Source organism: Aphelocoma coerulescens, chromosome 5 (assembly GCF_041296385.1).
Source record: "Aphelocoma coerulescens isolate FSJ_1873_10779 chromosome 5, UR_Acoe_1.0, whole genome shotgun sequence".
NCBI lineage: Eukaryota > Metazoa > Chordata > Aves > Passeriformes > Corvidae > Aphelocoma > Aphelocoma coerulescens.
Window position 1 is genome coordinate 39929975 of NC_091019.1, and position 243793 is coordinate 40173767.

At 36.7% G+C, this 243793-nt stretch overlaps 2 protein-coding genes and 2 long non-coding RNA genes across 7 annotated transcripts; 3 read left to right on the forward strand and 1 right to left on the reverse strand.

Annotated features, from left to right (window-relative positions):
• The first annotated feature begins 136370 nt into the window (after positions 1-136370).
• On the forward strand, positions 136371-159433 carry G2E3 (G2/M-phase specific E3 ubiquitin protein ligase). Of its 2 annotated transcripts, none has more exons than XM_069017730.1 (16): positions 136371-136412; positions 139116-139171; positions 140669-140766; positions 142707-142808; positions 144901-145025; positions 146079-146244; positions 146921-147027; positions 148087-148203; positions 149026-149150; positions 149255-149387; positions 150068-150190; positions 151318-151628; positions 152270-152451; positions 152612-152784; positions 154579-154778; positions 155356-159433. In XM_069017730.1, the coding sequence occupies exons 2-16, from the start codon at positions 139135-139137 to the stop codon at positions 155586-155588; spliced, it is 2232 nt and encodes a 743-aa protein (XP_068873831.1). In that variant the 5' UTR covers positions 136371-136412; positions 139116-139134; the 3' UTR covers positions 155589-159433. The 2 variants fall into 2 exon arrangements, with proteins under 2 accessions (XP_068873831.1, XP_068873833.1); XM_069017732.1 differs by lacking the exon at positions 136371-136412 and adding an exon at positions 136859-137188.
• A 566-nt stretch (positions 159434-159999) lies between these two features.
• On the forward strand, positions 160000-212125 carry SCFD1 (sec1 family domain containing 1). 2 transcript variants are annotated; one of them, XM_069017733.1, is made up of 25 exons: positions 160000-160082; positions 165137-165207; positions 165914-166002; positions 166992-167082; positions 167843-167965; positions 169053-169140; positions 172818-172907; positions 174076-174131; positions 175110-175195; positions 176940-177039; positions 180190-180329; positions 181325-181415; positions 181766-181839; positions 183911-183992; positions 190872-190968; positions 194343-194413; positions 195315-195394; positions 195937-195999; positions 197016-197091; positions 199250-199303; positions 204552-204604; positions 206976-207009; positions 208265-208330; positions 210879-210947; positions 211909-212125. In XM_069017733.1, the coding sequence occupies exons 1-25, from the start codon at positions 160052-160054 to the stop codon at positions 211930-211932; spliced, it is 1899 nt and encodes a 632-aa protein (XP_068873834.1). In that variant the 5' UTR covers positions 160000-160051; the 3' UTR covers positions 211933-212125. The 2 variants fall into 2 exon arrangements, with proteins under 2 accessions (XP_068873834.1, XP_068873835.1); XM_069017734.1 differs by lacking the exon at positions 160000-160082 and adding an exon at positions 160378-160730.
• Positions 205068-229714, reverse strand: LOC138111632 (uncharacterized). The gene is made up of 3 exons (XR_011151408.1): positions 229541-229714; positions 208973-209039; positions 205068-206812 (listed from the first exon to the last, which is right to left on the reverse strand). It is a non-coding gene; the product is annotated as an uncharacterized lncRNA (long non-coding RNA).
• A 72-nt stretch (positions 229715-229786) lies between these two features.
• LOC138111631 (uncharacterized) lies at positions 229787-234661 on the forward strand. Of its 2 annotated transcripts, XR_011151406.1 has the most exons (4): positions 229787-229923; positions 230141-230273; positions 232239-232301; positions 233527-234661. It is a non-coding gene; the product is annotated as an uncharacterized lncRNA (long non-coding RNA). The 2 variants fall into 2 exon arrangements; XR_011151407.1 differs by lacking the exon at positions 232239-232301.
• Positions 234662-243793: the final 9132 nt, after the last annotated feature.

Consider the following 243793-nt stretch of genomic DNA (forward strand, 5'->3'; position numbering starts at 1 on the left):
ATGTTAGCCATCAAGATAACCTAGCAGGCTGTCTGGTGATCCACTCTGAAAGTTCAGTCTCTATACAAACATGAGTATCAAAATTTGCTGATATAATTGTCTTGGAAAAAGATTGTTAATAATGAAGTATTATATAAATATTTTAACCTATTTAGCATTAGCACCAGTACATGTACTCAAGGAGTATAAATGCTGGGTGTAAACTTACTTGATAGACTGTGAAGGTATAAATAATGGATATTTACAAACACTTTGGGTTTCAAATCAGAAATTGCCACTGTTAAGATAGTCAGGATATGCCTCTGGTTATATGCAGTCATTAGGCATAGCCTTTTTTTTCAACTGTGAGTGAAGATACTGCACTAATGGTGGAATATGAAAACTTGAAAAAATTGTAAATCTTATCTTTTCCATCACCCTAAAAACTAGACTGATTTTGTAAATAAAGGATAAGAGCATGATTTTGGCGTTTGCTTAACTCAACTGCTGGGTGGCAACAATTAAAAGTATTAAATATGACAAGGCTTGCAAGATGGATATTCAGTGTAGCCAAGCTCCCTACTTCATCACCTACTACAATCAGTTGCCTTTCTGCAACTTGTGGTTGATGTGTATGTTTCGAAGACTGCTTGGTAAAAATGGTACTTTGCTTATTTCGTGCACTGTGTGGAGTTTGCTTACTTACAATATAGGTTATTTCTACACAGGCTGATGTCTAGCTATCTGCATGATTTGATATGCATCTTTAGCTGCATTAGATCATCATGTGTTATTAAAACTCAGGTTTGGGTTTCATTTGCTAAAGACCAGATTTGTCTTGGCAGAGACATTATTGTTACATCCCGTAACAACTTTTTCTGGCTTAAGCATTTATGAAACCAAAGTATGAAGTGGAAATACAGTTAATGACTCTAATATCAGAAGTCTGTTTAACAGATACAAGAAATATAGATTCAACTGATTGATATGAACAGGTATAAGTCTGCTAAAGGTAAGTAGGGCACTTTTATACTAATATTGATTGGATTGAGATTTTACCCAAAGTCTTCTCTCCTTACTTTGGAAATAACAGTACATATCTGAAATGCTTGGTGTCTGGATAGTGACATTCTATCCTAATCAAACCAAAAAGAAATTTGAAGCGTGACCATGGTAGAATAGAGCAGAACCATAAGAGCAATTTAAAAGATTGACATGTAGAGAAATTCCAGAAAACTTTATTGTACATCAGACAGCATTCCTATAAGTTTCCTATCACAGAAAATAAGGGGTCTATGTGTTCTTCCAGTTTCCTAACAATTGTGTCTACAAGTGTGGCTCATGATTGTGAATGTCAAGACATGCCCACCAGTAAAGTTTGGAAAACACTCTTTCAAGTCAGTGTAGTTGTCAGACATATGATAAGGTTGTAATTTAATTACACAAGAGCATATGAAGTTTGAAGTCCAAAACATCAAACAATTATGAGTATGCACAGGTCTGAACTGTTATTGTATACATAATCTATCAAGATAGCATTAATCTTTATGAAAAGTGTTTCATTTCATGTTAATACAGAAATATGTGAAATACTTATTTATTGCAAATATAAACATAAAAGCATTGAGATAGTAAAATTTATGATCTAATTTATTTTTTCTAATCAAAGTTATGAATAAAGAAAGCAAATTAAGTAACTGGCCTATGAATAATACCTCTTTATATTAAAATATAAGCTATGCTAGCATCAATTTTATTGAAAAAAATATATTGTTACATTTTGCTGGAAACTTCTGAAATATGAAATATTTATATGAATAGAAATCCACATACTGTTTGACAGTCATGGGTATAGAGAATTTACTTTTATGAGAAAGTGTCATTGATCAGTTGCTGAAAGAACTGAATTATCATTTAGATTACTGAATATTCAAGTGTGTAAATGAAGTAAATAATGCATTGCAAATGCATAACTGAATCCAATAAGCCCATGAAATTCTTGCTAATGTTCAATCTGTCTTAGACAAACTTAAATAAATAAATAAATAAATAAATAAATAGACTTTTAAATGAGCCTTATAAGCCAAGACAGGAGGCCTTCAATTCATTAAGACACAACCAAGACGTGCCCTGCTGGGGCTGGACTAGTAAGTTTGGCCATCTGGAACAGTATTCTGTCTCAGACAACAGCAATAGGAGATGATCTTTACTGAAAGTAAGTGAGCCTGGCCATGTCCTGTAGTCCTGTTAGTTTTCCCCACAGCAGCCCTCACAGTACTGTGAGTTGTCTTCAATCTTATTATATCTCCCCTGTCCAGCTGAGAAAGGGGAATGATAGAGAGGCTTGGTGAGCACCTGGCATCCAGCCAAGGTCAATCCGCAACATTGAGCCACTTCATATTAACGCAGTAGATTTTATTTTCTGCCAGTAGAAAGAACAAAGTCATCTAACCAAAGTCAATGCTTGAGTAACTGGTTATTGAGCAATAATTACGGAGTAAGTTAGCAAATAAATATTTGATTGTGCCTGAAAACACATAGAAAACCACTGCACTTATCACGTCAGCAAAGGTGTATTTACTACGTTACTAGACCAAAAATGTATAATGATCCAGAACTTCAAGAGGATGCTATACTGTTGCACTTTGCAGTCAAAAAAGGGAGTTGTAGGGGCATAGAGAGGCAGAGGATTATTTACAACCTTATATTAAATACCTATGGAAAAATACTTGAGTGTTGATATACAGAAATTTAAAAAAAAAAGCCCACAGCTAATGCCTCCTTCTTGCGTGGTTGTCTGACTATGTAATTCAGTTTGACGAAAAATATTAGTACAGGTGACAAAGTATAGTTCAAGGTAGGTCAAAAAGGCAAGAAGCACAAGTTATTTCACGCCTCAGAGTTTTAGTTTTTAAAATTGTTGTCCTTAGTAAAACAAATCAGTATATTCAATAAATACCTTTCAGATAGCCACAGGAAAGTTCTGGTAAATACAGAGATGGTTTAAATATGATTTTATTTTTCTTAGGATTCCTATCAGATATAACTGTAAGAGCATGTGTCTGTGAGTCAGACAAAGAACCTTTTCTGATGTTGGAACAGAGCTGCTCTTCCATAATTTTGTGTCAACTTTTTTCAGGAAAGAAAAAATTTTGCATTAGTTAAAAATAGAAGAATTACTACAGATGCCATGAGCACTGCATGTAGAACTAGCTAACTTCCAATTTTGCATATGTTGATACCCATGTAATACTAAGGGTTTTGAAGGTGATAAGTTGTCAATATTTTTGTCAGTATTGCATAAGTTGCTGTCTTTCTTAATAATATATATTTGTATTATCTGTGTATTTATATAGTGATATATGTTATTTTCTTATGGTGTGTGCTTTATCCTTGTATATTGGTGATACTAAACCAAGACTTATTAATAAGGATAAGGCAAAAGGTTCCTACTTATATAATCTTTCCGTAAAACATATGAAGCAGAAAAACATGTTTGATGAATGAATCAGGCATTTCTACCAGGCATTGCTATTTCACCATCGGATTCCAAAACCAGCAAAGACTATTAGAACTATAAGAACAGTTGTGATACTTGTTCATAATTTTTTCTTCTCTCTTTGTCTTCTGTAAGACATTAATCTTAGAACATCTTTGTGCAATAAGACAATAATGAACTACACACAAGAGAGTAGTATTAACATACACTTTAAATGGATGGATGTAGAACATGATGTAGGGCAGATCTGGGTTCATAAATTAAAACTCTTTATAACTTCAGATGAAAATGATTGGGTAGTTGCATACAATACTTCCTCACAAAAGGATTACTTCATCATCATTAAAGTACTGTGAGCCGCTCATTTTCAGAAAACCTATTAAGCATTTTTTTACCTTTGTACTTATATATATGATATTCCCTCTAGAAAGTATCATCTTGCTTTTTCTATTCCTGTTATTTCTTTTAACTTCTGCAGCATAATATCTATGTATACACATCCTCCTGAAGTATACGTTAAGTCAATCAATTACAAATTACAGAATGAGTTAGATGGCATTTAAGATAGATCAGTTCTTTTCTGTTTAATTCTGTGAAGCTTATTGGTAAAACACATGTAATAAAAACACTTTGTAAAGAATTGTATAAATGTTTTTCCTCATTTCTTCCTCTTTTTCCTTTTTTCACTTGCAATCTAGTTTACTGATAAAAATAGCAGATTTCTAGTACTACCTTGTTTGCCAACCATATGAAAGACATTCTTACCAGTTCTAATGTGTCTTGCAGTACTTGTGAAAGCATGAGATTGATGACCTTGAAATCTGACCTTTTCTATCACCAAAGGGTGGGGGTGGTGAGAAGAGGTGGAATTTGAAATTCTCCGCATTCCTTTGCAAGAGTTAAATCACAATACATTGGCAAACAGGGCTTTAAAGGACCAGCTCAAAGCCTTTTAATAAGGCCACTGAACTTTGCTTACAGAAATTAAGCAATGTGTTACATAACAGAGACTCGATTAAGTAGTACTGCCCATATACACCTGAAAGTTCAGAACCTATTGAAACAAAAATGGAAGGAAACACTACAGGTTATTTCAGTCCTTTGCTTTTCCATTAAATATTTTTACTCTGTATATCCAAACTTTCATAGTTTGTAAGTGGTAGATTAATGAACATACATAATTGGAAATTTTTCTATTAAATATTAGCAGGACTTCCTTGCAAACAATAGCATGTCTGTTATTAGCTGTCCTTTGTACCACTGAAATTTGTTGTATTAAAGGACTAATCATCATTTATGCTCCTTTTTTTTCTCTACAGTGGATTTTCAGACTATTACAGATTTACTGCAGCACTGATTTCTACCGCAAAATGAACTAAGGCTGCCTTCCTACATCTCTCCCAGTCTGACATAACAGGATCAGTCACTCTAGAGAAAGGCTGAGCTGTACTATTGTTCTATAGGCCAGAACTATAGGCCATTTTTATTATTCTATAGTCCAAAAGTATAGGTAATTTTTATTAGTTAATAATAAGCTGTTAGCCTAATGGAGAGATACTTAATCTTCAAAAGTTCTCAAACTTTTAAAAGTCAGTTGAAAAAATTTCTTATTCAAGTATTTTTTTGACTGTAGAAGATTTTCTGCATAATGTCATGAAGGTTATACAATATCACTAATCCTGTCAGTAGAGGGGATGGTGTCTATGAAGATATTTTTTAAAATATCAAAGCAGTAAGCAGAGATAGTGAATGCTATACCTATGAATATTTTTGATTAAAGACAGTTGTGTAAATTTTCCTTAATTCTCATCTCAGTTTTCATGGTGGGTTGTTTTAGGTTTTTTTAAATGCTTAGGTTGTCTTCTTCTATGGTATATGTAGTAAAGATAGGGCCTGGTGGGGGAAACTTTGGGGGAGGGAGTAATTTTCTCTATAATCCTTGTTATTATATCAAAAGTGATAGTTGAGGACTAGGAGCTGAAACAATATTTTATGAAAGTATCATGTTGAAGTTTTTGCAGGTTTCAAAATATTTAAATATGTAAATTTCAATGAAGAGACTTCAGATTTTTTGATAGCCTAATGATTTTAAGCATCTCATTTCTAGTCAAACACTGACAAAAGATGTTCAGATTGCAGTGTGAGATGGTTTCTATGGTTACAGTTGTTTCCTAGCATTTTAGTGACATCTTTTGTGAGCATTGGCTGCTTCACTTATTTGTCACTAATGTATGTGTAGAACTATAGTTAATAGCCTTGGGCGGACAATTTTTTTTTCTCTGAATGGTGGTATTGTTTTTTAGCAGCATTTTTCAATAAGGTGACAATGCACTAGAATACTAATGGTATGTATGGTATTTTAAGATGTCAAGTTTTCAATAAAATGGTAATGAAAATTTTGCATTTCATTTAATAGCTAAATATTCATGAATTTTTCACAGCATGATCAAGTGAGCAAAAAAATAAAGGAGCTGTATAATGTGTAATACTAAACATCATAAATTTAACTTCTTTTTATAGAATCTACTCTAGACTTCTTAATAAGTAGATCTTTATAGATTTAAACCAGCTGTAATAAAGGTAAATGAAACTGGAACTTTAAATTAATTTAATTCTTTTATATATATCTTGTTTATGTTGTAATGTAAATGAAACATACATTATGAATAATATTCTACATATGCAGAAAAACTGTTGTGACTAAAGACTAAGCATTTATGTGTGATAAATAAGAGTAAACAAATATATATTCAGATGAAAAGACCACTCTAAATTTGTGACTATTTTGTTAAAAATATTTTTATTTATTTCAATTTACTTAATCACAGTGTTAAAGTGGGTTCAGCTAAGAAGAAATGGGGTGCAGCATTATAATTTGTGGAGTATAGAGCTGTCAATTCCTCAGCATATTGCAAGTTTGGTTCTGCTTCTCTGTTAGACAGCAGGAGTTTACCGTTGTCTTTAACAGAAACAGAATTAGGTTATCAGGTGAGTTAATTCCCTATAAATTGCCAGTGCCAGTAATCATATGTGTAGTAATTTATGACATGATCCCTCTCTTTAGTCTGTACTAACAAAGCTCTCTTTTGCTGAAATTGAGTCACTCTATGCTGGGCATTTTTTGTCAGCCAAGTCAGTATTTAAATGTAGATTTTTAAAATGCAAGTATGAAATGCATTATTCAGCAGCAACACTGGGCTAAGTGTTGTTTCTTCTCTGCATATGAGGGAGCTTCGTATGGATTCAATTCCAAGTCATGAGAACCTGCACCATACAGTATCATCAATTCTATCACTCTTGCACAATTACAAGGCATATTTTTCCTCATCTCTAATTTCTTTTTTTTTTACAGGCTGGTATGTTATTTCAAGTTATTCTTGAAATTATTCTACAGATCTTCCCCTACAAAAATAGTATGAGGATATTTATATGCAGCATCATGTCTCCCAAAAGACTTGCTTAGAATCATGCTTAGACATGAATCTTGCTTAGACATGCTCTAGAGCAAAGGAATATGTAGTTAGTTTGCTCTGCTAACAACCTGTTTGTTGGGATGACTTCAAGACCTGTAGCAAATTACATGATGCAAATTGCTGGGACAACATAGGCAAAAAATCAAGGCAAGGGACAGAGAAATCAGCTATATATGCATGGATGTGATAATGTGCATTCTCTGCATAGAGAAGCACTAATGTTGTGGAGAAGGAAACTGTTCCTGTTTAGAGCATCAATTCTGATTTCATGACAGTCAGGACAGCTAAAGGGCCACAAAAAGCCAAAAGCCTCTGGTTACCTGGTGATTACTTCTGACAAAACTGTTTGCTCTAAGCTACCCTCCTGACTCTCATGACATGCAGCTGAACTGAATTCTTTACAAAGATATGGCCTGTGGCCACAATGAAAAAATTTTATTTTGGTTTTAATATGCCTGAATAAAGATAAAAGAGTAGAAAAATCAAATCTTTAATCTAATTTAGATCCTGGCTTCCTTCCTGACCTTTGAAAAATTGTCAAATTTTTCACCTTATAAGGTTTTTTTGCATATTTATTTAGTGTCTTTTTCCGGTCTCATTTTAGGGAACTGTTATTTATTAAGATCGCTAATTGACTGAGACTTTGATTTGAGTAGTAGAATTATCCAAAGGTCTCTTGCTAATTTGCTTCTAATAGCAACTGTTTGAGGTTTAGCAGTAACACAATTAGATCACATGCCCATCAAATACGTCTACTTGAGTGACTCAGATATTCTTAACAGAGGAATCAAATTCAGTACTTATGGATAGGATAGGCTTTATGTAAGTCTTCTTCCTTATAATTCATGCAACAGTATGCCAGCTTAACCCAGAGCAGTGGCTTATGCCAATTTAAAAGGAGGACTAATATATTGGGGGATTTTTATGTAATCACCATCTGATAACTACACCTTCTGATTTCTAACAAAAATGGAGTAAGAAAGGTTCTCAATGACAATACCTTCAGGAGAAGAAAGCTCGCTTCCTATATGCTGTAAAAAGCCAGATCTTCATGAGTTACACTCTAATACTCTATGTAGACATGCCATTTTGATTTCCTGGTTTGTATGCCAAAGGAACTGAATAAACACAATAATAAATACCCAAACCAATCTGTATGTCACAGAATTATTGGCTGAGTGGTTTTGACATACATTCCTCATTAACCCCTTCATTAAAAGATCCTCTTTTACACAAGTTTTCTCTCGGACTAGAAGTAAAATGCACCATTATTGCTGGAACAGTTCAGTTCACTATTAACTACTCAACAATTTAAGTAATCAGAGGCACAGGAAGAAACTTAAAACCTAGAAGTAAATTCAGTGTAACTGGGATGCAAGTGCATGATATTTGGATTTAAGATATGCACACTTTCATTGGTAGAAGCTTAAGTATAATCTGTCAGTAGAGTTCCTTTAAACAAAAAAGGTTTGGCTTTATAAAGTGTAAAAATGGAAAATGAAAAATCCACCTTCCAGCAGAGGCAGCAGTGTTTTGGATTTTTACATTAACATAGCAAAGGCTATAATGAGATGTAAGGTTCTATCTGCAGTTCAAGGCATCTTTTAGAAAACAAGAGATAATGGCCCATTATGATATTGAGCATGTGGCATTGTATCACTGAGCAAAAAAGTAATATCAGGTTTTTGACTGAGTAATCCTTTAGCAAGATACATATTGTCAAAATGTCCCTGGAAGGATTTCTTCTGTAGAAGGGTATGCATATTGATGAAGTGTATGCTGACAATATATTATTTGTGGACCTGAGAATAGATTTAAACAAACGTATAACCTTTTCTTTTATACAGTGCTGAAAGCTATCTCAGTCCTTTGTATCCAGACTGTACTCAGAGTGCCATACTTAGGATACTTGTTGCTGCAGTAGTTTATAGGATGTTGTGGCTGTCCTCTCAACTTACCAAATGTTGAGTACAAGCAAAGGTGCAATGATAAATCTTGAAGTGGTTTGGGTTTTTTTGTCTCAATGCAATGAGCCTGCCCCTCAGCTAACACACATCATATGTTCTGGAGACATAACCTACCACATACCACCACATGGCTTCTTTTCAGGTGTTTTTCTTCTGTGTGTTCTTCCTGGGAATACAGTAAAATACAGGTAATTGAGCTGAAGACAAGCTTATGTTAGAATTGAAGAACATTGCCCCCTCCATGCTGTTTTTTGGAGAGAGAAATCCTTCTTCTGAATTTATGTTAAAGCTTCACATCAGACAAAGGAATATTTTCCCTCTGGGAAGTTCAACCTGCTGCTCCAGCGCATTATACTTATTATAAGGAGCAGGTGCTATGTGGCGGTTCTTAAAAATCAGAGAATACCCAAACTGCTAGACCTGCACTTTTTAAAGTTTGTCATTTGTTTTCTATGGTTTCAGAGGTGTATTGGAGGTCCCACCACAATACCTGTGTGACCCGTGGCCAAGCACAGTCATGGGTGGCAGGACCCAGACCCACAGTGGCAGAGAGGGCAGCCAGAGGCTGTGCTACGTCTGCTGACAAGGCAGGTGCAAGGCCGAGGCGGGATGGCAATCCACAGGTCAGGATGAGGGCTGGCAGGGATAACTGGGGTCAGGTACAGCCCCGCCTGGCAAGGCCCAGGCCTCCCCAGCCACAAGGAGTGAGAGCACAGACCCGGATTTGAGCGGAGCCCCTGGGCCCACGGGAGCAGGTTTGGGTGGAAGGGGCAGAGGAGTCTCCTCAGAGCTGTCAAGACCTGTCACAGCACACTCAGGGCCCTGCAGAGACTGCTCCTCTTCCTACCTGTGCTGGGGGAGCTACCAGAAGGGTCCGATGCCACATGCTGGTCCCTAGGTACAGGGAACATGCAGACTGCTCTTTTTAGGCTAAAAACAATTCTTAAATTACAAATGACCTCAGAAAAAAATAGGATATCTGATGCACTCAGTGCAAGACTGAACATTTGAGTGATCTGTGTACATGAAACCCCACATCTTCCATGCCACACAAAGTTCTGCAACCTCCTCAATTGTATTACAGCAATATCAGTCACAGCAGTATTGGGCATGAACTCTGTGCTATACAAAAGGGAAGAAAAAAATGTAGTTATCTTCCAAAATATTTTCCCTCTCTTATTTAGGTAACTGCATTTTTGTTGTAGACTTTTTTTAAATCTCTATTTCTTTATGCATGTACTGTTTGGTTTTTTTTAATAACAGTAGCTGGTTTTATCCAGTGTGCTTTCCCATTCAGAAATACTATCTTGTGTTTTATAAATGTTTAATGACAGTAACTATTGTATCACCAAAGCTGCTGGTAGAAAGTCTATGAAATTTTGTAATATGTAAGTAAGCATATAAAAAAAAATCGGACACTAGTCAAAAAATCTTGGAATAATCTCTGAAAAATCATGAAATCTTTCTAGAAGATTTCTTTCCTGGAATGTGCTCCAATTCCTGTTTTTGCCAAGGATTATTTTCACAAGACAGCTATCTACTAATGGAGAGTCCCTCCATGATGCTGTGCCTGCTACTGATAGCTAAGGGTTTGTTTTTTCTATTCACTATTCATAGTAGATTTTGAATTGTTTTTGTGCCCATGAAACTGAAGACTAGCAGTCTCTGGAGCCAAGCACAGTCTCTTTGTTAGAAATAACGCCTACAGGAGAGGATGGATGTGCTCAGCGTCCCAGCAAGTGGCTTGAGATGAAGTGATATTGGCAGGATTCAGACTGAAATTATAACAAAACATGAATGCCACATGTGCAACTGCTGCCTGGCTGTTTCTGTGCTTCTATCCTTTTGTTAAAAAACGTTATCTTAAAAAAATACTATTGACCTTGATCTTGTGCCATTGCTATCTGAAAATTGCAGGGTCTTACAGATCCCAGGATCAAAGGGGAGAGTGATTGTTCTGCCAAACATGAAGCTTTTGTAATGGCAGTATTGTGTATTGCTTCTAAAGAACAAGCCTTCTGTTTAGTTTATCTTGTAAACTAGCCTTACCTAGAAGTTTGGTGACATGCTGTCTTCTTCCCAAAACAATCTGAGAAACTATTAACAGCAGTTGCTATCCAAGTCTGCCAGTTATTAATAGCAGGTTGGCATATTTTCAGTTTTACTCATTTGGGTTGTGCTACTACAAAGTTATAAGGGATTTTCTTTAGATTAGATAATCACACTAGATATTGTGAAATTAAAATGAAGAAAAGCACTGTCTCAAGACAGTAGGCAGGCTTCCTCAATTCTGCCAATACTTCTCAATCCTAGTTATGCTAGGATAGTTGTGCTATCCCTTTTAGTCAGCCCTGGGTTTGTCAACAGGAACTCATGCCAGCTGAGTAGTGGGTTTGTGATAAGAACTTTTGGAAATTAGTATGAGATCATTTTCACCTTAGAAAGAATTTGAATCTATTTTCAAAGTGTGAAGTTGATACCTACATCATCTTTTGTTCCCCTTTTCTGGAAGAATGCCAGGTTCTTCTACCATGGCCTTCATTCTTCCCAGTATTATGTGCCACTCTACTTTTATTAGCACAAGTATAGGGTCATTACAAGCATGTTAATCATGGAGTCATGAAAGTTAAATTAAAGGGTTGACTTTGCCAGAAATTTTTTTGTAGCAGTGTAGATGAGAGACAACAAAAATATCTTAGTAGTTATACTGTGGTCTGAGATTAAAAGCAAGGACATTACTGAAGCTCCAGTTGCATTCCTTGATCTGATGCATTTGATTCATTCCTGAACTGACACCATTATTGAAGCCCAATTACATTTCTTATAGGAGAAAGAGCAGCTACCATTATTTCTTTGGTAATGTTACTCATTTTGGAATTACTGTCTGTGCATCCTTTTAAAATCTCAGTTATGATCATATACTCAGGCACGACTCTTTAATAAACTCACTGTACTAGGACAAGCCTGGTAATTGTTCTAAGAAATTCATTTTCTCGTCTTTACTCCAGAAAGACAAGCATTTGGTATTCAGCCTCTGAGTCCAAACTATTTAATATCCTACTCCTTCTAATGTAGCAATATCTTTCCACAGATGCTTGAGCACTGAAACGCTACTGAATTGGATTTCAGTTTAAGTTCCTCCACTACTTTTGTTCCTAATATTGCTTAGCCTTTTCTCTCTGAAGATGACTTCTCTCCTAGCACACCCTTTTTTGAGTTGTGCCTTTCTCGAAGGTACTAGATGGAAAAATTTTGGTAGACAGATTCCCTTTAATACTTTCTTTCAATTTCTTGGCTTATGTAAAATATAGCCAGCATCAATCTTTAGTATAGTGCCACATAGACACTGCACTCAGCAGCTGTCTGGCAATAGTTCATAGAATCTGAAGAAGCTAAATTTCTGTGATTCTATCCCTTCTTATATCAGCTTAGCCAATACAACAGCGTATTGCCTTGATTCTGAATCACCAAAATTCAAGATGAGTTTTAGTCTGTCAATTTTTAAATGCTACAGAATCTTTAAGTGAATGCAGAAAATTTTGGGGTTTTAGCCTACTTTTGCATGGAAAAATATAGACAGGATTACTGATAAAACCACCAAAAATCAAGGGTAGCATTTTTAAAGTTTATTCTTGGGTAGTGTGAGAATATATTTTCTTTATTTTTAAATCCTGTCCTTGAAGCAATGAATGTTTGTTAAATTAATTTGGCTTTTATACAGGATAAAGAAATAAGTACCATGCTTTGGTTTCTTTCTCTAAAACTTACTGGCACTTTACAAGCATATGTTGAAAATGAAAGTTAGAACACTGTTGGGTTTCCAGCTGCTGTTTGATGGTCATCCTAATTTTTCTTCATCTGTAGAGACTGTGACCAATATAGAGCAAATCTACAGAGATATATTGGAGGTTTATCATTTTCTTCACATGTCAAACCTGCTTTGGATTAATTTTTTTTGCATATTTCTGAAAGCTATGTATAAAGGGAAATTTTGCTTAAGCTTTCTGCTGGAAATTTTTGTTTGTAACATTTGTTTTCCTTCTTTTCCTCTAATAGATTAGTTTGGTACTGCTTTTTTGTAATTTTTCATTTTTAAAGCTATAATCAGAAATATACTGGAGTCTCTCACTCCTTTGGACTTTAATAGCAACCACACGTTCAGTCTTTGATATATATCCACATGATTCTAAGTTTTGACTATAGTTATAAGATTACAGTTTCATGTGACTCAATTACCTGTGCTATAATGGGATATTTTACATTCTAATATTGCAGTATATCTAGGAGCAGTTCCTATTTCTTTATAGCTCTTGCTAAATTTTGTTCGTGACTCTGCTTCATTCCCTTTAATTTTATCTCTACTGATGATACAAAAAATTACTCAGTCCATCACTATCACTTTTCAAATTGAAACCAAAGATAATTTACATGATTGACAATACTAGTACAATGTGATTTTAAATGTTTTCTGTAAAGTGCTTGTAAAGAGATGCAGTAGAATATCAAGTGCGAACGCAGATATTTAAATGTATTTTATTACAGATTCCAATTTAAATTATATATACAATATATAATATTACTGGAACACAGTTGTGATCCAAAAGAGCAGTTTGGGACAATCATGTGAGGCTGAAGAGGAAAGTTGCCATATCTATTTAGAAATGAATTTACAGTTGTTAATTTTCAGTAAGAAGGTGAGGAGTCTTCCAGAGTTACAGTTGCATCAAATTTGAAGAAAACAAGAAATAACAGTTTTCATTTCTGTGGATTCTTCAAAGTGTTTGTATTGAATAATTTTCAATTTTTTTAACAGGTGATGAGAAGAAATGCTTATTATGGCAGCATATATGTTAAATCAGTTTTATCCAGGGGGATAAGCTCCTATAGTTCATTTTACAGTGGGAACAGTGAAGGGACAAAGGGCCTATTTGATGTTGATATGAGGTTGATTTTCATACAGTAAGTCATCTGCAGCCTAGAGAATACAGAATTTAAAAAAAGATATGATTTGGACTATTAAATTCTGTGTATTTCAAAGAGCCTATAATTTAATTTCCAATCCCCTATATGGAAATTTACCAGAGGACAGCTATTCCTGACATGACACAGCTTAAAATCTGCAGCAGCCATAGCCCATCTTTAATCATCATCACTATTTTGAGTTTCCAGAATCTGTTACAGGTATACTTCATGTATCAGGGGAGATTCCAAAAGAGTAACTTGTAAGGAAAATAATTTTATGTCCACAAAGAGTTGTCCATTGTAAGAGCAGTCTTTCTTTTTTCTTTTTACTCACTGAGATGAGGAGGTGAACACATGTAAGATACCTAAATGCTACTTTTCCTGCAAATGGCTGATAGCTGCCGCATCAGAATAATGGGATGCAAAGTTGGCAGAGAAGTTGTGGAATGCTTGCATATGTTAAAAAATTCAACTGGAAATTTAACTCAGAATTTGGCTCTGACTTCAAAGTTGACCCTGCTTTGCACAGAGGACTGGAATACATGACCTCCAGAGATACCTTCCAACCTGGGTTATTTTAAGATTCTGAGTCTGCATGATTGCTATGGAAGGAGATATCTTCTGACAAAATCATCTCAAAAGATTCTCAAATTTCTTATTCAAATTTTCTAACTCTAGTTCTGTGCACAGACTTTGGGTGACAATACCTGTATAATGCATAATACTCAGTAATAAATACAATCTTCTTGATTTGTGATTATGTCATGTCAGCATTACAGTACACCTGATTTTCAGAAACATTTTTTCCTACCCTAGGACCAAGTTTAAGATTTTATAATCTTCTAGCCCAATAAGGGGAGGATAAAAGTTCTTGCTGATTTCTAAATCTTGTTTAGTTGATTGTACAGTGGCTTTATGATGAGGTTCCTTTAAGATATAAGCTGTGCCAAGAAGGTTTTACACCGTGTATCTTGAATATCTATATATTCACAGAAAATATGCCCAATAGGAAAGCAAATAGAGATAAACCAAATTCATGTTTAAATGGGTAAATATTATCAAGCATGTGTGATCTGCTTATTCCCTTTGTGTCAATGAAGACTTACCTTAATATTCCCAGCAAGATGTCAATTCTATCTCTTGATAGTAGATGTAATATAGATGACTGGTTATCACAAAGACGACATTTTATCAGAGCATAGGAGTTAGAAATAGCTCTATTATACTGGACTATTTATTTCTTTTTAGCTGACACTTCCCTGCAAGACACTTACATTGCTAAATTCGAGATTAAGGTCACTGAGTGACAGCTTGAATTTTAAAGAAAATTTTATAAAATATATAAAAATTATTTTGTGTTTTCTTCAGAAAAGTGCTTAAGGCTGTGTCCTAACAGCCTTGAAATTCAAGACAAGCTGCTACTGACATCCTCTCAAACTGCAAGCATGGATTCTATTTTTCTTGAGCAATATGACTAATTTTTCAATAGCTGAGAATACAGAGCCAGAAACTGGACTCTATTTGTGTATTGTACACAGTAGCCATATATTGTCCTTCAAAACAGTTAGAAATCTGTGGATTACTCCATGGCGGATTTCAGTACAGCTCCCTCAAAATTTAGGTCAGAGTTGGAACTGGTGTCTGTAGAACTTTTCTTGTGGAGATGGAAGGTCTGTGAAAGCTGATGCATAGATTACTGCACATTTTTTCTTGGCAGAGAAAGATCTGTCTTCTTCTACTCCAAAACAGCCTCTTTGAAATTTGCCATATTTTGATTTTATGTATCTGCATAGTACGAATTTTTTCAACGATAATGAATACTTTGAAAATACAGCTCACTTAATTGAGCCATCTCCAGTTTTTATTGTTGAAAGAATTTTTAAACTTGGTGTGTCAGTGTTTTCTACTAATGGGTTTTCAGAAAGGACAAATTTTTATTTGTTTGTTTTTCTTTTTAAACTGAATTGTCATATTACAAAACATGACAGGTATTAGAACCTGGAAGTCCCAGGAATGGGAACTGTCACAAGGACTCTTCTACAATGTATTTTAGTAAATCATCCAATTTCATTTATTTTTACCTGTGTATTTCAGTGCAGCATAGAATCACTGAATCATAAAATATTCTGAGTTGGAAGGGACCCAAAAGGATCATCGAGTCCAACTCCTGGCCCTGCACAGGACACTCCAAGAATCACACCCTGTTCCTGAGAGCATTGTCCAAACGCTTCTTGAACTCTGTCAGGCTGGTGCTGTGACCACTGCCCTGGGGAGCCTCTTCCAGTGCCCAACCACCCTCAGGAGGAAAACCTTGTGCTAATATCCAGCCTAAACCTCCTCTGAAACAGTTTCGTGCCATTCCCTTGGGCTATCACTAGTCTCCAAAGAAAAGAGCACCCATCAGTGGAGTTGTAGTAGGCATGGCTTTAGGAAGCAGATAGATTCTATTGGTTTTTTTAATCTTGCTTTTTGAAATAGCTGAGTTTATGAAAGCTGCTGTAATTGAAATGTTTTTGTCCACCTAGTGGAAGCCTGTAAAAAGTCTGACACTTTCTGTAGTATATTATTACTATTCATCATGCAGATCCAATAAATTTGTTGTTACAGGACTGCTCCAGAATTCATTGATAATGCTGGTAAAATATCATAAAAGAGCACTTAATCATGTATTTAAAGAAACCCCTCAATAAATAATTTTATGGTCTGTAAAAGCAGCAGATTAATGAAAAAAAAAAAAAAAAAAAAGAAAAAACAAAAAGAATAAATATCAACTAATTTGAAAGTTTTTCCATGAAAGTTGGCATCAAGTTTTCGGAGTGTCCAGTAATTCTGCTTAATATTGCATACAGTTGTGCTTAGAAAATCAGTATGATGTATCATTTTTCATATTATAAATAGTGGTTTATCACATGCATTAATCCCACAGGCCAATTTATTCTTGCAGTTTTGACTAACCTTCACGATCAGAAGGTGAAAATGTTTTTGTCACGTGGTGGCCAGTTTAGTTCATGGGATTTTTTCCTCAGTCTTTTTCAGATAACACAGAGAATAATATGTTATTAAAGTATTGATGGTCGACTGAAGTACTTTTACATATGCTTTTTATTTTTTGACTCATCCATATGATTTTTTCTGTTCTTCTCAGTGATGGCACGCAATCAGTGACATGATTGTTAAGCAGTATCATCTGATAAGTAAAAGATGGTTAATGTCACCCATTCCAGGCCAGTCAGAAAGAAGAAATAAGGTAAACTCTATTACCTCCACTTACTCTTTACTATGTGGAAACAGTATATATATATATAAAATACTATAACCTTATTCAAAGGTTAACCTAATCTGTTATACCTCAAAGTGATTCAAATAAAAATTTCATAATACATAAATAAAAATAAAATAGTTAACAGACTGTAACACTAGTTTTATTCTGAATACTTCATGATTCTTCACTAACTTCCTCTTTCACCATCATTAGATAATTTTCTGTAAATTCTTTAAGCACTAAGTACTTCACAAAACACTTTATTGATGTCATTTCACTTATGTTTACACAGTGTTGTCCTCAGAGAAATAAAAATTGCATAAGGATCTAAGTCTTACAGCAGATTAGGCAGTTGTGTTACTGTTTCCTAAACTGAACTGCAGTAACCACTGGAGATTCAGTGGTAAGATCTCTTCACAAAACATGATGTTAATACCATAAGAGCAAGCATGTAACAGAATTGTTCTAGTTCAAGGTCTATGCTTTTTCATTTTTCACCAAGTTAAAAAATCTTTGTGATAAAACTGTGTATTACATCTTTTGCTTTCATTTTTCCCACCAGGCAATTTTCTTTAAAAGCCTGTATAATATCTTTATAAAGTAAACATAAATTGTAGCCCTCAATGTATAGTTTTGCAAAGTCTGAATTAGATGTGAATAAGGCACTTGACTGATTCAAAGACAAAAAATGTTTAAGAAATAACGTGAAAATCCAGAAATGAGTTAAACTATAGAAAAGCTCTTTGGAAGTAAAGATCTTCAGATGAAGGTGATTATGTATGTAAGACTATACTGGTGACTAGACCAAATAAGAAACAGCACATTTTCAGTCCTGCAACTCAGCCCAGCAGGCTTTCTAGAAAGTGATATCACTATTATGGACTGGCAGAAATGCGTTAAATACTTTTCTCAAAGTTCAGGTAGTATGGATATTGCACTTTTGAGTCTGTTTTTCCATGAAGAGCTCTCTGGAAGAAAGGATAGAATTTCACAGTGCACTCTGTCTTGCACCGTGAAAATAACAATGGAAGTACTTCCCTTATTATGTCATTGATGTCATTGATGATCCTCATCGAAGACTCACATGTTCACATAAAAATGTTCTTGGCATTTTTATTTAAGAAACTTGCTCCATATTTGTATACTGTATATTTTTTACTTATATATATGAAATATTTTTATAAATTAGGGCATAATATTGGATTTTTCAGGTTTTTAATTTTGAAGACTTATTTAGCTGATAATGTAAAAAGTGAAAGATGGTACCTAATATTTAATTTTTATTTTAGAAAAATTCTGAAATGCCACTATGCTTCATTGAAGGAAATACATAGAAATGCAATAAGTGGTACAAAAGATACTGGTAGAAACAATAGGACAATAGACACAAGTTCCCCATAAGGAAAAAAGCAATCCTAACATGAAGGTAAAAAGGAAGAGGCAAAGAGCTCATGGCTCAAATGGCTCATTTTCCAATTAATCAGGACCCAATAAAGGTGCATTATAACAAGGGGATCTGATTTTCAGAGGAAATCAAAATTTTCTGAAAATTTGGCTGCTTATGTCAAGTATTGACTTCCACTTGAAAAAATATATTAAACGTTTTTATGTTGACTTTTTTGAACCTAAAAATAAAGTTAAGCCAAAATACTAATTAATTTTAAGAGGATATTACTTGCAATCTCAACAGTTAATCTCCATTCTTTCTTGGCTGCTAATTTGCATGTCTCAAGTCATAATGGCTGTGTAAATTAGTGGTATGAGGAAGACTAAACTAATATCTCAGGAGCTGCCATTGAAAAATGAGTCACTCTTGGGTTAATTTGTAAGTTATTTGACCATATACTGGTTTTGACATAAGTTGTTGAAAAGGGTTTGTGTCCTCTTTCAAACGTCTGTGAAAGCAATGCATTCAAATGAGAAAGTACACAAAAAATTAATACTCTGAAAATTCTAATTTAAGGCCTAGAAATATGTACAAAGACACTATAGTAAACTGTAAGTCTTTGAGAATAATAATAGTAGCACTAATACATACTAAGAAAGATAGGAAATTTTGTGTCTTGATGCAGTTTGGAATGGCAAATGATGTAATGCTCTAATAGTTATTCCGATCACCGTGTTTGCCATCAGGGTCCCTAAATGGTATTTGGAAGTACATCTTTGTAATCATTTTACACATCAGTGAGATTTGTAAAATTCTAAACTTAATTTAGCTTGAAGATAAAGACACTGTGGTGTATAAAAGGAGTGGCCAACACAAAATAAGAGAGACGGTATTTGAGGGAAACCGAGTAAGAAATTAATGAGGAACTGAAGTCAGTGGCTTTGTGGATTTCTTAATCACCAATTTTAGATGGACATACTTCATATTCCTTGTTATTTTCTGAATTCTTTTTGTTCTAATGCCTGCTTATATAATAATTGTCAGTATAACTGCACATTAAAACTATATAAGTATTTTTAATACCCTGATTTATACTAAGACACTTAAGAATAGGCTATCCAGTATAATTACAAAAATTTGATGTTTCTTTCCTTTATATAAAGTTTTGCCTGATCAAATGACAATTTTTCTTAGTCATCATACAGTCATGTTCTCCTTTGTACTGATACTCTGAAGTACTAAGAAATCTGTATGTTTCAGTTCCAGTTATCACAAGTACTACGATAGAAAAAATGTGAAGGACACAACATTTGAAAAAATATTTAATTGTTTTGGCTGCTTCTTAAATAAACTTGGACATGTTTTAGCCTTGCATCAGCAAAATGGACTACTAAAATTGCTTAATTATTTGTAATACTTTATGTATTTGACATTGATAATATGTGTGTCACATCTATATTAGATTCATTAGTCTATTAATTATATGATCCTATTTTATCTAAACTATAAACATCTCTCAATCCCTCTCTAATGAAAATAACAGCGTTTGGAATTCTTGGTGCTGTTATTACAGCAGTTTCAAGTCCTAGACTAAGGTTCTTCAGTTTTCCTCTGTAGCTGAAGATTCTAGATTTTAAGAATTTTCAGTATTCAAAAGCAAGTTAATTCACACACAAGCGTAATAGTGTTTAATAAAGAGCCTGGATTTTGCAAAATGTTTAAGATAATTTTCTTTCTTCAACAGTCAGCATGGAGAATGGGATGAAAGTTTGGTAGACAAGATACTGTTACAAACATACAGTTCAACTTTGCTATATCATAAATGCCATGTGCTACATTACTTGCTAACTGCACCTGATAACCTAAAATAGTCTAGCTATGTGGCATTATTTTACAGTCTATGTTCCATATTTAATAGCACAGTAGATCTAGTTAATTTTAATAAAAAAGCATCATTTAAAAAAATAAGTATAACATAAAAATATGCCACCTCAATAAATCTCAGTAATGTATACAGAACGATAAAATACATATCTGTATATAGCATGATGGCTGTCTATGGACCACATACACATATAAATTATTGCTGTGACTGATTTTTTTTTTTTAATTTGGTTTCTACAAATCAATTTATTGCTTTCTCTTCACTAGAGAAGTGATAAAACTTAGTGACAATTCTAAGGCAGCTGAAATCTCAAAAATACATAATCAGAGGGTTTTTTTCCTAAAAATTAATCAGAAATAAAAGGAAATACCATTTTCCATCATTTTTCTTTGCGTCATATGAATTATTCTCACAATGGCTCCTCAATGCCCAAGTATTTGGGGGGTTTGGCCTGGAAATTTACACACCTCCTATTAAATCTTCATGCAGAAACATCATATAGGGAGCCTTGAAATTTTCAGTCTTATCGTGTAAATTCCTTTTAAAATATCTACATAAGCGGGGTTAGCTGAGGCTCTAGCCCCCAAGCTGCTTTCACTAAACAGTTTCATGTAGGGCTTTTCTGGAAGAGCAATACAGAATCTAATAGCAATTGCATCCCTTTGATATTAACATAACCAGTCAAATGCTTTGAATTATTTCCATTAGAGGAGGGAAATAATTTGATAGACCATGTTCATTTACAAAGAATTTACAAAATCTTCTTTCTAAGAATGCAGCATGAATCAAATAACTGGAGACAATTTGTCTTCTCACATTTCTCAGCATTTTCCCAGGATTCCTCTCTTCAGAGGCATTTCCAGTCTTTCTTCAGGGTCATTTTACTTTTTCGTCTCTATGGTATTTTGATTGTTTCTCTGACTTCATCTTTTCCTAGGTGATTTGCACACAGATATGCTCACATTCACTTTTTAGTACCAAAGAAACTCCGTACTCTTCAGTGTCTAAGCAACCTTGTATTTCAGTGAAATAACAATTTTTTAATGTTTCTTGTTCAAAACAGAAGTAGTAACAGCTTGCTGAATCTCTCCTGAATAAAGAGTGACTGTCAGTTTTATCATACTAATTCTCTTTCCCAAATAAAGCCTTATGTGTTGTCTGAGGGTGAACTGTTTTTATAGTTATTTTAAAAACTGTTGAGATGATAAAGTACTTTTCACATAGAATTCCTAGCCAAAATGAAAAATGTACTGAAAGGTCGAAAGAAGTACAATGCTTACGTCATTTTCTTCCCCACTGATGAGCTGTGTGAAGAACTTTAATCTGTAGTCAGTGCCTATGTCAGCTTTTGAAGGAATTTATTCATATTCCTCATAATCATTTTTTTATTCCCTGCGCTGATAGGAAGCATCTACCTGAAAGGGATCACAAATAATGCATTGAATTTGCCAAGAGATCCCAGAAGTCTGTTTAGAATGTCACAGCAAGAAAAACAATGGGGGGGGGGAGCATGACAAAACGCCTTCTATTTACAAGGATCATAACTTGTAATATACAGGTTCAACACTGAGACAGAGTGTAGTAAGCCTCAAGGATTTCTGCTGCTTTAACTTTGAATGATCCAAGGGCTTGAGACTTCTTTTACCCTGAAATATTCATACAAATTGCTACATATTCTGTTAGCATCTCTTGGCTAGCAAAGTTCAAAAAAGTTAACATCCCTTAAGTGAGTAGATAACAAAGGGCAGAATAATTTATTTTTGCCCACTTTTTGTGTCCTATCTAAATTTCAGACATAATATGATAAAGGCCAGGGATTTACAAGATGTTTCCTTCCTGAAAATATGATTCAAAGAGAAAGAAAACAAAGTCAATTAGCAGAAAAAAATATGAAGGAAAGTATTTGTGTAATTTGTGAGTCACTATGCTGTACTGGCCATTGTGAAAACTCTATCATATACCATACAATTAACAATATTCTCTGTCTAGCCATCAAGATAAGCAGATGTAACAGGCTGACCAATTTACTATAACAGGTCTTTTTAGACTAGACTGATTGCAGGAAAGACTGATTGCATAAAAAATTACAGAGAATGTTGCAGATGACATTAAATATAGATGCTACATATGCTAGCATTTTTCCAAGTCTTATTCAGGCTGAATATCACATATCTCTTAGTACAGGGGACCCCACAGGCAGCCATAAAAGAGGATTAAGCAGGCTGTCATTACTTTTCAGATAACACATGGATAGATCATGGCAGTTAATTTTGCCCTCTTTTCAGGTCATTTGTGTAATTTTCAGACTGCCAAAAAGTATGCATAAACTGGCTTTCAGTGCCATTATTCACACCCTTGCTGATCAAGAAAGAAACCACATTTTATTATTACACCGTGTACAGACTCATTCCTTAGTAGACTAATTTTGGTGCGTACACAGCAGATCATTCCTGCTTGCTCACTGAAGTAGTTCTAACTCTTCCTGATTCTTCATACCATATCTGAGAATGTTGTACTCGTGAACTGAACCTCACTACTTGTGCTGAGAAGTAAACAAGCAGAACTGCTGGAGCAGGACATAGACCTACTGAGTCATAACCCAGGACAGTATCTTCCTTCTATACACATTGAAGCCTTTCTTCCTCAGTTTGTGATCTGCAAAATCTACCTTAACATGATTTTGGAGGTTTTACACATCTATAAAGGAAATTGAAGATCTTGAAGATATTGTACTGGTTATATAATATACAATGCTCTTTTCTCAAGTTCCTTACAGGTGTAACTTCTTGCCTTGGTATCTTACTGTCAGTTACTGAAATACCAGATAAGCCAATTTGTGAATGATATTTTTAAAACTCTTACAATCATTGTGTCCCATGATTTTTTTACAAGGGCATCAATTTTGGATGAAGGTCAGATGGAATTCTGCATGCCTCACAACTCTTTTGTTTTTTAAGTCATTCTTCATAATGTTCAGTCTTAAATTGTAATGTAGTATACTCAGCAATTCTTGAAACTGCTATATTTCACACTAGTATCTGTAACATAGTAGGTGAACTGATCCCTGCTAGGTTTTTTTAATGAGTACTACCTTTCCCAGCTTTTCAAAATTACAAATTCCTTAGATGCTAAAATAATAGCTATAGAGTTCTGCTGCTAAAATATTAGTATTGTTTTTAAATCTATATTGAATTATGCTCTACATAAATTCATCTGCATTCTGATCTTGTTTATATGAGTTCATACACTCATGCCCTTTAGAAAGAGGACATTGTGCACACTTTCAAATGTGTGACGTGTGTGAGAAGGCACAGAAGCCAAGCAACAATGAGGTAAAATGAAGAGAATAGACTTCTTAGCATTGCAAGTACCATCTGTTCTGTAGAAACGCATCCTCTGTGTTGGCATTGCCACAGTGGTATGACATGTGTTATTACTTTTAATCATACTTTGTGCTGAAGAAAAGTCTGGTTACATGACAGATTCAGAGGTTGCAGACTCCCTCAGAGTTAGTGCCTGGAAATCCAAGACTGCTTAGAGTGTTCAATATTTTTGTTTCTGAAATATAATGACCTTTGTAAAATTATGCAACAGGGGACCAGAATACTAGGACAAGTATTATTACATTTCTGTATGAGATGAAGAAAGCAGATAACATTTACATGAAAAAGATTACATTTTCATAATATTCTGGAAAAACTGTATGCTAAGGAATTTGTTGTCATTTTCCTAGGGCAATATTATGGGGTATTACAGGATAACACTAGACACAAAAAATGATGGAAGGATTTCTGACCTGACTCAGAATTTTTGCCCAATTTACTAATTACAACAATGCTTTGTTTATCAAAACAAGGAAACAGTTCAAAGCCACAATGTAAACCAGTCCTTACTGAGACATCTGTTGTGAGGTCCTCGCATATATAAGAAGGAAAAACTTACAGACCTGAACAATGGGGTTTTATGCATCATAATAACTTTTTTTATGTAATTCACAAAAACACACATCTAATTCTTGTCTATTCTTAGCCACTGTCAGCTAATGTAGATGCAAGATGTTGTCCTTATGCATTACATAGAGACACAATACAAATATGGATTGTCTTTTTTCAGTTGCTGAAGTATTAATAACCACCAGTCCTGGAATCACACATTCTAGTTCTGTTTGCACTGACAACCAAATGATGTCATATATCTCTCTTGATTAGACCTCACTTTTATGTCATCAGTGACAATGACCTTTCAAGCACAGACATGTGGAGATATCTAACTTCAGCCTATGTGTTGTCAGGAGACTGTAACTAATATCTGGATCCCAAGGTTTTCTGAAATGAGAAACAGCCTTTTGGTCTTGTGTTATATTCAAACAGCATGGCATCCAACTCATGTTATACAGTTATGATGCCCAAAACTACAGAAGCTTGGCAATTCACTTAGGAACTCAAGTACTTTTTGAATGAAAATTAAACATCAGAGAACTGTTTCATTAGATAAAACATTTCAATCAGTTCTGTTTTGAATATATTCCCAACATATCTTTTCCATGGCTATTTTTCCACATAATATTTGTTTGGTAAAATATTTCAATTTAAATGTTTATTCTTTTAACATTCTAATTTGACTTGTCAAAAATCTTCCCAGTAGATGCCTGTGCTGTAATTCTTTTAATTCTTCAGTGCCCATTAGTATTCTATACCACATAGAATTAATCATAACATACAATGTTATTTTTATAATATTGATTGAATATGATTAATTAAAGATAATTAGATTATGTAAGGTTTTGTAATCATTTTCACTTGTTACTAATAAAAAAAAATAAGCTAATAAAACTCTACTTAGAATATATGCTTTCAGAGACTTCATGAATCACCTGTGAAAGGACATTGTTGATTAACATTTGCATTTAGGAATTTGTCTTGCATATTACTAAATTAAAAAAAAAAAAGGTTTTGTGATACATGTATTTTCTTCTAGCTGAGCCTTCAAAGTGGTGGCTATGTTGTAGCTGGCATATTAGAGCAGATGTCAATGAGCTTCTACCACTAAAAAAGCTACATAAAACGTGCAACTCAAAACATGTTCATCACAATCACTTAATATAACTGCATATATAACATTAAATATTAAATACACATTTCTCTGGAATAAAAAACCAACAACATTCTGCATTATTTTAATTCTGTTTTTGTAATTCCCTTTGAAATCCCTGGAATTTTTACCCTGAAGAAAATAATAAGTGATAATACACTATTATTTATATGATTAGTCACATCGTTCTAGTGTTTGGAAGACATCAGAGGGAAGTACTAAAATTTACTGGTTGCTAGACCCCTAATATACTGATTTCTTACACTTAGCTTTCCCCAAGCCTAACAGCAAATAGAGAAATTTACATACGTATTAATAGATGTTATACAGGATGTTATGTGACAATTTTGGGAAAAAACATGGGCCACATCCTTCACTTCAATATTATCTTTAAATTGAACAGAAAATGTGAAGTTCAACTTACGATGAGCCTTTCTAAACAAAGAGATATTCAACTAGTTCAGGACCCTCCCATTTTGTTGTCTGGCTTTCAGATAAGTTCTTATGAGGCTTAGTAGCTGCAGCAGAAATTTTCTAAAAAATAAGTTAAAATTTTCAATCTACAGGCACAGTGAACATTTCTGAACATTTTTGATGGTGGTTAAGTCACTGGACTTCAATCGGTGATATATTTTGGGTTTGAGTAAGTTGGCTTTTGACTAGTTGTAGAAATCTATGCTTTTGGAGGCTACAGAACCAGGTTCTAGATTTCCTTCTTTCTTAGGTACAAAGTGTGAAGCTTGTTCTTTGGGTGGCAAAAAAAATCTCTCTTAAAACTAACAGGTTTTCCAGTTTACTCTCCCATAATCTACTGATTAAGACACAAAGTTCAGGAAATTCTGATGGATAATTACTAAAAAAAGACTCCCAGGCTTTGAGTCTTACTCAAAATTAATGGCTGCTCATGCTGGTATTAGCATCTGCAGATACTGGCACTGGGAAATAGGACCTCTCATTTCTCATGGTGGCTGAATATTTTGTCAGAAAGCAAGCACTCAGTTAAACAACCCATACCTCTACACTTTCACTTGCTCCTTTAGCTGAACAGTTTGCACAGAGGGCAATATTAGGTGCCCAGCTTGACCTGAGACCTTCTGTGAAATCAGGCCACCCCATTATGTCCTGGCCATAGCTTTGATGCAATCCTCACAAGCTTTCCCAAAATGCATGCATTACGATTATTCAGTCCAGAGGCTGCACGTATTCCTGTGCTGTGTTTCCTCCAGCAGTGCTTGAAAATGTGCTATTATTGAAAGAGTTAAAAAAAAATCCCCTTGGAAAAGCTAATTATTGCATGCAGATACTTCTTTGTGTGATCAAGGAGGGGACAATTTAATAGGCTCTGTAATACAACCAAGAACAAAATTGCTTTAAAGGAAGTCTCTTGTTGAGTGACAACTCTGTTGCCTGAGCCAATTAGGTCCCAATAAAGAGTGTTGAATTGGCTCCTGCTTTCTCATTAATTATGTTCTGTCACAGACATGGGGCTTGATTTAGCAATTTTGTATTACATTAAGATACTGAAAGGAATGGAACAAATGGCTCACTCTGATAATAGGCATTCTATACACGGTGTGACATTTACTATCCAGCTGTCCATAAGGCAGCCTAGCACTTCAGTTCAGGGGTTTATTTGTCATTGCTTCAAAGGGACACTCAGCTTTTCACAAAAAAGAAACAGAGAGGCTAATAGATAGGACAAAATGTACTGCTGATATGCTTTATTAGAGATAGGATGCTAGGGTTTTGCTAACAAGCTCATCCGTTGGGACTAAGCCGAGTTTGCTGTCAATCATCCTACACACAAAAGCACACTAGTTAACAAGGAGAAATGAATTACAGACACTTATTCCTGCCTGTGGGATCACAAATACACCAATCTGTGAAAGAGGCACAAACTCAGAAGACAAACTACATATTTGTCAATAACCTCCTAGAAAGAACCCTAGTAATTCTTTGAAGACCTTTGATTTAGCTTCCCTCTAAAATACATGTATAGGAAATGTTTTAGTTACCATGACATTTTCCTTTGTTACTTGTACAATTTTTCATCACATTAAAAACACAAAACTGAGGAGGTCTGCAAATGTTGTGCTAGGTATACACACTGCTTTTTATACCAAGCCACAGGGGGCAGCTACTGTTGTAATATTCATTAATAGCAACAGAAAATTAAATCTTAAAAACTTTAGTTTCAGGCTATCTTGAGTCAATGTGTAGAGCATAATCTAAATCCCAATTTATGTCTTATATAATAATTAAAATAGCAGGATTTTTTTAGGCTGGGCTTATTTTGTCACCCTCCATTGTATATTTTCAAGCGGAGTTTTGATCCATTGCTTGCATTACACTTGCAAGTTCAGATTCAATGTGCAATTCAATAAGCACATTGCTTTATAAATGCTTTGTTTATGTAGGCAAATAAATATTATTAATGCATATATTTATGTGCATGTATGAATTTAGACATGAATGCTTGACCTTGATTACATCTTCTTGTCAAAGCATTGCCATTTATAATGTAACATATCCAGTATAACTGACTTCATCAACAAATAAAAATCCTTAGGAAACTGGGAATTTCTTTTGCAAAATATTAGTTTCATTTGAAAAAATACCCAAGAAAAGAAAACCCCTAGATATGAAAGAGCAAAGAGAAAAATAAACAAATGTGTGTTGTTGAGGAAAGAAAAACAAGGTTCATTTACCAGACAGAAATGTGTAGTCAGAGACTTTACTGAAGTGTGTATAATCCTTGCCACCAACGTCATATCTAAACTTAAGCAATTATTTCCTTTTTTTCCATGTCTAGAGGATTTTCTGCAATAATAATTCTTGTTTCAGGTATCTGGAATAGTGTTTCTGAGACTTTGCTGTTAGACAATGACATTATCTATTTGACAATACCTTATTTACCCTATTTTGACATAAAAATTGTTAAGTCCTTCACTACCTCTTCTGCTGGGGTTTAGTGCCCTTTCATCAAAATTTTAAAATGCTCCTTTAGGCTTCCTTCTTCCTTTGCACTTGCTAACGCTGCAGGCCAGGAGTATGAAGGGGTCACCCTCTAAGCAGCTGTCAGAAACAAAACTAAGATGTGAATAATTTTAGAAAGAGTAGACAGACTTCTCCCAGTAACCCACTCAGGCCTGAGTTAGTGTATATGAACAGGTTTGTCGGCAATGTTGGCAGAGCTTTCCCACCTGAAAAACCTGGGTAACAGATTTGGGACCCCTCATGCAGTCAATGAAAATAAAACCCTCTCCCAATCCTTAACAAACATTGATGTAGTAGGAAGGAGGCTTTGTAGATTGTAGGCAAGGCAATATGTATTTCGTGAGTTAGGTAGAATGACGTCAGGTGAGTCATACTAAAAGCTAATTAATGCTTCTTCCAAAGTGTAACTTTTTTCCTGAATGGCTAAAACTGTGAGACTGCACAGCATCCCCCCAGCAAATATCTTCCAAAGAATTCCCAATTTATATTTTTATTGTTCACATCTTCTTTACAGCCCTTCAACATAATCTGAGAAATCAATATATATGTAACAATTAAATACAGGCTAAAGAAACAAATTCCTAATTAAGTTGCCTAATGCTATTTCTGACCCATAAAGGGCAGTCTGAACCTGATTAATTTTTCATATAATTGTTACCTTTCAGTCTTGCTTACCTACTCATTAAATATTCTGCTATTTCTGTGATGACTTTAGAAACTTAGAAGGAAAGCAAACATGCCACAAAATATATTTCAGTATTTCTGTTATCAGCCTCTCCATCCTCATCTCCCATCGTGTAGGTGGTTAGAATCATCTATCCCCATTATCTTGTCAGGTTTCATACATGTTTAATTTCAAAATGGCTTCAACTTTTCTAGGTTATAGATATTTGAAATTTTCCATTAATTATTTTTATTGCTATAACTCTTCTATTTCCTTCTCCAAATAAAAATGAAGCATTAGAAATTTTTAGCTTGGAAAAGGAACATATCCAGTCATAGTCAACTGAGATTCAAAAGCAGCTGTATTTGAAAAGCATTAGCCATGTGGAGCTAGAGAGCTTCTGTGCAAAATAACTTGACCCAGACAGTAATTTAGGTCATACTGAACTATTTTTAAACATTAACAAAGTATGAAGAGTTCTTACTTTGGTTTCCTAGAGCTTGACAAAGTATTTCCTCCTCAGATACATCTTCAGTTTTCTATAAAAGTACCGATTCTCAAGTCCAATGAACACAGAATCTGAAGGGCTGGAGGCATCACATTGAAATTATCTTTTTCTGAAGCAGACTCTCAGCCATGGGTTCAGATAATACCAGTCTGGCATGGGTCACAAATTAGGCTTGAGATTGGTTTTCCTTGCACCTGGAGGTGATGAGCTCCTGAAGAGCAGTTACAGTAGTAGTAGCAGTAGTGTCCCATCTACCCCCACTCAGTCAAGTATAATTGTGCAACATGGTTGCAGATAAAAGTGAAAGAAGCCAATAATTAAAAATCATCACTGCCAGTGATTTCTCCATAACATACTGCTGAGGGATTTACTTATCTGGAAAACGGCAAGTGGGCTATTCTATCTGATGACAAATTGCTACTTATAGTTCCTGCTTTAGCAGGACAGTTTCCATATGTTCTATCCACTGCAAATGTAGGAGAGATTCTTTCAGAGTATGTCTCTGAGAACTGTTAGGAATTCTCACAGGGGACAAGCTCTCTCCATTGACTATACAAGGAAATTGATGGAGACTGGTTTCCTAATTTTGACAACTTGAGGTGCTAAGTATGACCTTCTGTTCATCTTTCAGAGTAGAATAAATAATTTTAATGATTTTCTAGGACATAAGCAAGAGTTTCTAGACACCAAGCAGAGTTTGGTGTTTCTTTCATATAAATTCTTAAACTGTATTCAAGTGCTGTTCTAAAAAGTGATGTCTCCCTCCCTTGGAGAATGTATTAATATTGTTATGGTATCATGGGAATCTTCAAAAAACAATTTTACCTGGAAACTAGTTTGGTGTCTTTGATTTGGATTGTTGATAATTTTATAGGATTAGGTGCATAGATTTATGTTCTTCGTACAAATTCCAGTTTTTTAATTACTGTGATAATTATTACAATGATGACAAATAAAGTGGTATTGATACAGGAATTGGGTGAGAAAGCAGTGATTCCTTGAGTTTTGATGGAAATTGCTGAGGGAATCTATGTTTCCAGTCATCTGCACAACATAGGCTTACTCATTAAATCATTTAAAATCTGTTCCTCACAAAGAGACTATGAAAAAAATACATCATGTGGCTAGGTTGGCAGACAAAACCTAGAAGGTGATTCCTGTTGAAGATAAAGTTTCTGTGCTATGACAGATGTAAAACTGGTGATATGTCCAAGCTGAAACTCCGAAATATCCCAGAAAAACTATAGCAACATTTTTTTGTGAACTACTTTTATATAGTTTGGGGATGTTCACTATAACTGGTATGTTACTAATAAGGTGATTTACATATTCATCTCCTCAGATGCAGTCTTTTTTGTCTTGGAGGAAGATGGCCTTTTGGACGACAGTAAGTGTAAGGATGGTTTTGACAGTACTGGTGCTTTATCAGTGAGAGTTCTGTAGCTCCCCTTAAGGGGGCACTGTTTGGAGAGACATAAGAATGTCCATGATTTTGCCAAGGAACTGTCGAATTGGTCTTTCATATCAGCAAACCAAAATCCTGTGCAACTGTCTGAGCTAGTGCGTAACCATGCAGACCAAATTTGAAGGTCAGGTACTGCCAAGTCTAGAATATCCACTGACAAATGAAATCTTCCTCCTTCACAATGAAGTTAATTTATTTCAGTATTGCAAAAGGAAGCAAACTCCTGATGATGATGAGCATTAAACACTAGTCTTGGAGTTTACTTTAATATTCCCTCAATCCTTTCCTCTGAATTCAGTTTACAGTTATTAGTCCTCCTCAGCAGCTGTTGGTATTTTCCTTTGACTATTTGCCTTGTTGGGTTGGTTTGTTTTTTTTTTTTTTAATTAAATGCATTTGTTTATTTTAATTGGATGTACATTCAGCATTTTTCTTCTTGTTTATAATGTCCATTTCTATTAATGTCTAAGTTTTCATAATTTCATCTCAAAACTTAATCTAAAAAACAAGGAAAATGAACCTTCAATTTTATTTTTATTGCAATCAGCTTAATGCAGGATGTTTTCTGTCTACTAGAAAATATTGAAAGGCAGACATAAAAAACAATTAGCATGTGCCTTGGGAAGGAATCTGAAGAATCAGGATAAGATCTCAGTTAGAAGATTGTCTGTGAGGTTACCCAGACCATCTGTAGCACTGTCACTGAACACAAGGCACAAGACCAGGAAATCCAGATATTTGCGGGATGAAATACTTGGGAACTCTGATAAAAAAAAGCCCTAATTATTTTCTGTCTTCATAAGTCAGAGTTGCAAAAGATGGCATGTTGGGAACAGTTTAATGATCACAGATGTCCACTGACAGGTAGTATTCTCCTCTAAAATAGCTTTACAATTATACTACATTTTTTGAAAAATACTTGTTTTTCTTTACAAAACTTCAGAAAAAGGTTGTTTGATGTTCCTGATGTTTTTGTAGTCTAAAATCAGTTAAACTTTGGCCTCACCAGTAGCATATTAAGTATCACTAACACATCAGTCAGTCTGCCTTTGAGATTTTTTAAATATATATTTGTCCATTTCTTGGAAATAAATATGATATTCACCCTGAATGCAGACGGTATCACTTTTTTACACTGTTATGAACTTTATTTTCAAAATCCAAAATTATTTTACATTTTTAATGTAACTATCTTTTCTTTCATTTTCTTCCCCTATACTAGTTTCTGTGCTGGTTCTTCTGCAACTATATCAGATGTCTGATTAGGTTAGGGAATTTTAGATGGTAGCTAAAAGCCTTTCATTCTTTTTCTCTAGAGGCCTAGGAAACATAGTGCAACTAGGATGTAGAGATAGTCTATGAATGTCAAGAAATGATCCCTGAAATCTCTCAGGCCTTACTGTGTCACTGGTGAGATTAGGGATTCTAGAGGAAGGTAAATATCTTGCAATCTCTGCTGAATTCGAGGAGGATGTAGCCACACTTTGTAAGATATGCTAAAGTTAGCAGATGAATGAAAATTTCAGAGATCAGTCAGGCCTGAGTTATGCACTGTTGTCTGTTATTACTTCACATGGAATCTATATGATGACCAAATGGTTGCAATTAATCTGTTTTGGGGCAAGATTCTAACAACTAACTACAATAGTCACAAAAAGTCATTTGATTTTCCTGTCTAAGGATGTTTTTTTTAATTCAACAAAAAACACTGAGTCTGGAAAAAACAAATGGTCCTTTCTTTCTCAGTTTTAATGTTTCAGATTTTAAACCTAGGCAATTAAGTGGAAATAGTGAGAGTAAGCTTGAATAAGGTATCTTTTCTTATGCATATAAGTAATTATAAAGTTATTAAGACATGAAACATAAATTTGGTGCAAATGTTTCAATAGAGAGTGTTGGAATGTAATACACAAAAAATGAAGGGTGTGCTCTAATTGCAGCACGGCATTTAAGATCTGAAATCTGTTTGACAACACTGTTAGGTTGGCTTGGCCATATTATAGAATCTCAAGGAAAATAATAATGCAAAGGAAATAGTAGCTAATTGCAGTTTTTGTTTATGAACTGATTCAATGAAACATGTTAGATTGTATATCTTCTCCATAACTACATTATGCTAATTAGCTAATAACACATTTTCCAAATGATTTTTAAATAGCTCTGTTTAGATTCTGACTCATACAAGTAGCAAGCTGTTACTTTTTTTGCATGAGCTACAGTTAGTGATTAAAAATTATGTGCGTGACTCAAAAAGAAAAGTTCAGGTTTTAAATAATCATAAAAAAATGCTTAGGCAGTCCAGTTGAGGTACAAAATATGAAAGGGTTGTTGTAGTTAAAGGACTGAACAAAATTAGATTTATACTTTTTTTAAGTATATGAAAACAGGTCCTACAGACTTGACATATAAACAATAAAGATCAATACAAAATGTAAAATATTCTTAATAGTTATTTTAATATGTAAAAGGACAAAAAATAAAGATATATTTTTGTAACTGTTTTAAGCCAGAATTATGACTTGGAATTTTCTAGTTTGCTCCCTGCCCATGAATCAGACACAAGTTACCCAACAACTGCCTAAATGTGTTCAGATTGCCAGTATAAAACTAAAAAAAAAAAAACCCATGAAATAGAAATGAGAGGAAAACATCTTGGGGGAAAAAAAGTAGTACATGTCATAGAGCTTTAGCCACTTCGAATGTTTGTTGGAAAATAGCCCAATTGTTTAAATCACTTATTGAGATATCAAAAGAAAAGCAATTAAGAACTTTGTATACTATTTTTTTATTCAAAAGCATCGTTGTCAGTATAGGTTATAAAATGAAAAAAATAAAAATAAATCCTCACTGATTCATATTTTTCTAAACATTATCCAAGAATATAGGACAGTAGGATTAGTGATCTAGAAGAACTCCAAATACTACTCAAACAACTAGAAATAATGCCCAAATCTTATGCATCATAATTGGCACTTTAAAAAATCAATATTGAATTGGAGTCCTTAATACTGGTTTTCCTTTTGGTGTGACAGTGGGTTTATAAACAGGGGTTTTAAAACAAGCCTACATAGAAACAGGAATATTCTAACCTGTAATGAACCTCACTTTGTATCCTCATTTTGCAAATTTGTTGCTGAAGGATAAATAAAGGGATCAAAATTGTGCACAGTTAATAAGAAGGTTCACTTTCATTTTCTTCAATCATTTGGGAGTGTTTTGAATTGGTTCTCTTTTGGTAGTCCTTCTGAGATCATAGGTTTCATGTTTTACAGCATTTCAATTCCAAATTAATACCCACATCAGAAAAAAATTCAACAGATCTTCCAATAAAACACTACATTTATAGGTATCACTGAGAAAATTATGATTAAGAATTCTAATTTATCAATCCTAAGTATTAAATTATTTTATGGGTACATATGCAGCACACTAATTATGCTACCCTTGTCTGCACAGAATTTTCCTTTAGAACAGACTTGCCTGAGGAACTCTCTCTGAATCTCATATGGCTGGGTTAAGCTCAGAAATTCTATTGATCACTGCTTTGCTTCTACTGTCTGAATTGAGCAAATACAGGCAATAAAGAGTTTTCATGCAATACTGTAATATTACTCAGTAGAATGATCTCATGTCCATTCTGCATTCTCTTCCTGTCTGCATGGAAAGCCCAAGACAGAAAAGGATGATGACAAACTAACCCTTCTATGAAGTGTCCTTCTAAACCCCTTCAAAGTGCTTTTTTTTTTTTTTTTTTTTGAGAACTATTAAGAGTATTCTAAAACTCCAAGCAAAAATTCCATCAAAGAACTGACCATTTCATGGCCTTATATTACTGTAGTCTACATCAAATTTCAAATTCCAAGACAGTAGAACATGTCTGGAGATGCTACTGAGTATCAAATTAAATTTTTTCATGGTGAGCACACTAATGTTGAAACTTCATTTCACATTTAAAAATTAATTTAAATATTCTGCTACCTCCCCTTTCTTCCATATGTTTTAATTAATGACAGGTCCACAGAAAATACCAGAGCCTAACTATAGATGTCAGAATCCAAAAGTCCTTCTTCCCACATAAGCAAATTTCTGGGGCAGAGAACCCCACTCCTATTTTCACGCTCTTCTAGATACATTGAATTTTGTATTCTTTTCTGTGTGGCAGCATGGCTTTAGGACAAGTTGAGAAATAGTCCCTGAAAGGTATGATCAAAAGCTAAGCTGCCTAGGATTTGTGTTGCAGAGCCTTTAACATTGGTGTACTTTCATATTTAGGAGCCAGTGGTACACTCTTTCCACATTAGATGTACAGCTTCAGCTCATCTTCTGATATTCTGCTCTAGGTAGGCAAATCTGCTATGAGAATCTTAGCAGAACTTGTGGAAGCATATTTCTGGGGGAGTGCCAAAAACTTTCTGGCAGCTCAAGGAAATTATGGATAGATAGAGGAACTCAACCATAATTCTTTGGAAAACCTCTAAGAAATGAACAGATACTGACAACACATGCTAGACCTTTTCTCAAGAAGAGAACCAGATAAGTGCTCCGATGTGAGCTCTTGCTCCAAACTCAGAGTCTGAAAAGCAGCAGTAACAACACAACTGTGGTGTGTCAGCAGAGGCAATCCTGGCAATGAGTATGAGGAAGCAGCACCGAAAGCTGCAGCTGATAGGAGCTATGGCCATAGCAGTTCCCCATCTGTGGTAGGCGCTATCAGTACTTGACAATTATGTCACCTAAATGGAACATCTTTTTTAGACCTAAACATTGCTCACAGACTGGTGGATCAGAGTTAGGTTTTAATTCTAGTATGTGTCTCTCCTAGATACATACAATCAAACTGAAGGGAAAAAATCTTGAATGGCTTTTGTCTTAGTGATCTGCAACACTGCAGTGTACTGTAATCACAGCAGTAATGCTGTTGCCTGCAAGTGTGAACACCTAGCTGTAAAAGATAGGCATTTCTGAAAATGTGAATTTTGATAATTGTTGATAATTCTGACACACTTTACCTGCAATAAGCTTAAGGAAGCTTCCCCAATCCCGAATGCGTAATAGCAGGAAGGAGCAGTGTTTTATATTTACTTCTAAGTCTGGTAAACTTCTAGTGTGCATTTATTCTCTTTCCAGAGAAAGGGTGTAATGCCAGAACTTTAAATGCCACACACAATGGGAATTATTTTCTCAATTTACTAAGGATTAGGTTCCTAAGGGACACCTGCTCACATTTCTCTACTAAAACTGCCAGGCACTTTGGCCAAGTTACTAGTCCTATGGCTGTGTAATGTTGGTCTGGCATAAATTAGGCACACAGTTACAGCATTTTGTGATCTGCTAAGGGAAAAATCATAGTCAGGATCTAAATAAAAATTGTTTTGTGTCTTGATAATTCTTGTTGTTCAAAGGCTTCATTATCTCCTTTCTGATAGTGAATGTAAGCTTCATTATTATAATCTGAAATTTGGATCAATTCCTTTTTCATTTGTGAATTTCCTTTTGCACATTTCACCAGTGACCATACACAAGTACATTCTGTCACTGTGATAAAAACGTTTTAGGACTTCTGTATCATTGACTGTAATTGCAAAATAGAAAAAAAATCCTGACAGATGATTGTTCACTGAGGATGATACGTGCATCATCCTCAGAGGCACCAAGAATGCAATTAAATTGCAGTAGTGATTCTTGGGTATTTTTGCAGTTTCTTTGTCTTTAGAAGTGAAATGGTAGCAAAAAGTTTTACAGAATACAAGAGTTTTGGTAGTTTCGAGTGAGTTTCCTTTTAAATAAAATAACAAATTCAAGAAAGAAAGAACATTCTTTTTAGGATTTTGAAAACCAGAAATCCTTGAACTTCCTTCTTCTATTTATGACAAACTTTGCTAAACACTGGAGAGGCTGAAAACTTGATCTTGCAACAGTGGAGAACTAGACCTATTCACATTTTAAGATCTATTTGCTTCTTACAATCTACAAAGTACCCTGTAGTGAAAATCATAGTTTATTTTGTTAGAATATCAAGCTCTTAAGAATGCAAAAAAAAAGTTTAGAACAGGTATGGGCTAGACCGTGTTTGCTTGGATTTCCGTGTCATTAACTACATGACTGCAAATATTTCCAACCATTTTGAAGCAACTACTTAGATCTCTGTTTCTAATAACAAAGTCTTTGTTTTACACTTTCAATGTCATAAAAGGAACTGTCTCAGTAAAACAAGGACACTGTGATCCAGAAAAGGTTTCATTCAGAGCACTGACTTCCTTCTTTATTTCAACTGCACTGTTATATGCTATGACATATCAACAGTAATATTGTTGTTTACTCTGTAACCTGTATTTTATATACCTTTTATGCTGCAAAAATAAAAAATATTAATTTTAAACAAATATTTTGAAACTTTTCAAAATGAAAATTTGTATGGTGAGACTTAGCTTCTTCTTTCCTAAACATTTGTTGATTCTGCCCTATTTGTCTATTTTTTTCCTTTTCTGCCTCTCAGATTTAATGTTTTTGTCTTTTCGGTTCCAGTCTGAATTAAAAATTTCTATTTTCAATCTCTGTGCACTGATTAACTTGAAATTTTTATTTTTTTCTTTAACTGGAAATTTGCCTACCAGACAATAGCTTATACCTGGTATCACTAAGAAATTATATGCCGTTACATGCTACTGTGAAATGAGCAGTGACATTATTCTTCTAAGCAGTTCTCCTTATCAATAATATAAATTGCAATTATTGGTTAAACAAGTTTTTCCCATTTCAGCTTATTACAGTAAACACCTTTAAACTCACATATTAAGCTCACATTGACGGTTAATTTCCTTGGGTATATCAGTGTTAATTGAGCCAAAAATCCATCTTTCAACTGCATATCAAAATATAATCACCTTTGGGGTGTCTGAAAACATGAATCATTGAAAACTAAGTAATTCTGTTTGTCAGGAGCCGTGATTATTATAGAGAACCATACTGTTACATGTCCTTTTTAAAAAACATGACATACCAAATTGCTGAAAACTGGTGTTTACCACTGTAGCATTTCATTCTTACTTGTCATGTTAAATCTTGTCACTTTTTGTTATGTTGTTTCTCATCATATCGCAGTTGGATGTGACACATTCAGTTACATGACATGACTCATTGCAACCTGAGAACTCATAGATTTGTTGGGAAAAAAGAAATGTTACTATAGAGGATGAAGCTTTTCAAAAGCCTTCTTGAGAGAATATGTTACTGACATGGCTTTTTTTTCTCTCATAAATGAGTACTTTTTTACATATCTTACACTTCATTCTGATCTCCTACTGTTGCTTTTTTATTATCAGAGGTTATTTGTGGTTTGTAGCTTTAAAAAAATCTACATAGAGGTCAAACCTAGTTATTCTTAACAAATGTAAAATATATATAAAATTAACATCATCTCTTGACTACATGTTCACATGTCATACCAGTACCTTTCTATCACGTATCTTGGTTGACCTATTTTGCAGAATGTGATCTTAGGAGCAAAAGTTAGGTATAGTTAAATTCTTAATAGAAAGTTTTTGTTAAAGCTATTTCTGGGCCAAGTTGTACATACACTCGCAAAAGCCAAAAGGCGGGTTTTAGCAATTAAGTTGACAGATCACAGTTACCCAGTCAGAGGACAGTTGATTTTGGAAGGGATCTCTAGAGGTCATCTGGTCTAACTGCCATGCGAAGGGCCAACAAGTGCAGGAAGCCCAGGACCATGACAAAAATGCTTTTTTTTTTTACCATCTTCAGGAACGGAGATCCCACAATTTCTATGGGCAATCTGTCCCATTGTTCAGTCATCCCCACAGTAAAAAACAAACAAACAATGGAAGTGTATTGTTGTGTTCATATGGAACATCCTGTGTTTCAGTTTGTGCCCACTGTCCTGTCCCCAGGCACTATTGAAGAGAGCCTGGATCTGTCTTCTTTGAACCCGCCCTTCAGGTATTTAAATACATTGATAAGATCCCCCCAGGCCATCTCTTCTCCAGGCTAAAGAGTCACATCTTGCTCAACCTCTGCCCATAAAAGCTATGCTCCAGTGTCTTAACCATCTTAGTGGTCCTGCACTGATCTCTGTCTAGTAGCTCCAGCTCTCTGTTGTACTGAGTGGCCCAGAAATGGATACAATACTCCAGAGAAGGCCTCAAAAGCATTGAATAAAGGGAAAGGATTACGTGCCTCAGTCTGGTGGCAAGATTGTCCTCATGAAGCCCGTGATACCATTAACCATCTTTGCCTCAAGGGTGCATTGCTGCCTCACATTCAGTGCTGTGTTCACTGGGTCCTGGATGTCCTTTTCCACAAAGCTGCTTTTCAGCTAGTTGGTCCCCAGCATAATACTGGTGAATGGGGTTGTTCCTCACTGCATTTCCATTTGTTGAACTGCACAAGGTCAGTGACTTCCCGTCAGCCCATTTCTCCAGCCTGTGAAGGTCCCTCTGAATAGCAGCACAATTCTGGTGTGTCAGCCAATCTTCCCAATACTGTATCATCAGCATACTTTCTGAGGGTAGACTCTACCCCATCATCCAGTCATTGACAAAGACGTTGAAAAGAATCCAGCCTAGTGTAGATCCACAGAGTACACCACTAGTTACTGGCCTCCCACTAGATTTTGTGTCTCTGAACCCATCTGTTCAGTCAGTTTTTAATCCACTTCACTGTCTGCCTATCCAGCCCATACTTCACCTGTGCTTCTATGAGAATCTTGTGGAAGATAGTGCTAAAAGTATTATTGAAGTCAACGTCGAACAACATCCACTGTTCTCATCTCACCTACCACACTAGTCATACGTAACTTCTTGAGTCCACGGAACATGAAAGCTGAAAAAAACCAAAAGTGATAGGACTTAATGCCATTTCTTTCTCATCAGTAAGAGCCTGCATGAGTTCACCAGAGTTCCTCCTGTAAAGCAAACTGTATGATGAATTTTCCTCTGATGCAAGCTAGTAATGTAGAAAGAAACTCTTGCTTCAAAAATCTAAGGTCTGTGGTCCAAATCAGAACTTCTGAAGTTTTAATGTCACCACCATACCACTGGCAGAAAATTCATGGTGTGGCTATATTGAGCCCACAGAAGTATGCTAGCATCTGAATTTTTTCATGGATGTTGGAAGAGCTCTCTACTATTAATCCCCCAACACCATACTCAAAATATAGACTAAAAAATCTGAGCTAGAACTGAAACACTGAAAGTTTTCGCTAAAATTATTAAACACATTTTTACTTGCATTTCATCTGTCAAGAATATTGTAGAGAAAATTTCCTTCTAGTTTCCATGGGAACATTCTCGTAAATGTATAGGGATTCAAAATGTAAAGTGGTTGGTGAAAAACTTGTGAAAATAAAGTGCGTTTGCAGTTTTTCTTCCTTGATAAATGTATGGAGAATTAAAACCTTTGACAAGAAAGGAGTGATAGCATATGATTTTCTAGACATATGGGAAACGTGTGCAAACTCAAGAGGCATGAATTATTCCTCTTGAGCAAAAAACTTAGCAGATGTTAGTGTGCAAGGACCGTGTAAACATTCTGGGGGCTTAAAGAAGGGTAATTTTAAAAATTCATCAATAGGAATAAAGACACATGAAACTGCAAACCAAGCATTTCTTATGAAATTCACAGGTAATAAGTATTTCATTACTTTTCTCTGTTTTGTTTGAGCGTAAGCCAGTAATTTCCCATGAAAAGTACTGGTCAGTAGGAATACGGGATATACGCTAAAAAGTGTTGTCATTCTTCATCATTACAACTTACAAAGATTTTACGGTTTTAAATACATTAATCTGAGGATCAGACCCAGCTGTTCAGGGGACAGGACAGGCTGTCAGCTGTAATTGCATCACATGACCAGCAGCACATATGCCCCATTGAGCACTGTTGGTGGGGAAATGGAAAATTAACCCTTCCAGCACAATCCTACTTGCCATCCAAGAAACTTGACTAAAATTTATCTAAGTAGTGAAGTAACCAGGAGGCATTTTGCTCAAAGGGAATGATATGTACATGATAAATTAGACAATACAACAGAAAGTAAAGATGACGTCAATCCAAATTGCTATAAAACCTAAATATTGTTTGTAAAATTTACATTTTCAGCTATATTTAAAATATTTCAGCTCCTGTCAAGTATTTTGAAGAAAACAGATTTTAGGAATGAGAAATAGCTCTTTGACAGAGCTAAAAACTCTTAATAAATTAAGTTTTTTGCCACAATTTCTAAGGAAATATTCTGTGGAATAGAATATTTTCCAGAACTTTTTAGTTTGTCTAATTAGCCTCCTGATCTACTGACTGCTCTTTCAATCTGAGACACATCAGTTTGGGAGGGAGCTAAGACTCAAAATAAAAAAAAAATTACTTTCTGTTAGTTTGCAGGCTTCATCAGAGGTTGGAAACTGATGGAGGATGCAGGTTTTGTAATATCATTATGGCCATTTCACTTGGGCACATTCTTCACCTGTTAAATGCTTAAGTGGTTTTGTGCTTTCCCTGGATATGTAATGTCTTGAAAAAAACTTGCCTCTGAAGTAATGACAATACTGTATGATACCTCAAAAATATGAGATCTTTGTCAATTCAAGCAAGACGGGAACTAAACGCATTCATAATGGAGTAAGAATGAGAAAAAAGCAATTGTCAGTTTTCAGGTTTTCAATAAAAAACCCTTCTCACAAGCAGATATTATAGACAGCCACTACAATGCCCTTAAAATTGAGATATATTATGTGTATAAATAACAGCATCCTGCTAAACATAATATGAAAATTCAAGCTGGTATATCAGTATTAGATTGAGTGCTGTGCATCACTATAAGGCTCCCTAAGGTTAAATTGGGCTCCTGCACTGAAATTCTAATTAGAAATATGAGTGCTCCAACTCTGTGTAAGTGCATGTCTGTTTAATTATTTTTGCTTTTTCCTTGCATCTTTCATATTCCATAGTCCTTTTCTTCCTCCTTTCTTGCTGTTTTCAAGCAACCCAATCTCCTCACTTAATCTAAGTGTAGGACCTTCCTATAAGTTGGCATTAATTGATAAGCAGTGTTTAATTATTATTTTTCATCTCTGAAGAGACCTGATATTAACTCCCCGAGGGCCCTAGACAACATTTCAGCCCTTTGACTCACGTGGCACAGCTCTGCCATCTTCTGACGTATCTTTCTCTTGTCAGCAACACAATCATTTTCTTTAGTGTAATACCAATAATATTTTGTCTTTAGGAATTTCCTACCTATTTCATGGTACACAAAACATTTTTAATGTAGAATAGATACAGTTATAGTCTCTACCTACTATACAGATATGGTCTCTTCCTGAGAGATGTGTTTTAGCTGAGTCGGACAGTTGGTTTCTTTATCACACTAAATGACTCTTAAGAAACCTTACTCTTGCAAATATGAGTACAATATCTAAGTTACCACAAGAACATTATGTTATTTCCTACTATCACATCTCACTCTTAGAAGGGTACATTGATTTCCTAAATTATTCAATTTTGGCATTAATTTGTTTAATTTTATTAAAGAAATGTAATGAAGTTAATCCAATTTTGTGTACATTAATTTCAGTATAAATCCACTGTCCTCAATATAGTATTTCCCATTGTACACTGTGTGACTCTTGATAGTGAGGATGCAGTATATGAATTCTATTTTGATGAATCAAAATTCCTTTTAAGAACTGCTTAAAATTCAAAATTTTCCTCTGATAGATTAAATCTGATCAATTTTAAATCAGCATAATTTTCCCAATGTTGTTAACGAAATTCCAGCACACACAAAATTTTTCAAATACTTCTCAGCAGGTACAGTTTTATTAATTAAAATTAAATGATCGTTGTGAGTCATTTGGGTTCAGAATGAAACATTAAAAATTGGATTATTCTTTAGATTAGTTTTGAGATTCATGTTCATCTGCATTGAAAATATATTGAAATGCACATATATGGAAGTGGAACAGATAGAAATATGTACATGAGTCCTGGAGCAACTAATTTTCTTTCCTGGGCAAAGCTAAATTCTAGGATCTGAAATATCCTTTTAATTGCTGAATTGTACTTTTTCAAATCTTTTTTTCTTCAGCACTGATGCCCCTAAGATTATATGAAAGTTTTCTCTCCCTACACGCTATTTTTTAGATCTACAATTTCTTAGGACGGACCTCCAAATGGAACACATGTGCAGCCTTTCTCTGTGTCTCTGTTTCTTGTCAGTCCCAATAAAAGAAGAAAGACAAGACAGCCTCTCCAGACACAGAAAAGTCATAACCCCAGTTATCCTTTGGTAAAAGGTCCCTCACTGCTTGTTTTTAACCTATTCCTGGTTTATTCTGTAATGGAAACCATGACACGGTTAAATAAAAACCTGAAAATATTCTGCAAACGTTTAAAAATATGTAAACAGTAGACAATGCCATAATCAATGCATATTTTATATTTAAACATTAGAAAGAAGTTACATTTGCTTCCCTAAAGCCACACTTAATCCCCATAAAATATTTAGTTTGGGAAGCCTAATTAATACAGCGTAAACAAAAATACATTAAATACATAAATAAATAAAGCACAACAAAACACTTTTCTGAGAAAGTCCACAGGTATTTAAACTCCAAAACTGTAGATGGAATACCAAAAAATACAGAATTCTCCTTAGGCCTAGACATGTGGAACTTGTGTAGTTTGTAATGCTCGGAAGTACATCCAGATGTGTGCTTCACAAATATCTGAATAAAATGTTGTGTTGTATCCATTTGATTTATACCAATTTTTCTGAACAGATGCACCAGACACATTTTGTTTTATTTTTCATGTATGGCCATGAACTCCATATTCAGTGATTTTACATGCAACTTTATTGCTGAAATCAGGAATGTGCTTAGGTTTGGCTAATGCATACACAAGTTCTCTGTGATACATGTGATTATTTTTAAAATATATAGATCAGACTGGTGGTTGATAATAATTCTTGGAACTTGACCCTGGTTACATTGCCATTTATTTTTAGATTCTGTGACCTTTTGGAATAATATTTTTATGAGTGCAGTAAGATCTTCTAGTGTGTGAATTAATGTTGTACTGATGGAACAGAGTTGATTGCACTCAGCCTTTAGCTTCATTCACAGCAACACATTAGTTGTGAATTAGTGTGCAATAATTCATACCCTGTTGCTTCTTAGATCTAAATATAACATTTGCTCAGCTTTAGAAATACAACATAAAGGCACTAATATTTTCAAATCAAGAGGTCCCCCTTAGTATTTTCATTTCAAATATGTTGATCTAGCTGCCATATGTTACAATAATAACAGTTTATTAAATAGTGTTATAGACTTCAGCCTAGCTTCTATATATATTCGTTCTGTATAGATGCTTTCTATACTCAAGGGGTTGTGATCCAGTGACATGAAAGGGGATCTAAGAGTCTCTGTATTGAAACAATCATATGTATGATGACTCTATCTTTTTGTTTTGTTTTGTTTTAATTATGATTCACAGGGAACTTCATAAAAAGAAAAAATAATTATTTTGAAAAATACTTGTATTATTTTTCAGACAAACTATGCAAGGAACCGGAAGGTTAAGTAGCAGTCACAAGGAGTCTTTAGGCAACAAAACCTAACATTTAGGTTCCTAAAATTCTCACGTCATCCTCAAAGTCTCCATCATTAAAGCCCCATAGTAAAACAAGCATGGCAAGAAGACACTCTGAAAGGATTTTCTCACAAGTCTGTCTAAAATTGAAGTGAAAGCTGAAGTTTTTCACTTCTGCCAAACTAGCTTCTCTCCTAATGAAGATTTTGTCACTCACATGGAATTAATTAGAACCGGCAACACTGAATTCTCTGAGTGGTGTGGGACCCCAAAGGTCTCCATCAAATACAGGTCTGGCACACAGGCAGTCTTTAGTACTGTGGAAAATTAAATCTTGATGTCTCATGGACTGTCAGATGCCCTGCCCATTGGACTGTTGGGTGTGGGTTTTTCAGTAGACTACATGCAACTCTGTTGAGATTGAAAAATTTAAGAAAGTAGATGCAGCTAGGGAATGTGTGTAGACAATGAAGAAAAGTCAGGAAATCAAAGTTAAGTTCAGGCACAGCATTTGGAAACCAGGGTTCAAGATCAAACCTTGCAGTAATACGAGTGGAATGAACTACCTAATTTGGTTTCTAAAGCTATCTAGCAAGTAGGCTTAACAGACAAGAGGAGCTCATATGGTAAGCAGTACAGTACTGATGACTCAGTGGAATAATTTCCTAAAGTTTCCTATATTTAACATGTCAGTATGCAGTCCTTTTGGGAATGTTCTAAAATGAAAAGTAATATTAGAACATTCTATTTCTAGCACTTGTTCAGTTCCAGTTCTAAGAATGTTCTTGCATGTAACCTGAGCAACAGAACAGAGGAAACAGATTAACCTGCCCTTACAGAACAAGCTATGTAGGTACTTATTCCAAAATCCTGTGAGCCTCTTTGCAGTGTTGATTGTATGAATTTTCTCTTTCACATTTCACAGCTATGTGGTCTGAATGCCTGTCACAATTCATTTTTCCTGCAGATTACTCTCCCATAAGATGAGCAAAACTGATTCAATAGCAAAATAAGTTTATCTCTGGTCTAGTAGTAGAAGTAAGTGTTGTAGATTGGACTGCAGTATGAGAGAGCCATAGCCTTTGTAAGCATGAATGCACAAAAAAGTAGAAGTATTGTTATCATGTAGGTGACCATAATTTGTGCTCGTTTCAGCTAATCAGCATAGGGAATAAAGAACAAAGAGGGTATTGTAGTATGCACTGTAGATTTACAGAGTTCTTTTCTGAAGCTAGATCCTGCTGAGGGGCTTTCCGTGGTGTACCCTGGTGTACCCGACATTCACTACTGTTACCCACCTTAGCTAGCATAAAGTGTATGTAGCTGGCTCAATCCATGCTACCTTACAGGTGCATTTTTTTCTGTAGTTACTTTTGTATGTTCCAAGCTCTGTTCAAAGCAAGGTTTAATGCTTTACTAATGTGACTGATCACAGTACGTATTGCAACAAATTCCACTGATGGCACTTTAATTCATAGTATAGAAACAAGAACATCTGCTAGAATTCCAGAACTCTGCATTTCTCTTCTCATCCCTGCTCTTCCCCTTTATTTTCATCTTCTCCTTTCCCTGCTCCTTTCTCCTTTCTCCTTCCTTTTCTCTCTTTCACTTCCCCCCTTCCTTTCCCTTCCCACTTCAGTTTTTTCCTTGGAGGTATTATTCAAAGCAGAATCAGAATTAAGAAGCTTGCTTTATTTCTGTAAATATCTGCTGCATTGTCTCCTATCCTAGCTCAAAGTAGAATTAATTGAGCTTAAAGGATAAAAAGAGTTACTACAAATATACCACAGAGAAAGATGCATTACAGAAGTAAATCTACTAATAAATTAGGATGGACTTGTAAGTTTGTGGGCCTTTAGGTGTTTTACTGGATTTGATTACAAGATCAGTCTCACCAAAAAGAGTCACCAAGTCATTCAGATGCTGGTAAAATGCAAGAGATAGGAAAACTGGGATGGCTGTCTAGCAAAATGCAGAGGTCTGAAGTGGCTAAATGAATTCAGTTAGTCAATTATTTTTCACAGATTAGGAAGGCTTCATGATCTACACACTTTCAGAGAAGTGACTAGATTTCACAGACCAGAGCTGTTTCAAAGCAATTGTCTTCCAAATGCAGGGAAAAGAATATCACTTTTGTTCTCTAATTTAGAGCAGGTTTGTTGGAAACACAGTAATCCTGGCATTAGTTAACAAGAATTAATCTAATATCCCGCTAATTTATAATAAAAATCAAGTATTAAAAAAATACTTCAACTGCTAATTGAATTATAAGCAATATAAAGAATTCATTTTCTCCAAGCAAATTATTTCCAATTTGATAGCTTTTTTAGCCAAATAATGAAACCAACAGATGAAGATATTTCTGTTGAATCTATACGGTTTTACTGCCATTAAACTATTTATTAAATGCAAAATTCTGCATGAAACCTTATTAGGTGGATAATGATCCTTGTCAGACAGAGTTCTGCAGCCAAAACACATGAAAAGAAATTGGCTTTAGGTCTTAAGTTACCCAGTGATACTCCTAAATGAAGGATTTGCAGCATGTCATTATATATACAGATGGTATTATGATTCCCAAGAGCATGGAAATGTTATAAATAGAATAGGAAACAAAAAAAGAACAATCTAGTATGTATAAAGCAATTTATTCCTCTAGAGGGATTATTTTTAAAAATATTGAATTTAAAATCAAATGATTTTAACAGAAAGTCTAGTGTGAATTTTCAGTCAATAGTATTTTATCTGGTGCATGCAGAACCTAGGAGGCAATAGCACTAATTAAGGAGCTAAAATCAGTAATGACACAAGGCAGATTATAGAGTACACTCTGTGCAGGTATCAATTCTATACTTAGAGCAGAGTTAGTTGGGGGATAGGCACACTCTAAATGCTAATAAGAAAGGAAAGACTAGATAAGAGGAATGTACCTATTTAACTGGTTGCAGATAACTGGCAGATAACTGGTGGGTATTTATCTCACTGGTTTTTCCCATCTAACTCATATTTTTCATTGAAATACTTTTGAGATAGGAACTGAGAAACTGAGTACTATTTTTCTCACTGGACAATATTCTAAGGGCACAACCTTCATTGCCTTTTACAACAGGAATAGACCCACCCAAATTGTTTTCAGGTCAGTTACATGGTTCAAACATAGTGCATTGCTTTTCTCTGGTTTGCTCTATGTGGTGGCAGAGCTTCAAGATGTAGTAGAGCAGTGAGTAAGAGATGAGGTAAGAGAGCAATGTAATAATACCTGTTTTCAGACTGATATGGGGACTCCAATACACATAAGTAAAATTACATTCAAACTTTGAAGAATGAGGTTGAATTGGCTGTTATACGGCATGCAACAGGAAAATAGAAGGATGGAGGCTACAGAAGCAATTCTGTAGAAATAATCATACTTTATTTAGCTTGAAATTTAAAATCTGTTCAACATTCTAGTAACTTCAGATTCAGAGGTTTTGCTTTAGTACTTTGTCTTGACCTTTACTTAGAAATGTACATCTTCTAAGGAGGTAGCCATGCAAATGTATCTTAATGAGCTTCCTTTACCACTGATCAGAAAGCTGTTTAATGTAGGTTTTGGCTGGCTCCTAGAGTATCTGCTGCTGCTCCATTTATTGCTTTGCAAGTAGTAGTCCCAGAGAGAGTTATCTTCAGGATCAGCATTATTCAAAATATATGTGCACATCCATACAGATTAGTACACAGTGTTATCCTCTGTTAGTTGTGGGGAAACAAAAAAGAAAGTTGTGATCTCCCTGAGATAATTGAAGGAGCCTGTATTTTGAACTGAGGTGCAATTACTTGCTCTAAGACCATATTCAGACCATGATGCCACTTTTTTTTTTTACATCTTTCACTTTAACCTATCAAAGGGAGATATTTCTTATGGTAATTGTTTTGATATTAAACTGACACATTTAAATATCACTTTCTATGTGTGAATTATTACTCAGTGTTTTGCGGTAATAATGACAACATCAATATTTAAAAACTTGTTTGGTTTGTTAAATAAAATCTTGTCCTAAAAAAAGCAGCTTTTAAAATTCATCAAATTCCATGAATGAGTATCTCATTAAGTACAAAATGTCATTTAAATAGGAAAGTTATTACCTCCCACATTGTTACAGCTACTGCTACAAACCAATTTCAACAAATCTTTTCTAAATGCTCTCATTCCACAAACTATTTCGTTTTGTCTCACTACATTGCTCATCACTGAAAATTTCTTGCCCCATTCTCACATTCACTGTGCCAGTTGAGGAATATTTAAATTTGGAATATAGCCTGTAGCTTAATGTTGAAGTGGGCCTTTCTGTGTAAGAGTCTTTTAAAAAACTTTAAAACCAGGTTTATTTTAATTCCAGTCTGTGCTGTGTCTGGTTGGCATAGAGTTAGCTTTGTTCAGAGCAGCTCTTTTGGAGCTACTTTTTGGATTTGTGGCTATAACAATGTTCATACCATGTCAATGTTTTGGCTGTTGCCGAACAGTGCGGCCTTCTGCTTGTCTACAGATGGGGATGGGCAAGAAGTCGGAAGGAGACACAGCTGGGACACTTGACCCAAATTGGTCAAAGGAATATATTTCTTACAATACAGCTTCACACTCAGCAATAAAAACTGGAGGTAGACAAACAAGGAGAGACATTTTGACTTCCAAGGAGGCCATTACTCTGACACCAGCTGGACATCAGTCTGACTGGGAGAGGTGCTGACTTCTTAGACTTTTGTGTATTGTAACCAATTACAAACTTGGAGGTACAGCGGAAGATTTAGTGGATTTATAGAAATAAAAACTCTCTTTACGCTGATGTATAATTTCAGTTTTCCTCCAAAGACTAAGGAGGATGTTCTTTAAATATGAAATATGATTAGTATACTTAAGATCTACTTCATGTGCTCTGAATTCCAATTCACTAGGCTATATTCAGCTAAAAAATAATAGTTTCATATGAAGAAAAGAAGGTAATATTGCTAAACAGTACTGTTAACCCCCTAATTTCATAAAAATAAAAAAGTAGCTTTAGAATTAGAATATAGGGAAAAATTAGGGAAATTTAGGGAAATAGGCAAATATAGAGCAAAAATTAGTATGTTTCTCAAACAAAGCTAGTTGTGCCCACATCCATGGTAATTACATGCCTAATTTGAGACCTCTGTATCTTGAACCCCTCAGGAGTATTTTCAAGATGGAAAGGCTATCTGTGATGTCAGATTGGCACAGAATAAACTAAAAATCAGGACTACAGGAGACTACAAAGTACATGGAACAGTCAGTGTTAAGCACTAAATAGATTTGAGTAGTCTTAAAGAGCACATATAAACATTTCAAAATCAATATTCCACACCATTTATTATGCCAATTTACAAATGTATCGCCTAGAAAATGTTTATTTCTAAACAGTTTCTTTTTTACCTTTGAACTTTTCTTAATATGCAGAATTTTTTTATTCTCAATGTTTAATGAAGATTGGGAGGGAGAAAGAAGATCCGGCAAGATAAGGCCCCCAGTGCTGCAGTGGTTCTTCTTCCTTGCTCATCATAAGATCATAAAATTTACTAGGGCTGGAACAGAGATTGACAGAGATTGTCAAGAGATTGACAGAGAAAGAAAGCTACCAGAATCACTGAACAATGTTAAGAGTACTGGTGAGAAAAAGGAGTAAGGTCTAGAAATGTCAGGGTCCTGTGTGCATCAAAAAACTCTGCAGTCACATACCTCTATATGGCTAGCATAGTACAGTGCTGAAGAAAATACACTTTGCTTTCAATCTGAGCTTAATGGATTAAAAAGATGGAGCTAGTGTGTCTTTTTCTAGCAACCAGCTCACATCTGTCTAGAGCACTGTTGATGGAATAAGCTCTGGTGTGCCTGCAAATATTCTCCCATATGTACATGAGGAGATATTCCTTATAGATTAGACTTTCTTCTGTGTCCAGTTGTCAAGGAGATTGTGTCCATTCCAGATAAATATTGATCAGACTTCTGTTGTATTTAGCATTGTTCTCCTTTTCCAGATTCCATTAACATATCTGTTGCAGGAAATTGTCAGTAGCTCCATATCAGGGAGCAGCAAGAGGAGGCCGACCTGCAAGAGCAGGGAAGCCAGAAGCTGAGCATCATGAGAAGGCAGAGGTCTCACTGACAAGGGTCTCACAGCACCGAAACAAGGCAAGCAGAGAAGCTCTGGCAAAAGGGTAATCAATTGCAACTAAGGATCCAAATCAGTAATCAAGTTCTTGATGATGAAGCAGGTCCCAGGTCAGTTTGTGAAGGTGATCAGGTCCAAATGCATGGATGTCCTGGATCAGACAAAGGGTCAGTGCCTCCAACCAAGTCTGCAGAACTCAGACATAAAGCCAGGAAGTCAAACTGCAGGTCAGGGTTAAGGTTCGGCTTGATGGGGTACCTCTCTAGGTATTGACATAGGCATGACTTCTGCCCCACTCCAGGATAAGCAGTAACCAACAGTGCAAAACTCAGCAGAGAGCCCTGCTGAAGCTCTTTAGAAGTCTTTTGGGGAGACCTTTGGCAGAGGCTCTGTCCATCTCTTTCCTCATAATGCGTTTTATCAGCAAGCTGGCCTTGAGTGCAGAAAGATGAACTCCTCAAAGGGAAGGCATGCAATTAGGATGTTAACAGTTCAATTTTTATGAGACACTGCAATTCATCTTCAAATTAATATGCACTTTTCTGCTTCTTTTTTTAATAAACTCCATGTTTTAGGATAGCAGTCTTAATACAACTTCAATAACATGGGCATCAAATAAGCAAGCTCCCACTTTAAGATCTACGTGGAGACCATAGCTAACATGAGTAAAGCTCACTTCCACTAACTTTTCTCAGAAACATTACAAAACTATGAAAACAAACATTACATTTTATTCTGGGTTGTTATTTCTGAGGGAAAAGCGTTTTTTAAAGGAATTGGTTATTTGGTGGTCCTTTCATAGTAGAGGTATAATTAATCTGCCAACCAGCAGAGTAAGGAAAAAAAAATGCAACTCTCTGCATTTTTTGTTCATTTTAAGATTTTGTTTAACAGGTTTTTTCTCATTTTCTGATCATCTGTAGAATTATCTTCCTGCCTTGTTTTCTTAATAAGTATATACTGTTTTGTTTTGTTTTGTTTTTTACTGTATGCATTGGGCCTTCTAAGCAAATTTGTGCTGATGTACTTACTTTAAGTGTTGGTATTGCATCAGAAACTATTCCCTCAAAACAGACTGATGGTCCATCTGGTTCAGTATCCTGTTTCCTGTAATGGCTAGTAACAGATGCTTGACAGGAGATTGCAAGAAATCCCACAGAGCCCAATTTTGATACATTTATTCATTAGGGTATTATTTTCTTAGTTAAAGGTGGACATTATGGAGTAAATACGCTTTTATTTTTAAAAAGGTATCTTACCAAATAACAATAATTACTCTTTTTCAAGTACATCTTCAATCCTTTCAAATGTGATCGCTTCTTTGATGTATCCTATTAAGTGATCCATCCTCACATAAATCACAAAACACGACAGTTTTCTCCAGTCAAAATCAAAAGGGCAAATATTCAATCTTCTGGATTTCAAATTATTTATCCAGAACATTAGTGGAATAAATACCTGTTCATGGTATATTTTTTAGAAAGAATAAATAATACAAACTTTCAGAAAATACAGTCAAGCTTAAGCAAGACTATTTGTGCAAATTAAACAGTAATTAACATCTGGAGCACCTGAAAATTATTGAAATCAAAGATCTGCTATTCAGAAATTATTTGAAATATCTTTCTTCTGTATACAACCAGTAATAGAAATAACACTGGAATATGTAGATGAGTCATCATCTTCATTATCATTTATAGATACTGCTAAATTATCATATTTTAGTCATTGTTTTAACAATACAAGCAAGCAGCTAGTATTGCATATAAAATTCCAGTTGCCTGATAATTTATTCTATATGGGGATTTTTCTTTTTTTTTTCACATTCCTGTGCTATACACAAACCTCCAGGTCAGTGCATCTGGAGTAGCATACACATTTTAAATGCCAAGCAATGTGAATGCTGAACAGATGATATGTGCAGATCACTGCTGCTTCTTGCCCCTGTCTGCAGCTCTGTTTCAAAGCAAGAAGAACAGAGATGAATCATTTTACTTGCATTTTTTTGAGATTTGTGATTATATTAGAATTAGAGCTTTTCATTATTTTGTGGGTCTTGAAGGTTTCTGTGTCATAGAAAGTTCCCAAAAGTAGGTCAGGTATCACATGCATTGACAGCTTAAAAAAGGGCACAAAGATGAGTTGCAATAGATGTTCAGGAAATTGAGCTGGAAGCAGCCACAGAGTGCGTAGTCTTCTTGGCACTCTAAAACTCTCTAAAACACAGAGCTTTTAGGGGGAAAAAAAAATCTTTTAGTACTGATGCTCACCAATTTTATTTAATATAACAGTATACAAACAACAGAATATGTTTTCAATTATCAAAACATGTATTTTAAGATGAAATGGAACCGTGCTATTTAGGACAATTTTCCATCATCTATTGTGTTGTAACTCAATACCCTGTAATATTAAACCATAAAAAAATATTTAAAATACATGGAAATTCAAACTCAGGCAGTCAAAACTTTCAGTATGGCTGGTGTAAAGGTGCCTGCAGAAACCTAATTCTTGACCATCATTCCCCTTGCACGTCATGGTAATATTTTGCTTAAGTAAAGTATCACAAACACTGGTTTTCACAGGACTCTTGTCACATTCCCTGCAGAGGATGGACAACACTTTCTTAATGAGCATTTATTTAGAGTTTTGTTTTCTGCTCATTGTTCAGTGTGTGGCCCTATGACTTTCTTACTATTCATTTTTTAAACTTTACTTAGAAGACAGAATTCATTAATGTCTTTTCTGTGGCATTCATTACTGTGCTCTTTGGCTATGTCATGCAACAGTTAATTTGTATTCATTTGGTCCTTTTGACCCTGGGGGTCATTTTACAGGTGGGAAATTGACAGAGGCAGAGAGAAAAGGGAAATGCAGCTTTTAAAATAAAAGTCCCTAATCAGAGAAGCCCATCTTCAGTTCTCATATGTAGTAATTTTTAATATTTATTATAGTATATATAATTTGTTGTATAGAATTATTTATAGTATAATTTATATTTTTACAGCCCAACCCCTTCTATTGCAAAGGTAAATACTTGCCATTCAAGCAAATCAGACTCCCAGGACCAAGATGAATCTCTTATTTTAGATCCCCTGAAAATTTTTTGGCTGCTAAGGCCATTGAAGTAACTGAACTACTCTAAAGACTGACAGCACACAAGACATGCTTATCAACAGACTATACAGTATACAGACTAATAATGAATTTCCTTGTACACTCTGAAAATGGTATTTGTTTTATATTTCTCCCCATATCCTCCAGACCTCACTCCTTCCTTGCTCTCCAGTTTCTAGCCATTACAATATGCTGTTATAATGATATTATATCATAGAATCATAGAATCATAGAATCATAGAATCATAGAATATTTTGTGCTGGAAAGATCATCTAATTCCAACCTCCTTGCCATGAGCAGGGGTGCCACCCACTAGACCAGGTTACTCAGGGCCTCATCCTGCCTGGCCTTGATGGGGCATCCACAACTGCCCCGCTGAGCTTTGTGTCATCTGCAAAGTTGCTGAGGGTGCACTTGATTCCACTGTCTATGTTGTCAATGAACATATGGAAAAGCACCAGCTCCAAAACAGAGCCCTGAGCGACTGGGCTCTGTATAGTGTACATTGTTATATTTTTCTTGTAAGTTTTTTTTCACTGTCTGAATAGCATAATACTTAGACATCTTTATAGTTTCTAACCTGTTTTCCTATTTGGTCACTTTCACTCCCCTTCGCAGCTTTAAGCCTCTTTAGCACCAGCTCCCCAGGTTTCTTACTTAGTACTTTGTCTGACCTTTATCTCTACCTCTTTCTCATCCATGTGGTTAGGTAATTCACTGAAGCACAACTAAAATAATGTCTATATAGTACCAGAGCTGAACCCCATTCCTCCATTAAGCAATTAGTAATAGCAATTGCAGCAAGTGTTCTACAGCATGTTCCCTACACGCTGCATGTTCAGCAAACATCAATTGTAAAATAGTAGAAATTTAGTTCTACTAACATTACAGACAACAGGCAAGTTTATTTGAGTCTTTTATAACAGTGTCACATTTGGTCAGATTTTTGAAGGTGTAGCAGAAGAAATATTATTCAACAAATGCCATTGCCTAGATGAGGAGCTCTAAAATACAACAGCTACATATAACAGATAGTCTCTAGCTTACAAGAAGTTTTACAGCTCTGGATGAAATTTTAAAATAAAATTAAACAAAATTTCCCAAGACAAACAACATTCATGTAAAACAATTTAGCTCAAAGACATACAGTTTCAGAGTGATTAGACATGGAGAAATTGCATTATAATGTGAAGTTTCGGGGAATTTACCCAATCGGTAAGCCTGCCACTTAGAATTGAATGCTACACTAATTCATAGAAAACTATAATATACCTGAGATCTGGAAAATAATTGAAAAACCCAGAAACTAAATAAAAAGATAAATTATATGATCAGTAAACATTAGAAAGTTCTTGAACACTAAGCTCTATACAGAATCACAGAGTGGGTAAGGCTGGAAGGGACCACAGTGGGTCATCTGGTCCAACCTCCCTGCTCAAGCAGGGTCATCATAGAGCACATGGCACAGGATTATGTCCAGGTAGTTCTTGAACATCTCCTGGGAGGGAGACTCCACAACCTCTCCGGACAACCTTTTCCAGTGCATAGTCCCCCACCCAGTAAAGCTTTTCCTCACATTCAGGTGGAACTTCCTGTGCATCAGTTTCTGCCAATTGCCTTTTGTCCTATCACTTGGCAGCACCAAGAAAAGCCTGTCTCCATCCTCTTGACACCCTCCCTTCAGATACTGACAGATATTGATGAAGTGCCCTCTCAGTTGTCTCTTCTCGAGCCTGAACAGGCCCAGCTCCCTCAGCCTTTCCACATAGCTGAGATGCTGCAGTCCCTTAATCATCTTTGTTGCCCTCCACTGGACCTTCTCCAGGAACTACTTGTCTCTTTTGTCCTGAGGAGCCCAGAACTGGACACAGTACTCCAGGTGAGGCCTCACAAGGGCTGGCTAGAGAGATAGGACCATGCCCCTCAATCTGCTGGCAGTTCTCTTTCTGATGCATGCCAGGAACTACAATGGACTCTCCTTCTTTCCTAGTGAACTGAAATACATGGAAGTTGTTCGTCAAATAGCAAAGACCTTATGCATAATATCAACACATTCTAAATTAAATTGCTGCAAGCACTTCTCAAAAAGAAATGTCTGTCATGTGCTAAAATACCCTAAAGTACCTTGGCAGGTTTTTTTCTGTTTCTGAAGGCTACAAACTACTATTATATCAAAATATTATTGGCAATAAATCAAAATTGCATCAGTCTATAGATAGGGTTAAATCTGTAGGTCTGTTTCCTACAGATACAGCTGTTTAATAACACCTGTTGTTAATTACCTGTACACTTATATAATAATCAATGCCTCCATATGTGAAGAGACATCCTATCACATTTTACTAATAGCAAAGATTCTGTCCCTTTCTTATGTAGAACTGCCTTTCTCAATGTCCACATTCTAAATTAATGTTATTGATATAGTTTTAAACCCAATAAAAATTAACCATTTTTCAGTTAATTACCTGAAATGGCAGTAAACATTAGTATTTACTATTTCTAATGATTTTCTGTATTTACTGTATTTTAAAAGTTGATGGGGTAAGAGTTTACTGTAAGTTACCATAAGAAAAAACAGATGAGAATAACAGAAATACTACAAATGAAGATGACATGATATGAATACTACAAATGAAATTATAAGATAAAGATTTAGAGGGCAAGTCATGAGCAGCTGCGGGATCTGGGGGTGTTTAGCCTGGAGAAGTGGAGGCTGAGGGGTGACCTTATCACTCTCTACAACTGCCTGAAAGTAAAGGTTAGGGTCAGCCTCTTTTCCCAGGAAACTGGCAACAGGACAAGACCACAAGCTGTGCCAGGGGAGATTTAGGTTGGACATCAAGAGGAATTTCATCGTGGAAAGTGTTGTTAAACACTGGAATGGACTGCCAAAGGAAGATGATGGAGCCACCATCCCTGGCGGTGTTCAAGAAATGACTGGATGTAGTGCTTAGTGCCATGGTCTAGTTGACATGGTCTAAGGTTGGACTCAGTGATCTCAGAGTTCTTTGTCAACCTAAATGATTCTGTGATTCTGTGGCAATAATGCGCTTGACTCCTCACAAAATATTTTCACCAGTTAATAGCTGATTTAAGTCTATGTGAGAAAAATAATAGGATTGAATTTTAATTGAAGTAATTGCTCTTTGCAGTAGATTTCTTCTTTAAGGAATACATCTAAGGTTAACATTCAACTTCCTCATTCTGGCAAGCAGTATATTTTTACATTTTTTTATGGCAGGAGAGATTAGAAATCACAGTTGAACACAGAGCCTTGCTGGCTTAGCCACAAAACTGAAATTTAGCAAGCTCTCTTCCCAAAGATCTTTCAATTCAAACAGACAAGGTAGGCCACACATGGGAGAATTCACAAGAGATGCAAAGTGATCTGGAATCACACTGAGCAGAAAAATGGCAGAGACAGAAGTAAAACCCACGCTTCCTGAGACTCAGTTTTCCTGTTGATTAAGACTGCTGTGTAACAATTCATCAGGATTCAGAAGTATTTGGTATTGATTTAGTTCAGGACTATTCACTTAAACTCTGGTGCTCAGTATTGCTTTCAGACAAATATTTTACTAGAGGTCAGCTATACCAAATTTTTTTTCTGGAAAAATTACAAAGACCTTGAAATACTTATGTAGGAAACTTCTGAGGAAGTGCTTTGATCTCCATTTGTCCTTAAGACAGTGGGTAAGAAACCAAAGGAGAAAGCTCCTTTATGAAACTGGCACAGTGGTAGTGTGATTGGGGAAGTCTGGTCTTAAGTTCAGTCAAGGAGTTTTACATGTTTCCTGGTAGCCCACGAATAACATGGGATTCTAATCCTTAAAACTATTTTCTCAGCATTTTTATTACACCAGAATGAGTTACGTTTGGTTACCACTGAAAAGTCTAACAATCTATTTCAAGCGGAATCAAAATAAAAAGAAGTAAAACACTCACAACTGAGGGGATCTGGTACAAAAAACCAAGCTGACTGCAGGTATACATACCCATATGAGACTTTAGTCCAATTAGGGATTGATGAGTACGAGAATATCATACAGACAGCACTAAAAGCATCTAAAACCAGTGAAGTTTGTACACATAACAATGACAGCAAAGGAAATGTCAGTACAGGTTTCAACATGACCCTGAGTGATTCAAATTTGGAGTTTCTTAAATGTTTTGTTAAGTACTACATTATAGTACTTAACAAAACATTTAAGAAAAACTGGAGGGGCGAGGGGGGTGAGGTGGTGCTAACCAAACATGAAGCCTAATCAGTATTCTTTGTGACCATCATTTTCTAACAAACTGCATGGAAACTATCTTCACTAGACAGAGGTAAAGCAGTAGTTCTCTTCATCTGCTGACACAGACTGGATTACAAACCAAGACTGGCATTTTCTAATTCTGGATCAGAAATCCATGCCTAGGTTTCTTAGATTTTGTTTCCTTAAAAGTGTTTATCTTTCTTTCACTTTTGAGATAACTATGGGAGGACAGACTGTTCTGCTTTCTGTGTTCTGTTTTTGAGTTTTTTATGAAAGCAAGTGAAAGCAAAAAACTGTATTACTTGCATGGAGGAGTTTTGACCTTTATGGTTTAGACTTAATATTTTTATAATACTTTTCAGTGTTTTGTTTAAAAAAAACCTTCATCTTGGCACTGTTTCGAATGCATCAATATTTTGGAAGGAAGTTACAGTCTTCACGCAGATTCAACAGCACTTGCTCCAGCAAGTGTTCTTGGTGATGCTACCCATGTGAGTGAATAGAATTCACTGCTACAATATGTGCACAATGACACGCATTGCAAAAGGACCTTTCTAGACTTCTGCACTTCATACTTTTTGGTTATGCAGAAGGAATCCTGGAATGAAAAAGGAAACATGGAGAGGAAAATGGATTAAACGATGATTTTGAGATCTGAAGCTGTGAACAGTTTTTAAACACAGAATGTATCATCTGCATATACGTTTATTTCTTTTATTAATTGAATATCAGATTGAAATAGGCAAGATGCTATGACAGTTGCATTTAACATATTTGACTGATTATACCAATAAAGTTGACTGTTAGCTAATTTTTGGGTTATAGAAGTACAGATACCACAGAGACTGTGTTATTTAGAATGAGATTCACTGTTAGCAATTCACAAATAGTTTAAATTTTCCAGTATATTTGAGGTCACATTAATATTTCATCAATGAACAATCTGCACAGTAGAGACTTATGACTTAACCGGTCATCAGTGATGAAGGGATAATATTTTCTTCACAATCTGAAAAAGTGTTATTTAAAAAAAATAACATGATAGAAACTATTTCAGTCAAAAAGAAAAATGTTTTCTCGTTTGTATTTAATTTATCCCTTGCAGGAAGAAAGAAGCTTTTGTATCAGTAGAAGTAGATAATTGTTATTCAAGAGTATAATTATTAATATGGGCTTCCGACACACAGCTCAACCAAAGAATTTCAGTTCAGATCCCCATTATTTAATTACAACTCAGTGATAGTGGGGTACAGTTGTGATGCCCTATGTATAGCCTCATTATCTTACATATTTTTGAATAATGAATGTATAATGATAATATGCAAATTTTGACTTTTTAATAAGTGCTATAGTAATGTGTCACCTAATTTGGGCCACTTCTGGGTACCAGTTTGTAGTAATGAAAAATTACACTTTGGTTCATCTGTGTTCTTATCAGTATATGAAGTATTATGTTAGCACAATAGTCCACTGCAGTTCATAGACTTTATAGCTGAGATTCTTATGCATGACTACCTGAAAATGAACCATAAATAACCATGGCTTGGTAAGCTAAAAACAGCATTATGCAATATAAAACAGAATCCTAGATTTGAATCTCTTGTCTCCCCTCTCATTACTAGTATAGCCAAAGAAGTGGGTATGCAAAGCAGAAGCAGATACTATTTTTTTTGCATGCTACAGGAATTTTTTATTTGATAATTTCCTGCTGGTCAAGAGATGACTTTAAGACATTAATTCAAAACTTGCTTGGAAGATAAGAGACAGAGCCCAGTAGATTTGAATATTACAGAAAAAAATAATGAAATATAATATTAAGTACATTTAGTATTTTTGTGCTAAATTCTTTATTTTATGGATTTACTATCTTAAGGTTTTACCTAAGTCTAACAAGAACAGTTTGAGAGGCCATAATAAATTATTTGTGAACAATTCAATTAAGCATTTGTGATTATATGAATTTGTAATTTAGTGTAATGTTTTGAATATTTATTGCATATCTATTTTATGTTGAGCATATTGTTATACCCTCCAGGACATTTTGCAGAAGACATTTCATTTGAAGTGTTATTTCCTGAAGGAACAAGCAGAAGTATAATTCTCCTCTATTACTTCAACATGTAATGGTACCCCTCTCTGCTACATAGTCAAGGATGTTTTCTAGGCAAACTTTTGTCCAATTAAAATCAAACTGTCATCAGGCATGAATGTAGTAACTCCAGCTAGTGATGGTCTAAGTACTTTGTATTTAAAATGTTTCCTCTGACACACAATCATTGTTGTACAATCTTCAAATTGCAGGTAGGGACTATGACTGTATACTGATCAAATCAGACCCTGGACCTGAAAGAACAGACTTCTAAATTACATTTGCCTCAGAAAGACTGTAAAACAGGGCTATTTGGAGTCATTTAGCTTACCCTATACAAATTATTCTTCACTATGGGGAAATATTTAACCTTCAACTTCTTGGGCACACTGCAGTCTATTGAATGACCATCAATGACCATCTTCATCAAATCTACCAAAATATCCTAAAGAACTGATCTGTCATGGAATGATTGCAAAGGGGGAAGAAAAGCAGCAGCTGTAGAAAACTTCCATCCAAAGAGAAGACCTATTACTTTTACACTGCCATCTCTAACCTAAGTGTACAGCACCATGGAAATTTGCAAAAGAAAGCAAATACATCCAACAAAAAGATCCATCCAAAAATGTCATAGCAAAACACCACCAAAAAGTATCCAATCAACCTTACAAAAATGAGGCACTGGCTGTATATGCCTCCTCTTTCCAGGGAATGAAAATGTAAATAATCTGTAATGGATGTTACTCTTGTTGCTTAGTACATTGCTATGAGCTGTTAAGATGTGATTATAAGTGCAGTGTGCAAATATATACAGAACATAATAAAAATATTTATGATATGAGCTATAGCACTCAGTAAGATAAACAGTGCTGACACCTCAAGAAAATCAAACATCTAATACATTTTATATTATTTTTGTACATGAAGATAATTGAGTTTGTCGTTTCTGTAACACACAAACCATCACATAGAACACAAAAAAAGGTAAGTCCTTAATACAGCATGTAGTGGTTTGGTCCAAAATACTCATTACTGTTCACCTTCTGTGAGATAAGAATTAGGAGAAATGCAAAGCAGGCACCAAACTTGAAAGAATATAAAGAAGTTTATTAACAGACCTAAAAGAAGAGGAAAAAAAAAAAAATACCACACCTTCAGAACACTTCTCCTCCCCCCCCACCTTCCTCCCTTCTCCCACTGACAATGTAAAAAGACAACCCTTGAGATGTTCAGTCTGTTTATCACTTCCATAATAGCCTTGTTCAGTCCATTTAGGAAGGGGAGTCTCTCGCCCATGCTATGAAAACATTATCACAGCAAGACAGCCGCCCAGGTTGGTTCTCTGCTCGCATGCGAGTCCCTTCCCACGACTTGCAGCTTTTCCCACAACTGCTTTCGAGGGTCCACTCCTGAATTACTGGGGTACAACTTTAAGGTTGAGCCATTCAGAAACAAAAGTTCTCTTCACCCATCTCTGGGAGCATTCCATCTCTAAGAACAGAGGCCCTCCTCCTTCCCTGGGAGCAAAGGGTCCTCCTCATCTTCATCTCTAGGACTGTCTCTGGGAGCATCTCTAGGAACTGAGGTCTTGTCCTTTTCCATTTGGAGCAAAAGTCTCATCACTTCCATCTCTCCCTGTTCAAATTTCTCATTAAATTACAGCTGCATCAGCATCTGCCTATCTCAGCGCAGGTGCTTTTGCTCTCAAGTACAAATTGAACGCTCCACCCCCCATGCCTTCATGAAATTACAACGAGTACTCCGATACATCATAGCTTTACAACAGAATTTCAGCTTTAAGCATCTCCTCTTTCTCCTCCCTCAGGTTTTCAGCTCTTCACAGCACTAAAAGGGTTAATCTCACCTAGGCCTTGCAGCTGGAATGTCGCTTATCGCTCTTGGTCACATGATCTTTTGCCGGACAGCGGTGGACAGCTTTCGGCTGAATCTTGGCCACACTGGAGAAGGGGAGCTGAGCTGCTCTGGCTGCCCACAGCAGAGCCGGGCGGGGGGGAGGGTTCCCCAGGTAGAACAGGGCCCATCAGCTCCAGGATGGCCGTGGCCCCCCCACAGGGCCTGCAGCCACCTTGTGCCAGCACCGGAGATGAGACAGAGACTCTAACGCAATCTCGGGCTTGTTATCACAGGCCTCGGTGTGCCCTCGGGCAGACGGGACTCAGCATTAGCCTCTACAGCATCCTCGCTGGACAACTCAGTGGGATGGGCGCGAGATGGACACATGCGCTGGCTCCTGTTCGGAGGAGACACGGCGGATGGCCGCTGGATTAGGCCTGTGTCAGCCCGGAAGCAAAGAAGGCAAGAGGGGCCTCGGGTGTGGGTTCCAGCAGGTTTATTTGCCAGAGGATTGGGAGCCACCCAGGGGGAGGTGACCTAGACCTCAGTGATCTCCCCTGGTCCGCCTTCCAACCCACTGTCCTGGGCGGGGAAATCCACCCAGTGGATGGCCCTGGTTTGACTGACATTCGATGGTTTCAGCCCAAGAGTAGGCTGAGCCACCCCAACAAGACTCTGCCTCAGGGTTTTCTATTCTTAAGTGTGGATCACAGAGGAGGTCACAATTTTAAGAGGCTCAAAGAACTGTCTGTATTCAAACTGGCCAGCTGATAGGTTCTGTTAGGTCACAGAGGAAGCTGTAAGCACCCCTTTGCAAGAACATCACTTCTGGGACTATGCTTGCTAACCCATGACAGTAGGAATGCTTTCTCTTGTTGCGAGTAGTTACATTAAGCAACGTGAAGGAAATCTTTCTCAAAAACTCAAATTACTTGTTTGAATCTTGAATTGGTTTAATAAATACCTACTTTCCCTTCTGTTCTAAAAAATTCCTTTGTTTTCTTGAGTTTCCTCTTGATGTGAGAAGTGCTTTTCGAGTTATGTGTTATCCTCAACTCTCTCATCATGGGTCTTCCACAGGGCCAGATGTACTCAGTGCCTTCTGAAGTATCAGATCGCTTTGGACTGAATCTCCTATGCCGCTGAGTAAAGCAAGCTGAAAAGCATTGGTTTCTGGCAATCACCATATTTGCTTTTTTATTCTACAAGGGTAAAATAATGCATAAAGTAATTGTTTAACCCAACTTTTGGCTCTCCTAACTCTAAAATTGGCATGCTGCCAAGCACATGAAAGGTCCAAAAGGGCAGCCATAGATGCCATTACCAGCTGTTGGTCACTGAGACCCAGCAGTATATTTAGAAGAGGCAGTGAGGGGTTTTTTTATTTCCCAAATGAAGACGCTAGCCTTAGGCTAAATGTTGGTTTGGTCTTTTAATGGCTATTAAAATGGTTCCCTCCTGTTTGCTGACAAAGATTTTATTCATCCTAGTAAAATCAGTTCTGCCTCACAGACGTGTGCTAACAGAAGATGATAGAACTGACCTTTCTGGTATTTTCTTTGCAATGGGTTGTTTTGGTTTGGGTTGGGTTTTGGGGGTTTTTTCTTCTTTTTTTTTCTTTTAGTTTTTCTTTTGATTCTGATAGGATTTCCCCACCACATGACACCTCACCTCCTAATTATCATTTCCTAAATGTTGACATCAGCTCTAAGCGCTAGAAAAGCTTGTATTTATTTGTATGTCTGAAAATGTGTATGTTCTGTAGAGAGAGGTGAGGTGGCTTCTTCCTTTATCAGTACTATCAAGTCTATCTCTTTCACTGCATCACTCCTTCCGTTCTCTCCCCTTAAGTCTAGTCCTTAAATATTTGCAATTAGGCTATTCAGAATAATTTTAGGTATCTAGTTCTTGCTGACTTCAGGGTTGAATACTGTTGAAATTACATGTCTTCCTAAGCATCAGGAAAGAAATTTCTTTCTTGAAGACACATTAACTAAATAAAAACAGTTGTTATTCTGCCTTCTTTTCCATATTTACTTCTAGTAAACAGACTAATTTTCTCTTTCTTTCCTAAACCGTAACAGTTGTCTCGTCATAAATACTAACCAGAGGGTAATGGCTGGTAGCAGTATTATGTGGTACAGCAAGCTAGTCTGTCATTTTATTATGAGTAAAAATTCCATAGTAGTTTCCTGTAAAAAGTCAAATATTGTTGTTTTTAAATTACAGTTTTAGTAAATTTCATTGTACAAATATTTAATTTTTCTACTCTTTCGATGCCTATTCTCACTAGAAGTGTTTGCATATCAGATGTCTGTTCTTAAGACTGATGCAAGTACCACCAAGACCCATTAGAGGTACAAACTTGACTACACAAAAACCACAAAATGTCAAGGAATATTTTCAATTCACACAATGATATTCTCCAGTAAGAACTTATCAACTGACCATCTTGACTTACACAACCTTGCATCAAGAGCTCATGCTCTTTTTATTTATCAATTACAAATGGCTTGAGGAGGATAGCGAGAGGTGAAGAAGGCAGATTTTCCAGTTTTGAGCTGATCCTGGTCCTCCTTTTACCCTTGATCATGGCCAGTGTAACCTTTTAAAGTATAAATCATGACTGTCATTCTACATACGAAAGACAGAATTTGGGATTAAACAGGCAAGTAGCTCCACTATCGTTCAAGCTCTCCTCCTCTTGACTCAATACAATTTGTATTTCACACCCATAGCACAAACATTATGATGGCTGGCTGTATGTCAGCCTGGATGACTGTAAAATACACACAGGTGTACATTACAGAAAGCTGGAATGATCATATCATGTTAGGCTTGTGCAGTCAAATTCTAGCCCAGTTCTTTAGTTCAGTGGTACATTGTTTTATTATTAGATTTCTATTCTCTTATCACTCTTGGGTATAATTTATTGAAAGAGAAAGCTAAAAATGTGGCTTGCATAGGTAGCATTATATCCCTTTAACCTTAAAAGGTTATATGAATTTGTATCTGAGTCTTTCCTAATATTTTTTTTCTTGTTTGTAAGAGTTCGCGTGCTGTTTTGATAATGTTTTCATTGATGTCAAGACCTTGGTATAAAAACATGACTAGCACTATACTAATTTACCCTATGGTCTCCTGTGTCTTCCTTTGCCTCTCTCCTTGAGCAACTGGCATAGCTGCAGGACTGTTTACTCCACAGCTTATTTCCCCTTTATCTTTGATGTCCCAGGATGTCAAAGGCTGTGAATTTAATATTGATTTTATAAAGTACTTTTACTGTAACATGTCAGTTAGGATTAGCTTCAACCTCGAGGAAGCTCAGGCAGTGAGCTGGATTTGCACGCAATGTGGCTTTCCAGCTCTCAGACTCTTTTCCCGAGCGAATGCTTTATTTATAAGAGTGACAGTGTGCTGTGAAAGCAGGGATAGCACACAGCCCCCAGCTATCTCTGTGTCTTGTATACACAACGTCAGTGCCCTGTGTATACATTAGGCTTGAAAATGTAAGTGGATCAGAGAGACGTATCATTTGCTGGTATGTAAACAGACAGATGAGTTTATAGATCGCATTAAACCCCAGTGGCTGTAACTAGTGGAAGAGACTTCCTGGAGTCCCATCCCCCATCTCACTCCTTGTTCCTCCTTATACTATCAACACCAACACCAGGAGCTGGGCTCCTTTAGTGAGCAAATAAAGGCATCTTCCCAAAGGAGAAGTCACAGCTGAAGAGTATTCTTGCTTGATCTTGTTCCCTTAACCTTTTGTTGTTCCTTTGAAATGGCAGGTGCTGCTGATGGATTAATCTGCAAAGTCTTTTCAAACTCAATATTGATCCTCACTCAGTCCCAACAAAGGTGAATAGTTTGTCTTGATATTATCCTTTTTTTTCTCTTTCTTCTCTTTCTTTTACTTTATACTTTTGAGAAAGAACAAAATTGCAGTTGCCATATTTTGTATCTAAACCTGAGAGGTGAGGTTACCTCAAAGACTGATAGTGCTGAAGCTTGGAATTACAGTCTCAAGGGAACGGTCACCAGTTTTCTTGTGTGTTGAGCAAATCATGCCAACTGATTACACACTCTTAATGAAAGATTAACTATTTAATGCATTAGCTTTTTGTGAGCACATGGAACAGCTGTGCACTTGGGCTATATCTGCCCCATCCATAGCATGTTTGATTTCTCATAGCTCCCCAGTTGCTCTGATCTTGCCTTCCTCCTCAGCTGGGACTTGAGTTACCTTAGGTCTTCTGAGCATTTTGAAAATATTTATTGTTTGGTTCATTAATTATTCTACAGGCCTTGACTTTGAGGCCTATGTACACTTATGGCAATGTATAAATAATAAAAAAGTTATTATTCTTCATATGTAGAATATATGGCTGCTTATAAAACATTATTCATGTAGCTGCATTATCATTCTTTTTCATTTATTATGTTGCTCTGCCTAGGTATATATGACAGTTTGTGGTTTGTTTTAAGTTATTTTCATAAAATATATGTCATTTCAGTGTAAACCTGCAAGAGTTCATAAATACTATTGCTGAGCTTAAGTAACTGAAGAAAGAAGGGGTGGTTGCTGCAAAGCAACATCTGTGATTTCAGTTGTTGCGGGGAAGGAATTTGAAGCATAAAGCTGAAAGCAGCTTTCATGTGCATGCAGGTATGAGCACATATACCCTTCCTACTTATACTGGAGATTAGACTATTTTTGGTGAAATCAGGCAAACGTGACTTTGGATGATAGACGAGGTCATCTTTTTACATAATTATTTGCATAAGTATTCATGAACTGATAACAGGCTCAAAATCTGCAAATCAGACTCCAAAAATAGTATTTCAAAACTGAATCACAGAAAGATTTTCCTTTGGTGTCCATTCTCCTTAACCATGAGAGAGACACTGAGTGGAAATAGCCCCAGAAAAACATTTATATATTTCTCTCCAAGATAAAAAGGCCACAGGATTTCCAACATTATGTTAAAGTGAAAATTTCCACTCTAGATACCAGTGCACAGAATTTTGGACATACGTCAATTTATAGTCAAAGGAAGTCTAAAGCATTTTGAGTGCAACCTGTCACTCCTGCCAATGTTACAGTCAGCCCATAAATATTTTATATACCTGAGAACATCACCTCTTCTGTTTCCTTTGCATTAGGTACACAATGTATCCTCTCTAGTATGTTTAGAACTCAGATATTACTTTTTGTCCATCTTATGATGTGCTACTTTATTCAGACAATATAGGTAATAAGAAAATTACTAATTTATATTACCCTCAGAATATTTAATTGGGTATGTGCTAATTAAGTAAGGATAACTTCTCGATCTGTAGAAAAAAATCCGTTAGCTAATTTTTCATTCCGTTTTTATGGAATTCATGCATACAAGGTATGATGAAATATCAGTGAGGATTTCCTTTAAAATTCAATGAAAAACAATGACATTTGAAACTTTGTAATCTTTTTTTATTACTAGAAGTAATGCAATTAGTTAACTATAGTGTAATACAAAATTCTGTATGTTAAAACTGACAGTTTTGTAACCAAATAAACATCTGAATGACAAAACTGTTCAAAGTATACATTTCTATTTTTCAGAATTTGTACACAACCCATTTATCAAAGTTCTTTCACACAGAAGTTTTCCCTGAACAGTGTATTGTCTACAACACATCAGAAAAGCTGGACTTTGGGATTAGCATTCCACAAAAATAATCCATGCGTATGTGCAAATCCATTCACAGAATATTTTTTATTACTATTATTCAGGTATATGTATTATGTCAAGGAAGCATATACTCAAGGGATTTTTAACAAACCTGGGTTTTATGGGTGGTTGTGGATGTCTTCCTATATTTTGCATGCTAAAACACACATGTAGAAACAAAAAAACCTTCATGTATTGAAACCCAAGCAGTCAGCTGTGAGTTAGGGACTCTTCTGCCACAGACAACCAAAGACTGACAAATCTCTTAGTGGACTCCTAGGGGTTTATGCTCCAATTTTCCAAAAATGTGCAAAATTAATTAAATAGCAGGTTTATAAAGTATGTAAATGCTACTGCTGCTTCATCCTGCAGCTGCTGGAGGCACAGAAAGTTTAATACTTCCTAATATCACCCAAAGACTCTGTGGTGTCATCAAGAATTGAATGAAGGTCTCTTGAACCTCTGTTCACAGCAAACTGGTTTGCTTTCATCCAATAATCCTTGACTGCCAGAGGCTATTGCAGGGTGGCCTAAATTAAAGGAACCCTAAGGCAGTGTTAATTTGTGCCATAAGGTCAAAATAGTCTCTATTAACCCAAGGGCTTTGTTGGAACAATAGTGGCTTAGTCACTCTTGCTATTTTTTTCTTGTTGCTCAACTGAGCACAGCCTAGACAGTCATAAAGATTGGATATTGAGGTGTTCAAATTTATTTGCCATTAAAAAGTCTTGAACAACAATTTATACTAACAAAGTTCAGGCTAAGGCTGCTAATGAATTATTTGTATACTTTGGGATGTGTGGCAAAAATACTGTAAAAGTAGCTTGTTTCTAGAAAATTATTGAATGTCTACATTTTTAACAGAAATAACTGAGAAGAAAGTAAATTAAACTACTGTCTATTCTCCATTCTTTTCTTTATTTTTTCTCAAGATTAGAACTTCCAGACTGTTGATAGGAATGCGAGTGCTCATCAACAGTGCATAATGAGGTGCATAAGCACAGTTAATTTGAATGGCTGTTCAAAAATTGAACAAATGCTTATAAAGAGTCTTTTGAAGTATTTGACCAGCTTCTCCTGGACATACTTCAACAATACACATGTGGATGCATTTCAGCATTTATAACATCAGGTTATATATAAATGCATTTTCTCGTTAAACTATGAAGTGGATTTGTCCCATCTGCCATGCTATTGTCTTTATTCATTAGCAAAGATAAATTTAAACACAGTGATTATCTCAAAAATGCTATAGCTGTTCAGTTGCAGTGCTATCTTCATCATTTGGGGGCAAATCGTGAGTGTCAGCTCTGACTTCAGCATTTGTACTGCTTAAAAGGCATTGGTGGATGGGTGAGAAGGAAGGCTAGGATCTAGCAGGATAAAAACAATCTCTGTTCTTCACAGAGAGAAAACAAACATCTTTCCTAATGTTTCAGGGAATTAAGTTTGAAAATGTGGCTGTAAAAACATTGTTGTGTTTTGTAAGTCTAGTGTACTAAAACAAGCTACAAAAACCATTAACTTTTATGTATCAATTACATGTTTCCATGTTGGCTATCTCAATTTCAAGAATGACTCCTAAGGTTGCATCCTGCTTTCATCACAAGCCTGTTGGGAAATTTTCAGTTTATGGAGATTTTTCTTTGTGTGTTGGGACTTGCTGTTCTTGCAAATCGGAGCATCCATGGATTTAAATTTTCCCTGCTGCTTCTCAGAACCACTCACAAAATACCATTTCTTTTTCTTCACCATATTTCTGTTTCTGTGGATTTTAAATTCTCTATTTATTACTTTAGTTTAATGTATTTTCTGTTTGCAATTGTATGCTTCAGTTTTCCAATTTGTATGTTTGTTCTCAGTGGGAATTTGTTTTGCTTGTTAGGAAGATGATAAGGTGGACAATACTCCAATGTATTTTAACTACATGTCCATTTAAGATTTTGCACAAAACATCTTTCTAGAACAGACACTTTAGTCAGGACAGAATGTGAAGGAGAAACACTCATCTCAGGTCACAGTGGAGTAAACAGCTGTTCACGTAATGATTGTTGGGTGAAGGGAATCTCATACAGAGACCTCAAAAGTGGGGCCACCAGTTCTAATAAAACAAGGGATATTTTAGTAAGGTTGAGATTTAGTTGGGTTACATTTGAAGTTCAGCTATACAAGCCATGCATCCTTTGTCAGTGGAGAAAGAGCGCTATTAAACTGCAGCCATGGTCAACAGATTCCTACTGACCAGGTACTTCAGAGAATGCCCTTTCAGCACAAAGCTAGATGTCACAATACTGGTTATATGTGCCCTTTACTGCCTAAGATTCTGCATTACTTTGTAACAGGAATTTGTTAATACTGTTCTTATATAAACAGAAGGCAGAGAGTGGTTCCGGATCTTTTCAATGATCATTCCCCCTTTCTTGATCCGTCCGCCTATTCTACCACCACATCTTCATATTTTGCCCCATAGACATTCTTTCTCCCTAAATGCATCAGCAGTGAGAGATGAAAGACTAAATTTTTATGTCCCCATTGGGGCCTGCTTCAGAGGGATTTAGAATGTCCTGTATTCTCAGGGACAGGATAAAAACCTTTTTTCGTGAAAGAGTAATACCTGAATAAGAAGATAGGAGGGATATCAAAACACACCTGAAAATGTAGGCAAGGCATTATTTTCAGATACCGTTGAATCTCTCAAGTGTTGTCTACCCAAGTCTTGTTTTGCTACTCCAGTCTTCTTGGCATTGTGTACTGTGCTAAAATTAGCTGCATCCTTGAAAGCCTTATTAAATGTCATTGGATATATTCAAGCATTTACATGTTGTGATGTTTTGCCTTGTTTTGAGCAGTGTAACTTAATCAGCAGTCATGTAGCAACATCCAAGACAAATACAGTAATAGCCTTGTGTTCTATTTTTTATTAATTCAGGTGGAACTCATACTGCCTTCCACTGCACTTGTATTCATTTCTCTTTTTTTTGCTACAAGCAAGAACAGAAATACATTTTTTTCATTAGCAATGAAATAATGTATGTAATAAAATCAAGATGCTTTCATCAAATTCCATATGATTATGATAAATGTTGATGTTATATTCAATTTGGAGCTCTTCTATTCATGTCATGTTGCATTTTTCAGGACTTGGAAGGCTAAACCCATGATCTAGCTTAAACAGATGCAAGTTAGGATTAAAGCCAAAAATATGATGAACAAGGAAATATATTACTGAGTTTTGTGAGAATGTCTCCTTTAATACCTTGAAAAATAAATCAAACATGCTACTTTCATTTTCAGAAATCAGTTGCAAAGTGTTGTATACCAACCAGAATTTTCAGTGTTGAGGCCTTTATATTTTTCTAAGAAAACTCCTAATTTGCTGTTCAGAAATCCAGTTGCTTCTTTCACAGTCTCCATCCAGGATTCAGATGAAAGAGTATTTCAGTAGTACCCCTTGGAATTACCAAGAAAGAAATATTATGCAGCTTTTCCATACACAACTTAATAATAGAATCACAGAATACCAGGTTGGAAGGAACATCAAGGATCATCTTGTCCAACCTTCCTTGACAAAACTGCAGTGTAGACAAGATGGCCCAGCTCTTGTCCAGCCAAATTTTAAAAATATCCAATGGCAGGGAATCCATCACTTCCCTGGGGAGATTATTCCAGTGGCCCATTTTTCTCATAGTGAAAAATTTTACTCGTGTCGAATTGAAATCTCTCTAGGAGTAACTTGCCTTGACTTTTCCCTATGACTCTTGTAAAAAAAGGAATCTCCATCTCCTTTTTACCACCTCTTACATTTTGGAACATGGCGATAAGGTCTTCCCTGTGCCTTTTCTCAAGGCTGAACAACCACACTTCTCTCAGCCTTTCCTCATATGACAGGCTCCCCAACTTTGTGGCACTTCTCCTGACCATCTCCAGCCAGTCCACATCTTTTTTGTATAGTAGGGACCAAAACTGAACACAGTATTCCAAGTGTGGCCTGAAAATCACCAAACAGAGGGGGATAATTACTTCTTTATCTCTGATGATGATGTCCTTGTTGATTTAACCCAGCATCCTGTTGGCTTTCTTTTACACAGCAGCTCACCATTCACTCATATTGAACTTGTTGTCTACCAGACCACTGAATATTTACCACTGAACTGCTTCCCAGACCAGTAGATCACAGCCTATGCTGCACTCCTGGATTATGTTTCCCCAGGTACAGGACCTTACATTTGTCCTTGCTTCATAAGATTCTTGTTAGTTTTCTCAAAGTCTATTCATTCTTATCAGTCTCTTTTGCAGTGAAATAATGCTGAATTATAAAAGCTCATTTTCAATTTACTGACTTGATGAATGTGTGGCATGTTTTACTTACAGTTGCAGTTTCTTAAGTATTTTTGAGGGTCACTTCACTTTTTTATTGTTTGTTTCAGTTTCTACTGTATATGTATTCCTTCTTGGTAGGCACATTTTTCAAGAGCAGAAAACTATACTCTCTTTTTACCATCTTTGTACCTGACAGAACTTTACTTCTTTAAGGATCAAAGCTCTACATTTGACTGAAAATGCTTGTATTTACTTATCACAAATTGTCATAAGAGAAAATTAAGCAGAAGGACAAATATGAATTTAAGCAGCTGGTATCTTGTATTGTAACTGAAAGAGGTAAAATTTTCTTTGTTATTTTGAAATATTCTTATATTTATCAGTTTTCAATATTATCTAATGTTCAGGTATAGTTATGAGAAACTATTCTAAACAGTTAATACGTCCATTAAAATACAGTTACGTAGTTCATATGCTGTAAAACACTATGATTATGCAAATAATTATGAGTGAAATAGAAGTTTGGGAAATGCTAGTACCTGCGAGATCTGCAAGTTGTAGGTGTAAATAAAATATTCATTACAGCAGTGGTAATAAGTGCAGTTCCATGAGCAGAAATGATAGAGCTTGAATAGAAATGGAATAGAATGAAAATTCTATTATGTTCCCTAGCAGTGTGTTTCTTGTCATTTTCTTTACCCTAACTGTAGGAGAAAACCAGAACCACCACTTTACCTCTGTACAAAACACCAGCAGAAAAAGGGCTGACATTCGGCCACTAGAGTGTAGAGTACAGAGAAGTGAGAGGTGGCAGAAAAAGTGCCTGGAATAACAACTCTAACCTAAGTTAGATTTGTAAAAATTTCAGATTCAGGGTTTCATCTCAGCTGATCTCTATCCTTGCAGTACTTCTGAAATACAGGATCACATGTTTGGAACTCAGATAAATTTCAATTATGTATGGATATGAATCATCCACGTATTTTTACCAGGTGGGTAATGAGTTACATAACACTGAGTTTTCAGAAAAGCATGGGATATTTGCTTTCAGTGGTGATCTCAGAACCTCACAATGGAGCAACAGCTGAGATACAGTCTTTCTTTTTATCCTGTGATAATTTGTAAATGCCTGGTGAGGATAGGGTTAACTTCTCCTCCATGAGTGGAACAGATAATAGCAGCTGCCTGCCCTCAATGTAAGGACTGCCAGGGAGGCCAGCAGTGCAAGAAAGAAATACAGCTTGGCTCAGATGGCAAGTTACTTGCCTGAAAGGGATTTTAACAGGAGCGATCTCTAAGAAGCCTTTCATATTGGCATACAATTGGACTTGGTTCGAAGAGAAAGACTGACTAAGAGAAATCTTAACCTCTACTTCCTAACCTTAAGAGCTAATTCTGCTGTTTTCCATGTGTTTCTTGATACACGTTTCTTGATATGTGGAACACCTTTTCACCTGAAACTCCTGAAAATAATCTGTTGAAAAGAACATGTCTACAGACATGTCTATAGACAAGTTCTTGTGCTCTTGTTATGCCTCAGTGTGAACTGAGGACATGAAAACTAACAGATCAGTTGGAAAATATATAAAATTTAAGTTCCTTAATAATAGCACTGTGTTAAATCACTGAGTGATGAAACAGTTTTGAAAAAGTATTTATTACCCACTTTTTAAAGTATGAAGCCACATTAATACTTGCAATGTAATTACGCTTCATGAACATGGTGTAAACAGTCTTTTTTGTCTTAAAAATATGAACTGAAGCCTGGCTGTTATGCTTAGGAAAATTTATGTTTTGCTTTCTTTTTCAGGATGACAAGTAACCAGTATTGCACATCCAAAATAAAATAATGTTGTGTATAGCACTTGTTCAGTGTGATAAGTTTGTTAATACACATCGTTCCTGTTCAAACTTTATGCATACCTTATCAATGACAGATGCAAATGCCTTTCACTATACTCAAAAGGTTTTTAGTATTAACACATGACTTTTTCAAAACAGTTTCTTTTAATGTTCTGTATTTATACATCAATAAGACTTAAAATGTAAATTTCTTTTTTCTGTGTTTTCAATCAAAATTCAACATGTAAGATTCACAGGCTCTAAGACTGTAGGCATTATATTGAGGTGAGTACAGTTTCTACTGTAAATAAGCTGTTTTTAAGGATTTACAAAGTTCACAGCCTCTAAACTGAGGGATGAATTCTGCCCTTGGATGAGTGTGTTGAATTCTCCTGGAATTCAATGTGAGTCCTATGTGAATGACTCAGGGCAGGAAATGGCCTTTAAAAGGGACTGATTTGCCTTTTAAGAATTCATTCACAACGAACAGAGGCTTTAACCAGTCTCCTGACTAATTTGCTGTTCAAGCAAAATAGCCAACCTCCGACATTAAGTTTGGAGAAATGATTAATCTTCAATATAAACTGGAAGGGGAAACAAGCTCTTCCCTGTATCATGTCCTCTGCTAGAGACATTCCTCTCGCAGGGGTTCAGGGAATGAGGCTCTGCCCCGTATTCAGCAGCATGATGGAAGCAGTCTGGGCTGGCAAGGACATCAACACACACTGGCTATTGCATAAATGCCTTGTGATTCTTTTCACCATCAGGGAGGTTGGAAATGGGGACAAATAGACAATGGCCACCTCAATCCAACATTCCAATATATAAATATATAAATATAAATATATAATATTCCATTAGTGGGAATTGCCTTTGGAGTAAGATAAGTATTCTGAAGGGGTTAACCAGAAAAAAAGAACTACCTTATAATACCTGCCATCTATGATTATTATAATCTTGCAGACAAATATAATTACAGTGTGTGATGTCTGTTTATGTCTGTGAAAGCTTTGTGTTCTCTTGTCTGCATTACACTGCAAAACAGCGTAAACATTTATATTGTATAGTAACTCTAATCCAGTGCTAATGCCCTGAGCTATGGGTGTCACTTCAAATTGCCAAGATTTATGTGATACTTTTATCTGTCTTTTTCAGGTGAATTTGATGCTAGGACATGTAGTGTTATACTGATTTGTAGAATCTAGAAAGATTAATAGGCTGCAGAGAGGAGTTAAATTACTTGTATAAGAGCACATATTATAAAATCCTAATTACTCCAGTTTCAGTATCTCATACAGAAATTAAGAGACAAGCTCTAGGAACTTTGAAATGATTGAAATATTAATATAGGACCTCTTGAATTTTACAGACAGAGATTTTTACAGAACAGGTCATACACAAATTCATTATAACATTTTACCAATGTGCACACCACATTTAAAATAAAAGCTCTCAAGTTGCACAGACCACACCTCTATTCTTAAAAAATTCTGAGCACTAGAAGGCAAGAACCCTAAAGAAATAGGTGGGTATTACATATATTTGTAATTGCTTTTTTTTTAATTTATGTACACTTTAGGAGGAAAATAGACTGACAAAAGTGAACACAGGATTTGTATGCAGCTAATGCCATCTCTCAGCTTGAAATGATGTCAAATCTTTGGTCTAGAGATAGCCAGTTCAATAGTGTCATGGTTTAACCCCACCGGGAACCAAGCTCCAGGCAGCTGCTCACTCATTCCCCCAGCAGTGTGACTGGGCAGAAAATTGGAAGGGTAAAAGCTGGAAAACTCATGACTGATTAACTGGGGAAGCAAAAGCTGCACACACAGGCAAAGCAGAACAAGGAATTAATTCACCACTTCCCATGGGTAGGCAGGTATTCAGCCATCTCCAGGAGACCAGGACCCCCTCATATGTAATGGTGACTTGGGAACACAAACATCATCCCTCCAAACATCCCCCCCCTTCCTTCTTCTTCCCCTCACCTTATATACTGAGCATGATGTCACATCATCTGGAATATCCCTTCGGTCAGTTGGGATCACCTGTCCCTGCTGTGTCTCCACCCAACCTTCCAGCTACCCCCAACTTCCTCTCCAGCCTGGCAGTACAAAAAGCATAAAAGTGGCTCTGTGTAAGCCCTGAACAGCAATAACAAATACATCTCTATATTGTCATCACAGTGTTCAGCACTAATCCAAAACACAGCCCCATACTAGCCACCATAAAGAAAATTAACTCTGTGTCAGCCAAAACCAGCACAATAGCCAGACATTCATAGAGAGATAATAAGGAGACTCCAAAATATATTCTCACACTGTGTGATGCACATGTACAGACCATATAAAGTGTCACATCCTGTTTGATAGGTATGTGAGGTCACTAAGGGAAATAACGACACAGTGTGAATGCTCACTTCAGTGGGGCAATAAGTCACTCTCTGAGCAGTGCCCAAATCTGTGAGATCTGTGGTTTCCCACTTCCTGGCTGCAATCAGGGAATGAGAAAGGATGAACTGGAGGAAGCTGGTGCCAGAGCCCCTTCATGGGGTTTTGGCTGCTTGGACTCACTGACAGCAGCGCAGCTGTGCAGCCCGGATTCAGAGAGCTGTTTGAGGAGGAGCTGTGGGAAGCCTTAGCAGAGGCCATTCCCTTGCACTCAGGAGCTGCATTAAATCTGGGCAATTGCCCTTGTTCCCTTTCTGGGTGCACTGTGTCCATGCAGGTGCCCAGCCACGTAGCTTACTGATCTGAACCTGACCCACTGGCCAGCACTGCCTGGCTTGCTTACTGCTTCTGGACTTGCCTGCTGTCCAACTTGATGACTGATTGTCCCCAGCCCTGCTCTGCCCTCCTTGTTCAGGTACAGTGGGACTTACCTGTCAGGCCATTGCCCTGCTGCCCTTGATCTGGCTCACCACCGCGGCGGAACGGCATCCGGCTGCTTCTCCTCCTCCTTCAGAGCCCAGTATGAATTTGACTGTTGCTGGAATAAGGAAACCCTCTCAAGAGGATAACTTTGTTTAAGCTAATTGTTCAACTTCTGTGGAACACAGTATTTCCTTTGTGATACACATTTCTTTTGTGTCATTAGTGCCATTAAAATTTTGCAGGCCCATGAACGGAGAGGTTGATAAGTAGCACTTTTAATGAGACTCAGATAAAACTCCAATTACTTTGATATCCCAGTCTTCTCATATGTAATGTTTTTACCCTCATTTACATATATTCATTTGAAATTAAATATTTAAGATCAAACCTCTGAGTGCCAATAATACAACATTTCTAGACACTGTAGTAGCAGTGAAGGTACGTTCTCTATATCTCATTATACATGTAAATCAGAGCAAGTAACGTCGATATAGCATGAGCAGCGCCTTGATTCTTTCTATATAAACTTAGCATAGAGTCACAGAACTGCAGTAAGGCAAAATGAACATCCTCATTCATACTGTTTATATGCCAGCTTGCTCTATGTTTATAGAAATAAGCTGAGACTTTTAAATTAAAGCAAGCTTTGGCACAAACCTCAAGCACACTCTACTACGTGTGTTATTATTTTTTGTTTGTTTCTCATGATCTGGAATCCAGTAACTAAGAATGTTTAAAGACAGGGGGAATTGCCTATATGAAAGTAAGACTACCATTTTGCCAAAAATGGTGCTTAATTTACTTCTGCAGCCCTTATTTGTTTGCAATTTGTAAATTTCCTCTTTACCTAAAATTAAACTGCATTTTCATGAATGGCCTTTCCATTTTTTGTATACCTATCATAATAAAAAGCTACAACCAAAACTCAGATAAAGACGATACAGCTAGTGTCATGAAACACAATTTTTAAAGTTGCAAGCTAGTTTTCAGATCCTGAAAATTTCTAGGAAATACAGTAAATAGTTTTTATGCTGGTATTGGTTTGCATCATCTATGGACTTTGTAAATAAGTTGTATTCATCAGTTAGATACTATACAAACTCTCTAAATGAGATACTGGAACATAAAAGACGCGTTGAGATTTGTGTCATACTGAAAAAGCCCAGTTTGCATTTTCCATGCAGCTTAGTCAGTCAGTAAATAAATTTAAACTGGAAAATTTTTTTGAAAGTAAGGAGTATCGAATCCAAGAATATAGATTTTTCTGATGCAGTTTTTCAAAATGTTCTTTCTAACTGAAACCAGGAATAACAGACATAGGCAGTGCAAATAAAAGAAGTATATATGCATCTGTTAATGAATCAAATACTTTGAAAATAATTTCTTTTAACACTTGAAGACTGCAAAAAGGAAGACAGATCTTATCTAAGGACAGGACAGTTCTTTTCTTGCTTTCTTAAGCCTCAGAATATGTTCAAGAACACAGTGAGAGAACAGAATGCTGGCGTGCTGTTTCGAAATAGTGCAAGGTCTGCACTTTCTGGATGGCAACAGCAGATTGTTTACACATGCTTACTATGCGTGCACCTGAATTCCTTTGTGCTTAGCAGGCTGGTGTTGCGGCATAGGAGAAATAATTATAACAAAAGCTACCCAAATGTTCAAGATGCCTTTCAACCAAGATCATCAAGATTCTCCTCTCTGGTTCTGTGCATGTACATATGTGCCTATATGGAGAGACCCAGAGCACCTCAGCTGTTTGATTTTTTAATATTGGTTGTGCATAACCTGTAAACACCTTCCAGTATGTGAGTCCTCACTCTTATGTATATTGCTTGTTAAAAATTTTTATTGCAACTTTTCTGCCAAGCACAAGTAGGTCCAGCTTGAGAAAGATCTAATTAGTAATGAGTCTCAATGTATGCTCTATTTGCACACTTAACAGCAATATTTCATTTTTTAATGAAATGCAATAGTGTGAACCTTTGGCCATGAAAGAACACACAAGATTGTTACTTGACTGCAAAGATAAGCAGCAACATAATTATGTCTTTCTCCACATCTGGAATGATTAAGTCCTTTTCTACTATTACTTCATTATGTTTACACAAAAATACATATTGGTTTTAAAGTTGCAACCACTGGTGCTTTACCATTAAATAATACCAAAGCTCACCTTTCTACAAGTCTTAAAAAGAAGCTGCCTCACTCTAAGTGTCTAAGATGAATAATACTTCATTAATAGGAAAGCAGGGTGATTTTTCTTTGTTATTATGTAAAATTCACTAGCATATCAAAAAACAAATGAGGATAGATCAATAGGCAATATCAAAAATTAAAACTTCATTCATAATAAAGAAAAAACCCTACATTTAAAGTAAATGTCTGGCTCATTGATGTGAAGCTGACCTAGCATTTTTTATTCCTGAGTCATACACAGAAACGCTGCTGTGCAGTGGACTGTTAAGAGCATGAAAGTTTGACCATTTTGCAGATTTATGGAATCCCTGTAGGATTTTCTTGCTAAATATAAACTATATGCTATACTCACAGGCAGAGTCTTAAAACAACATTAATGTTGTGATATCAGCATTGCCAAGAAAGCACTGATACTTTGTTATTGCTAGGCAAGTCTCTAATTTCAAAACTTGAATGAAATCTCAGACTGTCTCTATCAAACACTTTGAAAATGACCCACAAAAGTATTGGAAATTAATAGTTTTTAAAGTTTTATTTAATCACTTTCATTACCCTCACTCTAAGAGTGACTGAATGTAAAGAGGGCATAAAGGGAAAGCCATTTGTTTGCAGACAGCCTTGAATGTAAAGGTGATCTTGTAATTGGCTACAGGTTTAGCTTTTCCATCATCACCCTCACATGTGAAGGTCTTCAGTGTCTGTCAAAGCAACAGCCATTCTACTGACAGTTCACTGTATCTTCAGTCTACGCTAACTCTCCAGAAACAGTTGTAAAGAAAAAAATCATTCTCTGAATTGTGTGCCAACTGTAGCTCATTTATAGGTATAATTGATAGCATGTGTCTGTTATCTATTATATGTTTATTTTCAGCAGAATTGCATCTGGTTTCCATTTGCAAGACAGAGGCATGCTTGTGCACATATCTGGTAATGCTTTTTTCTTCATTAGCCTGGGACTTGAAATTATACTAATGCAGAATACTTTATTTCATCTTTTCTTTTATTTCAGCTTTTTTACAGGAAAGACATAAAGTGACCTTTTAAGTGAAATGTTTATTGTCTATGATTAGGGGGGAAGTAAGAAGAGGGACATTGGAATACTTTAGCAGAGTCTCCATGAGTAATGACACTGTTCACAACCCCCCATGAGTTACACAAACATCAGGTCTCACTTCTGGAGACAGCAGACCCCACAGTCTTTCTGGTTGTTCTCTGGATCAGGTTGGAAGTCCCCTGCTCCCTCCAACAGTCAGCTCCTCCTGTGGTCTCCTCCTGAGGGAGACAAACAGGCAGACATGCACACACATGACTCTCTGGCCACTTCACCCCCTTGCAGAGTCTGGGGTGATCTTTGCTGCTGCTCACATGCTCAGCCAGTGGGTCCACATCCAGTTACTGGCACCACAGACATACAGACCCTCCAACCCACGGTCTGGCTCCCGTTGGTGCACCCAGAGCCCCATACACACACATGCACACAGAATAGAGAGGCCCTCACCCACGAAAGAGTAGGGAAGCAATTTGATAAGATAGGACAGACTGCATTTTTCAGGTACAAAGCGTGGCGACACAAGCATACCCACAAGCAACTATTTATGTTACAGGCCCTTCTTATCACTTTATTCATCCTTTTTTCCCCACACTTCCTCAAATCACCTAAATTCTTCCCTTTTCCTGCCATTAGTTCCTCTCCTAAACATCCCAGAGTAAATCCTGTGCAATCCTGAAATGCTCTTCTCCTTGATCTCATAGTATGTCCCCTACCTTTAGGTAGCAAATATGAGGTGCTCCAGCATTGACTCATCTTGATGGGTTTCACACCTGGAAAATGAGGCTCAGTCTGTCCCAGAACAGGTTTGACAGGATGCTTCTTCCTTTCCATCCCTAATTTGCATTTCTCAACTGATTTTGTGCCCCTGTCCTCCTCTCATCACCTGGAGAGGGACATTTGAGTGGGTGATGGCTTCTGTGATGGGCCTGGAACAAATATCCCCCAACAGCCATCATTTCTCTGTGCTCATTTGAGCCTACAGAGGAGCATGACATAATACATCCTACTAGTCTATATTAGAAAGGATTCAGCAGACAAAGCATCCTCAAAACACATCATTCTCAGAACAGCACAGACAAGAAGTTGCTGGACCTTCAGTATGGCTTTGTGTAGTAACAGTAACTTACTCTGTAGCAGATATAAGGACAACCCCCCTTATAACTTGCAATACTTGGGATTAGAATGTCATCAAGTGCAATAAATGGTTCCTAAAACTGTTACCCGTTATCATAAATAGAAGCAGAAGTTTTCTTACAATTGCCTGAGTATTTAGAGGTAAACTCTTAGTGCATATTTAGACTAAGGAAGCAGGAGAGACCAGTCCGAGTAATTTGTTTGCAAAGTGAAAGTCTCGTTGACCATCACACAGTTTAACTCAGTGGGAAACAGAAGGTGTATTGGTTCCAGTGGAGTTTCAGCTGTCAGTTTATAGACCTTCCCGACCTAGAGGGGATTTAGGACAGAGGTGTCCAGACTATGCTGGGCCATTACTGATAATTCTATCACAATTCTGTCAAATCAATTGATCATGCTCATGAGGCTTCCTGCAATCTTTACTCTTGCAATTCAATCTGCTGCTGTTTGCATTTGCACCACTTTTGACTTTTAATTAATAATAACAGGCAGAACTCTCATTTGTCATCTTCGGAAACAGAATGATAGCAAATGAACTTTTCCAATTAAATTCTCAGTGATTTTTTGGGTGGCAAAATCAAGTGTTAATAAAAGAGTGCAAGAGAGTATTGTGGGAGAGAACGCTCAACCAAGGACAAGGCTATTCCTGAAGTGGTACCTTTCACGTGTATCTGCATTAGAAAGAACACAAAGAGTAGCCATTTCAAATACTTTCATGAAATATACGGAATGACTTTAGAAAACATAAATTGTCTATAGTTTAGGAGAAGATCTAGACTGTGAATGGAGATAACATTTTACAGGGTGACCTAAAGGGTGTCACAATTCCCTATCAATCTCTCAAATAAGTTCACATGTGCTGTTGCTGAGATACAGTAAAATCTACAAGCTTCTAGATTTCCACAGATATTAATCATTCAATAACTAGCACAGAGAACTATTTGAATTTCATCACATTAAATCAATAAAAAGCACAGATATTACATTAAAATGTTGTTAGATGTCTGCTAGCATGAGTGAAACTAGTATTTGGCACAGGATGTTGAATTACATGACCTGGAAACTAGAAGCATTTAGAGATCCTGTATCAAATAATGTCTCTAGTACCTCCATTAAATTGGAACTATATATTTGGGGGGGGTAAGGATTCATTGTATGTAAGTCAACTATGAAAATAAAAGGTTTGTTGTAAACAACGAATGAGAAATAAATAATTCTGAATGTATATAAATTAGTATTATGCTCTCCTGTTGAATTGATTTCAGTCCTGACAATTTTATCTCAAAAGATTACATCAATAATAAAAAAGGGTGTCAAAACACATTACTGAAGACATGTAAATGGCTTTGCAAATTTGAGTAACGTGAAAGATCAGCAGTTTCATTGGAGTAAAGAAGGAAAGAGTAAAATACACAGAACAAGCTGAAGGAAAATATATGCCATAGATATTCAACCTAGGGAACACATTGATATGAGATACTACTAATGCCTCATGAATTTGAGATTTGAGAATTGTATAAAATTTCCTGTTAATGAACATAAGTCAGCATATAGAAAGTCAACCAAAAGTTGTTTTCCTCTAATTAGATTATTTCAGGTATGCTTACTGTGGAGCCCTTCATGACTTCCCCTGAATCTGCCAATTTATAGAGGAAGGAACTGGACTAAAAGTGTAGCAAATTTCTAGTTCATAGTATATGTGTGATTGCATTTTACTACATAAATTTCCGAATATTCTGCTGAAGAAGGGTCAAACAGAAGCTTGATTTTTGCGCCAATATATTGCATCCTGTCTGTTTCTGATCTCTCTGCCTTTGGAAACATGAAATCAAGAAATTTGCTGAATTTTCCTGCTTGGCAATTTTTTTCTTGTTTAGATATTCCTTTTTCTTTGCTCATTTTAACACAGAGATAAATACTATTAATACTTGAAATTGGAAATGTGGTGCAAAACACTTCAGCTCTCTCTTTGGATGTTTCATATTGGGCCTCCCTCAGTCTCAAACCTTTCATAATCACCGTGCTTTACAGGAGAGAAATGTAATTTATTGTCACCAGAAACAACATCCTTAATACAGCACCGTGAACGACTGCTGTCGCCGTTCAGTTGTATCTCATTTTCTGAGAACTAGTTCCAACAAAAACATCCTTTGTTCCCAAGAATGCACACATAGATCAAAGTATTAGCAAGGCTGCCGGAGCCAATCTCAACTCTAACATTCTGAATGACTGAAATTATTATGATATTTTATTTATGTAAACACCCTTTTAAAACTTACAGATGAGTGTTAACCAATTATTATCGTGTTTCACAAGATCTTTTTGCAAAGAAACCTCTCTCTGATACTAGATAAAGCAAGATTTTTATTATATATTATTCCTCAGCTATACTGGTGTTACAGCGGGGATTACTGTAACACGCATATATCAAACCAGGAGTCCCGTGGAAAAAGAAATATCTATGGACAGATTCTTGATAGATGTTTCAGAGATGTTTATTTCTCCAGCCGCATGGCCGGGGCTCAGCTCAGGAACTCTGTGGTCACGGGACCCCGGGACCTTTTGCTCATCCCGGGGAACACAAACCAACCAATGGGGAACGAGGCTGACAGGGGCAGGGAAACCCCGTGTCTCTCCCCCCCAGGGCCCCTCCCCCAGGGCCCCATGGCAGGGTGAGGGACCCCAACATCTCCCCCGTTTTATTTTAATAAAATGAGAATGAAAACAACTGGATAAACATAACAGGGACAGTTTCAAAACAAAACAAGCCACCCTCCTGAGTCTTTAAAATGTCCAAACAGATTCTGTGGAACATCTTAGGGCTGATAGAAGGGAGACAGAACTTTCTGAGCATGCTTTGTGGGGAAACTGAGGCAGGAGAGGGCTTGATTTCTTTCTTCCCTCTTTTCATCCCCCTATCGGCATTGAAGAGGAATTGTAAGGAAATGGAACTGTATAAGGAAGCCATGGGGTGAAAAACGGATTAGGAATAAACTGGGGATAGGGTAAACTTAGGAAAGGGTTCATATTGGGTATAGGGTAAAAGGGGAAATTAGGCTGCGGGTAGGGAAATTGTTGGGATGGATATTGTTTATAATTTTGTGCATAACGGCTGCCTTTGACAGGAATACCCCCAGGCCCAGTAACATTCGCTGCTTGTAAACCCTTCTTTCCTTGCACTATATCAAATTGTACAGCTTCTCCATCTCCTACACTTTGCAGGTAATTTTTAGGGTTATTCCTTTTAATGGCAGTTCTATGGATGAATAAGTCTTCCCCTGTATCATCTCGTGTTATAAATCCATAGTTGTTTTTGACATTGTACCATTTCACAGTTCCTGTGATTTTCGTGGCTACAACGTCTCCTATCACTTGCTTGCGTGTTCGTCGTGAGCGCCGGTCTCGCGTGGCTGCTGCCTCGCTGACTCTGACGTCTCGGCCGGGCCCCCGCGTTGCGGCTGCTCTGCGCTCTCTGCACGGCCCTGCTCCGGCGCGTGTCTGGGCTCTGCGCGGCCCCGCGCTGCCATCGCCGCTGGCTCCGTGGCCTGTGAGTGGTTCCGCTCCGCAGACTCCACGCCGCTTTGAGAGTGGCCCCGTTTCGGCTCGGCGCTGCACGGCGCGGCTTCTCGTGTCGCTGTGGAAACCGCCGCTTCTCCCTCCACAGGGCTCTCCGAGCCAGTCGCTCAGAGCGGCCTGCCACGCCGATGCCCGGTTCCTGGCTGCTCGTGGCCCACGGCACCCGCGGCGCCTGCGGCGTCGCTCCCTCACTCGCGGCCGGGTGGCCGGGGACCCTGAGACAGGGATGGGGTCCGCGATAAGGCGCGCGCTCCCGAGGGGGCCGGGCACATCCAGCGCAGGCACTTCCGCTGGCACGGCTGCAGTCATGCGCTCCCGGGATGGCTGCTGCGCGGTCTCGGCCACGGGAGAAGTATGATCTTCTGCTTTAGGGGTAATGGGACCATACAAATGCTCTTCAAGAGCGTCCCTGATTACAAGATATGCACGGAAAGCTTCGCTTTGATCCCATACCTTATCCCAGATCTCGTCCCAGAAACACCCCTCACAAGATTCAGGAGGTTCGATATCAAAAAGTAAGTCTCGGGAAATATAGGGGAACCTTTTGAAAAGCCACATAAAGAAGTGTTCTACATCTCCCGGTTGCATTACTTTTTTGTTTTGTTGTTCAAGGATTTCTTTTACTTCTAGATACATTTTTTTCTGTGGCTCAGAGAGCCCCATTTCCCACGATTCTTCCATAGTCCAGAGAGAATATCCAAACCAAGATGAGAAGAGAGAGGCCTAGAGTTGTTTTTTACTCACGAATTTCCTCAGGGATCGGTGTCTTGCCCGCATTCTTCCACCAGTTGTTACAGCGGGGATTACTGTAACACGCATATATCAAACCAGGAGTCCCGTGGAAAAAGAAATATCTATGGACAGATTCTTGATAGATGTTTCAGAGATGTTTATTTCTCCAGCCGCATGGCCGGGGCTCAGCTCAGGAACTCTGTGGTCACGGGACCCCGGGACCTTTTGCTCATCCCGGGGAACACAAACCAACCAATGGGGAACGAGGCTGACAGGGGCAGGGAAACCCCGTGTCTCTCCCCCCCAGGGCCCCTCCCCCAGGGCCCCATGGCAGGGTGAGGGACCCCAACATACTGGTAGTTTCCAAAGGAGTGGTTACCCCAAATATCACTGACAAATCACAGTCTTGGGGTAAGTTGCATGGTACTATCAGAATATTCGTAATTCATCACGTTCTCTTTTATGTTTACTAACTTTGCTGTTGATCCATGAGTAGGATATCCTTCAATGAATGAAATCTATTTTTACAGCTGTTTTAAAATTGATTGGATTGTGGGCACGCCTATTGAAATCAATCAACTAATTGAAGAAGCAGAATGAGATTTTTATTATAGGGTTTCAGATAATACCAAGTCCCTTGTAAAAAGTTTATTTCTTCTCCTTGTTCTGCTTTTGGAAAACTATAACTGTGGGTTTTTTCAACTGTATAGGTCATAGGAATTACAAAGATTTCCAAAGCAAAATCACTGAATAATCCCTGACAGTGGCTTACAAAGGTATTTAGTCTGCTATATATCATCATCATCAGTGTTCTTTCACAGACATAGAAAGATATCCTTTAGCCATCTGCTCAAAGCAATTCAAATATTTCAGTTTTGATGATTATCTAACCATAGAACTTTTTAGCAAACCTCTTAGAATGAATGACACTACACAATACATCACACAGCCATTAAGGACAGAAACCATTTTTGTTAAAGTGATAACCAAAGTTGGTTCCTTACATCTGGGATTGAAATTCTGCTGCCCTGCTAAGTTCCTTTGGGTCAGTAAGTTCTAGAAGAGCACGAGACTCAAGGGATTTCAGCATTCATATCTTCATGAGGTGATGGTGCAAAAAATAGCGTTGCCATAGGGAAAACCAGCTGGCTACAGCTGGCGAGTTGGAAAAACTTGTCATTTTTCTTTCAGAAACCTTGAGGCCTATTTGGTTATCTATGGACTGCTAAGGCACTAAAGTTGATTTCAATGTAGATTTTCATATACTTCTCTCATTTTCCAAGAAGCTTTTCTAGTGTCAAGAGATATGCATGAATTTAACTGTATTTTTTGAGTAATGCTCATTCATCTGAAATAGTTGCATTCATTTACATTCTGTAACTTTTGTGTGTTAAAATACATCATTTGAATATATCCGTGCTAATGCGTAATAAAAATGTGTAAACTTGTCTCGATGCAAGTATAATAAGAGAGTTAATTTATAATGCTCTCATAGGATTTTCAGCACTATCCACCATAACATCGTCATAGCAAATTAGTGTACAGTGGTAGAGCTAGTACCAAATGAACTGCAAATCCTTCCACATTATCTAACTAGAATGATACACCAGTACAGAACCCACAAGGGTCTGTCTAGTGTTTTGTTCCATATTTTGTTATTGATTTGCTTCATGAAATAGAAAAGAGACATCATATTTGAAGATGACACAGTTTAGGATGAGGTGCAAATATAATGGAAACCAAAATTGCATTCAAAAGGTTCTTCATAAACTGAAAAAGTGATGCTGTAAGGAGGCTACTGCTCTAAAGGAACAAATTTCAAAGTGTTACATATTAGCAGCAATGATCAGCTGTACAGACAGGGTATGGGCAGTACCAAGAGAGGGAGAACACGATCTACAGAAGTCTAATACCTTGTTGTTCAAGTCATGTGGAATTATACTTTTGGTCTGCTCAATATCAGCTAGAAAACTCCACCCAGTCTCTGAAAATGATAGTCAAATAAAGTTATGTACAGAGTCCAGAAAAGAGGAAGTAAAATGGACAGAGATCCAGACAACATGACATGCAATTACAGGTTGGAAGGAAGTAGCTAAAAAAGCTGAGAAAGGGCAGTAAGGAAAGGAATCTGTTATTAACATGGCATATGCTGGATATGATGAGAAAGGATAGTCTGAAATTGCAGAAAATAAGAGTTAAACCAGACCTTACAAACTACCATGTAATTATAAATTATAATAAGATATTGCTGTAAATACGTTTAGCAGATTGTAGAATCACCAGTGATCACATGAACCTTAAGGACAGGTTTGATGGCTAAGTTCATCCCAAACTGCATATCATCCAAAGTCAGTTGTAAGCACCCAGTCCTAACCAAAAACAAATAAAGTGGCACAATCTTAATTAAAAGTAAGCACTAATCCCAGCTGGAGTTTAATTGTCAATTTATACATTTACATGAAATGTAAAGTACAGTTTATCTTCATAAATATGAAGGTAATAATGACTAACTTTAGGAGGTAGGAAAAAATATTTTTAATTTTGTTTTGGTAGTGATTCACCTCTGAGCAACTGAGTATTTCAGCAGGTTATAATGCCCAGAAGTCCTTTGCATTTTCAAAGCTGGTAAGGGAAGGCAATGAAGTGGTGAAAGGAAACTTCTCACCACTGACTTAATATTAAGAAAACCAGAAAGAGTGGGAAGCAAAGAGATTTGGAATATGAATAGCTCTCATAAATAATCTGCATAAAAACAATTACGACTTGCCCCTGACAGATTCCTTTCCACTAATACATCTTGAAGATGCAGGCTTGTACCTCAGTCAGAAACCATGAACCATGTTTCGGCTTTAGTGCTAGACACAAATAGGGTGAGAAAAACTTTCAGAACTAACTACATAGAGCTGTAGTGATTTTTCATTTCTGTACTTATTGTCTGAAGACCCGGATTATCTTTCTCTTTTGTAAATTAATATGTTTACTTCACCTTTATCTCAAACCAGGTGTATTTAGTTATTCTCTGAATGGAGATTTATTCCATTCCAAAGTATGTGCAGAACCTGCAGATAGGGACAATCAAGCACTTTATCATTTCCTATCATACTATTAGGAAACTGGCATTGACCCTGCACTAACTGGAGAGCTTGTAAAGTAGGCATTTATAATCAAACAGTTTTTAGATGTCAACCAAAAAAATTGTTTAGAATCTGTCAGACCATCTTTAAATCCATTCTGGGATGGGTTTAAGACTGGATTTCCGAAGGGTCTTGGAGAAGGCTAGAGCAGACTATTTCTTACGGTCTTTTCCTATTTTTCAAAAGCCTATGAGTATGCCTACTACACAGTCATAGAGTATTAAAGCTTTGGTAGGTGACAGAGATTGTCTTTAATCCAACTTACACAAGCAGGAAGACCAAAAAAGATCTCACAGATTTTTAGAGCTATACAGGCTTTCTGGCATACAGGATGCATGATCTCAGGCTCCATTATTCAATGTCCTATTTCCTGATGTTTTTACCTCTACTATGTTCTCTCTCTCTCTGAAGTTAACACCACTTAATAAATGAATCTTACTGGAGACCTAGTTACGTTATTTTTCATCAAGTATGTTGGAAGGTCCTTGGTACATGCCTAAATTCATGTAGGATTAATCTTGTCCACAGTGTGTCTCTTTTTGTACACCAAGAATACAGCCCAGATTCAACTGAAGTATCACAGACTAGTAAATCTGTATGAATGGCTGAACTGTGATTGCTGCCTCTGTAGAAATCCCTGGTCTTCAGAAAATTAAAGAAAATATGGCACTGCTAAGACTGAAGTGAGAAATTGACTAATTGACTACCATATCAAGGTTTACCTAATTACCTATAAAAGAGCACAGTTTCTAAGGCATCCCCTCCAGAAAAAAAAAACATTGCTGAAAAAGATCATGGGTATTTCATTTAATAACCACTCTTTGTATGTTTCGGTCTTGTTTTCTGAACTCTTTCATAAAGATAATTTGTAAACTAATTGATACTTTTGTAAAATATTTGAAAGTCCCTTTGAGTAAGAAAATATGGGCATTGAAAGGAATTTAAGCAAAGTCTTTTTATTAATAGTATACTCAGTTACCATAGCTCAGCTGGCACATATTTAGTTCCACTGTGGTCTTTTTATTTTTAGTCCAAGGCTTTAGTTTCTTAAGCCAGACCTTGCAGCACTGAATGAAACAATTCAATAAAACCAATTTGGATACAATACTCAGAACTGGTACTTACTGCAATATCCAGTGTTGGGGACAGGCTGCCTGGAGTCCCGCCAATGCTGATTTAGCAGTATATGCCAGCTCAGTGAGTCAGAAACAGTTTTTACATGTGCCAGCTCAATTGTGCAAGGTTGCTCAGAAATCCCTTTCAATATCCAGGCAGAATAATTGCTGTATTTCCAATCTACTTTCCTTAGGAGAAAGGAACAAAGGAAAAGAGAAGCATCAATAGAACGGCTTTTACTATCAATTTTGTAGCCTGCTGTGGAAGGTCACTTTGAAAATATTTCACTCTAAGTGAATATTTAGGTCATGTGATAGTAGGTGCAGCTTTCTGACATTCAAGTATGCAACAGAGAAATATAGTAATTGAAAGAATAACTGCTTTGAAACAGTAAGAATAAAAGTTTAAAAAAGTCACTTTCCTAGGAAAAAAAACTTTCAGTGAGGACTGAGGAATGTACACACGTAGTTTGAAGTGACTTTAGCCCACATATCATAACTGAGAGCAAAAGAAAAAGATGAAGCACAGATATGATCTTTTTAAATGTTTTTAATGAAATGATGTGGTAAAGGTATAGCTGTAGGAATTTTAATTTCCCCTCAGTATAGAATGAGTTTGTAGAAAATTTCTGGTTTAGACCAGTTCCTGTAGAGTCCCTCTGTTCAGCTCACTATGAAATATGAAAACAGCATTTTTAAGAGCCATGTCAAAATACCTATTCATCATTTGCCTGGGACAGTGTCATTACTGATGGGTTGCAAAAAGAGCAAATGGTTATTTAGGAAGCCAGAACCCAACAGGAACAGGTTTGTCTTGTTTGACTTAAAAAATAGTAACTGGATAAGGGGATAAAATTCACATTATAATAGTCACTGAAACCAATAACCATCACTTACTGAGTACCTATCACAAGACTGGTTCAGTGTAAAACAAAGAAAAGTTGCCATCTACTCAAATTTCCATATAATGAACTTAGAATTTCAGTACGAGAAACATTGTCTGAACACACAAACCCATGTTCCCTACCCCAAATCAAGTTACAGTAGCTGGACTAGGTGATTTGGATAAAAAAATCCTCCACTCCTAGGCTTTGAAACAATAATCAGAGTGATTAGTAACACTGTTTTTCTCCAATGCGTTTAAGAGTCAGATAACTTCCTGCTATTATAACTTCCTGCTGAAAAATCCCTGTCAGCATTTTTGTACCAGTCTCTCTTTTCTGCGTCCACTACTGACTCTAACAAAGCTGGCTGACCTTCCCATCGGAATCCTTCTTGATGAGTTTTATATGCCGGCTTCCTTTTATTTCATGTCTCAGTTTTACACAGTATCAGGCAGGCTAAGTTCTAGTTTATGCCATTCTAATCACTTGAAACACTGAAAAAACAGTTACCTTTCATTTTCTCCTAGACATTATTTACCTTTTACCCTTATTCAAAAGGAACTCAATAACTCTTGACAACTGATGATGAGGTGCTTATAATAACCACTTAGATACTAACATTAAAACATCACCAAAAAAATATTAAATAGTGACCCCAGTTCCTTCTTAAATATGGTTCACAACAAATACTGAAATAAAAATATGGGAATTTTTTTAAGTTTAAAATTATTTTCTCGTTGTTAGTCAAAATGAGCCTTTTAACAAAATCATCTATTTAGATTAAATTTCAGTAGAGTATAAATTTAAAACAATGTCAATACAAGTAGGTGGATTGCATGGGGTTAACCCATGATTGGATGGGGTTTGGGTCCCTTCAGCTTCTCCTGTGTAACACCTGCATTGAAAGACACACTCAAAAAAGGTAGGTCCAAAAAAGTGTTAAAAACAGTAAAACCAAACATATCTTCAGGTAGAAAGAAATGGATATAAAAGCTGAATTTAGGAGTGTCCATATAATCTCTTTTCTACAGCTTTGGTTGTTCACAGACCTCATTTCCACGATGCAAAATTTAGCTCCTGATAGGAATTAAAATTTTCCCAGAGAAACTTAGCCTGAGGAATGTAGTTGGGGGTCACTGGAAAATATTGCATCATATAAAGATATTACAAGTGTCATAGTGACACACTATGCCAGATTTGTGGTCTGGAGGTCTGTACAGACCATCTACTGAGCTGTTCAAATATATAACAGGGACACAGAGGGTTGTGGTCTCTTTTCAGGATGAAAACAAGGTTTTTATTGGAACTTTGAAATAACAGAGAGAAACAACTTAGACTTCACTTCTGAATTATATGTATCTTCAGCCAGGCATATATGATGTTCAGAGGCTACAGAGATCAGTAAACTTCAGCTTAATCAGGCATAATCTCAAACCCCAATATTAAAATAACTTGTGTGGTCATCTTTATTAATCAGAATCTTCATTTTTTTCTGTGGTGAACAAAGTCTTATTACTAATGAAATGTCACAAAACATTTCTGCACAGTTGCTGAGGAAAGTGAATGTGTCAGTCAAATGACTTCTGACATAAAGTATCTTTCTGCAATAGCAGCTTTGAAATGACTGACACAATAGGGAAGGTTTGACCATGGCTGCCATGTGCAATACCAGGCACAGTGTGTTAATCATGTTGCCTGTATAGGTGGCAGGTTTTTATGAGATATTTATATATATATATATATATATATATATATATATATATATATATATGCAATTTAAGAAAAGAATAAATGTGAGAGCATGGAATTTTGATAGTGATGGATCACTGAATTCCCAAGTGTATAGGTGGTATTCTCAAGAATTCCCAACATAAACATGTGACAATCATATAAACATTCCCATGCTCTAATCTCTTCCTGCAGTAAAACTACTGAAGAGTGGAGTAAGTCCAGGAAATTAACTTGGAGGATATAAAACCATCATCCACTAAACAGAATTTTATTCCAAAACCTAAAATGTGTAAGATTAGGTGGCCATCAACCTGTAGAGGGAACAGACATACATAGTATAAGTGAGTTAACGTGCAATGGTTGGACTGTGAGAGACAATCCTGTCCAGCCATTCTTTTCTCCCCATTCATCTTAAACTGTTTCTAGCTGCACTGGTGCTTTTTGTTCTTTTGAGGAAAGTAACCTAGGTTATATTGGAAATCAGTCAGGGCAAGAGGGAAGATTTTCCCCAATTATTATTAAAGGCATTTGATGAGAACAATTAGTTGGAAGTTAGCTGTGATGGGATAAGTAAAATCAGGTTCCAGAATGTGGTTGGGAATAAGCACCGTGTTCAAGGGATGTGATACGCTTTGTTAGTAAAGCCTTTGCTGTTTCTTCTCCATATGGAGAAGTATCTTTTTGGAAAAGAAAAATTTTGTATCACACTTCAAAGAGAAGTGCACTGAGTTTGTATAAGTGAGACAATTTCTTGTAGTGGCCCTTTGGGGGAACTCTCTGTGTGTATTTTCAGGTATATAAATTCAGGGATGCCTTTTTTCCCCCTGTTTTTCCTTATCATTATGTATTATACTTATATTACACTCTAATATACAATAACCTCTCTGTAGATAAAAGTCACTAGGAAAAAAAATATGTATAAATTGTCTTATGTAGAATTTTCAGGGCTGAGATATAGAACTGCTCTTCAAAAATGTTTACACCAGTCTTGATTCTCCCTCTGATATGCTATAAAATATCAAACTCAATGTTCTTGCCAGATTTTTCAGTAAGCATTTCTGTCCTTTTTAACAAGGCTCTTTTAAGATGTTGGAGCATGTCCTCTGCCATTTTCCCTACTACTCAGAAATCAAGATCCTTTTTCTACTGATTACACTCATATAATATAGTCCCACAGACCAGAAGAGGATGAGATCTGCTTGAGAGCTTTTGCAGTCACCAAAAGACCATGAGGCTTTCAGTTGCTTGTAGCTTGTCTTGCCAATTTGAGCAATAGCAATATTCTCATCCAGTAAAAAGACCCATAAAGCCTAATGTTTTCAGATTGCTCAGATGTTACAAGATAGGGCACCCCTGCTGCTGATTAGAGTCAGGGGAAATAATTCGAGTAAGTCAAAGTAATTATATCTGAAAGTTCTTGGCTGTAAAAGCCAAGATTGAATGTATGAATGGTAAAATTGTACCTTTGGGCTGGTTTGTGACAGTGGCAAACAAGCACTTCTTTATCCTTAGTGAAATCTGCTTACACTGGATAGACCTACCTACATATAAGGAAGCAATAATGGTCCTGACAAATCTAAAATTCAAGGTTTGATTTTACAGATTAAATTTGAAGCTCTTGAAACATAAAAATTTGAAGGAATTATTGGAATGGAGAGAATAAACACTGAAAACAAGGAATCTTCAAGTAGGATGACATTATTATTATTTAAATTAAGAACATACAGGATTACATCATAATCAAGGCTTTATGTGTGAACCCATACAGGCAAAAATGTATATATTTTTGCATTAAACTGATGAAAAAATTCAAATTTATCTGCTATAATTTTTTGTTTTTCAAGTACATATCTGTCAAGCTCATGATTACTAAATGCAGTTCTGTCACATTAAAAAAATGTATCTGTGACAAAGATGAGATGACTGTGAACAAGGCCAATGACACAGAGCTACACGAGGACAGAATAAAGCAGAAGGTTTGATAATGAGAGATTACACTTTCCAGCTATTCTTGAGGACCAGAGGGAGGGAATTATTTGTCTTATGCTGGCAGCAATTTCCCTAAACCATGTGAGATGGCATACCTCAAGCTGTTGCAAATGTAGGCAGAACAACCACAGGCAATGGCTCTTGGTTGGATCTAGGTTCCCCAGGGTATAAAGTATATTGAAAAGGCTCCTAAATAGGGGATGAACACTTAATTTGACTGTTTGAATGGAAGTCCCATATATTTTTCAATCACTAACCCTTGTTCACAGCTCCCTTGAAGCTTAATAATCAATTCTGATTATTTTTTTAAAATTAGATTAGCTGCTCATGGTTACAGTTTTACAACTGTAACATATCAGATGTGTTAAGCAGAACTTCTGCACTGTCCCCCTTTTTAGGTTCTGTAAAGCTGCAATGGACAAAGGTTATTAAGTTCCTGCTGTGTTGAAGTTTCCTACAGGTTAGTTTTAATAAAATGTTTGTTTCTTCAGAAATGGGGCCAAATGAATCCCCAGTCCTTGCAAACTTAAAAGTTAAGCCAAGGTTTCCCCAAGAACATGTGAAAATAGAAATATATTAGTATTTATTTTAAGATATTTTATTAGCCCATGATTCATCATTTTTCTGTAAGGAAATTGTGGTTAATTGCAACACTTAAAGATTGTGTTGTGCATATTTCTGAAGTGATAATACTCATAGCTTTTTGTCCTTTATAATGTCACTACAAGGGAAAAAATCATTCAAAGTTTTCAGTTTTAGTGAACAAGAAACACCTTTATCAAAATACAAAACCATCTATTCTTATGCAAATTCTTGTCAGACATCTAAAAGATCCCTTTTGTCATTCCTCTACAGGAGCTGATTGATTCATGCTACTAGTTTAAAATATACATACAAATCAGAGCTCTAAGAAATTTTTTTATAACATCAGATAATGTAAACTTTATCATAAAATACTTCACTATTATATATATATTTTATTGCAATTCAAACCCAGTCAAGTGTTCTGTAAGGATAATGTGCCTTAGACTGAAGTAAGGTACTTATACTAAAAATGTACTGACTTTATCCACCTCATTCTGTGAAGGTAGATGAGAATGTAACTGTGTGTATGTGTGTCTGCTTGTGTGTGTATCATGCAGACCATTCATAAATTGTCATAAAGATTAGTCACCTAATTAGTTGCTACTATATATTATTTTTTTAAAAATCCAGATAGAAGATACATTGGCAAATGTTCAGACCATCTTTATGTTATTACATCTAACTGTAAACATCAACACATTTAATTATCATGCAAGCATGAACAATTATGCCATTACTTTGTAAACATACATGAAAGGTTAGTCATCACTGCCATACATTATAAAATATTAGTAATATCATGAAAGACAACCATACCAAACTTCTTCCCAGTCTCTGATTTACTCGTCATTTGAGAAAGTCACACTAATATGGTTAGGAACATGCAAGATAGTCTTTTTCTGATGGAGAATATGTATCTGCTCTATCTGAAACATTGAGATTTATCTGTATTATTTTGCCATTAATTCCTCATTGAAATTACTTATACAAGTTTATACATCCTTATTTAGTCACGTACTTGCCCCCACAGGAAGAAAAGAAAACATCTATTTCCCATCTGAAGAGGCCTCATAAAACCTGAATTATACATGTTTCAAGGTATGGGGGAGAAAAGAATATAGGATCATAGAAGCCATAATGTGCTTTTTAGTTTGTTTGAAAGCAGATAAGCAGTAGGCTAACAAAAAAGTAGCAGTTTTATATTACCATTTTTACACATGCTCCTACACATAAAAGACACTAATTTTAGATCATATCTAGACTTGAGGTTGTCTAACACTTTACTATTTTAGTATTCAAATTTGACTTGCATTTAAATTTCCTAAAATTTCAAACTCTGGACTGAAATTCTCATGTCAGGTGTTGGCTGCTGAATATTTTTCAAATATTCAAATACTACAAAAGCCTTTCATAAGGAGTTCTTAGCCTATGTCCGCTTTGAAGCAAAACCTTGGTTTTGTCCACCAAATACAGTAAAGTTTTGAACTTTTAGATGCTCCAGTTCATCTTGTAGTGAGGAACCATACCAGATCTTGGTAAGAAGCTTTTAGAATTGAGCAGCATAATTTCCTGAACAATAAGCATGCTTAACATTGCATGACACTGTGTACTAGACATGCTTCAACTCTATCCAGCAGCCAACAACAGTCCAATTTAAATAGCCCAGGAGTGCTTTAGGCATGTCAGCTCCAAACTGCATCCATTCTAATACATAAATTCTAAAACACTTAGCCTGTGTTAAGACCACAGGCCCATTAGCTCCAGGGCATCAATCTGCCGACATAACTATATTATTTCCAGCTTAATTGCTCCAGAATTTTTCTGTTGTGAGAAAAATACCTGTGAAGCATGCTGGGAATATGGCCATAACATCAACTTAAAAACAACAGCCTATTATTTACCAGCTATTTTTCCAGATAAGCTACTAAAGTTCTGTGCTGTTGATTACATGCAAGATGCAACATGGTTACTTTGCAGACAATTTTTGCTATTTATTTTCTGGCATAAAAAAAAAAAGATCAGAAACTACATGTATTGCAGTGCAAGCATGTCAATTTTCTAAGTTCAAAACTTAGGAAACCCAAGAATTAAGGTTGATTCAGCAATGTTAATTCAGGCCTTACATGTATATTGTATGTATGTTTAAGTTGTAAATCCTTATTTATTTGTTCTTGGAAGAAAATTTTCACATTTTGCCTAATTGAATAGACTACACTCTGTTCTGGAAACATATCAAGGATAAAATGTGATGAAGAATAAAGATCAAGAAAACTGATTCATCCATCGTGTAACTAGGAAAGTCTGTAGGACCAGAGTGTGTCTGGAAATGGCAGGTGAAGGGTAATGGATTTGAATTGTGACAGTGAGAACTGAATCTACCACAAGGTTCTAATGTGATGGTAATTGAGATACTTAAATCAAAATTTTCATATGGCTGCTAATGACTGCTAAAAATGGCCACATTTTCTAGGTATCTATTTGAGTCATCCTTTGCAGATCCATACAAGTGCCAAGTGATCACAGCTGTGACTGAAATGAATTGGATCTATACTTGTTTTTTAAAATGCTCCGAAAATTCAGGCCCAAATGCATTCAATTAGCAAAATATTAGTGAAAACTTGATCATTTTAACCTCTTTCAAATCTTTAATTTTTTGCAGAGATTCCTCAATACTTGGCAGAATTATTTTACAAGTTTTAATCATCTTAGATTTTTTTTGTTGTTTTGATGTAACTTACATAGGCAGACTTGAATGTTCAGACTCAAATGACCTATAACCCACCAAAGTATCTGTGCCTAGTGTCAAATTCAGAAATTATATCAATGCTTGCAATACTGTTTTCACTTGCAATAAACCAATTGAGCCTCTGAATGAATTTAGCACTGTAATGTTAGACTGACTGTAAACCTTAGCTGGTTAAATGAAGTTTCAGATGGGCAGAGAGATGCTATTTCCATTGCATTATCCAGGAAGTTCACTTTCTTGCTTGTTTTCACTGTTCCTACACCCACTGGAAATGTGGAGTGTCTTCACCATTTTCAGAAACTTACAGACAGCATCATGCAAGGACATATGTTGAAGACTGAGATAATCAAGCATACATCAAAGATTTCAATTTCTGACCTCTGGGCTACTTCCAAGCTAGCTTTCATCTGAGATGTGTTTTTATTTTTTTAATTAATTAAATTAACTGACAGTTTATTTCCTGGTGGTAACAAGATCATATTTATAAACAGGATATATTCTGTATATCCTACTTTGCAGCAACAGAGTTTTAGTAGAAAAATTTGGCTGTTTCTAGATAATGAAAGAAATAAGCCTGGGAGGATCACAGAATCACAGAATGGTTGGGGCTGACAGGTCATTACTCCCACACCTTACTCAGGCAGGTTGCTCAGGACCATGTCCAGCCAGGTGTTAAGATTACCTCCACAGATGAAGACTCCACAACCTCACCATACAACATACCTGTGTTCAAGTCAGTTTATCTTTACTTCCACATTTTTTCCCCTTCTTAAATTGTTTAAAGTCCTCCCTAATAAATGGTTATACCATCATAGCATATTGGGGATGAATACTCATCTGTTTTCATCAACCTCTAACCTACTTCTAGGACAACTACTTTATTAAAACAAATGCAAATTACACAGTACCTTCCAAGTCTGATAACCAGAAGCAGATTGAAGCCTTATGGAATTAAAGACACAATTATTTTGACTGAATTTAATTCCGTATTTGCAGACTTCTATTCACTGTACAGATTTAAATGGTATCGTCTGCATTTTCTACTCAGGTGCCAGGGCTTTAAAGGTGTAATGCATGCTTAAACTTAATGGATTTTATCTCCATCTAATCCCAAAGCATTAAAGTTTCTCATGTTGCAAAGTTTCCCATGTTGCAAAGTTTCCATGTTTCACATGGTTGTTCTGCCATAGCAGAAGAGCTGCTGATTGTGGTCTGAGAAACAATGTTTTGAGCAGTTTTGTTGAATAACATCTGTTCTTCCTCAAAATTGAACTTTGAGCACTTACAATTATGACCATTTATAAATCAATAGTAGTACTCTTACTATGATGGGTTGCCAACTACATTCTTTTTAAAGTCTAACTTCCAAGTTATTGCTGGGTATCTGTTAGGCATTCCTCTTCCATCGTTGCTCTAGGTAGGTTTTCTGAATTGTTTTGTGACTATCTTTTGCTCACCAACATATTGAAATATGGTTATAAAGTGTATGTCCTTCTTATAAAGCTGATAATTATTGGTGCTGATTAAATATTGTAAAAGATATTGTAGTAGTTCAGCAGACTGTCCTCTCGGGGAGAATGAAGAGGTAGAAAAGTCTGTTTGTAGCAAACACAGGCAACCTTCCTGCATGCAAAATTCATCATTGCCTTCAAAGCTATATGCTCAGACTCTTCAGTCAGAAGTGGCAGTGCTGAATGGGGTATGCATGTGTGAGGTTTAGGGCTATGGTGTGGTTTGGGCTTTATTAAAATGAAAGTGAGTTTTCAACCTAATGAAAAGCTTTGGTCTTTCAAGAGAATATAGAAAAGGAAAGAGAAAAGAGTAATACCCTAAGCCTCAAAGTGTCAGATGGGAGTTTCAGTGTTGAAGTGTTAGTCCTGAGTGTAAAATGATCAAACAGGAGGAAGGGAAATCATAACATGAGATGGGATAACATTTCTGAAGACAGAGCTTAATTTCTCTTGGAGACCTTAAGTATGAGCTAAAAATGGTTCAATTATGTTGTCAAAACTCAAAGTAGAAAAAAATATAAAATAAATCACATATAGAATTGATGGTGTGCATGTTGACGTAAGAGGACAAGGCTTGAGCTAGATGTGAATGAATGAATTTGAGAGTGAAGACAGGGAAGAGGTGACACAGTGATAAAAATTTTTCCAACCTGTCCTTACTACAAGGTGTCCCAGTTTTCTATTCTAGCACTGAAAGTAAGATGGAGAGTGCCCCCTTTTTCTTCTTTTTCTTTTTTTTTTCTGAATTCCTGGCCAACTTCCCTTTTCCCTGTACCAGAATGTTTCCCTGAGAACCCCTGAACACAACACCCCAGTTTTTCACTTTAAAAATATGATCAGTCTGCAAGAAGATAGAATCTGCAGATTGCTACTGACTTACCAGTTAGTTTGGCATCATTTTCCACATGACCTATCTTGGGAGATATTTTAACTCACATTCTGAGTGACGCTTCCAAATGGAAACCTCGATGTTTAATGGTTGATTTTGCAGCACCAGACCGTCTCATAATTTTGATCTGAGTAACATCTTGGTCTGATGCTTTTCATATTTGCTATATTTGCTTTCATCTACACCAGTGTAAATATACTTGTATTGTGAAGTGTCTCAGTCTACTGACACACAATTTATTCTGAATACTATATCATGAAGGACAATAGAGGTTTGAAGTACACACCAAATTTCTAGAATGTGGGTAGTCTTTTGGTAATCATCCACCTTCATTAGCTGAAAGAATACTTATTATATCTATCTGACAGATAATTACTGATTTTCAGGAAAAATGATTCCAAATATCTGTCATCACAGCTAGAAATCTAGAATCTTATCAACAGTCTCCAGATGTAAATGCAGATTTGATGTTTTATGGATAGAAGCAGATGGTCAGAAAGGGAAATAAAACCACTGATCTTTGGCAGAAAATATAAAATAGATTCTGGCTTTCTCATCCCTAGTTACCTAGGAATGACTTGGAAATTCCTTTTGAGCATAAGTCTAGCGGGAAGGAAAAAACACCATCTACATCCTCTTGGATCCTCAAACATTTGCCATCCTACTGGGATGATCCCTATTTTGGCAACAGAGGAAAAGGAAAATAAGTTTCTTTATCCATTTGTCTCAGAGAGTATATTCCACTACCATTTGAAATGCAGGAAGAAATACCTCCGTAATGATTAAGTCATAGTATTTAGCCTCCTAAAACAGCCTCTGGATGGAAGTGCAATGTGTTCCAATACAGTTTGCTTTCATATGTGCAATTTGTTTGTGACTCATGAGTCCCCATCAATATGCCTTCTGTAGAAGATGTTATAAATGCCATCAATCCTTTATTTGTATTTGAATCTCATGCATAAGGCACTGAGATTTCATAAGATACCAAGCAGATTTTGAGAGGACAGCAGTTTTCATCTTTGGAAAAAAAAAAAAAAAATCATGTATGAGCAAGATTTTAGTGAAAAGTCAATATGAAAGAGCAACAGAAATTCCTGACAAAGCATCCTCCCCTTGAATCCCTCCCACTGCTTCTCCGTTGTCATCCTTCTTAAGTATCACCTCTCCTTTCCATCAGGACTGGCACTCAAGAATAACAGATGGCAGCCTCAAGATTGTAGCACCCTTTAATGTCTGCCCTTTACTGTCTGGCAAAAGTGTTGACATTTCTGCCTTGAATGAGAACTGAAAACATGTAAAAATATATTCAACATGAACAGTCAGTGTCTAAGATGTTGTTTACACACTGCTAATAGGCTTTGACTTTAATAGAATGATCCTTAGGCCTGCAGAACCCACAGTCAGGTGTGAACTGGATATTTTCTTCTGTTATTTTCCTTACATTAGAGAAATAACCAGTCTTGCTGCCCATGGACTCAAGAGCTGTCCCTACTATTTCCATCTGCAACTAAGAATGCACTGTTGTGGGTTTTCTTGCAAGCATCAACCAACCTCTGGGAATATAATCTCCTAGAACTGTCCCCGGGATCTCTGCCTCCTCCTCTAGTAATAGTTGCTGAATGGCTAGAAAGAGATGAAATGAGAAGCTCTGGTGCTATTACACATTGGAGTCTTAAGCAGTTACTGAACTTTGATATTCATCATCATGGGATTTTGTCTTTAGTAGTGTATTGATGATCAGAAGGTAAATTGTACAAATGCCTCTTCATTGCTGAAAGCAAAGTTTATTTATTTGTTTGCAGAACTGAGCACAGAGTGAATTGTTCCTTTCTAAGAGCAATCTTCAGGGAAATCTCTGGAATTTTTTTTCCTGAAGTACTCAAAATAGGTACCCAAATCCATAAGATCAGTATTTTCTGTAAAACATCAAAGAATCTCAAAGTACAGTGGAGCAGAGTTACATCATGGTATTGGGCACTGGCTGAATGCACCTCCGGCACTTTTGAAGAAAGCACCGCAACTCCTGCAACTCATTTACAGCACTGATTTCTTTCTGGTGGGCATTAAAAAACCCCTGTCTCCGCTTCATCATAAACTATTAGAGAGCTATTTCTATAATTTTTTGAGACAGCATTTCATGTTTTATATGTTTGCAGAATTTTCTTTTTGTTGTTATTTGTCTTTTAATTATTCCCAGTTGTTATGAGGCAGAAAAACTCTATTTAACAAAATATATGGTTTTTTGATCCTCACATATGTGGAACAATTCAAGTCAAACAGGTGACAAAATACAGGACAATTTACCAACAAATCCCTCAGATTAATGTATACTGCTTAAAGATTTAGCACAGAAGGACTACATATGTCTGGGAAATGCGTGCTACTTTCTGCTTGCAAACCCTGTATTTTGACAGGCCATATTGTCTTGAGATAAAACGTCAGAAAAAGAATGAATAATTTAATCAGAAATAAATGAGACAAATTGTATAAGGGACAGAACATGGATTTCCTTCTTGAAAGCTGAAGTCTACCCATGCTTCACATGACAGGACAACCATTCCACGCTAAACAGTGAGCTGATCAGAATGAGGTTTCTTCCTGCTAGTTTTTAAACCAAATAAATAAAATATTCAGATTGCTGGCAGATGCAGGGAGATATTCTGTGGATTTAAGGAGGCACACAGCTTTTAACGCCCTTACTAAAAGTCTGCAAGGTGATTTTAAAATTAAAACTATTACCCAACTGATTTGAAGAATTTTAAGAGTTTCTTTTTTATTCAACAAAACAATGAAAAGGATAGGTTTCACTTCTATAAAAATATTACAAGACTTACTTTTTGTATGCAAGTTTTTATCTGAAATAATATTCCATACAACTTGATATTCTGAAAAAATTGAATACTTCTGTACTTCATTAGACATCTCCCTTCTCTTCCTCAGCAGCATGAAAAGCTGTAGCACAGGATTATTTTTAGATGGAGTGAGCAGCATGAGAAAATCTATGCCTTATTTAGGAAAAAATACATATATTAAGAATTAAATGTGAATGGTCTCTTTTGATCAAAAGAGTTGGAATAAGCATGTGGGCCACAAATGTCTGATGTCGAGGCATGCTATTCCCGAATTTCCTAACTGTTCTTTCATATTTCAAACGCTGTTTTATTTCATCTTCACATTAGGACATACTGAGTGATAGGGTTAGAGAGAATTAGTGGTTTTAAATTTGCACGTGTAAACCCTGTTTATTGATATTTTGCTGACATCTAGTGGAGACAAACCTGTTAGCCAAATTTCTGGCCTGTGCTGATGTAGCAGGATCACCGCTTTATGAAGAATGTTTGTAACTGAGGGTTTAAAAACTGGCATTTCACAAGCTGCAAACGAAAATGCTCAGCAACCATCCTCTTCTTTTACTGCCCAATCAAAGGGATCTGCTAACTTCTGGTACTTTCAAATACAAAGGAACTGTTATTCTTGTAGATTATTTTAGAATTTCAAAGTCAGGTTCCACTAACATTGTCCAAAGCAGTAGCAAAATAGAAAACTATAACCAGGGTTAGATGATGCCATAGCGAAACCTTGATAGCCAGACTGTTCTTCAGTTTCCACCCACTGCCAACAAGTTAAAAATATTGTGTGCAAATTGGAAGTGTTTGCCTGCAATAAAGAAATACCTGGTGCTGACAGAGTCACGTGGTGGTTTGGGATGTGTCTAAATCAAAGAGAACAAATCTCAGCTGCCCTAGTTGTGAATACTAAACCAGTTACATATATTAGATAGCTTCCTTTGTTAGAATTCACATCCATATCTGCAAAATCAGTCTCAGGCCCAATGTATGCAATAAAATAAAAAAAGGAATCAAGCTGTGAGAATTCTCTTTTCTCTCCCTCAGAGAATTGAGATACTTTGGTTGAACAGCACTATTTTCTACAACACAAATGTTTTATTTTTAATAAATATTTATGAGGAGTTGGCAGGGGAGAAAGAGGTTATATTTTGATGATTAGAAAAAACAGTGATTCAATAAATGACATTAAGCTACTGGCTTTTCTGCTTTTGTTTCAAAACTATGAATATGTAGTGAGAGAGCGTGTGAGTGTGTGTGTGTGTGTGCGTGTGTGTGTTTGAAAGAGAGTGTGTGAGACAGGTGGCAGCAGGGTTGCTATAGCAATTACTTGTCACTAATGATAGGAGGGTAATTACTGCAGCAAATTCCCACATAGCTATTCAGCACACAAGTTAGACTATTTCCCATCCTAAAATATTCTTTCTGTATGTGCAAGATTACCTTTTTTACCAGATGGCTACCCAGCTACATTTCTAAAATTTATAATAGTGTAAAACCAGAAGTTCATTAATTATGGTCTGAATGGAATCAGAATATAGCCACCACCATCAATTTTGAAAGATGTAGTGTCTTTTGGGGTATACTTTTCTTTAGATGCAACACAAAATTTTGTTTGTTGGAACGCTTTTCATAAGTTCAATGTCAAAAGCATATTGAGGTCACCTTCAATGCTGCATTCAAGAAATTGAGATTAGTACGTGATTGAGGCTGACTCATTTAATTGCACAAGATGTAAATCAGGTTTTTCTGCAGTGAACTAATAAAATTAAACTATTAATAACTGTACAAACAACTCCAAATCAGGCCATGTTTGAAGGAAAATAGATTCAGGCACTGAGAGAGTCATTGGGAGAGTTTCTTTGCAACATCATCATTAGTATATTTTTCATTTCCTCTCTTTCCATTATTTGTAGCTTAACAGTGGCTTATCATCTCCTGCAAATCAGTAAAAAAGCTACATTTCCCTTCATCTTTAGGCTGCTTCAATCTGCAGTGTTAGAAGCATTTCCAAACTAATAAAACAGAAGCAACGTCTTTCCTAATATATATAATGAAAATATTTATTTTGTGTAATCAGCACTAATAAAATGGTCTCAAAGGTGTCTATCTAATGTACACAAAAACATGATGTTACCTGAGCTACAGTATTCCTTAATGATTCTCTTTTCTTTAATGATTCTCTTCATCCTTTTATTGCCTTTGAAATGAAAATATGGTTTACGGACATTACCTCTTAATTAACTGCTGGCAAATATGTAGAATTACAAGCTACTGTAGAGAGTTCATTTTTGCCCCCCAGCTGGCTGGACTGCGATGACTTCAGAGAATACGTAATATTTTCTCTCTTTCCAAGATGAAGTAATGAATTTCAGAACTAGGAGCTGGAAAGACAGCACTTAGGCTTCCTAGGTGGATGAGATTGTCTACTATGCCATAATAAACAACCTTTTCATGCATTCCTAAAGTGTATTTCTCTTTGATTTACTTGTTATGAAAAAACTGTGCATCTCTGGCTATTCATATTAAAAACAGTACAAATCTGCTTACCTAGGCTTTGCTCATTTTCCATCCATCAAACAAAGTATTGATAATTTTTTTGTATCTCCAACAGTTAATTTTATTAATGCGAAAAAAATATAATTTTCATTTGGTGTACTAATATTGCTAGAAAAAAACCCTTATAAAATGCAACTGTTTTCAGATATTTTTTAGTACTATTGAGTTATTTCAATTCCTTGATAAAAGTAGGTGAATATGCTGAAAGTTAAAATCCACTTGTCAGCTGCTGACCTTGTACAGTAAGTAAAATAATACTTGTTGTTATAATATAAATAATTGTATAAATAGGTATTGTTTAAATAGGGACTATCACAATTTTGTTTCTTTTATTTATGTCTCAGGTGAAGGTTGATTTATAATCTGCTTTTGATGTGTAAATCAGTAAATCATTTTATCCTCAAAGACAGCACTTGAATTCCAAGAATTTAATGAAAAGAATTTTCCATTTTTCTCACTCTCACTAAAAATACATAGCTTGGTGCCAATTAAAATTCAGTGCACAGTGTATCCAGTAACCCTGATAATCAGTAAAAACATGTCAGAGAGCAAAATGGTTTCTCCAACTGAATGGAAATTTCAGTGAGCAGTTAAACTACAATAGGAAGAAATTCATTACTGGAATACCTTGCTGCCTTACAGCAGTTGAAGAGGTGATTAAAGAAATAAGGACACGAAACCATATAAAATCCTGGCAAAAGTGGCAGCGAGGACAATGACACATATTTCAGCTTGTACCAATACTTACTTTGGCTCAGAACATCGACACAACATATTGATCGGACTGCTACATGTTAGATCAGTGTACAAGAATGACAATTTCTTCCCCAAAACCCCACACTGGTTTTATTTTTTCAGCTCTTTGACTCTTGTGGACTTGAGTTCAAGTCCCAAATGGACTTCTGATCAGCAGGGTAGCTGGTTTCAGAATACAGAGAGAGAGAAAATGTGTAAACTTCGTGAAGTATTCCACAAGCTCCAGCTTGCAAACCTCACAGAGATTGCAGCCCATCCAGCTCACAAGCTCTCACCTAATACAACATGCTGTAAGTTGTGAAGAAATGTGTTTAAGTATAAATAGTCTCTACTGGCTTCAGGAAGTAAAACTGTTCCCTTAGTTTAGTCAACACATTGCTTGCTGGGGAAGCTGAGAGGCCGATGTCCTAGGCTCACCAGCAATTTCTCCCTGTAAAATGAAAGTTAGCAATAATTGTGTGTATAATATTGTCTATTAGGTGGTGCATAAGGGCTTGCATTGTATGTACATACTGTAATTGTATAGAAAACATTACAGAGTGAGCCTGCTTTTAGCTTGATGCCTCATACAGTGGTAATTAAGGAGAACAGTCTTTCGATTTGCTACTATTTGCAGTTCTGCAGGAAAACTAGGTTTAGGCTATCTTGTGCTGTGCATTGTTGCCATGTTTAATCTTCTGATTCTCTATGAACAATTACATGTGACACCTATGGGGAATTTAATTGCTCTGCTCCTGCCTCTATGGCAATTGTAATTATGTTGCAGTACTATTGGGGGCGGGGGGGGGGGGGGGGGGGGGGAGGAAGAAGGGAGGAGAGAAAAAAAATGGTGTTTTTTTAGAATATAGCACTGAATAATGCCAAGGTTATATTTATACAACAGCATAGCTCCAAGAATTAGCTTCCAGAATTAACCCTGTGTTTCTTTTCATGAGAGGCCAGACAAAATAAAAGCACTGGTTATTGCAGACATTCTCATGTAAAGCTTTCCATTCAAGCCTATCAAATGCGTGTATCCTCCCAACATATGTGGGAGTTATCACAGCTTCTTTTTTTTCCCCCTCCTTCTCCAGCTGAGGAAACTAAGGCACAGAAATGTTCTGCCTGATTTGTCTTTATGAAAAATCCAAAGGAGAGCAAATTAGTATGTGAGAAATTTTGAATTTCTAGCATTTCCAAGCTCCTTTTTCTTTTAGTGGATGCAGCTTTGAAGGAAACATAATGGGCAAAACACATGGCTTTTTAAGCTATAAGACCTTAAAAAAGTCTGTGAAATGGAACATTATAAATGCATAAATGTTGCTGTGCACTATTCTGCGGATAAATCCTGTTGAGCAGAATTGAAGATGTCATTGTCTGAATCACACTGTATGATCCCAACCAAAGGAAGTTGTAGACAGTGTTATGCTATTGCATTCTGAAGGAAATTTTAAAGAGAATCCAAAAAGCAGTGCTGTATTAGAACTTCTTTTGTTCCTTATAAAAAAAGGAAAAAATTATCTCTGCTTCATTTGCAGCAAGGCCTTTTGATTTCTTTTATCATCTTGATGATTTTCAGAACTGATCTTGATGGCAATTCAGTTAGAAATTAAACTGTCATCGAGGAGTCCTCCAGTGGCTTCACAAGTTAACACTCTTGGAGAAGTGGTGTACAGATTAAATCAGGACAAATGCTCCACGGAATAGAGGCCATTCTGGCTGAAGACCTCATTTAATAATAATGCAGAGGCTTATTTGTCTTAAATAAACACTAATCATGCAGAAGTGAAATGCACTCACAATTCTTCATAAACCACCTGTTCACCTTCAGCACCTCTAATAGTCCCCCTAAAATGAAACACAACATGGCCAAACGTAACCTATAGATAGCAAAAAGCCAACCCACAGCTTTGGTATAATTATACTGTACAAGAAATACAGATTTAAGATAACTACTAGGTTTTTCTCTTTGCAGTCTAACCAACATAAGTTTAGTCATGCCAGAGAAGGTATAATGCTATAATTGCCTGTATGAATCTTGGTAGACAATGTGCTGCAGAAGTGAAGGTGCACAGCACATACCCCTGCAGATCTGCTGCTGTGATTAACCTGAGAAATTTTTTATGAAAAAGAAAATAACTAAGAGAAATGTGTTTTCTTCAGATAATTATCAACTTCTTTTGATACTGACATCAACAGAACTGACAAGATCTCTTTGAACATCAAGATTACCTTTCTGTGCATTCTTTCTTATCAAAAGAAAAAAAAATACCTCATTGACATGTTAAGCTTTTCCCAATTTTCCTCTTAAAGAAGCAAAGGAGTTGATGGAAGATCTTTTCTAGACCAAAGGGAATGATTCTTATACAAGAGCCAGTCTAATTTTTTCCACAAAATACATTTTTTTTCTCTCAGTTATGAAAACAGCTAGCCTTTTCACTGAATAGTAGTTCCATGTGTGAACTACCCATATCCATTCTCCCCACTGTGTATTTAAGTTGTAAAAGACTTCTGGACTGGTACAAGACAGGTCAGGTTTTCCACTCAGAAAACAATCTGTGTGTTCACAGCCAATGTGATTATCTCCTTGAGAAGTCAGCACATGGGAACTGTCATTTGAAGACCTGCATTTTGCCACCATCTGGCCAAAGAACATTGAGTAAGTCACTTGCAGTCTTTGTTCTTTGAATTTCTCATTTATAAAGCTATTATCAACCAATATTTGCACAAATTCTTTTGTGCTTCTGTTGTACATTTAAAGTCATTTTTGTCTTTAAAGTCATTAAATGCCTTAAAACCATTTTCTGGCCTTGTTTTCTCCAAATTTACATATCTAACCCTCAGTCTAGCCCGAACTGCATCCCTTGTTTTGCAATGCGAACAGTGCAGGCATAGTACAAAAGAGAAGAGACTCCAAACAGTGAATCTGAATGCACTTTTAAACATACTTTTCCATTGCAGATATTTACAAATGAAACCCTGTAATGCAGCATTTCATTCCCACAAGAAGTGTTATACTCATTATATCTTCTGTCCATATACAAGCTTCTGCTGTGTTAGTTGTATTGCCATTTTCAGCAGGGACTCAGAAGAGAGAAAGGATAGGAACTCAGACAGAATTACTAAACTGAAACACAAAGATAATGAACTCTAATGCAACAGGACAGCAAATTAAAAGACTGGGAAGTTGTTAGCCCTTGCAAAAATAGGAAGAAAAAGAGCTTTATTCCATACTTTTGAAGCATTCTTCAAAGCTCAGAGAGCCTACTAAACGAAGCAGTCCAGTTAATCTGCCTAGAGCTCCTCAGTTTGGCTCTCTTTACAAAAGAAATTCAAGCAGACATTTTTAAGAGCAATTATTTTTTTATGAAAAGGAAATAACTAAGACCTAGAAAGGCACATTAGGGGCTACAAGACACACCAATCAGGAAATGGTTTAAGATGCCCATTCAGCTCAATTTGTTTTAAAGTATTTCAAACCCCCTGAATACAGCAAATTCTACAAATAACCAAGTGGCTGGGAGACATAGTGCATACTGCCAAGCAGATTTAAATGCAAAACCAAGACTCCTGTTTCCCAAAGCTGTGGAGGGTGATTATAACATTGTCTAGTCTTAAGGCAAAATTAGTCTCTCTGTTTCTCTGTATTTCCCTACCAGAGTCCTAATGTTCCCCTTCTGTGCAAATATATCTACAAAAGAACAAACTTATATAGAAAACTGGTTGTTCCAAAAATGGCATGGATTTGGCGAAACTGTGCCCTGGTTCACAACATTATCAGATAGAAATAGTCAAGCATTATAAAACACCTCCTGTCCTTTCCTTTGGGATCAAAATTAAAAATACTTAAAATTATGCATTTAATAACACATTTTCCAATTTTATTTACTTTTCATTTTGAAAACCTTATGAAAATCTTTATAATACCTTAATTTTTTTTAGAAATATGGAGTCTATGAATCTGTCTTTTATTTTAAAAAATCCTCAGATTCTCTCTCTATCCAAATAATTTTAGCAGCTGAAATATACAGAAATGCACCATGTATCACAAGGCTGTGAAAAAAAATGGAAGATGAAAATACTGGATCCGTTCCCTGCACTTTAGTTCCATTGTTCCAGAAGTTTATGGGTACTGTCATATGAAAGGGCACAAACCTATTATAATACTGACTTTTCAAGTAACTAATGTTCTGAAAATGTTCTACTTATCTGGGATTGGGGGAATTTTCTTTTTATTCTGGAAAAAATAAATTCTCTAAATCTCTTCGTCTGGATAGGAACTTGAGAACTAAAAGAAATTAAGGCAATGCTTCCAGATTTTTGTAGGGGGGAAAAAAAACAACTATCACTCAGGAAATCAGATACTCATCTGTATCTGCAGGTTATGGAAAGCTACAACATAATTTTTCTGCAGAATGAGAGTCCTTTGCAAGGCTTGCAAGACAGAATAATTCAGAATATTTCTAAGAGTATTGATTTTCCTTCCTATTACCCACATTTCTGATTTTAAAAGCCTACACAATAATGGTGAAATATATGAGGCTTAAACTCCAGTAGAAGCTGCATAAGGAATCCCTGATTTCTGATCAAAGGCAAGCTATTTGAGAAATGTCATGAGCAACCACAACTATTTGAAAGATAAACTAGAACCATCTATTGAGAGATAACATGTGAAATAACATCTTTTAAATAAAAAATACTAAATGGGCTTTAAAGCAGAATATGAATATAGTTAAATGACAAATATCAGATTTGTTTCTAAGACATAGGGAAACAATTCCAGAGATTTTCAGCGAAGAAGCACTGAGTGACACATAATAAAAGCAGTCAGCTTCCACATTTCAGCACAAGTTGCACCACATAATGCAAAGAATAGAAGGAATGTATTAATAAGCATGTAACTACAAGACAAAGCTGTTGTGATGACTGCAGTTGTGCAGAAAAAGATTCTTTATTGGATTTCATAAAAATCAAAAATAAAAAGTTGTTGTTCAGATCACATATTTGTGATATAGGAAGCAAATTAATATCAAAGATGGGTCAGGAAATATGATGATCTGGTGGAAAAAGGTAGAATTGGGCCTCTTTTATATGTCAGTGCATGTTGCAAATTCACAGTGGCACTTTTCTAGAATACTGTCCATCCTTTCGATTGTGAGACAAAAGTTTCTGAGGGGAAAACCCAAAGTGCGTTCTCATTGTCTGAAGAAAAATGTGGGGAAAAAAACACCTTAACTAGCTTAATGACATCCAAAATTACGATATGTAGAATATGTATAATAATGAAAACCTTGTGAAACACCTGTATTACATGTAAGATTTCATAACCATTCACAGTACATAAAAGCTCACCATGACTGAATTTTCAATCATGTGACTGGAATATCAGTGTTTACCACAATAAAGTAAACTATTCAAGAGCTCTAAGTGAACACTTTTCCTTACACAGCTGCTACCAAGGATAAGGGACTAAAATTTCCACCCCAACAGGTAGAACACAGTTACCAGACATGGGTGTGAAAACAGAACTACAGCAAGAATTATAATTGCATGTAGAAGAAAAGTTGTGACTTTAACCTTTCAAAGTAATGGTGAAGTGATTCATTCCATGGTCATGATAGCTATTCTTGCAGAACAGTATGGTCACACTCACTCCTGAGGATCAGTCCTGCAGAAAGTACCAAAGCTAAAGAAAACTAAAGCTTACAATGTTTACAGATAAGTCAGGATACTCAAAATACTACAGCCCAAGTTCCTTCACTGAGAAATTGTTCCCTTATCACTAATAGCAAAAGTCATGGCACACACAGCAAAGAAATGCTACGATGGTTTGGATTCAATATTTAAACTCTATGAACAAATGTACAGTGGAACATAGAATCACTTTGGCTACAAATTTGCCTGTCTCACAGATAGTTATATCGAAGTGATTTTATTGAGTATTTGTTGCTATTTTTATCTGGCATTATGTTTATCTTTCATTTGCAGTAAATGGTAAGCAGAATGAATCTTCAACTTAAATGTTCAATTAGTTTTATTTAAGTATTAAAAGAATTTCCTGATTCATGGAATCTAGTTTCATTTGAGCCAGATTTTATATATTTGCCATTATCTTTTCCTATCCTTCAAATAATGTTTCAAGAAAAATGTTTATAAAAAACCTCATTTTGTTCTGCTAACCCTGCAAACTAAATATGTTTCATTTATTTTTAAATTAAGTGAAAATTAGCCAGGTGTGATAGATAAGTTTTCCATACACAGGTCTAAATATTGACAAAAGGAGACGTGTCACTGGAAAAATCATCAGTCTAGCAATTATCACGTTAGCATGTTAAGTGGAAAAAGATGTGAAACTTCCAAATGTGTCAATACAGATTATTTCATTTCTACCAGCTATCAGCTATACTGTGAACATCAGTGCCTTAGCATCTACTCAGCAGCAAGTCGGTTTCTGCAAGTAAATATCTTAACGTGACATCAGGAATTGTCAAATCTCTGCAAAACCATGCATATGCTCTTCAGAAACAGTCTGCCAAGCAAATATTAGACATTTCTAGAAGGTCAGAGAGTACAGAGGTAGAGCCAGAGGCCAGGAACTGGAACAACCAGACTGCAAGAGCTGTCTTTCTCACAGACATGGCAATGATTTTCAGCTCCAAATGTGAGTAGAGAGGGAACAGAGGAGAAGGAGCTGCTCACCATGTCCCCAGAGAGAAAGTAGCAGCAAAAACGTGCTACAACTTCTTTTAATAGTAAGTCCAAAAGCCAGCTGTGATTTTGACAGCTGGTTCTTCCAAATTAAATTACATCTCCTTCAGCACAGTCTTGGCAGTTTTATATTTCTTTCCCTAAAACTTCAAATTTTGGCAGCCACAAAAGAAAGCCTTTCCTCACCTTCTTCCAATCTCTGCTACTCATTTCAGATTCCCTATACATTAATAATTTCTTCTATGAGGAATGTATTTGTCATTTTCATAATCTAGTCGAAATCATATTATTTGCAAGTCAGTTTAACCTTTTCTACCCCTGCTGTCCATCAAAAAATGTTTCAAGAATTTAAATTAAGGTGCATTGATTAAAGAGCAGCTGACAAAGCAAGGAAGATAGAATAACAATCCTTGTAGCTGAACAGGGTGCATTTAAAACACATATTTTTCTTTACAATGTAAATAATTTCAAGAGCCCTGAGTAGACTAGTGTCTAAACTAGTGTTTAAGTTTCAACTCTTTCTCTTATCAATAATAGCACTGATATTCATAGCAGCTTATGAGAGCCACAGCTCACAGAATTCATTGTTTTGGAGGGAGGCCTGAGAGAAAGTTCTCAACCCAGTGAGAAAAAACAGCATGATAACAGGACACTTGAGACAAATAACACTTTCTTGCAAGGATCTTGAAATGTTGCAAAATGTTGGATCTTGAAAAAAAACCTGTCTCAATGATTTTTGAGTGGTCTTGGTGAGGTCCCATCTGACTGGAAGCTGGCAAATGTTACTCCAATTTTCAAGAAGGGCAAGAAGCAGGAGCCTAGAAAATACAGGCCTGTCAGTCTCATTTCAGAGCCTGGTAAAGTTAAGGAAACATTATTCTGGAGCCATTGAAAAACACTTGAAAGACAACACAGTCACTGGTCACAGCCAGCACAGCTTCATGAGAAGAAGGACCTGTTTATCAAGCCTGATTTCCTTTTATGACAAGGTAACCCACCCAGTTGATTGGGGGAAGCCAGTTGATGTAATCCTTTTGGATTTCAGTAAAGCTTTCAATACTGTCTGTCACAGAATCCTTCTGGACAAAATGTCCAGCACACAGCTGGATAAACACATCCTGGGATGGGTGAGCAGCTGGCTCATGGGTTGGGCACGAAGGGTTACAGTGAATGGGGTGACATCAGACTGTCACTAGTGGGGTTCCACAGGGCTCCATCCTCAGCCCTGTGCTCTTCAACATCTTCATAAGTGATTTGGAAACAGGACTAGAAGGGATATTGAGCAAGTCTGCACAAAGTACAACACTGGGAGGGGATGTTGACACCCTCAAGAGAGGCCCTGCAGAGTGACTTTGACAAGTTAGAGGGTTGGGAAATCACCAACCATATGAAGGTCAGCAAAGGAAAGTGCTGGATTCTGCACCTGAGACAGGTTAATCCTGGATGTACATACAGGCTGGGGAATGAGATGCTGGAGAGCAATGCCATGGAAAGGGACCTGGGGGTTCTGGTTGATGGCAAATTGAATCAGAGTCAGCAGTGCCCTGGCAGCCAGGAGGGCCAAGCATGTCCTGGGGTGCATCAGGCAGAGCATCACCAGCCAGGCAAGGGAGGGGACTGTCCCACTCTGCTCTGCACTGGGGCGGCCTCACCTCCAGTGCTGGGGACAGTTTTGGGTGCCACAATGAAAAAAAGGCATTAAGCTGTTAGAGAGCATCCAAAGAAGGGCAACAGAGATGGTGAAGGGCCTGGAGGGGAAGCCATAGGAGGAGCAGCTGACGTCACTTGGTCTGTTCAGCCTGGAGAAGAGGAGGCTGAGGGGAGACCTCATTGTAGTTACAGCTTCCTCGTGAGGGGAAGAGGAGGAGCAGGCACTGATCTCTTCTCTGTGGGGACCAGTGACAGGACCCAAGGGAATGGCCTGAAGCTGTGAATGGGGAAGGTGTAGGTTGGATATTAGAAAAATGTTCTTCACCCAGAGGGTGGTTGGGCACTGGAAGAGGCTCCCCAAGGCAGCAGTCACAGCACCAGCTTGACAGAATTCAAGAAGCGTTTGAACAATGTTCTCAGGCACAGGGTGTGACTGTTAAGGTGTCCTGTGCAGGGATAAGAGTTGGATTTGATTATCCTTGTGGGACCCTTCCAACTCAGCATATTCTGTGATTCTGTAATCTCATATAATCTAAGAATTTTTAATACAACTTTTAAAAATTGCTTTTAGAAATCCAGCGTTGCATTGATGTGTGCTGAAAACATCAGATATTCTTGGTAATAATTAATCCGGTAAGTATTAATATAAGGTAAGCAGAATGGGCAGTGCTTCAAACAAAGTTTGGGGACATCTATAGAGAGAACACCACCAATTTCAGTGACATTGGGCCAGACCATTACTGAATGACTCCAAGCCACAAGTTCAATTTGTATGGGCAGTTTTGTAAAGAGCTACAGTACACCAGTATTATTTTCTGGCTGAATTATGTCCCACCTTTGCAAACTCCTTGAGGAGGCCTTCTAGAATGCATGTGGGCAAGACAGAATTTGTGACATAGTTTGATCACAGAAATCCAGTTACTGAAGTGCTGATCTTGCTTATAACAGCATTCATTATACCATGGTCTAATAGACCTTTTTAGGTGAAGAACAACAGTATCTTCTTAATTTTATTTGTACTGCTTTTCCCTTAGAAGCATCCTTATTTGATATTTTAAGCGTCTTTTGCATTAGAAGTGCATTATGCAGGCTGCTGGTGTGATAGTGCAAGCATTATTCAAAGTTTTAAACTATTTGTCCAAGGAAATAAATCTGCATTTGCTAAGTTCTAATAAGCACTAACATTTTATTAAGATCTACTGCCTTCCCATTTATTTCCTTCAAAATTTGCTATTCTTTGGCTTCTACGCAAGAATTCTCAAACACATAAAACAGTGACAGATTACTTTCATACAAATATCATAATTTTTATGTAAAATGCCCCAATGAATAAATAGTTTTTTCTTATTTTTAATGGCAAACAGTTTGCATGGTGCTAAATTTAAGATATTGCAATCATCCCATTCTTCTCTTTTTCAATGTCTTCAGGAGTCCATGACTTGAAATCTCCTTTAGTATTGAATTTAAGATAAAATTTCAGTAGCCAGCAAGAAAGATATTTTAGTATTTCATTTATATCTTTTTTACTCTCCCTTGGTGCTCAGCATCAAGCAAGATTTGGCCCCAAGTTGTGGAGATTTTAGGCAATAGCTTCCCCATGCTTAAATTTTAAAAGTAGTTGCCATAGCAACTGCCAGACACAGCATATGGTGTGTCTGTTACCTCCAAGATAACAGAGCAAGTTCTAAAGAATTTTCTTTACAATATGTTATGAACCTTTGTACTTTTTACAATTTTTCAGAATGCAGTATAAGGTACTGTTGTTCCCTGACATTCTCTTCAAGTTGAATGCTCATTTTGTAATTCTCTCTTTCATATTAGGGAAATATTTCCCCCTTGTATTTTTATTCACCCAATATTCAGCAAAACAAGAAAGAATAAGGCAGGGAAATTGAGACGTTTATTAAGTTTTGTCTAAAGATTCTACTTAGTTTTGCTACAGTGTTCCCTTTCCTTCACAGTGACAATCCAAAAGACAAAAATACAGAAAAAGACAGAAATCTTGTTAAAAATTCTCTATTATATAGGTGCTGGGCATGCAGACATTTTGCAGAACTCTAACAGCCTTTCAACCCTTTGACTCCCATACCTGTTCAGCTTCTCATCTCAAATGAAGAATTAATATCTGTGCAAAGTGGCCTCAAACAAGAGGAACTCAGAAACACACCTGTCACGTCCTGTTTGGTAGTAGTACACATCCCTTGTATAGCAAAGATTTATGTCCACATCCCTTTCCAAAATGGTTTTTTGCTGCTGTGTGTAGTTCCTAAAAAGAAAAACCCCTAGAACAGCTTGTGGGTGGGATGACACTACCTACCTTCCCCCACACACCAAGAAGATGCCTCTGTCCATCAGGGCTCCCAGAAGTTCAGCCTTTCAATGTTTTGCCTTGCTTTGCAGAATCCCATGCAGATTTGAGAAATAAGGGTAATAGGCCTTTATTCCTCCTTCTGCACCTCTGTGGTTGTATAGGCTGAAACAGGATTAAAAGAATAGTTACTAGGATACATAATAATGTTCTGCTCTATAATTTTCTGTCCCCTGAGTCCTTCATTCTGACAACTTTCTGCAATTCAGGCACCTTCTGCAAAAATCTTCTAAAAAATTAAAAAATAAAACTCCACCAAAACAAGATGTAAGAGTGCACATTTAATTCTCCCCCTGAGGAGAAGCTAAGAAAGGGAATGAACTATTCATTATACACTTAGCTTAATGCACAACTACAAGATGGTGACACTACTCTGATGAAGACACAAGATAGTGTAAGAACAGAGTAAAATATTTTAAAGGGAACTTTGCATGTTGGTAGGTAGTTTTTTTTCCTTTATTTACTCTTCTTTTACCATGGTTACTTCTCAATGAAGGGGTAGTCATTCAGTAATTGGAACTGCATGTTGTTACCTTCAAGAAATACTTGGTCAAATGTCCTGCAAAGAAATACTTGTGTTTATTTAACAAGTTGCAAGGTTCATTACAGCAATTATTAGTGTAGATATATTTTTTTAAAATCCTCTTTGCTGCCTGATCAAGGGGAGAAAGAGACTAAAGAGCATAGCAGCAGGTACTATTTCTGGACACTATCTTTCAGTGTAGCTTTCAGTAAAGGCTGAATGATTCTACTGTGGGGAAAAAAAAGAAAAGAAGACATTTTTGCTGCTAAAAAGAGACTAGTGGCAGCATTTTTTTTCCTAGTAATAGCGGTTGAAATTAACTAATAACCACGGTTACAGGAAAAGCAATGGTAGAAACTTCAGGTTTTAGCTACTAAATGGCATGTAACAGAGAAGAAACATCATGGGAGTTTTACCTCATCTTGGTCATGCATTAACAGTTTATTAGTCTGGAGCATTTAGGAGAAGAAAATTATTCCTGATGTCCCAATGATAGAAGAATGGTGAGAAAATATGATAAATATGTTAATTTTTGGAAATATTGTATTTATTATATATAATATAAAAATATTAGAAAAGTTACAATAAATTTTATTAAAATTATGTTAAATATATAAATTAGATATAAAAATTTTATATAATAAAAAATCTTTATTACACAAATATTCTATCATGTAGGAAGACATAGCTGTCACCCACCATGCCCCACTTTTATTCGGGCTGTAAGCAATATCAGAGTACATAGAATATCAGTTTAAATCACTTCAATACCCATGAATGCCATGTTTCTCCTAAATTTCAATTTCATAGATTCATATGGCTTGGTTTTCCTTGCCAGCTCATGGACAGCATTATTTTTTTCATTGGACATAAACTTGATATTAAGGTCTCCACAAGCTCCTAAGGGAACAGCTGATGTCTCATTCACTTCCTTCTTCTGAAACCACTTTCTTCCACTTAATCCTGAATTTTTCCAGTTCTGCTCTTAGCAACCAACCATTTCCATGGGCACTGGCGGTGTGTACCAGCCAGCCACCAGGCCACACAGTGTACAAGGAGGGGCTGAAAGAGGTGGGTTTGTTCCATCCTACGAAGAATAACCAAAGGGAGATCTTAGTGATCTTCTTGCTGTTTACTGCTTACTAGGAGGGTCTGGAAGAACAGAGCCAAACTCCTTATAGGGAGCACAATTACAGCATGAGAGTTGGTGAGCACAGATTGCAACATGGGAAATTCCAGCTAGATCCTAGGAAAAATGCTTTCATCATAGTCAAACAGTGGAACAGGTTTCCCAGAGAAGTTGTGGCATTGCCACCACTCAAAACTCAATCAGGCAAGGTATCGAGTAACCCAGTGAAGTTGATCCTGCTTCGAATGAAGCCAGATGACCTCAAAAATTCTCTTCCAACCTAAATTATGTGGTGATTCTGTGATTCTATTCAGTTCAGGAAAGCTCAGCAGGCAGTGTTTACTGCTGAAAAAACTACTTTAATTGAAAACCTGAGTATCCCTGAGAGTTTTAAGTGAAAGGGTTTATTTAATTTATCCAAAGTAGTTTGTGCCACAGAGGGAGAGGTTGTTATTGTTCTCTTTTGGATAGCTTTTTTCTTTATTACCATAGAGTATGTTGAATTTAGTAAAGTTATTCCTGGTGAAAACACAAATAGCAGAGAATCAACTCCTAAATACGAATGCACCAAAAATAAAATATCTGATAAGTTTCCTTTCAGCGTGGCTTATTCTATTTCAGGAAACATAGAACCCAATAAAATATATGCAAAGCCCCTCTGTAATTAAGTGTCACTGAAGTATATTGCTACAGTGTATTAGTGACTCCATATAAACATATTTCCTCCTGAATGGTTATAAACAGGCACACCATAACCTCGTTTTTAGCTTTTTTTCCACATTATAAATTCATTTTTCTCTTTGCAAAATGTCACTTTCTTTCCAGCAGGTTAATCCCAGGAGGTCTGGTAACTACAATTACTCCATTTAAATATTCCACGGATCTGTCAAGACTCAAAAGAATTCTGTAGTGTCAGTTTAAATATAAATATATATAATTCTAGTTAATAATCATCACTTCAAGTCTGTTATGAAAACTGTATTACTCATTCGGAGTGTGTGTGATGTTGTGTATGTATGCAGCATTTGTTGCAGCATTTTCATTGATTTAATTGTTAAAAAACCAACCATACTAATGGCAACACATCAATGACCTCATGCAGATAACAGCATTGCTTTTAATGAGATTAACTGGGCTATAAGCGTTTTTTTCTAATTACTTAAGGAAAAAGCACGAGAAATTTTCTAGCTTTTCATATAGAGTATGTACTATTGTAAAAGCAAATACCAGCAAAATATATTCTATGCTTTTAATTTCTGTAATATTTCCATCTGAAGAAAATACTTTAATTTACCAGTTACCAGAATTCTTTTTTTTTTTCTTGATGGTGGGCAGAGAGGTTTGGAGAAGTCAACAATTTTCTGCTACCTTATAAATAGCCCAGAACACTACAGTTAGAAAACAACCTTCTTAATGGCTTCAAAACAAAAACTGTTATGTTGATCAAAAATAGAAAACAGTTTATTTTTTTTAAGTCTAATGTGCCCATTGGATCTTTATTTACTTGTCCTGCTAGAATAGCTCTTGCAATACAGGTAGAAATGTAGCTCTTTACAACAAAAGTTTCAGGGTAGCAGAACGAATATGCCCTTATGCCCAGCAAACTAATACCAACAAATAGCATTTTGAAGCTTTTAATCTCCATGACAACCCACCTCAGATTCTTCAATAAAATGCCACAAACATACTGATTTATGCACACCTACCATGTGTTCATAAATATCACCAGTGTTGTGCATCTTACAAACATATATAATGCCACTGATGTCTTACTCTTGGAAAACTCATCAATCAGCACTCCAGCTAAAACTTCATTTGTATCCTTCTATTTATATTAAGTGTTGAGTAAACAGTTCAGTTAAATAAAAAGACAAAGAGATACATACAAAATAGGTCTCAAACATATAAGGACATTCCTTGAGTTTGACAATCATCAGGAAAAATACCTGATATATAAATAAAGTGGAGGAATTACTTCAAATATCTACAAAACAGAATCAGAATTCATACAGCAGAACTTTTCAAAGTACTCTTTCTGCCTCAAAAAGGAAATAGTTGACTTAAATATTATAAGCAGAGTATTCATTAAGCTGTGTGAGTAAGGATCTAATTATTGATATTAGTCACATTCTGATGTAAATGCTGCTTATGCTAATGCTGGAAAAATCATGACAAATGTTCAAAGAAACTGTCCCAAGACCAAAGTTCACTTCAAGCTACTCTGGGAAATGGGACATTACAGACATCTACCTATGTAAAGAAAACAGATACTCGCTGCAATTTACTCAGCACTCACAAAATTCACCAATTACAGTCCATTATCCTCCATGTTTTCAGGACTGGTTCCCTGGACCAGCCGTGCTGCCCCAGCTGTAACATACCTGCGGGGGGCATGCACGGCATCAGTGCAGAATTCAGTACTGTGCAAACCAAAGAGCAATATATGCTCAGGCCTGCAGGCAAGCCTGCCACACTTGGCTGTGCATGGCCTGAATGGCTCACAATAGCTGCCACCATACCTCCCTCCCAAAGCTTCTGCCCTCTGCCCCAATTCTCTGGAGCCTCTGCTCCAGCACACTTTGACAGCATTTCCACATAACCTGTTTTAACAATCTCTCATATCTAACACCTGACCCAACCACATAGACTTTATTAGTCATGGTTAATTGAACATATTTCAAGTACGATTTATATCTGTTTAGTCATTCTGCAAGGTAATAACTGACAAACTGGGCAGATTTCTTTTTCCTCACTTCTCCAGGGGCTGTCAATGGGTAGCCTACCATCAGTATCAATTTTAGGAAAAGCACTTTTCTCCACACACATCAAAAAAAAAGAAAAGAACCAATAGAAAAAGAAAAAGTCAGACATCAGCTTTCTCTGTGGCACCCCAGGCCATCCTTCACCTTGTCATGAGTCTGCTTATCACAAGACCTTTTATCCCAGTTGGAAGCGCAGCTGATAAACTCAGGTGAGAGATCTCTGAAACACCACCAGGTATCTTTTGGGATAGACATGAACAAAAATTCTCAGCATTCTCCTCTTCTCCTGTCCTTTCCACCATCCCTGCACTGAGCTCTACTACAGAACAATACCATACATCCATTTATAGAGGAGCAAAGGCCACTTCAGCATACGTATATTTCCATGGTATTTCACAGGCCCTGAAGGGCTTCGGATGGACTCAGGACATGCTGAAGACCTTCAGCATACATGTGCACGTCTTGATCCCAAAAAGAGTCTCAGAAAGCATCATGGATGCAGGCTGGTTGGTTCCTATTTGCTAGACACATAACAGCAATGTGCTTCAGAAAACGTGAGGGGGCAGAGCAGGAGGGCTTCTTTGCTGTCTTGGAGTAACCCAGTCAGCACTGTCTGGCTGTTCTGCAGACATCCTCCAGCAGTAACCTATCAGATATGTAGACTCTACCTTATTCACTTAAGATTAGCTGTGAACTCTGTAAGTGCCAGCTTTAATATCAGCAGAGAATTCTGCTTTTGCTCTACATGTCCATCCAAAAACAAAAGCTTCCTGCAGCCAAGTACATCCTATAATGTATCAATACTAACAATGCTGTCTGTCCCAAAAGCCTCCAGTTTTGCCACCCCCCTTTGTATGACTCTATCAATAGTGAAGACATATTGTGCATTCTGAAATGGCATTGCATTATACTATAAAATAAAGGTAACTTTCTTAAGTTTCATGGATAAGTGCCAAATTACGTTTATTTTCAGATTTCAGCACAGGAAGTCTGCAGTCCATTTCACCGCAAGCCAACAAAATGAGTCTGTCAAGATGTATTCCTCAAAATTTGTTGCTCTGCTCTGTAACTGCTTCATATAATACTTTCCCTGCATGAGAAACTGCAAAACAAGACAGAAACTCATCTGCCTTTTAATTAGCCATTTATGCTCAGCCTAAACCTGGAAAAGGGACAGAATGTCTGAAAAGCCAAAATATTTTCCCTAAAGAAGACTTTAATATTTTCCCTAAAGAAGACTTCCAGTATTTTCTCATACTAAAAAGGTTCCAGGGTGACAGGGTTATATATAAGAGCTTACAAGGCAAAACGAAATGTTACTACAAAAAAAGTATCTTGAAATTCTTCCTCTTCTAGCCTTTCCTCGCTTACGGCCAGTTGCATCACTTCCAAGTTTTCATCATCTCCCTCCATTAAAATGACAATGTAAGTTACCAAAAGACAATGTATAACATACATAATCAGCTTTCATGTATGTTGAATGCCACATGCAGCGTCAAAATACTAATGCTTAATTGTCTAGATTTGTCTGTCTAGATTGACCATCTAAATTTCATACTTAAGAGTTCCCTTGAAATGCTTTATTTCATAAACCAGTGCTGATGGTGCCAAAAGGGCTCAACAACTTTATTTAGGTACTCATTACTTAAACACAACAAAAGCCAGGAGTTATCTTTTACCTGTAGACAGGCAAAGGTTGGAGAGCTAGAGCCTGAATCTTTGTAGAACATAAACCCATAGAGATTAACCTTATTATTTTCTTACTATTTCTTTAAGGCACTGTTAAATTAAAAGACAGTGAGCTGGACTTCTCATGGCACCTGAATATAGCTGAGAGTAGCTGAGAGTAGATTGAGAAAGTCACAAGTTCAGAGACACTAACTCTTATTAATCATAGTTATTTTTTACTTTACAGCAACCTCCTGGGTAACAACTTCATTTTAGATTAAAAACTTGCACTGCTCCGTGTGTTTCTAAAGGAAATCTAATACAGGGAACACAGGTTTTATATGGCTTTAGCAGAGCTTTTGAGCTGTCAAGACTCAATGCAGGCTATTAGAAGACTTAGCCAGGCAACTCATAGAAAAAATAAGCACCTTCTTCCAACTGAATAAGTTTAAGTTTTAAACCAATACTTCACTTTTAAAAAAAAAGTTTTATCTGTTCATTTTATAACTACTGCACCACACAGTTAATTCTCAAGTCCAAAATACCACTTGTCTAGAATCCTAATGACATTTACAGGGTCTACAATTAAATAAACAAAAGATATGTTACCATCTCTCAGCGTCTTGTCCCTGTAAAAATTACATACTGCACTTCTACAGAAATGTATCATTTCTTCTATTTAGTTTATTAGGTACAGAGAAGAAGTTTTAGGTATTTTTATGTCTTGTAGCAGTAGTCTCTAAACTATATGCAAGTACTTTCAATGAAAAGAGAAAAAACTCTAGTGGGAATAGCTTTATTGTCATATTTTTACTAGTGGGTGTGAAAAGTGATTTAACTTACAGGTACTGATTATTTAATTGTATTGATATAGAGCATAGAGCCTACCATGACTAGTGAATCATTCAGACTGACAAGAGGAGGTGTAAAAACTCTTCTTAGTTTTATTCTGCCACATCCTTCCAGCTTTACAAAAGAAAAAGCTTTATTCACAGGTGGGGGTTAGTAAGCCATTAAAGTTCTTGATAACAGCTATGAATACATAAAACAAACAGGTCAAATCCACACAGTATAATTCTCTAATTCATTGGATAATGAAACAAATTATTCCAAGAGATTACTATATCATCAGATGCACAATATAGCTGACTCTGAGCCTACATATGGTTTAAAAATAATCTTTGTAAACTTTACAAAATTAAGCTTATATAGTGTGTTCCATTTCATTTGTTAGTGTGTGACCTTTATTCAACACAGTTTTATAAACCCATTTACTTGTTTAGATGTGAAAAGATACCACAAACTATGAAAGTCTTAGCTACATTGTATGAAAGTAATTGTCCTTTGTATTTTTAAGCCTATAGGCCTGCAGCAGTAGTTGATTAAAAGAACATGAATTTAGTCTGTAAATAATTGTGCTTTTGACAATAGTTAACCAAAAATTAATCGGAGTCAGCAGTGCCCTGGCAGCCAGGAAAGCCACCTGTGTCCCGGGGGCATCAGGCAGAGCATCACCAGCTGGGCAAGGGAGGGGATTGTCCCTCTCTGCTCTGCACTGGGGTGGCCTCACCTCCAGTGCTGGGGACAGTTTTGGGTGCTGCAAAATGAGAAGGATGCAAAGCTGTTAGACAGTTTCCAAAGAAGGGCAACAGAGATGGTGAAGGGCCTGGAGGGGGAGGCGTATGAGGAGCAGCTGAGGTCACTTGGTCTGTTCAGCCTGGAGAAGAGGAGGCTGAGGGGAGACCTCATTGCAGTTACAACTTCCTTGTGGGGAAGAGGAGGGGCAGGCACTGATCTCTTCTCTGTGGGGACCAGTGACAGGACCCAAGGGAATGGCCTGAAGCTGTGCCAGGGGAGGTTTAGGTTGGATACTAGAAAAACGTTCTTCACTCAGAGAAGTGGTTGGGCACTGGAAGAGGTTCCCCAGGGCAGCGGTCACAGCACCAGCCTAACAGAATTCAAGAAGCATTTGAACAATGCACTCAGGAACATGGTCTTGGGGCTGTTCTGTGCAGGGCCAGGAGCTGGACTCAATGATCCTTGTAGGTCCATTTCCAACTCAGGGTATTCTATGATTCTATGCAAAATAATTAGCAGAATTTAGATAAATTCTCAGTCTGGCTTTCAGCAACATGAATAGAAAAAGCTATCTATAGATAGGTTTGAATATGACTATATTTGTCAGATTTTAGAAGTATAACAAAGCACAGGTTTGGAATCAAAAAGTCTGTTTTTCTTTTCTTCCTCATCAGTTCTATGTTTTTCACTAAACTCAAGATGCTGAAAAGCAAGCAAGTAAGGGATTCAAATAAATCTCTTCATTTCTTTCCAATACCAATTTATTATGAGGATAATTTAAAAAAAAAAAAAAAAAGATGCAAGCTATCTGCTTTTTCTTAAATACTTATAATTTTGAGGGTTTTTTTACAGCCAGCAGCAGATTTTAAAATTATACTTTTCTCATTGTTTTTCCTATAGTATTTAAATAACACATACCTCTCTGTTTGTGTGGGTTTTTCACTATGTATTATACATATCCAAAATTTTTATCTTCTATTTTTGGTATCATTAATATTTCCTTTATTAGTATAAATGAATATTCTTGGAAGATGGGTAAAAGTAATACACTGAAGGCATTAACTAATTTGCCTAGTAACAGAAACATTAACTGTAAGGTGAGGTTTTTATTTTTATAACTTTTTTCCTTGCTATTATCAGAAGAAACAAAATAAGGTAAGAGCTGTATTAGATAAGATTCAGTGCTCGTAAAAGAGTTCTGAATTAGTGATCATATTCACTAAAAGGTGGAAGAGATCCTTTTAAGTGCTGTCATGTATTTGTTTTGCAAGAAATTGTTTCTTCAACAAAATACTAAAAATCTGCCTGTTACTAGTAGTACAATACAGAAGGGAAATCTTATCTCCATTTTTCACTTTGTACAAAAGACAACTGCAATGAGTCTGAATGCAAGACAAAATCATACAAAAATGAAGTTGAGAATGGTTGTGTATCTCGCAAAATTTCAGAGACAACACGTTAGTAATGGCCCATTGGAAGAAAGCTGGAACATCTGGACAACTCTTTAGTGAAAACAAGTTTTATTTTACAGAATAAAAGTTAATGACATTTCTGACTGGCTAGCTATCTTCAGATAAGGAAGATAAACTTTACTAAGTAATGCAACATGAGAAAAATATTACAGTAATCCTGGTCTGAGGTGAAGTTTGCAGGTCCTAACAGAATAATCTTTGCGCTTGTAAATTTAGCACAGCTTACTCTTAACAACTGGCATCTCATGATTGTTGATGACATCCAAGCTGCTTTTCAGAACAATGCAGAACAGTATTTTTAGTTAAACATGAACTAAAAATTATGTCTGGCAATTCACCCTACTTGTCAATTTCTAATTAATAAAAAGGATGAAACCACTAGAATTGAACTTAACCTGTGAAATGACAGGATTAAAGAGAATCATAAGAACAACTTAGAGACATGAATAGCGAAAGTGAGCACTGATACAGGATGTTGTAAGTCTGATAAAGAATTCTATTAAGATATTGTTATTCAGCACCAAATTGTAAAAAATCTTTTTAGATGAAGTGAAAAATCATAGAATTGTAAAGTTCAAAGAACAGATAATGCAATTATAACAGGATACAGGTGAGCTACTTAAATTATCATATTCCACTTATCTCAGTGATCATAATCATTTTGCAACTCTATTATATTGAGCTATGTAGAATAATTTAGAAAATCATTGACTCCATCTAGTGGTAATTTTCTGCAATTTTTTACTTGCAACTGCATCAATAGAGAAATCAATTCCAAATTTTCATTTTAATTTGTTACAAGTGAAGGAACATCAACAGATGACAACAATCAAGAAGATCGGCCTACATCTCTTGCAAGAACAGTGCTCAAAATATTCTGCAAAAAAGTCAACATCATTTTTCATACATTATGATTTAGGAAGCTGAGACAGAGGGAAATGAGACAATTTTGGCCAGTGGCGGAATATGGACAAGAACCTCAGCTTCCGCAGCCACAAGGTTGTCCCCCAGGGAACCAGGATGAGGGAGGCAATCTTTGTCCTTAGATATCTTTGCCTCAGATTACCAGTAGACTTCTGGTGGCTGGTATTCAGAATGGAATGGAATGGTATTTTTCCTTTTCATAACTTAGAAGAGGGAGGCATATCACTGCAGCCAGCACCTTAGCCATGACAAGCAACCACGTTTGCAGCCCGTTGAGACAAAATAAAGAATCAGACTTCAGAACATGCTCTGCTTACTCAGCCCCCACAATGTACAGTTTAATCAAAGTGGCAGCATGGTATGAAGAAATTTACACTGCAAGTCCCTGATGATCTAGCTTATTCCATAAAATTAGAAAACAACAACAAGAAAAAAAAACGTACAACAGGTCAATTCTCCAGGTCAATAGCTGTATTTTTTTTTTTGTTTTTTGTTTTTTTTTTAGTTTTTCAAAAATTTTTCAAAAGCATTTAATCTAGATGAAGTAAATTTGGATCATCTTGTTTATGTAACTACTAAAATGTAAGTCTGCTGGAGAAGCCTGAGACATGGAAAGCCACATGTTTATTCAGGGTCAATGAAAGAAAAATTAAGTTCAAAGTGATCAGAATAAAAGGAACTATAGAGAAAAGTGATTTTAACATTGTGAAGCTTTGGGGTTTGGGGGGAATGTGAATATCAAAAAAGGTCAATTTTTATTCCTGTTTTTACAAAAGTACTTCTAAATTCAAGCAACATAGTGGACCCCAGGAGGGAGACACAGTGTTCATCTCCAGAGTTTCCATGACAGGGCAACAAAAATGTCACTGTTCCAGTCTAAGTAAAGCCAAACACATTACACTTCCCAATTAATAATTTGGAAAACTATCAATAAATTCTGAACTGATCGACAGATATGAGGAAAATATCAACTACTGATAGGAATAAACATCATTCCATAAGCAGGATGAATGGAGTTCAACTCTAGCTTGAGCTGATTGACACTACCTTGTCAGCCACAGTCTGCACAGCCAAAAGAGCTATGACACTGAGCGATGGATTAACACTACAGTGACCTGGGCTTTCAGAGCTAAAATTTGAATGTTGAAAGCATTCACTGGTGAAATTATCCAAAGATTATTTCGAGGAAGTAAACTTGGCAAACACAGTGCTCTCCTAAAAGCAGTATAATAATTGTACATGTCAATGAAGAAGCTTACTTCCACTCCGCTGGTTTTAATCAACCACAGTTGATTCACAGAATTTCTACCACTAAACCCCATCCCACTCAAACCTATCTTCTCTTTGGCAAGAGTACTAGTGAAAGTTCACTGGATTGAAGAAATTCTTAGCTACTAACACTTGTTCTCCCAAGCCATTATGTTCAGTGTTCAGTATACTTCTTGCAGGACAAAGTAGAAGTATTCTATATGCTGTCCTTATCAACACCTATGGACGAACAGAGCATTGTTAAATAATTCCCTAGAAAATTGAGAGTGATTCCATAGCTAGTCAGTTTAAAAATGCTGTAATTTCATAGAATAGTTATCTCTCAGACATGATTAGCAAAACAAAACATTTGAGGAAAAGTTCTTTTCAAATTTTCAAGTAATGGAGATAGAGGGTGACTTCAGATCTTCATATGAGCTAATTGCAGCCTTGTAAGAGATCTGTCAGTTAGGATATATTACACCCTCCACAGCATCTGATTAACATTTTGGTATTCATAAATAAGATGTAGATCAACAAAATAAATGCAGTACTTGAAACAAATACAGTAACTGTATTTTTCATTGTAAGCAATGCAGCAAACAAGAGTTCTAAGTAACACAATAATGTATTAAAAATAACAATCTCAGGTACTGGCACTTTTCTATTTCCCTTTAAAATTATACCATAAAGATGATCCCCAGTGCATAGTTCTAATACTGTGGTCTTAGAGCTGCATATTAGAACTTTCTTCTCCCATTACAATCATACCTTAGAGAAAAGAAAAATGTCTGAACAGACTTTTTAATAGGAATAATTTTCCATGCTTCTAAGTTTAAAAACTATCCATTTTATAATAAAATTCTTTATTTGTAAGTATTTGTACTTTTGAAAAAATAAAGGCTGTTTTCCCTTGATAGTCATTCGCGTATTCCAGGAATTAAGTAATCACCTGCTATTTTTAAACTTTTTTCTAGCCAATTTTCAGATCCTGGGCAATTTGCAAAATGTGAGAAGTCTGGATGATCACAGATTGTGGTAGTGAATTTCAGCTCTAAATTTCTGCAATGAGATAACACTTAAGAGACAACATCTCAATCTAAATTATTTCTGTTCTCCAAAGCAGGTCTTCCTCAAGAGGAAGAATTTGTAGAGGATAGTAGTATAAACACAGAATGCCTATGTAAGCATACCACAGATAAAGTCAGGTGCAGAATATATCATAATCATTAAAACAGTCAAGATTTCAGGTTGTCTAGCCATTTTAGAGCTGAGAATTTAACCTCATCTCAGCACTTGAGAAGAAATAATAGAGAGGTTTATGATCAAATTTCCTTTCTCTGTAAATACAAAAGAAATCACTGATAACAAATACAAAAATCAGGACTCAGACTCATTTGTCACCAGGAAATGATGCTTCCTTGGCTGTTTTTAGCTCATCTGGTATTTTCCTTACATCTATCTGCGAACTTTGTAAGAGCAGTGCATAAGTCTTTCCCCCCCCAGACTCTTAATTGCGACAAACAAAGTGTAGCTATTGAGACCTCCCTGATACTGTCCTGCTTTTTGCTTGTTGTGGGTCAGCCCCGGCTGCATGCCAGGTACTCATCAAAGCTGCTCTATCACTCTTGTCCCCTTTTCAACAGGACAGGGGAGGGAAAAAGTATAATAAAACATGCATGAGTTGAGATAAGGGTAGGGGAAATCACTCACCAAACACTGTCACAGGCAAAACAGACTCGACTTGGGGATATTAATTGAATTTATTACCAATCAAAAGCAGAGAAGGATAATGAGAATAAAACAAATCTTAAAAACACCTTCCCACCACCCTCCCTCCTTCCTCAGGGTTCTATCTCCTTCCTCCCTCATACTCCCTGCCATGGCCCAGGGAGACAGGGAACTGGGGTTATGGTCAGTTCCTGCCACTGCTCAGGGAGAGGAGTCCTTCCCCTGCTCCAGTATGGGGTTCCTCCCACAGGAAACAGCTCTCCACAAATTTCTCCAGTGTGAGTCCTTCCCAAAGGCTACGGTTCTTCACAAACTGTTCCAATGTGGGTACTTTCCCACGGGGTGCAGTCCTTCAAGAACAGCCTGCTCCAGTGTGGATCCTCCAAAGGCTCACAGGTCCTAACAGGACATTTGCTCCAGCATGGGCCCCTCTTGATGCTGACATCTTCAAAAGCCACCAAAAAGGTTAACAATTTGCCCAGAGAGTTACAGGGAATGAGAAGGGTTTATGAAAGAGAGTCCTGCCTTATTCTTGCAAAACGTGGAATATGTAAAATTTTCTTAAGAAAGGGTGTTCGTTGATGTTTGATCTTTATATACTTTCAAGCCTAACCAACAACAAAGATTTAATCTGTGAAACAGATAGCAGCCAACAATCAAGCTCTAAGTGATGTCCAAGTGTTAGAAAAGCAAATTACTTGTTCACCTTGTTACAGTTTAGGGCTTTACATGCTCTAATGATCTCAGACCCTAAAGGGAGGTTAAACAAAACTTGGGAAGAAGGGTAAACTACAAAGAATGCATAATTTATGGGCCACAAGGACATTTGGCAGAACATCCAAGATAAGGAAGAAACTAATAAAACCAACCCAGCAACTGTGCTGAATCAGCTCCAACTGTGTAAAAGGTAATTCCAGCAGAGGGAACTCTGCAGCCACCAACCCACAGACCACCAACCCGGGAAACCCACTGATTCAAAAGAAGAGAAAGACTGAGCATGCAGACTAATTAGCATGAGAAGCAAAAGAATCATTAACCAATAGAAGATAGACTATTAATTAATAAGAGAACTATGTAATTAATAGCCAATAAACATTATTGCCTTTGTTTGATGAAATATATAAATATTAAAAATTTTTAATAGTGTGCTTGATTTGTGGAAATCTTGCACCCTCCACAGAATAAACAATTTCTCCTTTCTAAACTAGACTCTGTGTCTGTGTTTGGAGAGCTCCTAAAATTGGCAACACTCTCTCCACAGGTCTGCAGGTCCCTGCCAGCCTGCTGAAGTGCAGGCTTCCCAAGGATTCACAGTCCTCTCTTGGGCATCCACCTGCTCCAGTGTGGGTCTCCTCCATGGGCTGCAGGTGGATTTCTGCATTCCGGTGGTCCTCCATGGGCTGCAGGAGCACAGCCTGACTCACCATAGTCTTCACCATGGGCTACAGGGGAATCTCAGCTGTGGCAGCTGGAACATCTCCCGTCCTGCCTTCTCCATTGACCTCGGTATCTATAGAGTTGTTCCTCTCACATTTTCTCACTCCACTCTGGCTGCAGAGATGTGTTACATCTGCACAATAACATTTTCTTCTTAAATATGTTATCACAGAGGCACTACTGCCATCGCTGATGGACTTCGCCTCGGCCAGCAGCGGGTCCCTCCTGGAGTCAGCTGGCATTGGCTCTGCCAGACATGGAGAAATTTCTGGCAGCTTCTCACAACCCTGTAGCCACCCCCAGCCCCCAAAACCTGGCCACACAAACCCCATAAATACTTAAGTAAAATACATCAGCAGAGCAATCACTGAGGCCATCACCATTTTTCTTCTGCTTTTGTCAGACTCCAGAACTAAGCTTTTGTGGAAAAATTCCTATATTAGTATCTAAATCTTTTTAAAAGAGATTAACTGTTACAAATCAACAAAGTTGCTAACAGACATTCTGGATCTTGGAGCTGAGATCTTCATCCATGTGTAATTCAAAGGTATTTGTGCTGCAAAGGACAATTACACCCTCAGGGTGCACCAGTGGTTCCATGTGGGAGTGGACCTGTATTTCTGTCTTGTCTGGGTCTGATGGAAACAAAATGTTTGCATAGTGCACTGAAGGATGATTCACCATTGCCCAAGAAGACAAAATTAGCATCTTGATTGTCACAGTTAAACACAAAAGTCTTAAAAAATATATATTTTTAAAAACCCTACCACTCATTTTTGTAAGGGCAGATTCCTTTTCAGATTTGTCCTTGTATCTGTAAAAATTTGTGAATGATATTCAGGGCATCATTATGAAAGGAAAAGAAAATATGATTGACTGGATATTAGGTGAAAGGAATTTAGAGTCAACTCTGAATGACAGTCAGCCCTCAATGACAATTCCGGGGTATGTTTCTAAATGCTTCCATGCTTTCCAAACCCTGGGTCTCTTTCTGACATTTTCACTGAAGAGCAGCATAAGTCCTAGACAATTAAGAAAGAAAAACTAGTACTAATCACCTCTTCGGTAGGGGGTCTCCATAAGATTTTGGCAGAAGTAACATGCTAAGGGGAGAACAGACAGAAACCATCAAATTTAAGAAAAAAAAAATCATCATCTAACACACACGTTTGATTGATTGATTTCAAGGTTTGAATTTTGACTGATTTCTGTGTCCACTGACTTCTCCCCATCTGAGTCTTCTTGGATTGCTTAAGGTAAGCTGTTTCGCTCTGCTCTTGTTTAGTTACTACTGGATGAATAAGCTGGCTACAGTCTATCCAACTGAAAAACTTTGGTTCAGCAGATTTCAGCTAAGTTTGCTCACTTCTGCTTATTTATAAAACCTATAAGATTTCCACAATAAATTAAACAGAAAATACCAGCCCTTAAAGGAACAACCCCTGTCCACCTTTAAAAAAAATATTTATTTAAATGCTCAAAGAAAATGTGTTATATTCTACTTTACCTTTATAAGATTCTTGCCTGAAGTGGATTAGGAATTTCATAAACAAGCCTACTTATCTCCCAAATTATGTTAAATATCTGTATGCTCAAACAAACATCTCAAGAAACATTAACTTATTTTAAAGGTTTAAGAAATACTGGAAGGCTTCAACATTTAGAGAACTAAGTGGCAGTAGAATATCAAAACATTTTCCCAACTAACTATTTTCCCTAAAGCTACTTACTGTGCAAAAATAGATATTATTTTCTTTTGGAATATTTTATAAGTCTCTGAATCAAAAGTATTTCATCAGCATCACCCACAATCGACTCTACAAAATGCTTTCTACAAGGCAAGTATTAGCTGATACTTAAATATAACTTTCAAACATAAAACAAAACATGAACTATTGAAGTGAAACAGCACATTCACATCTACAGACTAGAGTTTATTCATTTGGATTGGGAGAAGTGAAAGTTTTTCTGACTCTTTCTTACAGGAAGAAAAAGGAAAAACTTTTAAAGTTTTTTACTGAATCTAAAAATAGCCACAAACTATCATGTAAAAATTCAGATATATATAAACTATAGCTGGTCATCACATGTAGAAGGATAATTTTAAAGCGCTTTGTCAGCTTCAGGAAAGGTAACTGATATGGTGTGTGCAATCACTTTCACTCAATAAATGCAGTTGTTTTCCCCCACCCCGGTTCTTATAAGTGTCCAGATACACAAAAAAAAAGACCCATTTATAGTTTTAGCTTGGGGAGGGAAAATTGTAAGCAATTTGCTGAGGTCCCATCTGAAAAGCCAAGGAGTGGAACAGTGCTGTTGCATTTGTACAGGCCCATCAGGCTGCTGACCCGGAATGAACACAGCAATGAAGGCAGCAGATGATCTCTGCGGGGTGAAGCCCCACTGTCTCACAGCAGGAGAAATATCACCCCAACCACTGCTGTTCACATACCTGCCTGTTACCAGAGCAACCCGGGACCAGGAGATCTGAAACTGCTGTTTTGTGAGGAAATTTCTGCTGCCAAGAGATGTATGCTTGAGTTTAACAGACCCCAAGAACAGTCAGAAGTGATTTCAGATCAAACATTCAAACAAGAACAAGAAAATATAATGGGGAGAACTAGGAAAACAAAACACTTGTGTTTTGTGGTAAATAGTAAGCTAGTTCTTTTTAAAGGGTTATGTGAGAACAAAAGAATAAGACAGTCCATGATTAAAAAACACATATAAATTTTATGGTAACCTGGCCACCTTTCTTTTAAAAACAATTAAAGAATAAGGACTTTATTAGTTATTATGTTAATTTTATTGTTATATAACCATGTAAATTGATTATAACATGCTGCCATCATGATTAGGTCCTAAATACTTTTTAAGCTATGACATGACTACTGAGTGTCTCCATATGTGATTTGGAGTTTTAGACAGCTTACTGTACTTCAGTACATTTAGAGGATGTACTGCTTGTCAGAGTTTTACATAAATATAGAAATACATTTGAGGCTGTCTCATTAAATAAATTAAAAAAAATTCATAAAACCCAGCAGAACACACAGATATATTCAAATGTTAATGCTTCCTTTAGAGCTCTTTCTCCCTTATGGGTAGGACTACCTGAGCAACTGATAAAGACTGAACAAAACCAAAAATGTTCAGGTTTTTTTCTGACTGAGAATAATAACAATAATAATAATAATTTTCATAACTAACAGAACTTAACAGCTGAACCAAAATGAAATATTCTGTATTTGGAATCATACAGCATACATAACTGCATACAGTTACGTATATGTGTACTGTATACTGTATAGGTATACGTAAACTGTATTCTGTAATACATACCAGAAATAGTGCTATCTATTACAAAAGATGGAGGTAGTATAATAATAACATCCTTTATTCAGCAGACCATTACTTGTGGCAGACTGGGATCAGCCTCTCCAAAGACAACATTAAGGCTTATCATTTCCATTGGCAGTGTGACAATTCCTTTTATATATTAGAATAGTCAGCAAGCCGGACAGGGTACGGACAAGAATGATACTGTACACTTCTTGAAAATGTGCATTTGAATCCACGTAGGAGAATGGAAGCTCTTCTGGGTACCAGGTAGGTCATCAATTATCGGATAAAATGGGATACCCCCTATACTGAGGTACATTTAGGAAAATCAACATAATTTGTCAAAAATAATTTAACATGCAAGACTTGGGCAACACACAGAAGAAGTAGGTAGACTCAGATACACAAACCCAGGAGATAACAGAGACTAAGACCAGGCCTCTGATAGGCCATTGAAGGAACCATTCCGTCTTCTGGAGATTAAACTGGAACATTCTAACTGATGAGGGGGAAAGATGACCACAAATTTGTCAGGAAAGAACACACTCATTATGGGGTATTTTAGGTTATTTATATGATTGCGCAAAATGCGTTATGCGATATTTAGGGGAACGGGTGTGATGAAGGTACATGATAAGCAAACAAGCACAGGAAAATAGAGAGGTAGTGGGACAATGGGGCCAGTTGTGTGGAAACAAGCTGCCGGTCAGCACACCTGCCCTGCCAACTCCAGATCCCAGAAAACCTCTCTGTTCCGTCTCTGTGTGCCGCTAGAGAACTTCCAGCCACGGCCAGTGACCGGGGATGTAGCTTGGCTCTGGGAGTTCTTCAGAGACTCCAGGCTCAACAGCCAAGTTACCAGGGGGAATAAAGGTCTGGACCAGGTGTTGGAGAGACCAGCCTGGGTAGCGCGGGGATGAGCGGCTCTGCAGCGGGTGGGGCTGACCTGATACCCGCTCAGCATTCCCACCGCATGGACCATGGGACTGCAGCATTCCAGCTCTACTGGACAGGGAAGGAGCACTCGCCTGCATCCTAAAGCCGCTGGAATGAGCTCCCTTGTGACACAGTGCACCACCAGTGGCGTTCCAATGGAAAAACATCAGCACAAACATCAAATACAGAGCTTTATTGAGAAACTCCATTTTATTGCAGCTATGGGGGGAAAAGGGTCAGCACTGCTGCCTTACACTGTGACACCTTAGGCCCCTTGAGAACAAGCTGCAGAAGATAGAAATTAAAAAAAAAAAAAAAAAAAAAAAAAAAAAAAAAAAAAAAAAAAAAAGTGGTTTTCCTACAAAAGCCTCAACTTCTTGTTTCCTCAGGTAAATCCTCCCAAAGGGGCTTGTGGGGAGGCTGCCGGGTGTTCCGAGGCCGCAGGGCCGCTGGGCGGGGCGGGGCGGGCCGCGCTTCCGGCAGGGGGCGGATGTTGGGGTTTGAATCGGCCGTCGGTTGGCGCGCGGCGCGGCCTGAGCGGTGAGTGCCGCCCCCGGGCTCCGCGGCGTGGGGAGGCGAGTGCCGCCCGGCCGGGGGCCGCGAGGGGCGGCGGGGCGCTCCGGGGGCTGTGTGGGCTGCCGGGGCTGCCGGGGCAGGGAGGCGGGAGCCCCTTTCTGCGCCGTGCCGGGAGCGACGTGCGGCAGCCTCCCAGCCCGTGCTTTGGGGAGCCGCCGCTGCTTGGCTCCCGCCGCTCGGAGGGGCAGGAGCTCCGGGAGTAGCTGACCAAAGCGAACTTGCTCCCTTTCACCTCCACGCGAGCGGGAGGCGGGCGGCATCCCGGGGAGGCGAGGCAGTGCGGCCGCGGGAGGGGAGCGGGAGGCGTCGCGCACAGGACCTGCCGTGGCCGCTGTGCCGGGCGGGGGTGGCGGCGGAGCCCTGCGAGGCGCGGGGGGGCGCGGCCGCCTGAGCCCCATCATGGGGCTCCTCGGGACGTGCCGGGAGCTGGATGCCGAGGGACGGGTCTTTTCTCGGGACACGGAGCCGGGGAGTAACCGCGAGGTGACCTGGAGGCCCCGCCGTGTAGAAATTCAGGACACACAGCGTGCACAAATGGCTCCGGGAGAGTTCCTTTGTTCCTGTGCTGGGGGAACGTGTGCCTGATACCGTGCCTCTTGGGGCTGGCTTCGTTTTTTCTTTTTTCAACCTGTAGTTAAAACAATCTTGAAATGCCTTACGTTCTGGAGCAGTCAAAAATTACAGAATTTTGCAAAATCTAAACACCCACTCTGAGGACTTTTCTAGCCTGTTTAGGCAAAGTAGGTACATTTTATTTACACATTTATTTTCTAGACACTGGGCGATGATGTGTTCGTTCCTGTCTTGCAAACAGACTGAGGCAATTGCTTTGTTCCTGTGAAAAGCCCTATAGGACTTATGCAGGGGGCCTCAATGGTTGATCCGTGTATCTTTTAACTTGTAAATTTGAACTTTGGATCCACTTCCCTGAAAGAATTTGAGAAAAGTAGAAGGAATTAGGGGTGGGGGTGGTGTAGCTATTTTTTTTCCCTGTCTATTTTAGTAGAGCCAAGGAAAGGTGGGAAGGTGGTTTTCTTGTTTCCAGCCACATACGTGCTTTGTCGACCTGTAGGGCTTTCTACCAAAAAAATCTCGGCCCGTGTGGCCGTGTATAGGTAGCTTCTTTGTTGTAGTACCGCAGGAGCTTTGAGAATGGTGAAACTGACAGTGACCATCCTGGGGAAATCCTGAAGAAAGGGAACGTGTGTGAGCTCTGTGCTTGTCTTTTGCTCTCTTTGAATATTTATTCCTTTAGGAAAAGGGAAGTGTGTTTCTGGGAAAACAATCATTTACTTCATCTGACTGTCAGTTCGGTGTGTCTTTAGGAGCCTCATCACCTAATTTAGTGGCGGTGCTTTTTGGTTTGTTTTCCTTATAGATTGTTTTCTGGCCAAGGTCTTTTGTGCAGCTACTCAGGTTCTTAGTAGTATAGGCAATTGCCTGTGCCTGAGACTTCTGCCTCTCTTCCTTTCTCAATACACCGCCTTCCCTAAATCTCCAGTAAAATTGCTACAGTGTTTTATTTCCAATAGTTTGGATTAGCCTCAGGTTTGTTCCTGAAGCTGATATCTGGCAGTTATCAAAATTGTAAATACCAGGCCACATAGCTCGCAGTCTGACAGGCATCTGGTACGGACCTTGGATTTGTTACTGGTTCCTTCCCTGTTTGCTTCAGCATGTGAGAGGGAGTTGTTTGCCTACCTGAGATCTAGCCTGGAGATGCAGGCAATCACCCATGATTCTTGGCTTGCAGAACTTAGGTAATGCCTTCTTCAGCTTCCTAAGGGAAGGCAAGTCAGAGATCTACAGATGTGTTCCTAGAAGGATTCTGAGAAAGAATAATCATCTTGGTGCTGTGGTGAAGAAACTAGGGGTTATTTGGTTTGGGTTGGGTTTTTTTTGTCCAAGGTGGGATAGGGTACATGGCATGGCACACAGTGGAGAGCAGTTCACATGTTTGAAAGAAATGCAAGTTAGATCAGTGTTTCTAAATAAATTACTTTCCACTTCAGAATGTAAAATACATAGTCCTACATGGTGTAAATTCCCTTGTATGCATGTCCCAGTTTTGGATTCCTCACCCTTTTTGGGGTGGGTTTTATTCTGTTTGGCTTTTTTGTGGATCGGGATTTCTCTGATTAGGCCAGGATGCTGCATATTCTCCAAACAGCGGAAACTATATTCATAGTTATGTCACTACTCTACACAGCTAGTTTTTGTTTCCAAGTTCTTTGTATTAGTATAACCTTTATTTGAGCAGAAGTCACAGCTACTCCATAGATTATCTGTGGGCCATTATTTCTGATACTTAACTGTACAGAAGAGTTCTTACTTATTTTAAGTTTGTACATAACTAGGTGTTTCATTGGACTTTATTTTCTCTTCTGAAAATAAAATATATTGTTTGTTAGTTTGGGGAGATAGGTAAAAGTTGCTATATCTTTCATTGTTCTAGGAATTTTTTTTCTGGACATTATTATCCTGCTTTCTGAACCCCTATCTCTCACAATAACAGTTGAATTCGATTATAATTCAAGTCCTAATCCTGCTTTTAGTTTATTGAGTTAATGCACTTTTTTTTTCATGTTTAAATAAAACATAAAAGAGGTATATAATGTTCATTAATGTACTGGATGTATTTAATACCTCATTTCTTTTGCATGACAGACAGCCAGAAGAACTCAGGATGAGTAAACCGAATAATTTTGATGTTCAAAGTACATGTGAGTAAAGTTTTTATTAAATAATTTCAGTAATACTTAATCTGCATATATAATGCTAGTTATAACTTGTTTTATTTAGGCTCAAAGAGCAGGTGAGTTTCCAATAATCAAATTACTGTGTCCATTTTGAGGCTCTTCAGTACAAAAAAGACAAAGACCTCCTGAGAGGGTTCAGCAGAGGCCACAGAGATGATTTGGGTCCCGAAGCATCTCAGTCTGAAGGAGAGACTGAGGGGGATTGGCCTGTTTAGTCTGGAGAGGAGAAAACTGAGAGGGAATCTCATTAATGCATATAAATATCTCAGAGGCAGATGCCAAGAGCATGGTGCCAGACTCTTCAGTGGTGCCCAGCAACAGGATGAGGAGCAATGGTCATGAACTAAAACACAAGAAGTTCCCCCTCAACATGAGGAAGAGCTTCTTTACATTGAGGGTGGCAGAGCACTGGAAGAGGCTGCCCAGAGAGGTTGTGGACTCACCCTCTCTGGAGACATTCAAAACCCACTTGCACAAGTTCCTGTGTCACCTGCTCTAGGTGACCCTGCCTTGGCAGGGGTTGGACCAGATGATGTCCAGAGATCCCTTCCAACCCTAGCCATTCTGTGAAATGGTGTTGGAACCACCACTTGTCTCAGGAAATGAAAAAGAAATGACTTACAAACTTCCTTGCATTTGTTTGCTGTAATTAAAATATTTTAAAATAGTATTTTCTGCAGATGTTTTAAGAAAGTAACCTTGTGACTTCAGCAGCGAAATAACACAGCTGTGTTTGAGAAATACCATTCAGGACTTTCTTAGGCCGAAGCAGTAACCCTATTCATGTCACTACTGTGACTGTTCTTGATCTTAGAATATTTTAAATGTATTTTATACATCTACTGGGAATTGAAGCTGTTAAATGTCCATGGAACTATGTTAGTGGGCTAGAAACTTCAGTAAGTGGTAAATCCTCAAGGTTTTAGTTGAATGCAGTGTTGTCTCAAATTAAGTGTTTTTGAAAAATGTGGTAGCATATGGCTTGGCACCACTCACATGCTTTTCACCAATGTTATCCCATAGGTAGACAAAGAAATGGTTGATTCATGGATTCTAATATGGGGATAACTTTATGTATTGTACTAAAAACAACTAGATGACATTTCACATGCACCTGGACATTGTTGGCCATTTGACAATTCTCCTTGGGTGTTTTGGGAAGAATATTTCAATTGGGAGCACAGTCTGCTTTGTGAATTTAGCTTGGCTGATAGACCTCTCCTGAATCAGCAGGCTGGTTAAGTATTTTCTTTCTAGTAACTAGAGGAGGTACAAATAGTACATTTTTCTGTATCTACTATAAAATTCAACATTAAGGAAAGGGATATCTACTGTCCTTGATCCAGTAATGTACTTGAAGATTGCTTGTGATTAAAAGAGATGAAAGCTACTGCTCTATAGCTGATCCATAGTAATTCCAGTACACTCACTGTGGTTAATAAACATGATTCTACATTTTAGTCTGTGTTCTCTGTGGACGGACAGATGACTGCCCTGAAAAGTATGGAGAAAAAAGGATCTATGTGGAATACAATCTCACTGTTCATTATTACTGTTTGGTAAGTGTGTGGTGTTGATCTTGGAGTTTTCTGTTTTACCTGGAAAAAAAAAGTGCAGTAAGTATTTAATAGTGATAACCTGTCCAGTTGTTTTAATGATTTTGTTGTTGTAAAGCTTGAACTGTGAACTTTAACTCGTAGCCTTGAAGGCTTGTACTTGTCAGGTGCAGCAGATAAAATCAGTAAATCCCAACAAGCTTTTATTCAAAGCTGAATTCCGTTTGTGGTCCATTTAAAGGAATTCATTAATTCTCCCAACCTATCATAGCCAACAGCAATGAAGATACATGTTAAGACAAAGGGAACAGTTTGCATCTACTTCCATAACAAAAGTGGAGTTTCAAAATTTGAAATGTGAAAATTCCACCCCTTGTGGAAAAAGTATAGAAATGTTTTTTTTCCTCATTTCTTACTAGCTCTTGTTGGCTGTGAGCTGTTCTCTGACATTACATAGGACATTGTAACACTTTTAAGTCCTAATTTTCAGTTAAGTTATATGTACTCTGCTGATCATGTTAGTACAGTATCACTAATTAGTAGAAGTTTATAATTTAAACAAAGCTGTGGATATAACCTGCAGCTTTTGTTATCAACCTTGACATTTTCCAAAATTCACATTCTTAAAGCTATACTTAAACTACCTTTCAAGCTCTAAATTTTTGCAGGTCTTTAGAATAATATGGCTACTTTACTAAAAAAAGTTTTTTGTTTGTTAATAAATAAAATATGAATTGTTCTCCCCAATTTTAAACTAAGTGTCGAGTATCAGAAGAAATGTAGGGGGTATGTTTTCTTAACAAGTTCTTCAAAGAATGTTGATTGCAGATGGTTTAATAGTTTAGATACTGAATTCTTTAAAAACGAAGGAGAGTGGAGGTTTTCTGAAGTTGCATAAAGATAAAAATATTTGTTTTTAAAGAAATTTTAAGCAGCTGGAAGGAAATATAGGTCATTATACTATTTTAGTGGTAATTTTGTCTCCTATATAAGGCCATATCAAATTATAGGAAAAAGTTCTATCCTGATGAAAAGCTAGGAAAAGGCATGCATGCAATACTGAGCCTTATGACTTACAAGATATTTTAACTGCAGGAAGCTCATCAGAATATCTTTTACATCTTGCTGTCTCTACTTTGAAAAATGAGCAAAGACCTGTGATTTTACTTAAATATAGTGTATGTTATATAAGAAAAGAGTTCTACAACGAAGCCCATTAGTGATACAGTTTAATTATCTTTACCAAATGTCTCACAGTTGGAAAAATATATATAATATGTTTGAGTATATAATCATACATTTATTTGACTAAAATATTGATAAAGCTAGTTAAAATGGTGCTATGTTGAAATTATAAAATGAGATTGTAAAGAACATAGATGGCATCAAGTTGTGAAACTCTTCAGTTATTTGAAGATTGTAATGTAGTTTCCTAACTTTAAATTATCATCAGGCTCTTCTGATTTGCCTAGTTACTTGATTCTGTGTTTATTTAAATCTCCTCTAAAGTGAATTACTTTTCCTCTTAGGTGACACTTCAGTACAGTTACTTCCTACTGTGCTTCATTATCTCCACAGCACAATTGTCATTCATATTAACTAAGCTAATTTAATTTTACTTCCTCTGAAGATTTATATGGTGAAAGTAATTGTTTGACAATTATCTGAATAGTCTGTATACTTCAAAAAGGAAGGCAGAATACACTGTCTCGGACCATACAGTATTATACAATACATTGATGTTATGAAATATTTCTTTTCATGTTACTGGTTATTGTCATGTCAGACAAAAATACCTAGATGTTTTGTATCAGGTTTTTAATCATTAGAATGTTTCCATATGAGCTTTTTTAGACTAAACTTCTCTCTTACTTGACAAGCATAGTGTATGTAACTTTAAATGTTTAGGTAGGTGAATGTTTTAAATTGAATTGTTTCCATAGTTGATGTCAAGTGGCATTTGGCAGAGAGGGGAAGAAGATGAAGGTGTGGATGGATTTTTAATCACAGATATTAGAAAAGAAGTAAACAGAGCTGCAAAACTGGTAAGAATGATGTGTTTGGTATTTACAAGGAGAAAAAAGTTACTTTTAAGTGCTCTTAGTACTGCCCATGGGGTTTGTTTTCTTTCTCCAATGGACAATGTGCTGAGCCCATTCTAACATCTAAATTTTATGTTTAAGTAACAAGTATATTGGATTTGTGGAAGCCACAAGGAAAAAGCCCTGCAGAAATTGTAACAATCCACCCTTAAGGGGAAGGAAGCACCTAAGATTCGTAAATGCTCATTGGGCAAAAGGAATAACGAATGTCAGATGGTTGACAAGAGATCAGAAGGTTTTATTAGTAAATTACACACTTGGCATGGAAACTAGCCTGGGGTTTTTGGGGGGTACCTTTTTAGGGATAGGTTTCTCCACCCCGAAGGTAGATTTTTTGCCTTCTATGTAAATTAGTTATCATGAGCAGTCTGTTCTTTCAGGCCTTTCTGAAAATGGGTTGGAGGGCTTTGGGGGTCTTAATCCCACCCTATAGTCCATGCCCACTTCCCGCCACACATTCCTGTGCTTGCACTGTGCTGTGTTGTGGTTCTCTCTCACAAAAAAGTGAATCTCTGCCTGGCCCTCTGTTCCAGTTAAATCTTGTTCTTTCTCACAGTGTGTTAATACCGATAGTCCTTGGTTATCACCAGCAGTTCTTGTTTGTTACTGCCAGCAGTCCCTGGTTGGCTCCAGAGCCATGTGGTTATCAGTGCTTGAGACATGCCCATTAGCCCCTTGTCTTCTGGGAATTGAGAGCTCCTAAGGTCTCACTTTGGACCACTGTTTATAGGGTCACAGAGAGTGGGCTATATTTACAGTAATTTTCCATCCTTGTTGCGGTGAACCATGGCCAAAGCCAGGTTCAGCTGAACCACAGCCTAAAATCCCTGAAATTACAGGGAGCCCCCCAAAAGCTGCAATCCGTGCCTTACCTTTAGCTGCAGCTTTCCCTTTCCCATATTTCTCATATCTGGCTGCTTTTCCAGAGAGATCTAGGTTCTTCGGTTGCTAATTGGTCTCTGTTACTTCTCCCCACCTACCCCTTCCCCATTTGCTGTAATCCCTTCTCCCTGCCTCTGTAACCCCCCCGATTGATGTATCGTTGGTTACTGTGCATTTTCCACACCCCTTTGGCAGGGGTGCAAAACGCCCCCGCAAGCCATGTGGCTTCAGCTTGCTCCATGGATTTTGCCTCTCCTCCTCACAAGGAGTCCGTGCACTTTATCCTGCCCCCTTCGGGCGCACTAGACATGGGAGAGCGAGGCGAAGCCGTGCAGGTGATTCTCCCACTCCCCCGCGCGCCGGGATCGGTCTCCATCTGCCCCGCTCGGGCAGGCAGAAGTTTGCTCAGTGCCAGCACCTCGTGCTAGCCCGGGAAGGCACCGTAGCACATCCTGGCTACAGTTCGGATTGGTAACTTTCTTGGAAGTTTCACTAACAAAAATACTACTCCACCTGGGTTGTTATTCAGGCAAGAAAAATAGGTTTCCAAGGCTGTTTGTTATAAAACAGGAGCTCATGAGATGCGTGTTAGTTCCTGGGAACATACAGTGTTTCTGATGAACCTCAAGAGAGGCTTAGTCCAGTGCAGTTTGTCCAGGCTGAAACCTACCGAGCATTTCTGAGATCACAGTGTGGCCTGGGGGGCAGGGATGCTCCATTACAATCCATCCCAGAACTGAAGTCAGCTTCCCTGGGCCTCTACAGTTTGCAACTATTTTTATTCTCTGGGTATGCTGCAGATAAATGAGTGAATTAAACTTTCATAATACCTCATGACATTGTGCTGAGCTTGAAGCTGACAGTAAATAATTTATAGATGCAACTAAACTATAGGTACTGGTAAAATAGCTCATATTTTAGCTTACATGTCACAAGACAATATGCATATAAACCAATACGTAAAGTCTGTGAAATAACTGCATATGTTTGCTCTTTGTAACAGAGCTAAACCACATTAGTCTTGTCACAGTTATAATCTATTAGCTGCTAGTCTTTCTTACACGCTTTCTGTAATTTTTCTATTGGTTTAACTCCTGTAATTTTTTTGTATTTAAGATGTTAATATTCTGTTCCCAAAACAAATTATTTCTAGAAATGTAATATCTGTAAGAAAAAGGGTGCTTCTATTGGATGTGTAGCTCCTAAATGCAAACGAAGTTACCATTTTCCTTGCGGGTTACAAAGGGAATGCATTTTCCAGTTTATGGAAGACTTCAGGTGAGTTGTTTTTCCATTTTCAATTTATTATATTTATACCAGACGTAACTTGGATTTCTTTCATGGCTTGTTATTGGATAGGCTGCTAGTTACAAATGACATCAGATTACCTAGGAACAAAATACCCTATTTGTGGAAGACATGAAAGTCAAACAGTTACGTTGCATACCTAATACTTATAAACTGAATTCTCAACACTTTTAAATATGACTTTATGCTTATACAAGTAGTTGAGTTGTTTATAAAATTGAGCAGTAAATTCTGAACTGTGGAATAAACTGCATAATGGTTGATTTGGTTTTTTCGTTTGCCTCTCTCCTGTGCGTTTGTTGAAATGGCAGAGGTTTGCCTACCTATACATCTCAGCAGTCAAAACACACTGTCTGCCATTTTGTTGTGTTTCCAAGTTTATTAGAGATGGACTGCAGGAGAAATGGGCTTAATATCAAATGTCTAAAAAATGTTTTCTTTTACTGTCATCTGTCTAGCATCTTGGCTGTAGTCAAAATACTCTTGAGTGCATTATCCTTATCATGAGCCAAGTTTAAGGGTGGATGAAGTCCGGCAGGCACTTAATAAAAATGGCTCACATTACGTCAAGTGCATGTAAAGATAAGGCATTTTCAGAAAAGTTTCTTCTCAAGCTGCATTTCTTGGATGTATGGTACAGAATATCCCTTAGGTCAGTTGGGGTTAACCACCCCAGCTGTCACCTCCCAATTCCTTGTGCACGCCTAGCCTGCTCACTGGTGGGAAGGAGTGAGAAACAGAAAATGTCTGGTCTCTGTTCAAGATCTGCTTGGCAATAATTAGAATGTCACTGTGTTTTCAACACTGATTTCATCACAAATCCGAAACACAGCACCATACAAGCTATTATTAAGAAACTTAACTCTAGCCTAGCCAAAACCAGTATGTCTGCATTTTTAGCTTGTTGCATAGCACTTATTCATAAAAAATAGAGTCATGAATTAATTTTACTGTCTTCAAATTTTATGAAGAAGGTTCTTAAAATGTTATTTTGTTAAGGGAACCATAAATAATTATTTTTAGATCTTACTGTTGGGAACATAGACCAGTCCAAAAGTTTACGGATAAAGAACCTAGAGGAGCTTCACAGTGCACAATATGCCTGGATTTGGTTGAACATCTTCCAGTGTACACTGTATTGAAAAGTCCTTGCTGTAAAAATGCTTGGTTTCATCGAGAATGCTTGCAGGTAATACAGGTTCTCCCTTTCATTCTTTTTGCATCCATGGAGATCATATTTCTGTTTAAAAAGTAATGGAACAATTGCTTAGTGTTAAGTGTAGGTAGTAGGTAGGAAATATACTAGGTTTGAAGAACAGTGCTGAAATTGTGTTATGGACACAAAAGGATTTTGGGTTTTTAATGCTGTTAACTTTTTTTCCCTCAATGGCCCCTCCATGTTTCTGCATGTATGATATATACTGTATGCCTTTACTACTTTTAGGAACTGAAGTTCAGCCTATGTAGTTGCTTTCTTGCAAGTTATGTGCAGAATCTGAGTGCTAAAACTATAATTTATCCATCATCAGTTCTCTTTGGCTAAATCCAGGACTAGAAAAAGTTACATTCTTTTTGTAAACTTACTCTGGATCTGGAGAGGTTGACTGAAAAGGATGGTGCTTTTGTTTATGAACCTTATTCTAGCGTATGAGCTCTTTCCTTTGAAAGAAAAGAAAATCCTTACCATTTACTTTAATGTCAAGTCATATCACAATTTGGTACTAGCTTAAACACCCATGTCAGGACAGTATCTGTGAATGTAATGCTTCTCAATATTAAGACATAATTTATTGGCATCTTAAGGATGGTAGTAATTCAATAATTGGTCTGGTTTTTTTTGTTGTGTTTTTTTTTTCTTGACACAGTATCAAGCTTTGAGTGCTGGGATATTTTTCTTTAGGTGCACAGTATGTAATAACAAGGACAAATTTCAAAATGAAATGTTGAGGATGGGCATACACATTCCAGAAAGGTAAGTAATTTTGTTAATGATCACTCTTGTATGAAAACTTTGACAGGCTGTTATAAACATTTTAATTTATTCTACACAGCTTCAACTATTAATATATAAAATGTTAGTTCTACCTTCAGTTGTGGAATTGTTCAGTTTGGTAAGCAGTGGCCTGTGTCCTTTTAGATATGCATAAAAACTGGCAAAGGTCGAATTAGTTACCTCAAACATAAAGCAGGAAGCTCTGAAAAGTCATTTTTAATGCCATCATTCAACTTAAACTCTAAATCCAATTTAAAGATAAAAGCACTACTTAAATACAGTAATTTTTCCTTAACATAGAGAGATTGTTGAGAAGTGTATTTTCTGTGCCCAAGTTTAATCATCTGAATTTCTGTCAAGACAGAATTGTAATTGACTGATTATTCAGCCATACAACTTCTATCTTCTGCCAAGGGATTGCAAAGGTTATGTTTGCTATAACTGCTTCCAAAATTCCGAGCCGTTTTTCCTGTTTCTATCACCTGATGAGGCTCAAAATATGATAGAAAGAGATTAGAATGATGCTTCTTTGTTAGAAGTATTATTCCTTAATAACTACTAGTCTTTTCAGAGAGCACCATTAATTCCCTCTTGAGACAGAAACTTAAGATTCTGGAGAGGAAGAAGAGTCAAAATATTTGATGAACTTTGCTGTACTGGCCTGGAGCATTCTGAGTTAACCATTCATGCAACCAGTTTCAGCGGTAACTTAAGTAGGCTGCCTAAACAAATATCCTTGTTTTCTGAGAGAGAAAAAAGGGAATAATATGAGACAGAGAAAATGTGCACTGAGGTCATGTGAAAAATAATAAATACTTGAAATCAAAGTAACTATGCAAGAAGAAGTCCGTCTGTGTGTTTTATAGTATTATTTTAGTTACAACTTTTCTTCCCCATCTCAGTTGTCTGTTACATAAAACATGGCATGATTGAAATATATTCATGTGTTTATTGCGTAGATATTTTTCAAAATATAGAGTAACCCATTGAAACGATCAGAAATCAGTTCTAATATCCAATCTTCTGCGTTGTTTATAGGGATGCATCTTGGGAACTTGAAGAAAATGCATATCAAGACTTACTGCATTGTTATCAACACTGTGATGTTAAAAGATGTCTCTGTAAGAAAGGAAGAGACTATAATGAACCTGATAGGTATGATACTTTAGCAGGAAAGTATAATTTAGGATGGAATCATTTTTTGATGTGTTTTTCATTGTTGTTATTTATTAATATTTTTAGTTACTTAAATGCTTTGATGCTTTTTGGCATCAGGTTTTAATATCAAGCCAGCACACTGTCTAGATAGTGTGTTTGTTTTACTCATTACAGTCATATTTCAATACTAAATTTCTCTAACTTAATCTGGTTATAAAAGCCACGACAACCAAAGTTAATGGTTTATCAATTACCTTGTCCTCATTTTATACAGGCTGAAGCAGAATTTGTGCATCAACATAGCATGTGCGTAAATGAATGTTGTGTGTGTATCATTTGGAGTTTAATTCAGCAATTTAAGAAGTGTTGAAATACTTAGAGCCTTTACAAGAAATTATTGTTAAAGTAGTAGACTTAGGTCAGTAGTTTGAATGTTTCTGTAGAGAGCTCTCCCTTAAAAGAATTACCATTTGGAAAAGCTGACTGATGGATACCCATAAAACACAGGGGATTTTGCTGACTAGCAGCATGAGAAGAAACTAGGGCCCACAAACTATTGACTTCAGGGCAGGGGAGTACCCTAATACCCTCATTCAGTGCAAGGTGCTGGAACATAAGTAGCTTTTTTTTCTTGTTGCGGCCAGGTATGAGTACATCTTGTGTGAAGAAAGTCTCCTTAATTAGAACCTGTTCTACCAGACTGATAAAGTTATGCTTTGTTGGTTTAGTGTCTGGGTTGCACTTACTATTGAATATTCTTTGTTTTAATTAGCCTCATTCTTCTGTCTAATTCTAAATACCTAAGTTTTTTAATTTTAGTAAATGGGAAATAAAGCGTTGTCAGTATTGCGGTTCTCGTGGGACTCATTTGGCCTGTTCGTCTATGAAGTCATGGGAGCAAAACTGGGAGTGCATGGAATGCAGAAGTATCTTTGCAAAATCAGGTAAAGTTATGGATGTGACAGTGATTTCTTAAATGATAACTTTGTTATGTAAGTATACTTTACAATGAGCAAATTCATTAAATTAATATAATGTAATCATACAGGAAAGTATAGCAAACGGAAAAAGCGTGCTCTGGCTACCTCTGAAAAGACAAATGGGACAACTTGTTTGCTGGAAGAGCCACCTCCAAAGTCCCCTCGGCAATCATCTGGATCTCCACGCAGTTTTCTACTCCAGTGTGTAATTTTCTGTTTTCTCGCAGAAACTGATTATTGCATAAAATAATACTTAAACATGAGGAAATGATGGCTTATTCCGTAGCAGAAACTTATATTTAATTGCAAATCAAATTAAATTGGAATAAAGTTTAGTAATTGAAGTTTTCTGAGTAAGCCATGAGCTCTGGAAATTTGCTGTAGTTATTTGGATTTGGTGGCATGTAAACCACTTTTTAGTTGGTAAGGATCAATCCTTGTTAAAGGAATTTTAACAATTTAGTGGTAACTTAGATTATACAAATGGCAAAGCATTGTTTGCTTATTGGTATTTTTTCCATTTTAAGAGTGTTCTAGAAGTCTAACTTAGAGATGTTCATATTAATGTTTTCCTCTGCTGTAATAAAACCTTCTCAAGTTTGTAGAAACTCATACTTTTAGGTTTTTTTTACTGTATCAGTCAGGACTTTCGTTTAATGTATGAGATGCAACTAAAAACAGATCCTAAGGCCACCATGGAATAAAATACAGAATTGTTATTTTTAAAATTGTAGTTCAGGCATTGGTGGACTTCATGGAAATGAAGATACAAATGAGATTCGGTGCTGAAGTAGGGGGAAACTATACTGCTACCTTGAAATAGGAAGTGTTCATGTATTCTTCAGTTGTAGCTCTTCTTAAAATACTGGTTTGTCTTACAGATCATCAAAGATAATGTGCCAGAACTTGTCACCTTGCTCACACCTAGAACTTCCAGCATCTGACAGAATGACAACGTCCTTGTCTCCAGTGAAGTCAAACAGGAACTGGTCCCTGACACAAAAGTATTTTCTTCTATTTTTCTTATTTTGAAGACTAATCTAGCACATGGCTTTATACCATATTTCCTACAGAACATGCAGGGGGGAGGGTCTCTGTGCGTGTGTTTGTGTCTATACAGTATGCATATGTATTTCTCTGTGTGAGTATATATAGTATCCCTATATATTTGTGTGTATGTTTATAGTCACTGCAAAAATGAGATCAATATACACTTAAAACCTGAAGTCATAGCATGAGAAAGACTTCTGCTGTTTCTAAATGCTAGAGGGGCATGAGGAGAAAAGAATGAAACTTAGTGAGAATTTGTAGGTTAGGTAATGAGGGGATCCAAACCCAGAAATGCATACTTGCCCTTACTGATGCATGGCTAAACGTTCTTTAGAAAATAGGGAATAAAAATAATCCCAATTGCTTTCTTCTAATTAGACATGTCCTAAATTTTAAATGTTTTTGTATTTGTACCATATGAATAGTTCATGATTGTACTAAAGTCAGTGCTAAAACAACATGTTTTAATATAAAATACTCAGTTTAAGGACATAAAATTCATTATCTTCTTGTGTAGTTAATTTATGGATTCTACCTTATGTGCTGAAAATTCTGATGAGGGAGTAAATTATTTCTAGTAGATACGGTATTTGAGATAGTTTTGGTTTGAAGTTAGAAAACAAAGGAAACATCTTGTTTTTTTAAATGAGAACTTTCTTCCTACTCAAATATATTTTTTATTATAGTGACAGATATTCTAATTTGGTTGCAAAACATCTTTAATGTAAAATGGTAAACTCTTCAATTTCTCACTTGTTTCATTCAGATTGTTTAAATGTCGAATCATTGTATGAGAATTGTTTGGCACTGTATTAAGAAAATCACTATTTGTTTTATGCCAGGGTAATTATTTTTGCCTCTTTTTTTGGTTCTTAGAGATATTTAAACTTACCACTACAGTGCTAAAATTTTTTAATTCTATACTAAATGTTTTAATAATTAATAATTTAGGCAATACTTGAATGTGCCACAGTGTTTAAAGAAGTGTTCTTCTTAATAGACTGTTAAAATGTTTTTTGTAGAATTGTTGCTGATTATGAATCATAGATTTAATCTGAAAATACATGCAATTTTCTTACAGGCATTTAAGAGAGCAAAGAAGGGAGGTTTGTAATATACTGAAGGAGTTAAAGGTACAAGTTAAAACAAAAACAACAAGACTTAACATCAATGCAGAAAATATTTGGAGTAATGCTTTAAAAGGATTTAGACAGCGCAACTTCAGTCCTACAAACACCATTGAAGTAAATTTCTCAAACTGCAAAAATAAATCAAAGACAAATACTTCTGCTGCATCAAAATACCATTTCTTCCAATTATTAATTCTTCACCTTCAGAATTCATCATTGTTTGAGGGCTCTTCTGGGAAAAACTTGGCCCTTGATTTTCAAGGTAATTGGTTGCTTTGTTGAAAAACATATTGAGAAGTATATAACTTAATTTTTAATCTTCGGCCAGTATGAGTGTCAGTTCACAAGTGTAGTCCTGAAGGATAAAAATTGGGGTTTGATTTTTTTTACTTTTTAAATTCTGAAGGGGGATGGTGTGTGGATTTGTAATTAAAAATTTTGGGTTAGTTGGAGAAGTTGATGACAACCTTGGAAAAAATACAGCATATAACTAGACTTGGAACTTTTTAATTAGGGTATTTGTTCTCTTTAAGTGAATTTCTTTCTTCCGGACTCACTTTCTCTGCTAATTATTTTTCTTTCCTCAAATTTCTAGAACATTATTTCTCATAGCATGCTTCCCAAAGACCCCAAGTTAGCTTCTTTGAGTTCTTATGCTTCAGAATTAAATATGCATTGGATGTAAAGTAGAAGAGGAAGTTACATCTTCGAAACCTTGATAGTGGGTGAAGAGTTGGTGTAAAAGAATGTGATACTCCTATGTAAAAATGTCATCTTAGAGTTTGAACTATCAGGAGATAGCAAAAGTCATTAAGAAAAAACAGCACTATGACATTTTCTATTAAAAAATGAGGATCAGAAATCATTTCTATGCATATAAAGTAAACATTTTTCTATTTGCAGCTGTAAAAGAAAATCTTTATTTTGAAGCTGGTAAAATGATTGCAGTTTCTCTGGTTCATGGTGGTCCATCTCCTGGTTTCTTTTCCAAAACACTGTTTGATTGCCTTGTCTACGGTCCAGAGAATGTGAAACCAGCTTTGGAAGATGTTGCTGATGTTGATGTAGCACAAACAATACAAATGGTAACATGCAATAAGTTTCATTTTATTTCTTGCTCAAGACTATATTTGGAGATAAAGAAGAACTTACTGAGTATAAATTTTGCTGAAATTAAAAAGCTTATTTTTCACATATATGTATGCACGTGTGGTAAACAATGGCCTAACTTATCTTTTTATGCAGATAAAATATGCAAATAGTCTGTCCAGCCTACAGTCTACCCTACAGGACTGCTGTGAATTCCTCACTGCTGCTGGATGTTTAAGACCTGTAACAGCTTTGTGTGATAAGAACATGCTGGTGAATGACATATTGATCTATCATGTAATCAAGAGAATTACTCTACCCTTAGAAAGGTTTGTTTTGTTTGAGTTTTCAAACTTCTTGGTTCTTTTCCTCACTGAAATACTAATTAATACGTTGCTAAAACTAACTTTCACATGTTCTCACTTATTATCCATTTAAACCAATGAAGTGTACTGTAATTTTCAGTTGATTAAGCAGCAACTGTTAACTAGGTAGTTAAACTGAAAGACTGAAATTATTTCTCTGCATATCTGCTCTGTTCCACTTCTCCTTGGTCACATTCCGTTTTCAACCTTATGAAGAAGGCAGATTCACAGTTTTTAAACTACAGCATCACTAAGACCTTTGCACTACAAAATTTCTCTAGCTTATGTTCATTTCTAATTCAGAATTGCTCAAATTTAGAATCTTTACATTTTAGAAATGTTTAACATATGTTTAGAATTCAAATGAGTTTTCTAGAGTTCTAATTAGGGAGTTTGTCTGTGCCATTAGGAGTGCAATACTGTCAACAAGTGTAAGTTGGCCTGCTTAGAACATAAGCATTGCATTGATGTTTCTGTGAGGTAGTGATGACCTCATTAGCTGGAAAAGTTGCAGCTCTTGACTGTTCTTTGATTGGTCTCTGCCCTTACTTCCAATTCGCGTTCTTCATCTGCTTGGTAAAATGTACTGGATGCTAATTTTTCCAGCAAGCATAGCTTGATTTAGACTTCAAATATAGTGTTATATTTGACAAATTTGAATCAACTCAATCTCCAAGAGCTATGAAAGCTAATTGTTAAGGTGAGGATTTTTTTTTAATGAAGGTCAGAGCAATTAGTCTTTCAGCCAAGGTCCTCTGGCATGATTTAACAATCTGTATCTTATTTTAGAACTAGTGAGTTAAAAAGTAAAACATAATAATTAGCCCATTTGTTTATGCGGTAATGTGGTTTTGTGCATTTTGGGAGATGGACATAAGATGTGCATAAGTGAGTAGAACAAGAAATCACTTGTCACTATCAAGGACTGAGAGTAACTAGAGTGTTGGTTATTTTAGCTGTTAAATGTTCTAGGCCACTGGGCACCACTGAAAAGAGCCTGTTTCTGACTTCCTTGCACATTCCCTTCAGATACCTCTACATGTTGAGACTCCACCTGAACCTTCTCTTCTCCAGGCTGAAGAGTTCCAGCTCTCTCAGCCTCTCCTCTTAGGATTATGCTGTAGTCCCTTAATCATCCTAGTCATCCTTTGCCAGGCTTTCTCCTGTATGTCCATATCTCTCTTGTACTGGGCAGTCTGGCACTGAACACAGCACTCAAGTGTGGCCTTACTGCTGCTAAGCAGAGGAAAAAGATCACCTCCTTTGAACTGCTGGCAACACAATTCCTAGTGCAGCCCAGGATGTTGCTTATCTGCATTTGGCACAGGGAGAAATAATAGCATGTAAGCACAAGCAGACTGCAAAAGCCAAGAAAAGGCTATCTTTTAAGACAACTCATTTTGTCTATGGACAAGAAATTTAAACTGTTTTCCAAAGAGCTATTTGTAAGAAAGAGATTTGCTATGTTTTCATATAGAAGTTAAAAGTAAACCTTGCACATACAATCAAGTACCAGGAAATAAGGTTAATTTCTACATATCACTGCTATTTCTTTCATCTCCGCAAAAAGCTCCACAGAAACATTTAGATTGTTAAAATGAAAGTTAACCGCATTTTCCGAGATAAAATGGGAGTACTATGTAACTTTACTGAGAAGATACAGAGACTGCAGATGGGGAAGATTTATTATATCCCATCTTGCAGCTTTATAAAATGCAGAGTTCTGATGCATGGTCTTTTTCTTTCCTCCCCTCCTAGTTTTAGGCAGGGTTTGAAAACTCTTGGCGTTCTAGAGAAAATGCAAATGCACCCAGATGCATTCTCTAGCATATTGTGCCACAAACCCGAAAGACTTTCAGCGGAAACTATCTGTGATCTCTTTACAATCCATTCCTCATCAGATGTAAATAAACTTAAAGGTGCTGGGTTTTGGATGGGCTATTTGCAAGATGTGGAAAGTAAGTAATTTTTAATTTTTTTTTTTTTAATTTAAAAATCCTCCCCTTTCATGTGCAGGCTATTTAGTTGCTGGTATACATACAGAATTTGATTTTTTTTTAGAGTTCAGTAGGGTAAATAAATCAAGGTTTTGTAGTCACTATCAGTTCCTAATTGTTTCTTCTTCCCCCTCTTTCTTACTAATTAGAATTTCTGAAACTGTTGCCCAAAACTTTAGAGGGGTAAATATTTGAAAGATTGGATCTAGGACTCCTGTGTATTAAAAAAAAAATCCAACACACAACTTAAGTGATACAGAAAAATCCTTTATTAAATAGTTTGTGTAACGTCTTAAAGACCACTGTTTTCTATCTTTTTCTTGCAGAAGAGGATGTAGATTCACTTAAGATTTTTCAGAATTAACTGAAGTGGGCTTTTCTTGCTAAACTTTTTCTTAGGTGGCCATATAACTGCATGTTTATTCAGCATATTGATTTGATTTCATGTGGGGTTTTTTTTCTCTTAGCACTTAACATGCAGGCTAATGGCTTATGTATAATAGACAATCAATGATAAAAACTTAATCCATTTTTTTAGGTGGTGCGTCTGTAGTGACATTGGAGGATATTCTGCTCTTCGTAACAGGCTCCTGTTATATACCATCCATTGGTTTTGATCCTGAACCTACTATTAAATTTTTGCATATAAGGTATCCCGTTGGAAAGAGACTTCTTAATTGCTTAGAGCTTCCTATAACAAAGACATATCAGCAGTTCAAAAATAAAATGGAGCTCACCATCAGAAACACACTAAGAGTTGAAGGGGAGTAAGTATTTTTGCTGTTAAACTGAATGTTGGAAACTTGAGTTTTCTGCAGGAACATCTGCTTTCAGTTCGCTACTGTATTTTTGGACAACATGCTTTTAGTATTTTCTGACCCTTCCCCCAGAATTATGCTAAAAGTTGTAATGTTATGAGATGGGTTACAATTTCCAAATTTAAAAAAACTTTTATCTTTTCAATAATTTTCCTTTTGAAGTCAGCTTTAAGAGTCAGCCATCTCTTGCAGAAGTAGTTTAAATGTCAGCTTTTGCTGTAGACAGGTATGAAATGTTACCAAACTCTGTAACAGATAAGTATATGGATTGTATCAAATACTTAGGTAACTTATTTATCAAAAACAAATCAGGTACATTTTGAAGATAATTGCTATAGAGCATTGTCTTGCATAAAGCTGTGATGCAGTTCTTTAATTCCATGTATATTTTTCAGTAATTGTTTTGTATTGATTCATTTACATTCTAATGGTTCATAGAAACCTAGGAAATTTAAAATACTTGTAGTTTTACAGTCGTTTTGGCTAGTGCTTTAAAGGTCTGGAGAAAACATAGGCAAAATAACACAGTGCAAGAACACAATCAGATTGAAGTTGTGTCTCTGTTCAACAAAATCTTTGACATTCGCACATTTCTGCATTCTACTTCCATACATTTTTAATTACTCATAGAGCCAAAATAGTAAAAATCAGAATAAAATCTTGAACATGCAACAATAACTGGTCTTTCAAGGCGAAATATAGGAGTTAATGTTGTTGAGTATGAAAGAAGTTTGTCACTCATTAGAATATGTAAACTTGTCTTCCATTATAGTCAATATTTTCCTACGACCATGCTCTAAAGCTCTTAGTTAAACTAAAGGCAGTCTACCATCAATCTTGTCTGGGCCTGATACTTTTCTAGCTTCTGTTCTAAACTCTTCCTGTTCAATCTTAGATGAATTCTGAGCACTGTGTAAAACATATGTTAGTGCTGTAGTAATTTGTATAAATGCCCAGGCCATTAAGCTGTAAAAGTTAAGTAGTGAAGTTCCTACACAGCAACACTTTAATGTTACTAATGCTAAAACTATGAAATTAAAAGGACACTTAAGTATGTTCTTTTTAAATGTATGCTGCTCTGTTTTGAAATTACTATTTCCCTCTGTCAGTTTTGACCACCTGTACTATGTGTCCTGAACATCAGGTGTGCTATAGATGTAATATAGATACAAATGTATCTGTATATATCTGTATGTATTCATGTTCTTCAAAATACTGAAAAGTAATCATATACTTTCTTATTTAATATAGCTTGGTTTGAATTGAAAATATAAGCAGGATTGCTTTATATTTGAATACCTTGGCAAGAAAGTACATCCACAGTAATTACAAATGGATAGGTGCTTCTGAAAAAATAATAGAAAGTCTAAGGAAATTATTGCAAGTATTAAACATTTCTCACTACTTCTAATGGCTAGAACAATCTAATCTCATCAGTCTTGTCATTAAAAATTTAAGAGTATGAGAAATTAAGACAGGATTAGCAGTGGGTTTTGCTTATTGGCCAAAAGCATATTCAAGTCTCCTTTAAAAGAAACGCATGATCTCTTGGAGAATGTAATTTGACTGTTCATATACTAAGCATTTTCTCAGTGTCTTCTTTTCTCCAATAATATTCTGTGTTTCTGATCTTTGCATAATTTTTGACTCTCATTCTGCCAATAAATGCTTTGTATTCTTAGCCTTCAGAATGGTTTATTACCATTATAGGGAGGGGTTTGGCACAAATTTGTTTACATAATAAGGATTCATATTGTATGTTTGTATTTTTAAAATGTAATGAGTTTCCTGCAGATGTAATATTATACTTTAAAAATGAGTGTTGTACTCAGTGCAGTATTTGTTTTTCTTGCCTAGTTAGAGATAAATGTGTTCTGTAATGTTATTCTTCCATGTGAAAAGTACAGAAATTACAAAAGTAGCAAGCAGAATGTGAGTAATTTTAAAGGACAGTTCTTGGACTTTTGGTACCTGCAGTGACAAGAGAAATTGTTCAGAACCTGGAATTAAATAAACTGCATTTTAAGACCTCCAATGGAGAAAGAAATAATAAAATAATGTGAATATAAGCCTTCAAAACATACCTGAGATTACAAAAATAGAGTTCACACCTTTTTTGCTTATTACTTTTGAACTCAGCAGTTGAAAGGTTTTTATATAAAGGCAGAATTAACCTATATGTTGGGTGTAAAAAATGTTAACTTTTAAAACTATCTGCTATACAATGCTATATCCAAACACTGAATTTGTAAAATCACAGAATGTGTAATATTGCTTGAAAGAGTTTTTCTTCCACAGAATTTATTCCCATTTTCTAATACTGACATGTACCCATTCAAGACAAGTTGTCTTTCCTTTGGTTGGTTTGATCAGCTCTATCTAGACACTCCAGTATAATACTTAATATATTCAAGTTGTATTCCTGGAATATGGAAAGGAATTTCCTCATTTTCACCATTAATTTATATAGACCAATCATAAATGTATTTGAACTGTTCATTAGAATTCCACTGAATAAGCTAACTTCCAAATACAGAATGGTCTCCCTTGTCTTGAAATTTTAAGAGCAATTTATGTAGGTATAAGGACCATAGGTTTTTTTATAGCAGATCACTGAAGTGCAATATTATGGGGTAGTTTTCATTTTACATAAACATAACCTGAGGCACACCTGGCAATTAGGGAGATTGCTTACTTTCAGTATTTCTGTAACACAGGGAGAATAATTGATATGCATCAGTTGTATATTAAATATATTCTTATAGAAGCTGCATCTTTTACAAGATTTGTCAGCACCACTAAAGAACTATTGCAGTCCTTTTTGTGTTTGGCCAAAGAACTTCACCCCACAGTTTGTGCATCAAACCCTTAGCTTCCATCTGGAATTAGCACACCAAATAAGCTATTTATTTTCTAGAGTGATAATTTTCTACTAAACAATAATGTATTAGTGGGTTTAGTACAGTCTCCTTAACAATGCATATATAATTAAAAAACACCCTGAAGTATTTTAGCTCTATGTTTGAAAAGCCAAGGAATAAGAAATTTCTGTGACTTGTTTTTTTACCCATTCAGAGGATGCTTACAGAAAAGCTGTTAGCCTTTTAAACTGGTTTAAGAGTGAAGTATATTCCAAAGGAGAAAAATACTTGTTCATAGTAAAAGTCTAAACCATTGTGTGCTGCAGCTTTGATTTTTTTCATTAAGATGTTAAGTCCTGGGATTTGAAAACGAGAGGATTTTGAGAGTATTAGTTAATTATTCACACTCACATTCTGCATATGCATTTTGAAAATAATATCAAAAAACACCTGATTTTAATTGAAGGAATTGCAACTTTGAAGCCTGCAAAACAAATTTGAAAATCATATCTTGAATCTGTATTATATAGTAAAAACGTGTTTAAAGCTCAAACTTTACTGTTTCTTACCTAAGGGAATTTCTAGTTGGACAAAAGAAAAATTAACATGCAAAAAGTTTTGAAGTGTCAAATCATGTGTATACAGAAGATCATTTTCAAAATGTTAATGTTTGTTAAAAAGCTACAATCTAACCCTCTGATTTTTGTATTGCATAAACAATGTTCTTTTTTAAAGTTACGGTATTTAGAATGTTATGCAAGAAAATGTAATTATGTAAATATTTTTAGCTCTAACTTGAACTGCAGGATCAGTGCCTGAACTGTTGCATCTTCAATCAACGTTTTACAAGGCAGGTGTAGCATCAGTGTTCAAATAATTTGTAATTGTGGGAAATACCTTGTATATGTTCAAAGTGCAATAAAAGGTTAAATATGTAGCTTCCGTGGTTTTATTTTGTTGATTTAATAGGGTTTAGCCCTACAAGTGTTATCACTATTTTCTGCAGTTTAATTTGTGTACCTATAGATTTATATAAAGGTGTATATGGCATGTTTACCCAGGTACCTTTGTATCGAAAGCTGAGTTAGGGCGAGTGGGGCTCTTCCCCGGTAGGATTTCTGTGAGGGCATGAAGGGAGGCGGGCCTGTGGGCATGTGCGTCCTGAGGCAGAGGAAAGCAAACTCGTGACTATATTCCGTTGTGATAACTCACTAAAATTTCACTACTTTTTTTGTAGCTAAATGCCTGGTTTTGAAACATCACTCCTTTCAGTTAGTTATGAGGTGGTCGTATTAAAGCTGTTTCTTGAAACTTCAGTCCGAGAGCATAAACTACCACCTCCTCAATAGAAAAAAAGACGGAAAAGGCCGTACCCGCCCTGTTCTCAGCCAGGGCAAAGCACAGGCCCGTGTTTTCAATCGTAGGCGGGCGGTCCCGGCTCGCCGCTGCCGAGGAGCCGGGCCGGGCCCGCCCCCGGCCTCAGGGTCCGCCACGTGTCGCGGCGGCTGCGCAGGCGGCGGGCGGGGCGGCGCGGCCGGGCCGGCGGCGCGGGAAGATGGCGGCCGGGATCCGGGAGAAGCAGACAGGTGAGCGCCTGCCCGCGGTCCCGCCGCGCGGGCGGCACCGGTCCGTCCCGGCGCTCTGGCGGGGAGCGGAGCCGGCCGAACGCTGCCGCTGCGGCGCCTGCCTCTGTCCCCCGGGGCGGGCTGCGGGCGCCGCCGCGCCTCCGCCGGGTATTCGCGCCCTCTCACCCGGCTTGGGTCTCCCGGCAACGGGGTGGCGGCCCCTCTACCGCCTTCTCTTCGCCTCTGCAGCGGCGGGCCCGGGACGGCGGGGCTCCGGAGCCTCGAGCCGCAGTTCTCGCAGAGGGACCCCGGCCCCGCTTGGGCCCCAGGCCCCGGGGACGTGGCCATAGGTGCCGCCGAGGTGTGGAAGGCGTCCCCGGGGCGGGACTTGGCCGGGCCCGGGCCGTGAGCGGTGCCTTCTCCCGCGGCCGTGGGAGCGCACCCTCCGTTTCTGCTTCCTTCTGCCGGTGGGAAGGATCGACGGAAAATAGCGTTTAATGGTGCAAAAATAAAGCTGCTGTTATTATGCCCGTGTTAAGACAATACAGCGGCATGCGAGCGTGTGCTGACCCTCAAGAAACTGAGAATACGATATTAACAACTAAACTGATTGTGCATGAGGATTTCTGCGAGTAAAGGATTTGTTATTCCGTCCCTTCTTACACATGGGTGAGAGTCCTTAATTGATTCTTCTCTGCCTTGATGCTGTTTTGTAAAGCCTTGAACATACTCCTGAAGCACAGGGGATGTCAACTCTGTAGTCCTCTACTTCCCTTGCTTGCGAAAGTTGTAGTCAGTAGTTGAGCTGTAATCATGTCACTTTCTCCTTGATGATTGTCACAGTCTCTGTGGACCTTAAATATTTACTAGTATGCTTCACTTTTTGGTACCAGTCTATTTTATAATCTCATTCCTGTGCCATCTACCATTGATAGTGCTATTTGATGTTACTCTGCAGTCCTTTGCTTATCTTCTCTTTGCTGTCTTTCTGATAAAGCCCATTTGCTTTGAGCTCATATTCTGTACAGCTTTATTCTTTTCTGTTCTCTTTCACCACGTTCATAGAGTAGTTTGGGTTGAAAGGGACCTTGAAGATCATCTCATTCTAATTCAGTGCCTGCTATGGGCAGGAACACCTTTCACTAGATCAGGTCGCTTAAAACCTGTCCTTGAACACTTCCAGGTATGGGGTATCCACAGGTCTCTGTACAACCAGTTCCAGAGCCTCACCAACCTCACAAGGAAGAATTTTTACCTTGTGTCTAATATAAAGCTACTCTCTTAGCTTAAGGCCATTCCCCCTTGTGCTATCACTACATGGCTCTTGTGAAAAGTCCCTCTCCAAGATTCTTGTTAACTCCATTTACTGGCATGTGCTATAAGGTCTCCCTGGAGCCTTCTCTTCTGCAGGCTGAACAAACCTACCTCTCTCAGCCTTTCCTCACAGAAGAGGTACTCCAGCCCTCTGATCATCTTGATGGTCCTTGTCTGGACTTAATCCAACAAGTTCAAGTTCTTCTTGTATTGGGCCCAAATGTGGACACGGCACTCCAAGTAGGATCTCACCAGAGCAAAACAGAGGGGGAGAATCCCCTCCCTCACCCTGCTGGCCACACTGCTTTGGATGCAGCCCAGAGTACAGTTGGCTCTCTGGGCTGTAAGTGCACATTGCCAGGTCATGTCATGCTTCTTCTCCACCAACACCCCCAAGTCCTCCCCAGGGTTGCTGTAAATCCATTCTCTGCCCAGCCTGTATTTGTGTTTGGGATTGCCCTGCCCTAGCTGCAGGAACTTGGACTTGGCCTTGCTGAACTTCCTGGGGTTTGCACAGGCCCACTTCTCAAGCCCGTCAGGGTGCCTCTGGATGGCTTCTCTTCTCTCCATCTTATTGAGGAGGAATTTCTTCATGCAAGGGGTTAAACATTGGAATGGACTGCCCATGGAGGTGGTAGAGTCACCATCCCTGGAGGTGTTCAGCTGGACATATCACCTGGTGCTGTGATCTGATTGACAAGGTGGTGATCAGTCAAAGGCTGGACTCACTGATCTTGGAGGTCTTTTCCAACCTAAATGATTCTGTGATTTTGTGACCACACAGAGCTTGATGTTGTTGGCAAACTTGCTGCAGGTGCACTCAGTCCCACTGTCCATGTCACCAACAGTTGTTACTTAATTATTTCAGTCAGCCTTTACACATGAATCCATGTTGTCTTCTGTTGGGAGCTAGATTCAACAACTAAAAGATACTCAGAAAAATGTTTCTTATCATTTAGTGATGCTATTACCATGCATGTGCACCATCTGTTGTGACCTTTATGCTGGTTCATAACCAGGATTGGTTTCATAACAAAAGCATATCATTGTGCAAGCACAGTAAAAACCTGATCCTTGCCCCGGAGAACATTTAGCATTAATGTAAATGAAATGGCAATGTGAATACAAAGAAAGAAACTCGGACACTTGCTGAATGTTAACATGATTGTCACAGCACATTACTAGTCTGATTTTCTTAGCAGAGAGCTTATGCAAAGTTTTACTTTAGAAGATAAACTCTGCAATGTAGCTGCCTCAACTCCAGTAGTACCAAAGTACATAATCGTACAGCTTTATATAAAATTGTTCATATGACTGAAGATGTCACCAGCAGTGAGGTGCCAAAGAATCCAGGAGCAGCCTGTAATCAACTTTCAGGGCTGCTCCATGGTCTTTAAAAAACAACAAAAAGGCATGAAGCAAGTAGAAGGCTGGAGTGCAGCGAGACTCAGAACTCAGTGCTAGCTTGGATTTTCCTACATTCATATTTCCCTGCTAGTAATGTCATTTGAAAGGGCAGTACACAGGAGGAAGCAGGACATCAGAAACACTGCCTGGCCTCGGATAGATCTGGTGTTAGGAAAGCCAAAGTTCTGCTGAGGTTGAGCTGTGCAGCATGTATCTAAAGAAAGGAGAAGGTTCTGCTGCAACATTAGTAGCAGAAATGTGAATAAGAAAAAACTTGGATCATTGCTAAATGGACCTGGTCTTTTAGTGGTCATAGACACAGATAGGGATGAGGTAACCAGTGCTGCTTTTGCCTCAATCTTCACCTACAAATGCTTCCAGGCCTTAGTGTCACTTTGGAGTCAATCATTGAGTGAATCCTATTAGAAAATACTTGTCATCACATGAAGGAAAAGGCATGCATGAATTTATGTATAGTAAATCATGCCTGACCAGCCTAATTACCTTCAGTGATAGAATGACTGGATTTGTAGGCAACAGGACAGTAGAGTATGTAATTTACCTTGACGTCAGCGAAGCTTTTGACACTGTGGTGCTACAGCCAAGTTAGGATATCATGGACTACATGAACGAACAACCAGCTGCATTAAAAAAACCGGTTGGATGGTCAGGTTCAGAGAGTTGTAATTAATCAGACATAATTACCTAGAGGCTGGTAACAACTGGAGCACTGCATGAGTGTATTCTGTGACCTCTCCTGTTTAAAATGTCTATCAGTCACCTGGAGGACAAGTCAGAATGTAGTCTGATTAAGTGTGCAGGTGACAGCAAACTAGGGAAATTTCTTCTACTTGAGGGCAGAGCTGCCATTTAGAGGCACCTAGATTGGCAAGAGGAATGGGCAAGCAGAGATCTTACGAAATTTAACAACGATAAATGTAAATTCCTGCACTTGTAAAGGAAGAACCCCTTGCACGTACAGGCAGCAGTGTACAGGGTTGCCAGACCAGAGAGCATCTCTGTCGAAAAGGCTTGTGAGGGGTCCCAGTGGACCATCAGCTGGAGGGAGTCAGCAGGGACTACCAAGGTGGTGAGGTGCTCTGGTGAGGCTGTAGCACTAAGGCTTGTTCTGCCTGGAGTTTTGTCCAGGTGGCTTCAGGGTGGACCCTACAGCAGCTCCCCAAGCCCTATGGGCAGCACTGAGAAGATGAAACCAGGCCCCTTTGTAGTGGTGTATGGCAGTAGGGTGAAGCACAACAGGCATAAATTGCATAACATAAACAAGATGTTCAAACTGGATGTCCGGAAAAGCTTTTTCTCCACAAGGACAATCAGTGCCACAGATTGCATAGTGTGGTTGTGGCATCTCCATCCCTGGAGACTTGACTGGATAAAGCCCTGAGCCTAGCCTCAGAGCTGAGCCTCCTTGGGCAGGAGGTTGGACTGGAGGTGTCTTCCAAGGTTCTCTCCAGTCTGACATGTCTTGTGATGCTGTAGATCCCAGGAACTGCACTGAGTATGTTCATTCAGCTGGAGTCAAAAGTTAATAGTTTCTGCACTCTCCATTTATGAGCTCAGTGGTATACATCACTCTAATCTCTGCAAGTTTTTCCTCTTTGTAAAACTCTGTGATGATTTTGTTACGAGTTTTAAGAGGATAGCCACTATAGCACATATAGTCTGCTGCTGCTTGTCAAAGTTGGGAGGTCAGCACATACTGTGTTGTTTAATCAGATAAATGAGGAAGGATTCATTATATAATAGATTTATAAATTAGTGGTAGGTGAAGCAATATGCTTTGGTCTGTATGGTGAATAGAAAGTTTAATTAAAGTTCATTCCTGTTTCAAAGAGTTTTCCTGCTGCAAACTAAGGCTATTTTTGTACCCCTTAAACTATAGTTCTCAAAATCTTTCAAACTGTGTACTGATTTTAGTCAGGCATAAAGGTATTTTTTGTTTGGTGTGTACAGTGTTGTTCCTGTGGGGTAGGAAAAGCAGATCGGGGAATAAAGCAAACTAGTTGCCACTGGACAGAATGCACCGTCAGGAAGATACTGGAATTATTTTTAAGGCAAACCATGTTAGAATGTAGCCTGTATAACTAAGAAGAGTTAATGTTTTAGAACTTGCCTCTTTTCTTTTTGCAGTGTCTTCTGGAGCCCATAAATTCTAGCTGATGTGAGCCACTTGTCAGTCAAAGCTGCATAAAAATAATGAAAATGTGATTTCTTGCATTTATATTTTGTGATGGTTTTCCTCTCAAGTGAAATGTATAATAAAATCCTGCTAAAGTGTTTAATCACTGTTGTTCAAGTGTAAAGAGATTAAAGCATTATTTGGCTTTATTTTCCAGTGGCTTTGAAACGTATGCTGAACTTCAATGTTCCTCCTGTTAAAAACAGCACAGGAGAACCAGTATGGAAGGTAAGAACTTTTGGAACCAGAATAGGAGAATTTTATAGTGTTCAGAAAAGTTCCGATTTGCAGATTTTAGCTAAATCAAGTTCATCCTTCTTACGCTATTAACTTGTGTAAAATTTTTTTCCTGTATTGTAAATATACAAAATCAAGTATCAGAATTGCTGAAAAAATACCTGAGTCAGAAAGAAGCCCAATGGAAGAACTATTGATAGCTTGAAAAAGCTGAGCTCAGGCTAGCTTTATTACCTTTAAAATTACTTGTAGTTTACGAGGAGTTTTTGCTACTACAAAACATACATTCTGTCTCTTCATCTGTTTTCTTTTTTCACTAATTCCTTTTTCTCTTACCTGATTTTCCTGTTGTTCTCTCCCAAATGCAGTCAGAAAAACTCTGCACATACAGTAACAAATTTCTGACAGCAAACTCTTGTTTGACAAGACATTTTTCAGGAGGTGGAAGTGATGATTCTTTTTCCTCCTTTATCACTGAGGGTTTTTTTGTTTGTCTTTTTTTCATATTTTATTTATTTGTAAGCACAAATGGAAGTCCTTGACAAATGAATGATTTATTATAAATTGGTAGATGTTTATTTGTTGAAGCACTTTTCAGGTTAAGATAGTAGTTCCCTAAACCTGAATTCCTGTATCCACTATATTCTACAGCATCCACTTTTTACAGCACTTTATAAGATGATGTGTATCTGTTCAGGTTCTCATTTATGACAGATTTGGCCAAGATATCATCTCACCTTTGCTGTCAGTGAAAGAGCTAAGAGATATGGGGATCACTTTGCATCTGTAAGTACTTATAAAAAATTGGGAATACTTTTCTAAAAAGAACATCGTTTAATGTTCACTAAAATAATGAACAAATCAGTGAAAAATCATTTACAAAATAAGTGCTAAAATAAAGATTATATACTGACTTGTTCCTAAAATCAGATGGCATTATTCAGAATCAGGGAGTGAAGATATAATTCCAAACACTGTTCAGTAGGATTTCTTGCTCAGTTCAGGAGGCCCTTGTTCAAAAATAAAAATTACCCAGTAGGTGTTCTTTTGGAATTTGTCTGTACAAATCCTTCTGTAATAACACATGTTAAAATTATATTGGCACAAACTGTTTCATGGGACTGTGTATGTTCTTTGCGTATCTTTTTACACGTAGATTTTACTTGTCTGCTGTCAAACATATGAAATCTTTAAGTATTATTTTAAGAGATTTCTCATTTCTTTTTCACCAGATTACATTTACCTAGTCCACTGTCATTCCTTAGCTGTGGTAATAGTAGTGAAGAAACTTTGAACATACATTTATTTTTTTACAAGTTTATTAACTTTTGCTAAGTAAAGGCTAGAAATGGAAGCACAGTTTAATATGCTGACACATCAGCAAAAACGTGAGAAAAACATCTAAGCACCTTGCCTTTGAGCAGGAAAGGCAAGTTTAATAGAATGAAATATACAGTGTTTTTTTACCATGTCAACAGTTCACATATGAACTTTGTGGATGCAGTATTTTAGCTTCCTCTGAATGGATAATCTGTTTTTGAAGATTTTTAAAGCCTTTTTTCAAGCTCTGAATAAACTTTGAAAACATCTATTAATATATTCAGCCAAAAGATATACAAATGTGATTTTCTTTCTTGCTAAAACTCTGGCTAAATATAGAAAGAAATTGTAGGAAATTATATTTGTCTGTACAAATAAATAGTTTCTTTAACTTGTATAATTTTACACATATCAGAGAAACAACCCATTAGAGATGTCTTTTTTCTTACTGTCAGGCTTTTGCATTCAGATCGGGATGCTATTCCAGATGTTCCAGCTGTTTACTTTGTAATGCCAACAGAAGAAAATATTGACCGAATGTGCCAGGTAACTTGCATGTGTAATGCTTCAAAGGAGTCCACACAACAGGGTGTGTGAAGGAATCCTGCACTCACCAGAGTGTAACTGTTATTAGCACATACTTGTCAGAAAAATATTACCCAAAATATTATGCAAAACTTCAATTTCCCAGCAACTAGAAGGGTGAATATATCTTGTGTGTTTCAGAGAGAGTTTTGGGTGTGAAAAGACAGGAGGCAGTGGGTACAAATAGTCCATTTAACATTAGAAAAACTTATTTTAATGAGGGTGGCTGAACACTGGAACAGATTGCCTGGACGGTTTGTGGAGTCTCCATCCTTGGAGAGGTTCACAACCTGACTGGACACAATCCTAAGCCACCTGCACAATTTGATACTGCTTTGAGTGGGAAGACTGGATTAGGCTAATCTCAAATTTTCACGTTCCTGGGAAGGAGATGGAAGGTTGACATCTTTGCCAAAGGAAGGAGAAGAGCAAAGGATATTTTTTGGTCAGCAGTAAGGTCTGGAATAGTAATTGCTGTCTTTCAGCTTAAATGTCATTTCCTGTTGTTTTGCAGTTCTGTGTTAGGTTGTTTATATCTGGACATGTAATCAAAACACTGTGTACAGAGCTGTATGAAGAGACAGCTAAGCACTTCTGAAGATTTAGTTTGACCGTGGATAACTTTAACATCACATAGCAAAAGTATGATTTCTTCTTTTAATTAGTCAGGAATGTATTAGTACTTATTCAGGAAAAGTGTTGTGATTTTTCTTTCTTTTAGGATCTTCGAAACCAGCTTTATGAATCTTATTATTTAAACTTTATTTCTGCCATTTCGAGAAGTAAACTGGAAGATATTGCAAATGCTGCTATAGGTGCTAATGCAGTAACTCAAGTGGCTAAGGTAAGAAAGTCCCCCAGTCCCTAATGTTAATACCATTACAGGTGTTACTGCATTCTTATCTTCAGGCATGCTGGGGAAAAAACAGAACCTACAGACATCCCAGTAATGCAGCTTAGTACCATACTTCAGCTGTCATAACTCCAAATGCTGCAGGACTTTTGTGCTGAATGATAAGAGGAGAAATAACAGTGGTTTCAGAGTATTCCTGATCTCATCAGCTGAATGAGTGCTTTCAGTGCATATATCTTGGGGTGGGGTTTTATCTCCTAAATACACAAAAAAAGCAGTGTGAGTGCAGTTCTCATTTGAAATAATATTTCATATATACACGCTTTTTTACACTCCTATACCTCTGATTTAAAGGCGTGTTTTACGGATTTACTTTTATTTTTGTTGAATGGCTGTACCAAAACCTGTAAATTATTAAGTAATATACTTAAATACATTCACTTTTTCTCACTCTGATTAGTACTACCGGCATGAGAGAAAGAACCCATTGTGAAATAAAATGAACACTACTAGTTTTGTTTAAGCCTTAGGTCATCAGCAGCAGGAAATTGCTGTAGCACTGAAAATTAACTTTCCTAAATCTGTTTTTTGGCTGTGATGTCTCATTAATAGTTTGTGCTATAGAGACATTTAACTTTTTCCTGAATGTACAGGTGTGTTACAGAAAAGTTAGAAGTCATGAGCTGTAATGTCTTATTGTTCAGATATTGCCCTCTTTCCTCTCTCTTGCCTGAGAGCTCAGTGCTGATTATGTTGTAGTCCTTATATTCATAAAAAGTGAACCTGTAATAATGAAATGTCCTCCATATGTGTTTTTTTCAGTCACACTTGGCTGCTAGAACTTTTTCCACAGAAACAGTTGAAGTTGGACAGTTCTGGCACTTTTCAGTCCTCTTAATATTTTGTGTTAATCATTGAATCCTTACACAGGCTTTTTAAATCATAAATTATATCTTGCATTTATTTCTTTGAATTGGTATTTCTGTAAAATGTTCAAAATTAAGTTGCAGTTAATAGCTTTTTTTTTTTTTTTATGCTTCACTCTGGACTATTCTGACCATTATTCCTTGATTTCTAGGTGTTTGATCAATATCTTAATTTTATTACTTTAGAAGATGATATGTTTGTATTGTGTAACCAAAACAAAGAACTTGTTTCATATCGTGGTAAGTAAATTTATATAGAAATTATACCAGAATGTCTGAAGTTGAAATTTACTTTTGAATTTGTAGCTAATAACCAGCAATTACTTCATTTTGCTTTGATCTGCTCAGAATTCAGGATAATCTGTTAGATGTATAAAGTTATGAAAGAAGCAGTTCTTAGATATTCATTTCAGCGTCTTTATCACATGGTGATTGTGATACTGAAAAATAAATACGTATTTTTAAATAACAAAGGAAAACTGTGGAATAGACATTTATGGATAATAACACTTTTTATACAAGGAATAATGATGGAAAAATTACATATTGTTTTCACATTAGATAGTCACTATGGATGGGAGAGGGCATTCTAGACAATAAGCAATGCTGATTGCTTCTGCAAGTATGTGAGCCAAGCATGTCAGCTGCTTCACAAAGTTTCAGAGTTGCAAGTGAAGTCAGCCTCCTGGAACTCTTTTTTTCTTCTCGAGACTTCTGTTCAACTTGATTTGGAACCTAGCAGGAAAAGCAAGTGGCTGCCTTAGGTCAGTTGCTTTGGTGCCATGGCAGCTCAAGTCAACATACATATTAGTTGTCATTATTATCCACATTATCTTCCTCCCTCCATTGTGCTGATTTCATGTACTCCTCTGACCCATTAATTGTGATAAATGTACAGGGAACTACCACTCCACCACTCCTGCCCCTTACTCTGGATGTTACAGGCTATGTTGTCTTGCTGCTTCTGCTGTAGTTTTGCTCTTCCTCTTCTCCAGAGAGCCAGTAATTCCAGAGCTGCAGTGTGTGTTTAATTGACTCTTTCCTTAGAAAATACCAACTCCTTTGTGTGATGTACAAATGCAATGCAACAGAAGAAGCAGAAGTTAAGATAGTCCTATTTTTGCAGCAGCTCCTCATTAGTATAGTCACAGTGTCACACAGCTAATTCTTGGTGCATGGAATACTCCCTAGTGACCAGGTAGAGGTGAGAAGTCTCTGTACGTATAATATTTGGCAGTGAGATTTTTCTCCTCTATTGCCCAATATCCAAAGTCAGTACCTTTCTTTAAAACCAGATCAATAATACTGAGTTGTGTCTCACACTGGGGATTTATTCCATTGGCAGTGTGAAGGGCGTTTTTGTTTGAAAAGCAGACTTTATTTTTTTCACTAAAGCCTGATATTAAGAGTTTTAATAATAATTGCTTTGTGATGCGTTCCTGTGTATATAAAGATACTCAATTGACTGTCATAAGATTGCTTGTGCTAACAAGGAATTTGAATTAAAATGACTGAAAATGTTTTGCACCCATCAGTTTCTATCTGGCTTGTTTTCCTCTCTGGGGCCGCTGAAATTTGCCACCATGTTTAAACCAATGTAGAAGTGGGCTGTTTCCAAAAGCTCATGGAACAGAAACCTGATCTCCCACAGAGAGTGATGAGTTTTCCATTAGAGCTCAGTAGCTGATCTGTCTTATTGTGTGAGTTCTAGATCTGACACAGACAGTCAGTAGGAGTGCAGAGGTGAGGAAGAAGTGGGCTTTTTTTGCCTGTGGAGAGTATAGCAGGAGCCGGTTTCATCATCTACAAAAGTCAGTGTAAATCTGAGGGTACTGAGTGACGGCTGCTGTTCTTGCAGCAGCACTGCTGCGTGCCCACGAATGTATCTGAATGGGTGAACCAAGAGCAGATACAACAAAACAGGTTAAATTTCAGTTCCGTGATTTCTTGGCTATATGACTGCTTTTACAGAGAGGTAATGTCAGGACAAAAAAGCATGATAAAATCCTTCAATTATGTGAAAGGCTTTCATAGACAGAAGGGGCATAATACATGCTCTTTGTTTAGTAAGGGAGAAAAAGTGATGAGTGTGAATGCAACGAGAAAGCTTCTGATCAGATATTAGGGGCACTTTCTGATTTTAAAAATAGTGAAATATTAGATTACCTGTAAATGTTATGGTATTTTTATGTCTGGGAAGCCCTTTGAATTGGTTTAGATGCAGAAATTACATGGGTTTAACTCATCTTTGGAAAGGAGGACCAACTAGATCATCCCTCAAGCTCTCTCTGGTTCTGTTTCTCTAAGACTGTGTAGAAGAAAGAGTAAATGAGTAATATTGGTATAAAGTTGATATTTGAGATATGCTGTTTCATGCTATTTGAATGCTTCTTTACCATTCTTTACAATTTGGTTCAATTTTGTAGTGCAACAGGAAAATGTAGGAGACCTACGCTTACTTTGCTGTAATAGATGCATTCCCCATAACCTTCTTAGAGTGGAGAGAGAGAAATGTACAGAAAACATGGTAAAACATTTTACCAAAAGATTCTTAATGAAGTTTCTCAAAGGTTGATCTAAGGAGCAGTAATAATGAGTATCTGTGTTGGTTGCTATGGTACAAGAAAAGGAATGTGCTCATAAAATGTGCATGTTAGACAAAATTAGAAGGCACTGACAGTATGCAGATTACAGGAACATTAGAAATGAGTACTTTAAACATAATAACATGATGGGAATTAAATTTTAGAATTGGAAAAGGCAAGAGAGTAAAAGTAAGGTTTTTTCACCCCTATAAACTGGGAGACCATTAGTTAGAGATAAGTACAGAATTATAGCCCCAGTGAATTTCAAAGCTTTGTCATTACAGAAAAATACAGATTTTGGGAATGGTCTGCCTTTCTTGGTGCTGGTATTTCAGAAACTTGAAAATTCTATTGCTGCTGTCAGCCTAGTCAAAACTTTGGCTTGCTAAGTATAGTTGCTGAAATATAATCCACATCTCTAAAGTTCTTAGAGGAGAAAAGATGGGGGGAAAAAAAAGCACCTTTTAAGTTAGAGAATGGTTATGGCTGGCCATGCATAAATTTAGAATGAAATGCTTATTAATGTTTAGAGCTTTGAAATTCATTTTTGAAGAAAGAGGATACGACAGATAATTATGAGAGAAATTTTTAAAGGTAAAGTAAAACAAACTGATGGAATTTATGGCATGAACCCTGAGATAGTGCTTGACTTGAGGTCTGTGATAAGATTTGGTTTGATGTTGCCTGTTGGCTCTTATATTCTTGTCAGGGTTAGTTACTTAAGAGAAATGTTGCTGCATGTCTTCTGTTCTGACCTAAATGCGGGAGGGAAATCTCTCTTATCTGTCAAGTAAAATGTTTTATAACTTGGGAATTACCCCTAATCTAGAGACTGACAGTAAATTTATGAGAAAAAAAGGAATCTCGATACAAGAGGTGGGATTTAGAAATTCTGAATATAGATAACTAAATACTATAATTAAACTACACAGGTAATTTCTGAGGATTTTTTTCCTGAAAAATGTTTGTCAAGTGGATGGCCATTTCTCTTCTAGAACATGTTTCTTAGTAGGTTTTTTGTTAATGCAATACTAACACAATCCAAAAGATAACATATGCAGTCAGAGAGACTTGGAAATGATTGTGTAGTGTTTGACCTTATACAGCAAGCATTAATTAAGTTCTCCCAATTTTTTTCTCAAAAAAAAAAAAAAAAGGGGGGGGGGGGGTGGAAACTAATAGATGTGCTAAGCGGGGCATTTCAGGATGTAATCTCTTCTGCACCAAAATCTGTTGACTACTAACAGCCATCAGATTAGAAGAGGTTTGCCTTCTCAGTATTAAAGTGGCATGAACTTATTTAACCCTATTTTTTTTCCCACACTGTTATAGCCATTAACAGACCAGATATAACAGACACAGAAATGGAAACTATAATGGACACTATTGTTGATAGTCTCTTCTGTTTTTTTGTTACACTTGGTAAGTTTCCAAATTCTAGCATATTTTCCGTATTCAGTGAGATGACTAGAAGTCTAGTGATTTCATACAGAAAATTAAATGCAGAATTCAATCTGTGACCAAAATCTCATTAATTCACAGGGTGGGATAATGATCTTGCTCAAATTATTGCTTTATATCACTGTAAAGTACAATAAGGGCTGTCCTTCATGGGATTTGAGTCTTAGTCTTCAGTATGAATGGGAGAAGAATACTGAAATGCAAAGGTTTGGGTTCACTGTTTTAACAAAATCCTAGTTTGCAGTGAAGATAATAGTACTTTGAGTTTGGATTTGTCATTCTTAAAAAAAAAAAAAAAAAAAAACAAAAACGAAGTTTTAAAAAAAAAACACTGCAGAATTAGAAGAAAAAAAACTCCTCTCACAGACCCTGCAAAGATCTAACTGAAATAACTCCAGGAATAGGAAGATATATTAAGTTTGCTTATTTTATTGTGAGTTTCCTTGATGCTTAGCTGATACATTTTTCATGTGATGGCATTTAACTTAAGCTCTAACTGAAACTGGTCTGTCTGAGATAGCTGGCCTACAAGGGGAGTTGGGGATTGCTATGGGGCAGTCTGTTCAAGAGAGATTCCCTTGGACCTATTCAGTTCTTTCAAGTGTTAGTTGATACAAATTGAATGTTTTTCCTCAGTCACTTAAACTGTATGGTTTTGGAATTTTCCTATTTGTATAGATAAGTGAGAAACAGTAGCTAAATATTTCAAAACCTGAAAGTCAATGGAAAATGTGCTTTTGAAAATAGCATTACCATGCAGTGAGTTGTAACAGATATATTGTGCTGGTGGTGGTGGTATAATACTTACTACTGTGTTCGAGGGACTTCTAACCTTTTGAAAAATAGCTTTTAATGCATCTGTACAAGATAATTTGTCCCCTCCACAGTACATTAGCTTTCTTTCTAGTATACACTGTATTTCTCATAAATTGCTGTATGGGGTATTCACTTACTTTTGTAAAACTTTATTTAATATTTGTATATAGCATTTTTTGTTTCATAGATAAAGATTGCAAGAGAAAAGTTTGTATTTAATCACAGAATGTTAGTAAAAATTATTTATAAAAAGTAAAGTAATACAGAATCTGAAAATTACAATGCATGTAGAAGTCAATGTATCTTTTATTAGGCGCTATTCCTATAATCAGATGCTCAAGAGGAACTGCAGCTGAAATGGTGGCAGTGGTAAGAACTGTTTTTCTAAACACCTGTCATTGCTTTAAAACTTTCCAAACATCACTTTGACTTTTCTCAGTACTAGGCAGAGATCTAGTGTCATTGTATCCTTTTCCTTGTGAAGGAAATAAAACTGGAAAAGAGATACATCCATTTTCCTTTCTCGGATTTCAGTTCCATGGAATTTCTGTAGAAACTGTAATGTTAGGGAATCAAATTATGAGAAACTTAAATAATTATTCCTAAGCTAGAGTTTATCAAGATTTTCTGACAGACATTTTAATTAAGATGCATCTACACAGTTTAAAAAGTGGCTGTCAGGCCTGTGTTACTCTCTGTGTATCATCAGTAAGACATTTTTACCTATCTTGCTGGGAAACCCTGTAAGTACAAGAGGTTTTTAGTATATCAAATTAAGCTGACATTGAATTTGATCATCAAATACGGATAAAATGACCAAAAGAAATCACAATTAGCAATCTCTACAGAACTGTCTTCATTAGGAGTCACTGTGGTTCATTTCTTCTATCTTCTTTGCATCTTCTTTGTCAGTGAAATGATAATACTGATTAAACCTAAGCATGCAGTGTGCATGCACTCATATTGAAGATAATGTCATTTTTATAAAACAATTGTGGGGCAGTGTCTGACAGCCCAATTTACTGCTTCTGCTGTGGTTCCCTCTTGATGCCTCCTACTGGTGTTTTCTACTTGCATGTTTAGGGAAAAGGTGCTAATTGTCTGGCAGGAGATTAGTAGGCATAAAGGAAACATCTTCAGTGTAGTCCTGGACATCGATATAAATGCTGGAGCGAGAAAATAGATGTAAGATTTCATTCTTTCCCATGTGCACTGGACCTAGTCTTCCTGCAGTGAAAACATTTATAAACTACAGAAACTGCACAATAAATCTTTTAATGTTGATCATGTAGAGAGGTTAGGAAGCCATTGGTTTGTTAAAAGTGGTTCTGTTTTTCCCCTCCTCAGAAATTGGATAAGAAGCTCAGAGAGAATCTAAGAGATGCCAGAAACAGTCTTTTTACAGGTGACACACTTGGAGCTGGCCAGTTCAGGTATTGTGTTAGTAATTTTATTTTTCATATTTCAGTTGTCTTGGTAAGTCACCACTGTATTGAAAACTGTATTGACATGGATGTGGTTCAAATTCTATATTAAAAGAATTTACATACTTTTAAGGGAGTTTTCTGTCTCACAGCATAACCCATTTTAAAACTTTTATAACTAATAAGTGTATGGTCCTAGGACAGTAAGTCAAAAATTATGTTATGAACCAGTTAATTTTGTTCAGCCTCTAAACCCAGCAAGAGCCAAACTTCTGGAAATGCACTCTGTTTACAGGACTGTGAAATGCCGTTGCGTGCCTGAACATATCTCTTAGCAAAAGAACATATCTCCTTTAAAAGAAAGAAGGACCCATTTTCTTGCCTGTGAACAGTGTTACCAGTTTAGTTATGTCAAAAGCAAGTGTTTCTCAGCTGATCCCCCTCTTGACCAGAGGAGGGCTGCTTGAGGACTACCACTTGGATAATTAAGGTCTGTTAAAGTTATGACTATTTGAATCCTTTAAAGATGCTTGTGTGCATCTGATAATGCGTTCTCAGTAGCATCCCTGTATACTGTTGCCCCCAAACAGCTGAATACTCCATAGGCTGCCTTAGGAAGGTGTATTATAGGAGTTTATACTGTACATGGAAAAGAGGACATGTATTGGCAAGACTGTAGCTGAAGGCAATTTATAATCTCCTAACTGGGTATGAAACAGTCATCCTACTTTTATCTCAGATTAAAATCAGAACTTGGATAAAAGGCACAAAAACATCAAAGCTGGCAAAAGGAATGATTGAAAGGAGAGAGAATAGTTGTGAAATACCAGTTTCTTGATTTTCATGGGAACTGAATTGTAAGCAGTGCTTTTCCTTCAGAGGCATGGCTTGTTTTCCTGGTAGTGTAGCATCATTGCCCTCAAAATTAAAATGCAAGGTAAAGGAAGCATAGGAAAGTTTAAGCAGTTGAATGGCTTCAGGTCTCTAGTTTGGTTTTTCAGAATCAGGTGACTAAGGTTCTTGAGATTATATATTTAAGTGAATATACTTTAAGGAAATCCAGAGCATGGAATTTAAATGCTTTTACTCTGTTCAAAGGCACTTTAACTGGCATGTTTGCAGAAATAATGTACTTAAGAGAAATATATGTAATAATGTTCTGTTAGCTCACAGTCTTCCTATCTTCACTATAAATTTTTCATGTAGCCGTAACTCAAGACCTTTAGGCATGAATGCATTCTTTTACCACAAAATTGGGTACTGATGGAATTACCACAGTGCGTCTCAGAAGTTCATAATTTATTTTTATGGACTTTATATACAAGCAAAGAGAAAAGTGAACTTAAAAACCCTTGGAAGTGAGATTTTATGTTTGAGGATTGTAATGGGAATTAAATATTACCACTGAAACGGTTGTTTGGAACTCAAATGTGTATCCACACAAAGATGTATTGGTTAATACCTAAAAAGCTAGTTGCTGTTCAGTGTTTTGACTTCTGCTCAGTATTTATATATTGATAATTTCACTTAGTACAAAATAAAATAATATTTTTATCATTACTAAGATTTGATTCATGTAATTTATCATAGTGATCAGACCCAGTGACTTTGGGGCAGGCTGGAGTGGCTCAGCAGTAGGCAGTTTTGTTTTTATCTTGAAATATGATATAGGAGGTCGCTGATATCACTCAGGATGTTACTGGGATGTTTTAACCATGTTTAAAGAAGTACTAACGAAGTGTCATCTTTTCAGCTTCCAAAGGCCCCTATTAGTCCTTGTTGACAGAAACATAGATTTAGCAACTCCTCTACATCATACTTGGACATACCAAGCTTTAGTGCATGATGTTCTGGTAAGGATAAATCTGATTTTGTTACCAAAACTATTTTTTCATTCAGTTTGTTGTTAAACTTATTACCAGATTCTCTCTTAATCCAAAATCTGTTTTGTCTTTTTTATTTGGAAGTTCTTTTAATAAAGTACAACTTGGAAGATTTTCTCTAGAAGTTTTATTTAGCAATAATTGCTAAAATATTTAAGAAGTTGAAATCTTGATACCATCTAAAGATAGCTAATTCAGCAATCCTGCCTTTTTCTTCAGTAGCTCATGATCTGTATGTTATATAATATCCAAGCTCCATTAAGTGCAATTCAACTTTGAAAAAGAAGTGCTTTTAATGTGTTTTAAAACCGATTTTGGTTTTAGTTTGAACTTCTAAAAATACTTTTTCCGGTTTTTCTCCACAAGGTGGTGTAGGTGTTCAGTGCAGAGTGGTATATGATCCTACTGTAAGGAATCTAAAACAGATTTTTTTAAAAACTTTTTTTAAACATTTAGATAGCCTTAAGTTGCCTTTATTTCCTCAGGTTTATTTTATAAAACCAATACTAGAAACGTACTTCAATGATAGCTCATTCCATTTACCTCAGATTTGTGCATTTTGTCTATAGGTGTGGAGTAAATAATAATTAAAAAAAAGTAAGAGTGATTAGTATCTGGAGGCTTTTTTTGTACTGAGACCTATTTTTGAAAATAATTTCAAAATCTATCTTTGAGAATTATTTTTGATTTATTATTGAGACTGTTAGAGGCAATACATGAAATATGCGCGTGTGTGTATGCGCTCATCTGCAAAGTTGATGGTGAACTGTATAGTCACACACAGAGTGCATTGCTATGATGAAAATATTTCATCACTAATGGAATGCTTTAGGGCACTTGTAAATCTTATTTTATGTAATTAATTCCTTATAAGAAGTCCTTTCCTCTTAAACTTAAGGGTGCTTTATACAATAAACAATTTTTGGCCTAGTTTCTTCAGGAAAGGCATATCTGAAAAAAACACATTTTGCACCGAGTTTTCTCCAGTAGGTGTTGAACTGGCTAGAGACTTGCAGGTAGAAGTATTGAATTTCTACAGGTTTCTTTCTGAACTAGTGTTGGGTGGCCTCAGGCGTGAGTTGGGATAGGACTTCAGTTCATCAGGATGCAGATCAAAGGTACTGGAAGCTGAGGACAGCTAGTGCTACAAATATGGTGGGGTATTAAAACGACACTAGAAGACTTGCTCAAAGATCATTGGACATTTATCTCTACTGCATCAGGCTTCAATAGTTCTCTGGACCAACTTGTTAAATGCTGCATCTTAAAAGTGCACAGGATTATGGTTTTTTTAGTGAAATTGTAACCAAGTGGTCTGTGGTTCCATGAAAAGGGCAAAAGTTTAATTTCAAAACCAGTCAAGTTATTCATCTTAAAGGCAAGCCTGCCAAACTCTTCACATGCTGAGCATAGTATTTCATGAAATACCTGCAGTAGTCTTTTAAGAAGCCATAAATTGTAACCATGAAAATGTTACCAAGATGTTGATTATGTCAAGTATGCTTTCAAACAAATTGGTTTTTCTTTAAGGTCTCAGTTACAATAGTCCAGGAATGCTGTGCAGTGTTGAACTATCCAGGCACAAAGTTGAGTGCTGCATCCATTGAGATTATAACCGTGCTGTTTCTTCACTTAAACAGGCTTACATAAAGAAATTCCTATTTCTAAATAAAAAACCTTTCATCAGTGGATACAGAAAAATGGGAGGCATGGGTAGAAAGCCTTAAAAGGACAAAATGAGGAGTTGAAAGGAGGAACACTAATTAGTAAGAATTATTTTAGGAAAACTTGTAAACGCCAAAACTAACTTGAAAACCCGGGTCACTGGTGAGTTAAACTGAGCCAAAACATAGATCTCCATTAAAAATTACAGCTAAATTTGCAATCAAATTAATTCTTTTGAAGTTTTTATCAAATATGTGTACTTGAAAAATACTATTTTTTTGCTGAAACATTAAACATCTCTTGTATGATGAGGTTTGTGCTCATCATCTGCATGTGTTTCCTTTGAGTAGCTACTTGGTTTTGTTTGTATTCTGTCCTGGGTCATTTGTAGTCTTTAAGTCCCTGCCAAGGCATAACTAGAAACATTTTAAAACTTTATTTGACCTTTCACTCGCAGTGATCCATTTCTGTATACTTTAATGAAAATAATAAAGTGAAGTTTTATTTCTGGAAAAAATATCTATTTTAAAAGGTTCTAACAGATTCTGTGTAGTCAAAGATTTTACTCTATCATTATTTGCCAAGCAAAGAGCACCTCTGAAATTTTAAATGTTCTTGAAAAGGGCTAGGACAAAGTCAGCAAGTGGAATTCTTGTTAATACTCTGTTGAAAACCAGAGAGGTAAGCTGCAGAAAATACAGAGCAGTCTTTGGCAGTGGGGGAAAGAACCAGAAGACCCACAGGGAGCTGTGTGGTGACATGTGAGCATATGTCTTCTAGACATGTGTCTTCTAGCAAAGTGATGTAGTTTCTATGTTCATACATCTGTGGAAGAAGAAAAACTATATGGAAAAATAGCAGCTTTGTTGCAAAGTTTTGCTTTATCATGCATTCACTATTTTACTAGGGCTTAAAAAATTAGGGAAAGAGCTGTGAAGGTGTGGCTAAAGAGTCCTCACAGTGAATAATCCTGTTGCTGATGTCATCAGCTTCTTGGCAGCTTTGACATATATGTTGTAGTTATGTGAGTGAACTTAAGCCTTAGAAACACTTTTTCTGCAATATAGAAGCTTTTCTATTTCAATGATTTGGAGGGTTTTAGAGCACAGTCTTTGCTAAATAACTTATTTTCTATGCAGAAAACAGTGTTCAAAGTTCAGTGTCAGAAGACTGCTTGCATATGAGATAATCAAAAGTCTTTGCTTAACGTTTGTTGCCTTGTTTGGTGTTGGACTGGTCACAGTTCAGTAATTGTGAGTAATTTTGGAGTTCTTACATTACTGCTTCTATTATCTAGTGAACTAGTAAACTGTTTCCTGCCTACTTATGAAGCTCTAATAAATAGCTGTGTTAATATTTTTTAGAAAATATTCTCAAAGGTATTTTGTTGAATATGGAAGACTGAATAATCAATTAAACCATCAAATATTTACATAAGACTCTTCTTTATTTTAGGATTTCCATTTGAATAGAGTTAACTTGGAAGAATCAACAGGAATGGAAAGTACTCCAGCAGGTGCTAGACCTAAGAAAAAAAATAAGAAGTCCTATGATTTAACTGCATCTGATAAATTTTGGCAAAAGCATAAGGGCAGGTAAGCTGTAAAGATACACAGTTTATATTAATTTAGACAATATAAATTCTAAGTATTCTTCATATATGGTAGTTCTGCTTTTAATCATATTTGAAAATATCTTTTAGTTTGGGGGCTTTTTTTAATGGCGTTCATTTCCCCACAGCAGCCCTCCCAGTGCTGTGCTTTGCACTGGTAGCTAGAAGAGCGTTGGTAACACACCAGTGTTTTGGCTACTGCTGAGCAGTGCTCGCACAGCATCGGCGCTGTCTCCCCAACATTCCCCCTCTCCAGTGGGCTGAGGGTGGGCAAGATCTTGGGAGGGGGCATTCCCAGGACAGTTCACCCAAACTGACCAAAAATATACTCCATACCACACCACGCCACACCACACCAATAGCATTCCATACCACTGTTCAGCAATAAAATCTAAGAGAAAGGAGGAGGAAGGATGTGGCCTTCAATGGGGTTTTTTAAATGTTTATCTTCTGGAGAAACTGCTCTGCCTACTGAAGCCCTTTTTCCTGAGAAATGGCCAGACAGCGTCTGCTGGTGGGAAGTAGAGAATAAAACCTTTTGTTTCCCTTTGCTTTCACACATAAGCTTTCCTTTTTTCAATTGCCTGTATCTTGACCCATGACTTTGGGATTTTTTTCTACCTTGCTTTCTCCCTTCCCAGTCTTGCTGAGGAGAGAAGTGATAGAGTCACTTGGTGAGCATGGTCAACCCACCACATAAGGAATGATCATGGCCAGTATTCATTGTCCATTATTTTTGTCTGTTAGCTCTTTGTTCCAGAGCTCAAAATTGTTCTTGCCAAAATTACATAAAATTATTGAAAGCCGTGAATATATCTTAGAAAGTTTAAGTAAACCTGCAGTAAGATGTCGTTATTTTCAGTGATTTGATACTGCTGCATGATTTGCGTGTTGTTATTTCCAAAAAGGTTTTCATTGTCTGGTTCTAGTATTTCAGTTTGTTGATTTAACTGAGCCTAATGCAGACTCTTGCATTAGTCCTTTTCCAGAGGTGGCTGAGTCTGTTCAGGAAGAACTGGAATCTTACAGAGCCCAAGAAGATGAAGTCAAAAGACTTAAAAGTATCATGGTAAGTTTCATCACCTGTATGTGTTTTATGTAAAGCGTAACAGGGCTTGTAGAGATGCTCAGCCCACCCTGTCATCCCATGGACAAAAATTTTCAGTGCATGCTGAATTTTAGGCATAATACGATCTTAAAAGTAGGACTAGAAACACCATATTTCATGAGAAGTTTCAATTTCTTTTTCATTGGTGTTGCAGTTATATAACTTCCATACTAACTGAAAAACGCAATACAGACATTAACACCATTATGAGAAAATAGTTTCTAAATGTACTGACTGTATCTGCATGTGTGATATTTGTATTTATTATGACTATTTTTATTCCTCTTTTCAAACCCTTCCTCAAAACCCAGGGTATAGAAGGGGAGGATGAAGGAGCAATAAGTATGCTTTCAGATAATACAGCTAAGCTAACTTCAGCTGTCAGGTAAGTAGTCAGTAATGCATTATTGTTTAATTAACTGTGAACCATTTCTAGTTTTTTCTGTTATTGTACTTTCTGCATTCTTTGAAATCAACATCTTTAAATGTAGGCTATTCACCTTTATAATATAGTTTAAATGGTTTATAATTCCGGTAAAGTTTTATGTGATGTCCTAAACCAGTGCTTGCATATGTGACTTCCACAATGTGTATGACTTTGGAGTATTTCCTCAGCAAAGACAAGAGTAATCTAAGTGCATCATAGATTTGCTTGCACTCTTCCACCAAAACCCCCAAACTCTGCATTCTTTCGTAAAAAAAATTACTGAAATCCCCCTTCTTCAGGTCTCTGCTTGCTTTGCACAGTGTGTAATCAATTACATTTTGATTCATGTATTTTCTGTAACATCTGTTTGCAAGATTACAGTCATTCAGAACTCTGAGAAATTTACCCCCCCACTTTTGAAGACCGAACCACCAGTAACAGAGTTTCATGACAGTGAGAGTCTTAGATTTAGGCTTCTTTCTCATTGTAAATTTGTTTTTCATTCCACTGATGCCTTCAAGAAGGGAGATATATAGTTTGCTGCCTTAATCACTAAGCCCCAATCAGAAGGAAGAAGAAACATTCATTATTCAGAGGATAAATGGGGTGATATGCCCAGTATCCTGTGAAATCCAGCATGCCTGTATTAGTTAGTTATCTCTTAGTGAGTTTGAAAAGTTGCTTTGTATCCTATGCCCTGGTTAGAATTTCATTGGAATTACAAAGGATGTGTGATCAGACAGTTTCCAAAAAGCAAGCAGGTATTTTCAAACTCGCCCTGTAAAGTTTTCAAGTTTTGTACTTCTCAAGATGCTGGTTTTCCGGTCAAGGCATTGGTTTTTGGCTCTAATCTGTAGAATTTTGCTGAGAAGTCCTGATACCATTAAGATCGTCCATTTAGGCAGGTTTCTGCTGTAAGAATTGAACTAGGTTCACTTGCCGTTCTGTTGCCCATTTTCTGAAGGTTATCTTTTTCCTGGCTTTACAGCTGCTAGAAAACTTTGGAATATCTTAGAAATCAGAGGTTCTAACATTGAGGATCTCCTGTTGTTTGCTTTTTCTGTTTTTTTGGGGGTTTTTTTTGTTGAAAAACGCAGTCCTTTACAAAGGCAGTACTAGTAACCTTCTCACATTCCAGCTGTCACTAGTGGTCAGTCATCATAGGTAACATTGATTTTATAGTTGCTTAAAGAAAGAAATAAAGTATGGCTACTTAACTTCCTGGTTCTTCAGGACATGCAGTCAGTGTCATTAAATGCCTGATCATCTGCCTACTGTTAAGCTGAGTAAGACACTGATTGTCCAGGGTGCTTTTGGTTCTGAATGTATATAGATGCTGAGAAGTCTTTTATAAATGTGATTTTCACATGCCAGCAGTGAAAATCATGTAGATCATAGCACCTTAAGTAACAATTTTTCCATGAAGTAAACTTAACCATTCAGTTTCCCATTTCACAAAAGAAAATTTTTCAACTGTGAATCCTGAATAGAGAATTGTGTTCTATGCAGAAGCACCTGACAAATTCCAGGACATCCAGAAGTTCTGTATTTATTTGACAGATACTGTTATTTACTGTAATTTTGTAATTGTTTGATATTCTTTGACAGGTATTATTTGGCAGATATTGACACTTTTGTATATATCAGAATAAACTGAATGTAGTAGATCATTTGTTCAGATTAGCAGGGCACATATCTGTTGTTGATCACAAGCTTTCAATGGGAGTATTGAATTACCCACATAATGTACGTTTTTTGCTAGTCAGGTAGAAACCTGGTTTACTACATTACATGTGACTAATGTTCTTCTCTTATGTATTCTGTTACAGTTATGAGATTCATTGCATCTATACTTGTAATTTTTTAGTTCCAATCCTATTCTGTAATTTTAGATTTTAATAGCCTTTAAAGGTCCTTTCCAACCCAGACTGTTCTATAATTCTATAAATGTTTAAGTACCTATTATATGCAGTACACAATTCAACTAGCAGTGCAAATCAGCAGGTTAGTTTTTATTTAATCTCTTCAGCTCTCTTCCAGAACTTCTGGAAAAGAAGAGACTCATTGATCTTCATACCAATGTTGCAACAGCTGTGTTGGAGCACATAAAGGTACAATTGCTCTCTAACTTGAGTTTTGTGTCAGTAGTACTCTTTAACTGAAGGAATATATCTGAGGCAGTGAAGATAAGAAAGTGAGCCTTCTCAATGGTGCTACTTTTTCAGAATTCACTCTGTAGCATTACTTGGTGTTGAAGGGTGAGAGAGAATGAATTTTGAATGCCTCTGCATGGAAAACAAGGAAGACCAGTTTTTTTCTTACCGGAATTTACTAGTATGCTCTCATTTTTTTAATGGTGGCCACAAATGTTATTCTGGGATGAAGTCTTTCTAAAATAAGTTTATGATGGAAGTGTTTTGTTTCTTTTAGAGATGTGTCATGGCAGTTCATGACTTCAGTCTAAGCAATCTTCTGTTCCATATGTGTTTATCAGAAGGGCACTGTTGACTGCTCACCAATGAAAGTGATACCCAGAGATGTGGTAATAATGATGCAAGTTACTGTAGTGGTGTTTCCAGCAAGGTCTGTGTTAGATGTCTTGTGCATAATTTGAGCACTTCAGAAGGGTGTTTGTCCCCTTTTCTGTTTTACATCTCCTGCTCTTGTGTCAGAGACCTTGCAGAGGGTTTAGTGTCAAGTGAAGGCCATGGTTACTGCTAGGATAACTTGGAAAATGGATTTGTTTCCACAGTATGAAAACAGAAATTGTAGATGAGGCTTTCAGAAACACTGAAATTCTTTTAAGTTTTGGAAAGTGGTTCAAGCACCACGTCTCACTGAAAATCAGTAATTAGAAAGTTTTACCCCAAGCTACTTATAGTTCATGGAAGGCAATGTATTTTGAAGCTAGCTTTAACATTTGTAAAACATGTAAGATCTGTCCTCAGTTATTATTGCTACTGAATTTTTTTAAAGTACTATATATATGTACAAAGGATTAGTTCTGCAATTTAATGGATAAATTAATTTTACATATTTATAAAGTTGGAGAAGAGACAGTAAGTGTCTCTCTGTGCTTAGTTCATTACTGTAGGGTCTAGTTTATGGGCTTTTGCACTATTAGGTACGTCAATTTTCATATCTGACAATTTAAAAGCAGTACATTAATACCACTGAAAAAAATTTAACTCAACAATATTGATATTTTGATGCCTAGTCTGCAAATTCACTTTTCTAAGAAAGATACTGGCTTGATAATGGCAGGCCTAGACCAGTAGTATTCTGTATATGATTTATTGGTTGGAAAACAAGTTTCAGAGTAAGATGTAGAATGGCAGTAACATCAGTTTTGCTTTCCAGTGTCCTGTTGGCAATGGGCTGGAGTCAGATTCATCAGATGATAGCAACACACTTAGTTACCTAGAGATGTAAGGAATTGCCTTATATAGGCACTCAACCAGCCCTTGCCTTGCTGCTCTGACAGGGGCCTGCTATTAGGGAGTTCCCTAGGAGTGGTGATCCATTCCTCCATGATTCGTAATTCTGGTACTGCAAAGTGCTCGGGCTCTTTACCTTCTTATTGCATAGCTGAGACAAATGGCCATGCAGTTTCTTCAGTATATTGATATGTGCATCTCTATCATCTTTTCTTTTGGTATAGAAAGCATCACTTCATCTCCAGATATTTAGAAAACTGTCTTAAACTAGTACAGATGCATGTGTTTTTTTCTGTTGAAATTTGCCTATGGTAAAGCCTTTTAACTGAATGAATGTAAAGTTTATTCCAACTGCTTTCTCTTGACCATTTTCTCCTCTGTTTTTACCCTCCAGTGTTAGAAGAAGTATCTTTCTATCTTGAGCTGTGGAATTCTAGTATGCAGGATGTTATGCTACCTAATGGATTCCTCAAAAATACTCTCAAAAAGAGCCGTGTCTCAGCCAGTACTTTTAAAAGAAATTCTGATGACACCTTGACTTTGTGGTTAATAGGTTTTATATACAGTAAATAATGAAACCAGATTAGGATAAGACAGAATTAATTTTGCAAGTGCTATGATGATGAGGAGCTAGTGAGGCACCATACTCTTCTTCAGGTTACTATATTTTCCCTTCTAAAATAATCAGGAAGTGCATTCATACTTTAAAATAGACTATTTGCATGATCCATTATGGTTTTTTTTACTATATTAATTATTTGAGCGTTTTTCTTCACTACATATATAAGCATCTATGCAAAGAATACGAGACCTGCTTTAGATATATAGTGAATTTAATTTTTCTTGCAGTCATATTTTAATGTTCAGATTACAGCTGCTTTCCACATTTCTCTTGGATCATTTTCTAAGACACAGCAAGAGGAAACCAGAAATTAATCACATACTTAGGGGTCCTGGCAGTTTTTTGGCTTAAGTGTTTAGTTAAATAATGGAAAGTATGCATCACTTTTTCATGAAGCAAGCCATCGAGTATTTATTGTCAGTGCTTAGAACAAATGCATCCTTGTTTTGCATTTATTGGTTTTTCTTCTGCTGAAGTTGGTGATTTAAGGTCTGGACCCAACAGATAACAGATACAGAGCTAGAATTACCTATCTAGCTGCTTTAGAGTTTCAAGTAATGCTTATCTTTGCATGTGATTGTAATATGAATAGGATTACTGACGTATGTTAAATCAGGAATATAAAAAGATGTGCACATATACTTTTCTAAAATGACAGTTGGGGGGTAGATTACATAACCTCTTGCTAGAATTCTGCACATGTGAATTTAAGTGGCAGATTTTTATGTGAATTGTTTTCTGTCTTAAATTACTTATATTTGTTTATTTTAGGGTTTTGTTTAATTCCTACATAATTTTATTATGTATCTCTATTTTTGCTTGATCTCAAGGTCTGATACTTTGAATGATCCCTTAATTGGGATCCCCTTAATTGGGATTGACAATAGCCTTTCAAATTTTCAAATTCAGATTTAGTAAAGGAATTCCACTATTTTAACTACTCTGTTTTAAATAAGGTTACATTTTTGTCTTACACTATGTGAAGAGAAATGGTATGTGTTTGTGAATTATATATGTCACAGTGGGCCAGGCTGGTTTTCTGTAGTCCAGAACTGATAATTCAGTAACCTTCTAGTAAAAACAGCTTTTTCTGTGTTCAGTTACAGTGACCTTCCTATCGTCATTCTGTACAGTTCAGTGAAAGGGAATTGGATATGGCTGCCACTTCCAGCCTTCTTCCAGAGTTTCTCTTCCTCTTGATAGGAGCACACTATAATTACCTGACCAACCTCCCTTGTTCTGAAGGCAGTTATTTCTGGTTGTTTCTGTCAGCATCTTTGAGAAAAACCTCAAATAGTTCCTTAGAAAACATCTCATCTGTGTATTCTCTCTCTCTAAAATTAAGAACTTTTGTAGTGTAAAGAGGATAGAAGAGCTTCCAGCAAGTCTTTACAAAAATGACCCTCTTAAGAGATTTTAATGGGTCCTGCTTCCACTTACTTGCTTTAAAAAGAAGGAATTTTGTGTTCATTTTGGAGTACAGTGCTCAACAGACTTTCCCATGCACTTCAGTAATTTTCCCTAAAATAAGTTTTGGCTTACAAACAGCCTGTTTCTAAAGATGATAAGTTGAAAGCTTTCACAAATACATATTTTTTAAAAAACAAGCTGAAGTGTGGCACTTTAACTGCATTACAGAATCCTGTCCCTCAAGTGGCAGCCAGAAAGGTCTCTTGAATGACATTGGTGTGGAACAAGATGTCATAGTAGAATAGCAAGAGCAGGAGGCAGAAAAGGAAAAACTGTAAATGTAAATGCATCTTTATTGTATTATTTTTTATTATTATTGATTTTCTTCACATTGCTTGCCAGTTTGGCACCCATAAGAACCTCTTCTTTGCTGTGTTTTTTATTGAATCTACAGGACTGTTTAGCTCCTGTTCCCCAGCTTTTCCTCTTGGCATGTCTGTGAGTTTGCCATTGAGTGAACAAAATTGCACTTACTTAAATTAAATGGGACATCTGCTTCTTATCAGCACCTCTTACACAAGTTGGCTCTTCAAGAAGTAACTGTCTCATTGATGTAGCATATCTGGGATATCTATCAAAAGGTAACTAGTAGTGTTTAAGGCTATTCAGTAACCCATATGAAATTTGATTAGGTGTCCACCTAATTCCAAGCAAACCAGTGTAAGAAAAATATTGCCCTAATTAGCATCTTTGCTACTAACTTTCATTAGTTACCTAGTGAAGAAGCCACTGAATAGACTTACTATATTGATCCATCTCTTTGGTTTGTTGCATCAGAAACAGTCTCAAAAGTTTTATATTGCTGCTTACCTCTGATGTCCCTATTGTGGATAGAAAAACAGACAGTGGATAGAAAAAAAATGTGGACCTGAAGTTTCAGGATTTTTGGTTTGGGGTTTTTTCCCCAAAGAATGCTAAGTTCACACTTCAGAATTAATTGTGCAAAGTTTTTGAAGAGTGAGCGTACTTGTATCATTAATGTTTCAGTTTAGGCTCAAAGTTTAGCACATATATGCAACCAGTGAATTTTCTTTGCTACTGTTGATCTGCTTTGTTCAGCAGTCACAGTCGAACAGTCATAAAGTTGCACGTGGCTGAGAAGAATTTTACCTAGCCTGTGCTCCAAGTAATTTAACAATTGTGAATCTGTTCTTAAAATTGAAAGTAATTGATGTTTGAATTACATAATTTTATTTAGCAGTTGGTCTGTAAACAAATACAGGGAATTAGGGAATCTTTTTATGTTGTACATTTTTACATGCCATCTGAATAAATTTCTTGTAAACAGATCACCAGCTAAGATAATACTGGCTTTGCCAAATTCAACAGTATTATATTTGACTTTATAAGATCAAGTTTCCACATTTCAAGACAATCCCTTTTTTCTTGGATGCCTGTTGTCTGGGAAAAACATTTTAAACTCAAAAACATTGAATTTAGTTTCACATAACAAGATATAAATGTACTTAAAACAGAAAAAGCAAGTGTATGTAATGGAAAGACTAAAAAAATTTTAGTAGTTTCTTTGCAATTGCTTTATGTCTCTAGAGAGATCTAAGGAAACTGTAACACAGAAGATCTCCAAGATGCTGTAGAATTGAGGTCTCAGATGGTTTACCAGATACCAAATTGCATCTGAAGTAAGGACTTGGAAAAAGGCTGGTAGTTCAGTTCTATTCAGACTTTAAACTACTCTTCTTGTAACATAAGCTCAAGGTAAATACAGCTTGAAAGAAGTTCTAGCTTTTTTTTTTTTTTTTCATTCATGCACCTTCGATGTAGTCATAGTCACTATGACAATCAACAGAAGATGTTCTTCTGCCCCTAAAAGTAGCAGGGGGTCATTTTTGAGCACTCTCGATGATAATTTACTTTATAAGCTGTAATTACAAGCACCTGCAAAAGCTTTAAATTAAGTTATTGCTCTGCAAGTAACTGATCTTCTCGAGGAGTTCTGTAAGTGGTGACTGAGAAATGGAAGCATTGTATAGCTGCCTGCATCATAAGCTGATTGCCAAATGCTTTCAATACAAAAATATCCTTGTAATTCATACCATTTTGCTTTGTTTTCTCCTCTCTAGCTCTTTTATTGAGGAACTTACAGTACTCGATGAAATATCCTAATATCCCTAGGCTAGAGAAATATTTTGTGGGAGGGTGAGGGGCAGGTAAACTAACTTTTATAAAATTAATTTTCTTATTTGTGATCTCAGGAATAATTTTAGTAGAATTCAGAAATATGTGAAAACCAGACTTTTTAAGTTTTTATGGTCTGTCATTGCAAGAACTACTTCACTGGATAAAAGGTGCCATTGCAGTTTTAAATGCTTTGGCATTATCAGGCAAAATTTCTCAAATTGTTTAAACCAAGAAAAGCAAGGTGACTCTTGCCTCACTCTGGCAATACCATTTCAGTCTCACAGCGGGTATGATGTGGAGCTGACACACTTCCAAAGCAGCAAGATGGTGGTCCACTCTGTAGTCTCCTTTTTGAGCCAATACATAGCTGAATGTGCTCAAACATAAGGATTTAGTTAGTTACCAGATACTAAAACTTACAGGTTTTGTAAGCTGAGTAGCTGTAACATTTGTTGTGATGCTGCATTTTAATGTTCAAACACACATAATGATCTGCATTGTAATGGAACATTTTAAAATAAGTTCTGGACTGCATTTTTCTGTTTTTAGCTTGTAAGATCTTGATCAATAAGTGCAAAACTTGTCTGTTTGTGCAGGTGTGCTGCAATGCAGTCATTACTTGCATGGCCATGTGATGTCTTCCATAAAGCTTTTGCCTCAACAATTTTCTATAGTCCCTGTGCCATCCTCCCTAAAAAGGATTTTCACAGCATCTTGATGTGTCATTGTATAATGAGAGACTTCTCCAGTGTTAACAAGATAATCTAATTATAAACTTCTCCATTGGTGTGAGTGAACTACTGCAAGCCTTTGATCTGAGGTAGTATTTCAGTACCAGCCCAAGTTGGCAGTTGCCAACGTTTCCTTGGGATGATGCCTTAATGTATAAAGGAATTTCCCACATTTATCTGCATTGAATAATTGTCTTGTGGTCTGAGAGCCTGGAGGTTCAGAATAAATTTGACGTAATATTCATTTGACCATTACTTTTTCCTTTTACAGCATAGCAGTGTGTATGATGGCATGTAGTTTTCAGCTGTGTGAAAGCCATAGTTGAAAACAAAGCTTCTCTTCCAGTTCAATATTCACATCAGACACCCCTTGCTTAACTTGCATTTTCGTTTTTAGTATGATAATTAAATAACCATCAACTTTCTGAGAGCTAATTATAATGCAAGCATTAGTTACTTTTACTGATAATTTATTTTAAAATAAAGTTTTTAAAACGGTCTTTGTAACTAAAACTTCATACCTTTTAAAAGAGGAAATAAATATTCTTTCAGAGTTTTAAGATGTTAACCCTAACACTTACTCTTAAACAGAGTCGAAAGCTGGATGTGTATTTTGAATATGAGGAAAAAATAATGAGCAAATCCACTCTGGATAAATCTCTTCTGGACATGATTTCTGACCCAGATGGTGAGTACTTTAAATTTGAACTTGGTATAAAATTTATTAAGATACACAATAAATCTATACCTGCTTGGATTTCAGGGTTGGTAAAGAGCAACCTGTGCAAGACTTCTAAAGAAAACAGCTTTTGATTGATCTTCAGCAGTCAACTGAAGAACTAAACTCTAGAGAGTTTAGTACTTCAGTTGAGTAATATCCAAAATATTAGCAACTTCTGCTGCTCCACTAAAATCCTTTCCTAACTCCTTATTTTTTAAGATCAAAATATTTTTTGTGCTTTTCCAGTATTTAGGAGTATAGCATGGCATTCTGTGGTCTGAACAATACTAATTTTAAATCCTACTGCACATTTTATAACATATACATACCTCACGAACACGATGAAAATTTCATAGAGTTTGATTAGATCAAAGGGCTGTAATGTAGGTAGCTCCTGCTGGTGCGAGGAAAAAGATGAATGGGACAAGGTGGAGAGAAGGGACACAAGATGTAAATTGGCCACTTCACTGGGACTCACCTGAAGCTTTGCATGTGTTGATTCAGCTGTGGTATGTCTGTTTTCATCATCTAAGGGCACGAGCAATGCATCCCAGCTTCTGTGTCACATACGGGTCATGCATATCAGAGCTTGCACAGCAGGAGTACTCAGGTTCTCTATTAGCAGGAGTCACTGAGGGTCTTTCTGTGAAAGGCTAAGACCCAAATGACTTCCCAGCTTTTTGTAGTATTGTAACATCAGCTCTCCTTTCAATCTGTCACAGCTTTACGTGTCATAACCCTCTGACAGATTTCAGTAGGATCTGATACCAGTTGGCTGGAGCAAAATAACGTGCAGAGCAAAATTGTAAAACTTAAATTATCTCTGAATTGTCAGCATACCGGCAATTATATTGGCAAACCTCAAACATTTAGAGACCCAGGGTTCCTGCTCTTTTTCCAGTGTGCCCTTTAGTTTTGTTACTGCATGATTATGTGTGTAGTCTTACAGCTACATACTGGGTTTAATGCCTGCTTGGAGTTTGTATAATGATTCATATTTATAGAAAGAGTATCTATACGTCCTGCTGACTTTCTACAAAAATCTTCTAATAGTGTCCATGCTATATAATCAAAAGGCAGTAGAAGAAATAGTGTACAGTTGGTAGAAATTTGAGCTAAAATTTTAAACATCTCATAGTGGGTCATGTCTAGAAATTAAAAAACTTTCAGAAAATCTAATATCAGGCATCAATCTGTATATCAGTACATGCATTCATTTTTTATATGAAGCTAATAAGAATATGTATAATCTGTACTTTCTTTAAGCATCAATACAAACTAGTCCTTTTCCATGTTCAGAATTACTGTTTCATGTACTATTTTGATTTCAGTTTTTATGTTTGCATAAACTTAGATAAGAAAACAAATTTTATGCTTGCTTGTATATCCTACTGGATCAATTACTTTTTACCTGAATCCACATTTTCTATGCCTTTTTAGATTGCAGTGTAAAGCAAATTGTTTTCCAAGCCTGATGTATCATATCAACATTCCTATTAGTAAGGTTCCTGTTTTTTACACAAGATTAGATTTACAAGCTAGAGTTTTTCTTCATAAGCTAAGTATTCAGGTTTTCACAGTAGTGTGTTAGCATTTTATATGCATTGCCTAGGTTTAAGTTTATATAAGAAAAAGATTAAAGTTAAATCAGAGTGATTATTTCCACGCATGCTGTCTTGTAAAACTGTCCAGCCTCATATTGTGTGATTCACTGAGAAGCACCAGCAGAAAACATTTTGGAGGAATAATACATCAAGTCTTCCAGCGCTTCCACTGGTGAACTATTTATTGGCATTATGTGTGGGGATATTTGTCATGTGGACAATGAGATCTACAGAGCTCTTCATGAAAGCACTTAGATATGTCCACTTAACAGCTTCAGGATTCAACCTCCCATTTGTTACCGTATTGTACTAATCTACCACTCAGGACTATTAGGTGCCTCCCAGTTTCGTGGATATTATTGTATCCTGGAGTGGTGATAAAATGGGAACTAAAGGCTGCCTGCTGGTTTTTCAATTGAAAATAAAATTGGTCTGTTCTAGGTTTGCCAAGTTAAGTTTTCTTCAGAATATTTAGCAGTTTGCCTCAGACTGTAGTCTAGAAAAAAGTAGTGAATATTTGGTAGGCACTTGGCCTGAGTCTTGCAGCTGTTTATCACAGCTTTTTTTGCCTAAGTGAATTCCAGGTGGATCTCTACCTTGAAAGCTGGCTTTTGGTTTAGATAATACAAAGTGTCTTCAGTTCTTGATCTTATGATTTACTGGTATTTGGTAAGGGTTAGTAAAACCTACTTTCCAGAGAAGATTGTACCAAGTCATAAATGTTCGTTATGACAGCCCTTACTCTTAACTTCTGCCAGACTAAATATATGCTGACTTATAAATAAAAGTTGCAGATTAGAGCTGGTGGTCTCCTGCTGACATGATCCACATTCCATAGTAGAGGAAAAAAACCCAAAACAAACAAAACTGAAAAAGAAAAACAGGAAAAAAAGTAATTTTCTTACCCACAAGTGCAAGGAAGTTCATTCTTGTACAATATTGCACTAAAATTATCAGGCTTTTGTAATTAATTTTAAGTGTTTGTTTTGAGATGTTGTACTTCTGAAAACTTTGTTTGAAACTATTGTCTTTACTAACAGTGATTCTCTTCTAGAAAAAAAAAAGATGGTGTTCAAAATCTGGTGTAGTAGTTTATAGTCTAAGTAATGGCTACATCAGCCTTTTGATCTGGAGAGATGAATTTTGATTGCATATCAATAATGCTTCCCAAGAACGGGAAGTAGTTTTCTTCAACAAAAGAGGATTTAGGAAGTAAAATCCTTTCTGAAGGCAAGTTGGAAGCTTGGGTTTTTTTTCCCTGACCAGTGGTTCATATATGTGCTTTTGCAGTCCTCAAGTGTTTCAGTACAGTGAACCATAGAACTGTGTAAGCAAGTTGTAGAGCTAAAAAATAATGTGCTATGGCTTTTACTTCTATGATTTTTCTTTAGTCTGCTTTTTCATGGACCCACTTCCAGATAATGCTTGCAGTCTCCACATAAAATATCATAATTTCTCTACATAACTTATTGAGGATGTTATATCAATAATAATATTTACTAAAAACAAAAGGAGAAAGTGTAAAACTTTCAGAAAGAATGAGCACATCTAACCCAACTCTTCATAAAATTGCTGTATGTCTTTCTTTTTTATATTGAAGAAGGCCATGGTTAGAGGTAACATTTATTGTCATAACTAAAGGTCTGCATGTACATTTATGTGGCTGCTGAAGAGCAGTTAATGTGGCAGCATAGTTACAATTGTAGTTTTTAATTTTTCTTTTTTTTTTAATTGCAGCGGGAACTCCAGAAGACAAAATGCGATTATTTCTCATCTATTACATAAGCTCAGCTCAGGCACCTTCAGAGGTACCTATGTTCTTTACAGCTTCCAACACCAGAATGTACCACAAGGGATTTTTCTGTGGCATTTCAGCACTAAGTAGATACTTCCGTTTCTTTGTAAAAGGAAGTACGAAATGCCCAGGAAATACTAAAACTTTAAATAAATTTTGTCGTATCATCAGGAAATCTGCTCACAAAGCTTTAGCCACCATTTCAAAGGATATGAATGACTAGTAAGAAGGAATATTATATTGTGACATATTTAGATCAGAGTTACTACAAGACACATCTTATCATGCTTTCTATTATTCTGCTCCACTGCTCAATAGAAGTAGATAAAGCAGAATGAAAATATGATTCGTTTCACTCTATCTTCATATATTCAAGAATGATTGAGTCAGTTGAGTAGCAGGTGAATGAAGGAGAAATGCATCTGCCAATATCTGAATAATCCAGGAAACAATTTCTTCATATTTCTTTTGAACTTAGGGTGATTAATTTCAAGGAAAATTCTTACATTGTAGAAACATTATCTGATGGAAAAAATGTTTGATTAGATGAATAGAAATTATCTGTATAAATGTATACTAGCTCCTCTTTGTTAATTGTTTACTGTTTTGACATTGTACAGAAACCAGCATTTTGTTGGTGCTAGTATAAAAGACTGTTCCCGTACCTGAAAGTCCACAGGATTTAATTCCACAAACACTGTTCAGTTTAATGAGATTTACTCATGGCAAATTTTATTTCAAGTTGTATTTCCGTACTTGGTAGGCAATGAGATTAAGACTCATAATTACTTTTTAACTTGGGTCAATGCTGTAACTTTGCACTGGTTATTTAATATTTAGATAAGAATATCTTGTCTTTCCACGTGGATTTAAGAGTAGCTTCAACCTTTTGTAATTTTGCACTTTGATTTCAGATTGATTTGGAGCAGTACAAAAAAGCACTGATGGATGCAGGTTGTAATCTCGCTCCTTTGAGCTACATAAAACAATGGAAGTAAGTAATTTCTTTTTTGTCCTTTATGAGGCTAATTGGGTAATTTTACAGAACCCAGCATTGTATTCAGGACTTATGTATTACTTCTCTTACATTTTAAATTATCCTTAAACATTCATTTGGTATAAGTTTTTCCTTTCATTGTTATGGTAATACATGCAAATCTTATTTTAAAACTAAACTCCAGTAGTGCCAGAACACTATAGAATATGACATTTAGTATGAGCTAGGACAGAAACAACTTACTGAATTAAATGAAAAGTTGTGCTAGCTCAGACTCCAAAGTTTTTTTTGTTCATACCAAAGAGTTGTATATCAGTTATTCTAGTTTTACATGGTATGTGAATGAAATCTTTGTCTTTTAACTACAAAATCTAATTCCTATTGTATTTGTAGGCAAGAGGGATGCATTTAATAAATAGTTACTTCCTGAAAGAGTTTGAAATGCAGAGGTTTTTTCACTTTTAGATGACTAGAGTGGAACATTCTACAGCAGTGTGTGCCATGAGGTAAATTCTTGATTTCTATCCCTGCTTTCACAGGGCTTTCACTAAGATGGCTTCAGCTCCAACCAGCTACGGAAACACTACGCCTAAACCTTTGGGGTAGGCTTTTGATTAATTTTCTGTTAGCCTTCGGGTTCTTCTATCTTATTTTAGTAGTGTTGAAAGTGTGTTTAGTGCTATACATGGCCCAGAGCAAAACATCTCCCTATTTGTAAAATTTTTAAGTTACAGACAATTACAAGCACTTATCTTCCCTTAAAAGTGTGTAGTACACACAGAGAGGAAAATAAAAGGATCTGTGACTAAATTCACAAAGTATCTTAATACAGTGCTCTCTGCACCTGCATATTAAATGCACTCTCACAGGAGAAGAATTCAGCGCCAGGAACTGCATCTATGACAGCCATCACTTTGAGCTTTAAGTAGTGAATGGCAGAAGATAAGCACAGCCCTGTATATTCAAAATGAGTTCTCTCCTGGATTTGGAGACTGTCAGGGATGTAAGAACACAGTGCTATTTCATTGGAGTCTCCTGGACTGGGTGTCTGCCTGCTTTTTGAAAGGTGTAGTTATTTATTTCAGGACACAAGAACTGTGCTACAGTTACATATATCCCATACAGGATATAGGACTTGGGTCTTTCCATTCTTCGGAGGATTTCAGTCCTCATTACCACTTTTACTTTCAGGAACACACCATCACTGTCATAAGGAATCTGTGGTGCGGTATGGTTACAGAGAATTCCAGTGCTGTTTCACTTGGAAAAATTGCTGCTTGGTTTGTTGGAGACACTCAGCAGCTCTGTTAACTCTGGTGATTAGACCCACTTCAAAGGAGCACTCCAATCCTTACATTACTGAAGTAATTAAACTGTTCAGTGGATTAAAGATTAGAATCCGAGACTCCCATTGATAGGTGAGGATCTATCTGGTAGATTACAGGTGTATTCCCATACACTTGCTTGCCATGGGATGTGAAGGATATATTTTATGACAAACTGAGTTACTTAGTACTTAGATCCTATTGACTTTATTGGGAATTGGATGTCTATAAAGCTTAAGAATACAAATTTTAAAAAAAAGGTCCTACACACCATCTTTATTTTGGTTTTTCAGTCTGTTTTCACGTGTTATGAATACAGGATCACAGTTTGTAATGGAAGGAGTGAAGAACTTGGTACTGAAGCAACAAGTAAGTTTAAAAAAAACAAAAAGTCTATCATGAGTATTGTGAAGATTTGGAAATTTCAGTACCTTTGTTATATTAATAAAATTCATTGTACAGTAAACAAGTAAATATAAATCTCTGCTTATGGATAGATCTATCACTTCTTAACTTCCAGTTTTCAGATAAGTGACAAATAATGTTCTCATTTTCTTTGAAGACCTCTTTGTAGCAATTAAGACTGATTCCAGCATTATAAAAAGAACAGCTTTGGAATACTCAAAGTAGACTAGACCTTCATAAACAAAAAAATATTAACTATCTGTATCTTTACTTAGAACTACATGTATAAAGTTAATCTATTCTGGAGTGATTAAGAGGCTGAAAGTGTTAGTTCTCTGTTTAGTTACAATTCAAACATTTCTTGTTTTCCCATATAAGTGTAATGAACAGCAACCATAATCTTGTAATGTGCAGGATACATTTATAATGACATGACCACCTTCAAATATTCACTTAAGTTTTTTAAATATTTTTGAGCATAACTTGCATGTAAATGTACACCCCCCCAAAGAAAACAAACAACAACAACAAAAAAGAAACTGGTTGTGTAACTTGTAGCTGGAATTTTGAGTTGTGGTTCCCAGAAACCTGCTTCTCTGTAGAGGACGCATCATTTTTCCAATATGTACTTTCATCAGATGGCAATAAATAAATATCTATTTACAGTTTAAAATCTTAATTCTGTAATATTTTGACATCAAGATTTCTAAGAAAAAGATCATTCATCATATTGTAATTCCTAGTTGAAGAGTCAGAATTTAAATTAGAAATACAACATATCAGAACTAGATAAAACGAAATCTTAACTAAAGGTTTGTCTTTTTGACCTACTTAATCTTATCATTGTTACTGTTTGTTTATTCAGCCTGTTATAGACATCATTTATACATGAAAGGTATCAGCTCTCGCATAAAAGTTTAAAAATGGGGTCTCACTTTTGTGGGGTTGTTAATGAAGTTAATTCTGCAGGATTTTCACTATGACTTGATATGATAAGCTAGCTGCATTGCAGAGTTACAACTCAGTGGTATATAATGAAATATGATTGAGGAAAATTTAAATATGCAGCTTGCCTGTGTGTTATATATTATGAGAACTCTTCAGATATACTGTTCCTTGCAATAATAGAAAATAATTATATTCTCAAGGAGACTTTCTCCTCTTCTTGTGTTAAACATTTTGTCATTTCTTTAAATGTGTGGCTTTAAAGAGTTAATATTACTCTGTACAAAATGGCTTGCATTGTTTTCCATTCTGAGTGAGCAAGAAGTCGATTTGCCAGTGTTTCCAGGATACGCCTTTTCTGGCTTTTAATTTCTCCTCCAGGTATTTTAGGGTAGCCAGATGAAAAGCCTTTCTTCCTCGTATTTGTAAGCCTAATGTAGGTCTGTGGTATTTCTATTAAAGCTAACTTTTTATTTTTCCTTCATTAATTCAGGGATTCACATGGGTTTTCAGTGTAACATGTAGATCTTCCTTTGGAATGTCCTCTTTTGATACATTCTGTCAAGACCCCTTTCCAATCCTGTTGCTATGTAAACTCACCCTCAGTTTATTATAACTGAAGTAGTTTAACTCTTTAATATTCAGATATTTTGTGCAAGCTGACATTTCCCGTGTTAAATAAGAACAGTAATCTTGAATTTCACCACACTTTATTCCTTTGCAGTATATCCAAACATTTGATGCCAGAGCTGTTTTATTTACCCATTTCTTTGACAACATTAGTTCTATTTTAGAATTACACCCTTATTTATCAGCATCAGTTTTAAAATTCTTTCCTTAACTGCAAAGTATTTTTTTTAATAAGAATTCATATTTGATCCTGTCTGCATATGTTGGTAATAGCTAAATACAGCTCTCTTCTTATCTTCACACTTTTTTTGCACTTTATGTCTTATCTTTATCCCCTAGCTATATGCACCTTAGATGTTTGCATTTTTTTACAGAAAAGTAATTTAGGTGATAATAAATAAGCTTAACCTTTACAGAACATAAGAGAAAAACTGTTTGAAATAGTATTTCAAATGCTCTGTAAACTTTTCCATAAGTAATAATGTGACTGAGAATAGTTCTTAGTAAGCATTTCAGCATTCCATTAATTACACATTATGTTTTACAGAATCTGCCAGTCACACGTATTTTGGACAACCTTATGGAGATGAAGTCAAACCCTGTGAGTACAATTGCCTTCACACAGAGAGAGGTGGAGCAAACGAAATCTTAAAGCTGTGATATGTAATATGCTATGGCTAATTTTTTTCATGGTAGTGCAGTTGAATCCAATCATGCTGTATTTCAAGAATAGAACCATTTTCATAACTATTTAGTAAGAGTTTTTTCACTAGTCTCTAAACAATGGCAATTTATGATGTCTCATTTGAACTAATATTTTTTAGCTTTTTCCTATTCTGTGCTGCTATTAGACTTGTGTTATACTGAGCTTCTGTTGCTCCTAAATTTCTACATTAGGCTGTGGACTGAAATTTTCTTTGTGTCAAGGTGTTTGGTTTTTTTTTAAAGAGCACAATTTCAGAAGTGTTCACAGAGAGGTGTATTAGGGAAAATTACATTTCCCGCATCTTTAAACTTTGCTATGCAGAGGAAAATATTTTACTACTGATTCAGTCATTCTGTTTGCAAGCAGAGGTGGTTTTTGTCAGAAAAGTCCTCTTCTTGCCTTGTTTCTCTGAAAATTTACCCAGACTATTTTAAATTTATATATTACAAATTTTTGAAATGCTTACATGTTACTGACACAATCAAGGCATTTACTAGAACTTACAACTAAAAGTAGGCCTGAGTGTTAATGCATGAAGGCATTATTCTTGCCATGTATTTTGTTCCTTATATACAACCAACCTGTGCACATGCTTGTCCTGAAAAAGTCACCTCTTAGAAAAAATCTCCTCATTTAGAAAGCTTTAATGTTTGCCACATCATATCAGTCTTCCTATTTTAATGCCATCAGCATCAGTCAGAGTCATACAATTGTAATATCTCACACTGGTTAGTAGATTTAAAGCATTCTTCTTAGTCCACTTTCACCTTCAGGTATTAACTGTATGTACAGAGAGAAAAATAATGGTAAAATATGAAAATTATCAACATGCAAGTAATCCTTTATTTTCTTAAACTGTACTTCATAGATGATATACGTCATGATTCTTAGCAGATAATTTACTTTCTCATAACAAACAAAGGCATTTACACTGTTTCCAGTGTTAGTGGATTGTTGTTCCTGTTTGAAAGACTTGGAGAAGGTGCACAGGGCTTACTTTATTTAGTCAACCAGCAGAGGTCACCCACAACACTTACCATAGGAAGCTGAAATTATAACTATAGATAACTTACAAGAAGGTGAAAAATTAAACAATTTTTTAAAAAGTAAACATTAGCTTCCTTAGGCTACAAGTTTAGGAGTTTAATTAGAAAAGTTTACAAGTCATATGAGGTTTTTTTCTGACTTGATTTTTTCACATTTTTCTTAGTAGAAAACAGCTACCAGCACTTTGATAATTCAGAGAGAACATTGATCTTCTCTCTTAAAAAAAGCAGTGATTGGGCTAGTCTGTCAGTCAGCAGCTTCCTGTTCCACTGCCATGGCAGAGACTGATATTCATGGCAAAAAACAGGGAGTCCCACTTTTCGAGTCATAGGAGACCAGGCAATCCCTAAAGACTGATTCTCCTAACCTGCAGGAAAACTGACAGCAAGTTTGGGAGTAAGTTTCAGCTAAAAGAAGCAAGCCAGAGAATCATTGTGGAATGTGTTTAGACTTGCTGTACCATCAACAGAAGTGAAATTGTATCTGGAAAAGGTCAATGTGTGGAAATACACCATTGTGGCTTCTGTTCATCTTCTGATGTGTGGGATTCTTTTCTGTTCCCCAGAATAGAAAACTACTGCACTGCAGGCAAAACACAGAGAGTAAAAAAGTTCAAGATTTTATTTTTTTTACAACATTGAAAAAAATCTCCTTTGTAGTTCTAGGAATCTTATTAACCACAGTAATCAGTGTATGAAATGTACATACAGATGAAATGCCTAATGCAAAATTAGAGCAGATTATTGAGAAGTCAAACAATTATTACAATGAATGTAAATAATGTAAATTATTTTCTAGATATTAACTGCAACAGTAAAGGAAATAGATGCAATGTAAATACAACTTGTACCACAAACATTCACATATATTATTGTCAGTTGAAATCTTAAACTTATTTAGAATAATATCCTGTGCAAAACTCTGTGGGGCTGTCTGTAAATTACTTTATGTGTTGCTTGTCTCTGCTGTTTCTTTTGTCTCCCCAGCAAGGACAAGTAAGTCTACACCCATGCCACCCATGCTTTTCAAGATTTTCAGAAGCAGGAAATGCTAGAACAGTTCTTAGGGGCCATAATACCATCTTGTAATTTTTAAATTTTTTCTAGATTGATTAACTATAGTTACACCTTTTCTTGAAAAACATATTCAGAAACATTCCTTGATGACCATAAAAGTAATCAGTTACTTGTGGGTATTTTAAATAATAATATTTATTGTTAAAAGCACAATTTTAAGCAATTGCTTTTAAGGTTATATTTTAATAATATGTTCATAATTGATGAAAATTAATATGTTCAAATGTTCATAAAACTAATAACATACTTGCTTTGTTCTGGTGTCATTAAATAGAGCTTGATTAAAACCTTAAATCTTCCTAAACAAACAAAAAAAATCTTGTTGTCAGGTATACACAAATTTTAATCCGTAGTTATGAAATTGACCATCATTTACTATAGAGTTATGGAGATTATTCTAAGGATCTTCTAGAAAATGGTTTGATTACTGAGTGAGGACAGTCTTCGAAAAAGTAAACCTTTACAAAGTGGTTTAGCCTCTGTCAGTACAGTGTGTACATTTGTATTGACTTAAGAAGTAGATAGATCTTATTTGTGATGTATATTAATGAATCTGTATTTTCGTTAATACTGTCCCTTTCAGTGTATATGGGACCTTTCAGACTTAGGTAGGATTTGTTGTAGGATTATGTGGGATATGCCCAGCCCTTGCCCTGGAGGGATCTCTGCTGAGACAAGAGATTTAGCAATCGCCCAGCAGGACTCCCTGAAGGGGCAGCCACCTCTTGGATCATGGCGAGGAAAGGCAGACCCACAATCCTTTGGAAGACCCTATGCAGATCTTTCTGTAACCCATTGGTCTGTCCCAGACCCTCTGTAACCCATTGGTCCCCTGCTGATCCCCTGTATCCCTATAAAAGGAAGCCCCCTGGCTCTGTGGGAGAGAGAGCTCGTCCCTGGCTTTCCCCTTCGCCGGAGGGAACCAACAATAAAGCTACCTCTGTGCGGAACCAGCCACACGGGCCTTCTCGTCTCTCTCTGGTCTGGTTTGGCCTGGGGATGCCCTGCAGAGCTGAGCTGGAATCACGAGCTGACAATCACTAAAGAGCTGACAGCCTCTGCAAGGGCCCTCCTGCCAGCAGCTGAGAGGAAGACACTGGGCCTCGGGAAGGCAATTCCTTTCGGGACCATCTCCCTGGACCAGTCACCTCTTCCTGGGTCAGAGCTACTGAGCCCACCACCAGCTGTAATAGGATTACCTTTCATGCATTACAAAGAAAAATTCTGAAAGTAGGTTTCCTTAATCCAAACTAGTCCTGTTAGATTCTGCAGAAAAACAAATGCAGATTGAAAGTCAATGGCATTTCCATGGGTCTTTTCCTATTTTAATTGGAAATACTGAAAATTAAGTTTATAATCTCAGAAGTATTCATTTTCTTCTGGAATTGCTTAGGGAAGTCACCAATTCAGTTGTGTGTGAGGAAAGTGCTATACAGTTGTTTTTATTGGCAGACTAGGTATCTTAAAGAAAATAAAATTTAGTGGGGTTTCTTTTCCCTGCCCCCTCAGCACTGATTTCAGCAGGAATAGTGTAGTGTGTTTAAACAAAAACTACAAAAAATCCCTAGGTTATCACATTTCTATTGCTTTACCACATGCTGTGTGTCTACTTACACAAGCCCACAGTGAAAAAACACAGCAGTAATACGTTCAGGAGTAAATGTTTGTCATATGTTTATTAACTCTGATTTTTAGTACTGTTATTAATCTGTAATTCATTCTAATAAGCAGAAAAAGTGCATCTTTTTACCCGAGGTAAAGGTTTCTCAAATACCTCTCAATTTTAGTCAATCAATATCTGTCCATTCCCAGCTCTCTCATTACCCCAGAGTCACTATACCACCTTTAGGTATGAAGCTGCAAAATCATGAATGCTGGCAGACTCCAGTAGTTGAAATTCCCAGTGGAGCATATAAAAGCTTTTTATGGAGATTCAGTGTGAAATTAGATCTAAATTATTTTTTTTTAAAAGCCAAACTTCAGGATAAGAGAGTTATTTTATGTAATTACATAAAAGTTTGTAATATCAGATTTATTTTCTGTGTGTGTAACCACCACATATATATTAAATACTTTTTAGTATTAGAGGTAGTCATGCTTTGTGAGTTCTAGTAAATTCCCCAGACAATTTGTCTACTACTCAAGAAGTATTATTTCTGCTCTACAGAATCATCAAAACTCAGACGTCTTTGCATGTAAGCACACAGATGAAATCAACTTAGTTCTGCATGCAGTTTATTGAAAAACTGAACTTCACAGTACCTGGATAAAAATGTAGTATAGAAACAGGAGAAAGCCAAGAAGTTGTCAGAAGGAATTACTAAGAAGTTTGTTTTTCATCCATACTGATTGGCAAAAGTTCTGCTTGTTGCCAGTAAAAATATTGGAAGTGCCTCTCTGTTCTGTGTGATGAAATTTTTTGTGTAGTTTAGACAGTCAAACTTTTCAAATTCTTGTGGAAGTCATTTCTTCTTCAATAGCTTAATTTTGGTTTAATAGTAGTCATAAATCATGAAATGAGAAGGATAAGTTACATAACAGTAGCAGATTTTGATCTGTCTTGTCTTTAGCACTCATTGCCACAGAAGTGTTTTGTTTTGTAATGGTAAATCAGTAGCAGATCTCCGTAACCTGGAAAATTTAAATGTTTATCACTAACCATCGGTGTTCCTCTAAAGCTGGTAACAACTTAATTTTTCTTTCTGCATACTGTCTTTCTGTTGGGATTTATTATGCAACCAGTGTATTTTTTGGAAAGTGTGTGATAGTCAATTTTAGATGAACCAGAAATAAAAAGCTCAATAGCACCCTTCATAGCTTCTCACTGTTGTTTATTTTGTACTGGTGCAGTTATATACAAATTTTATAAATACTAGTGGATACCACAATTAACGTAGAATGATGTGATGGAAAATGATACTGGTTTGAACAGTTAATGTAATCTTTAATATAATATATACAAGCAAAAATTCATAAGCCAAAATTCCAATCTTTTGAGATAAAATCATACTTTTTAATAGGAGACAGATGACTACAGGTATTTTGACCCCAAGATGCTACGAGGCAGTGACAGGTGAGTTTTGCTTCTTTCCTTTTACTCTGTGAAAAGACTAACTTAACAAAATCTATTTTTATTTTACTTGCTGACTACTAGTAATTAATTTTAATCATTAATTCCAAGTCAAGACAGCTGGGAGCTTGGATCAACGAGATAAATTTTTATAACACTGAAAAAAAAAATCTAAAAAAAATGCTAACATGTACATCAGTTTAGTCACAGGAATGTGCATTAATATTTAGCAATAATAGATGTTAAGAGTTCTTCATAATTGTACTTCTTGGTTTCTTTGAAACTCTGTGAGTTCTCACTGTTAAGTTAAATAGTCATTGGATAGTGCATAGAAATTTCTTTGTCACTTTTTAAACAGTTACTATTTTGATTTGAATACAACCCTTCTTTAATAATTTGTTAATATGTTTAAAAAAATTATTAAAAGTTGACTTCATTCACTTTTGTATAGGATAGGGCACACTTTATGTTCATGTGCATGGAGACTTGGATACAATTTATTTTGCCAGTAAAAGAGAGGAAGAGGAATTACACCAGTAATCTTTATTTTTGCTTTATATCTTTAAACAATAACTGTCTGATAGTCTCACCTAATCTAATATCCTAGAAACAGAGAAGATACTTAATTTCAATATACCTTCTAAAAATGACTGTCATCGAACCTGTGGGAAAACAATCACCTCACTTAGTTGCACCAGTTTATTACAGGATCAATGTGGATAAAGTAGGTTCAGACTTGGTTTTAGTTATTTGCATGAAAATTCTGTCTCTGCTTTGTTCTTGAAACATGGAGAGTAAGTGGGACATGTATGTTTTATTGAAAAGTATTACAGATTGTATCATTTCAAAGATAAGCACATTTTGAAATGATCAGAAAAGTGCTAGTATTTTATGTTTCATTTTGATTTCAACTGTCACTGTTTTGTTATGCTTTTATAGCATTTTTGGTGGATTTTTTGCAGAAGTGCAAAGATTTATTTCATTCAAGCCAAAGGGTTTTCTCACTTTTTCCTCCACTCTGTATAGTTCTTACATTGCTTTAAACAATATAGAAATATTCATTTACAGCAGTTTATAAATGTGGCATTCTGTGTAACTATAATAATCGTCATAGGGAAGAGCTTTTAATTTCTTGTTTGGGATTTTTATGTAAACTGAAGTTATATTCCTTAAATCAGATTTCAGCATGATAGCAAAACTCATAGCGGTCTGTCTAATTCTCCCTTCAAATATTACATAGGCAATAGAAACATAGGTTAGTTGTCTTGACAAAATAGTGCTATCAAATAGTATAATTAATGGATTTAATTAAAAAGTGACTAAATTTATTTTCTAATCTACTCCCATTTTAAGAAATACTGGCATTTCCACTTACTGTGTTTTAAATAGAGTAGGAACTGCATTGCTGTAATTCAGTCTTAGCAAAACAGTATCTTTCTATCCTGTGTAAAGCCTATGTCAAGTATAAACAGGCCTTGTCCTCTGAGAGGATGACCCAAAATATATGTGGATTTGTCGTACCATACTCAAAAGATGCAAGAATTGGGGTAACAGTTCTGCTTATGGGAAGTCTGTAGTATTCCTGACAGACAAAGCAACACATTAGAGAGGGCCATTCCCTTTTGAAACCTATTTTTCTGATACACTGGAATCTGTGTTGAGTCAGTAGATCGTGGTCACTCAGAGAAAATGTCTTGAAATAGGGGAAAAGGTAAATTGAAGGGGAAAATGCAGTTTTTAATCTATGTTAGAACGTAAGATGTATTTGACTACCTGGGGCTGCAGGCCAGTACAGGGCAGGAGACTGACCTTTCACAGCTTTTTCTTCACTTTCCCCTTCCCTCTGAAGCTGCAAGGTGATGCAGGAAGGGAGGTTTCTCCCCCTCTCTCTTCTACCTGCCTGTGTACTCAAATGGAGAAGTCTGTACCACACAAACTTGTGATTTTCCTCTTCTTCCCTTAATCAATCTAATCCTTACATAACTGCTGCCTATAGTAGTTTTTGAGATTTGGAAGCATTAGTAAGTGTGTCTGCAGGCACTGCAAACTGACTGGCTTACCTAGCTAGGACTCCGGGAGGCAGGATTTCCAAGTGCCAGGAATCGTGCTAATGCTGGCGACATTTTTTACTCGTTGTATTTGCTCCTAGGTAACAGCACTATAGTTAGAGCTTTTAAACTATGGAAGATTGTTGTCATTTAAATCAAATACCTGGAGGATGAATGCAGAAAGGCAGTTATTGTTCTATTTTATATTTTTGTCCAATATTATGTAGTAGTCCGTAAACATGATGGGTACATGATGCGTATTTTGCATATTTCTATTAATGTGTAATGAAATTTTTGTTGGGTTTTTTTTGTGTTTCTTTTTATAGCTCAGTTCCAAGAAATAAAAGTCCATTCCAGGAGGTAAGTCATGTAGAAATTATTTTTCAATGTTCATGTGTTAAAAATAAATAAATCCTGAAGTACAGTCATTTTTGATGATCATGATTAAGAAAATGAGAGGTCTTATTTGCAAAAAAGCACTTAGACTAATTATATCTGGTATAAATTATCATTAGCTGTTATTCTGAAGCTTTTCATCTTCAAAGGACTATGTAAGCATTAATTAATACTGGAGAAAAAAATGTAGAAAATTCTTCTGAAGGTAATTAACAGGGATTTACTAATATTGTAATTGAGTGAGCAATTTAAACCCCCCATCTTTAGACCAGGTTTTCAGAATGCTCTGTAGATTTAATCCTTTGTCCAGCCTTAAACTACAGTGTTGACCACCAAGTAACTGACTATTTTAAAGAGTCTCTGCAATTAAATAAAAAAAGCAAAATAATGAATGTTACCATTTCATACAAATGCCTGTAAATTTCAGTATTTTTCTACATAAATATTTACAAATAGTAAAAGTCATATCTGATCTTACTACCACGTTTCATAAGCAAAATATTTGCCTTGGCAATATACAAATGTCTCAGATTTCTCATTAAATGTCCTAATTATCTTCCATAACTAAAAAAATACCATGTGGTATCATAAATATATGTATGGCTACAGATGGTCGTACCAAAAATGTCAGTAGTAACATAAAGTCTATATAAAAGTCATATAGTATGGTCAAACAACTTTGGATAATGTATGCTAACAACAATAATACAACTATTAAGTCCCCTTTTTCTAGTAATGAATTGTTCTCTTTTAAACACAGCCCTGAAAATAATGGTGGCCTTTACCTGTAATATTATAAATTATTGCTAGTAGTAGGTGGGAAGGGAAAAAATAATGAAAAAGTGTATTTCTTTATGACAAAACTATTTTATTTATGGCCCAAATGATTTCTTAAGCATCCATGGAAATAGTTTAACTCTTCCTGTGGTCACTGGAGACATCTCCAGACAAAAAAAGGAACATGTTGAAGCTGTATATGTATCAAGTATGTCTTAATAGAAGAGAGTAACATGCTAAAAGCTCTCAGCTTGCTGTTCTGCATCCTACCAAAACTTCAAATATCTTCTTTCAGATAGGAAGCAGTGGTTCCGTATCCAGTTCTTATGAGACTGCAGTGTGACAGTGATGATTTTTGTTGTAGGTTTAACAATCTGGTGTATCGCTACTGAAATTTAAGAACTTGAATGCATACTCTAATAATGTGTCTGTTGCCTTTTAGGCCATAGTGTTTGTAGTTGGAGGAGGCAACTATATTGAATATCAAAATCTTATTGACTACATAAAGGTATGTGTACTTCTCTCAGTTGTAGTCCTTAACTTACTGATAGAAACCAGATAGAGCATGTTTTCTGTAATATTTAGTATTTAGAAGACAAAGTCTATGAAATTAGCCTTAACATCATTATTCTATACAGAGTCTGGGAAAAAAGGAATGTAAGTAGAAATTGTGAATTACTAGTTCAGACCAACAAAAACTTACTGTTTCTGGTATTTTGTTCATGTTGCTCTTTGGAATTGAGTAAACAAACTGCATTCTCTTTTATTTTGTGCTCATACACACCAACGTTGTTGAAAACTGTCAGCAGATGTAGTAAACTGAATTAACCTGTTTTAGAGTCCTGTCAGTAGTTTTCCTGTGCTGGTGTTAAATAAAGCAGCTGTAGCATATCATAACCTTGAAAGCAAGGAACTAGAATTCTCTAGTTTTCATAAATCTTGCAAAGAAATACCCCAGTGGTTTTTCATATGCAACTTGGCAATATGGAGTCAATTCAAACTCAGACCTGCAGATAACAGCATTTGATTGTAAGACAGTCTTACTTGAGCTTAAAGTATGTTGTTTCAGAAGCCAGCATAATGCAAATACTATGCTATCTGTTAAAGCAAATATCAGATTGGCATCAATATCTAGGCATTTATTACTTACCCACATTTAGAAGTTTTCAGTACTGAGTTAATAGAAGCTCGTTCTTGTTAAACTGCATCATTTGATTCTGTGTAGAAATCATACAAGGTGTCATATACACAAGGAAGAAAATATGTAACCAACTGTGTAATGCTGATGTAACAATTTAATTTCTCTGGTTCCAACTGGTCAGACTAGCAGAACACATGTATACCAGAAATCAGTGGATGGAGAAAAATACCTAAATCATTACAGTTCCTGGGAGGCAGAAGTGGAATTTAAGCACTTTCCAGGAATTAAATTATTTAAGCACTTTTCCAGGAGTAACCTTAGTAAAATTCTGAAGAAGTTAATAAATTATTTACCAACAGCAGCTTACCATTCTTTCTTCCTGATCTTAAACTTGTTTATGGTACAGTTGTCCTGTCCTCTGGTAGACAGGATTGAGGCTTTTCACACAAAAGAATAAATATAGAGCATTAATCATTGAAAAACATTTATTCTACGAAGCACATGAGAATTTTATGTCCAGGTAAATCCTGAAGAATGCAAAGTCAGAACACGTGTGCTGAGTTTCTCCCTGTAACAGGCAGCCATTTTGGAACAGAGCTGGTCTGGAGAGGGGAAAGTATAGGAAGAGGAATGTAACATTTAAATTTGGCTTAGCACTCATCACTATCCTCGATAATTAATTCAGTGAGGCATCTGCCTGTGGCAGAGTGCTTTGTCAAATGTTTAGCTTGCTCCTTAGTCTACCCAAAGCCACTTTAGGTACTATATCAATCCAAAAGATGCCCAGCAGCATGAGTATTTGTTACTTCCTACTAAAAAAAAAAATCTCTGAATTCCCTAGAGGTTAGTTCACTTCTCTGATTGTAGCTGCATGCTGACAGAGCTGAGGTTTGCTGTGTATGTGTATATACAGGGCACTTTTGCGATGACAAGTGAAACACTCAGCACTTCATATAAAGTGGCAGGAAGCTGAAGTTTCAGAGGAGTATGAAAACTATAGAAATGATAATGTTAAATCTTATGGAGAGTGAGAAGTTGAACATACTCTTTCTTCCTCTGGAACCTGTGAACAGAGGTTTTTCATCACAGTTGTCACAGCTGAGGGGTGCTGTATGTTTCTCCACTCAGACTGTGTACTTGAGCAATGGGAGATGACCTGCCAAGGGGGAAGACTCCTTTATTCCACTCAGCCCTTTGCTCTTCAAAAAACAAGGAAGGTTAATGAAAACCTTCATTCTCCCTCCCAGCACCTGGAAACCTGTGTGCCTCTCCCAGGTGACACAGTCTTATCCAACAAAATTTGTTTTTCCATGTGGTAGACTTCCAGCATCTATTGTTTCCACAGATGTAGCTTATTAATTATTCTCAAATTCAATCAGTCTTCCTCCAGAATAAAAAAGAGAAAAATCAACAGCTCTGTTCTTGCAAGCAGATACCACAGAGATTTTATTCACTGCTTTGTTTTTCTAAGCACTGTCCCTTTTGCCAGTTTGCCTCTGAAACCACAGAGAAAGTATTTTAAAACTTTCTAAAACAGGAAGCAATGTTCATTCAGCTTTGACATTCGGGGGATTTTTTGTAGAAGAATTAAGAGGAGCCCTCAAATCCAATTATTTGTAGTTCTGTGCTAGAATGGACTATCTCACAAGGTCAAAAAGCAAGTATTTATGATGTCATTAAGGTAGATTGTGCCTTAAAATAAATGTATTGTCCAAGTTCAATTCAACATGCTGAAAATGTGTCATCAAAATTGCAAGCCATAGGGAGCCTCCAAGAGGAGGCTAGGATACTGCTTTGTGCAAAAGAATTTAGTATATCCCTTAATTTCCTTCTGTAGATGCTTAAAAAAGTACCACTTGTTAATTTTCTGCTACTCTGTTAAATAATTGATTTCTTACGGACTTCTCTTTTGTAGAGTAAACAAGGCAAACATGTCCTGTATGGCTGCAGTGAACTTTTTAATGCTACACAGTTTATAAAACAGGTAGATAACTTTGATAATCTCTACAATATTTATTACTTCTTTATCTGTTAATCAATTTATATAACTCTACGTCTCCATGGATTTTTTACCAAAAAAAAACCAAATTAATACCTGTGAGAGATTAATACCTGTTCTTGTTACCTATTTTCATTTGCTTGAAGTGGGGTTTTCAAGTCATTATTTGTAATTAGCCCTTGAAGGCCTGTTATCAATGTGAGTTCACAGGTAATGCAGGTGAACAAGTTCATAATAATTGCCTTTACATAAATTCTCCTTGAAAAAAATTAGTCAGTTCTTGGAACTTTCACAAACAGCATGTCTTTCCAGGGTATTCTTGCAACTTTTTCAAGTTACAAGATCTTTAAACCTTTTTCCTGGTGTATAAATATCTGTAGATACACAGATATAAAAGTACTGGCCTAGTGGGAGGTTGATGTCCATACCTGTACTGAAATCTGTCTTTTAGTGCTGTTAAAAACATCATTACTTCTCTACGCCTCATTGCAATACAGATACAAAATAAAAATTACTCATGGTGGTCAGCAAATAGCAGCCCTTCAGTAGCTGTCACCACCTATGGTTTTATGTCCTAGTAATATGAGAATAAGTGATTATTCAAAACTACATTTTAAAGAACTAAATTAATTCTTGTTGCACTTCAAGGACATGAATGGTACTTGCTAGCTTTTAACTCCTCATTCAGCTTAATTAACTTTTTTTTTTTTGTCTTGACTGTGTTCACTGTACCTTTACTTCATGAGATGCATTCAAATCTGAAGATTTGAAGCTCAGGTCTTCTCCTCTGAGGGTATTCATTAAATATTCTATTACCAGCAGACTTTTGATTCTCAGAGACAAAGAAAGCTTAGAGGACAGAAATATTTGCTGTATGAACTGGATATTAGTTTGTCTGAAAGAATAAGATTAGCAATCTAATGACTTTTTGTCTCTTCATGTTTAGCTGTCCCAGCTTGGCCAGAAATAAGACTGAAACACCATTACCTGGATGGCAGCGTGACAACAGAGAATTGTTACAACATTCAGATTATCTTCCTACCTTTAATTTTGTCATTATATTAAAACTTAAACCCATTTCACTAATATGATAACTTTTAAAAAAAAAATCTGTAATTAATACGGTGTATATCAGCATTTCAGAAATAAAACTTAAAACCTGCTGTGTTTTTGGTGGGGGTCAGTTTCACTATTATTCTATTTTAATTGCAGTATTAGCTGTGGTATATGACAGAACTGGCTGAAAAGTATGGCATTTTCAAGTTCTTATATGTAAGTTTCTGATACAGTAAACAGCTTTAAGAAAAGGTCAAGTCTGTCTTTAGGAGTTATGTTCTTCTTGAAAGCCAGAGTATCTTTATTTAACAAAATTCAAAAGAACAGAACTGCCTTTCAGGGCCACAGACAAACAGCCTTAGTGCAAGAGAACTCCTTCTAGTTCTTACCTTTTTATTTTACCTAAGTCATTATTTGATTTGTCCAGTCTTTGCATTATGGTTGAAAGATGTACTGGAAGATACCTTCAGTACAAGTTTCAGGTACAGTAATTTAGCTTTTCTATTAAGCTTAAGAGAAAATTGCTTGCCAACACAGTTTCAAACTGTAAAATTGAAATCTTTAATAATTTTCTTCTGCACTTTTTATTGTAACTGCTTTGACTGTTATGTTTGGGAAGAACCCAAGTCATACTCACAAAACAGCTCTTAACTGTTTTATAAGCACATATTTAAAATACAATTTTTAACAATTCCATTAGGTAGGAGCAGGTTAGTAGTTTAAAGAATCCAGTAATGATATCTCTGGAGAATGCATACAGGAATTAAGAGAGCATAACAAAATTCTTTTTTATTGATGGAGGTCTCTGCCTTTAGAAACTTCTTCTCTGGAAACAGCACTGCTACTGGTGAAGCAATAATATGACTTCAAAACAAGGCCTAATACACTCAAAAAGTGAAAAAAATTTTTGTGAGTTTATTAGCAAACTGTGAGAATTACTGGCTTACTGTAAATTTTTCAGTAGTGCTTTTTGCACTGTTTTTCAATGTTGAATGTTAGTTTTGCACTAAACACAGTGCCCTTTCCCCAACTAGATTGTTTTTCAGAACATCTGTACAAGATATGCAGTTGATCTATTCTGTAAAAGTATCACAAGAAAAATGTGTAATCTAGACCATGTTATCAAAAAGTAATAATGTTATTTAATTATCTAAGTGTTGTAAGCTACTCTACAATACTGCTATAAATTTCTAATTTTACCAAGTCAATAAACATATTTACTATGGTGTTCATTGTAGTTGTTGTATGTGAGCACTGTCCCAGATTTCAATAAGCAAGGGCTCACTGTCAAATGCAGTTTGTTATTCTAATTCCCCATATATATATATATATATGCTATATTTGTTAGCAAAAACAAGGTCAAAGTGTGTCAGGAAAAGAAAATTACATTTAAAAGTGTTTATTGCTTCTTGTGGGAGTTTGTTCCAGGCTCTTGAAATAATCCCATCTCAACTGTGCTTCCTGTGCAAAGAGTTTTAACCTTGCAGCTGACAACCAGCTTATGAAAAATCTGCCGATTGGTTTTTGTCCAGATCTTGGCACTGCTCACTTGAACAAGAAGCACTCCTAAATCCTAGCTTACAGAATTTGCTTTTGCAGTAAACTGTGTAAAGATAGAAGAATTTACTTTGGTGGCTACATTCAAAAATCTGTTTTCCGTCTTTATAGTGCCTCTGGAGACAGGCTGCTTTGTGCCCAGCTTTATAACTGGATCTTCAGGTCTGCTGTGTAAGCAGACACTGGTCAGTTTGGGAGTTGGGTTTTTTTTTTAAAAAATTAATAAATACAGTTTTTGTACTTCAAGCATTCTTCTCCTTCATCTCCAAAATAGTTTTCTGGATTTGTTGTAGTAGTAGTCCTGAAGCTTTCTGTTACCTCTAAGTTAGGCATGTACTGCTCTGTACCTCTGACAGTGTGCCTACCTCGTGCTTCCTCCTTGCTAATGCAACCTGAATTGTGGCATGCTGGTTTTTGTTACGTGGCCCTTTTCCCAAGTACTTCTGTGGATTTAGGAATGTGGAAGGTTGTACAAGAAGTCTGTGGTTAATCTAGAGGCAAACAATGTTAAAAGTAAGCTCTCTCTTCCGTAAGCTTGTTCAGTTTATGGTTGTCACGGTGCCTTTCGTATCTTCAAAGGTCCCTCAAAGGCCTGTGCTTAAAGGAGAGATTATGCCTGGCTCAGTGAGTCTTTAAAGTTGCAGCATTCATGTTGCATGGAAGACCAGTGAGGTTTGGAACTTTTCTAGCCCCTTCTCTGTTTATAAAGCTCTGGCCGGGCCAGCTGGTGAGGCAGCATCAACGGCCGTGCCGGCTTCAGGCACAGCAGCTTCAGCTTCCACATCTCAGGACAGGCAATTCTTCATTGGGATCTACCTTCCTATTTAGGTAAGTAAAGACAGCACAAGGCTGAGTGTCAAGTGCTGTACCTGTTCTCAGGAAGAAAATTAGCAAATTAGCAGTCTGGTCTTCAGCTGTGGAAAACTGACAAGCGATCTTCCAGGAGTATGGACAGACCTTAGAAACAGTTGCACATACTTCAGAATACATTCACATTTTGACATTATAGCCCTTCACTTGTTTTCCTGTTTTAATTTGAAAGTTTCAGAATATTTAGGTGGATATTTTGTGACTTAATGGTAAATTTAGTGAAAATTCTGGTTTTTTCAAAATTAGACACTCTAAAAAAAGTAACAATAAAAAAATTAAACAATCGGAATAAAGGAAAGAAGCTTCTGGAGACCAGCACTTCATTTAAATGCCCTTATTTGTATGATGCTCTCTGATGCAAATCTGTTAGAAATCTTTCTTAAGCTAGAAGTAAATTTTGCTATTGATTGATGGTGTTTACATCAATCTGAATGGAATGTAAAATAGCAGGTTTTTCCCTAAATCCATAGGTTCTACAGAGAATGGGAACACTGCTATCAGTCACAGTTACAGAGCCAACACAGCTGTGCATGCATGGCTCCAGGACTAGAGCTGAACAAAGGGCAGCATTTCTCTTTCCACTTAAATTCTATACTCCAAAATGGAATTGCTTAATGATTAGTTCAGTGTGTTGACTAGAGCAATCCTATGACATTTAGGAGGTAAAAGGTTTATAAGTGGGTACATGGAAACTTCCTTCAAAACTACCACGGCTGCATTCTTCATATCTGAAGTAAAAGGTGTTGGACTGGAACAATGTCATATCCTGTATTTACTGACAGTGGAGACACCGACTCCCTCTCTTTGTTTGGATCATTCATTAGTTGTGACTCGTTGCTGACAGATGACTCTGGCTCAGAGAAAGCCAAGCCTAGCCAGTGTTCTAGTGGTACAGAAAAGTTAGCTGCAGTGTCAGTGAATTCTGTGTAGCTTCAGAGATCAGAGAAGATGTTAATATTTCTTACTGCGGATCAGTAGATGAATTGACCCACTTCTGTTTTATTTGGAAGTGGCTTAGTAACCCTGTTCTGTGCAGCAGTCACAGTTGTTTTCAGCAATATTCAGATACATTCTGCTCCTTAATATGGTCACATGTCGTTGCAACATGTACCATCCTTCAACGGCATACAAAAATCTGCATATTGAATCCACCAATGCATCTTTTTTTTTTTCCTACAATTATAAACCATTATAAACCAGGTAGTTCAATTGCCACTAGAATTTTAAATTCTGATTATAAACTTTGTATCTTTCCCTTAATCTGCTCGTGTCTTTCCCCTTAAGCAAACCAAGTAGGACTAAGTTTTACATTCCTAAAATGTTATATTATTCCAGCTCCTCCTCATAATTGCATAGGTTGACTGGTTTGATTTGGTAACGGAGGAGTGATCTTTATCCTGTGAAACCAGACTCATATGCCCAAAAGCCTCTATCTATCTGTTCCAGGTCCTCCTTCAGTCTCCCCATCTCATGTGTGCATTCCTATTTCTGGCAATGTAAAAGGAGTAAATCACAGACGTAGTGCTTTAACAGAAAACTGATTTTAGCACCTCACTATAGACACGTAATACAACTTTCATTTACTGCTCTGAATTCTTACCTGTATTATGCGTGTATCATGAAAATCAATGGATGAAAATTAAGGGATGAAAATGAAGTCCCAGAAGGGGTATATAGCTTTCCTTAACAATAATTGGTGTGGATTATTTCAGTACTTTCTGGGAGGTTTTGATTTGGTTCTAGTAGCAATGGCCTGATAGGAATACAGTTCTCCATAGTGTTTCCTACAGCTAAAACCATTCCCCTACCTTTCTCCCTCCCCAAATAAATTTGTATTTATTTGAAATTCTTTCTGCATATAGACCTTCAAAGGCTTTCAAATCATACTGAAGATACAGTTTTAACAAATAATAGGATTGTTCCTATTTCACTTTGGAGAGTAAAACTACACCGGTCAGCTCGAATAATTTTTTGTGTTAGACTTAATTGAGCTGTTTAATTTACTCCCTGAAATGACCTAGGACCATTTGTACATTCAGCTACAATGGCAAGTCTTCCTGTGTTCTTTCTGCACCTCTAAACCAAGACAATAATTGTTACACCTTGTATAAGTTTCCAAATGACAATGGGAACTCTGTTCTGAAACGTTTCTGACGTTCAGTCTGATACATGCTCTCAAAAGACCTTTTAAACCATAAATCAACACATATGTATTTTATCTGTTTCAAGTGCAAGTATCTATGTACACTTTTTCTAGACCACAATACTCATCATATGAAATAGATTGAATAAGATCAACATTTTCTTCCATCTACAAATCCCTTGTGATCAGTGTCTTCCTGCTTGGTTTGTTCATTCTTTTATGTAGCATGTTCTCTGTTATGTGTCCATAACAAAGACTCTCAGATCGGGTGACAAAACCAAAAGAAATGAGGGAGAGATGATGGATTATGACACAAAATGTTTCACAGGCAAGCACACTTTTCTTGTGCAGAGCTTGTGTAATAGCAAAGCTAATTGTATTGCCAGTTTTGCTAGCACTGAAATAAACCCTCTCTTTTTAGATATCAATGAAGTGAAACACAGCTGGTGCAATTTTTTCTTCAGATTCCCTTACCAGTATGTTCCAGTCATCTTGGAGGATGTCTATTGCTTCATTTTCTTGGGATTGTTGACAGCTAAACTGCTGAGCTTCAGCTGGGATGTAAATTCACCCTTAAACTGGAACATGAGGCTGTTCCCATAGATAACTAATCAGCCATGGGCCCCATTCAGATACAGTTTGAATTGGTAACTCACAAGGAAGTAGGATGTCATTTAGGATGACCTACTCCTAAATGTCATAATCTGTCCAGCTGCAGTACTGAGGATATTTTTTGTCTTCCCAGGGAAAAAAGCTTTGGCTAGCCAGCCTTCCCTCACTGTAACCATGCTTTGATGAGCTCTTTGAAGGCAAACAATGTGAAGATAAACACTACAACACAGGGAAGGGAACTATATCAGTCTACTTTCTGTGAGTTTTATATCTCTGTCAGGCTGGAAATCACCTTTATCATACGGGAGATAAGTGATAGTTTGAAGGAGAATGGGGAGGAAAAACCCCCACATTATGCTGTGGGACTGTTCTGAAATTCTTATAGGGAAATTGTACAAGTCTTTGCTGACCACATCACCAGCTTCTGATGTTTCTGCAGACCACACTTCTTCCCAGGGGAGGCATCTGTCTGTCAGCTTTGCCTTGCATAGGACAAGGAGCCGCAGTGAGGTTGCCAGCCCAGGGCTCTCAGGTAGGAGAATGGTACCATACTCACTCCTCACTGGAAAAGTTGAATTTCTGCCTGCTCAGGGCCCAGTGTGAAAAGAGGTGAACCTAGAAGAGGTCACTCTTCTGCAGAGCCACTTTAGGGGGGATTTTAATGATAATACCTCTCACTTATTAGTTTGAATTAATTTTCTTTTTCTTATATCTCCCTCTCAATTAACTTTAATATCAATAATCAAAAGCACAGTCCCCATACTGTAGGATAGGACCCTGCTTAGTCAAACAGTCAGTGAAAACTTCATGAAGACTGGTGTTTTATAATCAAGGCAGTCAAATCATGAACAGCACATCAAACAGTGATGTTTCCCAAATTGTTTTTCCTCCTTTAGGTGTCATTAGTAATTTGTTCTGCTATTCTCCTGGCCTGGCCTCCCTGTGTGCCGTCTCTGTCTGGTCAGGATCTGGGCTTCAAGTGCCAAGCTCACCTGTATCCAAGCCAGGCTCCAGTGTCCCAGCAGAGACAAGGATTTAGCCCCAGAATACTTGTAGTGATACCTCAAAGGAAATAACTAGTTCCCTTCCCAAACCCACAGAAATATTTGTACAGCTAAAGTTCCTGAAGCAAAACCACATCACATTTAGAAGAATCCTTTGGCACAAGATGACCTTGCTTTCTGTTACCTATTTCTAATAAACACGCATTTTGGGAACAAAAACAGTCCTAAGAAAGTAAGTGCAACTCTGGCTACAGAAGGGATGAGATCTGGACAGCATTCTTTGGAAATTTTCACAGTAAGATATTAAGGACAAATATCTCTGTAATTTAGTTAATATGCCACATTTTGATGCTGTTTATATAATATATATTTACTTTTTCTACAATGACAATAGAAAAGATAGGAGACCTTTAAGTGTATTCACTGAAAGGCAATTTTCATTGTTCAGTGTGATGAGGATTGGTAACTGAAGCGATTTCAGCCTTACAGAAGGAAAATGGAGAGCAAGGCCATTCCCAAGGCATCAAGGTGTAGCAATCACTCAGGCAGCAGTGTGTGAAGGGGGAGGGATCATAAAAAGCTCCACCACAAGTCCAAGGGGGAGATTCTCCCCTAAAATGGAAGTAAAGGAGAGAAAGTAATCATACCAGTCAGCAAACCTCCAGCGACACTACACAGGCTCCCATGCCCTTCCCACAACTGTCATGAGTAGGGCACCAAGAAATAACAGTGGGCTCCATCCCAAGGGTGGTCCCAGGATACAGAACTTCTCTCTCCCTTCCTTCTCTCTCCTTTACAGGAGGATGGCCAGGGAAAGAGCAAAGCACTAAGTCATGAACCTCAAGTGACCACATATGGTTGGTAACATCTGTCACCAAACAGAGCCAGGAGGGAAACCTCAGCATCTAAAAATGACACCCTCCTGGGCCAGGTGTGAGACCAGGTCTACGCTGGCATTCTTCATGAGAAGAATTGGCTACCAAGGAACTAGTGAAAAAATTCACATATTTAGGCACAGTACCGAATACCAGGAAAAGATGAATGCTGTCTATACAAAGAGTATTTGTTGTCAGCAGAAGATGTAAGCACAAAGAAAATGCAGTTCAAGTGACTGCAGGTGCCTCTGAAATCTCGCATGTTGTTTGGTGCCACAGCTCCAGTTCCACTCTATAAAACTTTGTGGGTATACAAAATAAAGGTGGAGACAAAACACATTAGGTTGATCCTACTGTTGTTTTATTGGAAAGCCTGGATTGGAAAGGAAACAAAATCTCAGCCAGGTCAACATATCAGACAAAAGCTGGATATAAACTAAAGTCATCTTTTGTTACAAATACCACTGCAGCTATTTTGAAAGAAAGCACAAGAAAACATCAGTTTATGCCAGTGGACTGCCTTGCAATGCACACAATCAGGTTCCCAAGTCTTTTGGAGCGACTGTTACTTCTACAAGGATATGCAACTCTGTGAGCATGCAATTCTTGAAAAATAATGGAATACCTAACTGCAGCATCTTATGCTGTTTTGTGTGTTCTTTTGTTCATCCCCAAATTCATCAAAACTCATAAGAAACATCAGTATTTTATGTACTACAATGGCAGACCTGCAATATATATTTCCACACACAAATTTCATTATTAAATACAAAACATGGTTTTAAGAATCTTAACATTTTCCATACCACAGTAATAATTAGATTAATGTGTTGCCTTCCTTATGAAGTGCTTTTATTTAATTACGTGTTTGAAAGATTCCCCACATCTAAATTTAAGAAGTCTGTAGTCAGTTGTTTTGAAATGGGAAGAGTTGACATGATGATATGAATTAAAATAAAATTATTACTAATCAAATTACATCAAGTTCTTTTGCTTGCTATTTACTTTAAACCTGACTGGTAGGTCAGTATCATAAGCTATACTTTAAATGGAATGCAATTAACTTGAAATAGATTTTTTTGTTATTATTTTGATAGAAGTGTTTTTCATAACTCAGTGTTCCTTTTTCCTTTCCCCACTGTGATCAAAATGTAACTGTCTGAAAGTTCATCTGGCAGCGGAAATGTTGTTTCCAGTTTGCCTACAGATACAGTCGTTTCTCAGGGGCTGGCTCATAGCAGACGCTTTTGTAGACAGTCTTTAAACTTTGCCATTTCAGGAGCAAGCACTCTTGATCAAAGGATGAATAAAAAGAAAGGCCTCAGGAGATTCCTTCTCGGCTGACTACCTCCAAAGGGTCTTCTTGGGTTATGAGCTCTCTGAATCTCAAAGCTACCTTTAGTTGCTATTTTTATCTTCTAAATTTCTAGACCTGTAGACCTAAAAGCAACTAAAAATCTTCCTTGTAGATTAAGCATACTCCATTCTCATTTCACACACTACTTTTGAGGAAAGAGGGAAGGGGAATCATGGATGGAAGCCAGTGCTGTAGCGTAAATACCCAATTGATCTGGACATCTCCTCCACAGGACAATGTTGTCCCATGGACCACAAAAGAGGTTATGTTTGTAGGAAAAATGCACATTACTTGTTTTGAGGGCTGTGGATGTAGCACAGAACCCAGAGAGCAGCAGATATTTAGCAAAGAGCAAAGGGAAAATGCACCACAGCCACCCGTGTGAACACTGCCCTTTTTTAGGCAGTGAGGCAACAGCAGTGGTACAACGGGGGAATGGGAATGAAGGAGAGAGCCATATGCACGGTAGGAAAGAAACAGCTAAGAGGAGTAAACAGCCACTGTTTGAGTTAGAAAAGCTCTTAACTGGAAACTGTAAAAGAAAAGATGTAAAAGAAAGAACTGGCACGCACGCATACAGAATTATCCTCGTAGAAGGAAAATTTTTCCTATTTCAAGAGAAAAGGGCCCTATTCTACTGAAATGAAATACTGGCTACTTAATAGGACTTAACAAAAAAAAGAAAAAAGCGTCTGAGAACAATGTATCTATTATAGCCTTGTTTTCCAGCAGATGTTTTGAGGTGACACAGAACATTTAGTGGCTGGGTGTTCTGTTTTAAAGACCATGCTGTGAGTCGTTCCGGAACAGAGCAATTTTGGCTATACAGGGCTCTGAAATTACCATTTTTAAAGTGTACTTAAGCTAGTAAGCTATGTGTAGCTAAAGACTTTTGTTTGAGGAATAGGGGCAGGAGGCCAAGAAAGGTACCTCCAAAAGGAAAATGGGCTTTATCAATAAATCAAAGTATACAAAAAATACTAATCTTATCTTTTTTTAACACATCACTCTGCAGCCTTAGTAAAATAGCATATTTTACTTGAATTCAAAACTAACATTTCTAGCACGTAGAAAAAGAGCTTTTGCCTTGAAAAAATATTTTTGCAACAATCAGGTGTCTGAATGCCCTTCCCAAAGAATGAGCGCATGAAGAGAATAATGATGCTATAAACTATGTTTGACCTTTAAACAGCTCTCATTTTGAAACCAGGCTTCACTGAAGCAATGGCACTATTCACAATGAAAAAAATTAAGCAAGGTCACTCAGCATGAACTTACCTTCCAGAAGTTTGAGTAAACCAACTGTTATTTAAGTAGAAAAATTTGAGAAATGCTCCTACCTCATTAGTTCTTCCTATGTGACAGAGGACTGGGAGAAGTTGCACTCCGTTTATCTGAAGCCCTGAGTTAATGCCCTGAGCTTTTGAATGCATCACGTTTCTAGTAAGAAGTCCAAACATTTGAGAAAAATCAGCTGAGCTAAATCAGCTGAGTTAAATTACTGCACCTATTAAAACCTTTGATGGTCAGCTTAATTATTTCCACCAATATTGAAGAAATTACAGTTGCCACCGCTATGAAACAAAATTCCAAACTATTGGTATTTTTGCAAATAGTTCACTAAGAAAATTTTAACAACCTTAAATGCTTAGTAATAACAAAGAGCACTTAAAACTCAGCCAAGTCTGTTACAGGTTTGTGTTCGTTGTCACCAGGTATCATGTATTCTAAAGGCTTGTAAGTTGAGAGGCATTTGGAAATTACTTGGATTTTACTAAAATATGCACAGGCTTTAAATAAAAACAGATTTTTCAAAAGGGTTCGTTATTATCTTAATTCTACTGCAAGTGAAGTCAGAAAACACAGGAAACAGCAACAGCTATATTATAAAGATCAGGCATCCAGCCAGTCTGGCACCTCCAGCCAGGTCAGTTCCAGCAGTTTCAGAGATAAAACATTTCTGCAGCCCAGAACTTGGTTCTAGTGCAGGTTCACATCCACTGTTGACTGGTGGCAACAAATTAGTCCAAGCTACCTGTATTTCATACAACATACTCAATAATCTTAGGGTCTTTTCCAGCCTTAGAGATTCTATGCTTTATAGCCAAAACCCCTTGTCATTATGATTACTCTGAACATTTGATCTCACTGACATTTTGCAGAGAGGACAGCTGTGTCCTAGCTTGCTTGAAATTTTTTTTAATCACAGGTTTAATGGTAACAGTCAAACTACAGTCCAACTTAAGTCCTTCTTGAAAATTTGTAATATACATGCATAAAACACACAGTCATTTTCTCCAAGGAAAATTACAACACCAACTGCGAGTTCAGAGCTATGCATTTGCAAACACTGAGGGCAGCAAAAATCCCTGCCCATGAGACAAGGTAGTGGGAGATCAACACTATAATATCGCAATCACCTCTCTCACTTCCTCACAGTTGAATAAAAGAACAGAAATAATATGAGTCTTCTAAAAATCAAATGCATTGACAGCTGTGGGAAACAAACCCAAAATTTAAAAGGATGCTGCCTCTGATAATGGGCCACTCAGGTATTGTTCACAACAACAACAGAAAAAATATTCAATTTAAATGCAAGGAAATTCTTAGTGCCTTTTTTTCCTGGAAAGTGCAAGTTGTATATGTGTAGTAATCCTAAATGTGACTTTTATAATTTCAGCTCTTATTATGCTGCTTCTAGGAAACTAAATCATAGAATTTTTTAGACTGGAAGGGATCTTAAAGATCATCTAGTTCCAACCCCCCTGCCGTGGGCAGAAATGTCTTTCATTAGACCAGATTGCTCAGAGCCTTGAACACTTCCAGGAATGGGACATTCACAGCTTCTCTGGGCAACCCATTTCAGTGCCTCACCACCCTCATATTAGAGAAGTTTTTCCTAATCTAATCTAAGCCTACCCTCTTTCAGTTAGTCCTTGTCCTGTCTCCTGTCACTACCTGCTCTTGTAAAAAGTCCCTCTCCACATTTCTTGTAGGCTCCTTCAGGTACTGGAAGGCTGCAATTAGGTCACCCCAAAGCCTCCTCTGAGGCTGAACAGCCCCAGCCCTTTAGCATTTCCTTACAGGAGAGGTGCTCCCTCCCTCTAATAATCTTGTGGCCCTCTGAACTCACCCCAGCAGGCCCATGAACTAAGAAGAAGAACTAAAATTATTTCCCTATTAATGCTAATGGTATCAACCATTGCTGACTTGCTAATTTTCTCCAGACAAATGACTCTATCAATTTCTCTTCTCTCTTTTCTCTGCTCACTCACCAGATATTTTTCACACATGTATTTTCTTTCTCACTCAGTTGTGACAATGAATGCCACTTGGCATTCAGTAAAATAGTACAGGGCATAGTCAAAAGCCAAAGGATGAAAATCTATTTAAATCAATTTGATAGAAAAGCAAGAACCTGAAGGGGTGGGGAAGATGATGAACTCTTTACTACTGATCTGATGGCAAGTGTCTCCCCCTGAGATTTCAGGGTAGAAAATCCTCCCCAAACCCCGCACCCCCAAAAATTAGCATCCATGTAAGGGAACATTTTTATTTAGATCTCTACTAGTGTCTTAATTCAATCACATGAAATAAGAACCATCAGATATGGCAATCTTAAAATACATCCTCTGCCTTGAAACACCTCTCTCAGGCGAGCAAGGGTAACGATGCATTTTTCTGCCCCTCTTCTTTGCACAGCCATCCATAGAGATACCCACCTACTCTCAGGCAAGGGGACCAGTCCATGCCACACCAACCCAATTTGTTTCAATGACGTTTTCACTACAGTTAAAGCACAAATGGTTTGAGACTCAAGTTTGAAGAGTGCCAGGAGAGTAAGAATTTTTTGAATTTCTAAAGCCTGAAAATCAGTAACATAATGAGACCATAAAAATGGAAAGGCCAAGGGAACACTTTGAATTTTTTTCTTCCCCAAACCATTTAAATATTGGAACGGGCAACTGATTCACTTTAAAGTCACACTTTAAAACATTAAACATAAGAAGGTAAAATTCTAGTGGTAAAAACTGTTTTGTTTCTTCCTGGCCCTCAAGTAATACTGCCCTTAATTTAAAGTTAGGATAATATTCACAGGTTCTAATCAGAAGATAAAGGTTCACAATCTAGACTGAAACTAATAATAATAAAAAAATAAAAAAATAAAAAAAAGACATGGAAACAAATTATTTGACATTTCTACAGAATTTCCAGAATTTCTAAATAGCGCCACAAAACTGAGAGTCCGATCGCTGTACTACCCACAGCTTTGTTCATGAGCCTTTCTGAGCCTTTTACATATGTGGAAACTTTTCTATCAACAAAGTCCTTTTAACCACAACTGCTTAACCATTATCAGTGAAAAGAGAATCTCATCAACACTACTAATAGTTGCCAAAGCTAACAGATTAGGCCAATGTACTCATCTGGAAGTCCTATGTCAAGCTATTTTGGAGATACAATGAGCCAAAACAGAAAGTGTCCAAGCAGTGAGTTAATCTTATTTTTCTGAAGTAGGAAAATTTCCCAAATGCCTTTTCTAATTTGTATCAATATTCAAAAAATAAAATGACCCTTAGTGAAAGTTTACAGATGTATCAGATTAATTATTTTGGTAACAGTGAATACGACAAATGAAAAGATATTTTTAAACATGGAAGTAAAGCCAGTCCTTGAAAAGTGAATGTGGAATAAAAACAAAAGAAAATTTATTTATAAGCATAAAACACTCTCCACAGAAATTTTCCATACCTACTACCCCACACCACAGGACAGAGAAAATAAGATTAATTTCTTAGCAGGTAAGCAAGTAGAAATATTACAAGAATCAGGTACTCTCTTCCTCTAATCAGCCAAGACCTCGAGTTTACAGAAAATTCAGGCTGGGAAAAGGGGAGAGATGAAAGGACTTGAAGTTTCAGGGGAGGAAACTGATCTCTTCCAGAGGCCTATGGCCTTGGACTTTTTTGGCCATTCCTTTGGCAAGAAAGATTAAGTCCTAAGTATAGAACAAATAATCAAAGGGGTGACAAAAAAGGAAAGGTAAAAGGTGGGCAGAATAAATCTTTCTGAGAAGAAATTCAGATGAAGAACAAAAGATCTGGGCACTAAAGGAAAAAGGGAATTGTTAAACTAATGGGTATCAGGAAATATCCTCTCCAGAACACCTGACAAAGAGGTGTTAAATATAAATCATGCTTAAAATAAAGCAAAAGTTGTTTGGGGACTAAGTCTGGGGAAAAAACCTAGTTACTAGATATTTTGCAAACTGGGTAGCATTCCTAAATTTCATTGGAAAATACGGAGTAGTATTTATTACAGTAAAGGAAGGAATCTTGCTCAGTGCTTGCTGGAGGACCAGTTATTATTGAGACTGTCAGGTGAGAAGTATTCTTCACAACTTTCTTGAAAATGATCAAGTATATTATTAATGTAATAATAATAATAATAATCCTGGATCAATGTAATTTTTAAAAAATCAGTCACTGAGAAATAAGATAGAAATCAAATAAATGAACAGCTCATTGAAATAAGGATAGAGGGCTACCTATATTTTTCCTGAAAGGTGATGGTTTTAAAATGTCCATTATTTTTCTGGCTGCTAATGAATTATCTACATCTGTGTGAATCAACATATACGAGTAACCAAGGGCAACCATTAAACCACAGCTGAAATTTAATGAGTAGATTTATTCCATTACCTCCCTAAAAACACTGGGAGGCTGACACAGGCACACCGGCTCCATCAGGCTCAGTTCATCCTCACACCTGCCTGTGAGAATGTGTTCTCTCTCCACAGGAATTCTACTTCTCAAAACAGCCAGAGGATGAGCAACACTAGGCGTAAGAAATAGAATTTTCCCACATTGACATTTTTAGCATTCCCAGCTTCAAGGTCACTTAGAGAGAAACTACTCTCTCCTCCTCTTATGGTTTTAATGCTTTCATCTCAACATCCTAAAAATGCTCTGTTTTCTGTTAAAATTTAGTTAGGATAACAATGGCAGTGAATTTTTAGTAACACTCACAGTGGACATTGCAGTCACAGTCGGAGAAGCTACTTGACATTACGAGAGACATTAAAGACAGAATATGAAAAAATCTCCTTTATTTACACAAATTTATTTTCTTCAGTCCTAAATTTCTTTTATGCGCTAGTTATGAGGTTGATGAACAGATTGGGGAAAATTTGAGAAGAAAAGGGGATTTACATAACAACTCTTCGAGTTCTGTCAGGGGGTAGTATTGGTGTATATACATGTTAATACGCAGGAAAACCCAGTGTTTCCACACTGCTTCTGTTTCCAGATAAACCCTATTGCTGATGTTATTCAACACACTCTGCAAAGCACTGTCCTTTTTCCTCTAGTTTGTTTGTAGTTTTTCTTCTGTCTGATTTAACACCAAAACCATCAGTCACATGCACGTCAAGGCACTGCAAAAGATTTATCCTTTGCTACATTTTACATTGATTCCTCTTCTACAGCTGCCAGCCACTCAGAAGATGGCTGGTGGCAACCAGGACTTAGACCGTGCAAATCAATCTTTCTGGAAAAAAAGGGAGAGCTGAGCTGATTTATGCAGGGCAAGAATATCTGTGCTCAGTGTCTAGGGTTAAGGAGACCAATGATCCTGCACTCCAGACCATCTATCACTTAGAGCCCTTTGCTCTCCAGGGTGTCAGCAGCTCTGAGGGTTGTGATTCACACTGTAGTAACCAGCTGCAACAATATCAGAATGCAACAAATACAAAGGAGAGTCTGGAAAACTGTGAGTCCCTTATGCCTCACTGCTGTGGTCACAGGGCACAAAAGAGGCCGGAAGGGCAATGTCAAAACAGGCTTTGTTGCTAAAATACTGAGATGTGGGACTGCTTGTGCACTGTGGAGTGTTTCCATCAGCACTAAAAGGCTTTCCAAGAAGGGTATAACCTAATCCAAATCACTTTCCTCAAAAACTGGCACATTCTTCAGAGCACATACCCAAACCCAACAGACTTCAGGGCTACCTCTACACTGACTAGAGTAGATCTGGTGACAGAGCACTCTGGAGATCCCGCCAGAAGAAAATCTCAGAGCTGAAGATCAGAAAGGACTTTGGCTTGGGTTTAGCCCCTGGAACACTGAAATCTGTGATTTTAGTTTTTCCTCTCCCTCAGTCACACTGGTCTTAGACTAATACTACATTCCTATCTTTCTTACTCCAAGAGAATAATTAACTCTATTAAATACATTATGTAAATAGTTTGATGAAGGATGTAATTGCAGTAAAATGCAATTACTAATGTATCTCAGCATATCTCAGACTAATCTCATGAAAACTCAAACGAACATGCCTTTGATTGACTTGCACAAGCAATGAAACATGTTAAAATATAGTCTTTGTAATGTTTTTATTTTTATTTCAATATAATCACTTTCAAATAGGAAGCTCTTTGGAAGAGTGTGGCTGAACAGTACTTTGGCTGACACCATGAAATCTGGTGAGGATGACACCTGTTGAAAAGCAGCTGGTAACAGGTCACAGGTAAAGCTGATTAATCACAGCTGGATCATGTATTTATCATCTTTCTACTTATTAAAGATTAACTCCTGCATCCCTCTCCTCTTCATCTCTAATCCATCCAGCAAACTCTGCTATGCCAGCTCTGCAGCTAGCTCCCAGCAGAGCTCTCATTCAGGTAGAGATCACCAGAGGTGCATTGCATTTGGTGGAGCAGTCACCCCGAGAAGACAGAAATGTGGTTTTCATGGGTTTAGAGCAAGCCTTTTGCAAGAATTTGAAGAGCAATGGACCTTTTCTCACACTAGGACATATAGCATAGAGTGGTCATTTTTCCTTTTTCATGATGACACACCTTTGCCACACAGAGAATGCCTTTATTTTACAGCAAATTCCCTTTACCAACACTCACTCCTGTCTCCAACTGGTTTAAAGAGAACCCACCCAACACACTCACTACTTCTTATTCTTCACTAGCACTTCTCTCACATTTGTAAATGTGCTGGTGAAATTCTTCATTTATTTCACCAGCCTGGGAAACATAATAAAAAAGAGTTGAAGATTATGTGCTAGGTAAATGTTCCAAAACTCTTTTAATCCTTTAATCTTCAAAATAATCCAAAATGTTTCTTGAATCCTTCCCAACCTACTCCAAAAAAAAAAAAAAAAAGAAAAGAAAGAAAAAAAAGAAAAAAGCAGCCCAGTTACACTCTGTCCTTATTTACAAGCACTTATATCTCCAGTTTTATTTATTCCTGTCTTCCCAGGTATCACAGCCCAAGATGTTTTCCTTTCCTCACATAGAAGACAGTAGTCAATAAATCCAGCTACTATTTAGCTGACATGAAAAATTCTCACTAGAAACAAAGCTTTATATAAGAGAATATTTCCCAGAAAACTACACTAGCAATCTGCTAACTGAAACCACCAAAATAAGTGAGTAAAACAAAGTTAAGCTTTGATCTCATAACTTTTCCCACCACTCTTTTCTTCCAGTCCTCCTTATTATCCTGCCACGTTGCTTCTTCTCAACTTTTTTTCTAAAATAGTTCAGCGTGGTTTTTTTAAGCATATGATTTCTAGCCTCCATGGACTGAAACCTTTTGAAGGAATCAGATTAGTTGTGGAAATTTTTAAGCACCAGAGGACCTGAAAACTCAGATAAACAGTTCTGTCAGTCATGAATATCAGTTTCCCAAGTTGTAATATTTGTTTTTTACCCAAGATTATGAATGCCATAAAACAACCATTAAAAAAAGAAAGAAAAAAAAGTAGTATTTTTTTTCTACAACATCTACCAAAATTAGCTGCCAATTTCCCTAGGAATGTTACATAATTAAAATAGAAATGGCATGAAGGAATAATAAAGCTTTTCATTCCATGGCCCAACAGGAAAAAAAAACAAACCCCAAGCATCACTTATATTTATTTATTCTAGGTATACTGTTTCACTGAAATACAACAAAATATACAAGATGTTCTGGTACTTTACTACATGTTTTACACCTTCTGCTTACATAAAAAAGTGCATTTAGAATGACTAAATGTCAACAGATGTAGTGCAACATGATGCAACACAAGTAAAACAGACATCGACTTACTGTGGGTGTTTATATCCAAATCCTTAGAGTGTCCTTAGATACAGCAATTGTTTTAACAGAGACTCAGTGAGGAAAAAAATAAGCCATTTGAGACACAAAGGTTTAGCTTAAGCCTAAAGATTTTCACTTGTCTGAAAAGAAAAAATAACTAACTAGCCAAACTACAGAAGGGGTTATGGGACAAACTAGCAGACAAATGAAGTCCTCACCTGGAGTAAATTGATTCATTTATCTCAGCCTCAATGAGCTGTGTGCCCTGAAATCAAGCGCTCTGCAGCCCACTGGGGCTGCTGGGCAAGGAGCAGCTGTGGTGTTGGCACACTGGTGTGCTTGGGCTGAAGAAAGGAAAAAGGGCCACTCTCAAGCTCCAGAGATGCAAAGAGGTGAGCTAGGGCACCACCATGATGCAGCTTGTGCTGGCTGTACCTGCAAGGTAAGGCAGTTGTGCCTTAGGGCACTTCTTAGTTGTTGTCTTGGGTGCACAGCCCAGCATTAGAGCAAGTAAGTTTCCACAGTCCTGGTCCAGTGACTATCCAGAGGAAGTATTTAGGGAGAATTTTATCTTCCTTCATGCTGATGTGCTTCTGATTCCTTCTGCAGGAAAACAGACTGTGTGATGGGACAGTGCACACCCTCACAATTTGCCAGTGACACAGACAGAACACACCAGAGATGAAACACGCAGAGATCAACCCTTCTGCAGTACCAGTGCAGCCATTTGTCCCCACACAAAGTATGAAGTATTTCTTCTAGTATTCAAAAAGGCAGCAGTGACATAGTTCTGCATGTCAAGCAGTTTCAAGCCCTACTGAATTTTCATTTTCTAGTGGATTTTGAAACTGTTCTATATCCCCAGTCATAATGTTGTATTCTTACTTTGCCACACTAATATTTTGCGTTTCTAGAGTGCTTGTATCAGATGATCTAAATGTAGCATGAAGGTCCATTTGGACTTTATTTCTGTTTTTCTCATACCCAGACTTACTATGACTTACAATTATGATGTAGAGTAGGAAGCAAAGTATATCTTTTGTTTGGCCTAAGTGCATAAAAACTGTGACAATTAAGTTAATAGTACCCAGTCCACAGCTATGAAAGGAATCAGAGAACTGGCACACCACCCAGCAGGTAGCACTGCTCTGAACAAGCTGGAATAGGCTGACACACCAGTGGCATCCAGCTGGTAACACATCCCTTGACAAGCTAGAACAGAGGCTGATCCTTGACAGGAGAAAACAATCCTTTGGACCGGGCAGATCTTGACCCACAGATCTGTGACACGCTGTGCAGCTTGGGAAAGTTTAAAGCTTTCCTTGGAGGAAAGCTCTTGGGCCTAACAATCTCAGTCTCAGAGGGAAGAATCACCAAAACCCTCAGAGCCATTGATGTCACATCAGGCTTGCATCATTGTATACTTAAGCAATGACTAGTAAATGGATTCGTGTCTGGGGTTTAGTAGAGAATAGAAAAATATGCCTTTTATCTGAGGATAAGTGAATGTCTGAAGATTTGAGGTTTTGCCTGGTTTGTGGGTCTCTCTGAGTACACCCATCATGCTGGTCCCAAATTCACAAATAATAACAGCAGCAACACGTACATGCACTGCTGTCTTACAGCAACCTCACCAAACAAAGACCTATTATCCCTATTTTAGATATGAGAAAATGGGATATAGGGACGTAGTAGCTGACTTTTTCCCAAAACTACCAAAGCCGGTAGCCCGGCCTTGATCTCCTCCGAGCAGACTGAGTGGTTCAGCAGAGACAACTGATGCAAGCTTTGCAAGAGATCAAGGCCAACAAGAGTAGAGGCTTCTACAGTGCCAATGAGGATCTACACTGCCAGTCCAGACCCCAGATCCATCTGGCCCTCTCAGAAATCCTAGTTTGTCCTAAGGATCATAAAAACCACAGAAACTAGTAATTTTCAGTATCTTGCAAATAAATTGTTTCATCTCTTACTTTGTACCTCTCACCAATGCATGCGAAGTAAACTGTTGACCTATCCTGCTCTAAAATTCTGTGAAAGTTTTCTAATTTCTGTGGTGGAATCTGTCTACATTGTAAGTCAGGACTTTCTCAGTAAAATGTCATAAACTTCCAAGTACCACTTTTTTTCCAGGCCACAGAGTAACATGATGGCAGAATGTTCTGTAAACCTGTATGTATCTGTGTACATATGTCTTTTCTGCCAAGCCTTGTAGCTGTTGGACAAAATTCTGGCAGTTTGGCAGACATGAGGTTCTAGGATTAGTTACAAGAGGACATTTGCATATAAATCTGTCTCTATTTATGAAGAGAAATGTCACTGGATTTTACTTTTGAAAATGAACCATGAAAATCCTCATATAAATTGAGAAAATTGAACTTCTTTCTCTTAAGTTTAAAGTCTCTATACAGTTTGAGTTATGTCTCTAGGTATATAGACTATTTCCATATTTTTAATGACTTTGCATCGTTGTTCAGATTGTTTCTATGGACAGGAAGACAGTCATGTGTGTGAACAGTGTGCAGTTTGAACTAGACCCATTCTGTTCCCCTTCTTCCTTTGCCCTTGATGGATTTTCACTGCTTATTGATCCAGCTGGCTTGCAATGGGCTGCAAGTCAGCTTGCATGTAGTGGGTAGTTTGGATTTGGCTACAAGCATCTAGATACGCTTATAGTCATCTATTTTTACACTTAGTCACCACTTTACAGGCAGGAAACTGGAGCAAGAGAGGCACATGCAACTAATGAAGATGGGCCACAAGTTTTAGCAAAGTAAGGTGAAATGTAATGTTGACATTTGGAGTATAATTACTCATGGTGATACTATACCTGTGCTGCATTAAAGTCAGTTTTCCTTATGTGAACAGAAAGTCCACAACTCTGCTGAATCACCCCTACATTACATGCTCTCGGACATCAGGAGTGTAATTTTTTATTTAAAAAATGATATATTTTAAACTTATATTCAGTATCATCTCCTACCATTGCAGTAAATTGTCTCAGAACTCAATATTTCTGATTTCTAGCATTCCATTGGTGAAGTTTTCTTAATTTTAGAAGCTAAATTCAAAGCTTCTTCCAAGTAATTCTCAATATCAGAAAATATCTCAGATGGGCTTAGCATCTTCTGCTGGTTTGGATGAACAGAGCAGTGTTAAATGTGGTTTTAGAAGCAGTATTTTATAACTGATTATTGGCTTCTTTCTGTTCATTTTTGTGAGTGTCTGTTGACAGATTATTTTTGCAGGGATTACTGGCACTGTCACGGCCTCATTAAAATGGCAACACCATAGATCTCTTGCTTCAACAATATTTTTAAGACACTTAACTTTCCACTGTTGGCCCGCTATCCTCCCTTAAAAAACACACAATCCTTCTATTAACATATACTTAAAAGTCTGTGGAAATGCAGCTTCCTGTAACTATGTTCCCTCCATGAAGTAGCATTTGCACTAAGACAAGTAGCAAGCTGTCCCACTGCTGAAGCTGTATCTATCCTAGCACCAATAATGACAAAACAGCAAAACAAACCCCGTTTTCACTGGACTCTGTAGTTATTTTTCCAGGTATAATAAAACACATCAACTACATCTTTAAATATTTATCAGCAATTTTTTGTTTGAATTTGCCTTTAGTATAGCCTTTATTTTTAATTTTCTCATTAAATATTGCTGAAGTGCAATGGAAGCACCACAGAAATTATTTTAATACCCACTCAGATGCCCACTCAGTTTTGTAGCATAAGGATCAGTTCTCTATCATCATTTCAACTTCCCTGCACACAACAGACTTTACAGACCAGTCTCTGTGTGCATGGGGAATTCACATCTGACAACTCATTTTACAAATTGCTCTTCTTATTCCTGGGCCAAATCCCATAAAGTTTGTTAACTCCCATGGCACTTGATGGGAGAGACAGGTGGTCAGAGGACTGGAAACTCATCCCTGTGTAGGCTGACACCTATTAAACACAAACCCCACTGGTTTTAATCCCCAGGATCAGTTTCTGACTGCTCTATACATATCGTCAGGATACAGCTGTTGCAGATCTGAAAGAGCAGACAAGATCAACCTGATGCCAATGAAGGGATACAATGGAATTTGTCTTTCCATGGAGAAGAGGCTGCTGTGCAAAAATATGAAACAAGTCAATATGGAGGAGACAGCTGATGCAGCCACAAGGACGCAATTTTATCTCCTTGGATGCAAGTTCTGGATGTGCCTGTGAGTGACCAGTCTCCTCCACCACAGCAGATAAAGGGCAGAGGGTAGAGGAAGGGGTTTGATGATTCCAAATTTTTCAGAAGGGTCTTATGAATTGAAGCTCATTAATTAATACAGTTGAGGTTCAGAAGAGAAAGTGTAACCAGATCTTGTAACCACAATACTATGAGACTGGGAAGACTTGGAAATTACGGCAGTTCCTAATTTATAACAAGATTCATTCAAGCAGTATTTTCATTCTAATAACTAATTCTAATTCTAAATAATTGAGAAGGGAAGAATTAAAAGACTACATCTTTTTTACTGCTCATAATGACATGAAATGCATCTTCCTCTGCTGTTTTTCCTTTGGGCCCAAATATTTTGATTTGTGCAGCAGCTTCTAAGTGTGCCCTGCTGGTCAGGTTGGAGAGCAGTCATTGCTCACCAAGGGCCCACTCAAACTGGGTGAATTCATGTTTCTTTGTCTTGCACATCTTCACAAGCCTTCTATTCCCAGCCAAGTGGACTATCTATAAATATTCCCAAATTTAATATTATAAAAATAAACTGTCCTGTGGCACTTAAGCAACATGCAAGCCACAAGACACAGTTTAAGAGAAAAAACTTTAAGAGACTATACCAGATCCAGTTAATTTAATAGTGACCAAGTGAATATGCCCAAAAGCTCTATTTTTAAAATCTGAAATTTAAACATTTTATATTAAAAACTAGTTTTAAAAATCATTTTATAAATTATTTTATCTAGTCAGTTTTATGATTTAGAAACAGGAAAAAAATTTTGACATAGAAAACCCATCCAGCTGTTTCAAATATCTTGAAGACATCCAAAACCATTTTGACCACATATCCTTTAGATATGTACCCAAATCAGAAGTGAATTTTGTGTTGGTTTATGGAATATTAAATATTGGTGTTGGAATATTCTTAGTTGCTAATTTTTGACTTCAGATTTCTAATTTTACATGCAGATATGCAATTGACAAAACAATCCAATACACAAACACAGAAAGGAATGGTCCGTGTAAGACAGTTGTAGAACTATTAATAATTATTAATTAACTAGTTGTAGAACTATTAATACAGCAAAGGATTCTCAGAGAGTAAAAGCAACCAACAAACAACCTTGCAGTTCTAGGGACTTGAGATGAGAAGACCACCTCCTTCACGCCCCCGGTTAACCCTATTGTTTTCAGCAAGAACAGGATCACACCCATAGCTCCAAAGGTGTTAATGGCAGCAGAGCCCATCCTGCCACAGGAGGTTGGCATCTGCTTCTCCTCCCACCTCCGGCTGCGTGGTCCTGCTCTTCCGCTGCAGCTTCCCCTCTCCAGCTATGCCACAGCAACTGCTTGCAGGAGCACAGGGTAAAATGGATTGCTGAAAATAACCCTTTAGCAGAGTTATTTTTAACCTGGATCCCTTCAGATTTTGTCAGGGTGGCATCACGAGGCATTGTGCACATGGGCAGTTGTAGGTGCAGGATAATGGGTGGCCGAGAGCATGGCCGGGGGTGGAGGATAGAGAGGACCTTTAATCTGGCTTTCCACCTGAAGGCAGCAAACTGTGAAACTACATCCAGGGTTAACAATTGCATATACAATATACACTGCAGAAAAAATACTGGTCTTTCTGTCATAGCCATGAGAGAACAAGGACTTTCCAAAATGTTCAAAAATCATCAGAATATTTTTCCTTTCTTTTTCTGCCCCCATAGCTAAATATACACACAGAGATGTCTTGCAGTATTAAATAACCATTTCCTCACTTTTTTTATCCTCTCAGTGTAATTAATTAACTGCCTCTTCTAAAGGACTCCATGAAATCTGAGTCCAGGGATGTCAGAGACATTCACAAGCAAAATCTCTGCTAATAAACTGCATGGCCACGATTCACAGCAGAAGCACTTAATTCCAGTGATAGTGACACAGCACCTTCTAGATCACTTTTCTAATTATGGTGACACAGAGAGGAAGTAGTAGTACCTTTCTGATAAAAGTAAAAATTTGTGCACACTGATAAAAATATGACATTTTCAATCAGGAATGAAGAGGGACATTGCACTGAAAAAATGGAAGAGTAGAGATGTACTTGAGATTTGTCAGTGCTTTCTTGTCCACAGAGACCAAGGAGGTGGTCATGTACTTACATTACTTATAAGCACTGAGAAAACACTAGAAGGAAGAAGATAAATCTTTTTCCTAAGAAGTTCTCTCTCCTTTGTTTGATGAGTCCTACCCTTCGTTCTCAGTAGCAACTCTCTTGTCCAGGTTTCTGGGAACTAGCTGCTAGGAGGAATTTTTTTAATAAGGAGGACATTTCCTAGCTCAGAGAGCAGCAGCAAATGAAAAACTCATGCCCTGGACTCAGCACTTTCATGTGTTCTTTAATAGTCATTTGGCTCCTTGTTGCCTATTGGAAGGACTGGCTGCATAAACAAACTGCTTTTCAGTTGATTCAATTGGTGCTTCTGTACCCAAACAGGACACCAATATTAGCTATTTTAGTCTTTAGGTTATTTTTTATACTTTCACAACTCTTGCACTCTGAGACTGATCTGGGATTGATATTGCAGCCAAAGAGGATTTGGGGTTTTATTTAATCCTGTTTCTTTGCCACGTAGCTAAAAGGCATTTCCTTTGTTATCAATATTATACTCCAGTTAAGTCAATAAATATTCACCGTGTCTGCTTACTTCTTGTAACTCCTGGTTGGACAAAAGCCTCGAAACATTTGAGGAGAGTACAATAAAATCAGTGCTTCAAATGGTAAGCAGGGAAAAAGAACAAGAAATACAGCTATCCAGTCAGATCTCTTTTTCCTGTCTTTTATCACCTTCTGTATACCACCTGTCATCTTTTTTCAGCGCCTCATTCCCTGTCTCTTCCTTTTTCTGGGCTTTTCTCACTTGGTATCACCCTCATTTTCAACAGTTTGTTGCTTCTTTTTCTGAACTCCAGCTGACATCTTGTTGCCACAGCAGTATCAGATAAATAAAAAATCACTTCTGCAACCAACTGCTGTTCCAGCAGAAGATTGTAGCAATACAACTCATTTACAATGCTCATACTTGTAAATTTGCCCCTAAAATTTTCAGTGCTAACATTTTCACTGCATGCTATTTTCTGTTATCCTTAACATGCTAAACCCTTCTGCTAACCCATCATGTTTACCCTTGCAGTTTCAGACTTTATAAATACATGTCTATATATGATATGTAGATACATATATTTATACAAGTACAAATATCAGTTTTTTAACACCCCCCAAAAGACCCCATCCATGTATATACACTGACATGTACAGACTACTTCCTCCAGTCCACTGTTACCGTGCAACACTTGTAGATTCATCTCTCATTTTCCTGACTGCTCCTCTACCCACTAATATCCAATCCACCCCTAGCATATGCAAACTATCATCTGGCTGCTGCTACACCACCACCCTGATTTCATCTTTCAACGCAAAATCATCTCTCACATTTAACAGCCTTTTCCATAACTTTTATCAGCACTGATATGTCTCCCTTCAGGCAGTTGTAGAGAAGGATAAGGTCACCCCTGCAGCTCCTTTTCTCCAGGCTAAACACTCCCAGTTCCCTCAGCTGCTCCTTATATAACTTGTGCTCCAGACCCTTCACCAACTTCGTTGACCTTCTCTTGACAAGCTCCAGCACCTCAACATCTTGCTTGTAATGAAGGACCCAGAACAGAGGATTTGAGGTGTGACCTCACCAGTGTCCACTACAGGGGAGCAATCACTGCCCTGGTCCTGCTGGCCACACTGTTGCTGATACAGGCCGGGATGCCATTGACCTTCTTGGCCACCTGGGCACATGCTGGCTCGTGTTCAGCAGCTGTTGGCCAGCACTCCTGGATCCTTTTCCATCAGGCAGCTTTCCAGCCACTCTGGCCCCAGCCTGTATTGCTGCCTGGGGTTGCTGTGACCCAAGGGCAGGACCCGGCACTGGGCCTTGTTGAACCTCATATTATTCGTACTATACATCCCTCTGTCAGACATCAGTCACACTAGGGAGGGGTCCCCACATTAAAAGAAAAGTAGGCTCTATTTTTTCCCTCTGTTTTCAGTGAAGCACATCTAAATGAAATTACTCCTTTGTCTTTTGTAATATCTGCAGAGAAAGTCAAAGGCAATTAACTTCCAAATTATCGGATAAGCTTGGAGTCCAAAATAAGGGGGTAATGAATATTTCCCAGAGAGTAATACCCAACATTCCCATTACAATTTCTACTTGTCAACAGCATGCATGTGCATCCCATTTAACACGGCTGGATGTCATTAGGGCATCATCTTGTATTTGAAGTATGTGACAAAACTTGTACTATGAAATACACTCTATACATTCTATTTTATTCAAAATTTTATTCAAAAACCTGAAGAAGTGTGTCTTATGCGTTTCCAATGAGAAAATTAACATATCTAATTCAATACTACATATTGTCCCCATGAAATTATACAGTTTGAATTTTGAATTTTTACTGATGGTTGAATCGCAAAGTTAAAAATTAAAAACTTTAATGTCATTAAACTTGTAGATATTTTCAAATAAACTAATAGATTTGCATTATAAAAATGCATAAAATGTGTATCTAGTAATTGTTCACAATGAAAAGACAGCATTATCTCCAACAACAAAGGATAGAATGGGGAAACTCAGGAAGAGAGGGACAGCTGCAGCACAATATATTTTTTGTAGCTGGGGTTGTGAGGGGAGGTGGTTTGTTTGGGTTTTTTTGCATTTGGTCTTTTTTCTCCTGGAAGTAAAGGAAAAAACCAAAACAGTTAGATGTGGCTTTGCATGTGCCAGATGTGACAATGAGTTCAAATCCCTTTCTGGGGAAAGAATTGCTTCATGGAGTGTTTGATTTTGAAAGAGCAAGGATCCATTGTCTCTAAATTTTGCTGGATACCAATAAATGCTGGCATTAGTGTGACATTTCCCTTTGAAAGTTAGAGTACAGAATTAATCCTAATAAACAGTGCAAATCTGCAGCCCTCGCTAAGGCAGAACAGTGCTCACTGTCACAGACTTCAGAATGACTCATGTGAACACGACTATGGGCTGCATCCCCTGGGTCTTTTACCAACCACAGTTTCATTTGCTACCTAGCAGATGGAATTGGGTTTTTCTCATATGTGAATTATCTTTCAAGCACCTAATGCATTATTAAAATCTTCTCATGAAGTACAACATTCATAGTGGTAACTTGCACATATTTAATCAGTTCAACTTAGCATTCGTGTGTAGCATTTGCTAAATGATTAAACATTTCTTCAGACACGTATTGCAAAGTAACATCATAAATTTAGGCATTTATTTCTTCCATTCTATCAACAGCTTCACTTACAAAAGTTCTTTAAAAATTAATATATTTCTCTACAATGGGGCATAATAGGTTATTTTTTACATCTCTTGGATTAGACATATTTGTAAAACACCATTTTCTCTCCAGCTCTATGGTAAATTAAAATCTACAGATAAAACTGTCTAAACATATTTTCAATGACTCTCAGGCACATGAAAGTAATGTTCATGTGTGATCTATTTGTTGGTGGTCTTCTTCAAACTGTTCTCCCTGGATTTTTCATACACACATTTCATAGATGCATTTATATTGGCCTCAAGTCCTGCACATGTATCAGCCAACTTGTATTTGGTCTACATTGGCCTTATCCCAGGTCTTGTGGGCCTTAGTGAGGCACAGAAATGTTTATAAAACTGAAGAATGGACCTCCTACTAGTGTTCTTTTAAGAAATTGTCTGTATTTGGATCAGAAACATTAAAAAGCGTATTTAAGCATTCCTGTAGCATAATTTCATGGAAAACATTCTTAATTTTAATGCAACTAATTAATGTTAATTAAATGTCTGCAGTACAAGCAAACAAAAAAAATTGAGAATTTAATCTTCCCCTGTAAATGTTAAAAATAGGTATACTACCAAAAAATAAAAACAATCTTTCCCAGCAAGAAGCACTTGCAATAAATCAACTTCTGAGGGTTGCAGCAGCCCTTTTTGTGACACTGTGTGACATAAACAAAAGATCTGAACATGGAGTACCATTCTTGGGAAGGAATTTAACAAAGCTGTAATGTGGTCACCTCATTAGAGAGAGATCAAATGCTGCTAGTAAAAGCAGATATCTTGGAGAGACAAATCCATGGGAAGAAAAAAAGTGAGACTGCCTTATCTGCCTCTGGCAAGAAGTACCAAAAAGGACTTGGCGTTGAGGACACTTGAGTCCCACAAGTGTTAACTATGGATTAACCTATTTGTACTGACCATTAATTTAGCTTCCAAATAAGGATCCAGCATTACTCAAAGGCCCCCAGACCCACTTTCCAGTGAAGAAGCAGAGTTTGGTTTCTCCAGCACAGGTGTAGAGACAGCCTTCCTGGCAGACTGAGTGCACTGAGAGAGTCCCAGCTCTCCCGGCAGCCTGAGCTGTCAGTCAGGACAGGGCTGCAGGTGCCCAGGGAGGGACCACCCTCTGCAGGCTGTACAGATACCCCAGCAAATGTCCACCCACTGCATGGGGCTGGAGATGGCTTGGAAAGGCAAACTGAAGGGGCACCCACCAAGGAACCTTAAGTCTAAGTGACTGCCCCTTTCCATTTATTGTTTTATCCCTATGCCTTTCATATTTCGTTGATTTTTCTTGTCTTCCCCCTTTATCTTCACGTCTGTGAGACCCTTAATATATAAATACAGTTTGTGATAGTTTTTATGTTCCTGTTAATTACTTCTCCAGTTTTGAAAAATGAAATTTTCCTTAATGATTTCAATTTTCCATCTTTACAGATACTGACTACTTCACACACAATGAGTTTGAAAATTCAGCATGTCTGTTTTATTTTGTGCATTAAAATCACCCACTCTATCAAGTGATATATGTAAATATTTCTTACAGAATTGTTTCATAGACACAAGCAAATGCATAAAACTGAAAAAAACCCTGAAGAACTATTTTTTTTATGAATAGTGAATTATTCAGAAAACAGAACTGCAGAGAGACGCTCTGCAAAATAAGATTGAAGGTGGTGAAAAAAAATCTGATTTTTTTATCTTTAACTAGTTGTAATATTAGAATATTCTAATACATCAAAATCAGATGTGCCATTTCAGAAAAGCGGGGGCTTTACAATGTTTTAAAAATAAAACTGCTCACATTTTCAATCAAAATTCCATTATTTTAAATTGAAACCCTGATGTGAAAAAAAAAAACCCAATAACTATTTTGTGATTAAATTGAAATAAAATGCTTTAATTTTTGGTTCAGATATAAATTTTGAAATCCATTTTTTACTCTTCTAACAACAAACAAATTGTGTCACAATTGTTACTACAAAAAGAAATTACTTACATCACAGTAGCAAAAGTCATGTTATGTACAAATAATTGTGCAATTCAGAGACAGTGAATAGTTATGATACTTGAGGTAACAAATTAAGAACTTCAAATCCTATGCCACACTCCCATTTTAAGAATTAACCAATCCCCCTGCCAAGCTGGACAATACAAGAACACACTTCCTCTCTTTTGATATCATGATCTGAGTAAGATTTTAAGAGCCAGCACAGACAGTGGTGTCAAAAGAAAGGAAATAAATATCAGTAAAACTAGAAGGAATTAAAACAAAAATCTGAGAACAAAGCATACGAGTTTATGGCCTTTAAATCCTTTACTGGGTGTGAGTCTCAGAGACATCAAAGTAAACATTGTCATCATGAACAGTTCCAGCAATTCTACCATAACCCATCTTACTCTTAATATTTTTCCAAGCAGTTCTGAACTGAGGGGCTCAGAGAGATCCTAGTCCTACAAAACTACACTAGCTATATGTGAATAAAATATCTTGAATTTCTATTGTGAAGGGTTACAGCAATGCCTGTTTTTAAAAATTCTCTCCATGGGGAAAAAAAAAGGAATGGCCACTAATTTCTGTACCGCTTCTTTATTTCAAAATATTTTATATCTCTTTCAAACTGGCAATCGTTGACAGGGGAAAAAAATAGTTTTGCACCAAAGTGAAAATCTGTATTCATCATTCAGCATGACTTTTCAAAATAAAAGAAGCATTGTTTTTTTCTATCTTTTAGTCTCTGCTGTTCTTGAGGGGAAAATATTTCCTCTCTTTGATTTCATGTTCTGAATAAGTTTTTAAGACCCATTTAACAAGACAGAATACAGTGTTAAAAGACAGGAATAAAAATCAATAAAACCCGAAGGAATTAATCCAGAAACCTCTGGTAGCTCAAAACTGCCATTCACTTGAACAAGTTTTAAAGAAATTAATTATTCACTCCAACACTGTGCTGAATAGTCTTTGCACAATGAATCATCTCTCTGAATTGACTGGAACTGGCAGAGCTAAAGGCCAATATACTGTTTGCTTTCTCCTCTCAAACTTGTGCTCTTTCAAAAGAAATTGGGCTTTTCTCTTCCCATACCAATGCATACACTGAAATGGCTTGAAGAACAGCCTCACAAAAGGCCAAACATACATGCTCATAGAGCTTAAAATATAAAAAGCCTTCAGCGCATCCTTAGAGGACCTTAAAACCATCTACCTTGATTATTAGGCATTCCTCTGAAAAGTAAGGTTTCACCACCAAAGGTATTTCACAGCCAGAGGCAGGCTGTGGCTGTGATACTCAGCCATCCAGAATTAAGACTACTACACTTCAAGGAAGCCATCACTCTGCACATCCCTGTGTGGGTGGCATCTTTGCTCTCTTATCCATGGCTGCCCTCTAGTTATATGCCCAAGCAGAGATGAATGATGAACCTGGCTAAGGATGTGTTTCAGAATACTTCTAGTTTTAAAACATCATTTTTGTTGCAAAGGAAATGCACAGGGTGAAGTCTTCTTTTTGCCTGATTCAAGAAGAGTTAAACAATATTACCAAGCACCCCTTCACCCTTACACAAAACCAGCCACCAGACAAACACAGGCATCCTCAGCCACCATCCTCTGATGCCACAAACTGTCTACAGCTCCTTACTTCCGCAGGAAGGAAAAGGTTGACACTTGCCATTGCTTTCAAAGGAAGAAAAATGCAAACCATTTGCTCTCACCCTTTCCATACCTTGGATGCAGATACTTTAGAAGTTGTAATTTTACAAATACATAACTTGGAGTTAGAGGTAAATTCGTGTTGTGGTAAATAATTCCCATTTAAAGAAAATATATTCAAATTACTACTGAAGGGGGGAAAAGAGAACAATGAAGGACTTAGAGAGAGAAAAATACCTACAGCTCCATCTGTTGCTGGAGATGGGTAGTAATTCAACTACAAAAAAGTCAAAAGCCAAGTCTATGATTTCTGGCTAAAGGAGCTGAGTTCTGGAGAATAAATCAAGCTCCAAGTGTAAAAACTAGTGATTTAACAACAACTGTCAGGGGTTTTTTTAATCATCAAAATAGAAACTCTAAAAATATTTTAAAACCCACATAAACGCTTACAATACATGCCAAAGTGAAATCTGAACTGAAGTTTCATCCCTCTTCGTGACAGATGATAGTGTCCTTGATTTTAAAAAAAGAGACATCTAATCTAGAGACTATAAGCAGCCCTGGATCAACAATTATTCTCCTACAAACCTATATTGCATTGAACACGACAAAAACACAATTATTTCTGAAATCTGAGTGTTATCAGAATCTCAGTATTAAATAAAGATACAATGGTACCTTAATAGATGTCATAAATCTGTTTACTTTGCTGTCATTAGAATTCTGAAAAAAATATTTTAAACAGGTGATTATAATAATGCAGAGGTATAGGTATCATAATGTCTGTTCTTTCTAGAAACTGAAAAGTGGCTCTTTTCAACTGTCTGTGTAGATGATTAACTCATGCTCAACAAAACCATGGGTTTTCTCATTCAGTTAATGAAATACATCTAGGTTTCACTTCCACTAGTTCATGATACTCAAAAGCCCAGTGAAATAAAAGAGTTACAAATGGGTTTTCACAATTCTGATTTTGGGCAATCCACCAGTGACATACTTCTG

Excerpts from the sequence above, each read along its gene's own strand:
- G2E3 (XM_069017730.1), top strand. The coding sequence starts at position 139,135 with ATGAGTAAACCGAATAATTTTGATGTTCAAAGTACAT. Across the intron at positions 140,767-142,706 it reads CTGTTCATTATTACTGTTTG|TTGATGTCAAGTGGCATTTG; the intron begins GTAAGTGTGTGG and ends TTGTTTCCATAG. Across the intron at positions 149,151-149,254 it reads AAGTATCTTTGCAAAATCAG|GAAAGTATAGCAAACGGAAA; the intron begins GTAAAGTTATGG and ends GTAATCATACAG.
- SCFD1 (XM_069017733.1), top strand. The coding sequence starts at position 160,052 with ATGGCGGCCGGGATCCGGGAGAAGCAGACAG. Across the intron at positions 167,966-169,052 it reads CAGTAACTCAAGTGGCTAAG|GTGTTTGATCAATATCTTAA; the intron begins GTAAGAAAGTCC and ends CTTGATTTCTAG. Across the intron at positions 169,141-172,817 it reads AGAACTTGTTTCATATCGTG|CCATTAACAGACCAGATATA; the intron begins GTAAGTAAATTT and ends ACACTGTTATAG.